General features: G+C 41.4%; 1 protein-coding gene and 1 long non-coding RNA gene across 15 annotated transcripts; both read left to right on the top strand.

Annotated features, from left to right (window-relative positions):
- The first annotated feature begins 6,060 nt into the window (after window positions 1–6,060).
- On the top strand, window positions 6,061–8,123 carry LOC136302050 (uncharacterized). Of its 3 annotated transcripts, none has more exons than XR_010723995.1 (3): window positions 6,061–6,114; window positions 6,720–6,777; window positions 7,634–8,123. It is a non-coding gene; the product is annotated as an uncharacterized lncRNA (long non-coding RNA). The 3 variants fall into 3 exon arrangements; XR_010723993.1 differs by having other exon boundaries at window positions 6,720–6,860; XR_010723994.1 differs by having other exon boundaries at window positions 6,067–6,114; window positions 6,577–6,860.
- Window positions 8,124–78,860: 70,737 nt separating this feature from the next.
- DTNA (dystrobrevin alpha) lies at window positions 78,861–259,829 on the top strand. 12 transcript variants are annotated; one of them, XM_066181782.1, is made up of 24 exons: window positions 78,868–78,969; window positions 161,581–161,648; window positions 167,297–167,377; window positions 191,154–191,367; window positions 198,728–198,813; window positions 200,631–200,785; window positions 204,998–205,103; window positions 207,095–207,261; window positions 209,801–209,925; window positions 214,520–214,600; window positions 216,497–216,586; window positions 222,124–222,201; window positions 222,841–222,933; window positions 229,574–229,661; window positions 232,153–232,247; window positions 233,629–233,742; window positions 236,980–237,076; window positions 238,382–238,399; window positions 242,387–242,546; window positions 245,350–245,439; window positions 245,947–246,115; window positions 246,840–246,972; window positions 250,233–250,277; window positions 256,199–256,286. In XM_066181782.1, the coding sequence occupies exons 1-23, from the start codon at window positions 78,953–78,955 to the stop codon at window positions 250,248–250,250; spliced, it is 2,343 nt and encodes a 780-aa protein (XP_066037879.1). In that variant the 5' UTR covers window positions 78,868–78,952; the 3' UTR covers window positions 250,251–250,277; window positions 256,199–256,286. The 12 variants fall into 12 exon arrangements, with proteins under 12 accessions (XP_066037947.1, XP_066037879.1, XP_066037860.1 ...); XM_066181763.1 differs by lacking the exon at window positions 250,233–250,277 and adding an exon at window positions 90,042–90,115 and having other exon boundaries at window positions 78,869–78,969; window positions 232,150–232,247; window positions 256,199–259,829; XM_066181772.1 differs by having other exon boundaries at window positions 78,872–78,969; window positions 232,150–232,247.
- The last annotated feature ends 28,529 nt before the right edge of the window (window positions 259,830–288,358 follow it).

Here is a 288,358-nt window from a genome sequence, read left to right as displayed (position 1 = left end):
GATGCTGCGCTTTGCAGGAGGGGAGCCACCGTGCTCCGTGTGGATGAAAACTGCCAGCAGAGAGGAACTGGATGGCGCTCGGATGTCTTTTTGTGAATGAAGCTTATGTCCTGGTGACCCACCTCAAGCAGAGGGGGAAGAGAGAGAATGTTACTAAATATGCATTCCCAGAAGCAAGCAGAGTGCAAGCTCATCATTCTCTACAGAATGCACATGCGTGGAGTGGCCCAGAAAGCACCAGACGCTGCTTGTTAAAAATTGGCATCTCTTCAACACAGCTACCAGTGATTTTTCTGTAAAACACATTAAGATTCAGTATAAATGCCTTTATGGATTTCACACCACATTAAAAGGAGTGAGTGATTGACTACATTCCCAGTAGCTTATTTTTCATCCTTTGACAGCTGTTAACCAGACAGAAGCATTATTAGTGCAATTTCTCATGCTGTAAAAATATTTGGATATAGGAATTTGGCCAAATTTTTCCTTCTTGTTTCTGGTTTCCTATGAGAGTTAGTTGGATTGTTTTGACAAATCCAAGAGTGTAGCTAAGCACAGCATCTTAGCACAAATGCTGGGTTTAGAGCCAAGCCTCCAGGTTTGCTAAGCAGATTTGAAGCTCAAGGTAGAGACACAAGCTCTAATTACAGCACTCCCGAGGAAAGTTTCAGGGTCATCAGGGCTTGAATATGGTTTTACTCTTCACAAAAATAACTGCTGCTTATGGGGTGTAGGGTGTCTGGTTCAAAAGAAGGATCTCCCTGACACAGTCAGTAGAGGGCATATGAAAAATTGATATTGAATGCTAATGCTGATGTGAATCTGTTTTTATCTTGTATAGACCAATGACAGGAGAATACCATTCCTGTCTCCCAATCTCTTCAGTCTTTATTAGAACTTCTTTATTAAAATTTATAAATCTTCTACCTGTGTGTCTTCTGAAATTTCCCGTCCCTCACCAAACTCCTTTGCGATTAAGTGTTGAAGTTGTTATTGTGTTAAGTATGGAAAGAAAATAATTCTCCAAATTTCTCAATACCACTGGCAGAGTTTATGGCATCTGCTATGGCCCCCAAGGAATTTACACTGCCCAGGCATTATTCATCATTTCAAGCAAAATGACTGGGCAAAGCAAGGAGATAGTTACACAGTATCAAAGTGAATGAACTGCTCTGCATTAAATTCAGAGGAGCCAACAGCAGAGCCTGAGTGTTTGTTTCTGAGACATTCAGGTGTCACAGACAATCCCTCTCCTCTCCCTCGAGCTCAGGGCTCCACCAGTTCTGTGACACGAAACCAAGGGTCTTGGTAAATCACAACCGTGTCTGAAAGAATTCCTCGTGTTCTGGGAAGCAAACACTTGAACCTTTCTCAGTATGGTCATCTGAATATGAATTACACAAGTTCACAGAGCATACGGAGAGAAAGTTTTGGACTGACTATAGAAGCAATTTTAACACCTACTTTCCTGGAATATGGTTATTTTCAAATCAATTCTGAGTTTTGAAATGTAAATGTTACAGGTCAAAGCTAAATTACAAATTAAGTTCTGTTTTTCAAATGTTTAAATCTTTTTTTTTTTTAATAGGTACACAGGAGACAGACATATTACAGGAGTCTAAAGTATTTACTGGTGAGCGGCATAAAATAGCTACTGCAATTCCTAAGTCTGCCATTTTAGCATTCTTAAACAACACTAAATACTTGTTTCTTGTTCCAACAAAATATTTATGATTTTATATGCAGATATATAACATTCTAAGTAAGCTAGTGGCAGAGAAAATGTGCATTCAACTTCCCCTCAGCTTTGAGGCAAGTTAAGTTACATGATTCAGGGTTTTGCTTTCCATACTATGCGAAGAGTAAAAGTGTCAGTAAGGAAACTCTTCCTTGTAGCTAAAAATCCTGGAGAAGCTTCATAAAATGAGCAAACAATCAGCCAAGGAGAAAACAAAGCTGTCATGTCCACTTCTGTCATAAGGAATATGCTTGTCTTTTGGAGCATTCACGTTTCCATTTGCTAGATAAGAAAAGGGGTTCTGTTTTTTCAGGAGTTTCAAAAAAAGCTCTTAGGCTCCCTGCTTGTCCACAGGCTTTCTGCCAGACTCTGGCACGCTCAGGACAGAACTATGTCAGGCAGGACAGGGAAGCTGCCCCTGAATAATCACCCAGTTCCTGCAAACAACAAGCAATGTGGCAGAAGAAAGTGGCCTCAAGTTGTGCCAGAGGAGGTTTAGATTTATACTGGCTACTAGGAAAAATGTCTTCACCAAAAGGGTTTTCAAGCCCTGGTACAGGTTGCTCAGGAAAGCCCTGGAGTCGACAGTTCCTGGAAGTGTTCAAAAAAAGTGTAGCTGTGTCACTCAGGGACATGGTTCAGTGGTGAACACAGTGGTGCTGGGTTAATGGTTGGACTCTGGGTTAATGGTTGGACTCGATGATCTTGGGGGTCTTTTCCAAACAACATGATCCTATGACTCTGTGATTCTAATGAGTGAGCCCTGAGCACAGAGCAAGGATGCAGAGTTACTGCACCAAGCCCAGCCTGACTGACTCATGACTGAGCTGAATAAATCCCAGACCAGTGGGATTGCTACATGACAAAAATTTTTAGCTACATGACAACCCCGTAGCTGGGATCTGAGAGGGTACCTGTGTCCATCGGAGCATTATTCCTGTCCAGCACTTGCTAGGAGTCAGCTGTGGTGCCCAACACTATGCACAGGTCTCCTTTCCCTGCACAACTTGCTTTCTTCTTTGCATCTGCCCCACCCAACAAGGGTACTGTGGAGCAGTGAACAAGGTCACACAGCAAAGTGACTACTGCCCAACACCATGTATGAGGCATTAGGCCCAGGACTCACATGAATTAAGAGAGTAACCTACTTTTATTTTCCTAGGCTTATTCGTATAATTAATTAATATCTCAATCAGCCAAGAACAGGCAAAGACATAACAGTATTTCAGTGCTTTCCTTGGGGAAACACTGCACAGAGACAGCACAATTAATTTAGTCAAGATCCATTTAGATAGCAAGTTAATTTCAATGGCTAGAAGTAGACAGGAGAACCAATTTTCAGAGAACACCAAGAAAGTCAAATTTCCTTTACCCTTACCTGTTGTCTGTCTCCATTGAACATGCTTTTGTTTGAAGGCAAAGACAAGCAGAAAGCACAGCAAAACCTCTGTTGAATTTCTGCAGATTTCTGGGGCATTCAGGCCAGGTAATAGAGAAAATCACTGCAGCTTTACTGGGTAAGTGAATGTGTCCCCCTGCTCATCTACACGTTGAAACTGTATCAAGGCCTGAAGTTACACAACATCTGGCTTAACTATATTAAAATCAGTTCTCTTATGTCCTCCCAGTATTAGAAATACAGCTTGCCAGAGCTAAGTCAATTAATTAATTAGATTTTTTTTTTGCCTGTCTTGCAGGGATCTGACCAAACATGAGGGAGGAGGGGGGAAATAGCAAATAATTCTCATTCAATTTATAAGCAAACTAGGTTACTGTAAAGTTGTCCTTGTCATGGAGTGCCAAAGTGCAGTATGCAGTTCTCGCCTCCTTGTGGGTTGCCATCTGCCATTGCACCTCCCTCTCCTTCCTCTGGCTCCCTGTTGGGGTAAAGTTGATGTCAGAGGCTTTGGCAAGCAGTGGGAAAAAAAAAATCCAACACTCTGAGTTTTCTACAGGCCAGTGCAGTCTGCTTCTAATATTGCTTCAGTCTGTGCCTTCAGGAAATAAAATTAAACAGCTTGTGCTGGTCTTGGGCTCAGTCCCTAAATTGTTCAGCCCAGGAGATGGGATTGTTGCTGGAATATGTTCTGCCCTTTCACACCACACTGCAACACTCAGTGACTATGCCACGCTGTAGTGAAGCTGGGATTTTAAAGTTTAAATAACCCATTGTAGTGGTTTGAAAGCAAAACAAATGAGAGACTCCAAGTCAGAGATACAATTTAATAGGAAGAAATGAAAGAAAGTAAAATAAAATAGATGCAATAATCCAAAAGACCACTGACAGAGTCAGAATATTACCTGAGCAGTCCAGATGAGGTGGTCTTCCTGAAGCAGTGATCCTGTAGAAAGGTCTGGTAGCTCTGTTCCTCTGGGAATCCAGCGGGTAAGGGCCCCCTGTACTGTCCCAAACCCCAGATTATATCCAGGTTGGAATGCTTGGTTCCTCCCCCAGCGCGGAGCTGATGGGCCATTAACAGAAGATAATGGCCCAGAGGGAGGAGGTCTGGGAAAACACGGCCACACCTGGATTCAACAGTTCATGAAGATGGTGACAGAATACTTTGTGCACATCCTATACTACAACCCAGGACACCCATCTTCGGGCATTTAAAGATTGCTTCCAGTGTTTGATTTCAACGACTGCATCTCTTAAGAGCTCATGGGAGCCTCTCTCTTGCCATATGAAATTCTTCTACCTGTGTTTGCACAGGTCATTCATTACACTCAAGCACAGATTAGGCTCCACTCAAGGAAAACTTCACTTTGAAATCATAAGGCAAAATGGAATCTGCTGATTGCCATGCAATAACCAACTAATCGGAACTGGGGAAAATACCTGCTTTTTACCTCCCCAGTCAGCTTCCATCCAGGCTGCTTTTGCAGCATCAAATAAAAATCCTGAGTGTTACTGACCAAGATCACACATTCTCTGAGAAACAAAGCAGATTTCAATAACTGTTTTCTGCTATAGCTGACCCCAACTATGGTGTTTGTATGAAAGGAAAATTACTGCCACAAATGAAGAAGATGCCTCTGTTTGCCCAGAAAATCTCTCCTGTGTCTATCTCAAACCCACTTTTAGATCCAAATGGGCATTTGCTCTCCTGGCTTTTTTAGGAAAAAGAAGCAAGACACAATGTAAGCTTACTAGTTTATGAAGTGTTCATTATAATTTAATATCATGCTTGTGCAAGACAAAGCCTGAACTTCTCGGGCAAGATTTGTTCAATAAAGACCATGACACTCATGTCAAATACAAGGTCTGAATGCTGGGCAAAAGAATTTTTCAGGAGAAGCTCTTTTATGTATGTGGTTCCATCATTCAATTCTCACACCACAGTGCAACAGAGGGAAATGAAGTCCAATGAGTTTTTAGGTGACTCCTGTTATAACCTATATTTTATTCTATTTTAAGTTTGTAAAAAATTTAATTTTTTATTGTAATTTTAAATGAAATAGACATGTCTGGCTCTTTGGAGCTAAGCAGTCAATTAATAGAAACCAGTGCAATCTAAGCACCCTGACTCACGTTCCCAGAGGCAAAGAGCTGCTGTGGCTTAGGATGCTCTATTTTGCAGATTAGTTCTCTCACAGCAGTGTCAGCAATAAAATGTTTGCACCTCAGCCACATCGATGCCAGAACAGACATATCACTGAAAATTCATCTTCATCAGAGGTTTAAACAAGTATGCCTGCACCTGACCAGGAACAAATGTTTTCTTCTTCCAGCTCCTCTACAGAAATGTTTTTTCCAGGCAGTGGGGCAAGGATGACATCTGGGGACAGCAGGACTGTTTTTTTCAGAGCTTCTTTCTTGGTGCTGTGCAGCTGGTGGGTGCAGGACTGGGTGACAGCATCCATGGAAAGATGTTTCCTCAGGTCCCTGCTCGATATTTCTGTCAGAGCAGAGATTGACAAAGAAAGGAAAGGTTTTCCTCCAAAGTTCACTGAATGACTGCCCATTTCTCCAGACAAAAGGCAGCACTTAACCCCATCATTGCACTGAAAAGGAATATTCTTGAACAAACCCTCCCACAAAAGTGGCTTATTTTATGTGAGATGTAAAAAGATTTCAGGCTAAGATAAATTAACAATTATTTGCCATGATGCAGCAACCTTCTCCTTTCAGAGTCATCCATGGATCTTTACCCTGGGCAATATATATAGATCTATCTGTCCCGTGGCTATAAGTCTTCACACAAATCTGCCAGGCATTCAGTTCTAATACCCTTCACATGAGGCTACTGGTTCAGCTTGTATCTATTGCTTAATCAATGAGCAATAAAACTCCAGCCACTGCCAAACTGCTGCTTCAGCTAATAAAAGCTTGGTCTGCTTTGCCAGAGTATCCTAATTACTAATAATGAAATAATGTAAGTAGATCTGATATATTTGGAAGGTGTATTTTTTTTTCTTTTGCCAAAATGGAAACTCAGTAAGTCTTGGAGTTTTATTCCTCACTGAATTACTCTTTAATTGGACCTGTTTGCCTCAGCTGCTATTTGTAGCTGCAGCTCTCCCCCTACTCAGTGTAGGGGGAAATCTTTAACATCACCACCTACGAGGCCGCAACGTTTTCTGCGGCAGACTGTAAAATACCACCATCCATCCCTGGGTAGAGACAGATTTAATACCCATCCTTTTGCCCCAGTGGGTTAGAAAAGTGGACTGGTGGTGTTGCACCTTCTCTAGACTGACAAAGATAATAGCAGCAGGCTTGGTTTGCACCAGTAGCAGACTATAAAGGGACTGACAGCAGCCTCATAAACACAATACCAGTAACAAATATCAGTAATTTGTTGTGTATTTCTCTTCCCTGTGCCTCTGTGTTACAGTGGGCACTGAGTTGAGCCTGTGCATACTACAGAAATCTCAGGCTGGGCTGCAAAAGATCCTTGGGCCTTAGCACACAATAATGAGATTAACAAAGACAATTTGAGGAATCTGCTCTGAAACAGCTCAATTCCTGTCTCCTGAGGTCCTGAAGATTAAATAGCTACTGGAGAGCCAGAAGCACTGGAGGTCTGTTGAGATAGGTAAGCATACCTGCCCTTCAAGCAGTGGCTTCTAAGTGGACTTCCAGACAAGGTTCTGTGGAAAGAACTGCTGTGACACAGAGGTAAGGGCTCTTACAGAAACGCTGCTCAGTAGCTGAGGGGAACACACTGACCTTCCAATGAGCCAGCAGTGAAAGATCTTGCATCGCTTCATGTTTCCATGGTTTGGAAATATGCAGGTAGCTAGAATGCCTTACAACAAAAAAGCAATTACCCAGAGTAGCACCCTTAGTGGTTACAGTGTAGGAAAGATGTTCATGAGAATTTTCCTGTATCAGTGCCCATACTGTGGTCTTTTTGGGGAAGTAATCTCTCTGTAGTGTGTAGAACATGGTTTTCTTTTCAAAAGACTGGAAAAATATTCTTAATTGGTGGATGAATTATATCCTTTCCAAAGTGGTGTGCAAGTGTTTGGACACTTTTTAACGTAATTTCCAGTCATGCTCATTGGAAATACTTTAATCAGAAATGCCTGGTTTGTTCTCTGCAGAGTTTGCAGATGTGGATGGGTTGAGTGGAGAGTGGAGAAGTAGCTGCTGCTCTCCAGTTTTGGCAAGGCCTGGATCTCAGTGCAAGGCTTGCAGGAAGTACCAGAGACAGAGTATTTAGAAAAAGTGCACACATTGCATATATATAGGCCCAGGCTGATCATCTTCCATATTGTGATATTTTTCATAGAATCATAGAATAGTTTGGGTTGGAAGGGATCTGTCTTCCATGTGCCTTAGTATAGCTTCTGGGAGGATCCGTTCTGTGATCTTCCCAGGTACAGAGGTGAGGGTGACAGGTTGCTAATTCCCAGGGTTCTCAAGGTACAATGTTTCCATTTTTCCAGTCACCTGGGACTTCACTTGACTGTCATGACCTTTCAAACATCAGGGAGACTGGCTTGGCAAGTACATCAGCCAAATCCCTCAGAACTCCAGGATGCATCTCATCAAGTCTCATAGACCCATGTATCTTCAAGTTCCTCAGGTGCTTCCAAACCTGGTGTTCCCTTGCAGTACCCTCCAGGGAGGGTAAGAGGTGTGGGAGTAGAAGTTGTCAGTGAAAACAGAAGCAAAAAAGTTGCCTTCTCCTCATTCACTGTTACCAGTTTGCCAGCATTGCTTATGTGTGTGTGTGTGTGTGCGTGTGTGTGTGTGTGTACGCCTTCTCTGATCTTCCTTTTCTGGCTGACATACCTGCAGAAGCTTTTCTACTCTGTGCATCTCTTGCCAAGTTCAGCTCCAGCTGCGCCTGGGCCTTCCTGACCCCACCCCTATACAACTGAGCAACATCCCTTTACTCTGTCCAGGATATTTGTGCCTGCCTCCCCTATCTGTGCATTTCCTTCTTGCCCTCTAGCCTGACCAGCAAGTCCCAACTCAGCCATGCTGGTCTCTTGCCTTCCTTCCCTTATTTCTAACACCTGCGGATTGCTGGCTCTTGTGCTCTATGGGAAAGAATTTTTAAGGAGCTGCCAGCTCTGATCTGCTCCCTTTTCTCTGAGGGCAGTTTCCTAGGGGACTACTGACTGACTCCTTGATGAGGTGGAATTTTGCTTTCCTGAAATTCAGGGTCCTGACTTTTTGCCCAACCCATTTCCCTCAGGACTGCAAATTCCACCAGTTTGTGATCACTGCAGCACAGGCTGACTCCAATCTTGATGGTCCTGAGTGGTTTGCTTTTGTTGGTGACCATCAGATCTAGTATCATATTCCCTCTGGTAGAGCTGTCTATTACCTGGCTTAGGAAGTCATCCTCCCCGCATTCCAGGAGGCTTCTGGGTTTCCTACAGCTCACCATGTTTCTTTCCCAGATGTTGCAATTGTTACAGTCCCCCAGCAGGACAAGAGCCCATGGGCATGGTTCCTTGTGCAGCTGGAGCAGGCTGTGCAGCCTATTCCTTCATCAATAGGCTCCCCTTAAACAAAGAAACCAAATAAAGTTTGCAGTGCAGCTCCGCTGCCATAAAGTTCAAAGGTATTAATGGTTGATATGTCAAAGAGGAGGATTACATGCAAATCTTGGGTTTAGATGATTATGCATGGCTCACGTAGCAGCCACACCTGGAATTACAGGCACTTCCAATCCACACAGTGAAAAGTCAGTGCATCAATAAAAAGAACCAAAAAATATGGTCCAGGGCAACAACCAGTATTTTAGGCCTCAGTGCTTGTTTTTGGCTGGGATAGAGTTAATTTTCTTCACAGTAACTGGTATGGGCTATACTTTGGATTTGTGCTGGAAATGGTGTTGATAACATGGGGATATTTAACCTGTTGCTAAGCAGGGCTTGCCCAGTGTCAAGGCTTTTTCTCTTCCTCACACCACTCCACACCACCAATGAGCAGGCTGGGTGTGGACAAGCAGTTTGGAGGGCACAGAGCCAGGACAGCTGACCCCAGCTGACCAAAGGGATGTGCCACACCATATGGCATCATGCTCAGCATATCGAGCTGGGGGAAGAAGGAAGGTGGGGACATCTGAGGTTATGGCTTTTGTCTTTCTGAGTCACTCTTGCGTGTGATGGAGCCCAGCTTCCCTGGGGATGGTTGAACACCTGCCTGCCCATGGGAAGTGGTGAATTAATTCCTTGTTCTGTTTTCCTTGTGCACGTGGCTTTTGCTTTGCCAATTAAATCATCTTTATCTCAACCAATGGCTTTTCTCACTTTACCCTCCTGATTCTCCACCCCAAAGTGCTGGGAGAAGACTCAGTGAGCAGCTCTGTGGGGCTGAGTTGCCAGCTGAAGTTAAATCACAACCACCTGTAAAATGAATTTGTATTATATGGAGCATGTATAATACAAATTTTGTACTATCTAGCATAGTGAATACTCAAGAGAGAAACAAGCAGGCTTTATAAATACTATCAAACTGACAGCACAAATGAAAGAAGGGAATTATTTAGTCTCAGGAAATAGCAGGTCAAGAAGAAAGGCCCTCAAGCTGGGGAAAGTTTAGATTACAAAAAGCTCTTCATGGAGCAATTAGATAGTCATATGTATATACTTTAAAAGAACTGAAAAAGATGTGTTTTGATTGTTTAAAAGTTGCCACTAGAGTAAGTGTGTCAGAGCAAACCCCTATTGAAAATTGCCTGCAGTAGAATGAGACATGCTCTATGTTCATGGAATTAATAAAGGCAGCTAATTGGGAAATAGCTCTGGTGCCTGAGTCACCCTGTACCTGCTATTTTACATCTTTTGCAAAGTAGGCATAAAAATGCTAATATGTAGTCAGAATAAATGTCATTATTCTGGCTGCAGTGAGCTTCACACTTATTTTACTGTGTTGTCAATTTCTGCATATGGCAGTATCAAATCCACTTCTCTTCCTGTATGTATTTAAAGTTTAAAGACAACAGAAAATGTCTTTGTCAGAAGGCCATATTGTCCTTTAAATGCATGGAAAAGGACTAAGTGATCTCAGTTCTTTGACACTGGTACCTATCCTTTTACATACATTATTCCCCTCCCCAGTGAAGTCAATAGGAATAATAGTTTCCCCCTTCTACAGCTTTTATGGATCACATGCCAAAAGTACATGATGTGGTTTACTTTGGAGTTTTTTTCACTAATATCTGCAATGTAATCAGTGAAGTCAAGAGTACTCCAGAAACAGGGATACAGCCTTATCTAGATAGCTTTTTTTCACAACAAAATAAAGAATTGGAATGGATTCACATTTGCTAATTTTTTTTCTCCACATGGACAGCTCTTCTTGTTGTAATAGCACTTCAAATATAATGCGTTTAAATGGTTACTGTGTTACAGCTTTTTCTGCTTTTCTGAGAAAAAGTATTTGATGTTCTTTTCTAAAAAAGAATAAAGGTTAAATGTGATTTTAAGAAGAAAAACACATTTCTTTTCATAGCAAAGTAATTTTAAGGCAGGCCAACCTTGAGTTCAAACTAATTGGTAAGATTCCTTCAAATTAGTTATGGATTGTCACTGTCAAAATCTGTTTCTTTACAGTAGCATGACATTGTCCACCCCTTAAGTTCTCCCAGGAACATACATAAATTTTGATGACAGAGCTTTCAGAAAGCCTGTAAAATACATGTCTAGAATGTGGTTATAGTCCCAAACTGTTTTACAGAACTAGAAAGGATAATACTGTAACATCAGGCCATTTCAAGTTAGCAGTGACAACTGCTCAAGCCAGTTCCTTAAAAGGCTCAGAACTGGGACTGATAAGGACCGATTAAATTAATTGGCTCTGGAAAACTCCCAAAGACTTTCCCGTGTTTCTTATGCAAAAGAGATAAAACTCAAAACTATTCCAACTTTACTACATTCATGAAAGATAAGTATATCTAGAGTTCCTCCTGCTTTGGAAATGTTTCTGGACAGCATGTTTTGCAGACACATAAACTACCTGGCACTGTGCTTACCCCATGTTTATGCTGATGTGAATAAAATCTGGAGGGTCTCCTCAGAATAAAGCCTGTCTAAATGAAACGCAGAGTAAAGCCTTAAGAAAGTCTCTCCTCCCATTTAATTCACAAAGTCAATTTTCTAAAAATGTTTAGTTCACATTAGTCAGTGTATTGTCCTAATAAATAATTCCTTAATTGACTTTACAACATTATATGAAAGACTGAAAGTTAATAAATATTTCAGTCATAGGGAGTCCAAAAATAAGAACATCCTAAGGACATTGTGGGAATCTCTCTGATGACTGAAGAAAGATAAATGAGGGCATGTATCATTATCCACTTAAATGCCACAACCCTGTCTGTAAACTAATGAGAATTCATTACAAAGATACTAGAGAAAAGCAGATTATCTTGGATTTATGGAAAGGTAAATCTGGTTTTGCTTATTGTCTGTTTGCTTGTTTTCAGGGTCCTTACAAATGAACGCCACTTTCTTCATTGTGCTTTTCTAGTTTTCTCCTCTCTGTGAAGTTGAAAAGATTAATATTAGAATCCTGATTCAGATCCAATCGAATCTGTTAATCTGCTGTGTGAAACACCTGAGCTTAAGGCAGGGATGCTTCTTCATTTGCATTCTCACACAACCTTAGCAAGCGTCAGCTGGTCATGTAGGAGAAAAATTTCAAGTGATCACTTTATGTTCCCTTTAACACGTATGATTCCACTTTAACATGTATGATTTTTCTGGAAATGTTTTGCACTGACGTGAAAATTATGAAGAAGGGCTGGAAGAGACTGTGATAGGGGACACACAAGACTTGGACAATCAGCCACAATACCTGGGAATCATATAATCCTTAAGGTTGAAAAAGACCTTTAGGATCACTGAATCCAACCATCAACACAACACGGTCAAGTCCACCACTAAATTCTATTACTATGTATGACATCTCCATATTTTTTAACATCTCCAGGCATGGTGACTGCACCATTTCTCTGGGCAGCCTGGTCCAATGCTTGATTACTCTTTCAGTGAACAAATTTTTCCTAACATCCAATCTAATATGATGTCTAGAGAAAAGAAGCAAACAGAAATGAGTTAGGAATCCAGTGTGAGATAGTATGCAGCACCAGCACTTCTCAGAGCATCCAAGCCCTGCACCAGCATTTCTCATTTTTTCAGGTTTTTTAAGTAAAAAGTAACTGGGTTTGCAGTGAAAATTCTAGCTCCCCATTAGATCAGATATTGGGAAGTACAAATAAACGTGCTGTAAGGATACAGATGAACATGTGAGTGAGATGGGAAGTGAAGATGGGAAGTGCACAGAATGGCATTTCCATCTTCTATCTGCCCTGTCAGGGCTTGCATCTTCACATAATAATTGTCATGAAATATGAATTCCTTTTGAGAGGGACTTATTGAGCTCTATGGATTGTTTTGGTCTCAGGCAGGAAGAGAAGTGTGATGCCCTCTGAGGCAAGTGAAAGTGCCTCTGAGGCAGCTGGATGTGTTCGTATGGGAAACTACACACAACTTCTAAAGTCAGAAAGCCTGAGCACCCACCTCTGTGCAGGTAAGGCATACACAGGTTCTGTGTTCATACAAGAGCTCCCTGTTGCACAGGAGCTCCTTACCACCTAGATGCTGTGAGCTGTCCATCAAGGTCTGTCAGAGGAAACCTCATTCCAGTAATCCCTGCTGACACACAGTTAAGAACTTTAAAGCACTGATGTAAATTGCAGCAGTCTGGCAGCTGCTATAAATTGTATCCAGGTTGGGCTGGATCAATAAAATCCAGTCTCCTTGGATTCTGCTCTTTCTCATACCAGGAAGAGGCTCTAATATTTGCTCTTATTCTTCTGTCTTGAATAAGGGTACCATGGCACAAAGAAATGGGACAATGTACATGCAATGTAACATTGGCCACAGCACATTTCCTCATTCAGGTCTAAACCTGTACATGTCTCCTGCTTGGTTGTGACTGTAGTTGGTCCCCTCATCTCCACCCCATACTGAGATGTCCTGTTAAGGAAGAGGGCAGCTCCAGCAGTTCAAGTGCTCACTGGTGAATAGAAATTTTTCTGCTCCCTGTTAAGGTTTTTTGTACATGAGGAACAAATTCTCTTGCCTGCAGTATTCTGGCAATGAGTACCTTTTGCAGATTGATTAAATGCCTCAGCTTTGCTCAGTCTATTAATCTCAGCAGCCATTTATTGCTTCATATACTACAGTGCATTGGGGATTATCTCTTAAGCACTGTGTGTAGAAGGCATGCAGCAGCAAGATACAAATCTTGTGTCTTGGAAATGCTTCTCTGGAAATAAAGAAAAGCAGCTGTCAGTAAAAAACAGGATGGTTTATATTGGCACTGAATGCCTCAGACTTTTGTCATCAACACTGCAAACTCCAATGTCCTACATCACTTAAGTGATACTGACTCAGAATCTGTGGGTTAGTGTAATATACTGCTGCTGCTACAGCCTTTCTTGTCTGCTAATTCCTAATGATACCTGACCCAGTGCAAAAGGGACTTGCAATGGTGCAAGCTTCCTAGAATAACATGAGCAATTGCTGTTGTGTGTTGGCTGGAACATTCAGCCTCTTAATCCAGTGAACTCTTACCACTTCTTTCCAATGTTGCAGGTATTGTTATGCTGCTTATTAAGCATGCATTTAAAGGTAATAAGTGCATCCTAGTGGACTAAGCAAACATATACCAACTATGTTAGCAGGGAAGCTACCAGCATGAATAAACCAAACCTCTTTTTTTTCATCCTGAGTCATTAAATACCTTTTTTCTTTTGTTGTACAAAAACTGATGCTTAGCTAACTGTCGCTGTAGGACACAAAAGAAAGACTCCAAGTATTTCAGAAGGCAAAGAGCATAGAAAAAGAAGGCTTTATTTTCTAATTCTTACTACCTTTTATATGGTGTTCTGATACAGACTTAACGTGATCGGTGAATAGGAACGACACCTCTGTAATCCCATTGGTTAAACTAGAGAAACAGCAAAACAACACCTGTGGAAGGATTGTTTTGAGAAAGGATAGTTGTTTGCCAAGATTGTTTTGAGGAGAAACTTTCTTGAGAAATTTTTCCTTGGGAAAAAGCAGCTGCTAGCAGACCAAAAATCTTTCAGACTCAGAAATATCAGGCCCACGGCTAACAACATTAGTAGCAGTGGAGCAATGCCAGTCCACAGCAGCAAAGGGATGGCCTCTTGGTTCTTCAGCCACTGTTACTGACCTTGAGACAACATGTGTCACTCTCTAAATCCTTTCCTTGGTTACTTGCTTAATACTGGATTTTCTTTCATTTCAATAATGTAAAAACAAACAGGCACATGCATCAGGATGAATTAACTCTGGGTTTACAATATAGTTACGGTTGTGTTTACATTTCTAGTTATTTGAATGGGTTTGTATAGCACTTATTTTAGAGAGCTTGATACCCACTGAGCAGTGATGCACAAGCACAGAGAGAAAAGACTGACCAGAGTGTTTCGATGCTCCTTGCTTTCTGACTGCTCTGTTTATCCTACTCTAACACATTGGCATTGAGATGGTCTGTCTATTTATGCTCATCTCTTCTCCCTTTGTGCATTCCAAAGCCTTTGACTCTTTGCCTTGCTAGCCCATAAGGGTGTTTAACCTATCATATCTCTTCTGATGGACACATCTTCCAGACTTGAATGCCTGGACTTACTGGAAATGATGGAGTAGAAAATGGGAAGTAGTTTGAAGCTGAACATTTAATGAGATTTACAGGGTGATTTGAAGACAACACAGACAAGATCACCAATTCTTAGCACCTGACCCGGCTACAGAGCTTCCTGACAATCTACTCTCAGTGACATGGAAAGAGTTTAGGGCACGAAGGAGACTCTGATGCCTTCCAAGAGCCCAAACAGGAATTCTCTGCCTCCCAGAATGGTGACATTCTTTGTACTCACACCAACCTGGGCACTCAGCCCTGCCTCTCTGCTGCCTGAGCATTCAGGTCACCAACAGCCCAGCTGAGAGTTTTGTTTCTCCCCAGCTCCTTGCCATCCTCATGTTACTGCTTCCCTCCAAGTCTTAAAAATGCTTCTTGACCACAGTCAAGCAAGTCCCCCACTTGGTCCTATTTCCCTGTCCAAAAAAACCCCAAATGCCTATCCCATCACATGTGTATTTGCCAGTTAGCTAGCTTCTCCTTTTCAACAGTGACCTCAGTTCCCCATACCACTTATTCTGGTCCTCATAATATTAAATTGCTTTTTGGGTTTCTTAACTGAAATTTAAGGTTATCAAGAACAACCCATGTATGATTATCTGATGTATGATTTGATGAGGAAGGTATTAATGCCAAAAATTTGTGCTGGCTTTTTGCATCCCGTTAATTCTGAGTAATGTTTTGGAGCAATTTTACTGAAACAGGAATCAGTCTTACATTTTAACATCATTCATTGCCTTTCTTTTTCACCCATTAGTTCAGTGATAACAATGGGAGGGGAGGCTAAATTTTTAGTAGCTTTTTCCTTGTCCCAAATTTATAACTTCATTTGTTTTAAAATTGTTTTCTTTTATTTGACAACAGTCAAAAATGAAATTTGCTTTTCTTTTCCTTCCTACATGAGCAGGAGCCCTAAGTGTTTCTGCCTTCACCACTGTATTTTAAAGTCTTGTGTGGTGGTCACATCCAAAAGAGAAGCAAGAAATTCACTTGTGGATGTGCAAAGAACAGACCTCCCATGATTATTCCTGAGTGCAGAAGAGCCAGAGTGGCACGTGAAAGAGCAAGTGCTGCTGTGAAGTTTCTCACAACAGGGTAGGGTCACTCTTTTTCCATTCCCATGCCAGTTCCCATGACCCAGCATGAGCCTCATCAGTTTCAGAGTTCAGAGAAGACTATCTGTGGTAAGAAACCATTAGAGAGAATCTGGACAAAGTCATATCTCAAAAATTTCCCAAGATTTTGAACAGTACCATAGATCATTGATGCAGATGAACGAAAGAAAAAAAAAAACAAAAAAAAAAAACAAAAAAAAAAAAAAAAAACCCACAATAACAACAAAGAAAACAAACCTGAAACCCATTAACTACCCTTTTTAGTTTTGCCAATTCAGAACCTGTAACATCCCTTTGAGGCATCAGGCTTAACCATTTCACAGTTTTACGTGAACTGAAAAGTAAAAGGTGAAATAAAGTTCAGGGATCTCTTGGGATTCTACAACCCTCTGATACATGGAATGTTTCTCAGACTAGAGAAAGTGAAGGACAAGTGGAAGTCAAAGGCATAGCAGCAGAGAAACATATAGAACTGCTTAAAGAATGAAAGAGGGTTTCAATCTGACCTGGCAGCTGCCAGACAACACCTGCAAGATAACAGAGCTCAGTCTGGCCATAATAAGGGGGGAAATTAGTGGTTATGGAGAGAGTGTGACAGCACAGGGGCATTATCAATAGGTCATTATTATTATTACTGTTCAAATAGCCACTCAAAGCTTTGCTATCTCTTTGCCTCACTCTGACAAGACCAAACTGCTCCCAAAGGTGCTATGAATTGGATACAGACCTTCAGTACATGGAGATCCCCAATAAGAAAGACTGTTCACCAAGACCGTAAGCCAAACCACCTTAACTTTCCCCTTTTCATAGTACAAAATAGTCTTTAAAATGTGTATATGTACCTTTGGTGATTTTTTTTTGATGCACATCAGGACAACAGAATTTTATTTTTTCTACTTAGTGAAGCTACATCTTGTTTACTGATTCAGCATCTTCTCATCAGCTTTTTCTAAAATTCACAACATTAAAAATGAAAATAAATAATTCTGAAAGGTGAAGCATTCATACTGAATGTGCAGTTTGAAATAGAAGAGTAAAATCTTACTGAGTGAAAAAATCTGGACAATGTACGGAAAACCTTTCTGGGCCTGTTGATAGAAGCTCTTACATGGATCATCCACTCTGTGCTACAGGTAAACAATGATCAGCATTCCTGAAAGCACACACAGGCTGCAAAATGATCCCTCTGATCCACCACGAAGAGCCCCTTGCACCTGGTGGGCTGTTGTGCACTATCCCATTTTAACACTCGCATGGATATGCAGGGCATGCAAAATGAAAACTTTGTAACTTAAAATTTTCAAACAGTATTTAAAAAAACTCCCTTTTAAAAAAGTTCCCTCTTTGTGGCAGCTGTGCCAGGCATCTCAGATTATGTGCTGCTGGCAACTGCTGTTCAGGAAAGCATCTTGTGTGCTGTTCAGCCTGTCCTGAAAGTCTTCAAACCTCTGTTGAGCAACCCTGAGTCCCAGGGCACTAGATTATAATTCTTAAGGAGAAAACCTACAATCCTGCTGTAGATTCTTCAGTAATGGTGACAGAGGGTTGGGGTTTTGTGTCCAAAGACAGGTTTCCTTCATGTTGCCAAACTTTTGAACACTCTGAGTTTCCCATGTCCTTAATTCTAGAAAAACAGCCTTTGACAATCTGAAGTCATTCACCCATTACCGGTCATCCCAATTCTGCTGCAAAATTCCCTACTCTCCATGTAGAAGGTAAATCAGTAGGAACTCAGATGATGAATACATTTAACAGAAATAAAGTCAAAGTATGACACGCTGGGGAAAGATTGAGGTGCTTATTATAAGTGGAATTTTTGAGTTACCAGTTTATTAGAGTCTTTTTAAAAGTCAGTGAGCATGTAAAAAAAGTGATTTATTTGACATAATGTACTTTGATTGCCAAAGTTTTCAGCAAGCTTCTCAAAGAAGCTAAGCCTCCTGAGAAGAAAGGAGGTGTCCCAATGAACGGTCTTACTTACCTGTCAGTTAAAAAGTGGGAATAAAAAACAGGAAGACATGGGCGGGTTTTGCAACAGAGGTTGGTTACAAGATACTACTATGGAAATCTATGCTAGGGCTTGTGTTGTACTAGATGTTTAAAAGTTATGTAGCAAAAGGTAGAGAGGGAGTTTGCAATGTCTGCAGAGCAATGTGTTCAGAATAAGGCTGATTGTGAAGACATGCAGCAAGGATTCTTCTTTTATTTTAACTGGTGACAAAACAGTGCATGAAACAGTGAAAATACATACAATGTGAAGTTGGTACACCACTTCAATGTAACCCTGATTATATGAACTATATATACATAGTGAGGGGACATAAATTAGCTATTTTCACACAGGTAAGTGGATTTGGAGCAATTTTTCATGTTCAAAAAGACTGAATTGCATATTAAGCATTGTGAGAAAGGGAACAGAGGAAAATAACAGTAAAAAAAAAGGTCATACAGTTGTAAAAATCTATTATGCATTTCCATCCTGACTATGGCACATAATTCTGATCACTCACTTTCAGAAAGAGAACAGGAAGGAAGGAGAAAGCTGTCAGAACAATAAATGCATAGAACGGCTCCCATATGATGGCAAACTAAATACTATGGGAACTTTCAGCTTCCAAATGGTTTGTGAAAGATGAGCAGGGAACAGCCTTTCATTATTTTTCCCAATTCAATAGTCAAAGGGCTTCTGAGCTCTAATTTCTAATAAAGAAAATGATAGGTGGTTGGGGTTTTTTTCCCACTCAGATTTGAATGATGAATCTTAATTGCAAAGGATATTCTGCAGGTGAAAAAAGTTAAAAAGTTTTAAAAAGGAAGGACAAAGTAAATAAAAAATAGACCTATTGATGTAATTAAAAAAGGTAGTCTGCATACCATCTCCATTGGAGGAGAAATTCTTCAACATATGTGCCCTTTTTCAACATCTCATGTACACAGTGCTGAGACAGCCAGACCTTTGGCTTAATCTACCACAGAAGTACTTCTATTCTTGCATTCACTGGTCTTGGGAAGAGCCATACCCAATATGAAGTTTTTCAGAGATAAATGCCATTTCTTACTTTTTGCTTTCTTATTCTGCTGCTGTGGGATTTTTCCTAGTGCAGGTTTCTTGAGTCAAGACTGGAATAGGACAGTTGAACCTGGGGGTAGTGGGATAACTCAAATGAACTTTGAGGCAAGCTCCTGTGCAGATAAACTGGAAGATGCCGATGCCCAGGAACAGGTTAACCAGGAGAATTATGTCCTATATCTATCCACATCAATCAGTTTTTTTGTCCTGAGACACAAATCCACAGACAGCAGTGAGCTCTTGTGGCAAAAGACAAATCACGGTACTTTTTCACTTGCGTTAGAGGATACAGAAAATTTAGATTTACAGTGATCAATAACAAAATATGTTTCTAATGCCAGTGACATATCCCAAAATGCCCTGTGTCCCACATTGGTCCCAAGGAACATGAAATTCTAGCTCACAGCATCAAGGGAGTACTTGGAAAGAAATCACCACCACAACAAAACAATGACTTACAGCAAGATAAAAGTGCAGTGCTTCTTTATCTCTACTTATTCCAGAGCAGATAATGTGAAGCAGTTAAAGAGAAGCATCTCATTTCAATGGAAAGCCTCTCGTGTAGAAAATCCTCAGTGTGAAACTAATCTGTGGAGTTTTTTTTTAATTCCAAAATTTTCCCTTGTCAGATAGTCACCCATGAAGCTTGAGGCCATCTAATCACTTTTATTATCATCATACAGTATAATATTGTGGCGACAACTACATTAGAAAAAGACATCCAGTAGGAAAGATATCCTCTATATAGGTGTCAGGATTGCACAAAGACAAGGTTTGTATTGTACTAAGCTTGTATTTAAGGAAGGCATGGGGCAGAGGTATTTATCCAGGACAGCAAATCTATTCCAGCCTTAAAAAGACAGACAGATCATACTGCAGGGAAAAAGGATAAAAAGGACCCATCAAATTACTTTGGGGGAGCTCCTAAACATTCCCCTGTGTGAATGAAGTGAATAATGGGTTTGTTATTTCTATGTCTCAGTAGATGGTTGATAACTACATTTTGTTCTCTATTAAAATGGCAACCCTTTGCTAAAATCTTTATTGGGTTAAAGCACCAGACAGTCAACATTTGGTGGGATTAATCACTCCAGAGTATTTAAAAGCCTGTCCAGTATTGCCCAAAGAGGCTGTTTTGGGATAGAAAAGCAGGCCACATGGAGGAAGAATTTGTAGAATCCATCTCTCTGTTGGCATTATCTGAGGTGTTCTGCTAAAAACCCAAAGTACATGGCTAAAGTTACTTACCTCCATACTATTGTGTCCATGTCACTTAGGTGACATGGTCATATGTATATATTCATGCAATAATGCCAGGTCAGCAAATCACCACCTACTGCTGCCTATTACTGAAAGTATTAAAACTCCCTTATTTACCCAAGGGCTCAATTTTTCTGCCTTAAATCAAGGCAATATAATAGCTGCTGCTTTATTTTAAAGGAAACAGTTTAAAAGTGGTTAATCTGGTGAATGTGACACAAACCTTTTGCCAGCTGTTTAGTACACTTACAGTTGTTTAAAGGAATAGCTGGTAGGAAGGCTCAGAACACTGAAGAAGAGCAAACCAAAATTAATTTAAGCATGTACTTTAACATGGTAGGTGAGTGCATAGACACAATGTCACTACCCCCAGGCTGAGAGCACCAGCAGTGGCACACTTCTGGCCCCAGCTTTGTCACCTGAAGATGCTACTGTGGCTCCCTATGTGTAACCACCCACTAGCACAAATGTCCCATCCAGCTCACCACCAGGTGCAGTCAAGTAAGCGAGCACTGCTCAATCTGTTTTGGTGTAAAATCTCCAAGGTTATCACAGTCCAGTTGAAAACCAGCTGCATGCAGGTGCCTCTGCCTGGGGGAGTCTGAGGAGCCCCTTTGCTAGTTCTGCTCCCAGGTGGGAACTTCCAGCACAGAAATAGTGGTTTCCAGATGAAGAGAGTGATCTGCAAAGAGAGTGTGGCTCAGCTGTGCCTGCAAATCCTGCAGTCTCTGAAAGATGCAGCAGTAGAAGCACACTGTCTTCATTTAGGGGAGGAGGTGTGTAGGAGCAAGCAAGCATGACCAAAATGATACAGTGCATTAATACATAAACTGGACAAATCCCTGAAAAGCTGTGCATGCACAAGAAGATCCCCATAGCTTTCTGTGAGGTCTATGTTTCCTGCCAAGTCTGTCACTCTTGGATATTCACGATTTAAGTCAGGAGTGTTTATTTAATTATAAAAGCTCTGGAGGTGGTAAGGAAGAGTAGGCTTTTTAAGGAAGGGTATGCTTTGCATGAATACTAAATGCAATCTACCTGTACTCAAGAATTAACATTCATTTTTAAGCAGGTCAGTTTTTAAATCAGTTTTGTTAGCCTATTTGAGTTCTGATCCTTTAAAAAGTACCTTACCTTTGTCAGCCTGTTGAAGACTCTGAGAGTTCTAATTTTTAAGAGAGAGATCACAGAACAATGTGACTTAAAAAACATTCTGAAATCTATGTTCCCATGTAGCTCAACTTATCCAAGTAAGCTGTGCTAAGGTTTTGTGATTCCAGTAAGAAGTGGACTAATACTAACTTAAGCCTAACATTATTAAAGCCTGTTATTTCTTTGCTTTTCCTATTCCCTAATTTGTAACTCACACTGGGTAGTAACCAAAGTTCCTGCTGGTAAATTTTTAAGTGGGTTTTCTTTGCAGCCTATTTGTTTCCTTATATTTGAATGAGTTGGGGCTAGATCTGCCAGAAAACTTAAAAAGGCTTTTTGTAAGCATGTTATCAGCCACCACCTCGTGTTTACAGATGTGATTGATTTGAAAAGGACTCTTATTTCAACAGACATCTCAGTTTGTCAATCATGGAGAAGCTGACTTGTTTTCTTAAGATACAATTATCCCTAAGGTTCTAAAAGTGGTAACAGTAAAAAGGCTAAATGAAGCTGAAATAATTATAATAAATTATAACAATATTACATAAAATATATTATATCTATATCTATATATATATAAATTTATGTCAGTTGATCAGCTGACACAAAGTCTTAGCCTTATTTTATCATGTTGGAGCATTGAAACTACTATACCCAAATTCTGTTGTGATTTCTGGTGGGTTGTGTACTCATTTGTTAAGGTTACTCAGTCTTTTTCCTGTCTTGTAAGGCTCTGGTGCTGTGTTATTAATATTGGGCCACTACAGCACATGAGAAAAGAAAGCTGATTGGTATCAGGGAAGGAAATTACATTTTTGCCCAGTTAGCTGGAGCACCCAACACATGATTCACACTGATGACACTTTATACTGCTTCTCTAAGTTATTCCTCATCCAGTACCAGTACTTAAGAGGACAGTAAATACCTGATCTGGCATACAGTCTGTGCAAAGTTATCCCTCCCATACTTCTGAAGCCAGCAGTGAGCTGTCCTACTTCAGTGCCTTTCATCCTCCAGCTGTGGCACTTCAATTCCCAGTTGCTAAGTACCTAGGGCCTTGCATGATTTCTCTTGGAATCAAAACTTAAGACAATTAGTCCTCAAGTCTTTAAAACCCATCTGCTTTACTATTAAACTGGTGAACTGTGAAGCCTTACCTTGTTGTGTATAATCTCCCTCCATCAGAGCAGTTCAGCTGCTGGACCACAGAAGCTGCCCAGCTCCAGGTTGTCCATGCTTTCACTGTGACTCACTGCCACTGGACTAGGGCTGCCATGGATCTGTGAATAATATGGGAGTTCACAAACAAGCAGGGCTTTGTAAATAACATACTGCCACTGCTGGTGGTAGCAACATTCTTCCAGGGGAGGCAAAACTATGTGCCATAGTTCTGGTATCTCAAACACTATGTCTCCATGAGATGTGAAAATATCAGGGGTGACTTATAACTTTTATCAAACAGGCTTTAACAGCAGCTAAAAACCCTGGGAGTTACTTTCATATCATCATTGGGACTGGTAACTGCAGAATTCTCATTGGTGACAGTATCTCCTAGCTGACACACCACAGATCACAGCATCACTACAGAACTTGTTACCAATCATGTTTTCACTCATGGCTTAGGGAATCAACATATCTGGAGGCAGGGAACACATGATTATATCAGTATCTGAAGATATCTTTCTCCTGTTGTATGGTGTCTTCTCCACACAAGAGACAACAGTCCCTGTAGCATACAGCCTCACCTATTTAATCTGTCCCAAAACTGTTCAGGGACATGAATCCTGATCTGGCTAGAAGATGGTCGGCACAGTTTACTCACAGCTACACACTCCCTTACCACTAAATGGGGTTTTCTTCTTTTTCTCTCCACTTCTCACTGCAAACAATTCACAGAACAATCATGGTTTAGTGTCCTGTGACTAGTTGAGGGCAAAATAAAATGTATTTTTCATTGTTTCTGAAATATTCACAGTTTTTTCTTTCTATTATTGCTATTTCCCAAGTTTTTTTTGCTGACATTATTTTCTGATTGTACTTTGGGACCTGCTTCTAACACCATTACATGGCCAGAACAGGTGCTAGGACAATCCCAAGGAAGACTTTCCTGTAAATGATCCCACTGATGCATAACACTCAGAGGAGATCTGGGTACACGGATACCACAGGGTAAGACTTTTAACTAACTAGAAACTATTGATACTTTACATAAACCTTTCACATCTACACAAATACTGCCAGCTCCTCATCACTGGTGTTCAGAAACTTCAGAAAACAGAGGAATCCCACCCCATCTTAGGCAGATAACAATGGAGATAATACTGCTGCTTCCAGGCTAACCTTCACAATAGCACGTTCAACTCAGATGTCAAGGGAACACCTCCCTCATTTCTCCTTTTTCCATAATCATGTACTAGCTCCCATAGCAAATGAAAGAAGCCAGCTCAGCTCTAGAACAAGGATAACCATCGTTGCACAGCTCTCCAGCAGAGCCAACGATCCTGGCAGCAGCTGGTAGTTCAAGGCCCGAACACTTGTGTGGCTGCAGAAGATGCAGCAAGATTCGCGCAGTTTGCTTGGCCCCAGCACCCCATAAACATGGCTATTGACATTCCAGAGAGAAGCTGGCTTTGGATGCAGTCTAGTTAAGTGTATATTTCTCTCTGTTTCTCCTCTAATGAACTCTGCAAGAACTGCAAAGAAAGAATAGAGGGGTCTTGGAATCCGTAGAGGGGTCTAGAACTTGGATCTAGCAAGGGAGAGTTGAGAGTTAGCAGTGGATGAAGAGCTTCAAGGTGACACATTTCAACGGGAGTGCATTGGGTGAAAGTCCAAAATTTCAGGAGTGGTTACACTGAAAAGAAACATGTCATTTGAATAGAAAGAAAAAAAATTAATAGAAATAAATATGTTGATGTGTAAAAAAGAAAAAAGGAGAGACTGGGACAAAAGAACACAGGAACCTCTCTTCTATCAGTCACAGATCTTCTCTCTGCTTGCCAGAAGATACAAAAATGTTAAAGGGCTGCTATCAAGGAAGAAACATTTTGTGTATTTTCTTCTCATCCTTCTCTCCTACTATCAAATATTCTATTTAATTCATTTGCACTAATTCAATAAAGTGTAATTATTACTTGACTTGGTTTTGTACTTTGTCATTTCTGTTCAATTATCAGAAAAGTGGTCTGTTACTGGCAGTTGAATGTTACACAAATTTCTGGCCCAAATTACAATCAAAGCAAAATCTGTCTTTGGGGAGAAATTCTTCCCCACAGAACAAAAGAAAAAGAATTATATTCAACATAATTTCTTACTGGACTGGTACAGAAATCAACAAAACAAATGCACTTTACATTAAATATTTGATCTGGTTGCTGGATAATTCAAATGTAGGGATTTTATAAGAATTTTAAACAGAAGTCTAACATTTTTCAATTTAGCCAGCTTTTCAAATGTATCTGTTCTGCAAAGTGAACAGGAGAGTCTTGCAGATGGAAGGCACAGATATAGCTACAGAAGAGATATAAAAAATAATTTATTTGATTTATAGTCTATTCCTACTTCTTTGTGTTCTTGTAGCTTGAGAAACGCTTGGCTGAGTGAAGTTCTACAGTTCTTTACTTTGGAGAAATACTTGTTCTTTTTTAATAAATCAGGGTTTTCCCATTTCCTCTATAAATCAGGGAAGTGAAGGAATCCTAATACTTTTCTTCCATGAACAGCAAGATGATGGAGTCTCTATTGTCTGTGTTATGACTAAAGTCAACGGTATTATCCATGTAAAAGTTGCTTTTTGAGATGCACCCAGACACCAGTTCTCTTCTGTAGCCAAAAGGTGTGCACTTAGTGTCCCTCATGAAGGGATTGCTGCTCTCAGCCAAAGCTGTAGAGGCTGGGGGAAATATTCTCTGGGGTAATAAAACTAATCGGCTCCTGTGTGATTAGGTGTTAACCTCCTAGTTAACCAGCTTGTTCCTTCTGCTGCCAGACATAAATGATACTCAACCCCTGGAGCTCCACTTTTGTGTTTCTGTCTCTGTTCTCACAAGAGGAAACATAAAATGCTGTGCACTTCATCTGACCTTAGCTTTGTGAGATACTGAATGTTTACCCCACTCTGTTGTAATCTTAATGCAATTTGTTAGAGAAAATAGAGCCTTCTTTCCACTACCTACCAATAATGCACACCTAGCACTAGCATTGGATAGGGAATACTCTAACCACTTCTCAGAGCAGATGTAACTATCCAGTCTTTCCCCTAGTGAACAGTTCTGTCTCTCCATCAAAAGCAATCTCTTCATAAAATTAAATCCACTTTGTTCAGTGACTGAGCCAACTGCTCTCCAAAGCCAAACAGTTGTTGCTGCTAGACTCCCACACCTTGCTGCTGTTCTCTTTCTTTTACAGAGCTCAAGATCAAATGACTCCTCTCTCAGGTACTATATGATTGTAGCGGACATAAGGGTTGGCAGGGTTATCAGAAGACTGGATAAGCACACCTAGACCATCACTTACTGCCTGCGCTTAGCCAGACTTGACTTTTGAAACTACAGTAAGAAAGAAGGTGAAGGAAGGTGAAGGAAGGTGAAGGAAGGGAACAACGAGACTGAAGAGGCAGAGGCAGGGCTGAAGGCAGCCCCGAGGTACCACCCTCAGGCTACAGAATGGATTAGGGTGGTTTGCTATGGGGGTATGAGGAGTGGAAGCCGTTGTGAGATCTGGGCTCAAAATCGGCCAGAACCTTGTTTGTCTTTTTTATTCATGTCCTCACAGCTCACCCTGCCAGCTTCTGTAGTCAGGGTTACAGAATGGGTGTAGAGCAGAGCCCAGGTTTCTGCAGAGTACCCTGCGGAGCTAACCACAGCATTCTGCTCAGAAAGGACTGATTGTTCCTCTTTCACAAAGCCCTAATGGCCACCTTACTCCAATCTCAACCCTGCTCCATGAGGCCAGGAGAAACTCAAGCCTGAGCGCTTTCCAGCCACCCTCAAATTACTACTTCTTCCCAGTCAGCTTTGTCCAAAGAAGCTGGGTTCTGCTACACCTCCTGTCCCAAAGGCCAGCCACAGCCTTCCCAGAGCACCTTAGGGTCAAGATGAGCTGTGCCCCAGACAATAAATTCCTTCTGCAGCCCTCAGCTTCTTTCGGTAGCTGCCTGCCAGCCCCACATCCACTATCTCTCTGGTCCTCCTCTTCTCCTCTTGCTCTAAGCTGAATTCCAGCTCAAACTGGCACAGCCTCTGACCAGCTTCCCCTACAGCAGGAGGTAACTCTGTGTTTTTCCCTGACTGCACCTGGAACCTAAACCCCTAACCCTAACCCTAGAGTGACCCCTCAGCCAGGCACCTAGTCATGGCCCAGACTGCCTGTAAGGAGAACTGACCTTGCAGCTCTCGGGTTCTGTCGCTACATTAAAGCCCTTCTCTCATTTCCTTTATTTACCCCCAGGGATAAAGGCTAAAAATTATAATTAGGGTAAGAAGAAGGCTTCTTGCTGAAGACCTGACAGACTTTTTCCTACCCCAATACTCTACATAGCCAACTGGGAATCTCAAGTCTCTGCAGCAGTCCCCAGAGACACTAAAAAATGTCTCTTGGTACACTTACCTGGTCCCCAAAGCCCAAAGAGCTGGTAATAGAAAAAAAGAGAAACCAACCAGTGAATGAATAAGCAGCATTTCATGACATCTTGTTTGGTTTTACAGCATTTCCTGTACTCTCAAATCAAGGATTCTGGGAATAGAAGAGGAGGCAAAATGCTAGAACAGAGTGTACGCAGCAAAAAATAAATTGGGTCCTTTCATGATGCTATTATCAGAGCTGCAAAACAGTACTCCAGAGAGGCTGCGGGTCAGCTCCTCAGCTGCTGCAGCCCGGGCAGAGCAGGGCACACCGGGGCGAGCTGCCCACGCACCCCGCGGGCTGCCCGGGTGCGCGGGGCGCAGTGCGGCAGCAGCCGGCGCACAGCGCACGGGCGCGGCCGCAGCTGCTCACAGCGCTCCCTGTCACACGGGCAGCCGGATCGAGGCTTAGTTTAGATGGACCCAGTCCACATACAGTAGTGAAAAAAAAGCCAATGACACGCATCGCCAGGCTGATAAAGGTTTCTGTGCTGTAATACACAAAGAAGCTCAATCCTTCAAATTTTATACCAATGTGAGGAGCTTTCCCCCCCCCCCCCCCCCCCAGAGTAAAGGTAAGATAATTGTACAAAGACTTTTATTAAGATTCTTAGGACTGAGCCCTTTAGTGGAAAGAGCTGCGCCATAAAAAATACTATGGTATATCAGCTTTTTGGTTCTGTACGCCATCATGCAAGAGTTACGAATTTAATTGATTCACACTTTTTTGTATCGACTACACAGTAATACTGAATTGCAGCATTAGACAATTAAGAATTATGCTGTCTCTAGTGATTGAAAGTGTTAGAAGAAAATCACAGATACATAAGGTTGGAAGAAACATAAATGTCCTATCTCCAGTGAGGAAGAATCAATTCTGTAGCACATTCATGAATGAAGTTTGCCTGTCTTGTTCCTCTAAAACTTTGACAATGAGAATTCTTTAAGAAACCTCTTCAAATCTTGAGATATACTGAAAAAATGATGATCTAACATACATCTCTCTTGCTGCAAATCAATTCTCATCTTTTTGTTGGCATGGAGACCACTTGGTTTTTCTCTTCAAATCTTTTACACAGGTGAAGAATGCTACCAGGTCATCTCTTATTTTCCTTTTTTTCTAGATTAATTAAATATAATCACTCCTCTTCCTCTTCTCTAGTTAATTTTGGTTCATATTTTTTTTCTTATAGTATTCCAAACTGGGCACACAACCTGAATTAGTGCTGAGTAGCACAGAGTAATTATCCTTATATTCACCAGAATTGCATTTGTTCAGCTCATGGGACAGTGAAGTCATTATGGGGGCGAATGTTTTTCCAGCAGCATTATACCGTTGACTCATCCTCAGTTCATGACTGACTGCAGGACCCAGAGCCCTGCCTCCAGTACCACTGCCTGGCCAGCTAGTCTCCATTTCACACCTCTGCATTTGACTTCTCCCTCCTAAGAGAAGTCCTTTGCATTTTTTATTGAATTTGATCTTATTGATTTCAGAGCATTTCACCAGTGTAGCAAGATTGTTTTAAATTCTAATCCTGTTCGCCAAAGTGCTCACAAAGCCTTCCATCTCAATGTCATCCACAAATTTTATCCTCTATACAAATCATTACTCTCATCCAAGTCATTAATGAAGGCACTGAGTAAAACTGACCCCAGGCAGACCCTTGTGGGACCTCACTTACAGTGTTCCCCTCATTTGACAGTGAATCATTGATAATTACTCTGAACAAGTGGTATTTCAACCACTCATGCACCTACCAGACTGCAGAGTGATTTTAGCCTGGCCTATTTTTTTTTTTTTTTTTTTTTAACTTCAGCATGTAACAACGTCATGCAGGACTATATCAAGAGCTTTTAAAAAGCCTTACTCACATCTGATGCTTGCCATACACCAGCAGCTAGGTTAGGGATGCCCACTGTACAGTTTTTCCTTGCAGTATACTTGCAGTCAGATTGTGCAACTACCCTTGCAGTTAGATTGTATCCAATATCCAACTGCCAGGAATCCGCCTTACCTATGCAGGCAGCAGATTATCTTCTCCTAACAACAAACAGCAGGGCCACCTTCCCCCAGACACAGTCAAAGGGTAGGGAGGGATTCAACAGTATGCAGGGTCTTTGCAGCACTTGTCCAGTAAATCCAGCACCCACAAAAAGGGATGAACATGTGCAGGCATTAAGTGCTTTGTGGGCAAAAACTTCTCAAATCAGAAGGGGAAAGCATGGCACCCTCCTGCATGCCTCTCAAAGACATCATGTCACCATCAGCAATAGGGGTAGGTGCCCATGGCATGAGGCTCTTTGTCCTAAAGAAAGGCTTAGATCTATTTAATGGAGTTTATTTGTCAAAAGTCTTTGTTGCCTCACCGTATTTTGCATGTTTAGGAACAAACTGTACTTGCTTTAAAATGTTTCTTAGTGACAGTCGTAGCTTGACTCCCCTGAAAGTCACCATTTTCTTAATTTTTGCCTTTTTAATGACAGGTACTACATTTATCCACTGAGACTTTTCTTCTAGCAGCTGTCAAAGATTATTGTTAGTGCTTTTAAGACCGCTACAGTGCTTTAAACTTGCCAGCATAAAGCTCAGTGGGCTTGGCTGACTTCAATGAATCCACATTCCTTAAATGTCTAAAAGGTTTTCTGTCCTTGATTTTTGGACTTTTCTACACACCTGTTAAAATGGAGCACGCTAATTTTCTGGGTGCCACTCTAATTGTGAGTGGAAATCACTGAATGCGTCAATCTTTGTGTCACTCTTTTTTTGCAGACCTTCCTTTGGCCTTTCCCCATTTCTAACATCCTTTCAGCCTTGTCATTACAATTTGTCCCTTCTGACTCATTTTGTGCCATTCTGCATCCTTCCTATTCAGTCAGCCTTTATCCCTGTGTTCCTTTCTGTACAGTTGCTTTTGTGTGATCCCAGTGTTGTTTACTCTGCAAGGTGAACCTGGCAGTGCAGTAGGGTATTTCTGTAGTGCCAGGGCTCAGTACAGCCACAAGGACAGAAGGGAGGCTGTTCACTCACACAGCATCTCCCTGATACATAACATAGAGTGTAACAACTGACAAAGCAGCTTTAGCTTCTTTAGAGCCAGCTATAGATGAATTCATGGACTTGTTATCCTCTCAAGATCATACAGCTTCACGTTCTGCATGTGCTTGTGTTTGAAGTTTGGGCTACCATTGTTTCAAGTGTCTGCTCCCATAAATAACTACCTTGTAATTATTTTAGGTGGGTATGGATATATCTGTTTACCACAAGAATAGCTCCCATTTTTCCCTTGTAGATCTTCAGGCATTTACAAGGGACCAGCACCTTTTCCTGTTGGAGGTGGAGGAACAGAAAGGAAAGGGCTGTGCCAAGGGGAGCACTCAGCTCAGACTGGGTTAGGAAATCAAACCAGTTGCCAAATCCCCATCCCATGTTCTTGCATGCAGTGGCATCACAGGTGAACCACTGACTTCCCTCAGTATGTGTAGAGGTCTAGATGACACATGTAATTTGACTTCCATTTTAAAATGCTGCATATTATTTAGCTATTTGGCACAGACTGCAGCAACGTGCTAATGAAATTGGAGTCTCTGAAAGCCTGGATATTGCTTGGAAGTATCATTACAATAGCCAGCTTCCAAACTCTTTAAAGTTACACTTTTGCATTTTCAGTATTTAGAACACAACAGCACAGTAATACACCACGCAACTACATTAATACAAATAACACTCCTAAACTCACTTATATCGGCTGACAATAACTGTGTAGCACAATGTTTTCACTCTCTCGAAAGATGACTTCCAGCTCAAGAATGTATAATTTATTTAATATTAATTCCTAAAAGGGAATTAAATATTTTACTATTGTAACTGGTGATCTTTGCAGTTTTATCCCCTCAGACAACCTGAAATCCAATTGTTTGAAACAATATTGCTTGGTGAAAAATCGCTCAGCTTCCTCACAGCCTCCCGTGGAATGCATTTGCCAGTCTTTCTCTCTCACAGAGTTGTACTCCTCTCAGATTCCCTTCAGACCCGTTATTTTCTCTGGCAGATCGGCTGGGCTCTTACAGGGAGGGTGGGAGCCCGTTGGAGCTCAGCTGAGAAGCTGTCACACCATGGCAGCATTAAAACTACGGAAGGCAGATGTCTCCTGGTGTCCCCAATTAGGAGTAACAGCCAGTGACACTCACCACTGAAAAAGTTTTAAACTCTTGGAGCAGAGTAAATCATACTCTCAGAAGGTGTATTAGAAGTGTAAGATGTGAACAGTCTCCTCATTTTGCCAGCAAATAAAGGTCTGTGGCAACATGCTTCTAATACAGTGTGACGTCTGTGGAACTGCCATCACATTCTGAATAAAACTCACACAACCACAACAAAGCTACTAATTTAGTAACAGACTTAATCACAATTCTAACTTCCAGGTCATTAAGAAAGCCCAGTTAGACACATAATCTGATGCTAAACAGTTGAAACAGTTTCCTTCTTGAGCACATAAATAAAATTATTAATGAAAAATATTACAGTAAGACAGTGCATAAAGTGCTTTGTAGTTCTCTGCCTGCTAAAACCTTTAATTTCTATGTAGCAGAAATCCTATTTCTTCCTTGTGACATCTCAGTGTTAAGCACTGCATTTTTCCAGAGTGAAGTATGGACTTCATTCTCTGGCTGTAATGAGTCAAGGAAATCACTAATGTACAGTGTCAGTATTTTTACCATTATTATCTGTATTCTGGCATTTCCAACAAGTCAAAGATCATACTAATGATGATGTATCCAAAGGTCCAGTTCAGATAATGTACCCAATGGAACAAATTCAGTTTACTATTTGATTTCACAGGTACTTAATCATACAAAACGATGCCTAGTTGGCACAGTGATAGATGAACTGGGGACAGATTAGATTTGTTAATGCTGACATGAAGATCAGCACTGTCTACTGAGATTCCTGCTCTCCTCACACTCTTGGATGTAGGAGGTGTGATCTCTCATTTTTCAACAGTGGGGGGATGTGAAATGAGGAACCCCAGAAGCTGACACTGAATGGTGGGAGTGCTGCTTGGTCAAAATATGTCATTATCATATCTGTCATCTTTGTTGTTAGAGAGCCATTCATGTTATCCAAGAGGAAATCAACTGAGCATGGAAAACCTGAGAGGACTGTTACAGACCTCATGGTTTTTAACGTTACGAAATGCAAATTGTAGGAAAGACAGTAAAAGCTTTGGAAACTCCTTCATGAACTGGTGGCTGGAAAGAAGGGCTGGTCAATGTGAGATAGGACATCTTGTTTAGAAGTTGTGACAGAAAAAAAGGTTTAGGAATGCAGGAACTATTTTGAACTTCAAACAGAACAACAGCTAGCCATACCTGAGACACTTACCTTGTGCTGGAAGGGAACAAGACAAGCCACACAGCAGAGGTGCAAATTAGACTGCTGCTTTTTTATGGATGAGACATCTTAAAAACTCACAGTGAATGATAATAGGGCAACTAGAAAAGAACCTGTTGTTAAACTTGCCCTAGAATTACATTTTAAGTTTAAATTACTCCCAGTCATTCCCATTTTCCAACCTTGTAATTAGAAGCTTGACCTTATGCCTGGCTGGACTGAACCTCTAATTTGATTAATGTTTGTACTTGACTAGTGTTGATGACAAGCCCAGGTGAAGCTAATAAATATGAGAGTGGTTTGTGAGATAATCCAAATGCACCTACATAAAGGGGCATAAAGAATGGTTTTCTGGAGAAATGGCTCCCCAAGGTATTTATAAAGGCTCAGTACATGGAGTGGGCTGTTTTACAGGTACAAAAATTGATGAGGGGTAGGGGGATGTAGGGTGGGGTCCAGGGTTTTCAGGTGTTTAATTGCAGAAAGCAGCCTGCTCTGGTAGACACAGGCCAGTGTCTCTCTGCAGGGCACAGAGGGCTGAAATATATCTCACAGTTGCAGGCAGCACTCAGGTTGCTCCTTAACAACCCTGCATTTGAATTTGTACCGTCAGCATGTCCATGAGGCTGTCCAAAAAGCAGGATTTTCACTTTGCAGAGGCTTCCCCTTTTGGTTTGGTTTTAATTTAGTTTTCATCAATTTCAAGCAAACCCAGAAACTTTTTTTTGTCCTGCAAACTGGACATTCAAGGAAAGCTTCACTTAGAATAAGCTGATTTACCATGTACCCTACATAAAATAACCTTCCTGATGTGGTAGTAGCTCTGTCAGCCAGGTACACTTGTCTGTCTCAAGACTGCTAACTGCACTTAAAGCATCATCAGCTCCTTAAGTCTCGTTCCTGTGGTGCTTTGACAGGAATCAAAGCATTTTTCCATGGGAATTCTGCATTCCATGTGATGACAGTTTTTTGAAAAGCAGCTTGCTAACTGTAGTCTCAATCCCCCTTGAAAATATTGGTTCTCCATGCACAGTCCATCCCAGTCAGGTCTGTGACCCGTGGAGTGGGGAGTCCATTGCTCATTCAGCCTTGGAAGGGCATGTTCTAGAGAATGAAAGATTAAGATTTATTGTGGTGAAACTGCCTATAAGTGCAAATAATTTAGCACTATGTTAAAACAGTGATTAATTTAGCCCATAATTTCAAGAAATGAAGCAACACTCCCTGACAAAGCCTCAGAAGATATAATTTATAACAGCTCTCCCAGTTAGCAGCCTCAAGAGCTATCCTCAGTCCTGTTTATATCTTGACTGGATTCCCTGCTGAGCATCAAGGTCTCCTGGTATACTCACCTGTGAGCTGTAAACAGAGGTCTTAAGGACAGGTTCTCCTGTGGTCTGATCTGTTTTATGTGTCACTCTTCCTTTTTAGCAACATTACTGACACTTAAAGGTCCCTGCTGAAACACACGTCTTCCCTTACCTCATCATTACAGGGACAAAATCCCTGGTTGTGGGCTCGTTCATTTCATCCTCTGTGGTGCTGCCTTTCCCCTGCATTTTTTCTGTTATATTCTGAAAATAATAATCAGCTTCCATAACTGATACCATCTGCAGACACAAAGACTTCCCCGCTGGCTTTCTATCTCCCACCACATTTCATTTCGAGCTTGCATTTCAACCTCTGTGTCCTCCATGACCTCATACCTTACCTCACCTGTGGTGTCACCTCTTGTGCACTCCATCCCCCCCATGTTCCCAGTGCATCTCACCAAGCCAGAGGGTACCAGCAGGCCACTCTCTGTGGTATCAACTATGCCTGAATCACATTTTCATCCTTTTCTCACCTCTCCTTCCCACTGCTCCAGCACTGTGAGGAGGCCAGTACCCAGAAAATGGTATCAGAGTGAGAATCCAGCCTTGCCTGTGCCTTTCTCTTAAGACTTTTAAGATGAGAATTACTATGCTTAATGTTTGCATGAAGGAGGGCAGTGTAATGCCCTAACTATCTAACCAGGCATACTTGAGCCTCCAGTATGACCATACCTTTTAATTTAGTTTGTTTTTTTAGTCAAAAATTAGTTGCGATTGTTTTTCTGTTTGTTTGGTTTTTTTCCAGTCAGAAATGCAGTCTCTTCATGTTGCTTTCAGATTGGACAAAACATCAGTCCCAATACAGGACAGATGGAGAAGAATCCCAAAAGCCTTCAGCCTTCCTGGCACCATGTATTCAGAAGCATTTTGACCCTTAAGCGTTATCCAAGCTCAAGTTTTTAAATATGTAGCTGAAGAGTTATACATGTTGTTTTTGTTAAGTGGATTGGAAAATCTGTGAAAACTGACATGAAAAACCCCAACCAACTTCCAAATGTTGTTGTTTTAAAGACTATGCATTACATTTCAAATGTAGAGAGCTGTATCTTATTTAAAGGTAATACATGATGCTTGAAGATGAAAGGAAACTTGAGGCTGCTACTCTGAAAGGTGCTGAAATTTCTTCTCAGGTATCTCTGTGTTAAGCCTACATGGTTAATCCCTATGGCTTATCTGACCAGTTAGGGAAAATTAAGTGGGTCACAGGAATCGAGCGCTGGAGATCATTCGGTTCCACCAGCAAACCAAAATGCGCACATTTTGAGAACCGCAGGATGATCAGAAGCTTTTGCTGCTCGTCACTCCCCACAGCCGGGCTACCCGATGTGCTGGGAAGGTTCCCGCACACCCACCCACAGGCCAACCTCTGCTCTCAGCAGCGAGCCGCGCTGGAGCCGAGCGTGTGCCCCGCCACCTGCACCTGCAGGACGCGGCTCCCGGGGAAGGAAGGGCTGCAGCCGCGGCTCGCACCAAGGGCTCTTTCCCCATCGCGTCCCTGCGCCGGCTGTGCCGCTGCCAAAGTTGCTCCGCTCTGCGCCCTGCAGCGGGAGCGCCGGCCGGGCTGGCGGGGGCTACAGGGGACCCCCGCCCGGGGCTGGGACCCACGTCGGGGACTCCCGCCCGGGGTGGGGTGCCTTCCCCCGGTGCCTGCCCCACGACCCGCCGCTGCGGCACGGAGCGCTCGCCCCCGCCGCGGGCATGGCGCCCCCCCCGCCCGGCCCGGGGCGGCGCTGGTTCAGACGCGCGGGTCCGGCACCGTGAGAAGCCGGCACGGTGCGCGCCCCCTCCTCGCCCGCTCCTGGAGGAACCGCGGCGTCGCGCCCACCTCCTGCCGCCGCCAGGCCCCGCCCTCCCCTGGAAAAGGGGATGACATCATCCCTCTTCCCCCGCTCGCCCTGCCGCTCCCCCGGCCCGCCCGCCACTCCGGCGGGGCTCGGGGGGGTCCCGCCCGCACCCCCTTGGCGGAGCCGCGCCCTCGGGGGGCCCGGAGGGGGCTCCCGGCGCCGCCGCTCGGCCTCGCCCCTGCCCCACGCCCCACTACGTCATCCCTCCCACCGCCCCCTCTCCGCCGGTGCTGGCGGGGGAGCGTCTCCCGAGGGGAGCGCGGGGGCCGGGCAGCGGCTTCGCGGCGGCTTCAGCCGGCGAAGGGCGCCGGCGCACCATCGCGGCGCCGGCGCGGTGCGGCGGGCGCGGCTGCGCATCGCGGCGGGGCGGGCGCGGCGGGCGGGCGGCGGGGCAGCTCCTGCGCTGACACCTGCAGCATGTGCCAGGAGCTGCAGCGGCAGCGGCCGCCTCTGCCTCTGCGCGGCGCGGCCGCCCCGCTCCGGCGCCGTGCGCGGCGGCGGCGGAGCAGGAGCAACTCCCGCTCCTCCCGGCGCGTCCCTCCTCCTGCCTGGCACCGCGTGCCGGCGGCGGGTGCACGGTGACCTTACGGAGCGTGCATTACCTCACAGGTAAATATCAGCTGATCCGCCCCGGCGGCGGCGGGAGCAGGCGGCGGCGGGAGCGCACGGAGCCTTCCCGAGGTAGCGATCCCGACCGGGGCAGCGGGTGCGAGGTGCCGGGCGGGGGGCGCAGCCGCCTGTTGCCGTGTGCCTGTGCGGGGCTGGGGGCGCCGGGGGTTCCCCCCATCGGCACCGTGCCCCGGGGGTGGGGGGCGGCCTGGGGAGGGTGGGCGAGGCGGAGGGGCAGCCCCCCTTGTCCCCCACCCTGCCCAGGCCGCCCCCGCTGGGGTCGCAGGGCGCTCCCGCCTGTCCCCTGGCGCCGCTGAGGCGCTCCCGGCGTGCGAGTGTGCACAGGCATGCGGCACGGCACTCGCCCACCCAGCCGCTCCGTGCAGCAGGTCCCGGGGTCCCTGGAGACCACCTGGGGACCCGGTGGGCTGTCCCTGCTCGCCTGCTGTCGCCCCTTGCAGCCGGCTGAGGTAAAAGTGACGAAAGGACGGCGCTCCGCAGCGCAGCAGCGACTGCCTTTACCTGTGCGTTCACCGGCTCGTTGGCAAACTTTGGTGCTGGGCGGTGAAAATCTCGGTCGTTGCAGCCAAACTGGCTTCTTCTCCACTCCCGTGCTAGAGACCAGCTACCACCCAAAGTGAAATACTGCTGGCGACCGCTGAATCGGGTACTTAATCACTGGATCCACTTCCCTGCATGGGTGATGTTTTAGGTAGTACTTTAGTAGTACTTTAAACATGGGTGGGAAGCAGTGTCGCCTGGTAATCCTTGATGGTTACTGGTGACCCAGATGTTAAAAGGAGAGATTCACCAAGTAATAAGCAGCCTCACAGATTTGGTGCTAGTAGGCTTTCAAATATATTGTGTTGTGTTTGAAGTTTTGTAACTTGCTGTTCAGTTCTGAATGCTGTACCTCTGCTTCTCCCCCCTTTTTTTTTGGATGTAGAAGAATTCTAATAATGGGGGTAAAGGCATGGATTCTGTGGTTTAACAGTGTCATTAGCTATGGAGCTGTTTTCGTTACTTTTACCTGGATACCAGGTTGTGTCTCACACCTGTGACTGCCACATGATCAGACTAATAAAATTCTGACAACTTAAGAGTAGTAAGTGCTAGGTTTTTAAATCACCCTGGTTTCTGGTTGTCAAAGGGTAAGTGAGCATGAGATAAGAGCCAGTGCCATGTCTATTTTAAGTTCATGTCTTTATATTGCTCCTCAAAAGAGAATGATCCTACTGACACATTTTTGGGTTTCACCTTCCTGTTGCAGTCAAGGTCCTGCATTTATTCAAAGTCTGTATTCATTGCGGTGGAGAAATTTGTGAGTATTTTGTGGATTTTATTTTTTCTTTTTCATAAGACAGAGGTAAAACTCAAAGAACTGAATGCCTCAAAATAAATCTTGCCTTCCTATAGAAAAGCACACATATAATACCATCTCCTGGCTTGACCTCTCAGTGTGATATAAGTGTAGTCAGAATGAGACTGCTATCATCTTGCAGTGGTGGTAGTAAATACAGAATTAGATACATGTGCCCTCTGTGATCACAAACGAGTGGATAGTTTATGCATGTAATGCTCCGTACGTGTGGCTCCCCAGTGGTATTTAATCATTTCCACAGGCAGTTTTCAGTGTGCTACTGGTTGTGTGCACCAGTGCCCAGCATGGCTGAACTGTGCAGGATCAACCATCATAGATTCAACTCTCTCTGCAAAGCAGCTCAGAACCCAATCCTGGAAACAAACCTGTGGCAGTGATCTCTGTGTTCTAGAGTAACCCACTGGTTCTGTGACTAAAAAACAGAAAAAAAGCTCAAGGTACATTGTGATAAACTGCTGGATACCTATCCCTTAAGGTTCAGTGCCAGGTGAAGGATGAATTGTTTTGTTTGGCTTTTGAAGGTTTATTCCTTGATTAATTATTTCATTGATTTCTACAGTTGAATACTGTCAGACTGTAGAGTAGATTGTCTCCTCTTACACCTTTTGCCCAGGATAAATCCATTCAGAATTGCCTATGAGGGTCAGCACTGATCTAACTTTCATTCCAGGCAAATAATCAGATATAATTGCATGGAAATCAATGAATATATACAGACATGAAGCTGTGAGAAGAAAATGGGCCTCATGGTGTTTTATATTTGTATAGCTGAAAGCCAAAAATAGCTGTCATAAACACAGCGTGTCCTTTTGAAAGAAACAGTCAATGCCTACCTTAGAGTTGTTAGAAGTTTCTTGTGTTTCAGCAGCCTTGGGTTAGAAAAGTGAAGGCAGCAGTCTTGCAATGAGAACTGTTTGAGAGAAACTTTTTGTGCCAGTGACTAATCTCCTTCTCCTTAATTCCATGTTGTTAATCCTAGCATGCCCGTGCCAACACTACTAACATTTGGAAAGGACTGCTTTCTCAAACAGGGCTCCTTGGATGTGTTGCCAGATGTAATAGGGTTAATTCCAATGACTATATTTTAAACTGCTGCTCTTTACATTCATTATATATATTCCTATCTCTAGGCTTAAGAGCAAAATGTAAGTGGTATGGAATGTTACATTCCAATTAGTTTTGCAGTACAAATGGGGATTATAGTTGATGGGTAAGTCTGACATGCACTGCATGACTTGTCATGTTTTTCCTGGAGAGAGGGGAGTCTTGGGTCTGAGTCACCATGGAAGAACATGGAGCCCCGTAGGCATAAAGCTGGTGCAGTGGAGTGATGAGTCAGATCTCTTATCTTTAAATTCGGTATTATGTGGTATTCATGCATGGGGTGCATCACATTCATTGTGCACCTAGGCAAGTAACTAACAGGTGGAAAACTCACTTAATCAGACCTCTGACTCGCCTTTTCTTTGCAGAGTTGGTCCTACTTCCATGGAAATGGAAGGCTGCTGGTTAGGATAATGTAGGAAATCATGGTGTATTAACCTGTGGAACAAACCAGCTCTGCCAGGCTATACCCAGTCATTTCTTACATTGTTTCAAGTCCATGTAATATGACCTAATACTTAAATTTTCACTTTTTTGTTTTAGAGTTGAACCAGCTTTTTCAGACTTCTCAAACTGGATAAAGAATAGCAGAGTAAGAGCAGTGTTGCATCTTCATAGACCCCAGTATTTGTTAAGCCAAATGACTTTTCATGAACATTGCTGTGGAATTTCAGTATTGTTTCTTTTTTTCCAGAGGAAACTGATGTAACTGCTAAGCTAATGAAAATAATTGAAATTTCTTAGAAGTGGTAGCCTCAGAAATATGTTAAACAGCAAGAGTGAAATTTGCCCACGCAGCTGTTTTCAGAAACAAAACAAAGCCTTACATCAGAGGTGTCTTCACTTAGACACTTACTGTGAACTTCCTTGAATAGCAATCATTAATAACGCTATCTTCTCAAGCTAATGGAGCATGAAGGTTCCTTGATTTATAATCATTTGGGAGCAGATGCTTGAAATTCTGTCCACTTACACAAACAGCACAAGAATGACACTTTTGCTGAAAATCGGGGGAGGCAGGGCGGAAATCATGTGTGTGACTATCAGAATGGCTTGAAAAGTGTAATGAAATGTCTCTCTCTCCAATGTCATTGCAAAAGCTACTGTGTTTGGAAAAAATTACATGAGGTCTCTGTTTGAAAATCAGAGCACAACATTATTGATCTGTGTATTTTTAATCTCCTGTATGTAGCCAGTTACCATATTGTGATTGCCACAGATGTTAGCACTGGCTTTGGGGTAGGGTGTGTGTGTGTTCGTGGTCTTGCAAAAAAAGCTTCTGTCTTCTCACATTGCCTTAAATTGGGAAACTGTTACAATGAAGACATATGGAAAACCACACAGGAAAGATGTGCATGTGCAAATTTAGGTCTAAATTGTACAAATTCCAATTAAAGCATCAATGCTTCATCTGTTTTTAAGTTAGACACATCTATTGTATTCTTTCGATGTACAGATATCTAGTGTCACTTGTGGAGAAATCAGTGTAGGGATGTCTTAGCAGTCTCAGCAACTGAGGTAAAATGTCAAACCATTTGTCAGAACTTGGAAATTTCAGTGGTCTTTGTGTTTTGGTGAGGAGATGCCCAAATCTGAGGCTAATTGCCCGGATGCTGTTCCCTTCAGTAGAGCCAGGTTTTTGGCCCGTTACTTGAGACAGACAGGTCTGAAATGTATGGGGCAAAATCCTCCCCTCAGTTATGATGACATAAATCCAGTCTTTGTGTATTTTCTCCATCCCACTGAAGAGAGAAGGAGATCACAACTGTTCAACTTATCTGTGGCATATCCACAACTGCTGCTAGGGACTATAATTGTTTCGTGTAGTGCCATTACTATAAAATGTGTGACGTCATCTCCTCTTGGAAGCACTGTATTTGTACCGATTATGTGAGAAGTATCACTGACAGTTCACATGCCTGTGCATATGCCACAAAGACCTAGAGGGAAATCCTGAGCTGTACCTTTTATTGTACAGAGGCTGCATTTTTATAGGGATGCTCTCTCTGTATAGGCAGAACAGCCTGTAAAGGGAAATACAGCAGTTTCTATAATTGTTCAAAAGAGATTACAACTTAACAGATTCCATCCTATAACGTACAAAGTACAAAAATAAAGGCTCTTTTCAGTTAAATCTTTCACCAGATTGATGTCAAGAAGCAATGCAATATCTGAAGTGATTTGGTCTTTTTTAATCTTCTTAGCTGGAAGAGATGTCAGAAGAGCCATTCAAAATTGAAGTAGAAGATACATGTGGAATTTCCTCATGTAGTGGTCTGGATGTCTGCTTATTTTGCTTAAGAAGAAATTCAGACTTCAGAAGCGCACTTGATTTTCTTTTCTCTTGGTGCTGACAAGTTCTGCCTTGGCTTAGTTGTCTAAAGAGGTAACAGCAATTAAGATGTCCTGTGATGGCAATGCCTATAAACTGTTTTGGAATGTAAGTATCATAATGTAAAGATTTTTCTGACCTGATTAAAATCAACAGGGGAAAGAATCTTTCAGCATTATCTCCAGCTTTTCAAAAGTTCAGCTGGGACTTCTTCCTGACCACTGAGTCCTCACACAGCGGTGTGAGTGGAGGCTCTTTTAACTGGTAAAACTGCTCCATAATGAAGTTTGGCCATGTTGGTTTAAATAAAAGCATGATATAATTTTGCCCTTGGGCTTTCCTGGGGAGCAGAGGAGCTGCTGGTTTTGTGCCAGAATTTGCTTGTCATACTTACGGGTGAATAGACCCATTGAACAGTGAGACCACGTTGAACTGTTCATCTTGGCTTGAGCAGGGAGGGAGAGCTGTGTTTGCATCCCATTTGACGCCAGTGAGGGTGGGTGAGCTGATTCCATCCATGAGGAATAGCCACATCGAGGGGTTCTAAAGCAGGCTCCTAGTGGCCAAGTCCACAGGTGCCTGGAGGAAAAGAAAACTAGAAGATAAAGCAACATTTCCTGGCGTGTTATTATTGTTTCTGAGAGATTAAAACCCCAATGCAAACCATGACCCACCTCTGTCTTCATGCAGTGCAAGTGTAAAAGTCAAGGTCAGCTTTAAACAGAAATGTGAGAGGGAGTAGCATGTGCAAGATGATCCTCCTGGAAAGATTTGGGCTGAGTTGAAGATCAGTTGAAGATCTGATACACGTAGTTCTGATTTTGACTCCTGGTTTCCTGGCAGCTGGAGTTGTGCACCAAGTCTGCATGTGTGTGGAAGGAGCTGCCTTTTGCAGGCCATTTGTCTGTGCACTTATGCCTCACCGAATTGCCCTGTATAGTGGCTATTTACATCTATTGAGTGGTCTCAAAATTGCCCTGTTTTACTTGATTGGTGCCAAAGTCAAAGTTAAATGATGGCTGGCCCATGCTCAGCCACAGCAGCATTGTCCACTATAATCACCTTCACAAAGTAGGCCTGGATCACAGTCTGAAGTACCAGTCAGCTCTCCTCTTTTCTTTCTTCTTTGCTTTGGCGTGCGTGCCAATGGTCGTGCCCCTGTGGTGTGCCACACAAGCATGAGTGGCGCTGGGAGTCTTTCGTCCCTGGGGAAAGGAGGGCTCTTGGCTGCCCACCAGAGCCCATCGCTGCCTGACAGTTCCGCTTCAGTGAAATGGGCCGACCAACGTCTCGGTGGGCAGAGTGCCAGCCTGGCAGATGGGCCTGAATGTGGGCAGCCAGCAGAGCCCATGCATGTGTGTAGATGTAGATAATTGTATGTACGGGCATAATAAAGAGGGATCTTTGCAGTTTGAAAAAAGGTGCCGAAGCGAAAGGCTGAGTACCAAAGCAGCGAGCCTGAAGAGAGACTTCTTTTGGACAAGGGGGCACGTTAGAGTGCTCAGAGGAAGGATCTGTGCTTTCCTTGTTGCTCTCTGCTTGCAGTTTTGCAGATTATGTAATAAACAAAGGAGGCTATTTAGTCTTTTGAATCTAGGCACTCTTGTAACTACAACTGGGAATGTGGAAAATGACACTTCACTGCAGTGAATTTCCTTACAAACCACTTGGAGCTTGCTACCAGCTCAGATTCTACCAACACAGTTACTAGTACAGCTTGAGATCAGTGGGAATTCGTGAGTGCCGTACTTTTGTTTTGAATTGCTTTTTAAAGTGTGAAGTACTGTTGTGAACAAGAGTTGTGTGGAAATCAGTTGTCAGTACAAAACGTACCAAACTTTCTTTGTAGCTCACAGCTTCCAAAATCTTTGTGTAGTTAGCTAGTCTCTCTATCTAAGCCCCTTCCAAGACTGGCAGTCAGCTGACACATGCATGCAGGCCATATATTTTTTGATAGTTAAATATATATAATTCTTTTGAAGATGTTAGCATTAGTTGCATCTCTACAGAAAGGACACAGGAAAGCTAGGTGACTTGAGCTTGTATGCAAATGGATTTGGTTGCAGACGCCCATTCCCCTTGAACCCATTTCCCTAATTTTATAGAAGTGATGCTGTAGAATCATTTGCTGTCTGTGGGCGCACAGGTTTCTTGCTTGAAGGTCCAGCTCTCACTAGGAGAGAGCACCTGTGGATTGCAGGATGAATAGCATCACATACCTGGGGAAAATTGCCATGGACTTCTCTTAAAATTCTGGAAGGTCTGTGGGTGCAGGTTTTTTTGAGCTGGTAAGGCAAACCAAGGATTTGTGATTTTTGGCAAAATCCGTAATGAGCTCTGGATACTCTCAGTATAAAAGTAGAGATTCAGCTTTATCTTTCTAGGATCCTTAAGTTAGATTAGCTGGAATTACTGGGATAAGAAAAATCTTTTCTCAAATCCTGGAAATAAGTGACATTTGCCAGATCTAATGTAATCCCTTTACGCTTAACCTGAAGACATGGCAGCTGCCTGTGTGACTCCCAAACCAGGTACTGCTGATTTCTGAGTGCACACAGTCCACAGAGAAACTTTGCAAGCCAGCACATTAAATGCAGTGGGGCAGACCTAGGGATTGTGTTTTGGCTTAAAGAACAGGGCCAGGCTTTTGCTGGGGTCTGACCTACCTGGCGAGGTGTCCAAAGTGAGTGCGAGGAAAGCGCTATTCTGAAAGGGGAAATAATGAGGTAATTTCTTAGGGCATGGATTTTTAAAAAGTGATTAAAACTCCTGCAGGTTTCAGAGGCAGGTATTTGCTTCTGTAATGGAAATGATAACACCATTCCCGGTCTGAGTATGATGGGTGACGTGTATACACACTTTTATTAACTTCTTACTCTTTTTTTTTAGGCTTCCAGACGTGTATACCATGTGACTCTGCTCATTTTTTCCCTTCTTAAATATTAATCAGAACAAGCAGTTTAATGGTGGTATGCACTAGTTAATGGGAGCTACAGAAATTTAAATCCCCTGTGTTGGAATTCTGCAAGTTTTGACTCATTTAATCCCTCTCTCCTTAGCCCACATCTGCCATTTCCCTTTGTGCAGGCTAGTAGGAATACAGCCTTTAAGTCCCAAGGGGAGTTTATCAGTTTTCTTATCACTTGCATTCAGTTGCTTCTGATGGGACTGTTACAAAAACACAGGTGTAGTCCTTCAAAGGACTGGGAGAGGACAAAGGGATAGTAAAACAGGATGCAGGAGGAGGAGGAGTTGGGTTGTTAAAAGGGGAAAGTGGGATGGAGAAAAATAGTGTGTGAAAGGAGAAAAGAAAATGCAAAAGGGAAGAGTAGAAAAAAGAAAAAACGCCTGAAAACAGCAAAAAGAAAAGATGGAAGGAGAGGAAAGGAGAAAAAAAACCCCAACCAGATCATCTGATGAGAAGAATGTACTGTGTTAATTAAAATTAGTACATGTTCCAGCTAGGTTCCTTTTCTCTTAACATGATAGAGCATGACTGATTTTGCAAAGGCTTATTTGGCCAGGAGTCTCATTTGACCTCACAGGGCTACTAGCAGGAGGAATTCTCTCGAGTAGACCAGTGTTAGCAGTAGTAGGGTCAGTTTGCTGGGTATTTCAAGCCCACAGACAGGACCTGGGAAGCGGAACTGCATCACACTGTGCTCTGTTATAACCTTCTGAGAGAAAAGTGACACATACTGTAAATGCTGCAATATTAGAGTGACTCCAAAAGTAGTCCCCGTTTCTCTAGACAGATACAGGAGATTTTAAAGCATTGTTTGTGAACACCACATTTCTTAAAAGGCACTTGGCTAATTTTTCCTTCATGACCCCTGTTTATCTAGTCATATCAAGACTGAAATTACTATGGACAACTGCATGAAACTTTTTTTGCATAGAAAAGGTACACAATAGTTATTGTAGAAGGTAGTAACTTAAAATGCAGCTACTTAGTACATTTCTCTTCTCTAAGCATTAGCCAGTCATCCTTAAGCAGAAGTAGAATACCTTCATGTTTTGGTGAAAGGTGTGTTTCGTTTGCCCATTGTGCTGCTCTTCTGTATTTCCACAGGGAATGCTACCTTTTTGATGCCCTGGGAGCCCCATATTATCCCTGCTATTTGCATTTACACATAAGTGTTACCTATCTTCATTTTAAAAACAAGCTGGCAGAAAGATAATTATTCTTGCACAATTTATGGCTTTTTTTTCTTTCAACATATGAAAGCACATAGTAGGGCTTATAAAACTCTCTTGATTTGTTGTAGGCAATCAGACTTTTGATGGTGCACTTGACTATCAGAACAAATGACTTCTTTACCATAAGCTCTGTTCTAAGTAATGAATGTAATGTTAGTGGGCTTAGTGAAGCAGTGGGTTATATTACAGTGACTGCAAAGCATGAAAACCTACTGTGTCTTTCTGTCATAAAAAGGCCCTGCCTGTGCTGTAGATCCTGTGAAGAATTTGTAGAGATACTTGAAAGGATAAAACACTGTATAAATTCCTAAAGTTCAAAGAGAAAATACCACTCAGGATAAAAAAGGGAGCTTAGCCCAGCAGCAGCTTAACCATATATGACAGATCTAGTGCTAAGTCCTGCGCCATCAATGCAAATGCTTCTGGAGTTCACCGAGTAGCCAAATGGAAAGACTAGAAGAAAGGCTTTGAGATCTGACCTCGGGAGAGGGGCAGAAATAAAAGGCATGTGCTTCCCAATAAATGACTCTCACTCTCTGGGCAGAGCGTGAACAGGAAGGTTTAAGACATGCATAGCTAGACTTGTGTTGCATTTCTTGTGAAAATTACTTTTGAAAGCATTAATATGTGTTTGTATTTCTGTGCAAGTATTATGCCATAAATAAAATTGGGGACCATAAAAGTTGGGCATCCTGTTAGATAGGGAGAGGTCACACCAGGCCTAAACAATGGTTTTGAGTGCTGAGAGTTAAAAAAAAATCATTAGCTTTGGCTGCCATATTAATGACATAAACATTTGATCAAACCTGATCACATTTAGGCCATGAAGGTAATCAGAAATGCAGGAAGAAGGCTGGTTTAGAGGTCATACTACTTCTAGATACTTCCCTTTGACCTTCAACGGCCTCTGTAGATATCCTGGACCCAGCTGTTTTCCTGTCTTGCCAACTCCACACAGAAACATCCCACATTACAGTCGTGCCTCACACAGGCCTCCCTCCTTCACCCTGCAGCTGCTCTTGTGTGCTCTTGTCCTTTACAAGCCCAAGGATCCTTTCCTGTCCTGCCAGTGGCACCTGGATTGAAGATGCTCTGTCTTAACCACTGCTGCACGTTGACTGTGGATGACCTATGAACATGCAAATCATCTCAGTAATTAATAGCACTGGTTGTCACGCAGAATGACACAAACCCTGGTGGCTTTGGCAGGTTGCTGTCGCCACTGACGGTGCAGGGACATCTTGGATGAGTGTCCAAGGAAAGGAATGAAACAACAGCATTTTAGCAGCTGTGCTGATACCAGGTTTCAGACTTTTTACCCAGTGCTCACAGTCTTGTTTCAAGCAGTGAGAACCTCTAGAAGGTAGGAAGTGATGTTGTATATGGAAGACCTTAATGTTAAATAAAATGAAATGGACACATTTCATGCTAAGTGTAGTCCTAGGAAGGTAGGCGTGAGGTTGTAGTCCCTGCTGTAAGATAAGTATGCTTGTTACAGGCCATATTGTGGCTTTCTGGCCCTTGCTGGTGACCATAGGGATAGAAATGGCTTGTATTGCTTTTGTTTATTCATAACAAGAGGAGGACAGATGGAGCTGCATTTCTGTTCTGAAGCTAAAGGATAGGCTAAAGGTATTCTTTTTTTCCTGTGGATTTTTAGGGTTTTTTTAGGAGACTGCAGCAGTGTATTCTAAGCAGTCACAGGAGCTTTTATGACAGCTGTTTTGCTTGAAAGCCTGTATCTGTCAGTGTCTTTAACATGGTTTGATGTAATCCTTTGGATTTCCTCATGTTTAAAAAAGCTGCAGTCTTCTTTGCCTACCAAACCACATTTTACAGTTGAATTTTTAGCAGTGAATATATTTAAAACCTGCCATTTTGCACATACTGTGTTTGATGATTCTACTGTTTATGTATTTTTAATACATCTCTCACCTTATTCTGAATATCCAATTAAGGACACAGCTGAAGAAAATAGGGAAGTTTGGAAGAAAAAGAAACAGAAATAAAATTATACTAGCAGAAACCTTAGTAGTCCTATATGTCTATGCCATTTGCTGCTCAAAACCAAGGAAAAAGGTTTTAAAACAAAGTTGTCTTTCAGAGCAGACCTTATGCCTGTGAGTCAATGTTATCTTACTGCTCAGGTGTCGGAGAAGGTTTGTCCTTGAAACCCAGATTTCCCTTACATACGCTGACATGTGTTTTGCAAGACCTTGAAATTACACAACGGAAGGAGAGCTGAAAGCTGCTGCCAGAGCTACAAATGGTCACGGTTATCCCATGAACCCTTGATTCCATGACTCTGGTGCTGCAGATGGGAACCGTGGGGCTGCAGGCAGGCAGTCGGCACCGCTGGGGTGGCTGCCCCTTTGGCCAGGTAGGGAAGTGCAGGGGTACCACTGGGGACAGGATGCAGATGTTGTCCTTCCTTTGACAGCAGCAGCTGGGCTGTCCCTCACTTTTCTTCTTTTGTTTTTCCCCAAAGTGCTGCACATTTTCTCAAGCAGGAATGCTTGAGCGGGGATGGTATTGACTGATGTGGTGGGTCCTGTGGCTGCCTCCTCACTCAGAATGCAGAGGAGGGTGGGGGTACAGGACCTGACCTAAGCACTCCTGAGTTGGCTTTTTGGAAACCAGCCAGGGCACTTGAATTAACTGTTTTTTTTTCCGGGGAATTCTCTATGGCCTTTGCTTAACAGAGAGAAAAAGTGATGCTGTCCCATTAGTATTATGACTTATATCCCAATTAGTTGAAACCAACATGCCAAGCTACAAAGAAACTTGTTTCAGCAGATCCAGTTACCCAGTATTATCAGCATCTAGCTGGATGGCTCTCAAGGGGCTTTGGGAGGGGGGAAAGGATGTTTGGTTTTTCATGGTGGCATTCTTCCTTTCCTTGCTTTTCTTTGTTTTAACTTCTTTCTGCTGAAATGACAGCAAAGCTTGCATATTGTTGTAGTTAGCTCTTCACACATCTATTTCCGTTTAAGGACTGCAAGATACTGGGCCAATCTACATTTTTCTAGTGGTCTTCAAGCACAGTAATCAAGAACAATGTGTTGCTTTGTTTGCAAAACCGCAAACCAAAAGGTTATCACTTCCTTGTCCCTGACAGCGTCGAGGCAGAGGAACTTCCTGGACCTCTTGCTGCCTGACTGGCTAAGTCCAAAGAATCCCTTGTTAACATGGGGTTTAAAATTCATTAAGAATGTATTTGCTCTTTGTGCTTTACTTCAAAATATATTATACTTGTATTTGGAAAGAGCACATCAGCGATTGGAGCATAATTTAGGAAAAGTTTTTAAATGGTGTTAGAGCGTTTAAATTGAAGCTCCAGCATACACTCACACACAGTCCTTGAATTATCAAAACATTTGTTAGTGTTTGTTATGTGAGCCGCGTGGCTGGAAGCTCAGACCTTGAAAAGGCCTTTACTCTTTTTTTCACAGCTTATTTTTCAGAGTTTATTCCTTTTGTTTCCTTTTATTTTTTTTTTTTTGTTTTTAAAGAAGACAATCCTCCCCTATTTTGCAAGAGCTGAGTGTTTTATGTGACTTTGGAGAGTGGTAACACCCACTTGCATACTATTCGTGAATCGTCAGTCATTAGATATTAAGGTGTTTAGCTGGATTTTGAAATCCAAGGTTCTGCTCTGTGTTGTCTGTGCATCTGTATTAAATGTCTTCTTAGCTGTTGTGTTTTTCTACTTGGCAAGTATTCCTAGCAGCAACTCCCACAGCAGTTCCTTCTAAAACTTCAGCATTTGTAACTGTACTGTTACCATTGAGTTTTTTAATATTCTATTTTTAAAGCTCCCTTTTAAAAACAAAATAAACGAAACAGTTATTAAGAATCGTAGCAAAAAATCTACCCTAGCTCCTAAGCCTTCTGAGCAAAATACAAAGCAGTACAGCTAGTCTGTGCCTTCTCATACAAAAGGGGAATGTAACACACAATCTAGGCAGTAGATCCTTAGCACCAGAAAGTCATACAGCTCCAGTCAAGTAACTCTTGAGGGAATCTGCTATGGTTCCCTGTGTGTTTCCTGTGATGCATCCAGTGCATACACTGAGGCAGGATCAAACTACATCTGCACCAGAGAAAGGAAATAGATGCCTGAATATATACAAACCTGCATGTCTGCAAAGGTGAGGTGACAGGATTTCTTAGCATAGTGAGGGAGAAGCCAGTGGTAATGCCAAAAAAAAAAAAAAGGTAAGGAATGAACAACAGGCTTTTTGGAATTACTTGTAGAGTGTATCACGAAAACACAACTGCAAAGAGTAAGTCAGCATCCTAAGAACATGGATTGCAATGGTCAGAGTCCCTTTCAAATGATGTGGAGTCCATGCCTACCTTAATCCCAGAGAGACTTGTTGCAGTAGAGGGGGAATATTTTGAAATCCAAGAATTGTTCTCTTCTCAGTGACCTGACTGAGGATGAGCACATTTCCCATTTGTAACTGGATATATTAAGTCAGCTCAAAAGTCAGCCAGTGTCTCACTGTGGGGCTCTTAAGTTCCAAAGAGGTGGGAGTTTATCCATTGTTCTATTTACCAGCCAAATAAATTTGTCCTTTTTAGTATTAACTACTGGATTCCCAGATAACCCTGGTCACTGCTAAAAGTAATGATTTGGTTTTGTCAGAATTAAGTGTATTTAATAACACTGTCAAATAACAAATGTTTCTATTTCTGTCAGTACACCTCCTTTTTAACTCTTGCAGCACAAGCAGGAAAAAATGTGATCATGAAAACTTTGGGAGCTGATATTAGAGCTGATTTTCTCTGGTAATTTCTGTGTGCAATCCCAGGTGGTTTAGCATGACTAAGACGCCAGGTTAGGCCCTGGGTGCAGAGGGAAGGCTTCAAGGCCGAATGATAAGAAGTTATGTCCTTCCATGTTTTGTACACTCATTTCCTCTATTTTTCCTATATGAGATGATCAAAAATAACTGGCAGACATTTTTTCTTGTTTGTTTTTTTAAGTGGTCTTGAACTGACAAGACAAGAAATTCTTAGACCAAAGGATTGTACTTTTGAGAAGGCTGCAAATGTCTGAAAGTAGAGACACAGAATATATTTACCTCAGCCATGATTTTACTGCCATAATAAGATTTTTTTTTTTTGCTTTGCTGCGTACACCAGGACTTTAAGATTATGTTAGCTTATGCTGAGCTAAATCCAGATACGGGATTTGGTTGTAAAATGTACAAGGAGAGGTTTGTGTCTGCAAAAAGTCCCTACAATCCCCTTTCCATGGGAGGATATTAGTGGGTTGAAAGGAATCCATTGCACAGTGCTTCCATGCAATCCCGGCTGAATTAATTGTGACCTTGCTTTTCACACCCCTGCAAGGCTTCTGAGGAGCTGGTGGGTAACTTCACTGGGCTTCTTCCAGATGGCAGTGTTCTTTCCCTGCAGGTATTTTGGTGTTGCCTGAAGCTCGTGTTGGCCTGAAGTTTGTGCACGTGTCAATGAGTGATGCTCTCCTCAGCCCTGTGCTTCTCTCTGCCACGCTCTCCATGTGCAGGGGCTGTAGGAGAGGAGCCTCCCGAGCCTGGACAGCCCACACCAAAGGTCTCCCATCCCGTACTCTGCGTGCTCCTGAGCAAACCCTTGTGCTCCCCCTCAGCAGAAGCATCCACAATGGCTGGAGCTTAACTACTATCATTTGGTGATTCATTTGCAGTGCGTATTTTCTAAAAATTGCATAGCCTGTTCTCAAAAGCAAGGCAAAGAAAAAAGCAGCTGTTATGAAAAGAGAGGAGGAAAAACTCACACATACAAAACAGAGAGCTTTAAAGAACCAAACCCACATTGTCAGGGGAGGGGAAAAACCCTCAAATTTGCAATGTCTTACCTTTGAAAAAGATCAGAATTAGATTCTTGAGGTACTATTAATATTTTAGACAATTAACAGTTATGCCAGTGAGTCTAATAACACAGATTTATCACTACAGATTATTAACTACAGATTATTAACTATAGATTTAAAATCAGTTCTGACTTACATTTTTTTCTTTTGTGTGTTTTCATAGAGAATAAACCAGGAAGTTTTTCCCTCTTGTAAAAAGATGTCATTTCATATTCAGTGCTAGTGAATTTTAGATGTGTGATACTGATACTGAAATAAACACTGCTTTATAAGTGGTCTAAGAAGCATCAGAACAGACTAGTCCAACTTCTGTTCTAGTCTAGTCACTGAATACAAAGAGCAACTTCATTGTGCCTCTCTTTATTCTAGCACGGCTTATATAGAATTTGATTAAAAAAGCAGAAAATTGACATGACTGAAAAAAAGAAAGAAAAAGTTAATCTTCAGTGCTATGGAATGTTTTGCTAAAAGCTTTTGCTTTCTGCATAAATTGATCTACAAAAAACTGTGGCCAAACCCGAAATTTCCCATTCAGATATTTCAAAATGTTTCATTTAAAAATTCGTAATCAAAAGATTTTAATGTTGCCAAATTCATTGTTTTCTTTACCTCAGTCTGAACTTATTTTTTTTCCTTCCTGAGCCACTGCAGCACTTCATCCTTTCTGTCTCCTACTGTGTCAGGTTTCCCAGCCTGAAGATACTTTTTTTCCTTGGCATGTCATCACTATGCAGCTTCTGTGCCCAGTGGGGAGGTTGTATTTTGCTGTCCAAAAGCAGCTCCATAGTCCAGTCTACAAAGGACCAAAATTAGAAATCTGCTGAGATCCTCCAGCAGCCCAGAGAGACACAGCTTATCCCAAACAAAAACACTCAGTCTGTTTTGAAAGTGATGCATTTTCTCTGCATGAATTAAACTTGGCTTTTAATGAAGTACTTCATTTGATTTTGCTGATGGAAGATTTCAGTTTTCAGCTCAAGTTAAAGTACTTCCGTGCTAAAATTTCTGCTGTTTGGTTTTGTTCCCCTGTCCAAGTCTCTTCCAAGACTCTCTCAGTCTTCGTTTGCATGGCTTGTAACTGGGAAATACCCTTGTTGTAAAGGCTTCTCTTCTTCTGAGATGCATTCCCTGTTCTTACAAGCAAGGAACTATGGAACCAGTATTCTTTCTCAAAGTGAAGAAACATGTCAAGGTCAGATGATAAACTTCCTTGCAGACTAATACAGGGATTTATGTTGAAGGTCCTGATCAACTTGAAGCCCAGTAAAACAGAAATTCCTGCCTGTGTGTGTATTTAAGGAATAAGCCACAGATGAGTCATGAATGCAGCATTACTAATGACCCTACCCACACCACAGCTGCTGAACCTTTCTGCAAGGCAGGATGAGCTGCAGACCTCCCCCAGATGCCAAGAACACCTCATCAGTACTCTCTGGGTCTGATGGTCTCTGACAGGCTTTCAAAGCTGGCCCCCACCTTTGAGCTGAAGAGACTGTGTAGAATCCCGGAAAAAAAAAAAATCTATTCCCTGCCCCGTGGATGATGTGACCCACCCACATCCTTCCCTTGGCCTCACCTCCTGGGTGATAAAACCTCCCAACCCTCACCTCCTGGGTGATAAAACCTCCCAACCCTCCAGTAATCCTTGTAGCTCTGAATTTACCTTTAAGTCATGAAGCTGCAGCAGAGAATTGCTGAATGAGTGAGTGAATGCATGCAAATACATGTAAACAGGAGAGAATGTGGTAATTTGTGCAGTCTTAATATTCTGCCTGTCTGTCTATTAGCATTTTCTTTGATGGACTGACTTTCCTTTGACATACTTTTTAAAATGACCTCTGTGAAGGCATTTCATGAAAGTAAGGTAGGAATAGTTCAATGTTGTTTTAGAATAGGCTGAAATCCTTTTGTGGCTTTTCTCGTTAAACAAGCAATTTTTCTCCCAGGGCAACACAAAATGTGAGTTGAAAGTAGGATGAGAGCAATTAAGATCCAAGAAGGGGTGTGTATAAAGCTAGGATTAAAGAAAACTGAAAAGCTGAATTTCAGCTGAAGAAGAAAAGACTGATAAATATATTGAAAGCTTTTGATGGCTGCAAAGTATGTAGAAGGTCAGCTCATTTAATTTCAGCTTTTGTCTTAACTGCCAATGTACTGCAACTGAAGGTTTTGGTTTCATTCTAAAGAACATTTTGGGGAGTGGTATTTCTTCTGCCCCTGAATGTGATTGGCAAAATAAATTTGAAAGCTTTGCCACGTGAATGTGATTTCTCTCTGTTTTCATTAAATCTTGATTTAATAGATTTTTCTTTTTTAAAATGAGATTTGTCATTCTTTTTTCTCCTTTCTGTTTTGCTTTTCTGGCTGGTTTCTCTTGTGTCTTCTTTTGGTCCATTGCGAGCCCTTTTATTATAAACAATCCATTTCCATAAGAATCTTGCTGCTTCCCGATTTGGAAACCTGTACATGAGAGCTGCTGCCTTTGTGCTGTCTCACAGTGGTGCCAGGAGAAGAGCTTGCTGTGGGATTGCTCCCACTCTCCCACTGCTGGAAGCTACTCATCTCTCTGAATGGGAGGCACCTGAAGCTTTTGGAGAGTTGCTTCTCAATGGTTCTCTAGATGCTTGACCTGACAGGTGCTTCTTAGAGCCGCTCCAGCTGCTGCTGCATACTTGGAAAAGTGAGGGGTTTTTTGATGAAACTCAAATATTTGGATAAAATGGTGCTTTGTTGCCTTGCTACCATGTAAAGAAACAGTTTCTGGGAGAGTTTCAGTGGTGAACTGGAAGTATGAACTCAGAAACCTTGGGCTTCAGGCTCTTGCTGGCTTCTCCACAATGGAGATGGAGCTCTGAAGCCGTTTCAGCTTACCAACCCTCAGAATGTTGGTGCTTTTTTGAGCCATTACTATGATTTCAGGGTGATTTGTGTTGATATTTTCCATTCTCTTTTGAAGACAAAGTTAGTATTAAACTTTTTTTTTTCTTCTTCTTTTTAAATTTGGAATTAGATCAGGCACCACACAAGCCCATCGGAAACATTTCAGTAGAGCTATACCATAGACCTGTTTTATGTCTAGGGCTTAATAAAGTAATTTTTTACCAATTAGGAGTAGGAGTTTGGATTGGAGTTGCCTGTGCAGTAGTATCCCTTAGTCTGGATTAATTGATTCTAAAAAGTGCAGGTCAAGTGCACAAATCTACTTTATGAGCAAGAATAATGGATTTTCAGTTGGGGTGCTGGAGATACAAGCCAATTTATATCAGCATATGCTTATTAGTGTTTTTCATACTTCTGTTGAAAATTGTTGTGTGATTTTATTCCTTTCTTTTCTAGCTTGTGTATCTGAAAATGGGAATCATGTTGGTTTTCAAGCAGTGTTGGTTGTTCACTGAGCATCCAAAATCAAAAAGTAATAATTGTATTTTAGAAAATAAGTGAAAAATCACTGCTAACTCCTCCTTGTGAGTTAGGTTGTGAATGGGATGGTTTGCATTGCAGAGAGTTATCATGTATTTTTGAAAATTTTATTCAAGAAAGAAAAGCTGAAAAGAGGTTCAGTCAACTGATGTGCTGGGTTTCATTCTGCCTTTATCTTTTGCTCCCACAGCAAGGAAGTATTTCTAATTAATCATGTTCTTCAGTATTTGACAAAATATAAGTATGCTGTGACTTCCAGACTTTGCTGAGGATGGATTAGGAGTCAAGGAATAAGAAGAGCTGCCATGCATGTTGGGAGTGGTGTGGAAGAGTTGAGTGTGAACTTGACCCATATCATTACCAATCTATCAGTATTCACAAACATGAATTAAAAATATAACAGATACATTGACAGTAGAGGTATCCTAGTAGAGGCTTTCAATTTACAAAAAAGTTTTTTTTTTTTTAATTCCTTTTGGAAATACTTGTAAGAATTGATAGTATTGTTGTCCTTTCAGCCGTAATTAATTATAATAATTAGAGCTGTGGACATAGATATTCAAGAACAGATGTGAGTAGGACAAGCAATCTATGACAACAGTAACTTTATGCAAAGAGCTGTGCTAGCCTACACAGTGGAGTTTCTTGCTGTAGGCAGTTCAGTGCATGTGTCTGTCCTCACTGGCTCAAATCCTGGAATAAACACCTTGATCTTCTTTTTGGGCAGATAAAATGGAGCTGAGAAATGTTCCCTGAGACCTTTCAGATGAAAATCTAATACTGAATTGTTTCTGCTGCGCTTCATTAGAGGTGCTTGCGACTGGATTGCTATTGATTGCTTTTTGAATGTGATTCTGCATTTTAAAAAGTTGTGAGAGAAAAATGACAGTGATAGATGTGTACCTTAATAACCCTCTGTCAGACGTGAAGGAAGCTCCAGTTCATCAATGGCCTGTTAACGGCAGGAAAGCCAATTCCATTCACAACCCGAAGGCTCTGATCCTACAACCTCTTGAGAGTTGTGTGTCTTTATTAATGTAACCAACTGCACTGAACATCTGGGATTACATCGATAAAACAACCTGAGTTTCAGTGATTTTGGAATCAGTACCTTGGAAGCTGTTCATGTAAGAAAAAGCTATGATCGGATAATCAAAGAAATATAAGAAGGGTATCGGTGCTTCTGACACTTAAGAGTTTCCCTGTGCTTTCCAACTCACAGTAGCAAAATATGCAAGGTTAATAATGTAGAAGTAATACACATTGTGGTGTTAGTCACTAGAACTTGCTTTGCCACATTTGTGGCAGCTCACGTCTGAAGGCTGACTGAGGTCAGTGGGTTATGCCACTGAGGTCAGAATGAGACTTCACTTGCTTTCACCCATTCTGTGCTGCTGCTTTGCTTTGTGCAGGCCTGACTTTTTTTAGAGAAACACTGTTGATGCGTGTGACATTTCCTTATCTTCTTTAGTGTGGTAATGACATCGGACAGTACTAGGAAATGCCTGAGGCATCTTCAGGTCCTGCTATGGCAAAGGAATTACAGGAGTGTTTATACCTCATAGGGGTATTGTGGTCATAGACCCCCTCCCTTTCCAGGTTTTTTAAGCGATCCTAAACCGCTCATTTGTGACAGGTGCTCCCCATCTTGCTCATGTAAAGTTGTCCTGGTGTGCTTGTGTGTACAGCAGCAGTCCACAGGTCACGTGAAGGGGGGGGCCTTTAAGGACTGCAGCAGCTGGTATGAGAGCTCTGATGATCACAATTCCTCATCCTCACCCTCCTTTTCACCCATCCTAACTCCACTCTGCTTTTCCCCTCATTTACCCTTCAGGACCACCCTATGGATTTGGTCACCAGCCCGGCATCCCAAGGTCCTGGTTCCATGTACCAGTTAGTGCCAGTCAGCCATGACTTTCCTTCAAAAGTTATTCCGAGAGCTTAGCAGCACTTGGGGTCATAGGACATGAAGAAATGTCTTTTGGTTTTGTCTGCCTTGCCAGATTTTTCCATTGTGTTTTGCCTCCTGTCTTCCTTTGTATTAGCTTTACCCCTTCTTCAGTCACAGAAGTTAAAAAGAGAAGAAACACAAAGAATGTTTTTAAGGCAAATATTATGTTTATAGTTTCATTGACTGTGCTATGCACATATTACAAATGGTCCCTCAACTGACTGTCTCCCAAGACATGTAGTTGCACCAAACCTCAATTCTCCAGTCCATGACTTTCTGTTCTAATGATGAAGGAACCCAGTTGACTCTGGCCAGTGCCCTAAGTGAGAAGTGATTGTCTTCTGGGACTTGAAGTGTTTACTTCATAAATCTAGATTGCTGTTTGCATTGCAGTGTATTTCCACTAAAGTCTTATGTGGGTAAATATCTTAGGTGTACTGCTGATTTTTGTGTTATTTCAGTTTTCCTGTGTTACTGTGAGAATGCAAGAAGGAAGAGACTATTATTTAGTTACTATATGCTGGTATGTGTTTTCCTGTGATGAAGAAAGCCAGAATCTTGTACTTTATGCTATATTGCATCCACTGTATTATCACTGCGCCAGCTAAGCTGATTCCAATACCAAACCTGAATGTATCATTTTCTGATCATTAAGTTGTTTGAACAGTGACACACAGGCATAGCCACTCATGGTGATCAGAAAATAATATTCCAGACGGCTTAGACTCTTTGGGAAGAGACTGCAAAGGTAAAGTAACCTGCCAGCAAAGGAAACAGATTTTTTCCAAAGTGCACTAAGTAGGACTTGTTGCTCCTCTTCCCCTAATTGTTATAAGCTACTTTCCATCCAAACAACATGTGTGATAGGCCATCCTCAGTCTACTCCAATGACAGGATCTTTGAAGAAATGTGGAGGTTGGTTAGTTTGGTTTTGTAATGAGCTTTTTTTTTTTTCCAAAAATGGTGAAATACAACATTTAAAAATATTTTAACATATTCTCCTACTCTTTCTAATTCCTAAACAGTTTGTGGAAAATTATTGACTTTGTTCTCTGGTACGTTGTTTGCAAATTTCCAGTTGGAGGTGATTATTCAAAAAGCAGAATAGGCACCAGAGTAAGTTTCACTTCTTGTGATCCTTGACAAAATGTGCTTTACAGTACCCTTTTTTATGGACTCTGTTTTTACAAAAATTAAGGCAGATCATGTTCAGATTTATCCAAGACACCATCCTATATATAGTTTAAATTGTAACATTCTCCCTCTTTTGATTTGCAGACTACTGCTGCAGTGGTGAATGTTTAACCCCCAGTCTGTGCTCTGAGCAGTGTCAGTGTCACGGCACAACTCTTGTAAGGGCTTGATGTCACGTACTGGCAACAAAGCATGTGGGTCAAACAGCTTGGCCTGGAAAAATTAGTTCAAATAACACTTGTCTGTCTACAGTACTTGAGAAAATATTGGAAAACAGAAGAATCAAATAAAAAGCCTGTGTTTCATTCTTTCTCTCAACTTTGATCAGGAAATACTGAACTCATGCTCAACAGATCAAATGTTTGTCTTAAATATGCCTTCAAACAGAGAATTAATTGAACTCAAGTAAAAGGTGATGTGACCTGAGACCAAGAATTCTTACCTCTGGTTACATGTAAAACACTTGAGTTCATAAAGTAGTTCCAGGAGCTTTTAGCCAAGGAAGTTCTGTCCCAGAAAAATAAGTGTGCATTCAATAATGAAGCTGTCATTGCTTTTGCTGTTTGGGGGACAGGGGGTGGCAAGTAAAGCATGCTATATGAAGTCTCTGTAGAATTTAGGCAGATAGTCTAATAATGTATATTTTTTGTTTATGGTATATGAAGAATTGGATCCTCCAACCATTACCAACAAGTACCATGTGAGAGCTACCAGTTTGCATTACCATCTGTGTATAGAAACTCCAGTTTCTGTACAAGCCACCACTGCACTTGTATGATTCATAACTGTTAGAAAGAAAGACTTATTAGTCACCTACTTCATTCCCTTTCCTGTATAGAATTATTCTTTATTGTGCTGTACATTTGCTACTTTTTTGTCAGTCTAATTTTAAATTATCAAAGTAATGGAGCTCCCACTGCTTCCCTTAAGAAAATGTTCCAGAGCATTAACAGATCTGCTGTTAAGAAAGATACTAATTTCCTGATATTATTTTTTTCTGTTATTAACTTTATTTCATTGCTCTAATTACTGTCTTTTGTGCATTTTCCCATGTTCTCACTTGGAAACTTAAGCCTTGCACCCTGCAAACGTGTCTTGTTTCTTTTCAACTACTATACACATATATGAACAGGTAAAACTTAACCTATGCAGGCCTGTGTTTGGTTGGGGTAAGAAAATAAAACTGCTAAAATTGGTTCATTTTAAAGCAACATGTCTTTCCAAGAGCTCCAGAAGTAATTACAAACAACAGCTAAAATCTTCATGTGAGCTGAAAGTTGATTTCCTAGGCCACTTTGTAAAAATAATGGTTGCACTTATCTGAATTAAGTAGGTAAAACCTTGTGTAGACATTGATTTTGATTTGAGCTTTCTAGTTTATCTAGAGGATTGGTAGGATACTTCAGGCAACTGAAGAATTATGAGTTTCCCGTTGGAACTTAGTGTCCCATGTGAGTTTCCCCAAGCTGTTTCAGCACAAACTTTAAACCAAAGACAGTGTTGGCTTGTGCCGTCTTGCAATTCTGCTCTGAAATGGATGAAGAGCACTTGCTACTCATCACAAGTGTGTGGTACAAGATGGTTTAAGGTATGCTTTTCTGCTTTGCATTCACATGGTCATTGTTACCTCAGATAAGAGACAATAGCTTAGCTCAAGTTGCATCAGAACTCATCAGGCACTCATTCACCTGACTACGTTTTAAACCTATTTTCAGTGGGTATCAGTTTAATGAAAAAAAGTAATTCTTAAGTGGAAATAACTCACAACAAGTTTGTGTTGTTGGATTCTGCATTCCATAATAAAATCTGGCTTAAATGTGCAGCTTTACAGTACCTTGCTCTAAGTACACATACTTAATTGGTTCTAGTCAACAGAATGCTGAGCAAGTCTTGTATCCACTCTTCTGCTCTGAAATTTGCCATCAGTAATTTCCTTGTAAACTTCAGATCATGTGAACAGCTTTCAAATAGCTTGCATGCTTCCAGGCTCCATCTCTTCACTCTCTCTTGGACTTGGACTGTGTTGCACTGACCTTGTCCTAATTGCCAACCCTCTTTCTGCTGAGTCTCTTATATTAATTCCAGTTCACAAAACTTCATTTTCTGCTTGGGACAGAATTTCAGTTGTGATACATTACCCTGAATGCAAGCTGGTATAGCAGGTTAGGGAGCTTGTTCTAAAATTTTTGAGTTTGTCAGTTTTATTAAGGATCTGTCATTCTTTTCCAGGAAGTGTCAATGTTTTATTTGATAGTATTTTTTTAGGAAATGCTTCCAGTAGAACTCAAGGATTTTGAAAAGGAAATGTTTTCTGAAGCAAAATGAGGGCAAGAGCATAAATAGAGCTTGATTTTGCAGAACATGTTCTGTAGTCGTGACTGTGGAGAATGAAATAAGTACATACAATGCAGAGAGTAGGATGGCAAACACGGCTCTGCTCTTTGCTCAACAGTATGTCTCTCTTCTTGAAATATTTGCATCTCAGATGGCCAGCCTATCAGGCTTTTGAAGCCCGTGAGAAGACTGCAAATGACATCTCCTGTTGTTTTGGTGTATTCAGTGTTCCTGTCTAAATATCCAAGGAAGACATGAGGGCAACAAAACAAAAGATGATCTTACAGATCATACAGTTAATGTAAACTGGCCAGCCTAACTTCTCTCTTTCCCAGGTTACTTGCAGTTAACAGAAGGGAGATACTGTGTTCTGAGATAGCAAATCCTAGTGTACTTTCTTAGCTCCTTTTCAAGAGCCTGTGTGCCATTTTATTCTGTAAAATGGACTAAAATGAAAATCAAAAATCAGTCTTTCAGGGTTTGCTCCAATATTTGCTCAAATTGGCATTGCTAAGGTTGCTGTGAATATAGTACGAGAACTGCAGTAAGATGTTGAGTGTTTGAACAGGTTTTTCCGTGGCTTTGTTGCTCAGGCTGTCTTTACCTACAATGTGATCTTTTTGCCACTGAGTGATGAATATGTTCCTTTTGTTAACTCAAGCTGTTATTTAAAAGGTAATTGTTCTTTTTAAATTATAATTGAATCTTCAGACTTTATCTGATAAAGCTGCAAAATGCATGAACCAGCTTTAGGATTATTTTCTGTAGTATAACTGACCATGCATAAAATTCATGTAGTAAAGTAAGTACTGACAAATAAGTCTTTTGTCCCCTTTATTCTCACTGAAGTCCAGGTGAGCAGAACATATGGAAATTCCCTATATTTAGCAGTCCTGACAGAATCCTTGCTGTAAAGGTAAAAATACTGACTGGGTGTTTTGGGAATGTTTAGTTCTACCTTACTGTTGTCTCACTCAGGTGTACAGATTTCTTGCCAAGAGATAGGTCCAGGTTGAAAATACCTGGTAGGAAGTAGCTGCTCTGCATGAAAAGCAAATATTAGTACAGAGAAAGGAAGTTTTCTGACGGAGTCTAATAGATAGGTTTGTTGAGATGAACGTCACTTTTGGGATTGTATCAGCTGAGGCAAGAAGCAGGAACTGGCTTTGCAAATCAGAATGGAAGCCTTACTGTAAAAAGTAGCATAGCAGAGAGTAGGCTGGAATACTGCTCTACTCAGAGTTTATATTCAACTTCAGTCCTACTATATACTACTACATTTGTGGTATATTGTGTCTTTTGCTATGCAGGTTTAATGTTCTATAAAAAGCCTTTATATGAATTTATCTTTGGATGTCTGCTCTAAAATGGTGACTTTGCATATTTATATGATGAACTCTACATTTATGTTGACAGATGAATAATTCAGTAGTTCTGAGAGAACAGTAAAAAGTCAACAAAAGCAGAAGAAATGCCTGCAAGACTGTAGAGGGCTGAGATTTCTAACCAGGAGACACAGCTGTCGTCTTCTGATGTCATGTCTTGATCCTTGGATAGATCCCATGGTGAAGTCGGGTAATAAAAATTTGTGACCTCAGAGCAGTAAGAAATTAAGATACAGAACAATGACATCATTGGAGGTATGAGGGAAAGAGTCAAATTGAGAAGAGCAGGTGTGAAGACGTGTTTATCTACAGTCTACAATATGGTTCAGGAAAAAAATGCTTGTGAAGTAATTTGCTCTCTTAGTTTCCTCCCAGAAAATTTCTTCTTAGGATATTGTAGAACAGCTCACTGGAACAATAAAAGCAATTGCCAATCCGGGTGTATAGAGAAAAACAAACTCTTTTTACAAAGGAAGAAATTAATTCTGTCACATACTAATAAAGTGTCATATTTTTGGATAGAAGAAACAATTTCTTCCCCTGCTCACTTCCTATGCCTAAACTTCTATGAATTTGAAAACTCTTCTGAACTCTCACTAGGAAGTTGACATGCAAGTTCTTGAGAGTTCTGTGGCAATATATAGACTACAGATGCAGAGTTTGGAAAGCTATTTTAGTTTGACCATTTGGTTATTTTATGAGCAAACAGTCTTTACGATAATGTGTATGCTGGTACGTCTGTCATGTCATAACTGCAATGACCCTCAACAAAAGAGGTTAATGGCTTTCGTGTCCTAATGCTGTTTGTCCAACAGAGATGTAAAACAGAACACTAAAGGGTTGAATTTGTAGTGTTCTTTGGCTTCTTCATATTATTTTTTTAATAAATGGCAGCTGAGAAGGTTTTAGGATATCAGATACAAATCTCTAATTGCCATCTTCATTATCTTTTAAGTGAAAAATACTTGTGTTCTAGTGAAAATGACATTTTTTTAATCATATGAAAAGTATTTTGAGGATAATTTAGGGATAGGTAAATACTTACTACTGATGCAGAACTGTAGTAAGCCACAGCAGAATTTTATTAAGAAATAACTTTATATTTAATGATTATGTTATAAACTTAAACAGCAATAATGGACTTTCAAAATATGGGACTGTGACTCTCATCACAGTATGGTAAAGGCTATTATATAAGAAGATGTGGAGTGGGCTAAAGGGAATGCTCCTGGGACCTGGCAGTTAACACATTCTGAGCACAAAGCTTTCACAATAATGCTTACTCTGCATGTGGCGGAAGCATTAGGAAAACTTGATTGTTTCACAGGGTTTTTTCCTAGTAACAAAACTCATAGTTACAGAAATTTAATTTATGTGTGTATTAGATGGAAAAGCTCTAGGCATTTGTGTATAAAACTATGGGAAGCACGTTAAATGATTTTCCTGTCCATAGCATGACATTTTCACAGAGGGTCACGGCTCCTGCATGACAAAATGTGTACAGACTAGTAGTACATGAGCAGATCACTGACCCAGGGCTAGAAGAGATTTTGCGTTGGCTCTTCCACCACTCTTTTCATGGTTGGAGTCAGCCGCTGCTGGGAGTGCTGTGCTTGGGACTGCTGGGTCCTGTGATCCAGCCCCTAGCCTGCTCCCAAATCTTCCTCTCTGACAGTCTGTTTGCAGATGGCAAACATCTCCTCCAAGTGCTGTTTGAAAGGCTGCACAGAAGTATCTCTGGGTAGCTCCTCTGTCCTTGATACTCCTTCACACGTTTGTTGTCTTCTGTGAAGCCAAGGGCTTTTGTGCTGGAATTGTGAACCCAAGGGGGAATCTCAATTCACCTGTAAATCCAGTAGTATTGATGGAAATGGCACACATACATTCCTTGTAGGACTTAATGAGTGTTCTGTGGAGAAAATTGCTAAATAGCGGGCCAAATATTATCCTTAAGTATAAAGTGTTAAATTTAAATAAGCCAAAACACCAAATTCCTCTACAGGCTGTTTCTCTCCCTTATTTTAGCCCCAGTAACCTTCATCTTAGCTCTGACAGCAGTTTAAGATATGCAGGTAAGTATTTTTGTGCATTTTCGAAATCCAACAGTGAGCAGAGTGTCATGTATCTTGGGAGCAACTGAAGAACTTTGTTAGCTAAGTATTACTTGCATAAGGCAGACATCTTTAGTCTCTTGGGTTTTTAAAACTCAGATTATTGTTTGCAGTTTTCCATGGACCTGATTCATGCCCAATGGTTTTGAAAAAATGTAGTTGTATCAAGTGGATGTGAGCAGTACAAGCCATGTCCTGCTATTTTGTCAAAGCTATTTTGTTAGCCCCTCAGTGTCCTGAGGTGCAGACTTGCTACGTCTTGTAGGATAGGAAAGGAATGGGCAAACTGTAGATATTGGTACCACTGTCTGCCCCTGGGAAAGTAGAAATTAAAAGGTAGCAACCTGTATTAGGTTTACAGTAAAGCTCCTGTAAATTGAGCTTTCTCAACAAAATGGACCCCCATGCTGCTTGGCTGGCAGGTCTCTCTAGAAGAGTATCACCATGGAAATGAGCTGCCAGCAAGATGGAACAGCAAAACAGATCATCAGCTCCTCCAGCCAAATGGCGTGAGGACCAAGAGTGCAGGCATCGGTTTTGGCACTTACCCCACAGTGACCTCCCTCTGAACAAACCTTTTCTCAGGGCAAAATCTAGTAGAAGGATCCCAACCAGAGCTTCAACCTCCTTCCCATTACAGGATTTGTTACAGGAGGGAAGGAGCGAGCCTGCAGCCATTATAGTTCTATTTTACTGCCCTGTTAAAAGTGATGCCATACTGCTGTTTTTAATTTAATCCTTTTGTGAGAGTGGAGGCGATAAATTTTTTCTATGCTTCATTCACACACCTAATGGGAGAACAGTGCAAGGGAGCTGCAAACTGTAATCTACATGAGGAACAGCAGCAAGAATGTCCAAATGCACATGCTTGGAGTACACTGAAAAGCTGTCATATGCTAAGGAATCCACTTTTCATCCCCGTTTCTGGGGATGAAAATTATATTATACTTGTATCCAAGTATAATTTTTACAACAGTACCTTGCATCCTGAACCCTTTCAGGTTCGTTTGTGCTGTCCTGTGGCTTTCATTGTAAGCCAAAGAACACCTGACTCTAAGGTGTGTATATACATGACCTTGTAAAAGGCTCTTTGCTGTTTGAGCAGAGGCAGGAGAGACCACAAGTGAGAGCAAAGATCCTTATCAGGGACTAGAGAAAGAGACCAGGGGTTGGGCAAATTGTGCCCACAGCAATCCAAACAGAAAGCTAAAGGATTAAAGAGCCCCACAAGCAGAGAACCAAAGAGCTCGAGTTGCAGGGCCACAGGGAATGATGAACAGTGTGAGAGAGATTTACTAAACCAGGCAGAGGATTGATGGATTTTATTTCCCTTCAGATTCTTGCATTGAGAGTAGAAGGCTGCCTGGGTAATGTGGGACTCTGCTCCAAGAAAAGGAGAATGCAAACTACCAAAAGGTGTAAAGGGTAGACTGTTGATGAACCTCCTGTAGGTAGGCAGTGAATTACATATGCTTTCTGTGGATGCCTGATACTCAGGATTGTGTGCAAGTGGTATCAGTGAGCCATGTGGGTGCATCCCCTTGGGTGCTTCCTTCATCACACCACTGCTGTTCAGAAGGGAAAACTGAGGCAAGAGATGGGTGATCTCTTAATGTAAGTACACCTAAGACAAGAGATGGGTGATTTCTTAACGTAAATACAACCTTCTGCATATTATATTGATGTTTGTTCAGGTAGCTGCCTCATGATTGAACAATTCTGCCAGCTATTGGTTTCCATATGTCTAAGAAATGACAGTATATTCTCAAATTTACTTCTATTTATACTAATTAAATACTAGTAAACCTGTCTACCTGAAGAACAAATGATAAATCATTCTTTTCTCAGTTCTGTGTTGGACTTCTCTATATTCTGAACTATTAAATCTCCTTTATTTTTTATGTTCTTCTGTCTTACAAAGTTATGTAAGTTTATAGTCCTGCATAATTTAGCTATACACTCCTTGTATTGAATTCAAAGAGAGGAAATCATGACAAATTCTGTAGGACGAGGATTTCCAGTTATTCAAGGCCTGAAGTGATGAAATTATATGGAGATTTATATTTTTATTAAGCTAAATCATGGTGTCTCAAGAACATTTCCATTGCATGCGAGCTGAGGAAAAATCATTATCAAGGTCATGTACCTGAATTTCTTTTAAAAAATGATTATACACAGTTGGAAAATAACATTTAGCACCAAAGCACTTAATGAAGGAAAAACTTTTGTAGTGTCCTACCATTCCAACTGAACAGGCAGAGGACTCCTTCCAAGAGCTGCAGGTAAAGAGCCTGTGTTGTGTACAGTGGCCTATTACCTATGTAGTGCAACTGGAAATAGAGTTGCTTTTTCTCCAAGTATGTGGATTAATTCAGGAAGGGCTCCTGTGTGGTCTGCCATGCCACGGAAAGTCAGGGACAAAACTAGCAAAGGAAGGAGCCATCAGGCACCGAGATAACAGAGGGTTATGTGCCCACCTACCTTGTGCCACTGAGGCTTCCAGCTGGATCTGGCAAAGAGAGAGTAGTTTTGTGCTTAGCAACATGCCTGAAGGTGGAACAAAGAGCGTGTTTTGTAGGCCTGGCTGTATGGTAGAATTTAGACAGTTTTATGTGCTCAGTTATGTCTCTGAAGCAGTGATGTGGTCATGGAAATTTGGCGGGGGGACTGTCATGCCATGTAACATGTCCTCATTGTCCTTCATGCTAAGGATTTGCCAGGCTCTTGGAAGAAAGTTATATTTTACCCTGCAAAGTGGTGTGGATGGTGCTGTAGAAATTGTTACTGTTGCCAGGAAGGGCTAGGCATTGTCACCTCTTAGGGTCAATTATCCCACAAGGCAGGGCAAGTTGTCCCTGCGTGGCTTTGAGAGGGAAACATGGTGTTGGTTTTGCCTTGGGTAGGCGAAAGCCCAAAAGTACAAATCAGAATCGTGGGTAAATGTCTTTAAATACAGGGTGCATTCTAATACCCCGTTACGTTCACATTTGCCTCCTTCATGCCTTTGTAGTCTTATTTCAGTCTCTCCCAGGAGCTCAGTTCCATTCCCAGAGGCCTAAAGTGAATAAATCCAAACTAATCCATGCTCTATTTGGACTTCTACCCCTTGGCCAGCACACACGATACGGCATTTCAGAGACTGAGGGAAGTGAGCCACATTTGCTCGTGGAAAAAAGAAAGAACTGCAGCAATGTAGTGACGTAAGGTTTACCCTGCAGGTTCACCTCGGGTTACAACCGGATCTAATTCAGCATGCTCTTGTCAGTACAGCTTAGTTCAGCTAAACCAAGAAAATACAGTTCAATTCTGCATACAGCTAACTCCCACATAAAGCATCAAAACATTTCCAATCTATTTTTTTTTTTATTACAGGCTTTTTTTTTCTGCTTCATTTGAAGAGCTGTTGGGCCTGAATAACATGGATTTATTTATCTGTTTGGTACCAAATGAAAGTAATTATATGAGTTTGATAAAGGGCCATTTCAAGGTAGATGGGAAAACACATTTAAAGAAGATGTCCCTACACATCAGATGCTAATGAGGTCACCGAAGAGAACATTGTTGTTGGGGGCCTCCACTCATCCCCAGAGTGCCTTTTTTCACTGGGGAAAGGTCCTGTCATGCAGTCTTAATCTAGAGCATGTTTGAAATAGCTCTTTCAGCTAGTGAACTGCTAAACTGCTTCTTTATTTTCATCTTAGTAGACTAAGAAAAAAAATTGCATAAATTTCACAGCAGTGATTTTTTTTGTATCTGAAATAATTTTACAGTTTGATTCCTATCTGTGTAGTTGCAAGTTTAATCAGCCAGAATACCCTACAACTCCTAGAACTGCAAACGTGCCTTATGCAATGGCAGACCCGAAGTCATGTTTGTGTTGAACACATCAAGCGGCTCAAAGAAGTGAAATAGTGTATCTTGACCCAGATCTAGACCAAAGTGGTTTTATACACCAAACCGAGAAGAGCTGATGTATGCTTGCTGCCTTCATCTTCAAGTGCTTCTAGCTACTGGCAGTTAGAGCAAAAAATGGTTTAGAACACAAAGCTTTATGGTACACTCACAATACTGTCATCTTTTTCCTTAAATGAGCATTTTAGACAAAAATCTCTTGACTAAACTTCAGTGTTAACCAAACATTGGTGTGTTGGATCTGGTCCAGTACATTGTTCCTGACAGTGCTCAGGAACTGGCCAGCTGACAGTTCCGGAATAACGTGACGAGGGGGATTTTCTTAATCTTTGGGGATTCCCCTTAAGGGTGATGTCTTAATCCCTGACACTTAATCATTGTTTGTGTCAGGAAGTATAAATGTTTTTCTTCTACTGCTTAAAAAAAGGAAGGTTCATTAAGGATTATATTCTGTCTTTTGAAAACAGATGAGTTTCTAATGGGAACATGAAGGTATTCATTTACAATCTAATGATTTTTTTTTTTTAATAGTCCTTTCTGGTCCCAATTATATTATGCTGCAGACAGCTCCACAGGGTAAACTTACATTTTAAGTTTCAAAAGGTAGAACAGAATTTTCCTTAATCTCTTTTAAATCTGCCTGTCAGTTTTAAACTCCCTGTTTAACTTGCCTTTCATATCTCCTGATTATGTCTTCTGGCTTCAATTTATTCTTTTTCTTTCATTTTGAGAAATTAAAAAAGGGTGTTTAATTTCCCTGATTTTTAATATTTGTAATTTTTAACACAGCTATCTTACATTGCTCTCTCATTTGACTCTTTTCCAAACAGAAATCAGTCTTTGTGCAGCTGGTTTTCTGAGGTCCAAAGTGATTTATGTTCATGGGGTCTGAACCCTTTCTGTGGCTGCTCTTTTTGCAGCATTGGCTGCCTGTCAGCATTCCTCATGCCAGATTTACAGCTCTTTTTTTTTTTCTTTTCTTTTTTTTTTTTTTTTTTTTTTTGTTAGCTTAGGTGGAGAGTGTCCCCCCCCCCCCCGCCCCCCCTCACTGAATTTCGAGCGATTTGCTTGACATTGGCAGTGTCATCAGAAGTGGTATGAGTCGAGTGAGTTCAAACAGGTGGTACCGTCGGGCTGCTGTCACAGGGGATGAGATCATACATTCATTCTGTCTCCGTGATGGATTTGTCTAACTCTCTCCAACTCGAGCTGACTTTGATCCCATATAATGAAAAGCCTTAAAATAGAAAGTGGAAGGGAACAGAGAGGAGCTTTAATTATTTATTGGCTGGGTCGAATCCATACCTTTTGTAAAGAGACTTCTTTTGTTGTTTTTTGGTTTATTCAGTTTTCATTAAGCCAAATTTAAATCTTTATGCTCAGCATTGGTTCAGATTCTGGGGCTGATTAAAGAGGCTTTTGAAGCAAGGTGCGTTTTTCTTTCAACTCAGTTATTTTTTCCATTCACTAAACGGAATAAAAATGTTACTTGAACGGTTTTCAGTATTTAGTCCTAGTAGTGCTAGGAGGTCAAAGGTACTCAAAGTTTTAGTTGCTCTGAGCGCCTAGAAACATGACACCCACCTTAAAACCACTGAAGGCTATGCAGACAAAGCAGATGAGAAGTGGGAGGGAGGAAGTCAATGTGTGAATTCCTAAATTGACAAAACAAACCTGTGGCATAGCTGAGACCTGGTCAGGTCTCTACCACTGCTAGCGTGGTGTTGAAAAACCCTACCACACTGACCTCTCGGGTAATGCCTGAGCAGCATGGGCACAGTGTGGTGGTCTCCTGCCTGCATTTCAGAGCGGTATTCCCAGTTACAAATGTGGACCCTGCCACTCTGAGCGTTTTGCTAGTGTATGTGTCTTTGCCCTTCTCCGGAAGCGGCAGAGATGTCATCTCCCTCGTTGAGTGGGAGGTGTTAATGCAGGGGCATGAGTGCAGCTCCTTTGAGAGCATCTTGCCCTGGCAGGTTGTGCAGGAAGAGGCTGGGTGCCATCCCAAACTCATCTCCTTCTCTGGAGGCTGGATGGTGCCTCCTGAGGGCATGGGGCAGAGGAGAGGCTTTAGGTGTGCCACTTCCTTACATCATTACACTCAGAATAAGCAACAACCTTCCAGTTACCTCTGTAGTCTTAACCAAAGAGCTTGCTTGATTTATTTTGGAAGTGACTGTCTTCATGATGTGCATGTCTGTAAAATCTGCATGCTTGAGTTGAGGCTCAAAGAACCCCAGAGCCTATCAATATCACTCCATCCACAGCTCCCTCACAAGAATAGAACAGTAATGTGAAAGATAGTGATGGTTCAGAGAAATGTCCTTGCTTTATCCTCACTCTCTTGGTGCCTGTGGATACGTTAGCAGACTACTGTACATAGGGGAGAACATGCCTTTAATAGTTCTGTCTCAGCTGCTGTTAATTTGATTTCCCTCAGGTAGTCAGTGTTGTCACAAAGTCCTGGAGCAAGACTTTTTGTAGCAAGAAGTACAAATAATTTACACTGGAATGTCTGAGGCTCTTAGGTAAAGCATGTGCTTCCCTGAACAAAGCAGAAAAACCTCCGGAATTTCTTTATTTGGGGATAAATATGATGAATTCAGTGAGATGGAAGGAGGTGCTATAAAAAGGAGCAGCTTTGTGGCATCTGACACTGAGTAGGTTATGACCAGACCTGTACTTGGTCTTTGTGCCTCACACTTGGTATATTTGTGGCTGTTCATCATGAAACTTAACAGGGCAATGTCAAAATAATCTCCATTTATTACTGGCTTACTTCAGATAAAATATTTTTCATTATCTCACTTTTCCCTTGGAAGTTGTTTAGTTTATATTTTCAGCTCCAGTCCAGCTTCTTCTTGCCATATAACTTAGGCGAGTTAGAATTAGGTATATTGTGTCAGTCCTGTGGTCAAACTGTATTTGTTTGCATTTAGGAAAATCTGGAGTGCTGCCTTTGAAAATAATGGGCTTCATTCTGCCTCAAATTGCCATGTCCCATTCTTTTGCCGGAGTCATTAATTTAAGGGCGGAATTTTTCAGCAGGACTCACTACTGCTGCAGCATTCTAATACTACTTTAATATTGCATGGCTCATATAGCTTCACAAAAACTAAAATTAAAGAATTTAGAGCAGAATTAGGTCATGAATTTGACCAAGTGCATTTGAAAATGCCATGCTAATTATTCACAACTTTAAAATTACTGAATGGATTTCTTCCAAATTTGCTCTATTTCATAGATTCCATTGACATTTAAAAATAATTCATTTTATCACTGTCCTATATCATAAAGTCTGGTTTCCTGTATTTTCATTAGCTGGTAGATGTTCTGTAATATAGGAGGAAATAATACTTGGGGCATGGAGAAAAAAAGTGAATGAAGTCTCTCGGTTAACACTGCCCTTCTGGAACTCACTGATTAATTTTTTTAGTCTCACATTGGTATTAGGAAGGGTTGTTTTATTTCTGGTACGAGTTGTGTAAAGTTCCTGAGATTCTCCAGAAGGTTTAAGATGAGTGTATGGCTGAATTTTCAAAGCCCTAACCTTGCACTCCAGCCTTTCATCCCCTCTTTTATTATGGAAAGTGTCCACTTTCCTGAAGGTGCTGATTCTTCTCATCATTCCTCCCTATTCTGATGAGTTTGCACCTTCTCAGAGAAAAAGTGCTTGAGAGACATTTCTTCCTTTGATATGGTTTCTTCTCTAGCTTGGATTTCCATATATTAGTACTAAGAGGAAAGTGTGGAGTAACCGAAATATTGCTATGAAGATTGCAGAAAGCACATTGTAATGTTTGAATGTCTGAGAATATTTTCCTTGGGGTACAAGTTTTCCCTGTGTTCAAATAATTGCTTTCATGGTAGCTGCTAATGTCTTCCGTAGGTGGTATCCAGTTCTGCCGAATTGTCAGCCCTCAGAAATAAGGGTACAGGGTGGGATTATTGACTGCAGTTGTGTTCAGGTGGTTTTTGATTAGAAAAAAGCATTCTCTAGAACAATCAGATTGTTAATTACCACATGATTAACTGACTTCATTACCATAAGCCATTTTTCCCCTTTCCTTTCTGCTTTTTTTTTCTTTTTTCCTTCCCTGTGCTCCCTGTTGTTTATATGTGGCGTGGCACTGATGTGACTCGGGGTGGGCTGTTTTTCCCTTTGCTGGAGGGTGTTGCTGCCGGCATTCCCTAAGGTGGGACTTGGCTGCTGCCCTGCCAAGGGAGCTTCCTGGGCCTTTCTCTGGGGCTGATCCGGACACCCAGCCGAATCCTAAGATGAGATCCTGATCTAAATACGTGTCCCAAAGCGAGGTGATCGTGCCAAGGAGAGGCTTTATTCCCCTGCACCTTTCTGGAAGCACAAGCGAAACCCTGGCAGGCACAGAGCCGAAGAGATTTGCTGGGTTGGACACACAGAGGTCCTGCCATGCCATCTCCCGAGTGTGGTGGTGCTTTCTGCCTCATCACCAGCGACTTTATCTCATCCCCGTGCTACCTGCAGAACCGCGCTCAAAGCTGCCATGCCTCACCGCAGCTTTCCGCGCTGACATTTGGGAATTCTCCACAGGATGGGTACAGCAGAGGGAGCAGTAGGACAAGCTTCTCCCAGGCTGTCTCACCCTGCGTGCTCCCGGCCCGGTGCAGACCCTCGGGCTGATCAGCCCTCCTCTTCTGCCCCGGTACCCCCGGCGGCGGCGGGACCCCGAGCCCGGGCACCCGTGCTGCCTTGGGCCAGGACACAGAGGGGAAGGGAAGGAGAGGGCTGTGTGGCAGGGACGCCTCCCCCAGCCCTGCAGGGCACTGATGCATTTCAGAGAGCAAGTCAGGCGCTACTGGCTTTTACATAACTGATCTGATGGGACTCATGGTGTTGGCCTATATATTAATGCTCCAGCTCTCATTAGCAGTTTCTGAGACTTCCAGGCCTCCTCCTGTGTTCTTGCTGTGTATTTTTTTTTCTTTATGGAGGGGAAAAAAAAAAAGTAATTTCCTTTCTTTTCAAAGTTTTTCATCTGGAGGGTGAAATAAAATGAGTTTTATTTGAGAGCAAGAGGGGTTTTTGGTCGGATGTGGGATGAATGAAAGGGGGTTGTTCCTACCTTTAGCTCAGCTGAACAGAGTATCTCTTTCATAGATTATCTTCTTCCAGTTCTGAAAAAAATGTGTGTCACTCCAGCCACAGTTATGTCTGCCTGCATGCACACTTTACGCAATGGCCGAATTTCCACAAAAAACTTGAGGTTGTCTGTCCAGGCAAATAAAAAGAGATAACATTTGTGGCATTTTTGTAAAATAATCTACTGGAAACCATTTTCAGTGCTGAATTTAGCACTGCAATGAAACCAAAGTGCTGGAGTGAAGCAGGATAACAGAGACATTTCCATAACATAAATGTCAATATATAATAATTGCAGGAATTAGGACTTCGTTTTCAAGTGAATGTTGTGACAAGACAAGTTTCGGTGTTGTGATCTTTTCTTTCACAAACATTTCAGTTTTCCTCTTCAAGAACAGGCTGCAATGAGCTCTGTTAATTAGCACTGTTTGCTACCTTTTGTATACTTAGTTAGACCAGACATAAAGCCTTTAAAGCAGGAGAGGGTTCTTATCATTGAGAAGACAAAGAGCATCTCCTGCTGGAGCAAAGACTGTGTCTTGAATCTTTGTAGCTGACATGTGGGCTGTTTGTTTATTTTATTTTCAGAGTTTGGCTTTTTGAGGGAACACAATCATGGTATGTTTGTTTGTCTCACACTCCTGGCCACAGCCAGTAGTTTGGGACTCACTAGACACCTTCTGCTAAATTAAACACCTAGGAAGAAATCTCAGCTGTACTGATTCTCCTTGACTCTCCTGAAGTGGAATCCAAGATAGCAACCCAAAAAAAGAACAGGACATGCAACATTCCCCTCCTAAAGCAGCTCCTATGTGTGTTGGCTGCTCAGTCTGAGCACACACAGCTCTGAATCAAGCTGCACAACCTGCTTGCAGCTTTTTCCACTGGTAGGGAGAAAATACAGACGGGGAAGTGGAAGGGAGTTGGGAATACTGGTAACTGAGGGCAGTATCTAGAAGAACAATCATGGAGGCCTGGGGAAATTAAAAGGATAACTGTGAAGGTGGCAGTGCAGGTTGGCAGCATGAAGCTGGAAACTGAGGTGAGCAGCTCTCCTGTCCTGAGGGGCAGGAGTGGTCATGAGAGTTTAGAGGAAACAGGGATTCCTGTTGTTGGAAGCAATAAATAGCAGAGGATCATAAATCCTGAGGAAGACAATCTTCATTAAGTGCACTTCTCACCAAGCGACTTAAATGAACTATAGCTATCACTTCAAACCTTGAAAGTTCAGCGTTTTCAGGTAGAGCACAAACAATAGATGATATTAGAAAGTCTGAAAGCAGCCTTTTTATTTATCCAGGAGCACTTCCAGTTCCAGAAAGACTTTTCTAGGCCTCAGCATTTTGTGGGCTTAGATTTACCTGTTTTTAGTTTTTTAGTTGTTTGTTGTTTTTTTTTTTCTTCTTTCTAGAAAAAATATTTTTCAGTCTGGTAAAATTACTCATTTACCTACAAAATTTCATTTTGTATAAGTTGCTCTTCATTTTATTATATCTCAAATCCTAATTTTGTTGATCAATTTGGGCACCTAACAAAAAGAGTAGTCTTTTTGTATTTAGTGTAAAGATAAATGGAACCAGAATTGTTCTAGTTCTCCCCTTAGGGATTTTTCAAGTGAGTTTGAAAATGCATCTGGTAAAGGCAAAGGCACAGAGTTTTTCAAAAGTTGCTTAGCTCTTCATAATTAATGTTAAAACTTTGTTCTTGTGTACAAAAAGCCAGTCTTTATATCCTGGCTCCTATAAGTGTGACATGCTTATATATGACGATAAATACTAGTTTAGGCCATGAGTTCATACCAAAAACTTCTACCAGTGTGTCCAATACGTCCAAAAAACCTCCAATGCGTATTGTGTTTATACAAGACGTAGCAAAAGGAAAGACATGTTCAAAAGTAAAAAATAGATATTTCCTTTATTCCGTGAAATGGTATGACTGAAAATTTGATTTGTTCCTGAAGCTTCAGTTTGTGACCATTGATGATATCTGTTCTTTCCCTATGGCTTGAATCACAGTAACACAGAAATCAAGAACGAAAAAGCCAGCACAGAAAATCTTCTGTTGCTGCAAAACTGGTTGCAGAGTATGTACTAAGTGCATTCCCCATTTACTTTATTAATGCTTATCAAGAGTTCGAACAATTTGCGTGTGTTTTGCAAATAGCAGAGCTAAGTCATCTGAACATTCTCAGTGACTGAGCCTCCTGCCATTACCCAGCGAGCCTCGTGGAAATGGTGGGAGTGTTGTGCCCAGAGCAGTCAGACTCCACACTGGGAGACCAGGGCAGTGTTTTGCCCTGGGTGAGCCCATGTCCATCCCCTGGGTTTCCTTCCAGGGCAGATGTATCGTGCTGTGTTGGAGGCTGTGTGGTGGGGGGCAGCAAGGGAGTCGATGCTTGGGGGCTGCCACCAAGAGCCCCCTGTCCCCACCTGCTGCAGTATCTGTCACCCATCTCTTAAAGGCAAAAAAAAAAAAAAAAGCGGTAGTCAGGAGAGAAGCAGCACATGTATCAACACTTGGCCAAACCCCAGCTGCTGGACAATTTTGGAGAGGGCTGTTGATGTAAGTACGTAGCTGAGTAGGCTTGGCTGGAGGTCAGCTGGGGCAGTGAGGGGTGTGCAGCTTGAAAAATACTGAATAAACAGTGCTGAAACCATTGTGACAGGCAGGAACTGCATGCCTGTCAGTGCAATTACAGTCCCTACTCCAGAGCTGTTACTCCTGAACAAACCTGTGCTGAAATTTCTGCAGAGGTTAACAAGATCATTCCAAAGAGGAAGAAATACTCTTGAGTAAGACTTAGAAAGATTGACCCTGTAGGGTAGATGATGCTGCTTGTCGCAGTAAGCCCGAATCTTAAGACTGCCAAGACTAATGAATTGAAGACACTGACAGACAAGGGGAGACAAAGAGCAAATTCTGTGCACAATATAAATAGCTAAACATGAAGGGACAGATCATGCCTCTTAGGCACTTGGCTAATTTGGGAATGGGTAGGAAGTCACATGGCTCCAAACATGTTACCTCTTTACACTTGTCACTGGTACCAAATTACTGTTCTCTCTCTGCCACTCCCTCCTGGTCTGCTCCCGTTCCAGCTCCAACTCAAGCTCCCACTCCTCCACAAGAACTTACTATTAATATGTTTTCACATATCTCAAATCTAATGCCACAGAAGTCCCTGATCTGTTACGCTTGATGATGGTTATAAACAACAGACCCTGCTGAGAGAGGAGTATTCCCTGTCACAGCAGTGGTAAATCTCGCAGCTGTACACTTTGTGTTGTGCATTAGACCCTGGTATTACTGCACAGCTCTTCATCTGAGGAAACTGGACACCTGTCTTCTCTTTGGCTTATGTGATACAGTTTTTGGACATATGACCTCGGACTGTCTCATTCGTGGGATTGGGATCATGCTGTCCATGTTGACATCCAAGGTTTCCCAGTAACTTCCAGCATCATTTTCCAAAGTTATTCCCCTCTCCACACTCTTTGGGTTTTAAATACCCTCTTAGGAGACATGGGAAGCAAACACTGGCCTTTTAGAGGATTCAAAGCCAAATCTCATTTCCTCTGTATCTACTAAGGGAAACACGCAAGCTTAGATAAAAGCGGGGATGTGCTTCCGTGGATTTCCCTGCCATTGTTTTCCCTAACACTTAAGCACTCTCTAGAGTAGTTTGAAGTCCTATAAACAGCTCATTCCTAATCCTTCCTCTTCATGACTTCATTTCTGAATCATCACATTTGTCCATCACACCTTCTTTCACGGGGTGCTTCTTTCTTCCTTCCTCGTTGCCCTAATTAGAAAGGAGCCCTCAGCCACAAAGGCACAAAGACTTTTCTTTGTTCTTTTGTCTCTCTGAGCATCTTAAGCACTGTGCTTTTTAAAACCTAATGTTAACAGTTGGTCTCTGCTTCTAGTGATTATCTGCCCTTCAAGGCTGACATCTTTACAAACAATTGGGAAAAAAAAAAATCACTTGATGTACCTACTGCATTACATGAAGTTGCACCACTTGAACGGGAATCCTCAGGCTCTGATTTTCTGTGCTCTGAGGGATTTATAAGCCAGCAGTGTTAAGAGGTGGCTCTGTCAGAAAGCAGTGCCAGACAAGGCAGCTTTCCTGCAGTTCGCTGCAGCTCCTCAGCCTGAATAATAGACACATGCCCAGAACTGTTACATCAGGAATCCTGAGAAAAAGCGGTGAAGTGACTACTTCCTCGTCTGGCAGGAAGTCCGTGGCACGTTTAGCTGGAGTTTTTAATGCGCTCTGGAAGGCAGGTATTGAACATACTGGGGTCTGGCTTTGGTAATAGTGACAAATGTAACAAATGTTAGTGATTCAAAATAAATATTTCAACTTTTCGGGAATTGTCCGCTGATTTATTAGTTAATGTTTCTGTGTTGCTGGCAACACTTCCAGGCCCACAAACCTGAGCTCAGTCCAGGTTAAGAAGAGCTCTTGCCTTTCAGTGTGTGCAGACTGACCACAAAAATTACTATGGAGTTACTGTTTTTCATCAGACTATATATGCTATATGTGTTCTCAGGATGTTCTCATATATGCTATATGTGTTCTCACACTTACTCTTACACATGTTATCAAGCAGGCAGGAGATGTGGAGACTTTCTTAACATGCACTATGATACAGCCCTTTGGCTGATTTTTTTATCCCTCCTTGAGGTCTTTCCAAGTTTGACCAGTTTCCTTGCTTCCAGGCTGCTCGATCACTTTTACTATTGTATCAGTCCAACCCCTCAAACCGACATTCTGAAAAATGTAATGCCCCATGAAATCGGGCATTGGCAAGGCATTTTCAAACCATATTTTCAGCCAAAGGATTCCGGGCACAGCTTGGCCTTGCCCTGTCTGCCCTAAACTGTGCTTGCTGCTTGTCTGCATCCCTGCAATCCCCTCTTGGCAGCAGCTCAGACAAAGGCTGAAGGCTCTTAAGAAACCAGATACATTTACCAGGTTATTCTGTCTGAATTGGTGTGACTGGCAATTGGTATTTTCCTGTTGCAACTGAAAGTGTTCAATAATTCATACATTTTACATAAAGTCTTGCGCTTGTTCCGCTCCTGCCCATGTCTGAGATAAGGCAGACTTGATGGCAAGCAGTATTCGACTGAATATGCATTTGAGCATTAAAATCTGCTGTTTTGAAAGGCTCATCGTCAGAGTCGGGTTTGTGTCAACACTAGCAGCCTCTGGTAGGGACACGGACTTTGAGTTACATGGAAGGAGATTTTCCCCCCCTTCTATCTCCTAGAATGCTATCATTAATCTGTTGTGTCTAAACAACTTGGCAATGCATTGTTACTGTAAGGAAGGATCCACGGACTAAGAGTGGAAGTTTAGAAGCTTTCTAGTCAAAATCTGGTACAAGCTTTTTCAAATTATATATTCTATTTTGGGGTGGTTGGTTTGGTTGGTTTGTTTGTTTGGTTTCGGTTTGGGGGTTTTTGTTGTTGTTTTTTGGGTTGTTTGTTGGTTGTGGTGGTTTTTTTTTTGTTTGTTTGGTTTGGTTTTTTTGTTAAAATACCCTTCCTCCGTAAAACTCCCTGTGCGGGGAGCTGTACGCTTCCAGATACGAGTCTTCGTCCAGCAGCGGGTGAATTGCTGCCTTGCCCCAGGCCTCTAGCTCGTTGTGCCCGGGATCCCCTGCGGAAGATGCGCCCCCGGGGTCCCGCTATGGACGGCGGCTCGGTCGGTGGTGCTGGGGCTCAGGGACCCTGCCTGAGTGGCACAAGCTGTGATTTCAGGTGCCTGCCCCGATTTCCGAAGGCTCCGCGTGGCGCCGGGGCTCGCCGGGCCGCTGGCCCCGGTGCCCGGCAGCGCGGCGGGCGGGCGGCTCCCTCGGCCGTGGGCGGGCAGCCGAGGCTGGAAGCCCGTGAAATCCTGCCAGCCCCTCCGTGTGTGTGTGTGTGAGTGTGTGTGAGTGAGGAGAGGTGGAGATGGGGCAGATGGGGGTGGAGTGGCAGCCTGGGAGGATGGGAGAGAGGGAGGGAGGTGGAGGGATGGAGGAGGAGAGGGAGCCGGATGCCTGCGATTGGTAAAGCTCCACGAAGGCATCTGCCAGCAGGACTTCAGAGGAATGTGAAACCAAATCATTTAGAAGTTAAAGATAGACGCAGAATACACAGCATCTTGAGCCAAGGTTTAAATTCATCCCTCTCTGCCTGGCTTCTCGCAAAGCTCTGCTTGTCAGCTTGCCTCTGTCTCCTCTAGCAGCTGTCCTATTCCCTTAAAAAATAACATCATTGTGGATACTTGGGAATTACTAAGGTGGCAAAAGAGATCATGGTGCATACAGTAGGGTAAGTAGGAAGCTTGCCTCTGCATGCATTTGCTAGGGTGGTTCCTCTGGGCTTTCCTGCTACCTTCAGAGCACTCTGGCAGTTCCTCTAGGATGGGGTGGATACTTAAGTAATGCTTACCCCCGGGCGATTTAGTCTCCCGTGTTCCCCGTACGGAGCACTTGAACTTTATTCCTCAGTGAAGTGATAGCTCGTAAGGTTACTCTTCTTGGCATACCTAGGGAGTCTTGGGCTTTATTTTGCCATTGTCGTTTGGAGTGCGGTTTTCCTAACGGATGATTTTTGTTACATACCTCTGCTCTTCGTTAGTGGGACATGCTGTTTGAAATGCTGCTTATTATTACAAAGTTGAAAAACGAGTTGTTTTCCATGTTAGAGAGGATGTAGTCAATGTTTGCTTGCTTGTTTGGCCATGGTTTCACTTACAAACTATTTCCTCATGGGTGAATTTGATCACAGCACAGGGTTAATTAAATTTAACCTTGTTTGTTTCCAAATAATCCTTTTACTGGGAGTTTGATTTTTTTTTTGGTTGGTTGGTCTTTTTGGAAAAAAAAAAGAAAAAACAACAAACATTTTGGCTATCATTTTCTTTGATCAAAGTCCTTCTAGTAGAAATTTAAAAACCTGTGCATTCCCCTGGTAGTTGTAGTCCTCACTTAGATAGTGAATTTGTGAGTGAAAAAAGGAAATTCAGGCTATCATGTTCTTTCTAGAACTTATCAGAAGTAATTTCAGTATCTGGCAGATAAATTGCCTCATTGATCAATGTCTTTTTCAGGCAGTTTCTGAAACATTTCTGGTGAAGTTGTGGTGTTCCTATGCCCAAAAGGATTTTAAAATAAGCAACTCATTTGGAAGTTAGATGTAATATTTGTTATGTAGCAAGAACTTGTAGTCTGAGAGTATCATCTGAATCTGGGCTTGAGTGTGCATCGTCTAAATGCCAGCGTTGTTTTTACCATTTTTTTCTGGTCATGTGTGTTTTACACTCATAGTAGGGGAGCTCCTAACTTTGGATCTGGTGTCAGTTCACCCAAACATACTCAGAATTCCTGACGTGTTAGTACTGCCCATAATAACCATAGGAAATAGGTGCTGTCTTGCGGATAACTGAAACGCCTGACATTTTTGGTTATAGATATCAGTGCTGAGGAGATGCATATAATTACAGTCTGTGTCGTGCAAAATATGTGAAAGTGGGCGAACTAAAATAGAAACAGTTCCTCTGTTTCAAGGAAAGATGATGTGTCTGGTGTGTTTTGGTATCTTTCTGGCATTTGATTGAGTTCATCTCTATTGGTCAGCTTGCCTGAATTTTGCAAAATATTCCGCTGTGTTTGAGTGAGTGAATCTGCTGTGAAGTGTTTTCTGTGTGATTAAGTGTAGGGGATGGAGAAGAAAGAGATATATAACCTTTACGGTAAATCTGCAATAAAAAACGGATGCAGAGATGGGAAATGAAATTCAAGCCAGTTCTTTTACAGTTTGTAATAGCTGGGTGTTCTTTTCAGTAGCTCAGGCTGGATCAGTGCCTCAGTCCTGTGCTAAATTTCCAGGCCAACAGTTGCTTACATGAGGAAATTTTTTTTTACATTACATTAAGGAATTACTGTAATATTTGTTTTGAGACTGAAGTGGAAGACCTTTGAGACAAATATGTCAAGATGAGTAAAACTTGCAGTGGGTCTTGGTGAAGTTGTGGTTAGTTTCTGGCTCTTGCACAGGGTCCAGTGCAGCTTCAGGCAAATCATGTGAGCTCTCAAAGGCCCTGCAGACCAGAAGGGGTTGGAAGGAAGTGAAAATACCTTTATTATTTCTCTGTGTTGGGTACCTAGGTAGCAGTTCCTTGGGCTAGGCATCGCCTCTGGTCAGGTTTTAACACAATAGGCTTCTGTTTGCAGATGTGCTCTTCCCATGGCTCTGGCGTCCCCAAGGAGGGAGGGAGAATCCACAGATTTAGAAGTAGGGGTTCACTGCACCTTTTATAAGCTTCCTAAACTGAAAGAGAAAAATAGACTGACATTCAGAGGTGAGCAGAAAATAGAATTAATGTTCCATGGGAAATTCCTGAGTCAGTTCAAAATTTAATTGCATTTCCCTACCACAGTGTATTGCTTTTCAGAAGTTGTAGTTCAGGAGCATGATGTTCCCATTTTATTATCCGAGACCCTTCTCCCATAATTAAATGTCCAAGAGGCACTGGAGAGCTTTGTCACAAAGAAACATGCCTTGAATTCTGGGAAGTGAAGCTGCCTGAAAAACCTTCGCTCCTGGAAGGGAATGAGCATCTGACCTCGGAACAGGATGTTCCCAGGGTAAAGAACTACATTGTGGTATTAGATTGACTTTAAAAAGTGTTCTGGTCTACCTGATCCACCTGAAATAATATTTTCCAATTGTCCTGGCAATAAATGAAAAACGTTCAATAAAGTGGTATTTTCCCATAGAAAATGTAGGTGTATTTAATACAAATTCTAAATTATTATAATGTTGCCATATTTACTGAAGTGGAAAATCCTTCGCCAGCTGTTAGGGTGAATTTTTCTTGGTTAGGGTGAGTGTGGTACTGCATGTGCTCAGTGATAATGGTATTACACAGCAGCATGATACTGAGGTTTTCGGATAAGGGGTGTGGTGGCTTCATCAGGGCAAGACACAGTGACTGGAACATCTTTCCTCCCCTTGCCCTCCTCTCCCTGCCCCATTCTCCCTCACTAGCCTTGTGCTCCTTAAGCAACTAGGATTTGTTGGGAAGTGGGGAGGGAGGAAGGAGAGAGAAGTAGACACTTTCTGAAAAGCTTTTGTAACAAGGTGTTGCTAGGGATGGTGACACCCTCTTCTCGATCTTCTGGACTTCTTTCCTGCAGCTTTCCCTTCCCATCCTCACATTTCCCAGGACCTCCAATAATCCCATACAGGGGGAGGTGGAGAAGGGCTGCTGAGACAGAAGGGATGGGCTGGTAAGAGGGAGGCTGTCCTCTGTCCTTGCCTCTTCCTGCTGCAGAGGGAGGAGAGATCGTGAAGGTGCTGATCTTCAGGGGGATCCGGCAGGGGTCAGAACATTGGTGAAGCTGGTGCCTCCTGGTGTCAGGCACTGTGTGAGTGGTTGAGGTGCTACTCAGTAGCGTCACTAGCATATGCCATGCTTTCCTACTCTCAGGAGCTGACTGTTTGGTGTCTCCTAGGGAGAAGCACTGCTTTGTCATGGTGGTGGCATGTCTGCTTCTCAAGGAAGCTGGTCACGTCCCTCCGTTTTTGTACCATTACGTTGTAAGTAACTTTGTCATGAGAGTTCAAAAACATCCTTCTTTCTCAGATGAAAATGTTTGCATTTTTGGGTTTGCAGCGTTTTTCCCGTTTAATAGATCCTACACTTTTTTCTTTGCAAACCATGCTAAAACCAGTGGCAAGGATATGCTTATGGGTATTAAAAAGCCCTCCTTGCTAGATTTTACAGTTACTGTACATGGTTCCCATTTTTCTTCTGTCATGATCTTTTTTGTCTTTGTAAAACTTTGTTCTAGCCTCATCTTCAAGCTTTTTGCAGTGATCATAAATAAGAAAATGGAAGTGTCATCAGGAACTGGTTGGTAAGGAGTTTCAGGGCTGTCTCCGCAAGGTACCTTGATAATGTGCTGGTGTTTTTCTGAGTTCCAAAGAAGCAGCTTATAGTGATAAAATTTCCTTTATCTTCCTTTCCTGATTCTTCTCCCAGTGATTTGTTTGGCAGAGTATGACAGTCTGTATGGTGCACCACACTGTAGAAAACCTCGATTCTGTAATTTTGTAATTCTGTAAAGAAAACACAAACCCACCCAACCCCCAAACTAATGCAATTATTATGTCCTCTGCAGCCATATTATCCCTCTGAGCCCATGAATGGGAACACAAGGAAATTGCCTGTCCGAGCGATGTCGGATCTCCTGCACTTACTGTTCATTCCGGCTCCTGGTGTATCAGGGAATAAAGAACTTCCTGGCTAATTATTATGGTATGCAGTGACTTTACCTGAAAACACAGCGATACTTCCCACTAATAGGATGCTTAAAAATGCATCTAATTGCAGCTGTGGTAGTTGAGAGAATGCCTAACAACTAACAGTCTTGAAAAACCATCCTTCCTGGCAGGGGACGTTACCGGAAACTGAGTTTCACTGTCTCTTTCCTGTGTCTGAACCAATTACATGGCGTCTCGCTATAAAAGTTGATTTGGGGATTATACTCTGAGTAATAAAGAGATAGGAAATCATGAATCTTTCTTTATTAATTCATTTGGTGGCGTGGTGATGGCTGTTTGCTGAACATAACCTTCCCTGGGGCAGTGGAGGGAACAAGTCAGCTTCTGTGCCTGTGATCTTTGTCATGCCATGTAGGGAGAGGGTTTGGTGTATCCCATTCTGAGAGCAGTGATGGTGATACTTGTCTGGTTCTGTGAAGAGCTCCAGGATCAAGAGATGAAAAGTAGTACCTACATGCTGCATTCTTATTTTCTTTTATGCCTATGGTAAGGATAAGACTGGTCTGGTATGAAATACCTCTTTGTAAATTTATAAGAAAATTTGCATTAAGTGAAACCTAAAAAAAGGGAGATAAAAATGAAGCAGAGACAGAAAAGTCTGTCAGCAAGTAGACTTTCAAAGCAATTTGATGACAACTTGTGACTAGTTTTTTTTAAACACTATGAAAGTAAGCAAAGGCAAAGCACAGAGGAACATGCTTGAAGTGAAGTTGTCCTTGAGTACTCTTTACCAAGTAACAGCTGCAGATAGAATTAGTAATCTTGGGCTTTCCTGCTACATTTTAAAAATACCTCTTGTAATGGAAATATACTGCTTTCTAGTAATTACTACCTTTTCAGTGCGTGTTCATTCTTAATGCAACATTGTCCTTGGAAGAAGATCAGGGAACACTTTGATTCTTTCCAGATTTATAAAGCAATGATTATTTGGCTATCACAAGTCTCTGTCCCCCTGTTTCTTTCTAATTAAAATACTCATTTGTATTGGATTAAGTGACCTAATGTAATATATGTGTGATATGGAAATACAATCCATTCCCTGCTTTTAGATCACTTTTTTTTTCCTGTAAATTGCTTTGAGAATGATTACATCTAAAAAAACCCCCAAAATGTTAAATTACAAAGGCAACACATTGATTTAATAAGTTTTTAACTTCTGAGTTGGTAATTCTGAAATCTTGTCACTTTTTTGACATGGAATCCTAACTATCTTGTATGACTGAAAGCTTTCTCACCTACTTGAAAAATTAGTCTAGGAGACATGGCTAATCCTTTGTCTTGGTATCTTTTTAATTGCTCTTATGATAGTAAATACTTAACTTTTCTTCGAATATACACCAACACTCTTGCTTCCAAACAGATGAAACAAATTTTCAAACAGATCTAACAAAATGCAAAGTGTTTTATGATTTTATTTTTGTTCCTAAAATTTTGATTAGTTTCCATGTCTCATTAGGGAAAATAAATCACATCAGCTTAATGCAGCTATATATTGTATTGTGCTGGTTGGTACAGGAATGCAGGGAGAACCTAACAAAGCTGAGAGTCAAGCTACATTCTCTGCCAGGCTATTCTGTGAACAAGCCATGTTTTTTTTTTTTTTTGTTCCTTGAAAACTCCACTTCTGATAATGCTATCTATCATGTTACTTCCCCTACAACTTATTCTTCATCCTGGCTTCCCAGCTTTCTCTGCCACCTTCCAGGCCTCTCAAACCAAAGCTCTGAGTTGTCTTCCCCCTGATTCCAGCCACAGAGTTGGATGACCCATCAAACACAGTCACAGCAAGCGGGGCAGGCTGGCCCCACATTCAGAGGTGGTAATTCAGCAGCAGTCCTTTCTCCATCTTCTCTGCTTACCTAGAGAATCTCAGGGGGGATATTTCTGGAGGAGACACATTTTCAAATACAAGAGGTTGTCTGTGGCTTGCAAGGAGCCCCCTGAGCATGTCTCCCATAGATCCATGTCAGTTCAAAACAAAAGTCATCAGCAAAGGTGCAGACCTCCAGCTGCCAGAGCAATCAGTTGCCCTTGTAAGCTCTAAAGCTCCCTGTGAGCCATCCTTGGGGATGAAGTGTGACTTCTGTTAAACTCAGCGGCTGTTTGGTGATATTGACAGGAAAGTAACAGTTGTATCTGCCTGCAGAATTTTTGTGTGTGAAACAATGGAGGAATGAAGGCTTCTCAGCAAAAGAATAGTTAAAGATTTCTTTTAGCACGGGTGGAACTATTTCTTTTCCATAACTTCAGCTTTGAAACTTGCTTAAAATTTGTAAACACTACATTCAGCCTCACACTGATATTTGATATATAAAGTCTCAGATCAGCCATACAATTTAGCAGAGCAACTGAAAAAAACGTTTTTTAGTAGAAAGTGGGGTAAACAGAGGAAACTTGCTAAAATGATAATGGCAAAAAGCAATTATGTGACCCTAGGTGATAGTAAATATGATTTCACAAATCATAAAGTCAAATAAATAAAGAAGGTAGTGCATAGTTGAAGAGAATCCAAACGAATATAAATTCTTCATCTACATTAGATCTGGTAATGTATTCCTAAACAGAATTAAAAGTCTTGGAGACTAAAGACTTTTGGAAAAATAGTAGTTCCAGGCTCATGTGGACTCTTTGCAGAATAGTACATTTTCATGGAAGGGGGAATAGGTGGTGGCTGAGTGTCATGCAGTTACTCACAACTTGGTGGTAATTTGGGTGAATGGGCCTAATCTTTGCTGTTACACTTTTTATCCACTTTTGTTGGAACAGTGTATTCTCTGTGAAAAAGGCACCAACTAAGAAGATAGACTGGTAATTTTTCAGGCCACTCTCATTTTCTGGAAGCGGAAGTAAATTCCTTGTGCACAAAGCCCAAGCTTTGTAACTGTGCATGTAAAGTACTAAATAAGTCATCCATTGTGTTATGTCCAAGAGAAACCAAGCTTTGCTAGAGAGCAACCCCAGCCTAGCCAGGTCTGTCCATACCTATTTCACAGGTCATTGATCTTATCCTTTTTCTATTGTGCACCACTGTTAGGTGAGTGCTTGGGCTTGTGCTTGGGCTTGTACTTGGCTTGACTGCCTATTACTGACAGGCTCTGTACAGAGCAAGGACATAAAATTGGGTATTTCAGCCTTGGAAGAAATAGTCCTACCTGCTTTTCCACTCTGCTCCTGGTGGATAGAGCAAATGAAAAGTGGAGAAGTTTATGCAAGTACTGGCCCAGTCCTTGATGGATTTCCAGTGTTTTGCACTGTGTGGTGGTGAAAAACTACAGACAGCTTGGTGCCTTTTGTGAAGCAGCATTGCAAAGGGCACTTTCGTCTTCTTGGTTGCACAGAGGCTGCAGTGGTGGTGTGTAGTTCCAGAAGGCTCACTGAGCTGTATCCTTGTAACTTTTGACGCCAGTACTGCCTGGGGAACAGCCAGCGGGACAGCAGCTCTGCAGGAAAGGATAGAGGTTACTGTGGATCTCCGGCTGAACATGAATTGGCAATGTTGAGCTGTTGCACAATAGAAAGGGGAGAAAGGAACACACAATAGTGGGCTGCAGGTGGGACCACAGCCTGCAGGGAGCAATCCCCATTGGTGAGCTCTCAGCTGGAGTTCCGTGTTCATTTTGGAGCGCTGCTCTTGAAGAAAATGCTGACTGCTTTGTATGTGGAGAAGAGGGCAAGAAACTGATCAGAGATCCACAGGACGTACCCCAGGGGGGAAGCCCTGAAAGGGTTATGTTTTCTGTGCCTAAAGAAGAGCAGGCTGTGGAGGAGTGAGTAGGAGAAAGGCAGGTTTTCAAGCACAGACAGCACAGTACAGGCTGTTGCAAAGACTGGGCCAGTAATCTCTTTTCTGTGCCATGGACAGAGAGAAATGGATCTAAAATGAAACAAGGAGGAGGACGTAAACCCTATGAAAGTTTTATCCACAAAATACCCTGCCAGTGGATCTTGTGGAGTCTCCATCACTGGAAGTGTTAGGAATGACTTTAATAAACATGAACAAAATGTATCTGACTCTGTCTCACGGTGGGAGGTGGATTACATATCTTCCCTACCATCCCTATGATTTGACGATACTGGTGATAATACTGCTCATGGAATTATTTTAGTGACAGACATTCTTTCTAAATTCTGGTTGCAAAGATCTCTGCAGAGTGGAATGTGTTTTGCTGAGGTGGAGGAGGCACTTAATCATCATATAATTTCCTCATTTTGAAATGTTCCTTAGATAAGGCATAAACAGCTGGCTTTGCATTTCATCTCGAATATCATTGTCCTGAAATACTTGGGGACATCACTTTGTCAGCTGGCACTCGACAGTCCATCCTGAATCTGAAATATGTAATTGGATTCTTCGGATGAAATCCGAGTTTCCTTTGAAGTCATGGGGTTTCATAGGGTAAAAATTTCACACGGGGGACAGATTGATGTCCACTTGTATGTGCTCAGCTTTACTGTCCTAGGCAGGCCTGTTGTTTTCAGGACAAGGATACAAGGAGTGGGTTGTAAGAGCGTGTAACCTTTGCTGTGACAAACATTTGGTTGCAGAAGGGGCCCTTTGGAGTTCTTGAGTGGGTGAGTGAGAGCTTGCAACAGGCATTACATGAGGTGAATTAATTTTTTTTTCTTTTTTCAGATAATATGAACAAAACTAATTTACACCATCTGTTCTAAAGTAAACAGTAGAAAAGCAACCTTCAATTTTTTGTTTTTGTTTAACATTTCTTTTGATATTACTTTAGGCAGTCTGTATTCTCTTTAGTGTAATTTCTTCCCTTTTTCTCATTGAGGAGAGGGGTGTTCTCCCCTGAAATGTGTTTTTATTGCCAGTGGTCTTTAGTTTGCATTTAGTATTCAGACAACTATAGTTGAATGTTTCTCCAGCTACTGGATAATCCCTCCTGATGAAATGCACACAGAGAAGTCTCCAGGTTCTATGAATTGGAGGAATTCCATTGGAAATATTCTGGCTTTGTTTATGCCAGTGCTGATTCAGAGCAATTTGATTGATCACAGATTGAGAGGAGGTGATAGTCAGAATGTCGTCCTAAAAAGGAGATCACATTGATGTAGAAGTTCAGTGTCAATCTCAGAGCTGAGAGTTAAATTTTTGTGCCTCATAATGCATTGCATTTCACGTCCAGATTTCTTTGCAGGCTTTTCTTAACTGTGCCACAATGTGCCATGTGTAGGAATTACATGTGTATACCTAAGGCTAAAATAAGCCCACAACAAAGTACAAACCCCAGACTTTAGGACCACCAATACATCAGTTGTTAATACCCTTACAGTGTTATGCTAACACCAGAAACATCATTAAATTGGAATGATTTGAAACTGCCGTTAGGGAAAGAAGATGGAGGAAAACAGTTTCATCCTCACAACATCATGTTTTCCTTGACCTACTTAGACTAGGGAAGAAAATGTGTCCCTTCCCATTACAGCAGAGTAGGTTTGTTCAGCAATTTTATAATGCAAACGCACAAGAGAAGACTGGATTTCCTAACCACTCCAGGAGGATTTGGAAAGGAGAGTAATGTTATTTCACACACTTATGACTAAGATGTTTAGTTCCTGTCCAAGCTATAATGTCATTAGTTTAATCAATTTGGCAGAAAGTGCTTAGAGAGAAAAAAAAAATGGAGGGGGAAATACTTGTATTCAAAGGTGAGAGGAAAAGGGCAGTGCTTGGGCTGCAGCTGTGCAGAGGGACCTTCTGTGGGCAATGACATTTCCTTTGTCTTTATCTTCCCTGTTTCAAAGCCTTTGGGACTGCTGGACTGGAAGTGGGGGAGTCCTGAATGTGGGTGCAAGGTGCATCCCTGCACATCCAGCACCCCTGCCCAAGCTACCGAGTGGGGACCCACAGCTGCAGCTAAAGCACTTCCAGAGAAAAATCCTGTGTGCTCTTCCTCCTCCACATCTCTGCCATGAGCTGGGAGTGAGATGCAGGTGTCTGGGTTACTCCAGCTATGGCGCATGGCACTGCTTATGGGGTGGGCAGCATGTGGGGTTTGGGGTGTAGCCCTCCTCCTCTAGACTTGGGTGTTATAGTGGTACTTAACTTACTTGTGGTTTGCTGTCATATGCCTGAGTTAATAAACCGCATTTATCTGAAAATAAACACCTGCGGGTAGTCCTTTCTGGGCTGCTCAGGTCACATTCCTCCACAAGGTGTTGTTGGTAATTTAGTATTGTCAGAGGCATTAGTCACTGCCATAGTAGCTTAATAATGCACGGTAGGAGCCAGCTGGTAATTAACAAATTAGAGATATCATCTACATTTTCCCTCAAATATTTCAGATGTAGCAAAAATAATTAAAAGGAGAGTGCTTCAGGTGTTTAAAGCTGTTACTTATATTTAAAATATCTCACCGTGTTAGGAAATTATTCATTGTTTTAAAGGTCAGCTAGGCCTCATCCTGCTGCTGTCCCAGGATTCTGTAATTCACACTGAAGAGCTGTGAAGCAGGGGAAGGGCCAGACTCCTGTCTTTTTCTTTAACACTTTAATTCTGCATCATTTAGCAAATTCATGCCAATGCCTGACTTCTGTGCCTGTTTTTAGGAGTGGCATGAGTTTGTAGGTCTCAGCTGCTCTCTTTTTCACTTAACTTCCTTTCATATTAGGAGTGTCTTGCATTGGAAGGTTATGTTTATGTGTATGTGATGGAAAGATGAAATTGGCTTGTAATTGAAGCTAAGAAGAGAAAAAGTTAACACAAATTGTATGAAGCTGCAACTCTGGGACAGACACCACAGTATGAATGAAGGTGATGATGGGTTTCATTATGTAGTGTAACTAAAATATGCTGGTATGCACAAGCTTGCCTTAACTCACTTGGCATCTCCGTATTTTATCGCCAGATGGTGACCAGCAGTTTCAAACTGAGATGCTCTCAATTACCTATGCGTGATGATTGAGAAATAGTATACTTTGATACATCTCCCATCCACGCTGCTTCAGCCCAGTACTCCTTGATCCTCCTGCAGCCTGGCTCTAGGACTCGGCTCTGAGTATCACAAGCCTTTGACTCTGCTTTTTCTCCGGGGCAGGATCTGATCTGGGCACTCTGAGGCAGACGAAGCAGGGAACAGAGCAAGCGATCGGAGGAGCATCATTTCTACGGGTAGGGTGTGGTGTTATCTGTCTTTGTGGGGAGTGCTTGGGTACTGGCAGTGGCTTGGAGAATTACGATTTATGTCTGAAAACATTCTTCTTGGAGATAAAAAATGGGCTTTGGAAAATGTGGCTGGGGTGCTCTTTGGTACACAGTGCAGAGTTTTTGTCAGACAGTTTGTGTTCAAGCTTTGAACTCATGGTACAGATATGAGCAGCTGTACAATGTAATGAAAAGCAGAGAAGAATCTGCCCTGTAATACCTTTGCTCTTTGCTACTTTTAGTCACCTCCACATCGATGGAAGAGCACTGGGGGTTTCAAAGCATGTGTTCCTGAAGCTTACAAAAGAAAAGGAATTCCATATGCAATTTCTGTTAAGATTTTTAGCTTCTTAAGAGTTGAGCTGAGGTGTTTTGAATGCTTCCTAATACTTTTTGGTACTGAATCACAAAGGGTAGAGATAGAAAAAGGCTGCTAAGTTATTCACACAGCACTGTTAACAGCATAGACTTGTTTTGTGCACCCTGAATTCTCTTCTGTTGTTGTGGGTGGCCTTTGCTTGCGGTCTTTCTGGTAACTTTGTACTGACTGTTGCCTCAGCAGAAAACTTTCTGTGTTTGTACTGTATAACAGTAGAGCATGAAAGTGCAGGCAACACCGAGTCACAGAGCATGCAGACATGGGGAGAGAGTGATGCTGCTGGCTGCCCCCGGGCTGGGTGAGAGCAGAAACACAGCAGCGTGCGAGCCTTTACCTGTGATCCCACGGCGTGCTGGGGACCAGCCTCACACATCCCCGCCTGGTGCCAGCAGCGCAGCAGGCACATTTTGCACATTTCCTGCTCCTTCCACTGTCCACACCAAGGAGCCTGTTGAATGCACCGCTTCTCTGGTTTTGTTGGTATTCCTGGATTTCCCTCAGTGCAGCACAAGTGCAGGCTGTAGGGATGGTCCTAGTCCTGGTCCTGGTTCTGTCCCAGGCTGTGGGGCGGCAACTTGGCACACACACAGACCTGGCCAGGCTCCTGGCATCCATAGCCCAGACAGGGCTGGGCCATCTCACCTGCATATATCTCTCCCAGTGACAGAACAGTGTTTCCTAGTGCAGGAGCTCTTCCGATAGGCAGGGCCTTGCAGGTCATCCAGGGATTACAAGGCACATCAAATTTTACAGTTTTCATCCCCCTGAAGCCCTTCATATACACAATTTCACAGACTTCATAATGATTATGGCCTGTTAAACTGCTGTATAAATATTGGCACTACGTTTTTTAAATTATTTTTTACCCTTTGTGTTAATTCAGTTCATGACCTTCACACTTCAGGTTTTTAAATGCCACTGCATTCCATAGAAGACTAGATTGCTGTTGAGGGGAATGAAAATAACTACCATAGCAAGAGGGAAAAAAAAAGTTTTGTTTCTTCAGTCTGATACAGTTCATGTAATGATGGAAGGTAGGTTATGTCTTTAATACCTGTCACTCCTTTATACTGATGCTTTCAAAATGTTTGGACACAAGTCATGGAGCTATCTGTTCACCCGAGAATGAAGAAAGACACTTCGTCTGAATGTCCTTAGTTGCTGCTTTTTTCACATTACATTTTAGGTTAGTATTTCTGCAAAGAGGCTATCCAGAAATCCCAGAGCAATTTAAGCCTCTAAGATTTCTCCATTCTGTAGTTTATTTTGACAAATTAATGGCCAGATAGCTCTGTATTAATGGATTATTGTGATACTTGCATATTGCATTCAAAACACTGCATTTTAGTACAGTTGCTCAAAACCAAACATTATATAGGTAAAATTTATTATTTGCTGCATTCTTTTTATTGTGAACAAAACTATAATATCTAACTGCATAATTTTCTGGAAAAAATGCCCCTTACTTTTGACACATTTTGTTCTGTGCTCTTTTTCCCCACTGTTTAAGTCAGAATTAGTCTGTCCTCTTGGTATTTTGTTTTTATTTGGTATTTGGGAAGCAGTAAGCAAACCTGTGTGTTCTGTGTTTAGTCTGGATGAGTGTCTAATTCCACAAAGACTTGCTCACTGGGTGATCACTGTACTTGCAATTTACTTTTACTCTCAAAAATGCCAAAGCCCTGCAGCTGTACGTTTTGGTTCCAAATGCAGATGGCTATGCTCAAAACCCTTTCTTTTCCTATTTTTTGGGACTGATAAGTGAGATTCAGGAGTCCCCACCCGGGTTGTATTGGAAGTACTAGAAGTTCTGGAGAAGCTGTGAGGAATTTTGGTTGAATTTGAGAGTGATCTGCTGTTAAGAGTTGTTCAGTGCTCTACTTACTCCATGCTTACAGAAAATATTTCCTTTTATTTCTGACAGCAAAGAAAAATTTCATTCCTAACCACTACCTCAATGTCTTCCCTCACTAAAACAAACCAACAGGTGACTAGATCTTGAAGTGTCATGTCTGACACATTTGGCAGTTGTTTTCTGCTTCTTGATAGTGGTGGGATATGAACTTGAGGCCATCCCAGCTGCTCTGACCACCCCTCTGCGCACTGAAATAAAGACTGTCTGGTTTAGTCATTACTATTTGCTGAGGCTGCTTTTACATGTGCATTTACTCTGTTTAGAGGATCCCAAACTTTGCATGTAAAGGTCTGTGTTGGCATCTTGCAGTGAGAGTTTCCCTGCCCATGGGAACCCAGGCTTGTGTATGTATGTTTTTGAAGCCAATGGTTGTGGTGATACGTGCAGGCCTATCTGCTCAGCCTTTTCATCTGAATGGAGCCTTCCAGGATGAATTGACAGGATGAAAAATTCAGTCCATCCTGTTTAGAATTATATGTGTTTGTTCAGTCCTTTGTTAAAGCTGGTGCTGCTATTCATGCACGACTTTTGCTTCCATGTAAGTTTTATTATACTTTGATCTCCTGTAGCACCCAACAAACTTTTTAAAACCACTTAGCCAGAAACCATTGTTTCACTGCAATTATAAAAGAACATGCAATGAATCACAAATGTGAATATTACCCAACAAGATATTCCTAGAAACAGGAGAGCACTTAGATGCAATACAATACATTAATCATTTATAAGGAATCAGTTATTAAAATAATTTCTTTTCAATACTCTGGATTAAAGTGAAAAGCCTGTTCACTGAGGATGTCTGTGGGCTTTTGAAACTTTCTTAAGTTTCTATCCTCACATTCTTGTCACAGATTTGAAAAGCAAAAGCTCAAATATAGTAGTTTGCATGACTCCAGGTTAAGGTACCTTTAGACTATGAGTATATATATATGCATGTTTATATACACATATATATATATGTGTACAGATAAATTCAACAAACTTTTGTCTTTAAGAGAAGTCCACAGTGTGCTTGGTGCTTCTTTATTTCTACAGAACTGCTCATGATCAAAGACTTTGTCTGCTGGGACGCTTTCACAGTCAGGATCTGTGGTCATTTTCAGCAGATCTCTGCAAATGAACAGAAGTCTGATAAATCTAGCTGAGCTGTCATTTCTTCACAAGGCTTTATCCTGGGCTTGGCTTTAGACAGGACAGGACAGGACAGGACAGAGGGGAGGGGAGGGGAGGGGAGGGGAGGGGAGGGGAGGGGAGGGGAGGGGAGGGGAGGGGAGGGGAGGGGAGGGGAGGGGAGGGGAGGGGAGGGGAGGGGAGGGGAGGGGAGGGGAGGGGAGGGGAGGGGAGGGGAGGGGAGGGGAGAGGAGAGGAGAGGAGAGGAGAGGAGAGGAGAGGAGAGGAGAGGAGAGGAGAGGAGAGGAGAGGAGAGGAGAGGAGAGGAGAGGAGAGGAGAGGAGAGGAGAGGAGAGGAGAGGAGAGGAGAGGAGAGGAGAGGAGAGGAGAGGAGAGGAGAGGAGAGGAGAGGAGAGGAGAGGAGAGGGGCAAAAGACTCAAGAAATCTTGTTTTGAATGGTCTGTGTGAAGGTGTAGTATCCCCACTCCCCATGCAGACACAGGACACGTGTCAGCAGACAGGAACATGAGCTCCCCTCTGTCCCTTCTCCAGGCTGGTGGGATGTGCTCCAATGCCAGTCACGAGCTGCAGAGCTCACTTAGCACCACACTGTGCCCAGTGATGATGTACAGCATTTTAGCAACTGCTAAAGCTGAAACCAACTCAGAGCTGCCTTGTACCTGCACAGCTCAGGGAGGAAGCAGAGAAATTGTGGTTTGTCAGTCATGGCCCATGGAGATATTCCTGGGATGGTGCACATTTGTGGTGAAACCAGTAGAGTGGGAGACCTTTCCAGCATAGAGTCTGGTCTGACTCCTGCTTTTGGAGCAGAAATATTATCATTAAGAAATCTGTTATCTCAAGATGCAGAGCACTCTTCCCTGGGCATCTCTGCCTCTGTTCCCCTGCTTTGGAGGGGAAACAGAGCAAGGGAAAGGACCAGCTGCAGACTGTAATGGTTTTGAAGCAGCTTTCCACTCCATTAGTAGAATGAAGGTACAGTCTGGGTCATTTAATTTCCCATGTTGATACAGGCAACAAATCAGATAGATATGCTATCTGAATTATTCACTGATAAGTGAGCTTTTTAAAAAAGAGCAGGACTTCCCAAACATTGCAGGAAGTGGCAAAAGCAGCAGGAGAGAGCAGATTAAACACTTCTAAATTGTCTTCTTTTTTAAGTGCAAAAGTTTGGGCAAAACTATTTTTCTAGAAAGAAAACTTTGTGCAACAAGTAAGTTGTTCCAACCTAAATCTGTTCTACTTGTCATGCTGGAAAATGGCAGCAGTTGTGATTCCTGTAGCAGTACTTAAAATGACAAGCTTATTTAAATGAGTTTGTCTAGTGAAACTTGGCTGAAACTGTCACATCAGTGGGATGATACCGTGAGAGCTTTACAATTTAAACCAAATTTCTTTTGGTTGTGTTGCCATCCTCAGCTCCATTATGGTGAATACCACACGTGGCTCATGCTCTGTGCTTTCAGATCATGCTGTAGTGATTCTTCCATTTTTTCCATTTTCATGACCCCTCTGTAGGCCAAAGTGCTGTAGGTATGTGCTGTTCACAGACTCTCTGCTTGAGGTGTGATGAGAGAAAGGCATTCCCTCTTTTTTTTCACCTGGCCAGCTGCATTCTTAAATAAACTGGATGGTGTGGTTGTGGGGCAGGGAGGGGAGATGGTCTTTGACAGAGACCAAAAATGAAGGTGTTCCAAGATGGCTTTGTGGTTCAGCTTTCCTCATGGGATCAAATCCCAAAAGAGATCTGGCTGTCTGAGTGTTAGGAAAGGAACCCCCCCTTCTTCTGACAGCTACGGCTCTCTGCCCTAATGGCTTTTTAGAAAGCAGATCTGTTCATTCATAAATGCATTCCTTTTTCACTCGTAAATAACCCTGTTTATGCTCTAGAAGTATTGGTTGTAGGAGACAGTGCATTACATACGTAAACTTTCCATGGCTTTAAATGCAATATTACCCTTTGTGTCTTTTTTCAGAGATGTTGATCATCTCTAACTCTGAGGCCCATGGAAAGTCTACATGGCAGTCACACATTACTCTCTTTACCACGTAGCTCGTGTTCTATTTTCATTGCCAGACCTTGCTACTCACAATTCAACTGTTTATTGAAGGTGAATTCTTTATCTTCTGTCTCCTATTTATAAAATCTTGTACTTGTAATTTATCCTTTTTTATGCTGTCATATGCATGATCCAGAACAACGGTTCTTTTGACCTTAGAAAAAAATTGATGGGTAGAATGGCTCAAAAAATAATCTGCACTGGAAATCTTATTAAAAGTAAAATTCAACTAGTTATTACGAAATTGACAGTCTGATTCATTCACCTGTCCAAGGCAGAATGGAAGGTCAACTAAAATTTGAACCCTTGGTAAGGAAGTGTCACTTCATATTAGTGTAACAGGCACTCCAAAGATAGGATCACACATTACTGAAGGTAAGAGGTGAAAAAACCCACTTACAGACGTAAAAGCAACATCCTGTACAAGTATGGTTATTGAGTAGAACATTGGTATTATAATCTCTCAAATGACAGCTTTATCTGACAGTAATTCATCATGAAGTAGTTTCTGGTGTGTCAGAAGTTCTCTTGACCTGATGCAAGAACTTTACATCTTAACTTTATGACCTCAGGAAATTAAGTAGGTTATCAAAATCCTAAATCTTATCTTTCCCAGCCTGAAGATACTCAAATTCCTGAGAACTGTTACCAGTACATTCAGAAATTAGCTCCTAGGTGGGACCTTTCGTGCCCTACATGTGTCACTGCAGAAGCATTTTAGGTCTGTCCAGTGAATTAGGAAAGGAGACTTCAAGACTCTCAAAGTAGAGAGTCTTTGAAGTTAGAAGCTCTTTGTAGTCACACAGATAGATCTGAGGTACAGTCCTGACCACACTGTCATCACATGGCTCTGGAAACACTCGTTTACTGCCTCGGAAGAAGGAACTGTTTTGTTCCTCTTTCTCCAGAGGTTGGTTTGTGTGAAACCTGCCCGAGTTTTCCTTACAGCATGCTGACAGGATTGCCTGTTGCTTGTCCAGGGATCCTATTTCTTGCAGCTAATCTGAACATGCATCTCAGGTTTCTTTTCAATCTGCTGAAATAGGACTGTGATAATTTTATCTCGACAGCCTGTACGGCTCCACTCGTATTCAAGCGTCAGTCTGACTGGCTGTGGGTTTCAGGCACATGACCTTGGGAGAGGTACAGACTATTCATGTTGTGAAAGCCTTCTTTATCAGGGCCATGTGCGTGTGCATGTGTCTGGTCTAGCTTTGTAATGCCATGGCAGACACGAGATACTGTCCTTCGATGTCTCTCACTGGCCAGACCGGTCACCAAACAGTTTTACTGGGCTTGTCCGGGTTCAGCTGGCGGCTCTGCCTGCTCTCTGCTTCCCTCCTGGTTTTGTTTTACTGCCTGTTTTCAGCTCAGTGGAGGGCAGTTGATAGTGTAGTCCATGATAAATAAAATCTGTAAATTCCTGACTATGTAATAGATTGGTAGCACCACCAATTAGGAAAGTTGCCTAGCAGTTTCCATTATAGTACCTTGTAGTTTTTCCGAGTATTTGTAAAACTTTTAATGTCTGAACTGAAATTTTTCTAGCCAGCTGTTTTCCTCAGCCTGAATATTTTTTGAATATTTCAACAAAAGTGATTCAGTAAGACTGAGAACAAGACTGGCATAAAAATAAGTTGAGTTTCTTCACATTTAAAGAAAACCTTGGGTTATTTTCTTTGGTGTGCTTTAGTGTTCTTTTACACTGGAACAAGGATGTAAACTTCAGTAGAACACATGACCTTTCCATGAGTAGTACTCCTCTTATTTGTCCCTGTGGAAAACTGCCTGTTTGGCCTGTACAGTAGCCCTCAAGGGAAAATAAATCCATAGCAGCTTACCCATGTTAAGAACCAGCTGCAGATGAAGGTCCTTGATGGAACCAGTCTCTCCACAGGTGCTGGGGAGTCTCCAAGTGTGCTCATGGCACCCAAGTCGTTCCCTGCTCCTTGAGCAGTTGTCAAGGTTTCTGCTGTATTTGTCTTCACATGGATTTGGGTGCACAGGTGTGTGCTGAGAAGACAGATGCTGTGCCCGTAAGTCTTGCACGCACTGAGGGCGAAGTTGAAGCTTTACAGGCAGCCTGAACTTTGACATCTCCAGTCTCTTAAACACTGAGGCTGCTAAAGCAAACAAACACATAGCACTCTTGTTCCTGAATTCTTCAGGAATAATTCTGCATATAGTGTTGAGTAAAGGTGACAGAATCTCCAGCTTCTTTGTCGTAATTAAACTGCTTAGCATCCAAAACAACCTTGATCGAGGATCCCGGGGCACACTGGGCTTTCCCATCCTTCTCACATGCTGTGTACATGACATCTATGCTTCTGGCAGCATTCTGGTTGGACAGGCCAGGGGCAGGAGAGGAACTCTACTTGTTCTTGGACAGCACTGTCTCAGGGGAAAGAAAGTGGCTTACGTTCTAAGTTCATTTCCATTTTAGTTTATGAGGGACCGCTTTTCAAAACTCCTGGGTTTTACCATACTTCCAGCCCTTAGCTGAACAGATGTCAGAAAAAGACAAACAGAAGGAAGATAAATATGTGAACATTTGAAAACTTTTCTTATGGCACATTGGCCAGTACTGAGTAGAAAATAATCCTGCTGTCATTAGTGTGTTTGATGTTAGGATTACACCTCTGTTCAGCTCTGCATTTTTTGTTGTTGCTGTTCTCTTTTAGCAATTTCCCTTTTCTTCAGAAAGCGCCTTTTCATTCAATGTCTGTTTTGTTCAGTGTGGTCAGATGAATGTTATTTCCTACTTAGTAAATTCTTCATGCTTACTGTGTTTTATTCACATGAGTAGATTTGCTTGAGATCAATGTGAATGTTGCATGGTGGGGTTAGCAAAGAGTTAATATTTTTTACCAAGCTGCATAATACTTCTGGATACATTTCTCTATTGATCCCCCAATCCTCTTAGGTCTGCCTAAATAAGTTCTTTATGATGGAGAATAACTTTGCAATTTATAAAGCTGTGAGATCACTTTCCCCTCAAAAGATCACTTTATATAGTCCTTCTTGCTTTCAGACTCCCTGCTCCTGCTCCAGTTCCCTCTCTGGCAGTAATGGTTTAAGGATAAATAATAGCAAAGTTTGCAGGAAATCGTGTTTTTTACAAACTCAGCTTGTACCTGATGAAAACGCAAACAAAATTCTGGTAAGTGGGAGTCATAGCATCTTAAAGAGATGCATAAATCAACAGGTCCTGCCCCCAGTTATCTGTAAGAGCGAGGCTTTGGGATTTTTTTCTGATCTCCTTTGTAAGATTTTCTGTGTTTGCTTGTCATGCATTTCACTTCACTGGACCCCATGTTTTTTTGACTGCTTGATGAGAAGTGTCCTGACTAAGGCATAAAAAGCATGGAGAAGATATATCTCAGTGACTCTACAAACAGTTTCCAAAGTTATAAAATAATTCATCAAGCGGACAACTAAAAATACCATAGTTGAGTGGTTCATTAAAGAGCCTTTTATTAATGCGAGGCAGATTTTCCCACTACAGAGGAATACACGTTTGGAAATAAGTAAAAAGAAGACATCCTACATCCCAGAAATTTCTTCCAGACAAAGGTTGCCTTCCTGACGTCTTCAGGGAAACCGTCAGTTTTACATAATCTAATTTGTGTCCTGACCCACAGGCCTTGGTATAGCAATGGGTTTCAGAATTAAGGGTTTCAGAAAGCTGTGCTGAACTCAGTCCTTATTTCAATTTAAATCCTACCTGAATAAATGGATTACCAGCTGCGTATACAAAAATATTTCAATTAAGATAGGAGAGTAACTGGTAAATTCCATGGATAAACATATTTCCCACATAATAATGCAAGAAAATTTTTAACTTCATGTTACAAAAAGGAAGGGTGCAGAACAGCACAAACTGATGTGCAGATACGAGCAACTGTGAGTTTATATTGCTGTTGCAAGTGGTTTCATGTGTACAGAAATAACTGCTGTGCAGGCTGCAGGCCAGGCTGGGTGCCAGAGTCGTCATCTCTGCTTGTATGGTGCTGAGGTTGCCAGCACTTACCCTAAAACTGACGTAGCTGTTGGCATAACGGAGACTCGGAATGTTCGCTTTGATGTCTGAAATACAACGCAGCGTACCGGCGACTCCTTTACAAAAGGAGCAGCAGAGATACAAATCTTCATGTCTGTGATGAGAAGCAGCAGCTGGGTGTTTGCTGAAGGCCAGAGGGGAGTGGGAGAGCAGTGCACAAGCAAGATTTTTCTCTTGGTGTCCTGCCGTTGCCCAGGTGCTCTGACCAGAGCCTCACCACAGCATTTTGTTGGGGCAAGTCCAGAGGAGGGCCACAGAGTTGGTGAGGGGACTGCAGCACCTCCCATGTGAAGACAGGCTGATAAATTTGGAACTGTTCAGCCTGGGGAAGAGAAGGTTTCATGGAGACCTCACAGCAGCCTTCCAGTACCTAAAGGGGGCCTACCGGGAAGCTGGAGAGGGACTTTTCATCAGGAACTGTAGTGACAGGACAAGGACTAAAAGGTACAAATTGAAAGAGGGGAAATTTAGGTTAGATATATGGAAGAAATACATAGGTGGTGAAGTACTGGAACAAGTTGTCCAGAGGGGCTGTGAATCCCATCCCTGGAAGCATTCAAAGCCTGGTTGGATGGGACTCTGAGCAACCTGGTGTAGTGGAAGGTGTCTCTGCCTCTGGCAGGGGAGTTAGAACTAGATGGCATTTAATGTCACTTCCAACTGAAACCATTTTATGATTCTATGATTTTGTTAGCAGACAGGTTTCTGTCTACAAATGGGTTCAGAGAAAAAGGCTTAAAAGAAAGAAAAAAAAGTCTTAAGTCCAATAAGATCTAAAATCTTGGCAGTGCAACTACAAGTAAAACTCTGTGACAGTTACTCTCCAATCATATTAATCAAGTGGCCTTTAAACAACAAAACCATTCAGATTATCAGCTGGGAAGTGGAGTTGGGATGTCAGCTAAAGTAGACTCACTCTACTGACAGTAAACATAACTTTGCAGATGAAACTTTGCCTCTGGCTGCATGATAATGAAACTAAAACTTCCACTCTCTGATAAAGTATATAGTTCTTAGGATATGTGATACCATGACATGTGCTCCTCGTCCCAGGAATTTGCACCGTACGCAGCAGAGCAGGAAAAACAATACAGGCACTGCATGAAGTGAGACACAGCTCATTCATAAAAAGTGCCATGGCAATATTTCATCAGTTAATAGGCAACACAAGCATATACCAAAACTACTTTGAAAAATACTGTGTTTTTTGAGGTTTTCCTTTCTAGCTAAAAGGTACTTTCAGTCCTTCTACACTCGGGAGCAAAAGCTAGTATTTTTAGAGCATCTTTGTTTTCATAATCTCCTAGGATGTGTCCTACCTTATTACCACCTCTTTTCATTTGATAACCTGTTTGGAATTAAGGATACTTGAATGTAAAATACTGATTTTAGAGAAGCTATTTAAACTGAAGTTTACCTTTTATGAGGCAAAGCAGCCTACAGTAGCTCTGTTTATGCATTGCTTTGGCTTGCCAAACAGTTTTGTTTGTATATACCCCAGAGCATGGCTATTGCACAGGGGTGATTTCTGTCTTTGTTTCTTGCTCCAAGTGTATGGTCAGTGCTAGAGAAGAAGGCCAGAGTTTGCCCTAATTGGGTCAGATTCTGGCTTCTGAGAGAACCTTAGTGTTCAGCTCATTAAAAAAACTCCTAAACAAACAAACAAAAAAGCACAGAAACAGTGAGTATAAAGGATATAATCTCTGTTAAAGTAGCTTTAAGTCTGAGCAACCTGTCAGGATTCTCATGTACAGCTATGGAGGACATGTATTAAAGACTGCAGGGAAAGCTGCAATTCTTTCAGATAAATCAGCTGGTCTGATTACCATTATTATTAATACTTTAGAGGGAAAAAGCTGATTTGGAAATGAGCTTTTTTAAGCAATGTGCCATTTTTACATCATTTTGGAAAGAGCTCTGGCATCCAGATTCATATATCCAGCTGAAGAAGCGCAGATCTCAACACACTAAGTAACTCACCGACTGACACTCTGTTGTAGTAAACACACCAGAGGTTTTCCTCTGGCACCGGGACAAACTGGGATGGCACAGCACGTGTTCATACCACTGAACTCAGTCTCTAGACTGGGTGGCCACAAGCCTTCAGCCTGCTGGAAATGTCTCTGTACTTTGCAAACTCTCAAACTCTGCCCAGGAGCCCTCTGGAGGAAGGAGGGCTGTTCAGGCCCAAAACCATGCCAGGAACGCTGTGGTGTTGTAGCAGTGCAGGCAACAACTCCAGCTCTCAGGAGCATGTCCTTGCCCGGTGTCACTTACTAATATAGACATATTCTTATCAGGGAGATGAGACCAAATAAAGAAGCAGCCATGGCTTGGTTGCTGTCACTCTCCATTGTGTTGCAAGACGTGGTTATGAACCCTGTTGCACGGTGTAATAGGTTATTGAGTAACTCTGGGCAGCCTGCCCCCCTAACAGCTCCGGAGTTAAGTTGGAACAAACCTGCCCTGGGAAATGCCAGAGCCCAGCTTGAGTGCTTTTTTTCTGCTGGGCAGGTTCTTGCTGTCAGTGGGATTTTTCAAGTCACATTATACATTTGCTTTCAAAAACCATGAAATATTTGTGGGGAAATCTTGACATTGGATACAAAAAAGTTTGTCTCCTGGGCCCAGCACTGTACTCAGTGTGCCACAGTAAATCACTGAAGCCCTAATTTCTGGCATTTTTTTTTTCCGAATTCCTCTGTATTTGGCATTCTGTGTTCTCTGTTTACAAAGAAGTATTTTTATTGGTACCTTTTATTGGTACCTCAGTGTACTTAACATGTGCTATTACTGGGGATTGGGTAACAACACGTAGCTCTGTTGTCCCGGAGTTGCCAGATATTACTGATGAATGTGTGCGAATAACTAAACAATCCAAATGGGAAAAATTTGGGTTTGGAAGGAGACTGAGCTTCCAGGGCTTGTCAGCATCGGTTCCAGTAGATCCAAATTGCGTCAGATTGTGCTTGCATTTGGATGTCAGAGAAATCACAGTCAGGAGGTGAACTGAAGGACCAGCACTGCACAGCTGCCATTCCTTTTCAGAGGAGTTTTCCTGAGTCATGGCTGTGAAGGAAACATTTGTTCATATGCATGATACTAAGCAGACAATTCATTTCACAGAGACTGTTAAAATTAAGTGCCCAAAGTTTGTATTAATTTCTAACTGTAATGTGAAGATCTGTTTTCTGGTTGCCCAAATTATTGTTTTCAAATACCATAATAATAGGCATTGTGGGAAAGCTTAAATGTAATAGAACTGCCCATCCTGTTTGCACGTGTTTCACTGATGATCACAGGGATGGAGCACCTCTCATATGAAGAGAGGCTGAGAGAGTTGGTGTTGCTCAGCCTGGAGGAGACGCCAGGGAGACCTTGGAGCGACCTTCTGGTACCCAAAGGGGACCTATAAGGGAGCTGCAGAGAGTGAGACTTTTTACAAGGGCATGTAGGCATAGGACAAGGGGGAATGGCTTTAAACTGATAGAGGGTAGGTTTAGATTAGATATCAGGAGGAAATTCTTTACCGTAAGGGTGGTGAGACACTGGTACAGGTTTCCAAGAGAAGTTGTGGATGCCCCATCTCTGGCAGTGTTCATGTCCAGGTTGGAAGGAGCTGTGAGCAACCTGGTCTAGTGGAAGGTGTCCCTGCCCGTGATCTGGGGGGTTTGAACTACATGATCCTTAAGGCCCTTTCCAACACAAACCATTCTATAGTTCCATGTTACCCATAGTATCCAAAGGCTTAAGGAAAGAAAAATTCACTGTTGCACAGGCCAGCAAAAACTGCTGAACACTCTGAAGTTTAATCATAACAATAAACATAGTGACATTTTTAGGGAGGTAGATTTATTTCTTTTCTTAGAAATAAATTCTGTGCTGAGTAAGCAGGCTACTTCTGTAGTTTCCTTGGCATAAATCAGAAATTTGATTTGACATATATATGAGATTCATGCTTTGGGGTGAAGTTTCTAGTTTAATTTGCAAATATTTTCATTTTCCTTGGGCACAAGAATCCTTCTGCTCATCCTCCTTCAGTCTGGTGATGTGGGAGCTTTGGTTTCCAGTTCAGTGTTCATAGTTTCATGTTTCTATAGTTAACACACTCATAGTGTGATCAAATAAGTTTTTGGATAATGGTGATTCTGCATGTAATTTACCATTATTGGGCTTTTAAAGTCTCAGGCAGAGCAGAACTGTTGTATCCAGCTCAGGACTTGATCCACAGCCTAATATGGATGTAGAATGTCTCTGGCTTCAACCTCTCTGAGCACGTTCAGAGCCTGCCAGGATCTCACTTTGGACTGTTTGCATGATGAATTCATCCTAAGCAGTAAACAAAATGTCATTAATGCTCTAAATAGACTGCCCTGTTTCCTGGGTTCTCTGTGGTTCAGCTGTTATTTAACTTCAACAACATGATTTTTTTCAAATCAGAAAATTAGCATTTCAGCTTTTTGTTGCATCTGTACAGGGATATATAGCTGAACTGTGGCACTGTGCAGCATCTGTTTTGCTTAAAAACTAAACTTTGAAGACCATTTTAGTTCTTCTTTAATGTTGCTATTGTTCTACCATTTACAAATTCCCTGCTTTTAAAATTTACCCTGAGAATGATGATGTCAATCTCAAAACCTTGGATCGGCGTTCTCTGACCATGGTGTGTGACCATATGGGCCAGGTGGTAGTGGGGGATCTGGACATTGCACAACAGCCCACCTCAGTGGTTTTAAAAAGTAATGGTGTCTGTAGGAAAAGTCCTGAGGGGTCCTAAGGTGTAAACCAGTGTGTTCCAATTTCTATAAAAATATAGTCCAAAAAGAAGAAAAAAAGCATTCCATATAGTCCCAAAAGAAGAAAAAAGGCATTCCATCTGGAATGTTATTTCTGGCCCTTGCTTGTTTGTGTTACATGGAAGGTCTAGAGGGAAGAGACTTGTTTATCCATTTTACCCAATGCCCTTGAACGGGAGGGATTCTCTTGCTAAGTTTTGTCTCTGCCAACTACAGCTGGTAATCAGTTCATCAGGTCTCCCCACTTGTGCTCCAGTGTATTGAACCTGAGAGTCATCAAAGAATTACACAAGCTGCTTCTTCTTTGAAGGTCTGAATTACCTTCAGGGAATTGCTGGACCTTTCCAAATAGTAAGAAACTCTTTCATAATTTCGTGTGGCTGATCTCTGACCACTGTTAATCATGCGCTTTAAGTGTTGTAGTTGCTTTCCTTTTTAAGGAATTAGTGACCACCCAGCCCTGCTGGTGTCCTGAGCATTTCATTTGTAAGGGCTTTGGAGTCATTACCCAATCCACTTAATTGCTGTTAAGACCAAATGTGGATACACCCAACCACCACCACCACTACTCAGAGAGTGAGAGTTCAGACTGGAAAAAATCTGTGTACATTGTTAGCATTTAGATGGAAATTGTGTTGTTTCTGCTGCTATCCGCACCATATTTATCCAAGCTACTGTTTAGAAGATGGGTAACGTAAGGGAGGGTGTTGTATGAAACTCCATCTTCTTCAGAAAAGAGTTAATCAATTCTTGAAGACTAAATTATTTGGTACTGCATTTGGTTTTCAGGGGGGTTTTTGTTTTGTTTTTTGTTTGTTTGTTTGTTTGTTTGTTTGTTTGTTTTAATGGATCTTGGATAGATAAATTTTAGGCTGTATCTCCCATCATTTCATTCTTTCCTGGTGTATCTCTAGCCCCAGACTAGACACCACTGAAGATACAACATTGCTAGCAGATAAATACTTTGGAGAGAGACCTAGTTTACTGTGAAGACTGTGAGACACTCCTGAAAACAAGCAGAAAAGAAAGTATTTTTAAAAAGTATTTAAAAAGTATTAAAATGTATTTGTCTCTGTAGTCCTCAAAAATGGCAGAGTAGTTCCTGATTTTATCCAACCATTACTGAATTCTTCTGTAGCATTAGGGGAACCCATGGTGTTGTAGGTATTTTTCTTTTGTTCTCACCAATGATCTTGTAAGCATACGGGTATGTGCTTTACTCTGTTCAGGTAATTAACTCTGCATATAAAGAAGTGCCAAATGCCCTTCCTAAATGTCTTTTTTTGTCCTCAGTTTCCTTGAATTAGAAGATATTTATTTAGTACCTTCATTCACTAACTAATTGGAAATGAAAATAAATTATTTTCTCATTTTTACCATCAGCTTTAAGGGGTTTTTTTAATAGGCTAGGATTTGGGGCTCTAGCGCAGCCTTGTATATGCTTGAATGGTCTTACAGATTAAATGGACCAGGTCAGTTGAATATTCAGTGTGCAAAGCTAAATTTACCAGTCCCTTAAGTAATATGACATATTTGAAAAACACAGATAAGGTGTTTTTGTAATTCAGCCTTGTCTCTTGACAGCATACTTTAAAGGACAAAATAAATAGGCGATTAAGGAAAATAGTTTCTGTCCAGTGTTCAGCCTTGGAAAGCTTCTTACTACCCTGCCTATGAATCAGGAGGGTACCAGGGTTTATCTGCTTGGAGCACACACGTGGACCTCCGCCTCCTCATAAATCTGCTACTCGGTAGGTCAGCTCCCTGGGAGCTGGATCTGTCCTTGTGGGGCTGTGGGACTGGCAGGGCTGTGTGGTGGCCTGGCTGTTCCTCTGTCCTGCTCTGGGATCAGTGTGCCACAGGTCTTACCTGGCCTTGGCCGCCTCCTCCCTCCCACCGAGGAGATCTCACTGGGATTTCAGGACGCTTTGGTCCTGGCCGGATCCCACTCGCTTGGCAGCAGTAAGCCAGGGCAGACCCACAGCTGGCTCCAGCTCTCCGCACCGCCCCGGGCTCTGCAGGCAGGCAGATGCTCCTTAAATCGATGGCTCCCCTGCAGTATTTCAGCACAAAGAATCCACAGTCAGCTGCACTGACATGCTGGAAAAGGCTTCATACTGCCGTCTTGCATGGGAATGAGATTTTACTGATGGGGAGAGACATACCTGGTGTAGGCTGAGGGGCTGGTGCACAGGGCAGTGCCCAGCTCTGGACGCTAAAACGCCTCCTGCCTTTTTGGATGAGGGGTGTGTCAGATCACCTACCAACTCCCGTGGCAGCTGTGTGTGGAGAGCAGGATGGGTATGGTGTGGAGGGAAGGGAAGTTTGCCTGTGTTAGATGCTGGGGTACTGGCGAAGTGTGTGCCTGTGATGGGGAACTGGATGTGCTTTCTGCATCCACCAATACAACAAGCACAGCAAGAGTTATCTGTTGGGTTGCGAGGGGCAATATTTTCCGTAGGTGGCCAATACTCACACCAGTCGTTTTTTGAACTTTCTGTGCAAATTGCCGAGGAGGGACAGAAAATAAATTGAAGCGAAGGATGAGTTGTAGCACAAACCAGTGAAACACTGTTTCAAGTAACTGTTTGAAGGCTTGTTTTAGCATCTTGAAAGGAAGCAGGAATTCACGTGTTTTATTTTTAGCTTGCAAGGGAAGAGTTATTTAAGGTGCCTTTATATCTCATCTCTGAAAATGTTCTCATTGAGGCAGGATCTGAAGTCCTGGAGCTGGTTAACCCAAGACTTGCCTGCCTGTGGAAATTTATTTTTACAAAGGGGAATTACTGAAATTGTTTTTCTCCTATAAAATTTTAAGTAGAGCTGAGTCCAAACTCCAAAACCAGTAGAGTGTTGAAATACTTCCTGCTGCTGGCAGTGATTTGTGATTCACAGTATATAGTCGGGTGTGTTTTGCTTTCAGGATCTATAAGCATTTTCAGATTTTTATTGTGGAGTTGCTTTTGTTGCCGTTTGCTTTGATTTTGGCTCCCATTAGATTATGGGAGTTCTAGTTTTTCTAAAGGAATATTTTTATCTGAGATCTTAACAGTATTGCTGTGACTGGGCCTTAAATCTCTAAGCAGAGATGGGATGAGCTACTCACAACTAGTGCTGAAAAAAACCTCTCTTGCGTTTCCCTCTCCCCTCCTCCCAGGTCTCTGAACATCAGTACCATGACTCACGCTTTAGGTTCCTGAGAATCAATGAAATATTTATGATACTTGGTTTTCCAGCAGCAAGGTAATGAATGGGCTTGCAAGATGTTGCTGGTCAATACTTGCCCCTCTTGCCCAGTACTCCTGGGTCAACAAACGGGCATTTTAACCTCCTTGTGAGACTGCTCTTATTTTCCTTGATTTTCTTTCCTGTGAGGCAGCAGCACAGTGTCAGCAGCAATGAAATGAGAGCTATCATTTCCTCGAATGGGTAAGACAATCTGCAAAGCATGTATTAAAAATAAAACAGGAAGTCAGTGATTATCAATTTTTAGCAAACACATTTCTGCTGATCTTCAGACTGATGCCTAACGGTAACAAAAGGAGAAGCTCTGCATCTGGGCAATGTAATTTGTGGTTATTTGTAGTATTTTTTCCCTCATTAGGTGTGGATGGTTTTTATTTTAAGGCCTAAGACCTGTAAGAATAATAACAGAGGCCTAATGTTGTTGCTTGTAAGCAGCATGTGTTGAACAGCGTGTCTGGGATAAATAGGTACTGGGTTAAAAAAAAAAAAAAGGAAGAGGTTTTTTTTGTGCATTTACAGTTTTCTGAAGTAAAAGGCAGCATATGGCACCCCTAGCAAGGAAGAAGTCCCTCCTTTCAGAGTCTCTCCCCCAGCTCAAGGAGCCAGTGATTGCTTCCCACCCTGATAAGGGAGTATTACTGGCATCCATGTGCGTGTGGGTGACGGGAAATGAGGCTTCCTCCAGACCTGGCCACCTGCTTGCAGAGCAGTGATGGTGGTGGGAGGGGAATCCACCTGCCAGCAGCCGTGAGTCTGATTGATGTCTGTTCTCACTGCCGGAGAGGATCCAATGCTCTGCTGCCTTCTCCCTATTGCATCTCCTTTCCCCTTGAGAAGAGTCAAAGTGTTCATTTGGACCCCGCTGCAGAGGAGAGGGAACAACCTGCACACCTGCCAGGAAAGGGAATCCTACACAACTGCTCCTGCTCAGAAAAGACTGGGAGCTGGGCCAAACATTTCATACGTGGGTGATTAAAATTAGACTCCTGCATCCATATGTACGTTCTCATTTTGAAAACACTGCCTGGCTTACTTTTCTCTCCTGCCTTTTATGTATTCCCCTAATGGGAGAATGCTTCCACCTTTCCTGTGGCTTTGACAGTGGCCCTTGCACTCACTGAAAGTACATTTATCTTTTCTGTCTGTAACCGTACCTGATCACAGGCACAGGAACACAGCTCTGTCTTTCCGTTTTCCACTAATACTCCCTTGACAAGTAGCTTCTTGAAAGGGGGAAAAAAAGTGATAATCTCTCATTTGGAAAAACAGCCAAGTTTTGCAGAGGACTTGGCTTTCTGCCTGTCTTCCCGTGCTGCTTCAGCCTGAGCAAACTGAGACCTTCCTGCAACCCACAGTGGCTGATCCAGAGAAATCCAGGTCTTGCTGGAAAGGCATCCTGAGGAGGAAGGGGAGGAGGTATGCAGACAGGCACAGCATTCAGCTGTGATGTGCTTCTCTGCAGCCTGTTCTGTTCACAAGCACCAAAACCACCGAAGGATAAAAGAAGCAATAGGGCAGTGAGTGTGTGGCTGTATGACCTCTGACTGTGAAGGATGGAGGAGATGCACATACTAAAGCTGTTGGTGCAGAAGGCTGCAAAATTCCAGCTTTCAGTGTCAGATGCATAAGGCCACAGAGATGTTTATCATCATTAGACAGTGATTTGTTCCTGAGAGTTCTGAACCATTCCAAGACCATTCCATTCCAGTACTGCTAGAAAGAGTTTCTGTGTTTCCTTATGTTTTTAAACACTTTGGGGTATTTTTTTAATGTTCTCCTCATAATGGTTCTTCATAGGAAAATGAGGAGACTTCCTGGAATTAGCAACTGCTGGGAAAACTCTGTTAATGCTGCTGTTTTATAAGCGGCCAGATATCTGCATTCTCCTGCTTCACACTGTGTATCCACTGCAGTCTAAGGGCTATCAGTGGGGAGAGAGCAGTGGGGATCCACATTGCCCTGGAGGGTGATTAATTGGGTCATGTCATGCTTCAAAGATAGAATTCTTCCTCTGGTAAACTCCTCTGAGCAAGGAAGTAGCAGAGCCTCCACTGTGCCATGTGTACTTGGGAGGTGTGGACTTGCCCATCATCCCTGTAGTTGCAGCACTGTCCATGTCCTGGCCCTTGCATGTGGACATGTGCTCCCATACAGTTCAGCAGCCATCCCTGTACCTTTCCTGGGAAAAAACCTGCTCACACAGAACTGCTGAAATATTTCCCTGTTGGAGCGCATCTTGGATGGTAAATCAAGGCTTGAATCCTCCCCACGTGGGCCCAGCTGGGGCTTGGTGAGGGTGCGTGGGATCTCCCTGCGCTGGGTTTCCTTTCCTCTGGAACAGTGACAAGCTGCTGGGTGCAGGCCAAGGCAGAGGCAGGGGAGGCAGCTGATGCACACCCCGATCTTGCCCTAACATGGAGCGAGGACAAGGCTGCAGGGCACACGTAGATACAAAGGCTTTTTTTTTAATATTAAGACTAAGAACAAAGCACCTTGTATAGCAAAGTGAATTTTATAGCTTTTTCCAGCCTGGAAAAAGGCTTTTCAGAGCAGATAGTACTGGCAATGTCTCCTAACAAGTCTGCAGGCTTTACTCGAGGTAGTTTATCTCAAGCTGTTTTTTCATTCCTGCAAATTTTAAATTGTCCTCCCAGACCCACAAAATTAAACAAAAGCAGTGACATTAAAACAAAATATCCCAATAAAAAAGCCCAAGTGAAATCTGTGCATTTTTACAGAGCAGCTTCCAGAAGTCTGCCCGTAATTATAGCTTTAAGAGGACTTGCAATTTATGCATAGCCTGTAAACATCTCCCTCCATCAGTAAGTTTTCTGGTGCCATGTGGAGTACAAAGTATGGCACTGCTAACACTAGAGACACAAGTATTCATTGTGTACAAGCAAGAGGACAAGGTATGTATAAAATACTTACAGAATTACGCAGCAGCTATTACTGTCATAAAAATTTGGCAACTGAACACAGGGGAAAAGCCAAAATATGTTTCCCCAGAGAGCAAAAGAGGAGCAGGACTGAGCAGTTAGATGTTGGCTCTGGGAACTGAACCATCCCCATGTGCGTAGCCCCTGTGCATGCTGTCTCTTGCCTGGGAAGGCTGTTGCAGCCTTTCCCCCCACAAACACAGGCTCAAAAGCCCTTACATTAATGAGAGGGGAAGATGGAAATTTTCTACAGAGGGAGGAAGTCTTCCGAGAATCACATTTCACTGCTTCAACTGCTTAAGGAAAAGCTTGTTTATAATAGTATCCTGTCAATAGGAGGTGTCTGTGTAGGTGGGTGTATATATGCACAGAATATATGTGTATGAGGAGAAAGAACTTTCACTGTGGTCTGTCAGCCTTAAGCACATGGCTTCTATTTTTCCTTAAACCCTGCAACTTCATTAAAAAAAAAAAAAAAGGAAAGGAAAAAAAAAGGCATTAAGAAACTCCCAAGGTAGAGTGCGAGTGTGTGTGTGCGAGGGAGTATGAGTAACTTATCTTCACATTTAGCTGGAGCCTTGGTATTGTCAAAGCAGCTGAATCACTGCCTGAGAGCTGCCATCTTTGCCATGGTGATAATTTGTCGGAGTGCCAACACTGCTGCCTACTGTCTCTGAAGAGCTGACCTTGTAACAACATCAACACTCTTTCTTTGGCTTTTGCTGACATACTCTAGGCTCTGGAAACTGTTTTCAAAACAAATATATAATCAAGTGTTGTGCTTGTAAAAGCAATTGTGTTTCTGTCCCTCAGATTATTTTAGGGTGTCTGGCCTGCCAAAGGGCAAAGTGGAGGAACAGACAGGGATGACACAACTCCACATAAAAAGTGAGGAGCTTTCCGTGTACAGGAATGATGGGAATCAAAATTCATCGTTACAAAATCAGAAGTTAATGGTAAAGGGGCAGCTTATGACTCCTTGTGCTGTTCCACTGTAAACTTTGGCTTCTCAAAGCAAGGGCAGGTGAGCAGAGCTCTACAGACAACAGGAAGAGCACACAAGGGCCAAAAGTAAGGAAAGCTCTTGATTTAATTCATGCTTACACTGTCTTTCTTCACACAGGCAGGAAAAAATTGCCATCTAAAATACTGATGGTCTCTTTGCATCTAGACATTTGATGTGGAGACATGAGAGAGACTTAGCTTGGCAAGTAGAATAAAGGCATTGTCAGTACTTGAAAATATCAACTTCTTGGCTCTAGGTTTACACTACTCTGTACCAGGTAACCTGACAAGTTCAGGTTTAGTTTAGTTTACTAAACTAAATTAATACAGCACTCACTGATGTCCTAAATGACATTTCATGGAAAGATTTTATGGTATCGGAGACTGGGTAGTGGATGCATGACAGGCTTTCTTTTAAAAACTGCCATGCAACACACAAAACCCATACATATGGTTGGGTAACAGCAGTTTTGATTTTAGATCTGGGGTTGGAAAATGCAGTTAGATTAAACCTAGTACTCTGTAGGTTAAGACCAGAATGAAAGATGTAGCTAACCAAAGTTTGGGGGCAACATCTTCGTGAGGCGCCCCAGTTTTCACTCTTCCTCAGAGGTCTATTTTCAGGTGTGGCCAGAAAGGAGAACACTATAATTTATACCAACACATTCCCCTGGAACCTTCTGGAAGTGCAGTCCTTTGGATTTATTGAAGTCAGGTGAATATTTTATATAGCTGCAGTTTCACTTCTGTATGTGGAAGTAGACATTACTCTTGATTTTGCATAAGAGAGGATAAAAATTGAATTGTTGGTCCACTTTCGGACTTATTTAATTGAAAAACCTCCAATGTAAAGCACTCTGAATTCAGCCTCTTCTGACATTTAGAAGAGCATTGAGATTTGTGGGATTTGGTTCACATGCATCAATGTATTGCTCTATCTTTATGTGTGTGTGTATGTGTGTGTATATATATATATATATTTATATATATACATATATGGCCAGGAAAACTGCAGAAAATTGTATCTGAGAGAAACAGCAAGCAAATTATATTTGACTTTGCATTGTTTTCCAGCTTGCTTGTTTTTGCAGTTTAGTGCTGGATTTTAACCTGCAAGTTTTCTGTTTGGGCTGCATCTTCTTTTCACATTACTTCCTGTGTAAAATTTGAATCAGTAAGCCAAAGAAACTAACTAACAATCAGGAAAAATCTTTTCAGGAAAAGACTGAAAGCAGATTTTCAGTGATGTGGAAATAACTTGCCATGGGAGTTATTTTCAAACCTGTTGGCCCTTTTCAAGGCAGAGGGCTAGTCTGTTACTCTTGGACATTGGAATGATACAGCACTGGAATGATACAGCATCTCAAATTGCAAAGAGTGAGTGCTGTCAGTTGCTTGGCCTGTTTTATGTTGTCTAAATGGGATGCACAAGTTTAGCATTAAAAGGAACATTTGTGCCTGAAAATAAAAGAGGTTTTGTTGCCTTAACCAATGGCATAACTAGGAGTGGAAATCTGAATGGTCTCCAAGCTATGGTGGACAGGCAGTGACTAAATCTTTTTAAACCTGGCCACCCAAACACATTCAGATTTGGGAAGGCTTAGCAGCTTGTTGGGTGGGCCATGTCTAAAATGTTTGCCTGAACCAAGCTTACAACAGAAGTTTGGTGCAAATTAGCCTCCTGAGATGCTCCTGAAAGCTCAGTTGTCTTTGCAATGGAAACATGAATTTTTTCTGATAGTGAGAAAATTTAGTCGTTTAGTGCCTGAAATCAGCTCACAAGACACATGGGTTATAATTCATTCAACTTTATATTAAAAGCAGACACTAGGTTTTAGTGCACTATTTTCAAGCTAAATGTCACTCCCCTGTACAGCAAAAGAATGCTTCTTACAGGTTTAGCTTCTTCAGGATAGATGGCAAGAAGGACTTTTTAGAATGACTTTCAGAATGACTTTCCAGGGGACTGTGTGCTCTTACTGGCAGTGCATGATTTTAGCTAATGGATTTATTAGCTTATGCTATTTTTTTCCTTCCTGTGTGAGTGGGATCACACAGCAGAGACCCTCCCAGGATGCAGCCCTTAATAATAGGTAAGGAAGATTTTTCTATCAAAGGACAAATGAGAAATTGCTCCCTGTGAGAAAGCTAATTTGAGACTATCTGAGGCAGACCTGCTAGGATTTCTACCAAATAGTGCCTAAAAATGCAAATTGCTTTTAAAAAATTAATATTTCTTGAGTGTTTACTTCTGAAACCAAGGGAGCCGTGCATTAGCTGCTCCGTGAGCTGAGTATCAAACTGGACCATAGAAGGAGAAGAGGAAAATACCATGGAAAATAGGCCCTTAGGCTGAGCCAGATTTTTTCCTGGTTTTGTGCATAAAAAGGTCTTGTTACAGCCGTATCCTTTAAGCCCTGTGGAGTCAAGATGCATTGCCAAGAAAGGCTTTTGCATCTCTGATTGCATGCTGCCTCCTCTACCAGCCTGTATTTTTCTAAAAATAATCCTGATTTCATACCGTAGCTGATGGACCTTCTAGCAGCCACAATAGATGCAGCCTCCCTGGAAAACACTCAATAATATGTAAAAGCATTGAATCCACTCTTTAAGGGACGTTGTACAGAGCTTTTGAAGAGGCATCCTTTGTATTTTGAGCTGTGCTAAAACGTAGTAAGCTTATCCCAAGCCTTTTCTGCTTCCTTGGAACAAACAAGTCACTGCTGAATACCAGGTATCTTATTCAGTAGAAGAACAAGAATTCCTTTTTTTCTTTAAAACAAGCAAAATCACTTGGCAGGGGGCGAAGAAAGGGTTTGTTTTCCCATGCATGGGGAGACTTGTCAGGCAGCACAGCCTGAAACGTCTGCTCGGGGTGTGTGACAGTCACTAACAGTCGAGGGAGTGTCCCAAGGCAGGTGTCATATTCTCCATTTGATAAGCAGGGAGAAAAGCTGCCCTGCACTTGGCAGCACAACTTTCATGGGCTCTGGGTCCGTGTTGCTGCACTGTCAGTGGCAGATCCCTTCTTCCACACGCTCTGCTCAGCCCTTTTCATGCCACCATCCTCACAGCTGTGTCAGCTCCTTTACCCATTTGGCTCCCAGGAAGCTGCTACGCCAGTTCTGCTGCTGGAGCAGCAGTAATGTACAGCTGTGCATATTGTGGATGTAAGAGCTTGCAGGCAGCCCTGAGGTGTCATACATGTATTCATCAGGGTGTCAGAGGTAGGGAAAATATGCTGATGGTCATTCAAAATATTTTCCCAGCACAGAGATGACTGCGGCTGGGTGACTCCTTGAGCCAGAGGTGAGGTCTCCACATTTAACAGCATTAGAATATGATGACATGGTGGTGTGAATGTCCCCAGCCTCCATTCTCTGGGCTGGGCTTGACTGTGTTCTAAGTGGTGCTTTTCCTCTCCATTTTTTTCTCCACAGCAAAATACAAAGAAACTGGTAGAATTTGATAGGTACCTTGTAGTCATGCTGCACCCAGGACTGCCTAGGCCTGCCTGAGCAAAGCTGGACCTTCAAATTCTCTGTGGATGTGTCTGTATCCATAAGGTGTCCCAGGCTGTAGCCAGATGGCACCAGAGCAAACCATGCAAACACTGCTATAGGAGGAAGCACTTCCACATGGTGTTGACCCTGGATTGACTCCCCGTGCCCACCAAAGCTTCTGTCACTTTCTTCCTCAGCTGGGCAGGGAAAACACTCTGAAAGGCTCAGGACAGAGGGTGATCGCTCAGCAGTTACTCTCACAGAACACTTGGGGAAGTTAGTTACATTCATTAGCCAGCCAAATCAAAGGAGGATAGTGAGAAATTAAACCAAATTTAAAAGCACTTTCCCTTTCCCATTTTCCCAGGCTCAACTTCATTTCCAATTTTTCTGTATTTTGTCCCCACCAGTAGCACAAGGGAGATGGGGAATGGGAGCTGGAGTCAATTCATCACACGTTGTCTCTGCTGATTCTTCCTCCCCAGGGGGAGGACTTCTCATACTCTGCCTCAGTGTGGAGTCCTGTCCATGGGAGACAGTTCTCCATGAACTTCTCCAATTTGTCCTTCCCACTGGCTGCAGTTTTTCATTAACTGCTCCAGCAGGGGTCCCCCAATGGGTTCACAAGTCCTGCCAGCAATCTGACTCCGATGTGGGCTCCTTTTTCCATGGGGCCACAAGTCCTGCTCCAGCATGTGCTTCCCATAGTGTCACATCCTCCTTTGAGCATCCCCCTGCCTCTGGTGTGGGGTCCTCCACAAGCTATATGTGGGTATCTGCTCCACCATGGGCCTCAATAGGCTTCAGGGGAGTGTCCTCTCACGCTGGAGCACCTCCTCCCACTCCTTCTTCACTGACCTGGGAGTCTGCAGAGCTGTTTTTCTCACATATTCTCATTCCTTTCTCCATCTGCTATCATTTTTTGTGCTACCACCATTGCTGGTGGGCTCAGATTTGGCCAGCATCTGGGAGCTGGATAGCGTAGACTCCATTGGACATGGGGGAAAAACTTCTAGCAGCTTCTCCCAGAAGCCAGCCCTGTAGCCTACCCTCTGCCAAACCCTGTCCACACAAACACAGTGCACAGCATCATGGAGAGTTGTCCTCTGCTATTTCAAGGGATGAAGAAACAACTAACAGAAAAGCCTCAAACATTTTCTGTCACCCAGGAACATGTACTGGATCAAGAGTAAAACTCAAAAGCTGTAGTGCATCAGAGAAGGCAAGCAGCATCGATGGCATCCTTGTGCAGGCATTGGCCAGCTTATCCCTGACTGTTTGACAGCACAGCACATCAGGCTTTTTGCTCCTAGAAACAGCTTCAGGGTATCTAACAACTAGCGCTTGGAGAGGAGGTGGCAAAACACTGATCCCTGGTTTGCAGGCTCAGAGCTTCTCAAAATGCAGGGTGATTTCCTGTGTGCAGTGTCAAGCCAGCATAAGCTGTGCCTTGTATGCTGAGGCAGGTTTGACGCCAATGTGCTTGTGTGACAGCCTCAGATGCAGATCAGGTTTGTACTGCTAAAGTAACCTCAGTCACAGGCTGCTTCAGTGGCCATGGCATCCCAGCATCAGCTTGAGTGTAGAGCGAGCAGGTTGAGTACTTTGTGTACACACAGCAGGAGCATCAAGTGGGCTTTGTGAGGGGGAAAAAACCACACACACACAAAATGAAAGGCTTTCCCTTCATTTTGTCCTGGGTCTTATCACCAGCACAGAAATGTGTGAACTTCATTTCAACTTTTTTTTTCTCTGATGTAGGAATCCTACTCTTCAGTATTACGCCTAATTCAGTGTGTCTCAGTGTCATCCTGATGATACACAATTTTACAGTGTATCAGCAGTTGATTTCTCATTTACCATCCCACATTAAAATGGGTTTCCCCTAAAATGTTGATTTCCCAGTCTAATAAGCATAGACATTTTTACTCTGACTTACTTCACCTTTAGAAAAGATGCTGGAAGTTAGCAGCCGTTTGGCTTAATTGTGCTAGACCAGAAACATCCACAGCACAATTGGTACTATCACCATGTTCATACTGCTGTGCATAAGGAGCTGGGTCCACTTGCCTTTGGGTGTGCATTGGCAGATTTGGAGAAGAATCATGGTTTTGCTTTCACTCTGTGGCCAGGGTTCAGAATAGTTTCAAAGCCTTAGTAGAAATAGCAAGAACAAAACAGTATGTGTGTGAACAGTATTTGCAGCTCTGGGGGTTGGGGCAAGGGGAAACCTGGTCTGTAAAAACATTGGCTAGTAATATTTTGCCCTACGTTTGAAGTACTGATGTGTTCAGTAGTTAGTGAAACATAGAGTGTTCACAAACAAAACTATTCAGAGTAAACAAAGATTTTCCCAAGGGCAGTTGCAGCTACTCAGTTTAGAAATTTAATCTGAAGGTCTCTGCTCGGTGAAATGGGCTTTCGATTTGTGTCTTACCATTTTATTTTTGAGCTGATTGGATTGGAAATTGTGGTAAGATACTGGAAATTACTACAAAATCCTGTACCATTTAGAGGTCGTCTACAAGAAGAGGTCTACAAAAGCCTGTACTGTTAAGAAGAGCTATACAACAGTGTCAGAGCTGTATTTATTGTTTTAGCAGATAAATTTGTCAAGATGTCAAAATAAACGAAGAGATTTCTCAAATACACACACATTGTATTTGGTCTTAGTGCATACCTGGGTGAATTCCTTGGGCAGTCCTTCCTCAGAAGAAGGTGCCTTTCATGTTACTCGGGTAGGGATTAAGCACTATTAGGCAGAAGGATGAAAACTGGTGCAGTTGGTTTAGTGAGACAGTGGGATGTTTAGACTTCTGGCTGTACTTGATTTCTTGCTCAGTTATTAGACTGTGCCCTGACACTGATGTGTGAGAGACAGGGAGAGCTATACATTTCTGCCTGATTTCTGTTAACAGCCTCCCAAATAGCAACCTGTGTTAACAGCTGCTTTATCCTTTTCATGTTGAGGGAAGAAATGTCTGAAAGCTTTTGTACTGTCTGAGTTAGGGAGAGAAAGAAGGAGCCCTCTTCTCCAGCTCAACCTTCATGTCCAGTCCATTTATTTTTTCACAAAGAGCAGTGGAATCCAAGGCATGTTGTAACGCTCGTTGCTATTTTCTTATCTCCTTATTTATGCAGCAGTTTAGAGAGAGGCTAACAGGTGTGTAACTGATGAACTCTTAAGGGCTGAGTGTTCAGGACATACAGTTATCACGTGGGTGATGAGTGAAAATCAACCGATCAATCACTTTCCCTCATGCTCTTCACAGCTAATCTTTATGTTGATCCTGGTGGAGGGAGTGATATTTTTGGTTAAGAAGGAATGGTATTTTGCTCTGTGCAGCTACACTGCAAGGAGACTGTGTGTGTGTTATGTGAGATAATTTAACCGCTTTTCTGTGTGTTTGCATGGAGTGAGAAATGTGAAGTACTCAGGCTGCTTGGAGGTGACACTGCCAGTGCTGTTACAGGACACAAGGAACATAGGAACTGAAAATACTGAGAAAATCTCCATTAAGACCTGAACTGACACCAGGCTGGGTTTACTGAACAGCTCCAGAAACTACATGTTCATATAAGCATGAATTAATGATTGTTAATAAAAGTTATGATTCATAGGCGAGGGATGTGTGCCTTGCAAGAAAGTTTCCTTTATAGCTGCTTACACCTTCCCCTCTCTATTTTCACCATCATTTGCCTCTGCTGTGTCCCTTCTCTCCTGCTCTGATCCTATCTTTCACCATATCTTTACCTGTTGCTCAGCCCACTTCTTCCCTTCTCCCCAATGTGCTGTGGTGTCCCAGACCACTCTCCTGCCCAGGAACTCCCCTTTCTCCCGACTGTCTCTGTCTGGTCTGGCTTGCTTGCACTCCCCTCTGCTGTAACAACACTGACCCAGGGCCCAAAGGAACAAAGTGGTCCTTGTATTCATATCCGGCTGGTGCTGAGCCTGTTTGGTTATTGTCCAGACAGTGCTAGCAGGAATGGTCTGTCTTGGATATTTCTAAGCTTCTTATCTGTGTGATCTTATTATCACACCAGGCTCGTAAGTGTCCGTGTCCCCAGAAGAATGCTATGAGATAAGATGTGCTATTAATCCTGTTTTATAGACAGGGGACTGGAATCAGAACAAACAGGGAATTAAGCCAGAATCCTCCTGAATGACAAATTAGGAGCATAATGCAATCTTTATGAATATGCTCCTTGTTTCAATTTGCCTGGATAGTTTCTTAAGTATGATTGCGAAAGAGTGTGGTTGTGTGGGACATGGAGAAGGCTATGGTACTCAGCTTCATTTTTTGATTCTGTTTGTACCAGAATATGCTCCAAGCACACCAGACAAGTCACAAAAGGTAAAGGCAGGGACTGGGAGAATGAAGAAACACCCACTGTAGGAGCAAATCAGGTTTCAGACCATCAGAAAAACCTGAAGGTGCAGAAGTCCATGTGATCTGATGAGGTGCATCCATGAGTCCTGAGGGAACTGGCAAATGACATTACTAAGCCACTATCCATCATACGTGAGAGGTTGTGACAGTCTGATGAAGTTGCCACTGAAAAGGGGGAACATAACCCCCATTTTTAAAAAAGGAAAACAGAATGGATTTTATGAATGGGCCACTCAGTGGATAAGGAATTGGCTGGATGGTCATACTCAGAGAGTTGCAGTCAGTGGCTCGATGTCCAAGTGGAGAGCAGTGACTTGTGGCATTCGGGGGTTGGTAGTGGGACCAGCACTGCTGAACATCTTTGTTAATGACATGGAGAGTGGGATCAAGTGCACCCTCACCAAGTTTGCAGATGAAAAACTTGTGTGGTATGGTCAGTATGCTGGAGGGACATGGACAGGCTTCAGGGTTGGGCCTGTGCAAACTTTATGAAGCTCAACAAGACCAAGTGCAAAGTCCTACACCTGGGTCAGGGCAATCTCAAGTACGAATTTGGGCTGGGTGGAGAATGGATTGAGAGCAGCCCAGAGGAGAAGGACTTGGGGGTGCTGGTGAGAGGCTGGACATGACCCAGCACTGTGCTCTTGCAGCCCAGAAAGCCAGTTGTGTCCTGCACAGCATACAGTGCTGCTTGACCATCAGGGTGAAAGAAGGGATTCTGCCCCTGTATCCAGCTCAGGGGTTCCCAACAGAGGAGCAACACAGACCTGCTGGAGCGAGTTCAGAGGAGGCCATGAAGATGATTAGAAAGCTGAAGCACCTCTCCAGTGAACACAAGCCAAGAGAGTTGAGACTGTTGAGCTTTGAGAAAAGAAGGCTCCAGGGAGTCCTTATTGCAGCCTGTCCATACCTGCAAGTAAGTTGGAGAGAGACTTTTTAGAAGGGCTGATAGTGAAAGGACAAGGGGCAATAGCTTTAAACTGACATTAGGTTGGATGTAAGGAAGATTTTTTTTTATTATAAGGGTGTTAAGACACACTGGAACAAGTTGTCCAGAGATGTGGATGATGCATCCTTGGAAGTGTTCAGTGCCAGGTTGAATGAGGTTCTAAGCATCCTGTCTAGTAAAAGGTGTCTCTGCCCATGGCAGGGGGTTGGAACTACATGGTCTTTAAAGTCCCTTCAAACCCATCAGTCTGTATTTGGAAAAGTCCCAGCCAACTTGGCTTTTCACACTGCATTGTAAGAAATGATCTCATATTTGCAAGTTTTGAACTCTCTGAGCAATGCTTGCTGCAGTGTCTGAGCAGATTAGCTGATTTCAATTATCTTTCGTTTGATTGCTTTCTATTTGTTTTCAGCACTGTCATTAGGAAAAAAAAAAAAAAAAGGAAAAAAAACCCCCAACATTTATTTAAAGGTACCAGTACTGGATTTAGCTGTAGCGAAAGTTAAGTGAAGTTAATCACTGCTGGGGAGAACAGAGGTTTAAACTGACCTCACAGGAGAATAAATCAGGGACTGAACAGAGATTTTGAGGTGCCCTCAAGTGAAAGAGAGGTTGCAGTACTGAGCTCCAAATAGTGCCAGGTGTGGGCTGACTACACAAAGGAGAGAGTCCTGATTGCCCTTCTCTCAGTTGGTTCATTTTCCTTCCTGCCAACTGTACTAAGCAAGAAAAATGGACCAAACAGAAGAACTCCTAGGCAAGCTTTCCATTTGGAAAATCAGAGCTTTGTTTTGGAAAATCAGGGCTTTCTCATGCACTGTGTGTGAGCCATTTGCTCTCTGCAGACAAGGTGAGGTACCCAGGTGCCTGGCATATTCTCAAAAACTGGTCCTTTATGTCTGTGTGGTGAGGATCAGGATGCTGGAAGCAAGTCCTAGGTACACCTCCCCACTCATTCCTCCAGGATCAAGAGAATCTGAGCCCAGGATCCCCTGTTAGGCCAGCTCAAATAAAGAATGGCAGCAGAACTGGAAAGTTTCCTCCACACTCAGCTACTAGTTTTAAGTATTTATTGCAAAAGCTTGGCTACAAGTGATCTCTAACATGAGTGTCCTTTTGTAATTTTTTTTTTCTAATATCAATTTCCTGTTGTAAACCAAAAATAGTACACCCAGTTGTGAATGATGTTGCTTTTACTATATTCCTTAAGACTTTACAACTTGCCTCACATCCCTTGCTGGAACAATTCTTAAAGTACAATGTTCTCAGTGATACCAAAATATAAATTATAATTTGCTGTAATTTCAAAGCTGCATTTGATTTTGAAGTATTTTTGCAAAGTGGCTGGTATGTTTTACCATTAAAATATTTTCCATATGGAGTGAAACCTCATTGCTACTGAACTGCAGAGAAACAACTGAACTGGAGAGAAACAAAAGTTTTGGTGTCAGGTGGGGCAAGTTCAGAAGTAGAACTTCAAAGGAAAAAATAAAAACAGAAATCCACAGTTTTCCCTGAACATCAGTAGCTTCGATCTTTAAGTAACTGTTTGAATATGGTATTTTCAAGGTAAAGGTAGACAAATCCTTTAAAAGCCAATTTTTAATTACAGTTTCTCTGAAAAATTTGTCATAGTTAGTCATAAGACCCCACTGAAGGCAAAGCAAACAGGTCTGATGGACTAATGCTACCAGAGGACAGTCAGAATGGATGTAAAGTCACTCTGTTTAGGCTGTGGGGTATATTTGTCCCTTCTCCTACAATACAGAGATAAAAATATTGCTCTGTGTGGTTTGCATTTTGGGCCTTGCTTCCCCCACCCCAGAAAGCTTTCATTTTCCAGTGCAGGAGTCCATGTCCTTTTCATTATGCATTTTTTTACCACAGCTGAGTGACCTGTCATGCTCATGTTGGCTGTGGTTCCTCTATGATCTGCAGACATTTCAGCAGTTTCTGTAGTGGCTGCTGCCCTGGCTGCCCAGGCCAGATGCCCAGGACACACATACACTTTATTTGCATTCTTGCTGTCAAGTGCTGACGGGCTTGGTACTAGTTGATTAAAACTGGTTTAATCATCTGCAGCTCTATTCAACTTGATTTCTTCACATACAAATCCCTAGCTGTCTTCCCCCAGCATTTATCTGTAGATATGTTAATAACATCTGTAAAGGTAGATAAGGATAATATCAAGATTACCAATGCAAGTGCTTCACTTGGAGGTCCACAATGTAATGCACCAGTCATTCCCAAGTGCTTGAATTCCAGGAGGGCAGTCACCTCCATTTCCTGGACCAGACTGCACTTAACTCTTCAGGTCATAAAGGATTTTAACTCTTCAGATCATAGAGGGTTTTCTCCTGCAGTGCTTGATGTGAAGAATCATCCCTGAGGATGGACACCTGTTAGTCATCTGACAGGCTCTTTCTGCTTGCAGGTGAAAATATAACAGGATTCTTGTGTATCATGAACATCCTCCCCCCCTTATACAAACCACCAGTGACTCAAATTTCCTTTTGTCCAAAATTGCTGACGAGGTGCTTTAGAAAGAAGAACAAGTTGCATTGGGAAGCAAACAGACATTTTAGTATGTTCAATGTTGGCTAAGGAGGAATAGATCCCACGAAACTCGGGATAAGCACAGGATTTAGAGGGTCTTTTAGGAGTACTTTACAGCTTCCATCGCAGGTGAATAGTGGCTGAGAGAAATCCTTCCTGTCATATAAATGTGACTTGTTGATTTACATCTAGAATAAAGGCAAGATCAGGGGCTCTTGCATGAGCCTGGGAAGAAAGGCCACTACACCTTTTACATCCATGTACCAGGAAAACAAGGGTAAAGTTGCAAGCACAGCACAGGCCTGAAGACTAGAAAGTTCTGTCTCCAGAAAGGCCTGGATCTGGAAGGCAATAGGTCTGTGTGTCCTCCAGCTCCCATACACAGTCGGGGACTTCCAGTGTCTCTGAGGTGTGAGGAAGTGAGTACTGGAGTCCTGGCCTCCCTTCCCGCCTGCCAGGTACGCATGAAATAAAAGATGATTTCACAGAGCAGGGGCAGAAGGGGAGAAGTTTAATCAAGTTTGGTGATGCATTCACACTGGCATGCATCTTTTTAGTAGAAGTGGAGTGGGAAATTTGAGGCTGCAGGCAAAGTGAGACATGACTAGATACAGCTCATTGAGACAGTCAGTGAAAGAAGATAGTAGCACACAATGCTAAGTTTTAGGACAGCTGTAGGTGAAACGTGACATGGCACCGGCAGATCTGGGCTTTCCAAATGTCTCTGCTGATCTTTCATATGCAATCAAATCAAAACCTACCCTATTTTATTATTTTTGTCCTCTTTCATCTTGTGTGCCATGGATGGAAGTCCTGTATGTTTTTCTCTGCAAAAAATTCAAAGACTTAGGGATCATGCTTCCATTTAAATGCTGAGGTTTAGCGTGGTCAGGGAACCAGATGAAAAGGCAAGAGGGATTGGTCATTTATCTTTTGTACTTTATCTATAACTTTAGCCAGAAATTTATTTTGTTTTGTTTTCAGGGAAAAGTATGGGCCTGAGTACTGCCGTAATATGTGGGATTTTATAGATTGTCAAACATTGTTTCTAAAACTATTTTGATAACACTCAGTTCTGTTGGGTTCACAGTTACAGATACCTTCTTGCTATGGTGATTGTCTGATACAAATACCAAATATTGATAATGAAAGAAAAACAGCTGTAGTTAAATTTAGGTAAAAATGAAGGAAATTAAATGTTCCCAAAACAAAGATGATAAACTGAGAATACTTCACTTTTCAGCCAATACTAAAAGTAGAGCTCAAATTAACAACAGTGAAATTGCTAAAATATATTTGGCCACATTCTTCAAAATAAAATAAAGACATTTCTTTGTTCAGTGAAAATTAGTTAAAACTACTCTTTTACTTAATATGAATGCAGTTTGGGTCGGTGCTCTATTTTAAAATGACCAGGAACTCAACCCTGAGTGTCACTTTTCCAATATGAACCTCCAGGCTGTTCTAGTGCGGTGTTTTAAGAATTGTGTAGGGTCTCCTCAGGAAGGCAGAGACTGTTTTCCCTCTCTTTTAATCAACATCATTCCTTTGCTTTCCCACACTGGCCTCTCTAGAGCAAAAGGCTGCTTATCTACTCAAATGGAATGGGAACTTCTCTTCTTTAGGAAAAGCACAGGGAGAAGATTTTCATTTGAATTTAGGAAGGAAATGAATCCAGCCTGCCAGAGCTGGAAACCGAACGTTTTAACTCTTTACAGACTTTTCTGCCAGGATGCTTTATGCCAGAACTCTGTATGGAATGTTTTCAAGGGAAATCAGTTGGATAAATGTCAGGAGAAGGCAAACCAGACAGCTGGCTTCAGCAGTTCTTCTGCTACCCACAGACTTCACTCTGTCCAAGAATCCCAGATGGATTCCCCAGCAAGCCAGCTCAGGGGTGATACCTCTCCTGGCTACTTTAGTTCCTACTCTGTCTCACCATCTTGTCCCTCTATTTTCAAACTGCTCTTGGCTGTGGTTGAGTTTTTCCACACACTGTTAAGGGGGCAGCTGCCCACAGCTTCTCCCAGCCTTTCTAGGGACCTCACCCCTTGCAGAGCCATGCACAGGGAAGAAGAGGGTGGATGCAGGAAGGAGTCGTCTAGGTGAGCCCACCAGACACGGGTGGAAACCTCTTGCCTGGTTGAGATTTGGGAATAGGGTTGTTACAGTAAATGTGAAGTTTGTTTCAGGCTTCATGGCTGAAGATTGCAACAAACTGGTTGCAGCTGAAGCCGGAACCCTGTTCAGCCACCTGAGTTGATGGCAGGCATCCAACCTGACTAATTTTAGCCAGGATGCTCTTTGGTTTCCTGCACATTTCACATTTAAATGAGTCAAAGTGAAAGTAGGTGTGGATATTAGGAGTGAGGTCTCAACTTGCACTTAGAGTTCCTTGGACACTGGCATGTGTATTGTATGGCCAGATGAAGGCAGCGAGATGTCCCATTGCAGTGCCCTCAGCTGGACACTGGAGAGTGTTTCATGTACTGCACAATGACAAAGTTCACTGAAACATGATCATCAAGTTTGTTTCATTCTGTCTTCTTGCATCTTTCCGTTTGTTCCCCATATAACTGTACTTCAGCATACTCTCAGCAGGAAAGTCAGGCTTGCCTTGGTAAAAGTCATGTAAAAACCTGCACTGTGGTTTTCCTACTGTTTATAATCACATTTTTCTCGAAGATTCCTCTAGGAAGGCTTTTACATTCATCACAGTTGTGTTCCTTGTACTTACCTTCCATGCTAATGGCAGATAGACAGTTATACCTACATATTATTGGAATTGTTGATGGTGCCCTATTTAGTTCACCCCATTTCTTTCTGTGTAGTAATAGATTTCCTGAATCTGTCCACTTTTGCTTTTGCTAAATTAAAAAGAAGACATATTAACATGCTTTCAAAGAGATTTAGGGAGAGGGAAACCACTACATCCCAGTGCATGAATTAAAAAAAATGCTAATAGGCCCATAAATGAAAATCAAGAGATGTTTTTCTTTCGAACAGTTGCATCTCTCTCAATGCAAGATTTATTGGTTTCCAGTCCTCCTAAGGCTTAGGAACATGCTTAGTTGGACTCATTGAATTCCAAAATACAGTTTCTTCCACACAGCAGAGCAGGAGTGCAGGAGCTAGATAAGTTTCAGCACATCTGTGAGCCTCACTTGTGCTTTGGCTGCATGGGAATGCAGTGACCTCCAGCAGTGAGTCTGTTCAGAAATACTGGCTCTGTTAGATGTAGCACAGGGCCTTCAAAAAGCCAATTTACATCTTATTTGCCTGCTTGAAGTCAACCAGGTGATGGAAATGTGTTCTGCAAAATATGTTGGATAAAATGGTAGAGGATTTAGGCTTGTACACCCAGCCTTACCTTGTGCTTGGTTTGTCTGTGATGCGGGTGGAGACTGCCTTGGGCCAGCACAAACAGCAAGGTGGTAGAGCAGGTAAGGTAATGTTGAATCTCTGTTTCTCTAAATTCCGTGCATGAATGTGGTTTTGGATCCTCTCCAGAATTCTGGGGCTCTTCTTGCTTACAGGGACACGGTCGCTCAGTTAAGAGCAGTGAGGAGGTGGAAGTATCTCAGGCATGTTGCTGCTTCCTGCTGATCTCCCAGACTTATTTAGTCAAGTTGCTAAAAAGGACAAAAGATGGCTATTGGCAAAGCACCATAAGTAAAAACATTGGGGGTAAGATAATAAAGCAATACGTAAAATTGCAACAAAAGTCTACTTTTTGCCTTCCTTGAAAAATGTAGATGAGTGCCATGAAGTGTAATCAAATATTAAAGTAAGGGTTAAAAATACTTTTAGCTTAATGCATTTCCCTTAATCTCTTGTCCGTGTTAGTTTCATACTGTTACTACTCTCCTCTGCTTTTATATTAAAAAGCTGCACAAATAGAAGTACAAAATGCTGTTCAAATTATAAAGCAAACAAAAGGAAATAAGTATATACTTATTTTTAGATTTTTTTTATTTGAAGTCATTTTACATACTGTGTAATAATAGCATATTTGAAAGTTGAAGATGTGATTATTTTTAAAAAAACAAAGTTGATATCTTTTAAGGACTATTCATGTTAAATACTATGGTTGTTTTTTTTAGTGAGAAGCCTTGTCAAACAAAATTAGGTTCAGGTTTCTGGTGCTTGAGGGCAAAATAACTTTCATAGCATTAAGGGAGGCATGCTGTTGCAGCTCCACAATAAGAATGCCCGTGCTGCCTGGCAGCACAGGAACACAGCAGCAAGCTTGAGAAGACATGTATGAAAGCAGATAGATAGGAATTTGTTCTCGTTGCCATGGTGTTGGACATTGTTTACTTCACCTATCAGCCTGGGTCTGGTTCTTCCCCTATCATCTGGAAACCTGCAGACCTGACCTGTAGCCAGGCTGAGCTTCAGAGAGGCAGTCAGCTCCCAGTAGCATATGGACGAGAAATGTATGGATTTTTTCTTTTCTTGGAAATAAGGTTTCTGGCATTTGTGGCTGAGGAGGAAAGCTCCAGATGGTAAAGTGTGCATTATCCGTTTGGTGGTGTTTCAGGTAGCCTAAACCTGTCCTGAGCACACAGGCAACTGGCCCTGGGTTAGCAGCAGGAGGCCCACAGAGATGGGTGCTGTTGCTTCTTTCCCCAGGGCTGGGACTGGTGGGTGAGATCAGGGGTGGTCCTGAGGTCTCGTTTAGCTTGTGGCCTCTTTGCTCCAGTCCCACTCCACCTGCCAGTCTGCAGGATTGCTCTCAAATAGAGATGCTTAGCTGTTCTGAAATTTGTGGCAGCTTAATTTTTATCACAGATGAGGAACCAGATGAGCACTGCACATCAGTTTCCCTTGTAGTATGTGCCAGGCTGTAAATAAAATGCCAGGTTGTGGTTATAAAAGCAGTCTGTCAGATATTCCCTTCCCTTCCCTTGATAGCCTTAAACTAGGTAAAACAAAAACAGGCCAGGCATGCATACCCATTTTAACTTTTGAACTGCTAATGTCCTGGTGCTGTCTTTAGTGACTTTGGTGTTACCATGGTGCTATAACTGCTGGTGAACTATTGTACTTAAAAGGTTGTTGGCATATCCTTTGTAATTTTGAAAATAAAATATCCTTGTCTCCCTCTGTCTGAGTGGTTAAATCACACTACAGTGGCCCCTACTTGATAATTTTCTCATGAAAGACTCAAATCCTAGGGTTAATTAAAGCATGAAATAAATATCTAGGGAAGCATATGTAAATGCTAACAGGATTCCTACCACATATCTACAGAGGCAAACATCACCGTGTATGGTTTATGCTAAGTTGAAAAAAGGAAATCCTTAGATCTCTTACAAGGCAGAATTTTTATATTTTGTGACAGATGTAGGCAAAAAAAGCCCCTCAAACTTAACAAAACCACACAAAATTTGATAATGACAGTATGTAAATATATCCCTAATAATCATAGGGATTAAACGTTCTGAGAGACTGTATAAAGCTTTGTATTTGCAGGAATCTTAATACCCCTTCCTATCAGAGGAACTTGCATCAGAAAGCAAGGAAGACTGCTGTGTCTGACTGAAACTGCTAAGGAAACTTTAGCAATCAGAATTATCTAATGATAACATAATCTGGCCAGTACTGCAGGGCAGAATACTATGGAAAAGAACTGCATGACTCATAAGGATAGGTGATCAGAAATATTGCTCAGCTCCTTGTCTAAAAGCCCTGGTTCTGAGAACATCCACTGTCACTCACCATCCACCCCTGGCACAAGCACCGACCCAGAGGGAAGGGTGGCACTTCCTGACTTCCACCCACCTCCTTGGCTGGCCTCCATTTTGCCCACAAGGTTTGTTTTTCTGTACTGGGCTGACCTTCTTCAGTTTGTGCTGGTTAGGTGAGGTAAAGACAAATAAGTGGTTGAAGTGACCTAGAGCTTCATGGCTATTCTCTCAGCAGCTATAAACACTCTGGCATAAGAGGATTCTGCAGGAGGTTCCTACAGCCCCTGGATCACCTGGATTTTAGCCTGCACTTCTGTAATTCATTTTGTTCATTTTAAAAGAGGTTAGGGTTTGTCTACTTAGAGCAGAACCTTATGAGATGTACTGATACCATCTGCTTTAAGCATCCGACTTGGATGCATTTCAGATGACAGCGTTAGGAGCAGCAGTTCCCAGTAACTTCATCGTAGAGAGGCAGGTGTCTCTACATGGGCAATTCAGGTCATTCATGTTAGATGCTTAAAATAGAATATATGCAAATTCAGACTGTCTGCTGCCTTCACCTCATCCACTGCTTACGTCTGTTTATGTCTTAAAGGTGATTTATCATGGAACTGCTGAAAGAGACCTTGCACTCCTTTAAAATCCCCTGCCCAATGTGAAAAAAAGGATGTCTCTGTTGGGCCATGACTGCATGCCAATTACAGCATGTGTGCCCTCAGCACAGGCTTCACACCTGAGCTGCTTGGGGGTGGGCCTGAGGTGCTGATGGGTGGGCAGTGGTGGGGGACAAGAGAGCAGGAGGTCTGAGCAGAACTGGCAGCAGCCCCATTGCTTTTGGGTGAGTGGCCAGAGCCCAGTGGCTGGGTTGATTTAGCCCCATGGCTTTTGAGGCAGTTTGAGCTATTGTCTTTGCAGAAATATGTTAAAATATAAATGAAGAAATGTGTTCATATAAAACCATCTCTGCAGGAGTGTAGAAGCGAACATGGTGGTAGGGAACCTAATTTCCAGTTTATTTGTGGATGTTTTTTTAAACGTATCCTTTTGAGAACCATTAGAAATAGGCTGTTTCATCAAACTGCTCCCTGGCCCCTTGTTGTTTGTATGTTTGCTCTGCTACTTTGGAAGTGCTCAAGCTGTCACTCTATGCTGTAGAGTTGTAGTCCAGTCTTCAAATACTTGTTCCCCCCAGCACTACAGTGCTCCTTCATCCCTGGTCTTGTATTCAGTGCCAGAGTAACTGTTCTCTGGAAGGGCAGCAGGACAAGACAAAGAGCCTTGAATGTCAAGCATCTAAAAGAGAGAGAAAAAATGCAAAGCCTGACTTGACTGAGTCTTGACACGGAAGGCAAATATTTGACAATGTTTTGTGGTGACTAGTGAGTTCTCCCCAGGAAGGAGAAATACAGAAACAACTCAAAATAGTGAGCAAAAGTTCTGAGTGGCCCACCAGTAGTTAACAAGGGGATTGCACAGACCAGTCCTGTTGGATAGAATGTGCTGCTTGTAGCAGTGTGGGGAACACAAGTCAAACCCTCCAGTTCCTAGGCTGTTCATAGGCGCTCTTGGGGAAGAGCTAGGAATGTTGAAAAATAGGCTGGAAATTATGTATATCCTCCTTGCTTGCTTGCTTTCTTCCTTCCTGTCTTTTTCTCTTCTTTTGCCCATGTATCTGGATTTCCTCAGTTGTTCAGCAGTCCTGTAGGAGGAGCCAGCTGAGGAGCTGGCAGGCTTCTTGCAGGCATCCCTGGAGGTGTGTGCAGGCAGGGTTGCTGCACTTGCTCTCTGCCAGGGTAGGGTTCCTCCTTTGGCTTGGTGTGGCAGCATACCTGGGTGGAACACCTGTCTTCCCAGCCACCCCTGGAGTCCATTGCTGGTAGGCAAAAAGAGAGGCTGAGCCCAGGCTTCAAAGAGCTTTTGTTCATTCTGACCTATTTTGCTTAAAGTGCTTTATTTTGCATTCAGAGTTTAATCTCAACCAGAAGCACACACTGTGTGAGAAATCCCACTCATCAAATAATCGAAATAATTTTTTGGGACACTGTGGGTTCTTGCACCATAGGGCTTGAGTGTTTGTTTGGCTGCCAGTGGCATGCACTGCCAGTTACCAGATAGCTGGATCCTCAGGGAGGAGGTAATAGGGGGAAGGAGGAGCTGTAAAGACTTTAGTTGTCACAACCTCTTTTCAGCTATTACGAGATAAGGGTGCAGTTTTGTAACACAAACTCTGCCTGCCTGCATTCAGTGCAAGGCCTCTCCCATGCCAACCCGGGGCTGCTCTCTCCTGTCTCTTCTCTCTGCCTTCCAGCAGTGCTGGAACTGGAACAAAATAGTTGCAGTGTTGTGAAGCGGCTCAGCCACAGGGAGGATTCTGCCTCGTATTTCCACCACTGTGGCCCGAGGCGTTTTAATTTGAGAAGGGCATTCGGGCCAGCTTGAGCCCAGATGGGCTTGTTAGCACTGGTGCAGCCACAGCCATGCCCTCTGGCTAGCCCTGCCCTCCCTGCAGTGGCTTGCATGGGGCCTGGAGGCTCTGCAGAATCCATGCTGGATCCATGTTGTTGGGGCTGGCAGAACCCAGATCCCTGAGGAGCACCTGGTGGTGATGTCCAAGTGACTGCAAGATTTGCCTGGGTCTGGCATGGCAGGCTGTGAGTCAGAGCTGGCACAGGATCTTGTTGACACCCCTCAGGAGCCAGCTGGGTGCCCTTGCACTGTGCCCAGCAGCTCTGCTGAGATACAGAGTCTGGCTCAGCCAGGATGCATCTTGGATCGATGGCACTTAATGGTTCTGGCTCCTTGTGAAAGCAATTAAATGAGGAAAGAAGACTGGGCACTGGTCTCTGTATATAGGAAGCCTGAAACTCTGATAATCTCTGGCTCAGAAATCTGGCAGGAAACAGACCCAACCACAAGTTATTTGCTTTTAGTATCTTGCCATCTCCTGGGTTTGCAGCCCAACCTTCAGCCCTTTGGGCAGCGCTAGGGAGGCCTTTTCTGCCAGTTGACCCAAGCAGCTGCCTGGTGCCTGGGCAGGGGTACTGTGAAGGAAGTCATGCTGTCTGTCAGGCAAGTGGGGCAGCACGATGTGATTCCCTGTGCCATTTCCTGCTTGGCTTTGGAAGTTCTGGAGCAGTGCCATTATGCCATCACGCTGCCTTTTAAAGGGAAAGTCAACCTGCTGCAGGCTGAGCTCATCCAGAAGAAGTCAGCACTCACAGGAGCCAGGCTTTACCTTTATTTTGTATGGCTTGAGTATTGTGGGAAAGGATCAGTTATCCTAAGGCAGTAGGAACAGAGCCCTCCAGAAGGTTCAGTAGCATTTCTTATGAGAAAATCTTTTGATGGGAAAATAGCCATTCATCTCAGAAGCACACATGTGCTTTATGCCATCTGTGTCAGGCAGCCCCTAGCCAACAGGTGTTTAAAGAAAGGCAGAGTAACCTTCTTCTGGGTGCATTTGACATTGGCTCCTTCTCCTGTTGCATTTCCCCGGTAGTTATTAACTGACTCTGTTCCAGAACAGTAAGCACGCGATGATGCTTCAAGCTATGCCCAACCCTTTCCGTACAAAACTAACTGCCATCTGGGAGCTGGTTTCCACCTTTCTTAGCACACTCCAGGTGCCTACCTGTGTTTAAAAAAAAAAACAAAAACAAACAAACAAACAAACAAAAAAACCCCAAAAAACCAACAGCAACAAAAAAACCACGAACAAAAACCAAAAAACAACCTGAAGAGTTCAGGGCTGTCTTCCTGACAGGCACAATTTCTAAAACTCTCTGGAATTTCCTGCAGATCCCCTGAAGTTTTTTACGAATCCATGGGATGAAGGAAGACAGGGTGTGGGGGGACCACAGCAGAAAAGATAAAGACTGTGAACGCGTGAAATCATGAGTGAAACAGGAAACTGCTTTTGACCTTGCGACATCAGAGCAGACATGAATTATTGAAATTACGGCTCTGTTAATCTGTGTGTTGTCAGCCCTTCTGTAAACAGTGAGCAGGTGCTGTATGACTGCAAGTTCATTTTGAGTGGGAAAGCCCTATGGTTGTGGGGTGGGGGAAACTTCTGCTGGGGCTCCAGCCTGCGGCTTCAGCTGCCTGATCTGGATCATTTGTTGGTTCAAAGTGAGGGATATTACTCTTCAAAAGCCTGTGTTCCTTTTTAACAGATGATGTTATTAAAAAGTCCATTAGACTCCCTCAGTAGGTTTTCTTTTTTACTTTTTTTACTGTATACAGAATCTGAGTGAAGCCACTAAAAATACTCAAGACAGACTAAAATATTAACAGATGTGTATGGAAGGTTTTCTTGCCTTTCAGCTTTTGGGACTTTTTTGCAGTTGTTTGTTGGTAAAGTACTTAACAGAGTTGCAAACAACTGCGTAGGAACTGACACTCAAACACATTATACATCTTCAGAATGTGCTTTATGGCCTATCTGTTCTGATCATCAGCATCAGGGGAAGAAAATTCACTGTGTATTTAAAAGAGGATGGCATTAAATAACTATAGAAATTATTGTGAGGAGAATCCTCTTGCACCATGTGTTTTGACCCTGTATCCAGAGTGCCAGACTGAATTTTAAATGTGAATCAATAGGTAAATAACTATTTCAAGGCAAAGTAAGGTGACTCTTCCAGGAGCCTGCATTGCTGTTTTCCATCTTCAGAGGTCTCTTAGAACAGCTGCTACTTTGAGCATCTTCAAAACTGGAGATCTGTGAACTCCAAAGCCAGCTTTTGCTGACAGATACAGCAACATGCAGATTCCACAAACAGCTTTGGCAAGTCTTGTATGAAAACAGGGTAAAAATATTTTGAATTAACTTGGATAGAGTTTGACTCTACTTATAAAGCAGTAAAAGAGAATGAATTAGTAATTAGGATTTTATTTTTATTTTGGACTCTCTAATGGAATGGGTTGAGGTCCATGATAGCAGTAGCTGTTTTTTTCTACATCTTCCATTACATTTAGACAAATGGAGAACTAAATAGAAGAGTTGACTTTTTGATGATGTAGTTGCTGGACTGCATTCTGGAGCAATAGTATCTTTCACGCCTTGAAGAGGCTTTTAATCCTGAAAATGAGAAGCAGTTAGTCCTAGTCAAAATGCCTAGCACGTTTTGGGGAAGGCAGGTTCCTGGGAAACTCTCACTAGGACCACTTCAGAAAAGCAAGACTCATTTCATATGGCAGGTATCAAGTTGCTGCCACTTCAGTCCCGGCTCTTGCGGAAGCTTTCTGCAGGTGAAAGGCTTGGCTACATTACATGTTCTATCCTTTTCTCTGCTGGAGGAAGAATATGGCCCTGCTTTGCAGGAAGAATTTGTTCTCCAAGACTCAGTTACAAGACTGGGACCTCAGTGTGGTAATTCTATTCTAGTACACTTCCCAAGGCAAACTTTGAATCATATTACTAAGATGCCTCAGTAGTGCAAGAATACATTTGAAGCTGTAAAGCATCAATGTTTAACTCAAAAGGCTTTGCTATTGTTAGTACTCATGCTTAATCTAGTAAAGCTGTATTAATAATGATTATTTAGCATTTTCCAGATAAATTAATTTCTGTTCCACAAGCAAAAAATTTTGTAAAAGATTTTTCCAGACCACAGTGATGAAAATGCATGGTTTCTGAAGGTGTAAATCTGGTGTTTGTCACTTGTACTGACTCTGTGTCTGTACCTGTATTACCAGTGAGTTTCTGACTGCTGAGCATGATTTTGTGATTGCAATTCCTATGGAGATAAGGACCTAGATTTTGAAACCAGTGAATGGCAGGAGCAGAAAAATAATGATTATCTTCTTAAGGGGTGTTGATTTCATACTACTGACTCATTTGTTTTCTTGAAAATAAACCCCAAGTTGTCCCCCAAAGCAAAACCTATAGTTTAATTGTGTCTCTGTTTTTAGACTTTGCCATTAGTTAGCTCTCACAGGTGACATGAGCCTATCTGGGTTAGATTTGCTGCACAAGAAAACAACCCTGACTTTTACCGGGTGGGTGGACAGGAAAAAAACCCAACTTTTTGTCAGTCTTTTGTGTTGCAGCAGCTGGATTCATTGCTGCTATAGCAACACACCACATGATGAGGTGTATTAGATTGCTCTGCGCAGAACACGAGGGGGACAAGGAACACAGCTCCTTGCTGAAGGTAAAGGTTGCACTGGAGTTTTTGCTGGAGAGCAGGAGAAGGTCAAATGCTCCAGATCCCAGTACTTGTGCACAGAGGAAGGTAGAGAGGCGTGTGGAGGCGTTAGACTGAAGACCCAGGTAAGGTACGGCTGTATCGATTAACCTGAGATCTTAACCCTCCTCCGTATGGCTGCTCAACTTCCCAGAGAGTCTTCTCTTCCTTTTTTCAAGTGTTTTGTTTTGGTTTTTTTTTAAAGTTCCTTTGCTAATGTGACAATGTGAAAGCACTGACAATGGTTGGAACTGTTAGAGAGACTCTTCTACTTCAGAGAGACCAGTCTTACAGATTAGGAGGTGATTGTCCTCAAATCAATGCAAAAAGTATATGTAAGGGATTCTGTTGTTTCAGCTTCACTTGAAGATGTTGAACAAGTTTTGGTTTTGTTACTGCTTGCACAGTGGTTCAGAACATCTCTGTTGTCAGTCAGTATTCAGGGCATTATCTACTTAGTGATCTTTATTGTCAGTACTTTTTAATGATCTTCTCTCTTTAGCATTCATTAACATTTCTTCCTCTTGCCCTCCCAGTCTGCTTCATCAGGTTGCCTGAGTCTTCATGGGAAAGAATTTTCATGTCATTTACCTCTTCAGGTTTTATGCTGCCTCCTTAAGTCTAGCAGTGTGGTTAATGCAGTTAAACAAACTTCAGTGCACCTGTAAAGACATGAAAGTGGAAACAGTGCCACAGGTTATTGTGGTTTTTACCCTGTTAACCATTCATCCACAGAGGTAAAGAGAAATAAATAATATCAGCCTTGAACTTAAATGCTTATTCAGACTCATGCCAAATTCAAAGAGCTATTTATTCCTCCATATTCCTTATGCACCTTTTTTTTTTTTTTTTGCTTTTACCCATCACTAGGTTAAATGTGACAGGCTTTCAAGTGGCATCCATTAGGTGGAGGAAGACAACAGAACTTTCGAAGAGGAAAAACTGAGGGACCAAAACAGTAGTGGAGAAGATTGAGAGCCTTCCTGAAATTCAAGTTTGATGGTTTAGTACTTTTCCTGCTTCCCAGGAAGGGTTTCCAACTTTTTGAATGCTTTCTATTGTCTACAACTTAGAATGTATTTTTTTCTTAGGACTTACCACTGCTTTAACATTGGGCAACACATCAAGGGTTTTGAAATGTGCAGTCTTTCTCCACTGCCCTAAGTAAAAGATTTCAAGCAACCATTCTGTTTCTCCACATACATTTATACCCCTGGTGGTCCAGTGTTCCAAGGGCTCATTGCCACTGTCAGCAGACTGGAAGCACTCCTGTGGAAACTGAGGGATGGTGCAAAGGCCAAGCCTTCCCCTCACTCACCCCTTTTAGTGGCAAGAAGGGTTAGGGTTAGGTTATAGGGTCTGAGTTGGGCTATAACTGAGCCAAGCCTGAGTGGTAGGCAGCTTTTTCACAAGCACTGAGCAGGTGTGTCTTGTGCAGCACTGTGGGGCCTGCACGGTCACAGCTCAGGTTTGAGCAGGGCTCCCCTGGCTGCCATGAGGTGACTTCAACACTGTTGAAGAAGGAAGCAGCCACTCTGCCTGTCAGCTCACAGGAAAGAACTTGTGAAATAAAAACTGTATCAATGTGTAGCCCATTAATGATCCCTGATCCCAGAACGAGACAAGTTTGAATCCTCTTGAAAATGTGGATTCAGAAAGAGTGGAAGTCTCTGAAGGGGAAGACTAGCTGTACAAGGGAAAACTTCACTAAAGTAGGACAGTGATTTAGCTCTGATTCCACCACTTTAAGCAGAGCAAGGGAGTCTAGATCAAATTATTTAAGCAATCAAAGGGGCTTAATCTGTCTCAATTTAGGGTCCTTGTTTGATTGGGTGAATGAGGAGCACGTTCAGTAATACAGCCCATCCAAAGTGGCCCAAAGTATAAGGCACCAGGCATGCAAGTGATTCATAGCATAGTACCACTAACACATTATCCAGCTGACTGTCACAGAGATGCACTAGGAGTGAATTTGTCCAGGGAATTTAAAAAATTAAGGAATCTAGATAAAAAGGAAACAGAGCACCTTCTTACTGAGAACTACCCCTCTCTATTTGCGTTTGGAATCACAGATGTGATAGTTTATCGCACAGAAGGGAGAAAAGGAAGTGAGAGTCTTAGTTAAAATCTTCATTATTAAGCAAAACCAGGAAAACAACATTGAAAAGTGTCCAGCTAATGGTCTCTGCTAGACTAACAAAAAAGTAAAGAGATCATGGAAATATGGGTATGGAAAATCATATTCTCAGTGAAGCCTTATGAACAGAAGGAATATGAGAGCTGTCAGTAAAAGGTAGTTTCCTTCACCAAATAGCATTCCATTGCATGTTTTTTTTCTAGGACCATATTAGACTATACAAATGTTCTTAAAGATTATAAACCTGGTCATGATTTGGTGAAGAACAGTGTGTTTTTGAATATCACATTTTATTTATTTGTAGGATCTGTGAGTAGATATGAACCTTCCCCCTTGGACTTTTGTTCCTCTTGCTTTCAGTTGTCTCATTAACCTCACTGAATCTTTTCTAAAACCTTCGAAACAAATAATACTCGCTGGTAGCTGAAACCTCTGAAAAGAGCAATAAAACAAACAATAATTCTTTAGTTTATGGGTGCCTCTTGTACATGAACCAGCTGAGAAAGTCCTGGAAGGCTGCTAAAATGCACTATGTGCCATGAGAATAAGTTTACTGCACAGTTTTGCAATTCAGATTTTATTCAGCATTAAAACTGTAACTCATTAATAATGTCAACAGATTTGCAAGGGAGATCTCATCTGCCTACTCCTACAGATTAAATCACCCAATTTATTGATGTGATAATCTTTTTGCTAGATTGGGATTTGTGGAAAACAGCAGAAATACCTAACTGACTTGACTGCTAAGAAAAAAAATAATCCACTGGACTGACATGGCTGTGTGTCAGCCTCTGAGAAGAAAGAAATCTGGACTTTTGATTAGTAGAAATCAAAACAGACACAAAATCGTAAGGCTACATGATACGACGTGTATATGCCTTGTATGCAAATAGTAATGTAGGCAAAATTCCAATATGGAACAACTTGCAGCCACTAATTGATATAGGAATATGTGCGCTAGTAGGAGCAGGCCAGTCCCTCACTCAGCCATCAGATGGCTGAGATATTTTTCTAGGGATAAATATGTACATGGATGATTACAGTAGCAGATGCTACCTCTAGGAGCTTGAGCTCCATATCCAAATGTTCATCTGGCTCAATCAAAATGAACAAAAGTATTTCCAGAGGGAGGGCTAGCGTCTCTAGGGCCGAGTGGGCATTGGCAGCAGTCCAGAGTGTCTTCTTCACATGCATCCTGTGCTCTCAGGAACAGTTGTTTCCAAAAGGCCCAGCCACTAAAAGTATTCAACATGGAAAATTAAAGAAAACTGTTGTCTTTGGAAGAAAGCTTGCTATGAAATCATCCTGGGAGGACTTGACTCAGTTCTTCATAGAACGCAAGAGCTTGTGGCATCAAGATGTTCATCTTGGGTGTCTATAGGACTGGCTTCAACACCTATTTCAACTTTAAGTGTGTGCTGAAACAGGTCAAACACATTCAACAACTTGTGGAAGATGAGGCTCTGATCCACGACTGCTGTAGCCACTGAGCAAGGAAAGGAGGCTTGTATATTAATGCCCCAAGGACAGACGTAAAGCTGCTATTTGGCACATTTCTCTGTGGTCAGACTTCCTGTAATTTTTCCTCTGAGGAGGTTGCTTTCAATATTGCCAAGTCCCAAGTACTCACAGATCACGAGTCTATGCTACAGAACAGTCATGAGATGGCTAGAGCTCCCCTGCTTTTAGGCTTGCTGCATGCTGTTTTCTGCAGCTGTGAACCATGGAGAACTTCTTTGTTCTTTTGCAGAGCAAAAGAGTCTGTTCAGCCTCCTGTTTCCAGTAGTAGGGTCTCCCAAGGAAAAAATGCCAAATGCTCTGACACCCTGAGAAGAAAATTCTCTTATCCTGATGGAGTGGTAGAGAGAAAAGCCAAAAGAAAAGCTTTTTAAGGTGGGTATATAGTGCAGCGACCCTAAAACTTAGAGATGCATTTAGGAATATGTGCAGATGATTATTTTCAGTAGCGAATTAGCTTACTATGAAAGAGGAAAATCAGCTTCTTTGGCCAGAAGCTCAGGGCCTCTGGTGGCTCTTAGAGATGTTAGGTCTTTGAGCTGAAAGGGAGCAGAGCTTCTTACAACAGATTTGTCGCCCAGTGAACCTGTGCTGGGATAGTCTGTAGCTCTGAACATCAAAGATTGAAGCTCCTATCCAGATGCTGAGCTAAGGAAAAGCTCTTCTCTGTGATTCTACCACCTCCTCCATCAACTTCAGGCTATACTAATTATTTGATCTATGGCAAGACATCTCCCTACCTGCCTGCCCCTCCCATATAGCCCAAGCATCATATCCTTGCTTTTGTGTGTGTGAATATGCACAAATGCACACACAGACAGACCTGAAGTAAGTAATTCATTCTGTTGTTACACACAAATTATTGGGTTGAATTACCTTGTTTTCCATTATTTCCAAAAAGAAAAATGACTAATGAAAAGATGAAATGTAGTGAGCTCTTTTATTGAAGATAAGTGACCCAAGAAGTGCTGTCAGAGTGGGTGAAGGAGAGTAAAACAGGTGCTAAGTGCAAGTCTCCCCTTCCTTTTGCTGGGCAGGTAGCCTGTTAATGGTGTCAAATTGTGTGCTGTTCTTATGAGATGCTGAAGCAGCTCTGGTTGCTTCTGAGGCCAACCACCCCAGCCTCACTGAGAGCTGCAGCTGAGCACTGGACTGAAAGCAGCAGGATTTGCAGGGCTGAGAGGCACTGTGCCAGCCAGCCACCTACTAACTGTAATTAGGAATGTTCCTTCTCAAACATTTATGTCACAAGGTGAGGACTAAAAGCCTGTTAGCTGTCTCTAGTTAGGGGTATTTTTGTGTGGAGTGCTTCTTAGAATGGAAAGAGGCAGATTAGACTTTCAAGCACCCTTTGACAACGGCACTGAAGCTGAGGGTGCACTGAGGAATGCTAATACTGGAAAACTGGGAACATCTTGACTGTTAATTCTGCTGAAGTTAGCAGAGCAAAGCAAAAAAAAAAGGTTGGGCTTTTTTTTTTCATTTTTGTAACCCTTAGGCTTTATAAATGCATCACCCTTCTTTATTGTCAATTTGCTTGGAAAATCATTGCTGACGTCTCACCTAAGGATTTATTATCATTCTAGTCAGGCTGTCTTTCACTTATATTGAAGAATTCTTGGATTTTTACCAGCCTTAAATTATATTGAAAGTAGGCAGATGAACGTTTAAATTAAAAGGTTAATTGAAACGGAAATATTGCACTGGCACAGTTAATTTGTTTCAGTTTAAATGCGTATTAGCTTAATTGAATATTTACAGAACCAAGACAAAAAAAAAGTTGTGCATCTATTTCCACAGACACAGAAGTAAATGTACTTATATTCAAAAGGTAAATACCCACTAATTACCCTTAAAAACAGTAATCTATAAGAGTGTATATCCAAAATAAGGAATGTTTTTCTGTAGCTAAGCACCAATTATTTTATGATTTCCTATCAGTCACCAGTTTCTTTTGCAGTTCTTTAGGGTTTATGAGCACAGTGAAGTCCTCAAAGGTGTCAAGAGCTTACATTGTACAACTGCTTGGGGCAGGAAGCACTGGTAAGATCTTCTGCCTGACAGGAGATAACCATGTCATTCTCTTGTTTGCTTTGTGGACCATTTGAGAATGATCATCAGGATCCTCATGAGGAAGAGTTGTTAGAGAAATCTGTCTGCTTTTTCTTTTCTCTAATTGGTGAGGGGTCAGCAACTGCCAGAAGGGGAAAATGTGATCCTTTCCAGATTTCCTGGAAGAAACCATATTTCAGTTATCTGGCTTTTCAAAGGTCCCTAATTTAATAGCACAGTCCAACTGCATTCCTAATCTAGGGGTCAACTTCAACAGCAATACTAACACCAAAATTTAACTGGTCAGGCTTCATCTGTATGAATACAAATGTGGTTTTTAGACAGAACAAGTGCTGCAATAATTTCCAAAATGAGGAGTAACACATGTTATTTGGAGTATGTTTAAACACGAAAAAGTGCTTTAATGGGCTTATTTCAAAGAAGTTTATGTTTGAAAACACCTAAGCTTAATAAAAATGGTATTGTGGGATTCCCTGGTCAAAGAAATGTTATGGCCCTAAATAGCAACAAAAATGGATTGTTTCCCCTCCAGGATCTAATAGACAGACTATTTGAAATTCTACCTCATCCCCTGTATTAGTTTCCTGAGAGGATTTCCATCATCAGGCTTTAGGGAATACACTTAAGCACTGAGGTCTTGAAACCATGGTTATTTTTAATCTTTAGCAAGTATCCAGTTAGACCTCATTTATGGCATTCAAACTTCTCTTCACATCCTAGTAGGTAATTTTCTCCTTACAGCGTTTGTCCCAGTTATACAGGTGGATGTACTGGGACAGTGTTATACCAAAGCCACCAGTTTGTGACACGTGGGAACAGGGCTTTCATCTCAATACATGATTTTGTGAGTTTATACATCTTAGCAGCACTGCAGGATGGAAGATGGTACTCTTGGGCAATGATGTGGATGCAGAGGTGAGGATATGCCTCCCATTTTACTGGAAATGTGGCCATAGAAATCTTCAAATAATATTATCCTAGCCTGTAACTAAGTGCATTTACCCTGAGCATCTTAAATATGCTGCTTCCTGTGGCTTGAGAAACAAATCCTAGTACTTTGGCCTCTAAGCAAAAGAGTAACTGTTTGATTATGATCATTTCCTGCCAGCCATTCATTGTTTCCTAAGCAGTGCACACACAGCTCCCACGCCAGCAGCCACCCAGCAGGTGCCCAAATACTTCTCTGGTGCACTGCTTCAAACTGATGTGTTGTTCATCAGTATGCTGACCAAAAATATCTCTTGTTCTGGTTTTACTCCATAAGCCCCCCTGTGTTTGTTCCCTGCTAGAAATGTAACTATTGACCTCTGAAAACTCTGTGTGCAAAGGTACAATTCACTGTCTTTCTGCTTTGAAAATACTTGCAATATCTTAATGTGAAGGGCACCAATAGGAACCCCTTAGCTTCCAGGCTGCATGTTCCCTGTATTTCCCTTCTCCTCTGGTATCCCCACTGCCTTCCCTGGTCTGCATTTGTTTCCAAAGTACCCTTAAGTGCTTTTGTACTGGAGACTTGGAAATCCCTTCCCTGACTGCCAAGATAATGTGTTACAGGGGAGCAGTGGTGGTCTCTGTGCCTTGAACCCTTTACAATGACCTTTGGAAAGGAGAATCTGTGGGTGCATGGCAGAATTGGATGATGAGGGATTGTGGGCACAGAGACAGGGCACTGCCTGCTTGTGAAAGAGGAAACCTTGTCTTACAGCTGGACCATGTGTGAGGTTATGAAACCAGCTCCTGCCATGCCTTCTTTTTCCTGTTGTTGCTGCTTCTCAGTGCTGAGTCTCCTTTACAGAGTGAATTTGTTACAGTGATGTATTAAGTGCAGGAAAATGGTGTAATCCTGAACCATGACTAGAATCTAAGGAAGGAGTATGTTTTAGGCTAGCCATTAGTAGGGTTTTGGTTTTTTTCCTTCAAGTTGATAATATAAGTCTGTAAATCACATAAATAAGCTAAAAGACTAAAAGCAGAATTAAGTAATTACTCATTCTGGGTCGGGTTTTGGTTTTTAAGAGCCTAAGTGTAATTATTCTGGCACAAGGGACCTTCTAATGGTTCTAAAGCAAACAGCTGGCTGCAACAGGAAACCTTGTGCTATCACACCATCAAGAACACCCAGTTGGTAGAAGCAGTGAGGCAGATTCCCATGAGCTGGAGTATCACCAGCTTAGGCCTGCAGTGGTTCTGGAAGGTTTCAGGCCTAGGGGATCTTCCTTGCAGGAGAGATTGTAACTCCACACATGTGGACTGTGTATGGCTAACAGGGAAGCATTTTCTTTGCAGGGCTTTTTTCCAGCCTTCTCTCTGCTTTCTTTCGGTTAAACAAGGGACTCTGCAGCACATTTAACTGACCTGCATGGAGAGAGAGATGTGATTTTAAACTACTGAAATTGTAGGAGTCCTTTTTTTGTAAGGTAGAGGATGTATCAGATAGGTGCAGAAATAGCTCTTGCAGTTCAGAAATATATTTTGAATTGCAGAACATCCCAGGCCCTTAAGTTTAGGGTGAAGTTCAAAGAAATCCCTCCAGAAAGTGAATTCAGAATGTAGCCAGGCCATTCTGTTCCCATTTGTCTTTCTAAAGCCTAGGAAATAAAAAGTCTTTTCAGCAGTCCACCAATGCAATTAGCTCAGAAAATTTTCTTTGGTTTGGAGTTTGACTTGGGAATGTAGAGAACAGCTACAGATCTGAAAACAGTGAGACAAGAAGCAGAAAGTGCTTTTGCCCCCTTTTACTAAGTTCACATAACTATATTGTAAATTCTGACCAAAAGCAGGATGATGAAAAGGTGTAAATAGCATATGAACAACATTGCAATGATCTCACCAGTTTGTAAAAGAAAATTATTACATTTTCTGTTTAGCTGAAATACCCTCCCCTTGTCCATAAACCTAAACTTTAAAGTATAAATTGTAATTTCTAACAGAAATAAAATACTCTACATGGTGTATTTTAAATTGAGTGCTACCACATGGGAGAATATGTCTTCATAATGATGTTTCTGGTCTTGAATTAACTGTCAAGCCAGGGCATTTATATTGTGCAGTTGTACCTATTGGAAGGGGGTAGTAAAAATCTGAAGCCCCATTCCAGTTTCTGAAACTGATCTTTTAGGGAAGTAGTACCAGGGCTTTAAGTACATTCTGCCTGGGAAAATGCTAATCCATCTTCCCTTCCACTGTGGTTGGTCAGATGTGAACAGAAAGGTCCCACTGATGTGCTGGAGGCAGAACAGACCTTGACTGGTCCCTGAATACACTGGCAGGCCAAGAAGAGTTTTAGTTGTTATACCCACATTTTAAAATAACTTCCCCCTCCCTTCTTTGATATATTGCATGAGGATAGAGAATGTTTTAAGCCTTTCTCTTCTGGGAATGTCCCATGCAAACTCTATGTCTTTTCCTCCTCTTTTTTCTGTATTCACTGTTCACTGGTTACACTTTTCATGTCAAAATTCTGGACAGCTAAGGGATAGATTACTTTCTTTGGATTCAGTGACTGAAATTATTACCTCAAGGTCATTAGGTTACTTCCCTATCTTTATAAAAACAGCATATTATTTTAAATCCAAAGTTATTAAAGTGGATAAAGATGTGGGAAAAAAAATGAGCTGATTAAATGGTCTATACGGTCTCCATTAGTGACTGTTTCACATCTGCCACTCCAGGATGGACCAGATCCTGTGGTTTGTGACAAATAACCCTTTTTTCATTGAGAACCTCAGAGTGACTAAAGAGCAGAAGTGATTGTTGGTCCCCATATTGCTGTCATTCATCTCTTATCGGTTGTTATTTGTGATATTGCTGTTCTTTTGTCTTGGCTCCCTCTTGATTTTGAATCTGATCACATTATAATTTAACCTTGCAGCATTCTAATTTTAACACTGCAACACTACAAAATAAACAAACATACAGATGAGACTGGTTTCAAAGGATGGTTTTTATTTTCACTGCCCTGCTTGATCTTTCGGGACGGAATGAGAATTCTTCTGTGAAAGTGGACACCTAATGGACATCTTACAATATATCCAGAAATACAGGTATCCCAAATCATAGGTTACTTTTGAAAACACAAGATGTTATGGCTAAAATTAAACATAGGTAAAATCCTGGCAAAACTGACTTCATTGTCTTTGAAGTAATTGCAAGCCTTTTCATTAAGTGGAACTGAGATTAAACTCTGTATTTCAAGAGAATTTTTTTTTTTCTCTTGCAGACATATGCACCCTTTCTATTCCCTTTTTTGCTCTAAATGTACTGTGCTGGAGAAGAGCCACTCTTAAGTTCACGACCTGTAGGAAAGTTGGCATGCCAGTAGTGGAGGAGCATCAGTCAGTGCAGGCTGACACGGCTGCAGACGTCAGCCGGTGCCTTTTGTCCACAAACAAGAGGGCAACAAACATTGCCTTTGACAGGGCTGCAAAAAAAAACCTGCTAGTAGATTTCAACAGGCTTCAGTGCCCACTGTTATGGGGAGCGATTTTAGACATGTTTACTGGGGTTTTGATCTCTGCACAAGACATTTTCCGTGAGACGTTGTGCAGGCTGCATTTGTGAAAGGGTGTTGTTGTAGCAGCTTGTGTTGGATATCAGCTCGAGGGAGTAAGTCTACAGCAAGCTAAGCGATAGCAATACTCAGATAAGATGGCTTCTGACTTTTAGAAGTGTTTGTTTCTATGGAGAGATGTTAATTTTGCCCTTTGTCTCTGTGGCAGAAATTAGAGGAGCAGTGTTACGTCTGCCTTGTCCCAGGTGTTGATCTGAGGGAGATTACCCAGGAGCCTGCAAGGAATAGAGCAAGTACTATTGCGTTTTACAGTGGACATCTTCAAGGGAGAAGCAGGGGCTGTGCCAGGATGCCGTGTTTTCAAAATAAAATTCACAGTGTTTGTTCCAGACAAGAGAAATTCACTACAATATTTTGCTCCAGGACTCGGGGTAACTCTAGCTGGGAGCCATCAAATGCAAATCTAAGTGCCTACTCTTCCATCATTCAGGGAGCTTTGTCTCAGTTTCTGAGGAAACCTAAACTGTTTCTTTTAAAGAACTAACATTTACTTTCCCATACAATTACCTACCTGGAATACAAGAGGATTGTTTACAGAGGAAAACAAACAAACAAACAAACAAAACCAGAAACAAGGAAAAAAGACATTTTTGTTTTTTAAGTCACCCTGTAAAAAGGCTGAAAAATATACCTTAAGGTTCCTTTCTTTCCAAATCTGTACTTTCCCCTGTACATGCATAAATTGATGCATGTACTGAAGTTTGTGTTTGATGCTTCATGACTTCAGGAACAAGTAAAATACCTTTGTACAAGGTCAGAAATGGTCCAGATGCTGGATTTTGCCTGGAAGGACCAAAAATATGTATAGAAATCTTTCCCATGCAAAGAAGTAGAGAAGAAAAGGTTATTCTGAGTAGGTGTTGCCTGTGGGAAGCTTAAAAAGTTTAATTTTAAAAGGTTTTCTATCCCATAAACATTCAGGTGTTAACCTGTTTTGCAGTCAGTGTCTGTAGGGAAACAAATATAAAGCTAACACTTTCTTTATCCTGATGTAACAAAATGTGTGCAGATGTGACCGCTGTTTGTTTGGTGTGCATGAGGAGAATGGGAACATCTTTCTCTTAGACATTTGAGAGAGTACTGTATTCATTGTTTTTCTAATCCTTTGCCATGTCAAGGACTGAGCAGTCAGGACTAAGATTAAGTGATGTCTCACTTTGATCCTAGCAAATAAAATATTCAAATTGGATACGGTGCCAATTTTTTAAAAATGTTTGTACCTGGCTTTTCTGTTGAGATTTCAGAGGTGAACAGAAAACATTCAGATGTGAAGCATTGGATTTGGTGCTCAATATTCTTCCTCTTCAGAGTAGCTCGCTTAAAACTGTTCCAGTATCTGAGTTTTTGGCAGTGTTCAAGAATTCAGCTGATGTCACAAACTGTTGCTGACAGATTCAGCAACTTCCAGGGCCTTAAAAATGTTGATTTTCCAACTCTTTCTTTTTAAAATACATTAGTTTATAATTTTTATGTGTATGTATTTCTACAGTTTTATAAATATATAATTTTAAAAACTTGCAAGCTTTTTGATGTTTTCTAATGTCCCCCTCAAGAGAGCGACACTATTTCAGTCAGAACAACTTTAGCAGAACACTCTGAAATGATCTGATGAATTTTAGTTATTTGTGTCTCAACCTTGACTATGTTTCTTACATACCTAACGTGATTATCAAAAAAGTAAGATCTTAGATGAAACTGAAGTGTGGAGGGATCCTGTTATTGTTTCTTTTCCCCCTCATTATTTTGACCTTATTAATGCTGCCAGGTTATTTATAGCTACATGACTGCTATGCTTAAGCCTTTGCAGGCTGACTGACTCTATTGGAAACTGCATTTTGGAAAGAATTCCAGGGTTTCTGCTATGTAGAGTAGGATCAGCATCCTGGCTTCTCATGGACTCTTTGGGGCTTCTGCTCTGGGAAGCCCTGCTGGTGTAGCCAGCTCAAAGGACTGACTACAAATACTACCTACAGAAACGCTACCCTATAATGCTTTCCAGTCTGTCCCAGATCTCTGTGTTGTTGTGCATTAGTGGGTACAGCCTTAAATAGTGAGGATCATACTGAGGGATGACTGTCACTTGATATAAACAAACCTCCTGATGCTGGAGATTGCCATTGGAAATCCTTTCAGTGCTTCTCCTCAACTGCAGAATAAAGACATGTATGCAAGGGACTCTACCAAAGGGCATTCGCCCAATATTTCAACACTCTGCAGAGAAGATATTTGTGCTCTGTAGCTGCTCTGAAAGTTGGACTGAGTGGGAAAACTGTAAATTAAATTTTAAAAAAATTGTAAGCAACTGGGAAAAGTCTGCCTCTCTGACTCTTTCGAGTCCCCTTTTCCATTCATTTGTGTTGTAAAACACAATTTCACAGGACTGCTTAAAACCAAGCCTGCAGCTAAATATTTACCCAATGGATTTTGTTAAATCTGTTCCATTGCCTCTGGAAATGAATTCACACTTCTAATTCCTAAGTACCCTTTGCCTCAGGGCATCTGTATCGAAATGCAGGTATTAGAAGAGCTGAGATCAGTTGAGATAACTGATAACCTGAGTCAATAAGCAATGGATTGACAAGACAGAATGATCTTTTGTCTCTCTGGGGTTTGGAAATGGAAATTTTTGAGCTGAAAAGTGTTTTTTTCAGATAATGCTTGAAAAGCATTTTCCAAGCCTGTTGTCAGCCTTCCTATATGAGTCAAATACCACCTAATTTAGTCCAAAAACATTGCCCACCAGCCTTCTAGTAGCAGGTGAAGAACACCTGAGGAGGCACTTGTGTCAAAAGGCTTTGCCAGCCCTCTTTTCTAAGGGAGGGGCAGCTTCCTAACAACTCTTAACACAGCTCACAGTCAGCTTGTGTCTTTAGTGCTGTTGTATAGGGTGTTTTTGTCATCTCAGTCACAGGTGATAGGGGAGTTTTCCAGTTCTTCTGTATTTTTCATGTGTCAGCCTTTGGCATCTCTTTAACACAAGGGAGATCTGAGCCCAGTGCCCAAAATCCAGCTGCATTGTTTGCTCCCTTCCTTTGCCCTCTGTTTAACACTCACACAACTAAGGCAAGAAGCAATGTGGGTAAGTTGTCACTGAGCTTACACAACTCTGCTGTTGGACATCACAGCCCCGTGATCTAACACAGGGGAACTCTGAGAAATCACAAGTCAGTAGAGGTAAATGGATGGTTTGGGAGAGAAGGGACAAACCAAAGTTAACAGTGAAGGCAGAAAGAGCAATGGGGGCGTGGGATGTGGCTGCTGAAATAGTCTATTTTGAACATTCTATGTTTAAGAAACTAAATTATGAAATATGTAGGAGGAAAAAAAAAACATATCCACAAGTGAGGAATGCAAGATGAGCCTCCGCTGATAAAACTCTACTACATGTTATTTGTACCACTGAGATTCTCATCCAGAAATACGTCTGGAGTCTCCATTTCACCTCATTGAAAATAGCATTGGGCCTGCAATAAATGCTTCAAAAGATTTATTGGGACAGTTTTACAAGTCACAGACTGTAGGGCATTCACCATATCTCTTGAGAGACTGCCTACAGCCTCATACATCTTTCACTTCAGAGTTCCCCTGTTGAGATCAGACGTTTTCGGTGTTTAAATATTATTCCTGTTATTACTAATTAAACCCTGTATATCACACCTTATAATTCTCTCCCCAACATGAACAGCAGATAGCTGTTTTATTCCCAGCTCATCAGCATTTAACAAAACTGTATAGATTTGATATTACTCTCTTCCCAGAAATCAGATTCTCCGGTCTCAGTCCTCTGATTGTTTTCCCATCTCTCCGCCTCTCTCTTTGCACTCTGTCAATGGCTTCCAGACAACTTGGTGCCTCAACTAGAATGTAATAGTTGAGTGTAGTTGAACCAGAGCCAAACAGAAGGAGGTCTCTTGCTTCCTACTCTGATGTGATGCATTTGATAAGGCAGACCAAAAATACACTGCTGCTTTCTTGCCAGAATACCCAGAAGAATATTAGACATGCTCTCAGAATTAAGCAAATGACACCTGAGGTGCGAATGTACTTACTCTTGTTTGCAAATATCATTAACCAGCTTAGCTCAAATCTGCTTATTACCAACTCAAACGCCTTCAATTTAATGCCTCTAGACCAATATAAGGATTCTCTCCACTTATCAGCAGGGTCAAATTGGACGTGGTTTTGTCCAGGCAGTGGTGTGGCACTTGTAACTCACAGGGATTTCTCCTTAGAGGCAGTTTCTGTTGCTCTCTGGAGCAGGCTGGTGGCCGCTCCCACAGCAGTGGTTCGGCGTGTGGCTGGAGCATCGCTAGGGAGAGCTGGCTGCTGGCTCAGAGAATGTACAGGAGGCCTCTGGGGGTGAAGCTGGCTGTAATTGCCCAGGCAAATTGTCACTGTGGCAGTGAATTCAAGAGCGTTTTTCTTGTCAAAATCCGGGCCTGTAGATGTTACTGCTCCCTGCAGGGATTCATGTAATGTTCTTGCTTTCGTGGCCTGATTGAAGTGCCCCTGCAGCAGCCACAAGTACCTGGCCACTGGGCTGCTGGGGTACATGGCTGTGTGTGGTCAGTGCTTCCTACTGAAAGCATCTGTGAAGTGTTTCATCTGCTCAGAACCAACCCATTTCACGGAAAAATTGGCTTGTAACAATTTTCATTGGTATTCTCTGTCCGAGGATATATTGTGTCTTGCAAGCTGCTGGAGGCCTTAGTGCCCCATGCTTTTCTGTAGGATGTCTCTGTGCCTTCTCGTTGACCACCTTTCCTCTTCTCCTGTCAGCTGTGAGGCCTTCACATAGTTGATGGCTGTTGGGTTTTGGTGACTCTTTGTGAAATAACTCTGTAAGTGTGATGGATCTTGGGAATGGCACCTTTACAGCTCGTAATTCAGTGATTGAGTTTCTCCCTGGAGTGTTTTTTGAGGTGTTCTCCTAGAACTGCTGTGTTGTATTAGAAGGAAAATGAGATCTTTTCAAAGGAAGGAGGTGTTGAAAAATTAGTTTGAGGACATTTAATCTTTGGGGGAACATGACATACAGACATAAAGTGCTGTGTGACAGTGTCTTGCCTGTTTTGAGACCTCTTGTTTCCTGCTGTTAATGATACAAATGTCATCTTTCCACAAAAGTCGACGCATTGTGTGCATCATAGAGCAGTGCTTGTATAGGAGTGTGTCTTCTGTCTTGAGTACCCTTAGATGAGTGTTTCTAAGAAGTGATCTACTTCATTTTACATGAAGAAAAATCTTTAAAAAACCGTTTGGGGAATTCAAAGCACATCAGGAATCTTTGCAGCCATAAGTGCCAGCCTGCTTAGATGTGCTTCTTCTGGGCTTTCATGTGCTCCCCTTGGCTTTCTTCACATTCCCTTCTTGCCATGGGAGAGGTAAGTTCAGGGCACTGAAATTTCTCCAGACGAGAGTCTGCTTACAAGCCCATTTCTAGTAGCTGAAATGTTTATGTGGTGTTGGAGGGATTTTTATAATCTAAACGTTCTTTTGCAATATAATTAATACTGTTTTATTAAAAGTGTTCTTCCTCAAGCATGTACAACACTAATTCGAGTTTAGCAGGGTCCAACCAGTGTTAGAACTAATGTGCATTATCTGAGAGGAGAGACACAGTAGAGTGAATCACATGTAGCAGCCTGTTTCTGTTGTGTCCATTTACAAGCCTCACCAGCCATTATCTTTGAATTCAATATTTCAAACATTAGCTTTCTGTTCCGGCTTATTATATGAGACTATTTGCTACATAATTATATTGTATTTCATTTTCTTCTGTATGCTATTGTAATAATAATATTGCCTAATAAAATAATGTCAGATTTTAATTAGGTTAAAAGTAATTTGTTGTATTAGGGTTTTTTATTTGAGAGAATAAACTAGCTGATAGTGCACATCAAGCTGTTCAGGGTTTTTTGTTGGGTTTTGTTGTTGTTGTTGTTGTTGTTGTTTGCATTTGCTTTCATTTCCTGTCATCCTTTACCTGTTGAAATAAGGGTGGGGGTTTTTTCTTCAATTCTTTTAAGTTATTACAGCCCTCCACAGCCTTAAGTCTTAACACATTGATGTTCTAGTGAGGAGATAAGAGGCCTAACTTTCTATTTATTAAAAGGATATTTTTGCGAAAATTTCTGCTCCTAGATAATAGCCGCACCTTTTCAATCACTGAAATAAATTATCTAGACTTGTGTTAAAGGGTGTGATAATACTGTATGAGAGTACTCCAGCAAAGGGAGGCTTAAATTTGCTGGAAGGCAAAGACAGAATACATTTGCATCAAAGACAGCTTTGGAAAAGAAAAGCTTGTGCTAACTTTTGTTATGGGATACTTTAGGAATAACCACTGATGTAGGAACTGGCATAAAGTGTAGTTCTCTTTGTAATTTACTGTTGTAAGAGTATCATAAATAGCATCTAAACATACATCCAAATAATGAAGAGAAGGACAAAGGGGTGAAAGAGTCTTCCCTTTCCTAGTGCCCTTCTCTTTAATTCTTCAATTCCTTTTGCTTTCAAAGTGACCTCAGTACTCTGTAAACTTCCACATCACATGCAGACGAGCTGTGTTCTCTATTACGTGACTAAAGCTTATCTTTATTGGGAGATACTGACTCCTCCTTGAAGTGCCATTTCCAAGTACATTCCCTTTTATGTAACCTACTGGTTTTAGGCTGCCCTTTTTTTGTTAGACATTTATTACAAACTAAATAGAAAACCTCTGAGCCCAGTTCAGCAGCCCATTCCTCTTTGTCTAGGTATGGTAATCACAATGGAATTTGAGCATATGCTTTGGGTTCAGTGTGTATGTAAAGGTTTTGCAGGACAGGTTAAAGAAAGCTTTTGTTGGAACTGGAGCCCATCTTGGCTTTTCTATGTATTCACCTTTAGAAGACTCAGAAATTCTTGTATTGACCTGTAATTTCTTGTTACTTAAGTTTTATACAAATTTAGACACCTCATTGCTGTTTTTTTCTGCTGATTATTCTTTTATCACATGGTACTGCCAGCCTACCTGTTCTGTTTCTGCTGTGTATAATGACTGTATTGCTGTATTGCTTGTGTGTTTATTCATGGGTATGCAGGCAAGCAGTTTTGGGACAAGAATGTAAAGACCCTGATTTCAATCATTATGACTTCAGGAGAGTTAGTATCTTAACTGAATATCTTGAGGATTGAACTTTATTATAAGTAAGGCTGCCTAGTGAAATCATTTTAACAATGTGTGTGAAATTTCTTGTTCCACCGCAAAATTAGAGACATTGAGGTGTGACCTTTGATGAGATCTGCTACTTGAAAACAGGATTAAAGTTAAAAAGTTGACATCTGCTTTCAAAGTATCATCATCTGAATGCAGCCACCAAAATGATCAAGCTGTATCCCTCTTACCCAAGGGCCACTCACAGAAGGGACATGGCCAGGTAAAAAAGATAAAATCTTACATTTCCTTATGCCCTTAAAGCAGCTAATTGCTAAAAATGCCTTCTTCAGATATTAATGAGATCAGCCTGGAGGCTGCTCCTCCTTGCATTAAGGATGTGATTTCTCTCTCTGTGAGATTCATACAGACTCAGTAATCAAAGCTTTCTTTGTCTCAGAAGGTGTTTACTTAACCCAAATATGCTCCTAAATGCCTTAATTCCCATCCTAATACCATTCTTCTGTCCTAGTGCCTGCTCTCACTGAACTTCAAGACAAATTAACAGCTACCACTATGAAAGAGTATATGTGAAAAATTTCATTAGTGTCTCGTCGTTCTTTCATTTTTAAATTTATTTTCTACCTTTCTGGCAAATAGGTGGAAAGACTTGAAATTCCATGGAATTGTTTTTAAAGATTTTTTTTTAGCTGTGTTGTTTAGATACAGTTCAGACTTTCTCTTCTATAAATTTATTGTTGTAACATTTCAGAAAATTGAAAAGTGAAACAAACCCAAAGGCATCTGTTTCAGACATAGAGATAAAAAAGCGTAAATACTATTTGTTTGTCAGTTGTATAATGGAAAACTTGCTAGATAAAAAGATTTTGTTTCAACTTCTCTGGATCAGTGGCTATTGCATTAATTGTTTGGGTGCCACAACTTTTCATCAGGTAAATTTGCAAAAGCCAGTAGCTGTTTTATTAACTAATTTGTTGGACTACTCACAGTACTTCATTTTAGTGAGATTTTCCCTATATTGTGAAGGATCTCAGTAATTTCATGTGCCTAGGAATGCATTTTCTCCTGGAGCTACCATTTGGTTTCTTTAGCTGGTTTTGTAATTCTGAGGACATAAAAGTACCTAGTGTCCTACAGCAAGTAATCATCAAATCTGTATTTATAAAAATGGACAACTTGTATTATTAAAATTGGCAGAAGCCAAGAAATGCTTCCTAACACAATTGTATCACTGACAGCTTACTCTCAAATGAATTTGAGTTTAATTATGGCAGCACAAGAAGAACTGAAAGATCCCTTTGACTAAGTAGGGGTTTAATTATATTTGAAATCCTGCAACCTCCTTTTTGCCTCTGCAATGGCGAATAAAAAAGAAAGAGGACCATCCTACCGAAGTATCAGATTATCAATTAAATGCTTCCTGTGATAAAGTTAATATAATTTTTTATCCCTTGAGTTTTTTTATCCCTACAGTTTTCTCTATGAATTATGCCTTCTCTAACCAACTGAAAGAAGCAGAACTTCATATCTGAGTGTTCAAAGGCCATCAGTTCTTTATTGATCTTGGCTTTTAGAAAAATAGTTTTAAAAAAACATATTTTGAAGGAAAAGCTACAATGCCAGTGATAAAGCTCCAAAATGAGTTTGTGGGAAAGCTCCATAAAAATATTCACACATCAGACAAATTAGATTTGGTATTGTATATCATCAGCTTATGTGTCAGAGTTTTGGGGTCTTCTCTTCCTGGAATGTGTTTCAAGTGTTATAAAATAGAAACTACTGTTGTTGGAGGTTATTTCTAACTACCCCTTAGCTGAACTAAGGCTTTGAAAGGTCATGTATAAAGGAAATCAGCATATTTTTTATTGTTTTAAAATATTTAATAAAATTTAGACAAAATACAACTTTCTAATCTCATTTGAATAAAACTTTGAAATGATGCACTTAAGTCTGCAGCAGTTAGCTGGAATCAACCCCTAATGTTTATCAGAAGTGATGGCAGTGAAGCCCTAGAGAAAAGATTTTTGGAGGTGACCAAAATTATTTTACTGGATAATCTTATGCTCTTAAAAGATGAAAACATATTTGAAGCACTGAACATTAGTTTTCTTTCCATATTTCATCCAATAGAGTTGTTTCTTGTAGTATCAGGAAGGCTGACTCAAAAAGAGCATGGCTAGAAAATGTTATTTAAGCAATACCTGTAAGACAGCTTCTTAAAGTTTCACATGTATATTTTAAGTGTCAAGTAGTCATTTTCTTAAATGTCTTGCATGTCTGGAGTAATAAGATTTCTTCTTTAAAAGAAGTTCTTCGTGTTGTAGAGAAAAGCTGGAAATTATACTGTACAAGTGCCCATGAAGAGAACAAAAGAAAGGATTTTGGTATATATTTTGGCCTGGTTAGGAAGGTTTTGAATTCCTGAACTTGATAATGCCTAGTGCAGATGGAAAACAACTGATTTTTTTTTTTTGCCATGACATCCTCTAGTAAAGTGCTGATTCCATACAGTATTAAATATGAAATTAGTGTATTTTGGCTCTTACATTTTCTGTCTCAAAATTATGCTGCTTTTTTTTTTTTTTTTTTTTTGATTAATCCCTTCATGCTTGTTTTTTAGACCTGGGAGATAAGATTTGCATAGCATTCAAACTTCCTTGAAGACTGTGCATTATGGAAATGAGTTGCAGTGGGTGCCTTATTAGGCAATTTTGACAGTTTCCCACTAAGGATACAAAACTCCCAAAAGGGGAGCTGATGAAAAGTATGTTGGAAAATTCTTTCTTAAAAACAAAAACACATTTCACTAAAGGAATAAATCAAGACAGAATTTCAATTTTTTTGGTGGTATTAAAATTGAAAAATATGACAAAAATCAGAAGAGTCAGACTCATATTGGAGATGAACTTAGCAACAGCTTTTGTTTTCTTTCTTCACTGTAAAAATCTCATCTAGATAAAATAAAAGCACACTTTGTAAGTGTGCAATTGCAATGCAATTATAGCTAGCCTCAGGAAAGAGCATTGACCAATTTTATTACAGTGCCAAAGATTAGTCCTGGAATGTAAAGCCGAGAGAGGCCTATTAGGGACTTGCTTCATTAGAACATGTGGAACAAGACATTCATAAGGCACCAATAAATCCATTAAGGGGAAGAGGGTTCTGAAATGGCCCTTCAGGACTTTTATTATTAACTACAAGGATTGCTGAGGTTGGTGATGTCAGAAACATAGTTTTAGCCAGCACTCACTGTCCTTTTTAACTCACTGTTCTCCAGTGCAAGTTCACTCTGAAATAAGCAGTCATAAGTATTGTAGTTAGAAGAGCAGAATCTGCCTAACACAGCTGAATTTGGAGAAAATAGGAGAAAGTACAAGATCAGTGGAAAATCTCATCTCTCACATTGCCACAAATCCTGCATGAACAAAATCTGGGATGTTGACTACAGCTTTTAAGTTCCTCATAAAGTCACTGTTGGATAGACCCTAGCAGGCTCTTTCATTTTCATAAATCTAAATTTCTGATGCTGGTAAATCCTGAAAGGAAGCAGCAGTTAGTTATGTATGGAGGGCATTTTGATAAAACTGTCCCAAGCAATGGCAGACAAGAAGCCTGTGCTGCTGAAAAATGGTTCTGCTGTCTGCTCAGAGCTAGGTCTGAATATTGACCAGCTGCATAGAAAATAGCCTTAGATTTGTCAACAGCATAAAAAAATAGCCACTAAGAAACCAGAACATTTCTCTGCATCTTAATGCTTCTAATTCCCAGAGATACCGAGGCTTCCATCATTACATGGAAGGAAAAATAGCTTCTATAGCAGGAGTTTGAGATTTCCTCACTAGGGAAGTACAGACTGCTCAGATAAAGGATGCTTGTTCCTGGTTGATATTTTCTACCTAATGAGGGTTCTCTTTCCAAAAGCAATTTCAAGACACTCACTGCTGGGTTTACCAGTCTTGTGGCACAAAAGTTCCACCTAGTTGGGTCCAAAACGCTCCCAATAGTTTCAGAGCCCCAGTACACTCAGCTGGAAAAGACTAGGGCAGAGGGAGGTGTTTCTCTGTTTCCTGTGTGCCTGCTTTGACAGAAAAGCAGCTTTTATCCAGCCTGAAAGATTGTCAGAAGTGTCACTGGCCAGGATTTGGAGCCTCTTTTTTCAAACATCCGACTGCATCACAACCATCACACGGGACTTGATAACTTTTTCATGCCGGAATTAATCCATTTCAATGGGCAGTTTTCCTCACTGGTGTGGATCCTGCCTCCATGGGGCACTTCACCTGTCACAGACAAATGGGATGGGGATTTGTGGAAGTGCTAGTGGGGTGGCTCTTCTCAGATGCATCAAACTGCGTGTGGACATGTCAGGTCAGGAATTTTTGGGTCTCCTAGGATGTGTGTGGGACTTTCCAGAGGGGAGTGCCTTCTCCAGGCATTTAGGCAACTGCTTCTTTTGGTGGTGTGGTGGTTTTATCCCAGCTGTAAACTGTCATATGCAACTGCTTGCTTATTCCCCCACCATCCCCACCCCAACTGGTAGGTAGAATCAGGGGAAAAAAAGTGAAACTCATGGAGTGAGATACAAACAGTGATTGAAACAAAGCAAAATATAGTAATAATAATAATAATAATAATAATAATAATAATAATAATAATAATAATAATAATAATAATAATAATAATAATAGTGAGACAGAGAGAGGAATACAACCCAAGATAAGTAAGTGATACCCAATGCAGTGGATCACCACCCACTGACCAAAGCCCAGCCCATCTCTGACCAGTGGTTGGCACCTCCCAGCCAATTGTGTCCAGTTCATGTAGTGGGCAAGATGCTGTGTGGTATGGAATATCTCTTTGGCCAATTTGGGTCAGCTGTCCTGGTCACGCTCCCTTCCAGTCTTTTGTGCACCTGCTCACTGGCAGAGCCTGGGAAACTGAAAAGTCCTTGACTTAGGGTAAGCACTACTTAGCAACAGCTAAAACATCAGTGTGTTATCAACATATTCTCAGACTGAATACAAAACACAGCACTGTACCAGCTACTAGAAATAAAATTAGCTCTATTCCAGCCTAAACCAGGACAGATTAGTCTTTTGGAGCTAATGATATAAATGTAGCATGCATTCCTTTTATCATGCACAGACATAGCTCAAGAAATGGAGATGTAACGGAAATATACTGTTTTTGAAAAGAATGACATATAGTAGGGGTTAATAAAATATATTATTCACCCTATAAATACTGAAACAAGAAAAACAGTTGTGCAAGAGATTATTGCAGTGCTCATAATCAAGCAGCATAACAGCAAAGGAAAGATTCATGAGGCATTTAGTTCTCATCTTATGCATATTATATGATATTCCCACCCACATTTTATAAACCAGAGAAGTATATTAAAAATGAGACCAATTATGCTTCGGATACATGATGAGCATGAAGATGAAATTGTAGTCAAAATAGTTCCAATCAAACTATTCTTTGTTTATTTATTCTTTTCTTTCTAACACTACTAATGTCATAAAAGTTTTCAGCTTGAAGCATGGGTAAAAATGAAACATTCACAGTTTCTTTTTCAGAGGCTGGAAACCTCATGCTTGGAATGATTTCTGCTTTGGAATGTCTGTAATATACTGAAGCCTTAATACCATTCTAATGGGTACCTTACTAATTAGCTTGTGACTAGAATTTTAATTAGATGCACAATAGGTGTTCTCCTTACCTGCAGTGGAGGAGCTATTTCCTAGGAAGAAAAGTGAAGGGAAAAAGATAGTGAAAGGAATCCATAGAAGACAAATATAATTTAATCCCTACTATGAGAAACGTATACATTAATTAATATTTTTCAAAATTATGTCTCCAGAAATGTATTTTTTTTTTTGTAAAGCACATTAAAATTTGCTTCGAGATTTGCTTTCCTCCCATGTAGAACAAATGGTACTTTTTTCTTCTGTGATGTGACGTGTGCTGTGAACAAACTGAGAAATACTGGAACATGACTGTGGTTAATTAGCTCAGGGCCAGCCCCAGGGACTAAGGTGAACACATCCTGGGCTCCAAGCAGGAGTCTGTAACCTGAGTTGAAGAGTAGAGCTGTGTACCTGTGAGCTGGGTCACAGGGAACAAGGCTGAAAAGGGAGATGCCCAGCACCTTGACAATGGCATTAGTTGAGCCTGGGCTGTAGCACATTCTGGAGTTAAAAATGCATGTGAAAAGCTTGGAAGACGCAGCTGAGTGAATTCCTGTCAATGGCAACTCAGAAATACCAATACCCTGGTAGATGAGCATCATCTAGTGCTTCTCTTCCATCAGGAAAAGGTAGGAAAGAGGGATAGAATGTATCTGTCTGAAAATACTGCTGCCACTAATGTTCTCATTAGCTTAATGGCATATACCTGTTACAGAGAATTTTAGGATTGTCATTTGGGGTGCAGGCTCTTTTAAAATCTGCAAAATATCTACTGCAAGAAGAGTCCTAAAAACATAAATATGAAATTCCTCCCTTCTCTGAGGAAGCCTGAGTTGTGTGTTTGTAAATACAAAGTTATTTGTCAGGCCTGGTAATCCTCATAAGCCCTAGCAGTGAAAAGGGTGATTCAATTTCAGAAGATAATGGGACATTCTGAAAAATGATGATCAGGTCCAGGGAACATTTTTATATGAGGAGATATAAACAGTAAAAGTAAAGGGAGGATGAATTGCAGAAAACAGAAAACCAGTTAAAGAATTATTATTTTTCCCCTCACTAAAGGGACACTTTTAGAACAGGCCTTCTGAAGGAAGTGGAAAACGTACTGTACAATTTGCATAATTTGAAAAATACTTTTTGTTACCTAATTTTGAGTGGCAAAATTCTTCCTCATGGTGAATAAGGTCACAGGTGAGCCACATTCCATGCTCTGCAATATATTTTAAAGTAATAGCTAAGGAATATTTTTCTCCAGGTGGCAATGTGAGGCAAGTGAGAATAAAGTTGCACCCTTATGTTTTCGATAAAATTTGTAGCAATCACTCTGAGACCAGTAATTAATTTACAAATGTTAGGGGACACTGGTGGAATTAAAACAGCAAATTATTAACTGGAGAAACAAGATTTAAGTGTCAGTTGTGTCAAGAAGTAGAAGATTATGTCATCCTTGTACCAAAATCAAAGTAACCCAATCTCAGTCAAATAACACAAGTAGTATGTGGTCTGAAAACAAGTCGCACATTGTTTGTGGAATGATGCTGAATATAGGAGAAGTCAGAGAAAATTATGATGGCCTATAACCAACTCTACAAGTAATAAATAGTAATCAAAAATTGTGTTTGCTCTGAAGTATTCACTCAACTGCCCTGCCTAGTAAAATATATTATCTTTAAAAAAAAGATGTTATCTTTATTAACCCACATGTCCCACAAGATCTGGTCATTTCCCATGGCAAATTTGAGTTTCTCTGAGTTTCATTAGAAACAGAAAGGAGTGGGGAACTCAAGCCATGGATAGTGGAATTATATTGCTTTGAATCTTATATGGGCAGAGATTTAAGGCTGATGCATGTAAAAAAGATACTACTTCTTGCCATCTAATTAAGATGTGGTTGGGCCTGACGTATCTTGAGGTGTCTCATTTTGCAGGGAGGTTTGAGTCTTCCCTGATACCTCCAAGCTACCAGCTACCTCAGATCAGAGGCTGACTGACCACTTCTGTAAAACACTATCCTGAGAGCCATTATCTCTGCAGAAAGGGAGGATATATTAGCTCAGACTTAATACAATGCTAAGCACATCCCTATCACTCCTGGACAAATGAGAGCGTGCTTGAATCTGAGGTGAACTTGAATATCCCTGCAAAGAGGCTGCATCCATACCCTTTGTCCACTTCCTAGTGGGACTGCTGCTCACATCACAAAATGTCCACCATAGATATCATTTTGGCAGAGTCTTTATCAGTACTCTGAGAATTGAATAGGCTGTTTGGAAAAGGCAGTTGTAATGTACCACCACTTCATTTGAACTATGCATTTTGAAAGGGGGAAAAAAAAACCCCACACAACAAAACACCTCTTATGTGATTGCCTTTCTGTCTTTGGGAAATAAAAGGAAACTGTGTTTTTATCCTGAGTTCTTTGGTGACGGTAGACTTCAGCATCCAGTTCTTCTATCGGTCTTGTTGTATACATATGGAGGTTTGCTATGGTGTTCAGTGCAATATTTTTGATTGCTGGCTTCTCTAGAACATCTCCTTTATAAACCTAGGTAGTGTGATGTTATTCTACACAGTCTAGTTGACATGAGGATGTAGATTAAAATGCAGGTCAGAAGTTCTAACCAGACTTGGCAGGCAGGAAAGGATATTGGTTCGACAGGGTAATTACCCATAGGAAGTGGTGATGCTGACACTAGTTTTAATTTTTTGAGTGGTGCTAAAGATGTTTATCTTCACTCTGAAAGCTTTAGTCTTTTATGGTTTGAATGCTGGCTGTGAGAGAAGCTGTCACTGTTCTCTCTGCTCTATCCAGCAGTAGTGCTCTTCAAAATAGTCGAAAGATTTTTTCATCTGAAAAGAGAAGGAAAATGTATTCTTACTTCTGAGCCTTTTTATGAAACTCATTTAATCAGACATATAGTGTCCTGAACTTGAATGAATATTGGGAGAGTGTTTGCTTGGGTAAATAACATGTATTATGTTATGGAGTAGAAATTTAATTGCTGTTGTTAGTTTGTTTGGTTTTTTTGTCTCATCCACATAGAATTGGCTAGAACATAGTTTTCAAGACTATAAAATAATATCCGAATCTTTTATGATTTCTTCTCTCTTACATAATTTAAACTGAGGATTCCTTATTTAAGAAAAACCTAAAATGAATTTCAGAGCTTGTGTTATGTAATCTAGTTAGTTACATCAAGCAGAAAAACTGAACACTGCCTTTGGGAGAGAGGGGGGGGGGGGGGGGGGGAGAAACAAATGCTTGCAAGCAGAGTCCAGAGAATGCAGGACAGTTTGGGGACCAGGTTCTCCACAAACCACGCCACAGAGAGGCTGACAAAAGGCATCGGATACACGTGGAGCACCAGTCAACCTCAAAGGTTCTTCAGGATCAGTTTTGGATGCTTATGTACGTATGTTCTGTCTGAGAATAATACTTAATATTTTCACGTGATTTTGTCTTCCAGAATGATTGAAGATTGTGGGAAAAGAGGAAATACCATGGCAGAAAGAAGGCAGCTGTTTGCAGAAATGCGTAAGTACTTCCTGGAAATGTTTTGCTGTGATAGACCAAGCCAGTTGCTATGCAATGTCAGTAAAATTTATGCAAGCTTTTCACCTCAAATCTCCATTGCACAAATGAATATCATGAGACCAAAACTGCATGAAAATGGGCTGATTTGACCAAAGGAGGAAAGAGGGGTTTTCTATGTCAGATTTTTTGATGGAATTATTTTAATCAGTAGTTTCTTAAGAGAAAAATTACGGAATACACAGGTTGCAATGAAGAGGGATAAAGTCTGCAGAACCTAAATCTTTTTTTGGAGGTATCTGTAGTGGGTTGACCCCAGCCAGCTGCCGAACTCCCACACACTTGCTTAAACCCTAACCAGCCCCCAGTGGAATGACAGACAATATAGGGTGAGCAGAAGCAAGCAAATTCATTACTTGAGATAAAGACTTGATTAGGTGAGAGAAAAAGAGGGGAAAATTTACAAGAGAGACCAAGGACCAGTGATGCAAAAGTGACTATTCCCACTTCCCAAAAGCAGACCGATGCCCAGCCAGTCATAGAACAGTGTCTGCCTTGGAAGACAAAACTCCCCACCCTCTTCTTTCCCTACCCCAGTTTTATTGCTGAGCATGACATTATATGATGTGGACTAACCTTCTGTCCTTGCTGTGCCTCCTCCCAGCCTCTTGCCTATCCCCAGACAGCCCTGGGAGGGAACAGAGTAGGAAACAAAAAAGCCTGGGTGCTGTACAAGCACTCTTCAGCAACAGCTGAAACAGCACTGTGTTATCAACACTTTCTTAGCCACAGATCTAAAACACAGCACCATGCAGAATGCTATAAAGGAAGTTAACTGCATCTCAGCCAGACATGGTACAGGGACCCATGTGCTTCATACCCCACTGCAGTGTCATTTTTTATAGTTCCTAATGAAGTTCTGTGCTCCCTGAACCATACTGTGTCAGGGATGTATTATACCAACAATATTCCTGCACTTCTGACAGTCATCTCTAATTTCTCTTACAACCAATCCACTCCAGGAAATTCTGTTACACGTCAAGTTTGAGACTGTCACCCTGTTACTAGATTTACCTGAGTTTTGTGTGTAATTACTAAGCCTCCTGTTGTTTGTACCCTGCCAGGTAGTAAACGGTGACAGAAGATCTCCCAGATCTTTGGTGAGAGACTGAGATGGGCATTACTGGGATTGGAGTTAATTGTGCATAATGAAATTGTGCTGGCAAACTCAATGTGCTGAGGACTGTTCCCTGGGAGTGAGCCGTACATCTGAGCTCTCCAAATTAAAGACTTTCCACTCAGATGACCTACCAAGAGCTGTTTTGGCCCATTCCATAGTGTCCACTAGCTCTGTTGTGCCCTGTAATTATTTTCGTATCACACGGCGCTCGCTGTTGTAACTCATGAGTATTTCTCACTGATCTTTTCTCTCTGGTGCCCAGTGACATGACCTGAGGAAATGGAATGAAGCTGTCTCATGGGAGGGCTGGGTTGGGTATTAGAAAAAGGTTCTTCACCCAGCAGACACTGGAACAGGCTCCCCAGGGAAGTGGTCACAGCACCAAGCCTGATGAAGTTCAAAAAGCATTTGGACAATGCTGTCAGGCACATGGTGTGATTTTTGGGAGCATCCTGTGCAGAGCCAAGAGGTGGACTCAGTGATTCTTGTGGGTCCCTTCCAACTCAGGATATTCTGTGATTCACTTATCTCTAGTGTACAGCATCTTGGACCCTTGGAGGAAAGTGGTGTACTTTGGCCAGAATCAAAAAATGTGTTTGTCCATTATCAGAACATACTCTCGTTTTAATTAGAATTACAGAGGGGCCTTGATTTTTTATCAGCCGAAGTCAGTGGCATAGGTACCCTTAATTTCAATTAGTTTGAAATACTCCTAAAATACTTAGGACTTTGCTGTGAGGATTTATGGTTTGTTTCCACAGTTTTTAAAGCTGTTTTGATGTTGTATTGTTTTGGAGGTGTTAAGGAGGTGTTGGGAAAATCAGCAGCTGGGGGCAGAGGAGGGACTATTTTCCTGGATTGTACACCAGTAGTTACAGTCTACTATTTTCTTCTTTCACAGTTTAGTATTTTGGCATATTTACTTCAGTCTGGTTTATCTCACGTGTGCTTCTCTTTTCTGTTTGCCTATCTCTCTTCCTCCACCTACCACATATGTACACAGAGAACTGGACATTCCAACTAGGTAAAAGGAGGGAGAAATATTAAGTCTTTGTGGGAAAACTAAACGTATTTTAGCCGTATTCATAGGACACTGAACTTTGCATTCTGAGAGCCCCTCTGATAGCTCTGTGTGCTTCACTGAAACTGAAGTTCATCCTGGCATCACATTCAGCTGTCCCCAGCTGTGTGCAAGCCCACACGTTTAACATGTTTAACAAAAACCATGTGCTCCTAATGCCCTACATATTGTGGGCTGTGCGAAGCTTCTTAATGTTCTGTGGCATAACTCCACAACCTGCTTAAATCAGAGGAAGAAAATTTATAATATAAAGCTTTTGCCAGTGGTTTCGGCTCTTGGGACCTACATCTGCAAGTCTGTGATTAAAACCTCACAATAATTTTATGAAGTGGGTCATGTTCCGGACTACACAAGATAGAAAAGAGGAAAAAACAAAACAAAAAAATAAATCAAACTTTTCCAAGCCTTTTTAAATGGAAAGTTTGTCCTGAACAAGGAATAGAAGGATTTGATTCTGACTTTAAATTTGTACCACTGGGATTTTCCTTGTATTTTGAGAGGCCCAGTTTGACCTTTTTTGCTTCCTTTCCTTCAGAAGAGGCATCTTTCTAGTTCAAAATTACAGACTTTTGTGAATTATTTTCATAATTGTTATCTCCTTCTGTAGAGTCCCGTGGTTAAAGCTTGTCTTATAACTCAAAATGCCCTATTGGACAACATGCTGCTAGGTCTTAGTCTTACCTTAGTCTGGCCTGACATGCCCAGGTATATCCACACTGATGAAGAGTTCAAAATGTACATCATTGTTGGCGCATATTATCCAGCAAGAAAACAGCAGCCAAAATTTCACTGTGTCCTTTTGTTATTTTTGCAAACTGCAGACAGTGTTACATGACATGAGCATATTCTAAGGAAACAGAGTGAGGCACTGCCAGCAAGCAGAAGGAAGGACAGGCCACTGGCAATCCTGTAGGGAATTATAAATTCACTGTCTCATTTGCCATGCTCAGTCCTGCACATCTTTCCACTTGTTTTTCAGGGCTCTTCATCATGTAAGTAATGGCACTTTTCTACAGAAGTTATTTGACAAATAGATCTCTGACTGTGGCAAAATGTGAATCATGACAAAATTAAATTGTCTGTTCCAGGGTCTTACCAGCAACACCTACTCCTCAAATAATATCAAAATAATACCATCCGCTGTGTGTGCAAATAGGAAAAAAGAAAAAAAAAAAGCAACACAGCCTACAAATTTGTTTATTTAGCATTATTACTGCTACCTCAGAAGCTCAATGAGCCAGAGTCTCACTTTGCTTTCACTCTTTAAAACTTGTTAAAAGGCTGAAGTTTTATAAAGGAGCACTGGAAATTTATTGATAGCTTTCACTGAAGTCAAGAGGGGAAAAGTTACATTTATTTTACTTACTTTTCCTGTTAAAAAGGGAAAGCTTAGTGTTGCAAGCTTTATCCTCTCTTTCACCTGTAAAGAAATTTTCCAAAAGCTGTCAGTGAGATACCAATGGAGAAGGAAAAAAACCTGTATAATTTTAACAATAGAGGATATGATGGAAAAAAACTCACAAAAATCCTTCCCATATCTGACGTTAAGTAGTCAAAGGTAATTTCTCCTAGGAACAGATGGTGAAACTGCCACAAGGGAATAGCAACCTTTGAAAAATTTTGGTCTGAAGGATGACATTGTTTAAGAAAGTATGGGTGAATGATGCTGCCACAGGCAGAATGGAAGCTTCAGGCAAGACTTATCAGGGAAGGAAGCCCTCCAACTGAGTTACAAGGTGCAGAAAGGACCCCTTTCACTCTGGAAACTCCTTCTCAGAGTGTAGTCTGAGTAGAGCTCAATCCAGTCCTAGTCCCAGACTTGGTCAAGTGTTTATTTCTTAAGGATTGTATAGGTGTAATTGATACTTTATATGACTTCATCATTCAGGATTAAGGATAGAAAACCAAATATATTTATAGGAATAAAATAAATATTTTAAAAATATTTTAATCAAAATTACTGACCAGATAGTATAGATATTTATAACTAATTATATTGGGCACTATTTATTAAATAAATTGTTTTAAAAGTAGCTTAATCATTATTAAGTAGAGATTGGTGTTACCCATATCAACATTGTGGGCAAATCTCTTCCACTTGGCCTCAAGGAATAACCTTCAGAGGCATCCCTACTCAAGGGAGGAATTCCCACATACATATCCAGAAGGAAGTGTGTCAGAAGTCCCTGCTATTAAAAAATGGAACTGAGCTTTTATAGTGTAAAGTGATTGACTGCCAGTCAAATGTTTCTAGGCTACCCGTGCCAGCTCAGCAGCTTTAGATAAGTTATCAGTACTATCACTTGTTGCTTCCTTTGTCAGGAACTTTCTGTGCCACATCCTCATCAGTGCTGATTTCTGTCAGGCAAGGCTGTCTTTTCATGTCTCCAGAAGGTTTGTTTAGCTTTGGGATTGTGGAGTCAGGCTAGTCTCAGCATTCCTGAACACCTAAAGCAGCTTGATCCACCTTCTCCATCCACCACTGATAACTTATGCAAATGGAAAAAAATTTGAGCTGTTTTACTCCCATTTAGACAGAGTATCCTGCTACAGATGCCGATGTGGCCCTATGTTCAGCAGTTCAGCTGAGAAATCTTAAAGCATTTAGGAAGCTCGTGTAAAAGCAGAGCTGTATTCCATTTCTCTTGCATCCTGACTGTACCTTGTGTGGATGAGTTTGTTGGGACACTGTGCCAGGTTCTGCCCCCATACTGGCCCCTGGGTACTGTCCTTACTTGTGAGGTAGCTGCCACTTAGTTTGTTCCCATCTCTCGGACAGCTGCTTTGGAAATGTTACCGGATCTTTACGTTGCAGCAGCCAGGGCCGCGCCTTGTGTGGAGCATAGAGCTGACCCTCAGAGGTCTCCATTGCAGAGAATATGCAATTCATCCACAAAAGGGAGAAAGGCCTCACACCCCTTGTCATTGTCCCCTTCTGCAGATTGCCACAGATCTTTATGCTGCAGCACAGTATGTTTTCTGATTTGGTTTGCTGGCAATACCTTGCTCTAGTGTGGCATGTCAGCTAAAGATATTTGTTATGAGCTTTTTTTTTGCTAAATATTAAAATTCGACTGAGGTTTTCCCTGCTGTTGGAGCCTGGCCAGTGTGTCTTTTAGCCTGCAGCTTGACCAGATTGTTCTTCAAAGTGACAGACACAGTGGGCTGACTATTCTGTGCCTTCTTTTATAAAATTCTTTTAACACTGTAGCTCCTGACATTCCCCTTGTTACTCCTCACTCCTCTCTACTCTCTCTGCAAAGGAGAGAGCCTTGAAAATTGTTAAAGGGAGGCAGCTCATGTGTCCTCTTTGTTCTCTGGCTTCTCTGCTTGCAAAGATATGCACAGGTCATATTCCATACAAATGTCACTGTTACTCTCTTCCACTAGGGGCTCAGGATCTGGATCGCATCCGGTTGTCCACCTACCGAACAGCATGCAAGCTTCGATTTGTTCAGAAGAAATGCAACTGTAAGTATGCCAGCAATTCTTTCACCTACCATTGTTACAAGCTTTCCACTGCACTCCCTGGTCTGTCCTTCGCACCCGGACTGTGTGATCTGGCATTGCAAAGGACACTAATCAGAATGCCTGGGCAGACTTCAAATATTAACCTGTTTATATAAGGAACTTGCCTCAAATATGCCAGTGATTCAGTCATAGAAGGGTGTGTCAGGATACAAGCCACAGTTTTAATTAGTAAGTATGTTAAATGCATTCTCTAATGTTCTTGTGAAATTGCATTTGTGAGTTTCAGCAGGGCCCTGCAAATTGAACGCTTTTATAGCAGCTCTGTGAGAAAAAAGACTGCTTCCAGTCCTCTTCTATTTAGGGTACAGCAAAGTAAGTGCAATGTTGGTCAGACCCCTCTATTTCCAGAAGGCTGTCTAGACTCAGCTCTTCTGAGAGAGTCAACCTGCTTATAATCTCTGCGTATCTGTCTTATTCCCTCTAGGTTTTATTGGGAAATTTCCCACTTGATTAGTGACTTTTTTTAACTTCTCTTCAGAGATTCCATCTTTTTCCCTTTATGGTTGCATTTTCCATTAGCACAGTCGTGTGCTGTGAGCTTTAAAGGGGAAATACATATAAAATCTGTACTGGAGTGTATCCTTTCTTCTCCATCCAAAATAGTATGCAAATACTTAGAAGGGCAGGTTTGGGTATATGTGCTTTACTGGACCTTTTCACACCAGTTTAAAAAAATACCTAACCAAGAGCACTCTTATCAGCAGTAGCACTAGGGAGAGGACCAACACAGAGAAAACAAGTGGGTTTTCTGACATACAGACTAGAATGACAACCTGGCTATTCTTGTGCTGCACACAAGTATGTTAAAAATGCTCACTGTAGATAGAAATTTACCACCCTGTTAAGTTCCTAGTTTTGGGGTTACATCTGTCTGTGTTACAGAAATGTTTAGCCTATGCTGTCCAAACATACTGGAGAGGCCAAGTTGTGATGGAAAATATTTTGGAGAGTATTTACTGTGTTATTAACCACGGAGCTGATCGTTTAATCACTTTTGTAGCACACTTCTCCTATTTTTAATTTGTCCTTAGCTGAAGTATGAATTGAAGGTTTGGTATTGCATTGTTAGCAGTCTGCCAGACACAAACCCCAGGGGGGGTTTAGTACCTGCCCAGCTGCTGGTTTCTCCCATTCAGGAGCAAATGTGTTGAAAGACGCTATTATGTTGTAGTCAGTTGTTTATTTTTTAAAATCTTATGTTTAGGAGGATGACATTTTCACTTCATTTTCAGGGTAACAGAATACAGTAGTCTGAGGTGACACAAGTATCCAATTAAATGGACAGTGATAGCAAAGCATGTATGCAACTGCATGCAAAGCAAATGAAAAAAACCTAGGGGCTAACAACAGCCTCATTGCTGAGAGTGTCTGGCTGGCTGAAAATATCTGGTTGTTAATTTTAATTTTGTGCCTCTCATCTATCAACTGTGATCTGCTTTTGTGGAACTCTTGGTTCTCTTCTTAGAGAATTAATGCAGATGCCCTGCAATTTGCCAGCTTGTGCCAAGTCACTCATGGACAGGACTTAGCTTCTGGTCTCCATTGATAACCTAGGAGTAATTTGCTGATCTTGTGTAAAGATTTATACTGTATCAATCTCTTCTTAAGGAAAAAGAAAATAAAAAGAGAATCTTAAAATGTCATCCTAAGTACTAGGCTCTCTGCAACTCAAGGAATAATGCCTGCTGCTCTGGAACAGGCTGGACTGTGTGTGTCTTTTCACCATCAAGTACAGTTTCCTTCTCATTGTTTCAAATAGACTGCTGCTCTCCCGGGTGGGTTTCTCTTATCAATGGGAAAAGAAGTCATCCCTTCACCTGACAGGTATTCAAGCAATGGCTGTCCAAGAAAGCTGCTAAACACAGAGCCACTGAACTGAGCACTGCCCTTGAAATGGTTAATACCAGACCTCTGGCTTATGTCAGCTACTGTTTTGGGTTGTTTTTTTTTTTTTCCCCTACAAAAATTGTCATTATGCGCCACCTAACAGTAATGAGACAAAAAAGAAAAAGGGGTCATAGGGAAAAAAACCTTTCAGCTGCATCTGAGCTGCTTCATTTAGGGTAGAATATAAAAAGCAAAAGCTCAAAGACAGTTCTGCTCCACTCTCAGTGCATAGCACCTCCTGTCACTCAAGGTACCCTTGTCTTCTTTCAGCTGTGCTCTCCTGCCCTGCCCTGGCACAGTGGCCCAGACTTACTGGGGAAAAATTGGCTTGGAAAAACTGTATTTGAGGGGTTCTTTTAAAGAGCTAATTTAATAAATTGCAGAGAGCTGCTCTTGGCTACAGGCTGAAGGTGTGTGAGGATGGAAGCAGAGAGCTTCTTTGAGTGCCAGAAGTGTTTGTTCCAAGGAAAGCAGAGCAGAGGCTTTATTAGCACCATCTTTTTTACCCGGAGGTGCCCATTAGCATAGGCAGTCATGGGATACCGTTTAACAGGCAGCTACACTTATCACACGCAGGGAACTGTTTGTTTCTGCTGCCTTTTATGCAGACACAGACACAGGTTCATCTCCTGGCCTCCCTTTGTGAATTCTTCTCTCAGTACAAAAGCGGTTTTTTGCTGAAACCTTCAGCAGCAGGCTGGCTTCTACTGGCAAAGTAGGCAGTGTATGATGGGCAGAAATTGTATTCTGAGAGCCATTCTCACTTGCAGAGTTACTCCTGAAACTAGTCAAATTATCTGGGCAAAAATTACAGAGAACATGACAGTTTACCACCTTTTGCCAGAATATCGCTACATATGTTGCACCTTGAGTACTACCACTGTTGATCAAGTAATTTGCTTTATGAAATTATTTCATAAGAAGAAGATTTCTTTGCAGATATTTCGCCAACAGTCTTTTAAGTTGCAAATATATGTCTTTCTGATAATTCTGTAAAACTTTGGGAAAATACTCTGTGTGTGGAAAGTATTTCTTTTGTAAAAATGTCTCTGAGCATTTTAAAGTGACAGTTTAAATACAATCATCAAAATGTGAAAAATCATTATCAGTAATTGCAATTATTTGTCAAATAGAATGAAATTTAATCCAGTCCATCCTTGTTCTTCATAAAAGCAAGCAATTCTTCTTAAGAACTCATTTAAAAAGTAGATAAACTTGAAAAATCTCTGATGTTATCTTTCGAAGAAAAATTCCTGCAAATTTAAGCATTCCTCTTTACCTAAATTAACACTGCAAATAAATAATAATAACATTTGCAAATCATTGTTGCCACACCTCTGAATCTGCTAAGTGCCCAAATGTGGCATGCAGTATGTGACAAAAACCCCAAAAGAGACATGTGAAATTCTGAATGCAGAAATCCTAAAAGCTGGGAAACCTTCTTAATTCACCATGAATATAGACTAATTTTATGCTTCTTATTTCTGCTGACAATTTCTAAAATTGGAAATAATGAAAAGAGAAACTCTGTAGGTAATGTAGGTACTTTTGAGGATGTGGTGGGTATAGAAAAAGATAATTGCAGACTACTTGCTGATTGCTTTGTAGAATTCCTGTAGCAATAGACCTGTTGCAATAGCAGTAGTTTTCCCTTGGTTATAAATACCAGCACAAGACAAAGATGCCTTTTCTGGGGGGGAAAAAAAAAAAAAAAAAAAAAGGAAATCAAATAACTACTAAAGTCTTGAGAAGATACTGAGACTTGGGTAATCATTCCAAGTGAATGCTAAGAGCTGTGGACAGGTGGACCTTGGAGAACACATTGCTGGTGATTATGTCATCTTGAAATCCCAGAATGTAAAGCTGGGAGTGTCTGAGGTGACTGTGTCCACTTTACTGATGGATGGTGTTGGAAATAGTCTTGGAAATAGCAGCATCCTAATCATTTGAGGTTAAATTTCATTATTTGGGTTAATAAAAGCATCTAGGAAGCAGGTACAGGAACTTGATCAAACATGCTATGTGTTTATTCCAGTCTGTACTGTACAAAATATACCAAATGGGAATAGCTGACTTTATCATATAGATTTTTTAAATGTGCTTTAAAGGTGGTCCTAGGTAGTGCACACTGCAAGAATCAAGAGAGGAGATGGAAAAACTACCAGTGAGCACTGTGAGGTCTGAAACAGTCACAGAACTTGAAAACCCTATGAATCAATGTTGCTCTCACCTAGTCAGACAGGAGAGTATTGTTCTTTACTGTGCTGCCAGTGCTTTGGAGCAGGTTTTGGAGCATCTGAGTATATTCTCAGCAAACATAAACTCCTGCTCAGCGCCCCTTACTGCCAGGAAAATGCCATCGTGGCAAGGTTGATTTGCTGCTGTTTATCCATGGCATCCAGGCACAGAAGCGTCTTAGGCTTTCCTAAAACGAGGATGAAAGACCAATGACAGCAGTTAGACCTATCTCTCGACATTCACCAGTATCCAGAACCACCAAACCCCACAATTTATAATTATCCCAGTGATCATTGAGCAGTTGATTTATTTTAAGACTTCTTTCTCAGTGAATTTATTACATGCTGAGATGAAATACCATGTTCACATGCAAATTGCCTCTGGGGTATGGTGACAGCCAGGAGTAGGACATAACAACATATCATAATCAAAACCATTATACCATTAAATACCACTCACTAATACAGAACTGTATGGCTGGAAAACTGCTGCTGTCCTTGATGAACTATCCTGAATGTGTTGTGAGATCATTCTGTGACTGTGGCTGGAAAAGCAGACTTTGCTGATTTCCCTAGTTCAGAATAAATCTTTGACAGTTGGAAATGTGAATCAAAAGCTGTGCTGGTGATGGTAACATGTGGCTTAATTAATGCAGAAAAAAACAGAGCTTGTTTTTCTGGCAGTTCAATCTCAACACCTTAGGATGTTCGTGTCTTTGTTTCTCCCTTTAATATTGTTCAGTGTGAGCGATTTTTTTTAAAATTTTTTAAATTTTTTGGCCTATCCAGGTTGTAGTACAGCAGTTTCCACATAGGGAGCACAGCTGACATGACTGTCACAGAAACCTTATGTATGTCCAAGGTGGTCTCCTCCACCTGCTCTTCGTTCTGCTTCCTCTGGGCTTGTGTAGTCACAGCTGAGGCATGTAGGCATGTCAGCTTAATCTCCATACACGCTTTTGGGTGCTTCCCTGATCTGATCTGCCTTTTTAATTTTTTTTTTTTAAGTTAGGTTAATTTCTCCCCTCCTGAAACGTAATAATTTCCTTCCTAGTGAAAAAGCATGACAGTTATTGTAAATACATTATTTTTAGATGCTTTTCTTAAAGCTCTTTTTTGTCTGTAGACTTAGACCTCCTGTAATGCTACAGCAAGCTGCTGAAAATGGGTTTGTCCTAGAAACCGACAATCTGGGTATGAAATGATGAGATCATCCTGGTATGAGCTACTGGCCCCCTCATCAGGGCAAGCAATTTTTAAACAAATCATTTGATTTAACCTAAATAGAATTCCTAGTGTTTGGGGTTTGACTGTATTTTTTCTATGCTGGGCTGACACTTAAAATATCATTTTATCCCATCCCATTCAACATACCATTCAGCACAAAATGAAAAGTCACAATATCTGGTACCTGTAGTGAAAGGAAAGGATAAGCAAGGCTTGATTCCACATTGGAAATGGTGCTGTGACCTTTGTGTTATCCAGTGGCTGAGGAAGTTAACAAGACATCCAGGTTAAACTTTCTTCTTCCGCATGAGAAAACCTGTGCTGACCTTACACATCCAAAAGAGTTCCCTAAACACAATGTTAGAGGACATTCGCAAGTGTTCCAGTCTGTCCTGTTGATATTTAACCACCAGATCTTTTCATCTTTCCATGCTGGTTAATTTAGGACCATATAACTGCTTCTGTTTACTCAAATAAGACCTCTTGCCAGTGTAGTATAAAGACATTCATCCTTTAACTCAGTGAGCATTGATTTTCTCAAATGTGAAATAGAGTGCACAACAAATGTGCAAAGGTGCAAGAATCCCATGAAGATGTGAAGATGGTAGTGACAGTGAATACCTCCTGCCATGGCAGGAGGTAGACACTGTCACTATGCTGCCTTTTTCATCCCAAGAACTGTATAGCCCATGCAATTTTGTACTTGCCCTCCTCAGGAAACTTACCATCAGAAACAGAACCACCAAATTGTGATGATTACAGAATTGTTTAGATTAAATAATTTAATCCTTCATTACAGTAGTTCCCATGGTTAGGGCTCTGTTCTCATTGTTGGGTTTTATGCTGTTTTTCATTTCATCTTCAAAGCAATAAAGCACAAGATAGTTTCAGGCTGGGTCACAGAGCAATCAGACTGAATGACAAGCAGTGTTGCCTACTTGAGAAGTGCAAAAGGTCTGCTTGGCTGCAATTTGAAGCAATCTGCCTCTTGAATTTGTGATCATGGGATTCTCATATTCTTCTAAACCCTGAGTGATCAGTCTTTTATGAGATTTGCTTAAGATCCTATAATTTGGAAAGAAGATCACCATTTTGCACTCCTATTTTTGTTCTTCATTGTTAATCACTTTGGATATTCTATGATCTGCTTATTACTATTGCATAAAGGTAGAGGCTGGATATATTATTTGTGTTCTTTGTTTTCTATTTTAATGAAAGCTGAATCTTGCAAGTTCCCTTACAGTGAGTGGCATTATTCACATGGCTCCAAGAGATACAGCTTTTAAAAAAAAAGCCACTCTTTATTACAAGAGTCATGATACCATTGTGTAAGTTACTAATTTGGGTATCCTGCAGTATTTGAAGAATGGAAAGAGAGATGAGTTAATGATTTTAAAAACTTTCTTGTTCCTTTGTCTTCAGCAACGACTTAGAGACTAAATGCTTCTGGAATTGCTAGTACTGTTCCATATGGGTTTCCAGGCAACTATGGAAAAAGGATGCATATATTATACATTCTGCATTATGCATCAATTATTTAATCAAAAGTTCAAAAGGGCTTGATTTAGCATATTCCCTGCAGACAAATCCTTAGTCTGTAAGTGTTCGCTCAGAGCACAATATCCTGAAAATAGGTTCAGATTTTCTTTTCCTTTCAACTGTAAAAGTTTATTAATATGCTTCACAATCATAATAGCTGTTAGAGAGCTGGCATATAACCTGTATATTTGGCATGTTCATTGAGGGACTGCTGTTCAGCCTTTTCTTCAGTGTTAGCATGAAGTGTACTCTTGTTATATAAGAAGGTTGTGTTATCTCAGATGTCCCTGAGTATTTGCTCTTAAAGGCTGCCACTGCAAGTCTGTCCCATCCAAGACTGAGACAAGAACTATTAGTGGATATTTGGAATTAATTTTAATGTCAAAAGGAGTGAAACAAGGATATCTACCTTAAAACGCTTACATTTTCAGTTGCTTAGAGATTGATTTTTCAAACATACCCATGATCCCAAGTGGCTCCTGTTGAAAACAGGAGTTGCAGAAGATTGTCAGCTAATATTATTTTGTCTTTTAAAGGGGAAAATGACTGATTTGGCTTTCTTTAAGTCAGAAGTTGACAGACACGTGGCCTAGGTCACATCACAAGTATACCTACATTCTGCCCTCTGCTACACAGGTGGCACAGCTCTGCCTCAATGCAGACAGCTTTTGTAATTGGATCATAGCTGAAAATCTCTTCTTACTGACTTCCTGAACTCTGTGAAGACTGCCATTCACTGTGCTATTTCTGATGGCTTTCCTGATGAATGTGTAAGGTTGGACAGTCTGTTCTGTTCCCTGCTCATGTCTCTGAACATCTGCTGCTGGTAATAGGCATCACTCACCTTTGTCTGGAAGCCTTTGGCTTAGTTTCCCCAAGCCAGAAAGTTTTTGTATCCTATTTCACACTGGTCCTCTTAATAAATACTTCAAACAAAATAATAATAATAATAATAATAATAATAATTATTATTATTATTATTATTATTATTATTATTATTATTATTATTATTATTATTATTGCTATTATTTTGGTAATCTTGTCCAAAAATTGCAAAATATATGTAGACATACTGTTCAATGGAAACAAACCAATACCTTGGTGATCACATAATCACTGTATCTTCAGATTCTTTGCCTGAGAGCTTTTTCTTCTTTCACCCTCATGTTTTTCCCCTCAATCTGTAGCTGTGTTTTTAAGTCTCCTTCACTATTTCCCTGTGCCTTTTTCAGCTTCCTGTCATTATCTGTGACATTTGCTTTATCTCTGACTTCTCTGCAACTCTCATTCCCTTGTCTGCACTCTCTTTTCCTGTTACTCTCTCGGTTCCAAGAACCCTTTTTCAGGCAAAGCCTCTCACATTTGAGCCTTTGTTCCCTTTCCTTGAGCTGTTCTGATCTGTCCTGTTTGGTCTTTTGCTGGGTCTGTGCTGATGTCACATGAGCTCCTCAATAACGTGTCAGAGTGCATTAAGCAGTGTGACTTAATGCCTGTTACATATGGGTCATTCTCTCAGGGTTTTTTCTGTATGACATCGTGTTTATGTGGCAAAGGGGAAAAGAAGTAACAAGTCATCTGTGGAGCAGTTATCAGTGAGTTTGGTGATCGTGGTCCTTTGTTCCTAAGGACCTTCATCCTGAAGGCTTGGGTCTCCATTCTGGACTCAAAGCAGTTGTTCTTGAGGAGTCATACATGAGCTCAGTCCATACATACATGTTTTCTGTAGAGACTAAGGGACAATTTTTATGTGCTTGCAGATTCCTGACAGGATAAGCTGGACTGTTTTGTCCAATATGTGTGTTGTAGCATTGCATTCACAGAATAACAGAATTATTTAGGTTGGAAAAGACCTCCAAGATCATCACATCCAACCTTTGACCCATCACCATCTTGTCAGCTAGACCAAAGTACTTAGTACCATGTCCAGGCATCTCTTGAACACTCCCAGGGGTGGTGACTCCACTAACTAATTCTCTGTTTCAGTGCTTAACTAACCTTCCAGTAAATAAATTCTTCCTCATGCTTTGAACTCCTTCTCCATTGCATCTGTCAGGTTGGCAGTTTTGCTGATCTTTTTTTACCCTGTCCCAGTTTTTAAGCCATCCGTTAGCTCGGGAGAACAAGTAGGCACTACACAACTTTCCTCCACTGTAACCACAAAGTCTGCACCATCCTCCTGCCTGAACAGTGGTCTTCATCACAACCTGGCCCAGAAGGTCTGATCTGTCTCCAGCCATTCCTCATTCCTGTCTCCAGTAACTTCTACAAATAAGCCCACTGTGAAGCCAGCCACAGCCAGTGGTGGAAGTTCTCAGAAATCATGGGATTCTTCAGGTTGAAGACAGCAAACAGTCCCCAGAAGGAAAGTCAGAATGTGGGACCTGATGTCATTTTTATTTTAATTCACTCCTGTAAATCCCAAAGAGTGTTTTTTTGCATGCTCATTTGTTTTCAGTTACATCAAATGTTTGTGTAACTCTAGTAATATAGATCAACTTCATAACACCCAGAATATTCAGACAGAAGCTTTAACTTAGCCATTATATCATATTTTACTGCATCTAGTTTTATTTTCATTAAGTCTTAGTGGAAGATTTCGTACGGCAAGTGTCTGGTATGCTAGGACAAATTGTGAGAACAGAAGGTGTTGGCTATAAAAATAATTTCCTGCTTTTATACGTGTGAAGAGACTGCACAATATAATGTCCTCTGGGCATTGTTATTAATACAGTTCTGGGTCTCTATACAATGAACATTCAGCTTCCTGGCATTAATGTTTGTGATATACAATGGCTTTACAGAGGCCATTTTCCTTGTGCTGAATCAAGGCATTCCTAGGCTGAATTCAGACTGAGTTGAATCTGTGATACTATTTTTGGCTGCGGAGGTTTTCTAGCAGGGTGTTTGGCCCTTTAACTGAGAACAGTGTAGGCTAATTCCACAGAAGTTCTCTGTCTGTTCAGCCTTTTCTTTGGTCCATGTGGATGGATAGATGGATGTCTCTTTTCCTGACAGAGAGTAAATTGAAAGCAACTCTTTTGAACTCATTGACATCACTATGGCACAAAGGAAAGAATGAATCAGTCTCTTAGTGTGTATTGTTTGAGGAGGTTGAACTCAATTTCTGATAAATGGAGTTGACACTGGTATCATACTGCATCTCTTGTAAAGGTCCTGATCTTCCCCAAGTTTAATTTTCCATAGTTCATTCATCTATATTTTGCCTTGAAACTCTTTATTTTGTCTCGGATTTGCAGGATATCTTTAAGGACTGCATGTGTAAATTAAAGGACGACAGATACATGGCCATGTACATCAAGACTCTTACTCCATCTAGGGGCCCTGACAGCATCATTAAAGAGCTTCTGTCACACACAAGGGGAAGGATAGATGTGCTGAACTTCACCTAAATCTCATTTATCTGCCATTTCACATTCTGCAGTCTTGTTGCCTTTCTCAGTGTTGCTGATTGTTGAGCTATGTTTGTATCAGCTGGAGCTTTTCTCCTTGGCCTAGTCCTTATTTCCTCGAGAGATGTGAAGGCTGAGAGCGTGATATTTTAAGGGGAGACACTGCAGTTGGTTTCTGGTTTGGGAGTCCTGGTTACTGAGGGAATCAGCTGGGGAAGTGGAGCACTGACCCACTCTGGCAAAAGACATTGCTTTGAATGTGAGTAATGTCAGGAGAGAAAATCTGGAAAGAATGTGTGAACACAAAGACACCATTTAGTTAAATATTCTGGATGGTTTCTCTAAATAAGAGACTGCTTATTCAAATGAAATTGATACCCCAGAAATGGATATCCCGGTTACCAGGATCCATCTTTCCCTCTTTCCAAGCTGATTATAGCTCAAATTCCAGGAGATTTTTGGACAAATCAATTGCATTGTTTTCAAATGTAATACATGATTAAATACCTGTGGAAGCTGGAACCTATGACAGTAATTAGCAACTTGATTACCAATCTCAGCAAAAGGTTAACTAAGATCAATTTGAACTATCCACATGACTTCCGGCATAAGATGCTTTTTCACCAAAGTCCTGTGTGTTGTATAAATGTCCTGCTTCATAGCATTGCTCTCACTCTCAACAGCTGAAGCTGGTACTGGGATTTTGTCCCAGGAACCCTCTGGACTGAACCAAACTCTTCAGAAGAGAGAAGCATATGTTAATAGTCTTCAGTATGTCTCTTCTGCTCTGGGGATGAAAAATGCAATTGTGGTATCAGACTGTTTACCCAAGCATTAAGTTCAGCTTAAGAATTTCTCTAATTATTTTTAATAGATGAAAATGTTATGGGTCAAATTCAGTCCACATTACATAAGAAAATATTTAAATTAATAGAATAAGGATCAGGTTAAGAATTTGCATATATGTAAAATATCACATCTTTTATATTCAAGAAAGTGCACGATTCGTCTTTCTTTAGAATCCTGTTCCTTGTGTTGCTGTTTACAGTCTGGCTAACCCTAAAATTTAAGAGAATAATACTACAGAAAAAAGTAACCATGGATCACACTCTGAAAAACAGGATATATGCCAAAGAGGCCTTTTGTTTTCAAGCAGTTAAAAATGTATAATGGGTGCTCATTCTCTTTCATTGACCTTTGTGATATGACTGAACCTTAAAGGTTGATAATGTAATCTCAACTTGTTTTCTATAGGTATTAGTTACGAAATTGTTGTAAAGAACTGTTAAATCACATTTTCCCTTATCACAGGCTATTTTTTAAAGCAAGCAGCAGTTAATACGAGATTGGGGATAACACCCTGTATCCTTAAGCTGGTTACGTGCCCTGCTTCAAAATTAATGAAAAATGTAAATAACCCAATTTGTTAACATTTGCATTCACTCTATGGTTGCTTTTGGCTGGTAACAGTGCCAAGCAAGCTGTAGTCCTCCTGTGGTAGGGGGAGTGTTTTGGCGGGGGGGATGGATGGAGCTGGCCGCAGTTTTATCAGAGGGAAAAAGGAAATTATGGATGAAAGAAAGGTGTGGTATAAGTCAGACTTGACATTTGAAGAAGCATACTGCTGGAGAAGATGTCATCGCTGTAATAAGGGCATCCCACATGAAGACATTCTGCCTTTTCCACCGCACGGGTTTGGCATTGTTTGCCTGTCACACGTGATGGCCTGTGCAGGACATGCACACAGGCGAATCTCCCCGCACATGGACTTGATTCGGCTAAATACAGAGCCAGGGCCATTTTCGGGAGACAGCGGCGGGAATGCACCGCCTCTCACTCGCGCTATCTCGCTTGACACTGTGCCAGGAGAGAGTTAAAATGCTGGAGGAGTGTGGCTGCGTCTAAAAAACACCCAGGAGTGCCATCCTGTGGCGAGCACCCACCGGGAGCTGTGCAGCGCGTCCCGCCGGCTGGCGGAGATCTCGGCTGGCGTGTCTTGCGTTCTTACACACCATCTGAGCTGTGCCAGCCGCGCACTGGGGCTTCCTCCTCGTATGTTCAGGCATTTCTGAACTTCCACTTCAATCCCCGAAGTAGGAGGGCTCACACGTGGCTTCTGGTTCTCCTCTCGAAACATTTTTTGAAAGTCTCCGTGATTCAGTTGCTGTGTTCACTGTCAGGTTCACCAGATCTGTAGTTTACAAACTGACCTGAGAACTCGAGTGTAAAGCAAACTGACCTTTTTAAGAGAAATGAGAAAGCTGATCGTACGTGTCTGTTGATCAAGTCGTGTTGCCTCATGAGTTCTTTGGCTATTTGAAAGCTGACGCTTGCAAAACGCTTTTGTAGGAACTAATAAGTCAGACTGAGGCCTGATCACACAGTGCCTCAAACAAAGCCTTTCTCATTAAAATAGCCCTGTAGTAGGATCGCAAGGATAATAGAGACACAGAGTCTGTAATAACCATTGTCTTGGGGCGGTTAGAAAGTTTCTGACTATGGAATACATGGAGCAATAGGTCTGCTATTTGCACATTGGTCTTTAATTCATAGATACATTTAACTCTCAAAATAAGAAAATTATGTGAAAATTAAGCCATTGTTGTTAACTTCTTAGCAATGGAGCAGAGCTTTAATTCCTTCCTAGTTGTCATCAAAATACTAGGATGCTTAGAGTTAGATTTTTTTATTATTTCATTTTATATATGTCATACTTCATTGATCATTTCAAATAAATGATTTCAAAGCATGTTTTAAAAAAAAAAGAAACACTTTGCCAGCATCTGGGTGACAAGTAGATGACAACAGTTTCCCAGCCCAGCACTCAGGATGGATCACCCACTGTTCCCTTTTGCAGAACTGATTGTCATTAGTGCTGCTCCTTGGAGAGACTGATGGCTTTTGCCACCCACAGAGAGCCCTCCAGTCTTAGGTTAAATATAGGTTAGACAAGATGGTCAGGAATTGACAGTAGGGGAAGAAGGGACGTCTATTGTAAATTAAATTCGTGAATAAAAGAAAAATTTTACTGGAGATCTTTACACACTCATACACCTTGGTGAATTTGTTAGGTACGATACTAAAAGTGAAAAGACCACATTTCAGTGTATTGTTAGCCTAATGATTACTCCTCAGTAGTAACACTTGACCAAAGTTCTTTAGTGATTGGAATCCCAGGAGGTTTTAGAATAACTCATTTTACCTTCTGAACACAACATAGGTAAAGTATAATAGGATGCCAGCCCAAGTATGCAGACAGGGGAAGCTTTAAAACTTTCCCTAAATTTTCAGTGCCTCAGTTGTACACATTGTGTCCAGCAGATTTCCAAACAACCAGCAGCCTGGTTTGGCACCCAGTCAGGAATGTCTTCTGTGCATGCAGTGTGCAGCTGGCTGGCATATGCACAGACAACCCAGCTCCTGATGGCTGGGACATCTCTCGTCCCACGCGTCATCACTGGGTCTGGTGATCTGCGTGAACCCAGTGGGTCCAAATGCAGCTGATTTACTCTGTCTGCACACTGTTTCAGGAAAAAGCTGTTTCTGTTTGCTGTTCTAAATGTTTCGTTTCTAACCCAGGCACTCCTCCTCACCACTGGGATGGGCAGGTAGTAGGAGTGGATAGCCTTATTCCAGCTGCCTGCTGAGCCAGTGCAAACCACACTCCTGTGCAGTCTCACACCATGGGCAGAAAGGTGAGGAGGAGGAGGAGGAATGCATGGAGCTGACAGGGGATTAAATGGAACCATGGCCTCTCCCTGAAATCCCTCGGCCTTCAAGGGAAAGCTAAAGGGAATACCTGAGAATGCACAGTGCTGTGAAGGCCCACAGTACATCTCACACAAAACCTCTTGAGGATGTGGAGGACTCTTTCTCAAACATTCAAGAGTCCTCAGGGTAGATTCTGTGGTTTTTTATTTATTACATGTGTTAGAGAAGGACCTTGGAGCACAGCTTACTTGAGTAATGACTTTAGAGAAAAGTCAGTGAGGCGACACTGACTCCTTTCCAGTAAGAGTTGCTGTATTTTTGCAGTATAGGTTCATGTTCAAACAGGGACATCACAGAATCAATGAAGTTGGCAGGGACTTCTGGAGAGAACAGGGTCAGCTACAGCAGATTGCTCAGGGTTTTGTCCTGTTCAGGTTTGATTATTTTCAAGGATGGAGACTCCACAGCTTTTGTGGGCAATATCACACTGTTCGAAAATCCTCACAGGGGAAAAAATTTAAGCATATGTTTAAATGCTCTCCTGTATTTTAATTTGTGCCTGTTTCCTTCAGTCCTTTCACTGTCTTATTCCTGAGAAGAGTGTCGCTCCATGTTCTCTACTCCTTTGCACTGGATCATGGAATCATAAAATGTCTTGGGTTGAAAGGAGTCTTAAAGATCATCTAATTCTAACCCTTTCCATGGGCAGGGGTGCCTTCATCTAGACCAGGTTGCTCAAATCCCCATCCATGGGGATGACTCATCCCATGCTGGCCTTGAACTTTTCTGGGGATGGGTCATCCACAGCTTCTCTGGGCAACCTGTTCCAGTGCTTCACCAGCGTCACAGTGAGAAGTTTCTTCTTAATAGATATTTGGGCCATGAGTAGTCTGGGTGTGCCAGACTGTGTAGAGTGACAGCTGTCACCAGATGTACTCTTCCAAAGAGTACCTCATTTTAGATGCAACACCCTGGTACATTTTCTTTTTCATGTAATTTGGTATCCAGAGAGTGTAAAAAACTGCAAGCCTACATTGCTGACACTTTGATCTGTGTAGTAGGGGGATGTACAGGTAACACTACAGCTGACTGATTTGCAGGGCAGCTCGGTCACCAACAGGTGTAGTTTAGAGGAAAAACATGCCTCAGCCAGTCCTCTGTTACCTGCTTGGCAGTAGGAGAGAGGGATCCAAACAGAAAATGTGAATAACTTCCCAGGGCTTCTCAGCAGTGACGATGACAAATGGCTCCAATATCCTAATTGTGATGGGTTCATAGATTCTAATGAAAAAAAGAGGAATTGTCTAACATATTTTATAATATTTTTAGGATTGTTGGACAAGGAAGCATAAATCTTTCTCTTTTAATGAAATCTACCTGAAATACCTGACATACAGTCAAGTGCCATTGATTTCGAATGACAGTACAAGTATGCTTAAAATCAAGCATGTATGTAAGAGCTTTGCGGGACTAAAATCTTCCTGAAAAGTATAGTAAAATTTTGGAAATAATTTAAACTAATGTTTCTTTAGAAGTTTCTTCTTGTATTCACCAACAAAGAAAAATACATCAAGGAGAATTTTGGTCCTAACAATCACTTGGACATGTTTAACTTATATTTACTTAGACCTTCTCTATGTTAAATCAGTTTGAATTGGTTGTTAAAGTTCTGATTTAGTCACTTCCTGTATTTGATTAAATGTAATCTCCTCTTCTATGTTCATTTAGTAATAAATGGAGAGACAACTTTGTAAAGTCCATGGTTAGGGTGTAATACAAAAAAAATGAAATAGGGCAGATGAGGATTTCTGTATAAGTAGATCCATTTAACATTAAGAAAGCTTAAGCACAAAGCATAAGCACGCAGACTGTTTTAAAATTTTAATTTTTTTTACTACTTAGAAGATAAACTTTGCTACAGTTTTTTCTTTTTTATGTTTGCTTAAGGCAACATCATTTCTTGACAGCTGATGTTTGAAGTAATCTGCCTCCTGTGAGATTAGTGATATAGCCAAGATTATCTATATCTCAGAGCTGTTCCATAATTATAAATTGCATGATGGATAGAAAAATTCATTTTTCACTGCATAAGTAAATACTAATATCTTTGCTTTGAGTTGAAAAAAAGGAATGTAGCCCATATCTTCTCTCTCATTTTACCTATTAAGATACTGTATCTACCAAACAGAAAATTACTTATTGTAAATAAATTAAAGTTATTATTTACAATAAATTAAAAATACGTTGATTCTTTGAAGATGAAGAATGAAGAGCCTAGAAAACGCCTGAAGAAAAGAGGAAAGGATCAAGACCAGTGTCTTGGTTTGGCAAGACAGGTATCTGCCAGGGAAAGCTGGGGTTTCCTTTGGAATGGAGAATATAACCCCCCCCACCCCCCACCCTTTCCAAATTATTATAATTTTGCAATTATAGGCTTTTCAGGCAAAGATTTAGGAATAGGAATAACAGTTTGTTTACTAGAAATATTAAGAATACAAATGTAGTACAAAAAACAAGCAAACAGAAAATCCTAGAAACCCTGACAGAGTCAGAAATACAACCTGTCACTCTGTTGGTCAGGGTGTTGGAAGCAGTCCAAAATAAGCCTTCCTGGAGTGGCAGATGTAGTTCTGTTGGAGTAGAGATGGTCCTGTAGAAAAAAGGGTCTAGTAATGGCAAGATGGGTCCAGTCTTCCTTCAGGAATCCAGTGGAAAACCAGAATGCCTGATGTTCCTATGTCTGGGTTTTTATCTGGGTAGGAACAGTTTGGCTCCCCCCACTGGGTGGAGCATTTCACAATGGGATGATGTAATGTGTCGTGTCACTGGTGAGCCTTCATGGCCCATTACCAGAATATATGCCCCTGGAAGGTGGAAAGAGATAAGAAACAATCCCCCACCTGGGTTTAACAACTGGCCCATTATCAGAAGGCACCTGCCCCCTCCCCCTGGAGTTACAAGAGATAAAGAAAACACCTCCCCAACTGGTTTCAACAGATGAATAAACTTTTTTTTTTTTGTTACATAACGCAAGACAATCAGTAGAACTGACATATGTCTGTATAATAAGAAACATAAGATTGCTAAATTGTATTTTCTCTAAATGTATCCAGGGTACATCTCTTCCACCAACTGACCTGTTGACAGAGTTGTAGGTGATGGAATTCTGCACTGTAACTACTAATTGCTCAATTTCATTATAAAAGTAGTGAAAAGTAAACAGAAAAGGTATTTTGAACACAGTTAAAGGCAGAAGAGCAGGATGTAAAATTTGAAAGTATCTGAAAACTTTTTCGTTTGAGGAAAATACAAAACTCCTTTCAAACTGAGCCAGCCATCTTCATCCACCTGCATCCTGCACGGAGACACTGATCAGTTCTGTCTCAGTGCACTGTCAACAGGCACCATCCAAATGTTGCTTTAACAGTTGAAGGAGTCCACTGAAAGAACTAACATTTGCTATTTGGAGTATATTTTCATACATTAATCTTAATTTTCTGCAGTTCAGTCTGGGTCTCCTCAAAGAGTGCATTTTTTGGTAATGATTGCTGTGGAGTGAATGGCAGCCATCTGTAATGCTCCTCATCTGCATCATCCCAGTTCTCTCTGGACACTGAACTTAATTTACATTCACTAATCACTCTCTGTTACTGAGCATGCTCAAATATGAAACTTTCTATGATGCTGTCTAAATATTACATAATGTCATTGAAGTTAAATTAGCAGTGTTCACCATAGAAGATGTAAAAGCGCAGAGCTTTAGCTTAGCTGTGACTTCAGTAATCACTTAACAGAAAATCTAAAAGGAAACATAGTTTCCCTTGCTTATGGAGATTGTCTACATTTTCCTTTGCTTATGGAGATTGTCTACATTTTTTTCAGACATCAAGCAAATGGATGAGATCTATACCTGGGTAGCTGTGCTGTTTACAGAGTGTGAGGCCTTTCTGAAGGGTCTGTGAATGTTGGCTGGGCTTCATGATTTTTGATAGCCTTATACTACACAGGCACTAGATAAAAGCAGCTTTTACTCCTGCTGCATAGTGATCATCTGCTAGCACTGAAGGAACAACTGACAGATTTCTCTCATTTTCCAAATCTGTTTCCAAAGGAGCATCTTCCACATGCTGAGGCATAATTCACTTTTCAGTGGGAAACGTGGGCAAGGCAACAAAAGCAGCAGCAATTAGAAGTTAAAACCAAACTTTTGGAGTTTTCGTCTCTTGAGGGAATTCAAGGCAGATTGTAGGAGAGAGAAAGCTCTCCTGCATTTATGTGCTGCTTTGTTACTCTGCAAACTCTTCTTGTTAGCATCATGTTGCATGTAGAAATCAGATTTGGGGTTTATTGCACTACGTGTTGTGCAAACAAACTAAGGAGATATCCTTTCTTCAGTGAGATTAAAACAGTCTCAGGGATGGATAAATAAATAAATGAGCATAGCAGGTATTATGGAAAATGGATAGAAGAGAAGATAAGGAATGTAAACTTATGCAGAGTTTGCAAGGTTGACATTCTCTTACTACATTGAGCAGAATACAGATACCACGTTACCTACAGGCATCAATTTCTATTAGTGCAAATGAGTGGAGCTTGCAGAGTCCTGTGTTTTACCTCTGTTTTGCCAATACTGACAGTTTGACTTGGCAGCATGATATAATACGTAAAAGTTTGCCTACTGTATGAGTAACCTTAAAAAAATAATAGAATTTGAGGCGATCAGTAGGGCACTACACCTGAATGTAATCTGCAGAAGGTCAAGTGATGCAATGTAAAAGGTAGTGACTATGACAGGATCTGGTAGCTGTTCATACAGATTGAAGTATTTATTATTCATATTTTATGTAAAACCTGAATTATTCTTGGTCATGTAGTAGTCAGACTAGAAAAGACATATTTTCCTAATGTTTGAGGAGGAAGGTGTGGTATTCAACTCAGTTACTTTGCCAGCTCCAAGGTTACGTGTCTCATGTAAACATGTTGCTTTTGGCTTTGTCTCTAGTCAGTGAATAAATACAGGCAGATTCAAAGCACTGCTCATCCCACCTGTCTCCTGACAGATGCTTTAAGGTGTTTTTTTCTTTCACTGACATGAGGGGGAGCCTTGGTCACTGGTCAACAGTAGACACTTAGTTTTTTACATTTAATTTAGCTGCATGATTATTGTCTGTTTCAACTGACTTGAGTAAAGATCAGAGACTTCAGTCATCTGTACAGCAGCCTAATAAAATGCCCTTGTGACTTCGAGCTAGACATTTGAGCAGGTATTTTCAAAATCAGTAGTTCTTGTTAAATGTCTGGCTCATGTCCGTCCTCCATCTCCTCCTCCAGGAAATATTACTTTCCAGCCTCTTAGATAGATGTAAAATTAGTGAATAAAATGCAAAATAAAATAGTGCAGTAGGATTGTTGTTTATTCAGCTTCAAGTGGAACCAAAGCGTTTCTGGAGAGAAAAAAAAATGCCAAAGTAAAATTATCTATAGCACAAATACACAGCAGTTCCTTGAGACTAATATTTCATGGTGGGTAGGGAACTCTTACAGCTGTGTAATCTTCAATAAGTCATTTTCTCAGTCTTACCTTTCTGGCATACCAATGAACATCAGGAGAGCTTATGAGGTTTTCAGGTTAGAGTTAACAATAAAACCAGTAATTTTCTCTCAGATGTGTTTAGTTTACTGATGTTATTAGTCCCATGTCTGCTAGCCTCTGGACATTTTCCTTCCCAAGACCATCATCAAAACTAACTCTGGATATGACTGTGTTATGAGAAATATAATATCAGTAGGAAAACAAAACAGCAAAAGAAACCCACATTAAAATCTGACAGCCCCACAGTATCAGTACTAAATCATGTGAAAAATAAAGACACCAACCCCCATTTCAGCCTTTTTCATAGTGCCAGCTCTTTTCCTCCATATTCAAGAATTTTCCACTACTAGCCTCCAGCAATTAAAGTTTAATTACAGCATGAAATTCTCACTGTTAGAGAGTCTGGATGTCTGGTTCTTCCTCGCAGGGTAACTTTTTATCGAGGTTAGGGAAACCATCACAGTTTCCAATGACTGCAGAAGTGAACATGTATGGTCTAAGCAATTCCTGCACGGGCTGCTTGAAAGGTACCCCAGCAGTTCTGATGACGTGATTTGTTACCCTTCAAACTGCCCTTTTCTGCTCTCATGCTTTTTTCTGCTACCACACTTACGCACTCCCAGATAAATAGCCTGTCCCTGTTTATTCTTTTCCCACCAGCTCTAATGTTGCTGATTTTACATCCTTATTCAGTATTTATAATAAGGTTGTCCTAGTAATTTCTGCCTTGGTCTGTAGTGCTGGTACCCCTGTTTGTCCTGTTTCTTGGATTGCTCTCTTGTTAGTGTAACCTCAAGTCAAGGTGAGTCATCTGCATGTGTCATTACTCTTTTGCAATTTGTTATGCCTGGTAATTTCTCATGTTGTTATCTTTCTGTAGTTCATGTTTGATGATTTGCACATATAACCAGAAGCCAACCTTGGTGAAACTGATGATGGAAGCACCCTCTTCATCTGCTTGGTCTGAATGACCAGAGACAGCCCCCATGGCCAGCGACAGCCTGGCCATAGACCTTGAGGGAAACATCCAACTTCACCTTTTGCTTTCTGCCTGTCCTTCCCCCTTAATACCACCACCACAGAATACGTGCACATGGTCCAGCCTGCTCCTGCATCTTCTGGCATCTTGCTCTGTATTTCTGGTACTTTCCTTGGCTGCCTTCTGTGGAGGAATGCTCGTTAAGCCTTCTCTTCTGGACCAGACAATGGCCTGCTTTCTGGTGACTTCTTCCATTCTCTGACCTCTGAGCCATGTGGAGAAGCTGCCCTGAATGGGTCAGTTATTACATGCCAGCTGCCTTCCTGGGGATAGTTCATTTTCCATTTATCCAGATTACCTCTGTGACAGTGAAAAGTGATTGAATGGGAACGGGAATGACTGCATTAAAAGGATCTGAGACCTCTGCCAGATTTTTTATCGGGAAGTTGCTCTTCCACCAGCCAGAAAACAAACAGAAAAGTTCAGAGGTTGTGTGCTCCACCCACCCAGCTGTAGTGGGTTGACTCTGGTTGGATGCCAGACACCCACCATGGCATCTCTATCACTCCCCTCTGCAGCTGGTCAAGGGGGAGAAAATAGAACAAAAGGTTGAGATAAGGACAGAGAGAGATCACCCACCAAATAACATCAAAGGCAAAACAGATCCTTAGAGATATGGATTGAATTTATTACTAACAAAATCAGAACATGATAATGAGAAGTGAAAGAAGAACTTAAAAACACCTTTCCCCCACCCTCCCTCCTTCACAAGCTCTGCCTCCTCCACCTCAGTGGCACAGGGAGACAGAGAAGGGGGATTCTTAGCCAGTTCATTAGAGGTTGTTTCTGCTGCAGCTCAGGAAGAGGAGTCCTTCCCCTGCTCCAACCTGGGGTTCCTCCCACAGGAGGCAGTTCTCCGTGAACTTCTCCGTCCTATGGACAACATTTCTCCACAAACTGCTGCAGCACAGGTCACTCTTTCACGGGATGCAGTCCTTCAAGGACAGTCTGCTCCAGCATGGATCCCCACAGAGTCACAAGTCCTGTGAGGACACTACTCCATCGTGCATTCCTCTGTACATAGGTTTGCAGATCCCTGCCAGGAGCCTGCTCCAGCATGGGCCTCCCACAGATTCACAGCTTCCTCTCAGGCACCCACCTGGTATGGGCTCCTCCAGGGGCTGCAGGCAGATCTCTGCAGCCTCCTGGACATCCATGGGCTGCAGGGGCACAGCTGCATCACCGTGGTCTGCACTATGGGCTACAGGGGAATCTCAGCTCTGGTGCCTGGAGCACCTCCTCCCTCTTCTTCTCCACTGACCTTGGTGTCTACAGGGGTGTTCCTCTCACATATTCTCACCCTGCTATTCTTTGGCAGTAATTACAACTGTGCAAAACCCCCTTTTTAAAATTCTTTCTAAATATGTTGTCCCAGAGGCATTACCACTATTTCTGGATGGTGCAGATTTTGCCAGCAGTGGGTCCATCCTGGAGCTGGCTGACACTGGCTCTGCCAAACGTGGGGAAACTTCTGGCAGCTTCTCACAGCAGCCACCCCTGTAGCACCCCACTACTAAAACCTGGCTGTGCAAACATCAGCTTAATTCAGGATAACATTTTGAAGGCAACCAAGCAGCATACATGTTTGTCTATAGAAGTTTCTTTTTAATACAAAGATAAAATAAATATTTCAGTGTCACAATGGAACTGTATCACAGTTATTGTTTGTTAGGGAACAGCAAGAAGAGGCAGAAAAGTGCTGTGTCTAGTCCCTAAAGTAGTTGCTGCTGCTGTTACCACTCATCTGTATGGTGTATCTTCATCTTTGGGCTTACATATGCACTAGCATGGTTTTGGAGGCTATTTTTTCCTGAGGCAAAAGAAGGGAAACCCAATCATAGGGCAAAATTTTAGACTAAGTAAAATGACTGCATCTGGTTTCATCATCCATCTACTATCAGCTTACATTCCCCTGCCATCAGACCATCATGTCACATTGCTGTCTGAGACAGCACCTGCAAAACAATCAAGTAAAAATATGATGAGGATTATAATTAAGTTTATCTACAAAAACAAGGATCTCCTTCCACATACAGGTGGCTTTTGATACATCCTAAGACATATCACCATGCTGTGTAATGAGAGCTGTGCAGTAGTTTCTCTGGTGAAAAAAAAAGAGAATTTGCACCCTGAACCTCCTGATTTTTTTTAATTGACATTTCGGTAGGACAGTAGGTAATACTTAGGATAAAGGGATGAACCTTTGAGTTCAGGTTTGAACTAAATCCAGTTTTTAACTTACTGTAGGAGTTTATTTTTGGCACAGTGCACCTCTTCTGGAAACAGCAATCCATGGCAAGCCAATCATACTGCCACAATAACAGTGCTCTGCAAACAAGATTTAAGTTCGGGTACAATATGAAGGGGGAGCAGAGATTGTCCTTTAGGCTGTCCTTGTAGGTAGTAACAGGCCCCATCTAATTCAGCTTAGACCAGGACTTCATCAGAGAGAGAGATTTAACAAATCATTTGGCAAATACATTTAGAAGACATAAAATATGACTTTCGGATCACTTCATTATGTGTTATTTGTTTAAATGTACCCTGACTCAATTGCAATTCTGTTTCTGTAAAATATTTTGCTTTCCATACAAATTGCTGAAAAGAATTTTCAAAATATCAGTATGTGATAAGCACTTAGTATTCGTAGGATCTTCTGAAAAGCCCATCTGCTATGCAAATTAATATCTAAGAGTAATTTCTGAATGGGGATTCATAAAGGCATGGTTCAGAAAAATAATTAGCATATGTTTACCTTTCAGTGATTTCTGTAACATACAGACTTTTATTTGAATACTTTATACAATGAGGAATGATTTCCCAAGCTGAGGTGCTCACTACAACTACTAATATCAATATATTGTTTGCTTATTAACGGATTTGAATTTTATTTGCTCATTCCTCCGTCAGATTCAATATTCGGTGATGGCAAATGCATTAATTCGTTTAATTATTCATGAAGCATGTTGTCCATGGCTGTGTTATTCCCCACCCTGTGGGAGGAGGTGACTCTTTTTCTCAGTTGCTTTCAGAGCCCGTTTTCCCAGCTGAGTCTTTCTGTGCTGTCCCCTAGTGCACCTGGTGGACATCTGGAATGTGATCGAAGCCTTGCGGGAGAACGCACTGAACAACCTGGACCCCAGCATCGAACTGAATGTGGCTCGCCTGGAGGCTGTGATTTCAACCATCTTCTACCAGCTCAACAAACGGATGCCCACCACCCACCAGATCAACGTGGAGCAGTCCATCAGTCTGCTGCTCAACTTCCTGCTGGCGGCCTTTGATCCGTAAGTCTGCCTTCCTTCCCTTCTCTCCCAGCGGCTGAAAGGATTTTACTTCCTCCAGAAATATCTCTGGAAAACAATTGAACAGGCTCAATTCTGTCCCAAATAACAAGCATGTGAATAGTGCTAACTAGGGAGATAACCTAAATTAAGGGCCTCTGCTTTCCTTTCTTTCGAGCCAAATTCAGCACAACTGTGTTTTCATCCAGCTACTCAGACTCGTTCCAGTTTATATCAAAGAAGAATTATCTACAGAAACAAATTCACATGCGCTTCTAATTTGTCTTGTTGTTTATTGACACACCAGTGGCTGACACCACTGCAATGCCTCTGCAGCAGTGCTATGGGTTAATAGCTCATTATTTTGAAAGAGCTCATTTCCCTGCAAGTTCTTGCAGCTGTAAGCAATTTTTTTTTCTGGCTCATGCCAGTGCAGCATGATTTTGAGACCATGACAGAAATAGGACTAAAGACCTAGAGGTGATGAAATTCATGTTGTTTATTACTGCATGGGACTCATATTACAAAAAGAACAAGTTTGAGATAGAGCAAACCACTTACATTAATGAATATTCTTTGTTATACCTATTACAGTTTCTGAATATGTAGTTGACAACCTGTACTGCAATACTTGCAGTCCTCAAAACTGAGTTATTGGAGAACAGTGGTTAATTCTGACAGATGCAGATATTGTCACTTTATGGCTTCTTTTTTGAAAATTCACCAATACAAAAAAGTGTCCATTAAACATTCAAATAAGGATGCTTTCCCTGGCTCTTCCCAGTCCTTTCTCTTGCTGCCCTGGTATTGGGTGTCACTGAGCACCTTTCAGTGCCAGACCAGCCGGTGGCTCAGTCACCATGGCAACGGGGAGAAAAAGTAGATGTTCCACATGAGAAGGCTGCACTCAACCTCTCCTCCTGCCCCTCTGAGAGGAAGAAAAGCCAATAAAAGAAGGAAAGGGCATTTTAATTCATACCGCTGTGGCTGTGACAAGCACACTAAAGGATGCTGGAAATGACCAGATGCATTTATTGCTGCATGCCACAAGTAAACTGCTTCCTGGCTGGTAAACACAGGGAAAGACCTTGGACTGTGGAAGCAAGACCTGTGATAATATGCTTATTTTATAGTTCACTGTAAAGGGGTAAAGATCTCGACTACACAACACAGCTACTTGCAGCAAAAGGGAGTAGAGGAATTTAGTCCCCTGGAGGGAATCAGAGAATGTTTTTAAGGGGATAAGGTTTTGCTTCCCCTGAAAACATCCCATGTGCTGTGATTCATGATCTGTTTCTGGGCTCCCCTCAGGCCCGCACGCCAGGGTGAGGAAGCTGTGACCCCCACTCCATTTGTCAAGCAGCAGCTCAGTCTGTTGTGCTGCCTCTGAGTGTAGTGCATGGGATGCCCCAGAAGGGCAGAGACACCCAAGGAAACCCTAGGAAGAGGCTCCCAGCTCTGAGGCCAGAGAGAGGGACTAGCTGCCTATCACCCCATATTAAGTATAACAGACATATGAGGTGAGCTTCAGGTGCAGTCTGAGTTACCTAAGTTCAGGTTTCATGGAGATATGTGTCAGCTAGGTCTCTCTATACTGTAATGGAAGTCCGGACACCTGCCACAAATAAAGACATACCAGGCACGTGAGCATCTGATTCTCAAAATACGCCCTACACTTTAGTATGGCTCATATCATTGAAGTTTTGTGCTGGATATTGGTTTAACAACCGCTGGTGGTTCGGGTTTCCTGGTTTCTGGGAAACAGAGAGAGGGAGGTGGCTCTGCGTGCTACAGGGACAGCAGGAGAGCTGCTGGGGTCTAACCAGAGCTGCTGTCTCTGCTTCCCATGTTGCTCCTTTCTCTCCCCTCCAGTGCAGCAGAAAGGTCATTCCATGCTGAAAGTTAGAACCTGGTGGAAGGAGAAGCAAGGTCTTTTCCCGTGCTCTCATGCTCAGAGAGAAGCAATGCTTTGCTTGTCATCCAGAGCGACTCAGCAGGCCTTAGAAGTGGGCCCATGGGAATATCCTCATGAGGTTAAGCAAGGCCAAGTGCAAGGTGCGGCAGGTCCAGAGAAGGTGGTGCAGTTTTTCATGTCCCCTTTGGAATCCAGAGAAAGTGGAGAAACGGAGTCTGTGACTTAACATAAATGAAAGGACCACAAGGGACAAGTTATTTTATGTTTTAAAATCTAATAAGCCCACCACTGTCTCATTTATTTAGTGCTGGTTAATAGATATGTTGCTCTTTGTGTACTGTACTGGCTGAAGATCCTCCAAACTTTAAACAGAGCCTCTTCCTTCTTTTATAGCCTGCTGAAAACCTGGCAGGTTTCTCTGCCCTCTGGCAACGAGTGTTTTCTTAGGCCTGCAATACAGATGTCTTCTCAGGAGCTACAACTTGGCTAGCAAAACACAAAAAGAGCCATAGTGTACTGCCATGGCATGTGGGCCAACTTGGCCACTGCCAGTGCTGAGCTTACATCTCATTTTTAATGGGTTTTTTATGGCTGTGGGGATTCATTAGGCTCACAGATAATTATGTTTCTCTGCTGCTCAACCCTGAAAGGAGAAAAAGTGAGGAAAAATTATAGTGTATAGAATTTCACCTGAGACTGAATGCAATGTTCCTTCATGCTGCTAAAAGTAAACTAAAGAACAACCCTATAAAACTGCAAGCCAACAAATTCAAAATTCACAAACAGAAATACTTCTCCAGTTAATTTATCATTAGTATGTGGAAGTCAGCATCATGTGGTAGATGACTGTGACAGACCAAAACCAGTGAGCAGAAGGAGGTGGTCAGAGTTTAAAAAAATCTAGACAGAAATATGCCTGATCTATATTTTGAACCACATGTTAAAATTGGGCAATAGCTTTTGCTTCAAGACCTAAGGTGATTAACTGGCTTTATGAAATAATAGCACACTTCCTTTACTGGCACACCAAGTACGACATAAAAAGTTGACAAGTACAAACCTCTCTGAAAAATTCCTCCGAGGCTGGTGTCAAAGCCTAGGCAGCCAGGTGGAATGTCAGCCTCATTCAGTCGAGTTGTTCTCCGAAAAACTCCTTTTAAACAGAGTGTGAAAAATCCATGCTAGATCATCTCCAGCTATTCCTGCTGCAAAGCTTAACTGAAAAGAAAACAGCTGAATTTTCTCTGTTCCTTGACATACGCTGTCCTATGGAGCTGTGGGCCCTGGGCTGTGAAAGAGACCCTGCCTGGCTGGGGCGGGGGCTTGACTTCTACAGAGAAAAGAGGAAATATTCATGTCCTCATTTGATCAAATGAACTTTTGAATTGTACTGATTTCAGTACATAAAGATGATCAATATCTATTTTGGAAGTACAACTTCTTGCTCGTTCATCTATTCAGAGCCGTAAAGTGTTTAATTCCCTCTCTTCTCCACCTTTGCTACTCATTGAAAGCCACAGAGGCATTTACAAAGGAAGTCCAGCAAAATGCCTTTCCGAGATTCGGACATTATGCATTTTGCTCTCCTACATGAAAGAATCTTCCTAAATGTCAATAAAATTTCATCTCCAGAACCTCGTGAAAATCGGAATTTGTAATTACAGCCTCTGACATTTCAGAATTGATTGCCTTGATTACAGTGGGTAGTAACCAATAACTGAAGAGCTTTTGTTACTTTTACAAAAGATACCTTAAAGTATTGCGGGAGCAGCACTTAAGCCTCATTAGTGAGAAAAATTATATTTTCACAATGTCTTTTTCATGGACTGTTTGCTGTTTCTGAAGATGTGATGCTATTTCTTGGTAGCTTTCCCAACTATATGGCTGTCTCAGTATGGGTGTTGCTAGAGATGCTGACAAATGACAGCGTCATGTATTCAGTACCGCTCTCCTTGGTGACCCAATAGGCAAAATCAGGCCCTGGAGCTGGACTCAGTCTTGGGGGTCTGTAGATTTTGTCAGGCAGTCTGTGGGGTTTCCTGGTTCTGGGGATGGGCTGTCTCTCTCTGCAGCTATGCAGTGAAAGAGGAAACCTGCTCTGCTCTGGTGTCTAAAAGCATGTATAATTTTTTGCCCTTTTTTCCCCAAGCAGCAGGAGATAACCTTCAACCCTGGCCATCATTCCCTTTCCTAAGTACTCCATCCTGTATTGTTGTTAAGTGCACATCAGCCTCAAGGTTTGCTTTTGACATCATTTATGCTTCTTGCTGAAGAGTAACCTCAGTAAGAGAGGTGTGTCGCCCTGATTCTTTAGCCTTCTGATGACTGTTTACATATTTCTAGTGGAGTCTCTCACAAATGTAACATAAGCAAGTAGATTGTTTTCATTCCAGTCTGTGATGGACTGGTGAACTGACCACTAGGGTTAGAAAGGTGTTCCTCTTATCTACCAATCCTTGACCAAACTCCAAATCCTATTTAAATCACAAATGATAATGAACTTCCTCTTTCTCTGCTCTCCTCTGAACCTGAGTGAGTGTGGTTCTTTCGTGTCCCTAACGGCGACAGAAGTGCAATATAAAATCAAAATATTTGCTGTCCTCTCCTATTTCCACTAGTAAAAATTATTTCTCTTTGCATTAGCCAGCCCAAAGCTTTCAGGGAGCATCGACTTCTACTGAGATCTTCCTGCTGCTGTGAGCCACTGCTTCAGCATTTGCTTTTGCACAGCAAACACTGTGAGGAGCCAGTGCTGCCAGTCAAGGGCATCTGTAGTGCTTAGACATAGCTTGGAGCACTTCTGGAGCCAAATGATATTGGCGAGTCTTAGGCCCCATTACCCTGTCTGTTCATCAGTCATATGTATTTAAATATGCGTGTATATTTAAATATACACACACACAAACACAACTGACATATATATTTGGAAGGCAAATTGGGTTTCTACTAGCTCTTGTGATGCTTTTAGGAGCACAAATGACCGATACAAAATACAGTGTCAAAACGAATCAACTCAAATGGAGAGATCGAAGACATAAATGATATCTTTTCTTTTTCTGTTCCTCTCTTCCATAACCGTTTGAGTATGGGAAAAGCCAATGGCTCTAGGGTGGAGAACTGAAGCCAAGTTGATATGTGTCTGCCATGCAAAAATATAATCCTATTAGTAACTGACCTCCTGGGAAAAATAATCTAAATCTGAAGCACTTCCACACACGAGTTTTTTTAAATCTGTAAATCTTCCATTGCTTCTTAATAATGCATGCCATTGCTTCTACTCTAGCTTTTATATATATATATATATATATATATATATATATATATATATATATATATATATATATATATATATATATATATATAAATGTATAACAACTCTTTTAAAGGCAGATGGAAACCTCATGATGAAACAATGCAGAAAAATTCCTAAGGGTCTAAAGGGCAGCATGCACAAAAAGAATACAAAAGGACCACATTCTCAGCCATAACAGTGCTAAGTCTGGTTTACACAAATCAGAATCCAGTCAACAAAGGATGGAAATACAGAAGTCTGGAAATTACTATGCTGGGATTTTAATTTTATTAAGCCAGTCAAAGGGAACTCGTGTAATGAAAAGGTGTGCCCAAAAGTCAGCATTAAAGAACAGAGTAAATATTTCTTTCTTAAATACTGAAACAGTGAATTTACTACTTTTTGCCTGTATTTCTAGTTGATTTTCTGGCAAAAAAACCAGAATTTTAAATGAGTGAAAAGGATAATTAGAATTGATATTTAGAATTATGGGTTACACTGATGTAGAACTAAATCTAATTCAATGAACTTTAAAGATTATTAGCTAGTCAAGCTTAGGGAACTGACTCATTTTCTAAGGTCTGAGTGACTTAATGAACATAGCAGTGAAGCATGCTATGTCAGTGTACAGATGTGAGTATACCATTCAAGTCTGTCTTACATGTATATGTTACTGCATTAGTCTGGTTTGGGATTAACAGAAAAAGAGGCACAGTCACAGGCTTCGTGTCATTCCGGAACCATTTCATCTTTTAGTTCTGATCAGACACAATTTTCTTCCTTAAAATTGTGAGTGACAAAGAACAGAGTAATTTTAGAAATATTGATGAAGAGCTAAATTTCTATATACTATGATTGCCAGTGCAGTCAGACCATCTTATGTGGGACGTGATTGTGTAGATTAAAAAGGAAATCTCTTTAAAACATTGGGTTCCCTGGTAGAGTAGACTGAAGATCACAGGAACTCCATTCCCAAAAATTTACAGAAAACTTCAATATTTAGCCCCGTCATTACTCCTGTCAAAATTTAGAAGGAAACATGGCTGCCATTTTGCTAATCTCACAATTATTGGTGGTCTCTTTTTTAAAGCATGATGACATGTCCTCACCGATGTCATTAATTAATATCATTAATTCATGTGGGAAGCTCTGAAGTAATGCCAAGGACTTTGGATGATGGACAGAAGTTGCCCCAGTGTGACTCTTGACTCCTACTGCCTTACAGTAAGATTCAGAGAATTTCAAGAAAAAACACATTTCACCATTTGAATGTCAAGAAAATTAACATTTAGAAGCAGATGAATTTAGGAGACCACATTCATTCTCATCTTTGGAAAGGGGCTGAACACTAAACTGGGGCTGATAGGTGTTTTAGGGGCTAAGTGTGTGAAGTCATGTTTTTCTCCTGCAGCTCAAATAAACCAGAGTTTCTGTGATGGCAGGTGGTCACTGGGGACCATAATGGCTGTAAAAGGAGAATGAGGATAGCAAGAGGAATAATAAAGCCATTGCATGCTTCAAAACACCTGGGGGAGGAGTTGGCAATGTGTCTTTTTGCCCCAAGACAAACTCCTGGGTGAATTTGGGCTTTATTAACATTTACACATTGTAAATGGAAAGTAGAGAGCCAGTTACAGCCTCATCTTGAACAAACCGGGGACAAAACTCTTCTCAATATAACAACGTATGTCCTTTGCTCATTCTGGATGTACTGACAGGTACAGATGAAGTTTGTGCAATGATGTGATCCCTGTGTGCTTTTTCACTTTTGTTCCCAGTGCTGATGTTTTTTACTTAGTTGCAATCTTCTAGGTCCAAAAAATTCCCAAAGCACTTAGGATAGGGAAAACAGTGTGATAGGTGTCTCCCAGTGCTACCGTACCACAAATAGTAGTAATAATTGTACAGTATAATGTGATAAACTGTTTAATACTGAGCTTCATATGCATAATATATCTGCTCTGAGATCTTTACAGAACAGTGTACTGATGTGTGTTCCCACAAAACAATCTTTCTTTTTAAAGGTATTATTTTTCTGTATGTCAATCCACGTATATTGTGCATTTCAGTAAGTGATGTCAGAAATACGCATTTTAATTGAACAGATTCTCATAAAATGGACATATAAAGTATGTCTACTTTCTACTTTTAAACAGGGAAGGACATGGAAAAATTTCCGTTTTTGCTGTCAAAATGGCCTTGGCAACTCTTTGTGGAGGAAAAATCATGGACAAATTAAGATGTAAGTGATGCTTTTGACCTGTTAAAAATTGTTATTGTTGTAGAAATAACAGCACAGGTAGAAAAGAAGGAATTAGGATAAGTTACAGTTCCTTGGCTAGGTTTGGGAGTTGCCCTATGTTTAGCTCCAAGTAAATCCCGCTAAATGTTTGGCTGAACTTGACACTGAGGATTTTAGAGACAAATTACACACACTGAGGTTCTTATTGGTGGATTTCTTCTTTTTTTTCCATTGGAGTTATTGAATACAGAATACAAATAAGTGCCTCAACATCATGAAGCATAATTTAAAAATTTCTTCTGTTTATTTTTAATAATGTCTATGTCTTTTCACACATAGAAGAACAATATATTTATGTACTATTTATATTTTCCTCCATAGGGCATTCTTGGGCCATGTATTTTGGTGAACAGATTCTCATTTCATTGGATTTATTCCCAGCTGCCCAGTAACAAAGGCATCATTTACTTGTAGCTGCCATGGGAGACTTTCTGTTTAGTGATACAATGTCTGTAGCTCAGGTCCAGAACACCATTTTCCAGACTTTTTGACCAAAAAGCCCTTCAGTTTCCACTGAGCCTTGTAGCTCAGCCCAAGAAAACTGAGTTTACAAATTACAATTGCTTACAGCATGATGCTGTGGTATACCACAACGACACAAAGACTCTGACTTCAGAAGGCTGAAAATTACTCCTTTATTCTTGAGATGTGTCTCCCTTATATACTATTCTACACACACCAATTTGATTGGTGAAACAAAGACAAACCTCTTCAATCACATTGGTCAGACTTTGAGGGACATCAAGAAGAAGTCCCTCCTAGGGGAAAAATGTAAACAGATTTGCAGTTACAAAAACATGTCTCTTGTTTACAGAAAATTCCCTGGGAAAGGAATTTCAGAAAACCAAAACATGTCAGGCATGAACCAGGGCTACAACAGCAGACAAGTAGAAATCCCAGGTGCTGATTTAGTCTTCCAGATTTGCAGCCATTTTTTAATATATTCTTTCTGTGTAGAAACTCAAATACAGACTGAACTAAAGTTACAAGTTATAAATTGGGCACCATTTGTTCCCTAAGCTGCTTTAAGAATAGGAACTGGGTCCATCCAGTGGAAGGCTGAAGTACAATTATGATTTTTTGGGTCAACAGTCCTGGAGTCCTGTTGTCAGAATTTCCCTTCCAGGTTCCTGGAAATGAATCAGCTGACATGACAGCCTGAAAAACAATAAATGTTCCTTAGTCAGAGATCTCCTGCAAAGCAGAGGATAATTTTAAACAAGCGGAGAAGTAAGGGCTGACAAACTGACATCACTGCAATAATAAAAGTGTGATATTTTTATACATAAAAAAGGGAGAAGAGTGAAAAGTAATGCATTGGCAAAGACCTTCATTGCTTTGTGTGTCCAAGACAATAATAACTGACTTAATGAACCCATTGTCAAGATTTTGATTTGACATGGTAAGCTGGCATTAGGCAAAAAGCTGATGTAGCACATCTTGTCAAATGAGAGCCTTTTATCTGATTAAATTACTGCCTCATGCCATGCATCAGACTTTGCTTAAAAATGACCCCACACAAAGAAAAACAATTCAGGAATATTTTAGTATTAAAATCAGCTATTTCTTAATATGCAAACAGTTCTTCTTGTTTTCTATTGAAAGAAGTGAGAATTACAGATGCAGTAATAATGGAGGTTTCCATAAGCCAGACATGTTTAGTACTTCTCTTTCAAATCAGATGATACTGAACTCAGAGTGAATCTGCAGCTCATAATGAAGCTGCTGTTCTTTTCCTTGTCTTTCCCCCCCCTCAGATATTTTCTCCATGATTTCTGACTCCAGCGGGGTGATGGTTTATGGCAGGTACGACATGTTTCTGCGCGAGGTTCTCAAGCTGCCCACCGCCGTCTTCGAGGGGCCTTCATTCGGTTACACCGAGCAGTCAGCAAAATCCTGTTTCTCACAACAGGTAAATGAAGAGATACAGGATCTCAGTCACCCCTCTGGGAAGACCATGACTCTTCCTGTCTTACACATATGAGCCTATTTGCCCAGGAAACACAGGGCTGGATGAGGTGAAGGTGCACTCCAGTGATTTCTGGCATGTCGATTTGGTGCTTTCAACAGGAAGCTGATCACTATGGGCTCCCCATATAACCACAAAGAGAGAGGTTTAGTCAAAAACTGATTCAGAGCAGGACCTTGATCCTGATTAGGGAACTTCCTAATTTAAGCACCTGTTGCATGTATACCTTTAGGTATTATATATATTTATACCCCAAGGCATGCTGTCCTCCATTTAGTTGGTGTTGCTATAAGCATACACAAGACTAACTTCTCCATACAAAGCTGAAGTCCCACCAAAAAAAAATCAAACTTCATGTTTTCCCAGTGATAGACACTCAAGTTTAGGAGTGAAAAGAAAATCACCTTAAAACTTTTTTTAAATGGTAATCAGTATATATTAGAAAACCCCCAGTGAGACAGGGTGAGGAAAGCAATGAATTTATCCTGAAGAAACTGCAAGATTTTTCTGCAACTCCATAGGTACACTCTGTACGCAACAGACTCCATAGGTACACTGAGTACAGCACATTGGCTTCAGCTAATACATAACACTTCAGAAGATTCCATAATTGTGGCTGATTGTCCACTTCTCCAGTGGAGAAAGAGAGAATTCCTCTGGCTCTTTCCACACATCACACTGTGTTATTCCATAAATATGTAGTAAGGTAATATGCTGAAACTTGGACAATGTTAGAAATAAAGTTGTATTTTCCTTCTCTTTATCCTTTCATTTGCTAACTGAATACTGTTGAACAAGTTCAATGGAGCAGGAATAGTGTCATTTTCATGCAAAATAGAATCTCATTTTGTGAATTCTCTCAGTTTCATCACTAATCAATAGGCACTCCAGTCAACCGAAAGGAGATGTTGAAATTCATTTATTGAGTCATCTCCCAATTCATTTTAAATGGTAATGTTTGCATATGTGAAACTAGTGTTGTTTCACAGAGGGAGCCTTAAAACAGCACTTCATCTTGTGTTGAAGAATATATGTGGTGAAGTGACTTTCTGGTAGTTTTGTGTTAAAATAATGAAAGAGTGCCCTTGCATGGCAACAGGGCATTCAACCTTGCATGTTGGACATGCTGTTATTATAGATGAAAAAAGGAATTTCTTTTCCTGAAAAAATGTAATTCAGGCCTCGTTTTTTATCTCGGTAGCCATCAGAAATGGCACTTGCTTTGAGGTTGCATCCAGCTGAGTGGGCCAGATGCATTAAGGTACCTTTTGAAACAACATCTTCAAGCAGGCATTAGATGGTTTTGTTTACAAACTCCACTTAGAGCTAACAAGAGTTAAGTCTCTGACTGATGTAGGTACACAGCAGGTTTACAAAGCCTCTGTTTTGCATCTGGAGGGAGCCAAGTACTCTTGTAAATCTAGTCTGATATTTCACTTAAATTGACTTTATGTAGTTCTCATTAAATCCTCACCAGGGATGAACCAGAGTTTTGAAATGAATTTCAGATCTTTATGACACCATGGTGAATGGTATTAACAGTCTTAGTCACACAAAAGTCATTCTTTCTCTCTCTCTTATATTGCATGTAGCATTATCAGAAGTTGATACCTTTGAATAAGTTTCGCATTCTCACTTGTTCTCACATTGGGTCACTTCTGCTTCCCAGATGCAGAAGTTTCAACCCCCTCATATATAGAGATTCTTCAATTTCAGGCAAATAAAAACTTCTGGGAATTACCTGGCTGTGGTGTCAAATCCATCTGAAAGGATTTTTCGTTTTGCAGAAATGTTAATTATTCCCAGTTCTACTGGTTTACCTGATTCAGCCATTTTCGCTGTCTGTGAACCACTGCTAGACTGAATGGCTATTCAAAGTAGAAACAACAGTGTCACCTCCTCAGCAGATTTGTGGGACAGAAATGCTGGAGCAAGTTGACTTAATGTTTCAGAATACAAATCTGTGGCTCAAAAAAGTGTTTTATCATCACCACTTTCCGCCATAGATAGGATTGATGTGATGTTATACTGCATTTGTATTAAACAGTATTTTTACTATTGTAAAAATCAATTTTTTTAAAAAAAAAAATTATCCCAAAGTAAAAAGATAGACGCTAACTTCATTTTCTTAGCACTTGTCTAAGTGTTATTCCACAAACCTAGACTCCATCTGTGTGTAGTGTATATTTAGAAAACAGCTTTTGGTTTAAACTTTCTCAGCAGCTGAAAGAAAATTGCCGGAGGAAAATGTATGGAAATTGCTCTGACAGTGTCCTTTCAAGGGACACTGCTTTCTTCTCTAATCCATAAAATCAGTGATCACCAGAGCAGTTTCACCATAAAGTTATCATTGAAGCTAAGTTGCCTTATTTGGTGCCAATCAGATTTTAAAGTTACAGCTGCTTTCAAAAGCCCACTGCATTGTGGAAGAGCTGTTCTTGCCTCCTCATCTCTTTGCTTGTTAGACTGTTTGTGTGTGTCCCTTCAAGAGCAGAGGGAAGATCTAAGGCTATTCAGCTCTGCAGTATGGGGCAGTGGAGGTTCCTTCTTTTCCTGGGCTTCCTTCTACCTTTTTTTCCCTTGCGCTCTCAAGTTCTGCTGCAGACAACACAGACATTGGCGGGCAGCATTGGTCAGCAAAGCCATGCCAAGCATCCACAGCAGAAAAAGAAATCCACATCTCCAAAAGAAACATCTCTGAGCTGATGCTTATGGCATAGGATGCCTGTTTGGGAAGTGGTTATCAACTCTCCATGGCTGGGAGGATAATTCATACAACAAGCAGGTGGTAGTGTTTGACTGGACTTGCACACTGCAGTTGTTGTGGGGAATGGTAGTTTTCCTGTGAGATTTAGAGCTCATATTCTGGCTATTTCTGTTCATTAAAGAATCAAGCCCATTTTCACAGTAGCCTGAGGTATTTTCTCCTAGGGACAAACATCTTTATATCTTTCCAAATATCTTGCAGTATTTCATCCCTGAGACTGTTGCAGTGTGAGATGTTTTCCATTGATCACTCAGTGGATAAGAGAAATAATGTTTTTATTTACATCTGGTGGTAATTGTGTATAAATGGAGCACAGATATTCCATCTGGAAATCTCATCTCTTAAAAGAATTCCACAGCATGCAGAGATGATACATGTCACTGCATAACTGCTGCTTAGCTCCCTCATGAGGTAACCACAGTTCTTTAGCAAGTTAAAGCAGCAGCTTATGCAATCAGAAATGAAAATTTAGCCATCCCTTTGGATATGGGGATACTACTTAAATATGTATGTCTATAAAACATATCTACATATATTCTCAGCAGGGCTCAGTATTTTTGCATCTTAAATTTTATTTAAGGAAGGCTCAGTTGCTGATTGAAAAAACAAATGCACTAAGATTTGTGATTACTTTTTCCAGGCACCTAAGAAATTTAAGGCCCTAGATTGCATTTTTAAAATCAACAGGGATATCTTAGAGTTTAAATCTCTTTGAAATTTAAAGGGGCATAGATCTCTGAGCGCTTAAAGGCATGAAGAGTTTAGGAACAGTTGCAGTCCCTGAGCGTATACAGTCTTGACATCCCACAATCAGAGCTCACCCATAACTAGTTGCTATTGCTCCTCAGACAAACAAAGTTTCTTAAATTACAGTAACAAATTGCCTGTGCCGGTCTCTCCTTATCCTATATTTCTTTTGAATTTGTACTCCCTTGCCAATATTTTCTCTCATTTTCTTTTTTGGAGTAGTGTCAGCAGTGATTTTTCATTTGAAAAGTGGTCATACACAGTGATACCCTACATGCACTTGTACTTGTCACACGATCCTCAAAACAGATGAGAACATGTGGAGTTGAATACCACCCTTAACCATAAAGCATCTTCAGGCAGTGACTCCAGAAGAGATCTGGAAGTGAGTGGGAGCTAAGTGTCTCCAACCCAGCCTTGTGAGAATGACTTCTAGTCATCAGTTGTATCATTGTACTGACTAAAAATAGTCTGGGAAAGCTTTGCTAGTATCGCTTGTTCTTTTTAGTAAATCAGGGCTACAGGCAAACAGTGTTTGAAGCTTATTCCCAAGTGTTTCTGTAGACAAGATAAAGTAATTTTGAGATGTCTAATTACTGATTTTTTTTTTTTTGTGCATGTTTGTTTGCTTGTTTGAGCAGAAAAAAGTCACATTAAACACTTTCTTGGATACTCTCATGTCTGATCCTCCGCCACAGTGTCTAGTGTGGTTACCGCTTCTGCATCGACTGGCAAATGTTGAAAATGGTAAGTAAAGAGACACTGCCAAAACACAGTTACAAGAACAAGCTTTGGTGTGATGATTTTCATACTCTGTAGATGGTTTTGTAAAAGCTACTGTACAGGGTTCATTGACTCCATGTGCTGTTTTTACAGTGACTGGTAAAATATTTGAAGACTGTTGGTCAATCAACCAAGAACATGGCTTAAATTTTGCTGTGCTCAGGAAGTTAACCTGATCATGTCTCCTCCTGTGCTCTGGATAAGCAAAGAGCAATAGGCCTTTGTCCATTCACACACTTATATTTGGTACACTATCAAGACCACAACTTTTATTAGCTATGACATATGGCAGCAGAGAGGGAACAGCTTGGCAGTTTCCGTTTGTACGGTATTCCTGGCAGGACATGTCCAGTGCAGTGCAAAACACCAGCCAAAATGGTCCTTAGGAAGGATCTACTCCTAAGTCTACACTGCCAGACCATATCCTCTGAAAAGGAAGTTCCCTGTGGATGGTGTGCATCCATTATTGGTGATAAAAAGAAAAGGAGGAGAAGTTGTATGTGTTCTTGTGCCAAACAAATCCCTCTTTCACTGAAAGGCATCAAGGTGGGTAAGGTGATGTTCCCGAGACCTTTTCAGCTACAGAGCAACCTATCAATCACACCTTCCTCAAGCTCTTGTCATCCGTCCCTGCCCCTCACCAGCTTCCCAATGTTTCCTAGTCTAGAGCAGAAACCCTTCCTGCTGCTGAATTATGGCAAGGCATTAAACCCCTGACACATTCAACACTGATCCACATTTCCCCAGACTGAACCTTATGACAGAAAGGCAGAGGGTGGCTGGAAACAAGGGGATGTTCAGTACCCTGTGGTAAATTGGGTACATGCTGTAGCAAGGAAAGAGGAACAGGAATAGCACTATTGCCCAGGAAGTGCTTCAAAATATCTCAGTTGGTGCTTTAGCGTCCTCAGTGACTTGCCTCCTTGTCACTATCTGCTTCTGAACAGAGAACAGGTCTTTCCAAAGGCCAGCTTTCCAAACCTGGGCTTCTAAAGCCACGTGTTCAACTCCATATATAGGTACCTAAATGACACCAGTTGTACAGATGAGACAGCAGTAATTAAGAGACAATAACATGTCTAAGTACACTTTCATCCTTTCAGTAGTAATACAGCTGAGTTTGACTTTTCCTCTAAGGTGCCTCACTTCAGCTGCTTTAAAGCACAACAAAACCTTCAGCTTCTCCCAGTGGTGCAGCTGCAGCAGATTTTCCCCACATACAAATATCCTCTACCACAGAATAGTTTGGGTTGGAAGGGACCTTAAAGATCATGCAATTCCAACTCCCTGGCAGGGACACCTTCCACTAGACCAGGTTGTTCAAATCCCCATCCAACCTGGCCTTGAACACTTCCAGGGATGGGTCATCCACGACTTCTTCAGGCAACGCAATCCAGTGCCTCACCATACTCACAGTAAAGGTTTTCTTGCTAATATCTAATCTAAATCTACCTTCTTTCAGTGAACCCATTCCCCCTTGTCCTATCCCTACATGCCCTTGAAGAAAGTTCCTCTCCAGCTCTCTTGTAGCCCCTTTAGGTACTGGAAAACTGCTCTAAGGTCTCCCTGGAGCTTTCTCTTCCCCAGGCTGAACTCTCTCAGCCCATCTTCATAGAAAGCCCTCATCTTTGTAGCCCTCCTCTGTACTCTGTTATGTGTTATGTATTCTGTTAGACAGTGAATACTGAACACACACATTTTATGCTGCTGTGAGCAAGAGGTACAGATTCCAGCACAAAAGTGAAGAAGGGATTGGTGCCCAAGGTAGGAAGTGTTGTCCATGGCTTAGCACAGGTTGCTGTATTTTCATGGGTCAGAGCTGTCGGCAGCATCTAACACTGCAGATTCCTTTAAACAAAGAAGGGAACACCCTTCAGTTTGGGGTTTGTCCATAAACATTTTCTGGGTGCTTCTTTATTTTGTTTTTTGGCTGACCATTTCTTCCTCCCGCACAGTCTTCCACCCCGTCGAGTGTTCCTACTGCCACAGCGAGAGCATGATGGGGTTTCGCTACCGCTGCCAGCAGTGTCACAATTACCAGCTCTGTCAGGACTGCTTCTGGAGGGGCCATGCCAGCGGTTCCCACAGCAACCAGCACCAAATGAAAGAGTACACGTCATGGGTAAGGGAAGGCTCCTGCCTCGCTGCAGACTGCTTTGCCCTCCAGCCATCAGAGAAGTCCCCAGCCACAGCTCTGGGCAGCTGTCTGGTCGGGCAAGCTGGAAGCCGGGCTGGCACTTTGGATTAGTGACCCTGTCTGGGAGGCTTCGGCCTTGGGAGCCATCAGGAGAGTGTGGAGGTGGGAATGATCTTTTCTGGGTGAGGATCTGGGGCGCCTGTGACGGTGTGTGCCGCGGTGAGGGCAGCGCAGGAGGGGCTGGCAGCAGGGCACCAGGCTCATGGCAGCTTCTCCCGTTCCCACAGGACTCACGGTAAAATTGTCATTGGCTTGCTCTGTTTGGCTACATGTAAATGAAATGATGAATACTTAATGCTCATTCATCAATATTTTCAGTTGAGTGGCTGCAGCATATGCGTAGCATTTGGGATGATCCTGGCTCTGTAGATTTGAGCTTGGTCACAGGCTTAGATCCACAGTAGTGGTTACTATAGAGAAAAGCTCACTTCAGTCTTTTTGTTGTTAATCAAAATAATGCAGTGTTTTTTCTAAGCTGAAAGAGAAGCATCAACAGCAGCCAGAACCCTAACCTTCCCTGAAGGGCATGAGACCTGGGGACTCAGCTTTCCATGGACTGGAGCAAAGCCCCAGTAGAACCCCTTGGTCACAGAGCATCAAAACCCTTCAGGGTTCAAATCCAGAGATCAGCAAAAAATACCTAATCAATCTCAAATATTCAAAAGTATACTGTAAAAAAAAAAAAAAAAAAGAAAAAGAAAAATCATGCATACAGCAAAAGCTCCCATTTGTACAGTGCTTTGTACTTTTTTTTTAACAAAGTTTTGAAGTTCAGTACTTTTAAAATGTTTGGTCTTCTACTGATGGAACAAGCAAGGGTTAAATTTGACAGGGTTTGCTCTGTATGCCAGTCATACAGCCCTGCACTGTATCCCAGCAGACCTGGGTCTGTAATTGTTTCTGTGGGTCCTAATTGCTGCTTGTTGCATAGACACAAATGGCCGGAGTTTAGTATCTGTATAGTAAAAGTGCCCACTATGTAGCTCAGACTCCATTCCTAACAGCAATTTGTGCTATAAAATCCATTTTTTGCTGTAACCAGGGAGCTGTAATTAAAGGTAGGAAGTAATTGGAAAACCTAAGATTTCTGCTTAGCGGAAGACAAAAATATGACCACATGCCTAGTGCTTTCAAATGTTTCCTTGCCAGAAACAAATGTTTTGCTTCAGGTTTGAAGTTGCCTTTCTGTAGCATTCATTAGCATTTGTTCAAACCTGGTTAGCGTTCTCCATAATGTACCAGTATCGAGCTCCACATGCAGATTGCAAGTGTTCATGGCTGCAGTGGAAATACACTGTTCTCAATTTAGAGTGAAATTGCATTTATAACGAAAGAGAAAGAGCTTGAATTTCACGTATTTGGGTTGGATTTCTCTAATAGAAATATTTCATTATGGACTTCGTGGCAATCATAAGTTGTGCAGGATGTGTACCCACAAATACAAAACCCTTTCTGTCAAATTCCAGAAAGATTTTTCAATTTCAACCTGTAGAGCTGTGTTTTGGGGAGAGGAGACAGTGTAAGGATCAGTAACCCTCTTTTACTGGCAGAGAACTGAATCACAGACAGTTGAGTTGAATTCCCTGAGAATCCCTCACAGCCTAAAAGACACCCTAGATCTCAGAGATCCTTTAGAAGGGAGGTTGAGTTTACTCCTCAGCTGCCTAGTCCCCAAACAAAACAGAAAGCAGAAAATACTGATTTTAGGGGTTTTTTGACGCCGATGAAAATTATGCTTCTTGCACAGACCCTCCCCATCTTTTGGGGAAAGTGTCAGTACGTCAGTCTCTTTTGAAGTGCTTTTGACACAGTGGGGCAATTCCTGGCAAGCTCCTGTCTCAGATTTCTATTCTCCAGTGATCAGTGGCCAAAGTGCTTTTGACACAGTGGGGCAATTCCTGGCAAGCTCCTGTCTCAGATTTCCATTCTCCAGTGGTCAGTGACCACAGGAGGTGGAAGATAAGCTTTGTAATAGCAGCTAAACTGTACAGGGTACTGGAGGTGAGGAGGGAAATGTTAGTGAGGGGGACAAACAAAGCAGCCTAGTGTCTGGCCCACATCTAGGAGGGAAATGGTGTCCCATGCAGTGTATCTGTGGGGGCAAGTGTACTCAGGTCCATTCTCCTTGCACTCCCTAGCTGGTGAGGTACAAGCCAACACCAGTCCAGGTGACCCAAACTGTGCTCTACATCGTTCAACACTGCCTGAGTGCAGCATTGCAAAAAAGCCGTGGCAACTGTCCCTACAGATACACCCCCAGCCTGCTCTAAAGGCCGACGAAGGTAACAATAATCCTTCCCCAAAGAGAGCACTCTGCCGTACCAGACTCTTGGCATGGGAGGGGGGGCAAGGGGGATGGCAGTACCTGAGCTGTTAGAGCTTCCTGTTGTTTTGTGCTTCCTATAGCAGAAACAGTATGCACCTTACTTGTCCAGATTACCTCTACCTTCCTTGTTCCTCCCAGAAATCACCTGCTAAGAAGCTAACTAATGCACTTAGCAAGTCTTTAAGCTGTGCTTCCAGCCGTGAACCTTTGCACCCAATGTTCCCTGACCAGCCTGAAAAACCTCTAAACCTGGCTCATATTGTGTAAGTATCTGTGTGCTGTAGACAAAGTAAGCTTCGTTGTAGGAGTTGCTTGCACCAAGTGTAGATACTACAGCTCTGAACAAAGCAGGAGGCAGATGTGGCTTGTCCAGCTCAATGCATCACAAGTGCAAATTTGCTGTGCAAATACTTAGTGTAAAAATGTTCTTCTGGTGTGACTTCACTTGAAAAAATAATGGGATATATACCTACAATCAAATACTGGGACACAACATTGGAATGTCCCCATTCTCCTCAAGAGATGTCCATGCAATTTCATGGAGTTTCAGCACTTTGGGATGTATTGATGCTGAGAACATTAGTTCTGTCATCTAGAGACTCTTAATTTCAGTATATCACAGGTATGTCCTGACACAAGGCACCAGAGAAAAGTGAAATCAGACCAGTTCAGTAAAAAAGGTGTCAGATGTCTCACTGACTTTAGTGGAGCTGTGGCTTCACCCAGCCTTGAAGAATTGTGTTAGTCTTCATAAAAAGTGTGCCTTCAACTGCCAAGTCACTTGAAAAGAGCCTAGTATCCTTATGTTTTGATATGTTGAGAAAGCAAGATTATTTTTTGGTATAGTAGCATGTCACTACTTTTTTTTCTGCAGGAGTGAAGAAAACCAAAGCAGAAAAAAAATGTATTTGTGCAGGGTGGGGAAAGTACTACTTTGGATAGTTTTTCTTCTAAAGCATGTCCACTACCCATAGTGGCAGATACTCAGATTTTCTCATTTATCAACTTGGCTTACCTTTGCTTCCTGATCCTTAAAAAAAAAAAAAAAAAAAAAAAGGTTGAGAAATGGGTTTCCCATAAAATTAAGGAAAAATTAAGACATTGGTTGGAGGAAGGGTACAAAGAAATTAAGTTGGAAAAAATATTCCAAAAATACTCTGTTTAAAGTATTTCTCTTATTTTGGTATATTTCTTAAGGAAATATCTTTCTTAACCATGTTCCCAGGGCTCCTGACTGAAGCACTTTAGGCAGCAACTATTAGAATTGCATTTACATGCTGCATATGTATATTACTGGCTGCTGGAACTGCTCTGGTCTGTTATTATTATACATATTTACCTTTCTCTGTCTTGAATATTTGTAGCATCTTTAAGGGCAGGTGTACACCAGCCATTGTGGGCTGCGCAACACCTGGAAAGTTCACCCAACCTGCCTGACATTTTGAGGGTGAATTATGCTGATGGTCTTCCTTGTGTGGTTATAGCAGAACTTCTTCAAGGTGTAAGAGAGTGCTCTGGTCTTCAGAGACGAGGTTCCTCTGACAGATATATAGTGCCAAATCCCTATCACATTTAATTTACAGTTAAAACCCCTCCACCTCTTTGTGGAAGGATACTGGGAGGATGTTGTTTTTTGGCAGAAATGATCCAGAGTTGGATCTGCTGTGCTCCCTCACTGCTGTGCCTGGCCCTGCTGGCAAGTCAGGGCAGATTTTGGCCATCCTTAAGGGAAATGGAGAGAGACAGAGAGCTTGAAACAAAAAGAGAAGCCTCTGTTCCCCGTTGGCTGGGGGATCTTGAAGGCCTGGGGATATGTCAGAATATAAAAGGTAGTGAAAACTGGGCTACTGTGAATGGATTAAATGCATTTAGGCAAGGCAAGGGGAAGGGACCATAATTAAGTAGGAACTGATCCAAATTTTTGCTGTGAAATTAACACCTTCCCTTACTCCTAAATATACAGACAATTTAGAGTGATGGGATGTGAGAACAAACCACCATCTATTCTGTTTTATGACAGTTTCTCTTTATTCATAGATTGATGGTAAAATAACTTGGCAATATATATTGGCTATAACGATGCATGAGTGAGAAACCTCTAAGTTGTGGAGGTATCATGATCCACAGCATAATTGACACAAATTAACTGAGGGGAGAGGAATGCTACACAACCTTGTCAAGAATATCTTCTCGCTGATGCAATTTTTATTTTTAAACAAAATGGAACTTGAGAGAAACAGCTCTGGGCAGGAATCCAGACAAAAAAAAAAAGGGGTTTATATTTGCATTAGATAGAAGAATTCTGGCAACAAAACAGTATCCTTTTCTTAGCTTCCAGCTTAAATGGGGGCAAGTGCTCCCTGCATTACCACAGAGACTTTCCTTTTGATTGTTCTTCTACCTTTGACTGGCACCAGACAGAAAGACTGCATGTTTTTTTTTTTTTGTTTTACTGGTGCCACACAAAATCTTGAATTAAGCAAGAAATACATAAAAGGCCTCATCTAGAGAAGTAGTTATTAAGGTGTCATAAAGTTGATGGTAGAAATCCTCCCACTGATGGAAGGTCATTTTTCCTCTCTGTACATAAGATTAGCAACATGAAAGAATGTCCAGACTGCAGAGAGAATAAATGGCATGCCCAGTGCATCACAGAGGTATTTTTCAAATCCATTCTGCACTGACCTGACTTCATTTTCATCTCAAGCCTCTGGGGCATTATTTTTGACATCAGTGTAAACAGGTTAGAGCAGCCTGGAGCACTTTGGAAAATTCCTCCTATTTAATTTGGTTTATTACTGAGGATATATGTTGTGCCATAGCATGCTTTTATTACATAGCATATTTCAATAGCATTAAGTGTTTTCTGTCTCCTTGAGGACAGTTAATCCAGTATCAATAGCTCACTTTTATCAGAAACCTGAATCACTCACTTTCAGGAGTTTAAAAATAACCTCAGAAAAATATAATTTATAGTCAATAACTGAGTTTTCCTTTGTTTTAAAATAAAGTCTGTTGTTCTTGTCTTACCACATCACACAACTCTATGTGTTTGAACATCCATTTGATATTCAAGTGGAACCTGAGGACTGTGACAGTGGGCATCAGCCTTTAAGAACTTGCTTTGGGAAAGCTCTGGATTAGTTTAATATCATTTTTTTCATTATAATGATTGACAAAGTAATGCTAATCAGAAAACCTTAGCAAAGTCTTGGAGTTTAAAGATGTTTGTACACAAAAGTAACTTGGCTTTTGCAAACAGATTAATGAAATTTTATGCATAGAGGCTCTCATGCTTTTTGCAGAATCAGGATCATAAAAATGGAGTATGTCCAATGTATTACCATTAATTACACATATTAAACTGACAATTTAATTAATGATCTCTTTTCCATTCTATTCTGCCTGCAAAAGAGATACTTGGTGAGTATTTTTCTTCTTTAGTACACTTGTTGAAGGAAAAGCTTGGAAAAATTGTGATAATCGCAGAATTACCAAAAAAATAACATTGAACACTTCCCTATAAGTACATGGAAGACAAAGGACTGCTTCTCAAATTGATGACTGATCAGAACTGGAGGTTTTCATGACATTCTGCAGATGCAGGGTTAAGTTATAACTGTATTTTGATATAAATAAATAATGCTCTACATCCTACCTCTTTCTTTTCACAGTTTTAAATTTCTTAAAATTGGTGTGGCCTTATCATGCTGAGAAATGCATTTGGATTTTTCAAATACCACATTTTTTGCCTGTTTTATAACAAGTTACGATACAAAATATATAGTAATAGTTCAGTTCTATGCAGAACTGGCTTTCTTGGAAATGCTTTGGTTGACCAGTTGTCTTGCACAATTGGAGCCCAGTGAATATTTTGCAGATGGCTACCATATTTTGATTTGCACATCTGCAGAATTCAAAAAGCAAGATAGGTCTTCCACAGAGCCTAAAGGGGAATATTAATCAAACTGAGGTCTGAATTATGTGGCTTCAGATTCTGCTCATATCTGGCTGAACACCCTGTGATTTGAATAACATACCTTTTAGTTCTTCCTGAGCAGATAGATCTTTTACCCAGTGTTCCATAAGAAGTTTGCTAAGAAGGAGAAATTTCTTCTTAATGGATACAGAAGGAGAAAATTATATACAGATTATTTTTAAGAGTAGACAGTAAAAGAAAGCAGAGGAAAATTCCTTCTTGTTTCATTTCTTGCAAAAGCAGGAAATAAAGAATGTAATAATGAAATCATCATTACTAATGGGTCCTCTTGAACTAAATAGTTACTCTAAATTTTGACTTGGGGGTTTGATATACCAGTTTAAAAGCTTTGCCATCAAACCAGTTTAAAATTCTGCATATTTTATAGGATTCTGAGGGCTTGGGTACACTGTGGTCACTATGTGGATTCAATAGCATGGAGCTTAGCACTTCATGAAAAGATGCATCATTTATTGGCAGTTCCATGCTGCAGACCTCCATGCTACCACAGAAAACTGACTGCCAGTTCCCATCCTGGCTCGTTGAAAGCAGGGACTGCACTCGACACAGTTGTGTCTGGAAAGGAACAATGTCATCCTGGCTATTATACCAAACCAGGGGAAAAAAGTCAAGCAGGTTGCTTAAAACTCACCTCAGAACACACAAAGGCATTATTTCCCTCCAGGCCTAAGTACCAATGTATTTTTATCAACTTCTTAAAACCACAACATCTATAATTTGAAACTATTACTATGTAAAGCAGAAGATGCCAGTTGCAATGTTACTTTAAACAGGCTCATTCTGTTCTATATAAATAATGTTGCTGATGGTGGGGGGTTTGGTGCAAAATTAATGCAGCTGGGTATTTTGTCTTTCAGGCCCCCCCGACCTGTAACCAGCATGAACGACACACTCTTCTCCCATTCTGTTCCCTCAGGAAGTCCCTTTGCAAACAGAAGGTGAGTTCTTATCCCTATTTATATCAAACTATTATATGGTAGTGGTGGAAGTTTCAATTTTCAGTTCCCTCACAGGAGTAAAAAAAACTCCAACCCTCTCACACAGTAAAATCAAGAGATGTGAGCAGAGAAATGCCTTGGTCAGTTTGGACTGATACCCAGACATCTGAACAGAGAGCTGGAGTTAAGGCACCCCAGGCTCCCCACAGCACAGCACTGAATTTCATCTCTCATTGAACCATTCTGACCCGCTAAAATGTGCTCCCATGCAACCCCAGGCACCTTCCCATAGGGACCCAAAATGGGCTACTGATTAAAACCATTTTGTAACGGCACTATGGGAATAGGAACTGGGACGTGCCATTGTCTACTGGGAATGCTTGCATCATACTGCAAGATATGGATGAACAAAGAGAAGGTGTCTTCATACTTCCCAGATATAGAAAGACATCCTTTCTCCTGTTAAACCATTCTGATTTTCATTAAAATCAACAAGGGAGAAGGAGTAGTCTGGGAATATGGTGACTGACCCTTCAGTAAACAAGCCAGGAAAGTCTCATCAGAAATATAAATCCCAAAGAGGAGGTGCTTGCAGCTGACTGTGTACATTTTGACTCAATATTTTGGCTTATCCAGCCAAAATATGTGTGCAGCATTTGCTAGCTGTCTGACCCCATCTATGTAAGCCTACAAAGGTACATGGGTAAGAAGGTGGCAGGAAAATAACTTCCAGCTGTCTTGGGGAAGATGAGCAATGTGTCTTCCTTGGGTACATTTTATTGCTTGACTCCTGCTGTGTGTGTCAGTGCTTTAGCATTCCCAAATGACTAAACACAATGTCTGGGTATGCACAGCTACATATTTTAACACAAAAACTGAAATCAAACCTGTAGTGTACACTGCAGAGTAAAGATGGTTTACTGCTTATTTGATTTATGAATTTTGTTGCCATGAGCTGTAAACAGTAAATTCTCAGTGTTATCTTAGTGCAAGTGGGTGTGACTGAGATGCTTTTTGAAAGCCAGTCCCTGAGCAGCCCCCAAGGTCAGATCTGCTGCCTGTACAGAGAGACTGCAAATGCAGATTCATTTCTGTTGTTGGAATATATGGGGGTTTATGTGCAAGGCAGAGTAATGTTTTTGTAGCCTCTCCAGAAGAGGTCACTAAGAGCAGTGCTCTTTAGGACTGTTGCTGATCTGTGTATTCCCTGTGCTCGATCAACAAAAGTATGCTTTGCTACCTAGGCCAGGGACCTGCAGTAACACTCACAGCACTGTCTACTGTGCTGCTTGTCTTTCTTTGCCTGTAAAACATACCCAATTATTTACTTTTGTCCTCTTTGGTAACTGACTGTCTTTAACTATCAGGTTTAAACTTAATATGCTTCCTGAGCTATTAGAATTCCTATTTTTTTTTTTCCCAGGAAGCACTCCTTGATGAGAATCCCCTGAAGGCAGGTGGTAGTACCACCCCTCTCAAGCATAGACTTGTACCACCCCAGACTTCCTTATAAGTGGACAGTGTGACATCCCTGTACAGTTAAAAGTTTCAATGATGCAGCGGTCATTGACATTAACATCAACTCTTTTAGAGTTAACTGTACCCTGTTATGTAAGGTAATGACATTGACTGTATATTAGACGTTTTATAACTTTTTGTTTCATTGACGTAGCAGGATTTTAGGAGTTTGACAGCTTATTCTCAGTACTTCTATTTTCACCTTTTACAAATTTAATTTGCATTTTTTTATTGGAAAGGAAAAGCACCCTACAAACAGCTGAGTCAGTATCCTTTCTAAATAAATTAGATTTATTGTTATGAACCCCCTCTGAACACTCTGCTCTCTGTGTATTCTTTCTGAGCTATTAACAAGGTTTCATTGTTTGAATCATTCAGGTTACTTGGGGGTATAAATGCAGCCAGTCCTGTGGCTGATGAGCATTCTCTTATAAAGCTGTATGTAAATCAGCTTCACAACAATTCACGGTCAGTATGACAGCACTAACCTACTAATCGCAGTAGTTGTGTAGCTCATGCACTAAATCATTAGTAATTCTGCTAAACTACTCAAAATATTCTTTAAGGAAGGCTCTGATGGGCTAGAGGGTTTCTGTGGCTCTAATTAGTCTTTTGAATAGACTTCCTGCTGGCTGTGGGCTTTGCCAACTTCTCTTGCTTCTGCGCAGCACAAGTCTTTCATTTTACCTTTTGCACATGGGATTAATATTAATATGTCCAGTGGAAGTTGGAGACATTGCGTTTGAAAACTGAGAAAACTACACCTCTATGGTTCCATCATCAGTGTATGACTTGCCTGTTGTGTCCTTGAATGAAAGAGGCTTGCACAAAAGCCTGGAAACGACTCCAGGTCTCACAGCCAGCCTCCTCTGCCTCAGCTCTCACTGTGGGTGGCTGCTGTTCTGCCCTGAGTGCTGCTTGCCAATAACCCTCCCCAGACCCTTCAGCTTTGCTTTTCAAAATGACCACAGGAAAGGCGGATCTAAGTCCTGCTGAAGCTAATGAAAGCTTCCCATTTACATAGTGAGCACAGGATTTGGACCCATGCCTCTCGTAGCTGCACGCTTTTTCCAGCACATTCCCTCACATCTCAGTGACCTGAAGGAAGATCCTGTTTCATTCTGCATAAAAGAAATACACAATTGCATAAGAACAGTTTCCCAATCTTTTTTACATGAAGTGTAATCGCCTTTACTTTTTTTTTTTTTCAATTGATCCATGAGCATTAACTATAATTCAGTAAGAATTATCCATACAAAGGTACTTTTCTGCTAAATGACAAGATCTTCAATCTGGGTTAGACTAATAACTGTATCTTAACTCATTCTTTTAAGTTTTACTGTTACTATTGCCCTGGGAAAATCAGGCCTCATTAGTGGAAGCTCACCCTCTTGAACATCAGAGAAACAGACTTTGATGGCCCTGTTTGCAATTGTGCTGATTTTATATTAAATACTCCATGATCCATATCATAATAAGAAGAGTACAAACTCAGAGTAAAATTTCTAGCTGGATGTAATCAACATTAAAAGCTCTGCTGGCTGTGTTCTCACTGCAGATAACTTATGGTTACTTTGTGTTGCAGTCTAGTCCAGAGGTTTCACATAGCTTTAAGTGAGGTTTTTATGTAATTTGAATGTTTATTCAAAGGAGAATTGGCAGAGAATGTCATTCATAGCATTCCCATGGTATTTATTTCAGCTACTTGTGTTCACATAAGAACATAGCCATTCTAACCAGTTTCTCCCTATAGCAGCAGATGATAAATTCAGCACATCAGCTCATTCTGCTGCTGGAAATGGATAGCATCTCCTAAGTTCAGCACACTACCACCTTTATTTCTGGATACATGGGTATAAACTGGAAATTAACTGGGAAGATGGAGAATCTTGTTAGAGGAAAGATCTTTGATAATTGGTAAATGCAGTGACACATTGCGAGGAACAGCTGAAAGGAGATGGAACATTATATACGATTTACACTTTAATTGCATCTGAAGCACAGATTTCGGGTGGGTACACAATTACTCCAAAGCTCAAAGGAAGTTGGGTTCAGGCTTTCCCAAAGATGCTTTTTAATTTCTTCAAGCTGCTTTAGAATTAAAGTCCACTTAAAATTTCTGTGCTTGTTTGCTTAGTTTGAGCCAGCAAGTCCATAAGAGAGCTTTAATGAGGAGGTTGGCTTAGCAATTACAAGCACCTTTTTTCTTAACATATACAGTGTGGAAATTGGTATCAACAATATGCTCTGTGCAGCTCAAGAACAGCTTTAAAGCACTTGTGCTAGAAAAGAAGAAACAAAAAAGTCTGTGATCTTCTCCCAAATACCAAATCATGGTCATTTGCTGTGTTGACAGCTAACATGATTAAAACCACAAGGCCTGTAATTCTTTTGCTGTAGCTAATATTCAGGAGTTCTCTCTGATTTGTTTTTTGCAATTTCTGATGGCCTAGAGGGCAGCCGAACAAGGGAATATTACTGCAGAGTAGGTAATGCCCTTGCAAACCCAATGATTTGGATATGTTACATCAAAACAAGCAAACTTAGCATTATAGAAACTTTTGTCCAGTCAAGAGAAATAGCTCTATATACTGAATTAATGTTTTTTTCCTTATTTGAATAATTTTGTTCCCCAGATGCAGTCTGTCATGCTGACTTAAAGTATATAGCTGCCATAGTAATGGGTACAATCTCCTGCTCTTTCTTTATAAATGTTTTCTTTAAGCTATTGAATTATTGAGCTTAGGTAGGATAAGATGAAATAGAATGTTTTTTCTTGCATTTTTCTCAGCCCTCCCTTCACAGCTAATGCATTTAGTTCTTCTAAAGGAGTAATAAACTGGAATAAATTGTGTGATGCAACACTTTCTGGTGAACTTGAAATGACTTGGCAATTGTGTGATAGAAAGAATGTGCTGTGATATCAGATACCAATAGCCAAGGAGAAATTGAGTCTTATTTGTTGCTGAGTCAGAATGGCTGGTGCCTTTTTTGAACTTCACATAAAAGTTAAAGAAATTGGATATTCACCTGGGTATAACAAGAGATTAGGCCAGATTTCTAGTCAGCAACTAACTTGGAACAAAACATACTGGTTGCTGCTGTTCTCCTTGTTCCTGTCTCTAAGGAGAAGTTTTCCCATGGTAAACTTCAACTGGATGTTGTCTTTGCATGTTGTTTTCAGAACAAGATGAGAAGCCTTATTTCATCAGCAATATTCCACCTGGCTAAAGGAAAGGTTTATATGTTTGATTGTTTAGTAGCCAGGTAAACACTAATGAGGGCAGAACATCTACACCAAAATTATTAGGTCTGTATCTTTATAGACATCCGCTCATAGCTGGAAGATTTGTCTCTAAATTTGGATGGAGAAGCATTATTTGGCATGTTACAAGATATTCCATTTTAGCAGGAATATATCTTTAAAATATCTGTTCCAGTTGGAAAGTCATTGTGGCCAGAACGATCTCTGAAGTATTAGTTGTATTTTGGGGAATATGTGGAGGATGTAGAAAGATATGGAAGAAAAAGTAGAACAAATATCAGCACTTCCAAATGAAGGAGGGTTGAAGGTGGAATCAGGGACAAAGGTGAAAGGGATTATAAAGGAGGCAGCCTAACCTTGGTATCCGAAGATCCTGAAATTATAAAAGAGTTAGTAAGCATCTAGAGGATAATAAACAAGAAATAACCACCACAGATTTGTCAAGAACAAATTACATGAACCAAACTAATTTATTTCATTGACAGGATAACTGATCCAGTGGGTAAAAGAAGAAACAGCAGATACAGTACAGGTTGACCTTAAAAGGACTCTAAACATAGTCCCAAATGACGCAGAAGTACCCAAAGGAAATACAGACATAGGGAAATTAGTAAAAGAGCAACTTTGAAAATTAATAATGACATTTTCAGAAGTTTGCTGTCGCTTTAGGAGAAGAACATCTGCTGGGACTCTTGAAAGCTACCCTAAATCAGACACTATGTGCTATTTCTCACAGTGACTTAATGGAAGCAATAGAGTGAATATATCCAATTAGTAGGTGGTACAAAGGTTGAAATACTTATGGAAAGGAGTGCTTGGAGAGCAGTTTCTAAATACAAAAAAGGTAGCTCAGTAGCAATGGTAGTAATTGATGTCCAAATGATCTGAAATCAATTACAGGAAGTTCAGTAATTATAAGTGAAAAGTGCTGTAGCAAGGAAGCAAATAGTCAAATAAAAGATGGGAGCATAATTGGATGGATAGAAATATTTTAACAGAAAACCTAGCAGTTGCAGTGAACCAGAAAATTATTGAAGTCAGCAATACAATTGTTAGATTGCATTTGACCCTGGAACATCATCTGGAAAGCCATTAAAACATTCTCCAGAGGAGGAGACATCTGCCTAGAGGTTTGCATGCAGTTTAGAGCAACAGCACAGGGGTAGAAATGCTAACCAGCATATCTGCAGTCCAGAGGAGACACCCAAACATCAGAAGAACAAGAGAAAATGTAACTTACATGAGAAATGGTTGGAAGATTAAAGTTTGCTTAATCAACTTAAAAGGAAAGGGACATGGATAGACATGGTATCAGTTGCTCAGTGAGTAATCCTTGCTTGCTTGTTTCTCCACACTACCTGTGTGGCCTCTGGAGCATGGGAGAGGAGAACTTGTGGTTGGTGGGGGGGCCCACTGTTAGAAAGCAAGGCACAAAATCTGCCCTGGGGCCTTCAGTCTCCCACTGTGGCAACACATTTATCTGTACTTTTAGAACTAAAAGGTGCATTTTTGGCTGAAATGGCACACCCTGTACCCCTTGAATGTATTTTCCTTCTGTAACTGGGAAGAAAACATGTGGAAAACACATCCTTCTAGATGGCATGGAGCATGTTTATCTGCATGGATATTGCCCCAGTGGAAGTGCAATACACATAAGTAGCATGCTGGTGGGCAGAGATATGTGAAACAAGCATTTTTTTCTTGCTGTACAAAAATTACAGCATTTCATTCAGCTATCTTACAAATTTATTACAAATCAATAGGCTTGAGTTCATAGGACAACCTTTGGTCCCATCCTTTCCAGAACCCCACTGCCAACCTTGCCCTCCCAAGAGGAGGGGAATTGCACACGTCTCACCTCATTCCTTCTTCAAATTCCTTCTTTGTCCCAATATTGAAAGTTTTGAAGATTTGCCATGCACCACATTTGTGCAACATCACCTATACACACACAGACCCATACACAGGTGAGGTGCGTGGGTGCACAGGTGCATCCATGCTCACGCACCCATGAGGTGCCACCAAAAAAAAGGTGAAAAATTTTTATAGAGAAGAAAGCAAAATATAATTTTGTTTTGCTTTTTTGTATCTTAAACCAAAAAAATGCTGCAGCATGAGAAAAAAAAAAGAACATTTTCAATATTTCCCATTCTTAGCCAGTGGTAGCTTGTTAATCTGGATATTTAAGTGTTGGGAAAGATGCAGTTACTGCAATCCATTAAATATGTAATTAGGAAAAAAAAGTGTGTTTGGTGAACTATATATTCTTTTAAATCAACAGAAGAACAGTACTTCTGAAAATTGAACTGCTGTATCCCATCCCTGCATCCAAATAAATGCCTTTCCTTAGATTATTGAAACCAATTTACAGGTAATGTGGAGAAAAGCAATTTAGCTCTTACAGTAAAGCTTTCCCAGCTCGAAAGCAGCATTTGAGACCGTGTTTATCTCAGACTCCATCTGGAAAATACACAAGCCTTCATCTCTCCATTTGTGAGAGAAGCACATTTTGTTTGTCATTGCTGTAGTGGAGGCTTTAATAGTATGGTTTTGGAGAACAGGAGGGAAAACTCATAATTCCTGATTTTGCATTTCCTGAAGTTTTTTAGAATTCCTTTAAAGCTTCTATTATTATTATTCAGTCCAGGGCTTTCGAATGAGCTTCTCGAAGCTCTGTTCTATAATGAATTTCAGACATCACTGTTTACCCTCTTCTTAGTTTTCCTGTCTTATTAACTAGCTCTCCTTCCAAGAATACTGAAGTAGAGCAGAGCAAACTGCTGGCTAGGGCTGCTCCAGCTTTCTTGAAAGGCAAAGGGTAAGTTAAAGAGAGAGTATGTTCTTTAACTTGCACTAACACAACTAAACCAAAACCTTTTCCTCTATTTCTCCCATTTTTAATGTATTCTATATATATTTTTCCTGAGAAAATTGTCATAACCAATTAACCCAGTGAGCTAAGTAAGGCATGTTTAAATATATTTATGTACACCTGGATGCATAAAGTCTTGATCAGACACTTCCAAGCAAATCCAGCTTGTGAATTCAGTGTGTCAGTCATGTATGTTACATATCTATATTAATGTTTGTGCACAATACATAGTATATTAATACAAATAGTGCCAACCTCAGAATTTGCTGTATTTTGTAATAAATGCTGCTGTAGAGTTCCAGAGCTTCAGTCCCTGCCCTGATCTGGCATCTCACTGATTTCTGAGACTGGCTCTGTCACCAAGTGGACGCTACCATCCTAAATCACTAAATACTAAACATGTAAATTACAATAATAACAAAATAATTTCTGCACTTGGTGTGTTGTTTCGTTCTGATTTTTTTTTTCTAAGAGCACTGAAGTACTCATTCCTAGATTGCCATTTCACAATCTTACTTGCTCCTGCTCTCTCTGTTTATCTCTGTGTCTGTCTGGACCACACCCTGTCCCCCGCCCCCGTTTCAGGTTACAGTACAGCCTCGATGTTGCAGACAGGCTGGCTGATGAACATGTGCTCATCGGGGTGTATGTCAACATGCTACAGAGCAACCCCGCACGGTTAGTGCAGGTTTGGCACCTTTGGGGGGCCCAGCAAAGGGACCTTGCTCAGCCAAATGCTCTCACTGTTTCCTCCTGGCCACCAGCTGGAGCAGCTCTTCATGAGCACTAACCTCAAGTGAATGTGTATGAATATGGGGTGTGTCCTCCCAGTGTTGGTGGACTGGGGCACTGGCTGCTGTTCTCTCTACTGAGGCTTGCAAGGTATTGCCATGTATTGCAAATAATTGCTTAGTTAAGAATGGCTGTGCAAATTTTATGGGATACTGAGTTCTAGGCAGTGCAGGACTTGGTGGTGGTACAGAAATCTTCACACAACAATAATTAAACAAGCCTGTGTTTTCAAGGTAGTGATTTTTGAGATCATATATAATTTTGAGCTTCACCTTCCGTGAAAGTTAGAAGCTGTAATAGTACATAAGTAATTAAATTATGATAATAGTTTTCTTGCTAACCTAGTGAGAAATTCATTTTGATTTTTACATATGTCAGGCATTGCTTTTAAATCTGCCTGATTGCTGCATTGTTCGAATCTTGTACACAAATTTTCCCTTCACTCATTTAGACTCAGGAGTTTTAAATGGGTGTCTTGAACATAATTCATTGTTTCTGCTGGAGTGATTATAGAGCTTTGTCTCCTAAACCCATCGGCTGTCCTGCCACTTGAGATGCTGGCATTGCAGCCCGCCACGCCAGGGAAGGGAGACGCTGCCTCTCCTGTCCAAGTGCAACAGAATTCCATAGACTTTGCAGCCCTGTGCCAGCAAAGTAAGCAGTATATGGCCCTAGAAAATGTGGTGCTGAACAGAAAACTGTACAGTGTTTCTACCAAAACTATGCTCAGGAGGTTTATTTTGCTCGTAGCAAACCCTTCAGTTTCCTGTGCTACCGCTGCAGGATATTTCCTGGGTTAGAAGTCTCCATATACTCCAGTATGTAGGAGGCAACAAGCAGCTTCATTTAGGAGAGTGAATGCAATGGTCCCCTGCACTCTTAAAAAATTCATTTAGGCATGTAGCTCCTGGGAGTAATTTGTCATGTCCAGTGGATTAAAAACTCTGCTTCCATTGTCCTGGGTCTGCTTTTCTACTCCGTAGCCCACTGCAATGTGCCATTGGTGGAGGGTTGAAAAGGGAAACTCGGTTTTAGTGAGGAAAATGAAAGCCATTTATCCTAAACAAAAACATTTTCAAGGGGAATTGAATTCCTGAAGAAGCATTTCCAGAGATCAGGCTTATCGAGGAATACTGACACTGTCTTTGAAAGCAGACTCTTGGGGGTGTGTGTGTGACCAGTCATTGCCCACCCGTGACTGAGGATAGGAATGTGCTGCCACTCAGTCTGGTGTGACAGGGAGAAGGAAATGTGGTCCTGGCTGCCATGAGTGACTTACTTAATACAATTGTTCATGAGGGGAGTGTAGAATGGACGTGGTTTAGGGTAATTCTTGGTGCTAGGCTGGTTTGCCAGGCGTGGCATTTTGGATGCCATGTCTAGGATTCATTTCGCTTCAGTGAGGGCTACCAGTTAGACTTCTTTGTGGGTGCCCCACCTTATCCGTACTGTTTTCATCCTCCAAATTTTATTCTTTATATTCCAACCTGTTCCCTCAAGGCTTTGAGCCAACCTCACCAAATCATAACAGCTTTGTTTCCAAATATGCATGTACAAATCATGTGCCATGATAGCCAACATTTATTTGGTTTTGAGAAATGAATGGGAGAGTGACTGATAACAACCTTAATTGTTTAAACAACTGATGCAAAGCATAGTACATAACATCTGATTACTGACATTAAATCACTGCAGACACAGCATCCTGAATGAGAAACAATCTCAGTTATTTGTATAATTAGATTTTGACAGAAACATAACCTAGAGGGACAGCAGTCTTAGTCAAACATCAGACCATACTGCATTGCCATTTTCTGCTTTACTGGACTGAGACGGCTTGCAGAGAAATAGAATGGTTACATTTTGGTAAAAGCAAGAACAAAGTCTTGCCATCCTAAAGCTCCTGTGTGAAGCCAGTTTCCAGAGGAGTAGGTGAGACCTCTGCAGGAAGCTCAGCTGCTGTATCTCAAAGTCTGGGGTGGCATCTTCAGGCAAAGCTGAACTTCTGTCCATGCCCCAAATTGGCTGGATGAGGTTTGCTCAAAACCCACACACTTGTGTCAGGATGGTGCTGAGTTCAAGTTATTTCATCCTGCATCTTAAGGAGATTCGGTAACCTGAGCAAAGCACTCAGTTAACCAAAATGAGGTAGCTTCTGATTTAGGGGAGGCTGCAGCTGGGCAGCTCTGCTATTGAATCTGCCTGCAAAATACTACCTGTACCTACCCAGAGATCAGATAATTCAAGTGCTTCTGGCAGCCAAAGCTGAAAAGGGGAATGATTGTAGCTGGACCTTTATCCGCAAGAAAAACCCGTGGAGATACTTTGTGAGCATAATACAAAAAATTACCTCAAAAGCTGTATAGTAACGTTTCTAAACAGAACAAGATTTGGGGTTTTTTAGGTATTGAGTCAGGCTAATTTATAGCTAATCATCTGTATAATATAACCCACTATACCCCTGCTTCTGTTTTAAGTGCAGCTAGTATTTACATTTTGGGCTTTGTGGGGTATTTTTAATTCATTTAATTAATTTTCACTGCTTATCTTTATTTTTCATCTGCAGTATTTGATACTGTGAGTAAAAGTACAAGTTCTCCTTTCCTTTTACCACAGGCTAATAAGCTACTTGAGAGTTTTTTGGAAGCCATTACTCCAGACCAAATTAATAAACAAGAGGAAGAATTAATCTATTATTAATAGTAACTGTATGGGTGGAAAAAATAGCCCTTAACCAGATGTTTTGAATAGTTTAATTGCAAAGTCTTTTTTAGTATTTAAAGCCAATATTTGTTACTTACTTTAGTTTATCTTTAGTGTCTGATTCTTAAAAAGAACTTTTAATGCAAATTGTTTCCATTTTTGTAAGTTAGAGACTTTGCCTAGCTTTCAATATAAATTCCATATATTTCAGTCTTTTTTCAGGTACAGAAAAGAAAAGCAATTAAATAAATTAAAAGTAAGAGACTATTTTGGTTCTATAGAGAGCTGTTTTCTAGGGGTTTTATGTTATACTGCATAGTACTATGTGAATCCTATTTCTATATAAAAGCGACACACTATTCTAGGGCATTTTTTAAAATGTTTATTAAGGGGGTGTGCACAACTCTAGGTGGGAAGGCTGGTTTAATCTTCCTTGAAAGAGGAAAAACATTCAGAGACCAATTGCTAGAGAGGAAATATGTAGATATTTAGTTCCCTTGAACAGTTTGTTTTTATGATTATTCCCATACAGCTGAGTGTTACTACATTTTGGTGGTAAAATCTTGGTGATTCTATAGTGAATGGCAAACTAACAGTAGCAGAGGACTCAGATGATTTGTCTTGGTTTAAAGTGTCTTAAAACCCAAGCCAATTTTAAAAGTGTAGTAATTAAACAGTCCTCAGAATACATTTGGTGTCGCTGTTATGTTGGTTTTTTGGTGTTTTTTTTTAACAGCCCTAAGGCTTAGAAACTGACCCTTTAATTTGTCCGTATTTTCTGTAGCAAATTGTTTATTAAGCAAGGGTTTGTAGTATAAGAGCAAGTCATGAAGACCATACTGATAACTCTTTTGCAAAAATTTCACAAGAGACTTCTAACCAGTGGCAACATAGTTGTAAAACCAGTAAGGAACATCCACATCAGCTATTGCCAAGTGTCTGCTGCAGAACAGGCTGATCTGACACATGTGAAGCATAAGAAACAGCAGAGATCCTCCAGAGTTACTCCTTTGCTTATAGGTTATGATGTTTTTCATCCTTTGCCTGCAGGTTTGAGATCCCTTTTTTTAAATGGAGCTACCTTAGACCACAGAAGTTCTGTTGTACAGGTGCTAATATTGGATATTCACTCTACATTTGAATAGTCATAGGTGCCACACCAATTATTGCTAATAATTAGAAGGTCTTTAAAGAAATGGTCACTAATGGAGAAGCAGGGTTTTTTAGAAAAGAAGAAACAACATATTTGTATGCGAAATGTCCAGTTTCTCTCAAAAGGATGCCTGATTCATTCCCCTGGGGTCCCAAATTCTGCACACACATTCATAATATTTTAAACCTTTTGTGTACTATTGTTTTACTGTATCACTGTATGGTTTTCTGTGAAGTTGGTGAAGTAAAACAGGAGAATTATGGTAAATCTGAGAACTCTGAGACATAAAATTCTTGGCAGTCGAGGCTAATGCTGCTGTGCATACGTCTGTATTTAATGGTCACATAGAATATGTGTATTCCAGAAGTAAATTTATCTCAGACATTGAAATTTAATTTTCAAAGCTTTGGGGTTAGTGATTTGCGGCATTCATAGACCAAATTTGACGCATTGCTACATCTACTTTACGACATCTACCCACACATAAATATATATCAAAGATATTAAATACAAGTAAGACTCAAAAAGCTGCAGTGGCTTGGTTCTTTCAGTAAAGCAGTTGGCTTAGATGTTAACTCACATCTCAGAACTCTGGGGCAGATTGCATTATGCCTACAAGTGGAACCATAATCCATTTTTCCAAGATGGATATGGTTGCACATTGCCATAAAAAGGAGAATTGATCCTGAATGCTTGCTGTTTTCACAACCATCTGTTAGGATGCAATGTTTTAGTCATTATGGTAAAATTAAAAATTAATTAAACTGTCATAAAAGTAACCCTTACTATCCAGTTTACATAATTTTATGTGTCTGCAAGAATTGCTTACTCCTTTCTCTGGATGACGTATTAGTACAGTAAGCATGTATAAGAAGCAGAACTGTATAAATTTAGAAAAATGCCTTTAGCTTTGGTCTTTCCCAAAGGTATACCAGTTATCCCACCAGAATCTCAGTAAGCATAAAATTAAGGTGCATATGTAACAAAATAAACATAACCAAAACCAGAAAGTCAGTGTTCATCTACCACCAGAAGTCTTATGTGAAGTCTGCAGCACAAGTTTTATTTACACAGAACCTCTCTGTGCCTCACTTTTCAGAGCTTTACTGTTTTTCTAAACTTAATGTTTGTGGTTTCACAGGATATTATAAGAATGAGAAAAGGATGATGTTTGTCTCCTTTCTCTTGCATCAGTAAGCTGTAGCAAATCCACAACACCCAGCTTTAGTTTCATGATCAGTGAATATCAACCACTGCTCATCTTTCCAACATGATTTTTAAATCCTGGTGGATTTTATCAAGCCAAACAACATGTGCACTGTAGTTCCCTGAAGGACATGGGGATATGAACTCACTGAGAAGTTTTAGAGTAATATTCCTTTTAAATATATCAGTTCTTCAAAAGCAGAGCTTTTGGCACAAGTGCCATTTTTCCCTGGAAGGCTTTTCAAATTCAAGGTACAATTTCAGGGGAAAAAATCAGAATAAAATCCCTTGCCCTGACTCTTTTGAAGCTCCTTTGCCAGAAAACAGTTTCATGCCAGAAGAGCCCGTGGGCAGGGAGATTTGTTCCTGTTTCCCTTCAGCCAAAAACCATTATACAGTTGCCAAAGGATAAGAAAAGAGGCCAGACTGGCCTCTGTCTGGGATAATCCACAGGCGGCCTTGTATTCCGTGTGGCAATTCTGCATTCCTCTCACCTCTTATTAGGGACTTCATTTTTTCTCTCATATATATATTAAAAGTAATGCAGTATAGGATTCTAAAGCCCAAGATTATCCAGGGTCAACTAAGTCCTCTTCAGATTTCTGGTTTTGTTAGTTTATTAATTTTGATGGTTGTCTGCAAACTTCTAAATGTTTAGAAATAGTGTCGGTTCTCACTATATTACCTTTTTCCTGCTCTTCTGGCTGAATAATAGCTTCCATTTAAAATAAGGGCAGCTGGAAAAGCATTAACCTGAGAGAAATATTTGCATTTTATATTCTTGAGGGAGAAAAAATAATAAGGTGCAAAATTTTAAAGAAATTCAGCGTATTTGCTCTTCAGTCTCAACACTTGTTGATCACAGTCATGTGACACTGTGAAGTCTTGCTCCCAAACACTAAGAAACCAAGAATAAAAGAGAAAGCCTGATTATAAATTCCTAGATCAGTGGTTCCAAACAGTGATCCATGAGACTTTGGTAAGTACCCTGCAAAAATGTCCTAAACACTTTTCTGATGCAAATATGAGAAAGCTTCTTAAGTTTTTCTTGACAAACACCAAGGCTCCTGCTCATCCACTCTCCAAAAAGTAAGCAGTCTTCTAGGTGATATGACAAAGCTGAGTTGCAAAATAGATGCTGACTGGTGGTCCTAACCCCCTCCTGACCCTTTTTGGGCAGAGTAGTCTGCAAGTTGCATCCTATACAGCCTTTACTGCGAGTTGCAGACTTGCTGCTGTTTTCCCCCTAAGGGAAGGTGCTGCCCGGGCCCTTAGAGCTAATCTTTCTAGGAAAATTGCCTTCCCCTTCTCCCGTTCTCTCAATTAATATCAGCTGTTCCTCATTTGGTGACGGTTTGCTCCTTTGTTCTGACATGTGGGGGTGTGAGGTGGTGGCTGGCTGAGGCAGTGGGCGTTTTTGCCATGTATAAACCTGTCTTTCCCTTTCCCCCTCCCCCTGAGCAGCGTCCTTGACAGTGCAAGTCGCCTGGATGAAGAACACAAGCTGATCGCCAGGTATGCAGCAAGGCTGGCAGCAGAAACTTCTTCATCAGTAAGTGTTTTAATTAAAGGAAGGTACTTTGCTTCTGTCGTGTTCCAGGGGCTTGGCAAGATCAGGGAAATTACATCTGACAGTCTAATGATTAATGGATTATTTTTCCATATTCTTTTCATCAGAGGCTGTTATGCTTTAATAATAACACTTTTATGCAGTCCATTTAATCCAAAGAAGCCACATGCTAATGCATATAATCTATATACTAATGCAGTGGTATTTAAATAATTGCATCAAAGGGAGTCTGACATCCTGAACTCGGGAAAGACTATAAAATATTGTCTGGACTAGCTTTGGTTAAAGGTTAATGATTTACTGCATTGGAAAAATGGGGTGGTGAATCCATTTTACTCTCCAGCTCAAATATCACAGCCACTAGGGCCCTAAGTACTAAGGCTATTAAAGAATGTTCTTCAGCAGGATGACTGTAATGACCCCCTGCATTAGCCTTGGTTCCTATTTTCATTTCAGAGCAACGATTATTCTGCTCTCTGTACCCAAAGATAGAAGGTGATGACAGGCTAAAACCTAACTGCATTCAGGAATAAGAGAGAATGAAGCAGGAGCCTAATCAAAGTATATAAAATCTTAAATGGTACATAAAAGGTCAGCCTAGCTACTTTTTTTCGATCTCAGGCCATTTGATAGAACAAGGGACCATGAATGATGGTTAAGTGAAAAGCAGCTTGTCTGGAGTGCCCAGAAACATTTTCACACTGAGATTTACACTGTGGGGTCAATTGAAAGGGTGAAATTGGGCACCATACATTGTGTAAAGACACTGAGTCACATTCACACCAGGTGAAGATGAATCTGCTGCCCCATGCACATGCTGTCACAGAGATTTCACACTACCTGCAGCTGCCTGGGAAGAGAGGGGTGCTCCTGCTCTGCCAGTCTAGCCCAAATCAATCCTTTCCAGACATGTGATACAGTGTTTCAAATTTAAGACAACCTGTAGATGATGGTCTTATTTCTGAAATACAGTCATTGTTCATGGGAACATGATTTCCCATTAATAATGTCTCTGGTTAAAAACTGGTCGACATCAGTTCCATGTAACATGTCCTTGATGTGAGGGAAAACAGTATAAACAGAGCTGACTCGAAGGAAAATACTGAATTTCTCATTCCCATCCATCTGTGCTCTTGAAACAAAAGAGACAGAAGGAAAAGAGAAGGTACCTGTAGGAAGAAATCTTTCCAAGCAAAAGAGTGGCATCCAGTAGGGGCAGCGGAAATTTTTAAGGCTTTGCTGATGGTCATCCTGGATTTTAAGGAACTAAATATATTAATGACATTGGGCGTTCAGGGTAAAGATCCTGATTCCTCCTATATGAGTGATGACATCCACCAGTGTGTAACAGTTTTTTATGCACTGTTCTGCTTCCCTGTGGTTGATGTGTTAATGGGAAAATGTATCCGTAGCAGAAAAATTAGGATGTGGTTACAGGAGAAACATACTGTCCTTTTGCCACAGACAACCCTAACCTTTGTTAGGTTTGTTAGGCTATTAAAATGTATCTTCATCCTTTTTGAGTGTGCACCTCCTGACAGAGGACATGCCTGGCATCACATAAAATAGCGCTCCAGAGTTGCACTTCACAGGGTTTTTGTGGTGAGGAATCCTCATATCACAGCAGTAACTCAGCAGAGTATTTTTAAGTATTTGATTCTTTCAGGTTGGAGTTAGAAATAAATGGGTGAACTGTGGTTACACAGAGCTTTCATAGCTGTGAAACTTTTAAATTACCTACTCTGTGTTGTCATTGTTACAATACTGAAACACAGGAGTGTGAACAAGGAAAACGATAATTGATTATTGCCAATGAACATGCAAAAAGAGCATAGTCCAGTGAAGCTGGAGTGAGCACTGCGTAGTTTGGTGAGAGACAAATTCTCATCTCATTTTATTGGTGAAAAAAAAGATTTTGCTGTACCTGAAGGACTGGGGAAAGAGATTTCCTGAAGTATCATGAGAGCATATAGGAAAACTTGGCCAAATGGGCCACACAGCCAGACTGAAAACTGAGTACTGCTTTCAAACTGAAAGTAAAACCTTACTTTCAAGAGAGCAAAGCATCCCTGCACTGCAAGCACATCCCATTCTTTCTGGAGGCAGACACTGTTTTTTGCTTCAGTGTACTCCTCTTGTCTGTAGCGTCAATATCAAGAGCCACATTACAGCAACTGCCTGCAGCAGTGTCATTGCCTTTTGTGATAGATTCAGAGGAAGCTGCGTGAAAAAGCAGTGAGTGACAGGATGGTAAACGCTGAGGCTTATTTACTCTAGCACTTACTCTGCTTTTACTAGCAATGGTTCCATGCTGGTTATGAGCACAACATGAATGCTCCTTTTTTAGTGTAGGCAATCTTGATACTGCACTTTCTGTAAACAGATTTCACAGAACAGATAGATCTGCGTTGAAGTCATGGTGCATGCTGGCTATTCCTCTTTCAATGCAGCCTTCTCTATTTTACAACAGCAGCCGAGTCAGCAGAGAGGGCCATCAGATATCTCCTTCACCATTGATGCAAACAAGCAACAAAGGCAGCTGATTGCAGAGCTTGAAAATAAAAACCGGTAAGGATCCACTATGTACCTGGTTTTGGTCAGTCCCATATACTACATGTACGTTTGTTTCTTAGCATTTTTACCATCTATACCTGTACAATGTGCTTATACAGGCATATACTTCTCCTCCTGCAAGAAAAACAGAGCACTAAAAGGTTCATACAATAGGGTAAAGGCTCTGAAATCCATAGCCATCCCATGTTTTCGTAAGTGTACTGTCAAATGCCATAATATAATCACGGATACTTTACTGTTTGCAGCTGCTGTTTGTTAAGAGTTTTAAAAAAAAACACTGTCCTGTTTCAAAACTGGATTAACTTTCAGTTGGAGTCTCAGTAGCACTATAACATGAAATGATAAAAGGATCAGTCACGCTTGTAATGTTATGCTCTCCTGCTTTTATTCGAGAAAAAAGATGATTAAAGCTCTTCAGAGCACAGTCTGCCTGGGAAAGGTTTGCAGGAAGATTAGCAGCAAGTTAGGCTGCTGATCAGTGAGACATGAGGTACAGATGTGACCAAGACTGGGAGAGAGTGTCAGGAGAAACAGGCCAGCAGGCCCCAAAAAGGAGTGATGCCTGTTTGTTAACAGCAGAGAACCTGGCCCTGGGTACCAGTCTGCCTGATGCCATGAAATGTATGGTAGCAGAGCTCTGCTTTCAGTGCTGGACCATAAAACAGAGGCTAGCCCAGACCAGATGGTTTCCTATTCCAAACTCTGTGCTGCCTTCTGTCACCGTGTAATGAGCACCACCAGCTCCAGCCTCGATTTGCCTTTCATAGTTTGAGGCTGCCTCCTGACCGTCTGCTTCCAGCACATTGTGAAGAAGAGACAAAATTCACAAAGGTTTCAACCTTCTGCTGTGAAGCTTTGTATTAGCCTTTTGACAGCACTCCAGGGCTCACAAGCCAGTCGTAACAAGTCTTGTTAAAGTACTTTTCTGTGAATTGTCAACTGCTCTCACATCTCTGCTTCCATTAAAAGTATTTTTAAGGGCTAAATATTTTCTCTGATACTCCGTAATGTCTAGAAAGGTTAGTTCAGGTTTTTTTTAGGTTCATCAGGAGCTGGAAATCTTCATGATGAAGAATTAAACAGGAGCAGTTCAGTAAAGCATAGAGCTATTTTTATGTCTACCTCTGTTTTTGGGGGGGTTTTGAAGAACGATTTCCCTTTATGGCAAAATCGTAAGAGTTCATTTAGAAAATATCCAAAGCCCTCTCCCATTACTGAGGGCTTCTTTGGTTGGCTGCAAACAAGTAATTTTACATACATCTTCATTGATTAAAAGCTAAATACAGTCATACTTTTTCACCTTTTGCAATGTCCAGGGAGCTGGTTTTGTGGAAAACTACTGACTTATGGTCTTCTGCTTATTCTCCTCCCCAAGAGAAATCCTACAGGAGATCCAGAGGCTGCGACTTGAACATGAGCAAGCATCTCAGCCCACACCAGAGAAGGCCCAACAAAATCCCACTCTCCTTGCAGAGCTCCGGCTCCTCAGGTAAGTCCTTGGCAGTTAAACCTCTGGCCTTGACAGGGGCCAACCAGTCATTCTCAGTAAGAGAAGAAATAAAAGATAAGCCTGGCTTGTGGTTTTGAAGGCTTTTTAAAGTAAGTCAGCCTATGTGTATTTTTTTATCCATTTTTTGTGTAGCCTGTTGTCCTAGAAGTAATTAAACTTATGCTTTAAACTGTGTGCATGAGAAATCTCACATATTACTCCTCTACATTAAATTAAGCATGTGCATCAGTATTTGAAAAGTTAGGCCCTTAGGTCATTTGGAACAGGTGCCCACAGCCTGGTCCAACTACCATTAATTCTGTGGGGAAAAATGTTCAGAATAAATGCCTTTAGAAAGATTTTTAGTTTATGCTAAAGAAAATACAGAACTACATGAAAATAGCCAGCATTGGATGTTAATCTTTGGAAAGCTCCCTCATGTGTTGAACTCTAAGGAGAGGTCGATTCTCTTAGTGGTGCAAAACCAGGCTGCAGAATGATCCTCCTTGTCATGTGAGGGGTGAAGGGTAATGTCATCTGCAGCTGCTGAAGATTTAGAGGATCCTTCCACCGGTTATCCCACCAAGCTAAAAACATTAATATGGATGTGACTGCATGTTAGTTAGGATACTCTACATGGATTTACTAATTTCCATGTATGTCACATTGAAGTACAATTATCATTGGCCCAGATCCATAGGCTCCCTGAAAGTCCTGAAGTTCATGTTGTGAGAGCCAGACAGAGAATCCAGTAAGAACTATTCAAAATGCTCTGTATGAACAGAGAGTGTAAGCACTTTCTTTCGAATGAAACAATGCTAGATTGCTCTGCCCCCTGACTAAAGAGTATATTTTGCCACTTAGCCACTTCTCACACAACTAATATTTTAGTAGTCTGATCCAAAGGAAATTACTGTAAGAAATTGTGCTAAATTTTTTTCTTTACAAATACTCGAGTTATATTATGGAATTTTCCACATAAATATATTTTTATGATTCACAAATCATTACTTTGGCTTTCCAATCTAAATACAAATTAGCTTCTTCATTTCTATGAGTGATTTTAATGTGTAATTAATTCTAGAGATCTACAGGCAAGTGACATTGTGTGAGGCATATAACACTGACTGTCATGAAAATGTGTACACTGTAAAATATACCAATAATGTAGCTCTTGTCCATCAAACTAAAAGTCTATTTTCAGCAGGGTTAGGAAATCAGCTTTCTATGTAGTTGACTAATAAAATTCATTATACTTTAAAAAAAAGGAATGATTGTGCAGTGTTAGCAGGCTGACTACTTAACGTTTCCCTCTTTTCAATTTTGATACACATATTAAAGCATGTGTGCCCTTACGTTAATTTCTTGATATGCAAGGTCCTTAGGGCATTCCTCAACTATACCTTCCCTGATCTAATACGCAGTGTGAGAATCAGAAAATAACTTTCAATCTATGGGTCTGAACTGCTTTGCATTCCTTCTGAAATGTTCACCATTTGAAAAGCATAAGTCTGACTTTGGATTTACTGGGGAATTTTGATACCCCCTCAAATTCCTAGACACTTAAGATGGCACAAGGCTGTTCTTACGGGTAAAACAGCAGGACTCAGGGTAGAAGCCCTGATTTATATCTCTTACCCTGATGATTTTTCAGGCTTGAAGCACTTAGGGCTGTAGAGCAATTTAATTCATATTGTATTAAGAAATGCTGAAATCTGTAAATCATGTTGTGGGTAGATGTCCCAGCATCTTTCACAAACTGCTGTAGTGTAGCACTCACTGAAATGAAGTCCTGAACACCGCATTCCTTCACATTACCAGTACTGTCTAGGAGACAGGTTGGAAAACCCCTTACTTCCAAGCATTTTCTCCGGAGTTAAGCAGGAGAAAAACCTCAAGAAGGGTAGTCTGTACAGTGCACACTGCTTAGATCCTCTCTGCCTGTGGAATAAATCTAAAACCCAGCAGAGCTCTGTACTAGGACCTGCCACTCTGAATTACACAGACCTTATTTTTGTTAGCAGTTTCTTAAACTCTGCTGCCTTTGTACAGTTCATAGCATTTCCAACCATTACCTGTCCAAAAAAGAAAAGCCAACATAGGCATTTTGTAGTAGGAAATAGATCAATCCTTCAGAAGAGTAAATGCAACCTGGCAGTGTTACTATATGATCCTATTATAAAGGTAGGAGATAGCACACATGAGCAGTCCTGTAGAAATCAATGTTGACTGTATCTGTAGTTGCTCACTTACAGTGAAGGCTCAAAACCAGGGTTTCATATTGCCCTAAATACAGGAAATGTACTTTAAGTCTTGTTCGTTCCAGTGCTTTTCCATTTAGGATTAAATTGTCATATTTTGTAAGTAGTACAAGGCTAACAACATACTGTTTGTATGTTATTTGCAATGCAGTAGAGTATAAAATATACTTTATATGTATATTTTCCAATAGTAATGTTAATTAAATCGTAACTTCCAGGAGGCAACAATTTTATTTTGTTTTTAGGTGGGGACCTCCCACAATTTAGTGATTCAACATGTGTAGGTGCTGTTCCCCCATCCTGTGCAATGGAGCTGTGCAGATTGAAAGCTGTTCAGATTTATGGGGGCACAGAGAGACTGTCACACTTGGAGTGGCTCAGTATTCACACTCATGCAGCCAGCACTGGACCCTGAGTGCAAAGAGCTAATTTCAAACAGTAATATCTCTACTCTGTGATAGTCTTCCTCTTGCTTTCAGAAAAAAAAAAAAAAAGTAGAAACAAAAGCAGATCACTATGGGTTTCTGTCTGAATTTCTGAACTCTCTTAGCTTCTCTTGTATCTTACTGTGTTCAGTGCCCCTGCTGCAATTTCCTGTCCCTCAGGGCATTGGTTTAATTTCTCCTGACAGCTAGTGAGGTTATTGACTAGAGAGTTCCAAAGCTAAAATTGCCAGGCATTTCCACGAGGGAATATAAGACAAACTTGTTTGAACCCATTTGTTCTTTGAAGAAGGGTCTGTGTCAGTGTCTGTCTTTTCCCTAATCACTATTCAGTCCCATGAGGATTCCCAGTAAGAGGGAACTCCCTAGCCTTCACATAGCTCCATTTCTAAGCCCTGTCCTGAATTCATACCTTGTGTTTGCCTTCCTGTGGTCTGTAAGCATGTATCCATGGTAGGGCTGGGCAAATGATGCAGTTAAAAGCTGCTGCTGCTGTGAGGGGTAAGCTCTGATCAGATCTGCTTGTTTCTCAGACAGCGGAAGGATGAGCTGGAGCAGAGGATGTCTGCTCTCCAGGAAAGCCGAAGGGAGCTTATGGTTCAGTTAGAAGGCCTCATGAAACTGCTGAAGGTAAGGAGCTCCACCTGGTACTACCAAGGAAAACACAAATTGAAGTGAGAGAGAAGAGGGAGGATGTGTAACCACAGAATTCTGCAGAACCTGACTGCTTTTACCCACAAAATTTGGCTATGTTTCCCTCCCTTTTTATTTTTTGCCTTGGTCTTTTAATTCAGAGGTTTCAGATGATGCTCAGATGCTGTTGTTCCTGTAGCAGCACTGCATCATCATTGTCACCTACTGCTAAGAGGAATAAGAAAAAGAAAAGAAACCAACATGTAAAACAAGTTAACTATTAGCTGTAAGAAAAACACATCAGCACTGTACACTATTATTCAGTACAGCTGACAGTATAGAATCATTAGGATAGTTCCCTTTAACTTTGCCCTTAAGTTCAAGTTTCTTCAACTTAGTTGCTGGTTGTGTCAGATGAGTCGTTTGACAACCACATCTACGTCTCTCACCTCAGAGATGCTTTCCCTACAACCCTTGTTTCATTTTCACGGGTACAGAAGCATGCCTTTGTTAAACAGATGAAACATGTCTCAGCAAAGGATCTCAGTTAAGAACAAAGATATCAAAAAGCATGTGCATTTTTAAAGACAGACTAGGGTAAGATGGGAGATGTAGTTTTATTTGCAGCCCTATTTTACCTGATGTGCTTCAGGACAGATGATGCCAGAAATTCACATTGGTAGAAAGCACCCTGAGTAGCATAGGAGTCTGTGTTGTTGCCATCTATGACAGATCAAATGAGTTCATGGAAATTCAGTGCAACTTGGGTCAAATATGGCTCAGATAAGAGCAGAAGGAATTTTACTGAAATCCGTTTAGCAACATGCCTCCATTTAGATGCAACGTGCATCTATTTGGATCCATTTGCATCAAAGGATGAGTTTGACACTTTATGTTACTTGCCCCTCCTCAGATACTGGCTTTTGCCACCACAGCGCATGAATTGATGGCACCTTAGCAGCAGAGCCCACTGAAGAGCTAGCAGATTCTTGGGAGCTAGAAGTAGGCAGGATACTTTCTGTTCTACCCATGAAATGCTGCAGTGCCCCAGCTAGCAGTGAAGGCTGCCTGCTGTTAGTCACTGCCTGGACAGAGAAAATTTGGGGTTGGAAATGACAGCAACTTTCTGCTAACTTCGCACTGTTCAGTGTTTCAAAGTGTGCAGAGGTGGGATCTTAATCTGGTCTCATATCTTCAACTATCTTGATTATATCTTCAACCCTGTGCTCCAAATTTAGCTATGTTTTTTGTTCTTCGCTTACATCCTGGCTCATCTCATGTGCTGATCCTCTTTTTCTTTAGGAAGAAGAATTGAAACAGGTAGCAAGTTACCTTCTCTTTGGAGGCCTTACTAACTCCTAAATGTGATTGTGTTCCTGTGATTTGTGTTACTTCCTTTGCTTGAGAAGTGTGTGTATTCTTTTGACCAAAATTAATATTTTGCAGTTCTTTCCACATTAGTGTCTTGAAGCCATTTTCACAGTGAAACATCTTAGCACTCAAAAAGCGCTAGAAATTGAGTCATGGCTACAAGGACTCTTTTTCTCACTCCTCTAAATTAAAACATGTAAGGTATAGAAACCACCCTTCAAATGTAGTGAAACCAACCTAGAATATGAATTAACTAGATAACATTTTGAAAACATAATGAGAAATTTTGTACTTTCAAGAAAAACATAACTGAGCTTAAATTAGACAAGGGCAATGAGTTTGAAAGCCCATTTTATCCAGAAAAAGTCAAGGTACAGTGTGAACATCTTTAAAAGTCAGCACTGATGCTGACAGTCCCATGAGTCTTCAGGGAAATAAATGTTTTCTGCAATCTAGATCAAAAAGTATTTACATTAATAATAGTAAATTTTAGAAGATTTAATTGTTTCAGAGCTTTCCAGTATTGTAATGGATCTTGGAAATACATTAGGCTTTTTAAAAAGGCACTTTTCAGATAGCAGTCTGATTTATGAGTTCAATAAAAGTGTTTCATTTTAACAAAATGCACTTCCTCCTGCTTTCATCAGCAGAGGTGCAGTCACAAGTCTGATGTTCTCTGTCTGTGATACAGCATGCAGAGTTTGTAGGTAATACTCACCTTCATAAAGCCAGCATTTGGCTAATTTTTGTAGAGCATCAGTTTGTTGCGCACACACAAAAAAATATGATCAAACACCACCTCTGTGTAAGGGCTCTCTTTTTTGATTCTGAAGATCTGCTTGCAGAAGAGAAGCTTCCAGTGTGACAGGAGTTACCTTATCATATAAAATGTTCACTGGACAGTGTAAGTGCAAGCACATTTTCAGGCTGCTATGAGGTATTTTTATGGGATTTTTTTTCCAAGAGTAATAGCCTTACTGAATACCAGCTGATGATGCTAAAGAATTACTCTCACCATTTCCATTTAATGATCCCCATTATGCTGTACCATTTCATGATCTGTTGAGAGAAACAGAATTAAATTAATTTCTGGAGGAATTCAATTGGAATGAGAAACCTTGCAATTCATCTAACGCTTATGAATTATCTATTTCTCCATTGCCCTTCCTTGAGAAAGGATAATGAGTTCTTCACATCCCTGTCATTTGACGAGGCTGTGTGATTTCCCCACATGTCATCGCAGTTCAGTCCCAGCAGAGGGAGCAATGGGCTAAAACTCCTGGAAAGCCAGTTTTCATTTCAAGCATTTAATCCTAGGCATGCATGGCACTTGGTAATGGGAAAATTTTCCTGTCTAGCAAGAGTTAACTTAAGAGCTGTAGCAATTTGACTAGGGATGGTGAATTAAATAAAATACCTGAAATTTTTTCTGGAAGGCATGAGAACACTGATAGCTGCAGCCAAGTACAACACGAAAGCCGAAGCCATCCAAATATCCACAGTGGATGTGGTAGCTCCCCTTTCAGCATGCTTTAGTCCTTACTGGTGGAGCTGTCAAGGTTTGGGAGCAATTCAGTGCTTGTCTTCTCTGCTGACCTTACCAAGAAGTTAAGACTGGCTGTCATAGTAGATTTCAGACCGTTAGGTCTAGCCTTTGAAAACCACAATTCTTCCAGTAACCACTAAGCAGGAATCCAATCCTAATACTTCATTCCCACAAACCTGGCCGGAGGTGGATCTAGATGAGTCAAATATATTAAGTTTTCACCTCTCTGAAATCAGGCATTCTCTAATATCCTCCTATTTCAACCTGCTGTTCGTTAGTTCTGTCTGATGCTGCCCAAATAGTATAAAAAGTGAGTAGTTTTTTTCCTGGACAAGGAACTCCAAATGCTTCATCTTCCTGTGCTTCCCAAACATTTTGTGTTTGTTCATCATAAACACAAGATCTTAGTCATAGCTGCAGAGCAAACAGAGGGTAAGCACTGGGTGTGCAGCAGCTTTCACATCTCTTAAGGGAAAATTCCAGCCCAGAAGTACTGACGGGGGCAGCTGTTATTTTTAGTAAATAAAATGCCTATCCTGAAGTTCATTCCTGAATATGACTGGAAGACAAGAAGCAAATCTTGTCAATTTTTTTCCTCATCTTTCTTTAAAGCTTCCTGCTGTTGTTGGTGTTCCCAGAGCAGAGATGAAAGGCAAAGGGGAGCTAAGGAAAAAGGCAGGTGAAAAAGGGCACTTGTCTTTCAGAGAGCTGAGAACCAAAAATTCTTTCGTAAATGTGTTTCAGTGAGGCTGAAATGTGTTCTGTCGGGGCATGAAAGAAGGAAGCTGTAGATCCTGGATTCCCTGCCTGATGTGCAGGGATTATGACTAACAAGGACCTTGGAGTGTCTCCAGGTTGTTCTGGGCCCTTCTTCTGGAGGATTAAATATCTCCTTTTCTGCTGGAGCTGGTGTAGATGATTCTAGAAACAGGAGACCATCTGGCCTTTATATATTTGATTTGTGTTTCATCCATCATTTAAATGTTCTAAAACCAATCATTAAAGAAATTAGAAATATTAAATCCTCCATTCTTCCATCAGCAATGTGCTTATTTCTCATAAACCTAATTTGCCCTTGATGGCTTTCATGTGGTAATGTCCCTTAGAAAGTGGTGATAGGCTAAAAGAACAAAAAGCTTAGTATTCTGATATATTATTTATGGTCCAGGCCAGGAATTTACAAAAATCTCAAGGGCAATGCTGCACTCATCCTGCAATGGCCTGCTCTTGTCTTTTTTAGAACATATTTGCTGAAAATAATCAGCGCTGCAGTGGCAACCAATACCAGAGTCAAAATAAATGCCAGGGAAAGAGTTAAGAAATCGTCCTGCATTTTTAAAATAAAGCCAAAATAAGGGAAACACCACCCCTCCAGTCAATTTTGACTGAAAACAACTCAGAGCTTGTGTTGCAGTTCCCCTTTAAAAGCACTCAAGCCACCTCCATCCTTGGCGTCTGCTAAACACTGGGTTTCAAAAGCCATGTGCAGTTTGGTGCGAGCTCCAGCATTAGTTTTTTTCTTACGTGGATATACATTCCAAAGACTTTGAAACAGTGGATAAGAAGAGCACTGTGTCTCTTGGTATCACTCACCTAGCTGCATTTGTAATTCTGTAAAGTCTGCTTGAATTTCAGCTAAGTGATCCTAACTGTGATGCGCTAACAGCATGACATTTATATGACTGGTGTTAAAACATTTTCGCTTCCAGCAGCTGAACCCATAGCAGGAATTTATATTGCCCTATCCCCACAGTGTTTTGGGAGTGCCTGAGTATGTCTTGTGGAACAGATAATTTAATAGTGGCTTAAACAGTTCTCTAGCTCCAAATAAAAAGCAGAAATTTGTATTATTTATTGCAAGTGTCAGACTTTATGTGAGTGAGAGGTTGTACGTACCATGAACTTGTCCTGCAGGGAGGCGGAGGGCAGGGCTGTGATCAGCTCTCGTGGCAGGGCTCTGCTGAAAGGGGCTGCTCCAGTTCCTTGCCCAGGCTGGAAGCATGCTGGTGCCAGCAGCTTTCCCTGTCTCACAGCCAGAATGGGTTAAAGTTTAGCAGACATGCATGTGTACTGGGGGAGTGAGAGGGGAGAGGGCAGAGAGGTCTATAGTGTGGTCTTTATTATCTTGGATTTTTTTTTAATTTAGCTGCCTGACATTTTCCCATGCTTAAAGGAAGTCAGATCTTGACTTATATTTTCCTACTTACTGTTTCTCTACACAGAAGCCTCGCTGTCAACTAACAACTGACTTTGGTTTATTTCTTCTAGCAAAATTAACATTACCCAACTGATCTGCAAACAGCACGATGCCTTTAAACTGCGGGATGAGTGACCAGGACAGCAGGCAGGCTCTTGCAAAGCCCCTGTTTAACCCCTTGATTGTTTTGCAGACGCAGGGGGCAGGCTCCCCACGCTCCTCACCCAGCCACACCATCAGCCGGCCTATTCCCATGCCCATCAGGTCTGCCTCTGCCTGCTCCACCCCGACCCACGCACCTCAGGACTCTCTGACCGGGGTGGGAGGAGATGTGCAGGAAGCCTTTGCACAAAGTAAGTCTCATTGATAGCTTGTCTGAGGCACCTGGAGACTGAAGAATCATTATTTCTTGTGGCTACTGACTAAATGTACTTGAACTTCTGAGTTGCTTGCAATGAAACAAAAGAAAACAAAAAACTTCTGTGACAACTGCATTTTGCCGTTGATAATCAACTTTGTCAGCCTTCAAGGCAAGCTGTCAAAGCAAGCAGGTAGGCAGAAACTGGACAATGATGCCAATTTATGGAGTTTGGGGTAAGAAGGAATTCTGATGCAGGAGGGTAAGAACAGTTATCACTGCTTTGTTAACCAAAAAATTGCTATTGACTTCAGCAGGCATTGTCAGTGTGTTGGTTTTAAATAAAGACTTGGCTAGAAGTAAATGATAGATTCATAGAATTAGTTCAGGTGGAAAGGGCTTTTGGAAGTCACTGTGTCCTTCTGCCCCAAGAAAGAGGGCTTCAAAGTGAGATCAGACCATTCAGGACCTTTACCAGTTGAGTTCTGGATGACTCCTGTCACTCATTTTCTCTGTTGCAATGTTTCACTGCCCATATTGTGTAAATTTCTTGTCCTTCTATCTGATTGGAACATCCCTTGGTGCAACTAGCAACTGTCATCCCTTGTCTTTTTGCTTTGGGCCTGAGAAGGGTCCAGTTAGACTTGGACAGGAACCAAGTCTGAAAATCTAGGTGAACCCTTTCTTTGCATTTCCAGAAAACTGTCATCACCTTCCCACTCCTTTTTCAAGTTAAGAATAAAATTTAAACTGTTTTGAATTTCTAAGGCCACAAATTAAATTTACTATGTTGAATACACAGAAAGTGAGTAGTCTGTGTTATCTAAATGAAGAAATATTCCTTATTTTTTTAATCTGCTGTCTCTAAAATATTTACATAATTGCAATTATGTCATCTGAATAAGTTTTTTCCCTCTTTCCCCAGCACAAATTAAACATAAGTTTAAATGTAAGCTCAGAAGTTCCTCTGCTACAGTGGAGGCATGCTTCTTCCCAGGAACCCAGTTCAACCCTTTCATGCACCCTTCCCCTTGACTTTCCTGTGAATTGTGTCTTTGTGTGTATTTTTGGACAAGGTTGAATATGTAATGCAATCAAGAACTTTCTCCTAAAATGCTGGTCAGTTCAAGTATTGAACACAGGTATAATTCCTGGTCCCAGCATAATGGGTTGCTGCTAATCTCATTTTCTGTGGCAAAAGAAAAACAGGCAAAATCTTTTCCTTTTTTTCTGCTATGAGAAAAATCAAGACAGGCAAAAACATGGAGCCCTAGCTCCTATGCTGTTATGGGACAGCATCTCTAGAGTTAAGAGTAAGATAAATAATGTAGTGGCCACAATAAAGCACCCATAAAACAATGCTAAGTCTGCCTCAGGCAAATGCATTTTAACTGTAAAAATGTGTTCTGTTCAAGATGAAAAGCAATCTAAGAACTTATGTGGTCACATTTTAAAACTGCTGCATTTGATAAATACCAAGGTTTGTGTCATTACTTACTGTAAGCTCTAGATGTGAAGGTCAAACCCAAAGCAAGCATTCTGCCACATCTTGACATACGACTTTGTGAGAGGGTTGGGCTGAGATTTTATGGCTCCATTCTCTGCTGCACCAACAGAGATCTGCCTATATATGCTTTATGCAGACAAGCCATGGTTGAAGGACGTTTTCTCTTCATTGTTTCTGTTTCTCTTTCACAGCATTTGCAACAGTTCAGAGGCACAAATTTGGGAAGACTTGAGAGGGAGTGGTTATCTTTGTGTGTAACAGAGAGTTTAACTGCTATAATTTACATTCCAGTAAATATTTGCTAATGGATACATTTTAAAAAAAAAAACCAAACCTCTTTAGGATCTGAGAAACTTTTTAAGATGTATTGGTTTGCATTCAGGGAGTTTTAAAAAATCTACAGTAGCCAGTTCCTGTAAATAATTCCTTTTGGAAGCCTAGGGATTCTGTGGAATATACTGATCATTCAGCTATTCAACGATAGTATCTGTGTTAGGGATTTGAGGGAGTTAAGCACACATTACCCACAGACCCCTCCTAAGGAAGGAGTATTCCATGCAGCTCGCAAGAATCTCTCATGATAGATGGTTAAGCGAATATTGCCAGGTTCAGCAGGGAAACACTTCTAGATGCATTATTAGAAAGAGTTTAAAAGCAGCCTGGGGCTGTTTAGAGAGGCAATAGTGCTTCCTTTATTAAAAAAAAAAACCAGCAAGGGGGGTTCGGAGGGAGAGAGAGAGACAGTGAATTATAGAATGTACAGGAAAGTCCTTGAGCTCCAGGAGAGGCTGAGAGGGAGCAGAGAAGAGAAATCCATATAGTCTTGATGAGGAATGAGGTCAAGTATGTTTCTTCAACATTTGCCATAATTATCTGGCAAATACCTGGCAATAATAGTGTCATTAAACTGAGCTGTGGGAACTTGGAGAAAACACTTCATTTATTCCCTCCTCCCCCACAGGCACTGTAAATGAGTTCACGCTGGATTTAATCTTCCAGGCCTGGTCTGCTGGTGTCACCACACAAATACAAGCTTGATGGCAATGAATAATCTCCACATATCTGCCATTGTGATTAAATGAAGCATGGGGGCAGGCTTCTGCTTTTGCATACAGCATAAGTAAATGAGGCCATTCTGCAGAGAACTCTTCTGCACGTGCCCCTCATAAGGACTTTGATACCCTGAATTATCACAGTGACAGCTTTCAGCAGGGTCAAAACTGCTTTCAACAGTAAAACATATGTCATGTGAATAATAGTAACACTGTGCTTTGTCCATCTCTTGCTTCAGGTGCGAGACGAAACTTAAGAAATGATTTGCTGGTGGCAGCAGATTCAATAACCAACACCATGTCTTCTTTAGTAAAAGAACTAAATTCTGGTGAGTGAGGCTAATGAGGGGCACTAGTCACCACAGTGACATTTCACATTTATATAAAAAGAGTGAGAGGTGGGAAGATACTTATCTTCAAAGCTTTTTATGCTTTTATTAAAAAAATCCCTAAATAACAGCTTCTGGAACTCAGCAGTTCTCAAAGCCATGGATGTAGACTTGCTGGATACACTGAAAACTTTTGTCTGTGATTCCACATGGAGTAGGATTTCACTCTTTAGAAATTAGATTTAGCATAGATCATACAGGGCATGTTGTAAAATGCAGTCTGTAGTATTACCATTAAAATACCCTACCTAATAACTGAGATAAGCAAAAACATCAGTATTTGGTCCCACCACAAGAAGAAAACTATAAGCTTTGCTGATGTAAGTAGAATAATAGGATTTATTCACTGTGAGGAGGTGGCATTCTCGGTTGGAAAGGCAAAGAAATGCTTAAAGAAATAGGCAAGTATACTTTTGTGGAAGTTAAATGGGAGTTTTTGCTTCACAGAAGTGGGCAGCGAGACAGAGAGCAATGTGGATTCTGAGTTTGGACGGACTCATTTTGATGACCTGGTTCCATCCCCGACATCTGAGAAGGCTTTCCTGGCGCAGATCCACGCCCGGAAGCCGGGATACATCCACAGCGCTGCTGCCACCGGCTCCATCCGCAGTGACATGTGGGTACCTGCCTGACACCCCTTCCTGACCTCATTCTTCTTCCTCTGAAAACAGAGTGCAGCATGCATTATTTCCTCTCCCTCACAATTCTTTGGGGGGAAAAAAAAAAAAACAAAAACATAAATCCAGGTGAGGAGCGCTTTATGGTTACATAGTAGTGGGCTCTGTAAACAGTGAAACTTGGGACTCCCTCAGGAGTGAGCTATGTCACATCCAGCCTGGAACACTCGGGCAGCATGGAGGCTGTGGGACAGCTGTTTTCCTAAACATGCCTCGCAGTCCTATTCCCTGTTTATCCAGACTAAGGGACTTGTTGGGGCTCACTGGAAAAGAAGAAATGTGTAGACAGAGAAGACAGAATGCTTTTCATTGACCTACTCAATTGATGAACAAACAGATTGATTTTTACAACCTGAGCCTTTCAGAGACAATAGGCATCTTACTAGTTATTTTTAGTTCATCCTTTTTGTATGAAGTTGTTGAGAACTTTTGTTACTCATTTCCTTAGGGGAGTGCCTTCAGCAGAATGTGCCCTTTGGGGAACTTCATGAGAGAGGGAAATAACAGAAGTGTTCTCCACTGCCAGGAAAATACTACCCAGTGGAGCATGTGGTTAGACTAACAGTATCCCACAGTCCTCATGGATTACAATAAAGAGAAGTTTTATTGACTCTATTGAATGTCATTCATCTCAGGAGGCTATTTATTAATAATTGTCTTTAGGGTTACAGAAGATGGAGACCCTTATGTCAGAGCAGATGATGAAAATTACGAGAACGACTCTGTCCGCCAGCTGGAGAATGAACTGAAAATGGAGGAGTACCTGAAGCAGAAGCTGCAGGATGAGGCGTACCAGGTGGGAGGAGATCACCTGCTGTCCATGTTTCTCCATAAGTGAGAAAGGATGATGACCCTCAGGTGCTAACCCTAGGCTCTGGGGCATGATCTCTTCTGGGTTACCAGAGCAGCCACATTCCAAGAACTGCTGCCACCCTTCCACAGGCACACATGCATCCAGCCTTTGTGCATATCCAAGAAGACCACATGCCTGAGACACGCAGCAGTAGTCCATAAGGGTACCAGGGATCCAGGTGGGACAGAACTGCGTCTGAGCTTGTTCTCTACCCATGCCTACCAAGTCACTTAGATCTCATTCCCCACTGCCACAGGTGCTGGTTGATGGTATCAAGATGTCCTGCTATTTTTGTTTTGTTTTGTTTTGTTTTTTTATCCAATAGCAAAAATATTCATAAGAGTTTCTCCAGTGTGAACTGAAGCTCAAGTGTAGTCTGTGTGTTACTGTCATTGTCAGAATCTGGAGATACAGAAGAGGGTCTGAAATGAATTGTATCCCAAAGAACCAAGTATTCAGCAAGTATCTGGTGCAGAAAAGCCTGGGGATATGTTATTAAACACCTCCCTGAGGAAACTCTCCAAGGGCATTTGTTTAAGAGTCTGAGTAAAGCAAATATGCCAGGGGGAGCTGGAATTCTGTATCATGGTCTCCAGTTCTACCTGGTGTTGCAGATTATTACCATGTTTTCAGTTATTCTGACTTGGAATATCTGAATTTAAAATACTTTGCTTCTTATAAAGTTGGAAATAGTGTCAATAGGAGGGAAAACCTAGTTCAGTTATTTGGGAGCAGAGCTGAAGCAAGCAATAACTTTGTTCCCACATGTTGATTGGCTCAAATTTGGACCTCACCCCTAAAGAGCGTATTAAATGAACATAGCAGATTAGACGTGTTCTGAGAGATGAGATGTCTGCAAATGAGGTTCAAAATCACTTTATGGGCAGGAATTCTTTATACTGCTGATTTCTAGGAGCTAAATAAAGTCTAGCCTTTTTTTCTGGTAGTTCTCCTCTAGTGTTCCGTGCTGGTCACTTTGGAGACAATCTGTGTCTGACAGGCTTGTGTTACAATGAAGACTGGCTGCTCTTTTGGTCTTGTTTTCTGTAAAGCTGCTAGAATATGTTAGTCTTGTAGAAGTTCATTTAATCTTACCAAAATTTGAGGCAACTTTGAGGTTCATGTGAACATCTTTTTGTTGTTGTTGTTGATGTAGACCTGCTGCATGCCCATGGTAGCTTGCCAAAAGTCGTTTTATTGCAGAGGTCTTTAAGGACATGACAAAAGGAGCAGGATTGTTATAGGTCATTTACTAAGGCAACAGCAGGTGACATAGGGGGAACTGTCAGAACTTTTTATCCAAGATAGGATATGTCAAAAATCACAGCCTTTAAACTTCTGAGCAGGATGAACAGCTACTGCTGATGTAAGGAAAAGTAATTGTCAGTTTAGAGAAGTGTCTAAATAGTCACAGCTGTCAGGCATCAAATAGTAAATGTTATTCTTGCTGGTAAAAATTCCATCTTCTTCAGAAAGAGCAGCAGACCAGTTTGATGTATTTTGATTACAGTATGGAAGTGCAATATATGGCAACAGTGTTACTTGAGTTTCACAAGTTACAGCAGGATTTTGTACATGCATACAATTCAGTATGTATGTGCACTGCAAATAAGGGCAGGAGAAGTTATGCATCATCAGTCACTTGATGACACTGGGTGTTACTCTTGCTTCAGTCAAAACAGTTTTTCTGCTGTTTCCCACCAGCATTCCCAGGAGAACGGGAGGAAATCTTCTCTCTATTAACATCAGAATAACACTCCTGAATTTAGGTGAGCCAGGACTAAACACGAGTGAAGTTTATTCCCCATTGTTTTACATGATTTGTTTCTACCAGGGCAACAAAGACAGACAAAGAATGCAACACACACACCCCCTCCCCTGGCCAAAAAAGAAGAAAAGCTTTTTTTTTTTTTTTTTTTTTTTTTTTTTTTTGGTCAAAAATGCATTCACTGAGGGAACAGAAAGTCCTCATTTTAGACAAGTTCTGCTTTACAGCATTTTTTCAAAAGAAGTTTCATGATGTACTTTACTGTCCGTGAGATTGTCAGCTCCTATCAGGCAGTGATTTGACAGTAGTGACCTGTAAGTAGAATCTATTTTTAGTTGATACCACAGCCCCAAAGCGTGTAATGGCAATGCATGAGAAGTCCTTCCAGTATGGGTGATGCCATTTAAATCAGGGAATGGGTTTAAAGGAAGCAAGAAAAGGTATTAAGTTCATAGGGACTACTAAGATGATTAGGAGCTGGTTGGAGAGTGTCATATATTGATCCTGAGACATGTGCTTTGGCATTGGTTGTTCTTTGCAATTTGCTGTTTATTTGTGGTATTTTGCTCTTCTATCCCTTTTTCTACTAATAGCACTGAGTATTCTAAAAAAGCCACAGCCTTGTACTTGGAAAAACAAAGGAAATTTGTAAAATTTCTGTTTAGGGTATCCTGTTGAACAGAGGCCAGGTCAACTATTCTCATTTGCATCAAACCAGTGGAATTTATTACAAGCTGTTTTACTGTTTGTACTCACATATACACTGCATTCATCTGGATTGCCAAAAAAAGCCAGAAGCTGTAGCTATCGTAATGCAATTGTCAGCTGTAAAAATCTGCACGGAGGAACTCCTACTAAGGTTGCAGAATGGTCACCTCAGTAACAATCTGGTAACCATTTTTATGTTATTAAATGACTCACTTCATGTAAAATCAGCACATTTAGAAAAACATGTAGATGTAGTGTAGCATGAAAGATGGATGGCCCAAACCCACTCTTGCTATTTTGTGTCACCTTGTGTCCAAGAAAGATTTTTGTGCTGAACTCTAAATTAGTATTAAAAAAACAAGATACGTAGGGAAATCAGGGACATGAAACCTTAGAGGAGGCTTCTTTCTCTCTCTTTTTTTTTTTTTTTTTTGAAGCATGTTGTAAATAACAAGTATCTGTATCAGAAAAAAACCCAAACACATTTAATGCACAAGTGTAAATGCTAACAGTGTGTATCCTCCCACATCTGTTTCCACTTTTGTTCCTGGTACAGTCTTTTGGTGGTATGTTGTGTAAGACAGTTTTCACTGGGTTTATTTTCTGAGTCCCTAATTGCTCCCTTATTTCTAGGCTTGTGCATGGCTTTTTTCAGAGTAATACACTGCCTGGCTGCTCACGGGCTTAATTTGTCATCTTCCTGTTTTCTGTCCTTTGTTATCTACAGGTCAGTTTGCAAAGTTGAGTGCAATATTCTTCTCTCTCCTCTCAAGTAAGTATTATTATAATTTAGAAGAAAGTTTGGAATTATTCCTCGTAATAATATACATTTCAGTGACTATGCATCTTGTGGCACCTGAATGTATGTGACAATGCTGTTTCTTTCTCCTTTTAACCCATGTTGGGATGCCTTGGAATCTCTCTGAATCAGTTCTAATTTATGGATCTGTAGTCCTAGTCCCAAGGATTCCTGTAAAGCCATCACCCTTTTTATATTTTTCCTTTGTTGACCATCAGAGTGAGAATGGGGAATTTTGATCCCTGGGAATGATGACAAATATATTAGCCAGTACAGAGAAACCTAATCCAGAAGATAAGGAACCAGATTACATTTCAGGAGACCTGAGTTTAAATTCCCTTCAAAGCTTTAGTCTTCCTAGGATGACTGAAATAAATCATTTCGGATGAGATCAGAACATCTACTCTAGTGTGTGAAACAAGACTTACGCAAACTTTAAAGAAAGAAATCCACCAGCTGCTTAACCACAGAGGTGTCCTCAGATGTGTTGTGAAAATTTACAATGCCCCAATCCAAGTGGAAGGCACTCAGCTACTGGATAGAAGCTGGCAGTTCAGAAATATGGCAAGCTCTATAAATTCCCTTCTGTCCCATATTCAGGTCATGTTCCTGACACATGCCAACCTCACAGTTGCAGCACTGAGATTATTGCCAAGTTCAACAATTGTGTTTCTCTTCAGGAGGACAGACATCTATTTTTATGAAGTAGCTTGTTACTCTGAACCTTTGCCCAGGAAATGGGAGACCACACATTTCTTCTTGCCTCTTCTGAAGCCTGAACTTGGCGTTTCTGATTTTCTAGAAGAGTGCAGTGCCCTGCTGTGAAGATGGCCGTGAGATAGTGATGCCCATCCTGCTGAGACACTGAACCATGGGCTAACGGGGATGGAAAGGGAGGAGAAATCAGAATAGGGATCTCATTCTGGTCTGCAGACTGAGCCTCTTCCTCAAAGTCAGAACTTAAAGCAAGCAGAGGTCAAAAATCAAATGGACAGTGGAGCTTAGGAGCAGGGTCACGTTCAGATGAGCAAAAGGAGTGAACTAGCCTGTGCCGACTCTTGCAGGAGCTCATATTGTTAGATTTTGTGTGTCATGTTTTATGCTAAACCTCCTTATTTATATGGGAGTTTTGATGGTAAAACTTGACCCTGATTCAAGGGGTTTTCATCTTCTGATGACAGTAAAATTTGACTGTTAAAATGTGTACCGTGTGAAAGCAGCTGCTAGTGGGTATTTCCAAAGCATCTGTCTCAGTGTCACTTGCAGCTGAAGCAGAATAACTGGATGTGAAAAGCAAGTAAACTGCAATACCCAGAGTACTATAAACACCAAATAACTGCTCATAAAAATTCTCCTAACATTGCTCATCAGGTTACATTCATTTTCTCAGTAGTCTTGTTAAAAGCATAAGCCATGTAGAGTTTCCTAAACACTGACAGCCTGAAAAATAAGTTTTCTTACTCTGTTTTGGTGCAGTTGTCAGTTTTAGATCAGGTCATGATAAAAAGGAAAGTAAATCTTTCAACAACAACCTGTGTGTGTAACTATGTAAATAGTGGGAAATTTATATATAACTGAATATAATTACAATTTGCAGTAGTAAGTCAAAAAAACCCTTTTTAAGTAGAATTACAAAACTCAGGCAATTCTATTTAAGGTTTCTTTTTTTGTTGGGAAGCAGTGTTAACATAGTGATGTGGGGAAACATACTGCCCTAAAAGCATGGCTTTCTTGAAAATACTTATCCTGTCTCAAATTAGCAGATATATGAGACTTGAGATACTGTCTTGTCTCCTGGATGGTTTTTGAAACCTTGTCAAAAAGAAAGGTTTTCATAGTGTAATTCTTTTCAGCTCCCAGGGGAGCCCTTTGGCCAGTACCAAAGACTGTAACATTCCCAGGAGCTATAAAAGCCCAGCCCTACAGAAATTGGCTTCCAAAACTGGTGGACTTGGCACTTCACCTATATGCACAAGAACAAAATGTATTATGGTACATTATGGTAAATACATGTTCACATGGTAAGTGAATCTGCTCAGGATTCACTCCATTGTGAATATGGAAGTCTGTCATATCTTGTGTGCTTTATTTGGTACTTACATTTCACAGCACTGGAAAAATGACTTCAAAATAGTTTATGCCAGTCATGGTATGTAAAGTGCTTTTGCAGTTTTCATTGGGTTCTTGCTTGAAGCTTAGAAGCTGCAGGAAGAATTTTATTTCTAAGCCCTTATTCAGTCAATAATGATCCAAATACTGTTGATATGGCCCTAGATGGCCGTAGGAACTAGAAAGCCAACAGACTTTCTGATCTCACACAAGTATTACGTTTGTGCTTATTAAAATAAAAAAACAAGCAAACCGAAGATGGGGGAAATGAGATCAGTTTGTTGTGGCTCCTTATGATAGATGTTGCTGCTGATGGCCAGCCACAGAGTTTTGTTCATTTCCTCATTCATCTGAAATTGATGTTATTTGATTGATGATTTTTGCAATCTGTTTGCATTTGCATCTTTAAAAGTACTATGTACAATTTTCTGGAATTGATTTTAAATAGAATCTAGTATAACAAATTTCCAAGAGAGCAAGTGATTCCAGTAACACATAAAACATAATTTAATCGTGTTTTCAATTTACTTTTTATGTTCAATAGCTTTGGGGTTTTTTTTAGTAAAGAAACTGAATGAATTTGAACTTGTTTTTAGCAGGTATTAGGCAGATCTTGACATTAGGTGAAGCTGCAGCTTTGATGTTGTTTTACCTTTATCCCCTTGATAGCACTTGGTTTTCTGCCAAGAGTGGCCAGTGGGAGCAGAAAGCCTGCCTTTCAAAAACTGGTTGAGAAGTTGTCATTTTCAGTTAGTTGCTGTTGACTCATGCAGTAGACATGTCCTCACGAGACCTACCGTTTCCTAGATTTTCTAAAGCTATGCTTTTTTAGTGCTGGCACACATTTGAATTGGTCCTGCCTGTTTCATTTATATGCATTATTATAACAGGAGAGAAGGTGTGTAAAACTAAAAGAAATCAGACCTAAGGCATCCACTGAGAGGGAGTACAGGGAAGAGGCTTTATTGCAGGTTTTGTTCTCATTTAAACTGTGATTTTCCCTATCTTGACAAAAATATAATCATTTCAGTTAAAGATTTAGATCCATTCCCTCTCCAAACCCTCTCACTCTCTCAAAACCTTATAACATGAACGGTTGTGGGGTCTGAGGCTTTGGGTGTCTATGGGTGACATTTTCCATTGCAAAAGTGACTGAATGGTTTGTATTGAAACAGTTGGAACTTTTTAAAATACAAAACCCCAAGTCCTCTCAAATTTTTGATATGAATGCATCCTTTAAAAATACTGTGTATTCACCCTGACTGTTTTTCCAGGACAGAATTCGTGTTGAGTAACACTTCCATCTTTTTTTCATCCCTTGCCATTTTTTGGAACCTCTGTTTTCATGCTTACCAGCAGAGATTAGGAATATCACCAGATGTCAGGTGATAAAACCTATGGGGCCAAGGGAGATGGTACGGTCAGTCTAGTCCAGTCTTTTTCATTTTTTCTTGAATAAATACCTAAAAGCCAGCATTATCTGTACCATTCCGTTTGAAAATAGCAGGAGGATAACAGCGCAGTAATTTTCAAAAATGTCTGCTACCTTCACTCAGCTGTATTTTGGTTTTCTTTTCTTTTTGGTTTATTTTTCTCCCTAAGTCCTCCTCTTCTTAGCATGTAGGCGTAAAAAACACTGTAAAAAACTGTGACCGAGTTAACAGGGAGGAAGAAGCTTAAATTTGTGAATTCAATTCTAAAATTACACCAGTGATAGGGATGTTTTTTTGAAAAATCACTGAATGACAAGTAACAGAAAAGAACTTGTGGATTAAGTAACAGAAGAGGTCTAGTTTTATATCATGACAAATCATATGAGTCTTAACTTGGAATTAATTTTGGCACTTCCAAAACATTACAGTGAATTTAAAGCTCTGAGGTTTGTTAGCACTCATTATTTCTTGTAGGAAAATATCTCTATCCCAGTGCCAGCTGGGGAACAGAGAGAAGTCTGGGGAGAATTTAGAATAACCCTTCCCACAGTTCACCAAAGAGAGGTAATTTATCCAGAAAATAAGAAGCAAACCCATATACTTATTATTACTGTCAATGCATCTTAATGCATCCCATGTTTCACAAGCCACTCTTACTTTTCTCTTGTGGTTTATAATGGTACCATCATGAAATATGAGATGTTCCTATATTTTTGTATATTAGGGAAAATTTTGTTACCAAAAGGGCTGCCAAGCATTGGAGAAGGCTGCCAAAGGAAGTGGTTGAGTCACCATCCCTGGAGATATTTGAAAGGCATGTGGATGTGGCACTTGGGGACATGGTTTAGTGGTGAGACTTGGCAGTGCTGGGTTAATGGCTGGACTGAATGATCTTTTCCAGCTTAAATGATTCTATTATTTACATGACCCTCAAGCTGATTCAGTAAACGTCAGTCTCAGGCAGCTGAGAACTGTCCTCTTCCATGCCTTTGATTTGCATTTTTTGTCTGAATTGTGAAGAGCAGAACATTCCTTTGCTGAGATTACCAAATCAGTTTGCAGACTTAGGAGGTACAGGTGCATGTCTGATCTTTAAAAGATACCATTTAAGATGCACCCCAGAAATTTTTATGAAGCTCTCACTGGACTTGCAGTGCAGGTTTCCTTTGCATTTATCAACCAAGTGTTAATGCTTGTCTTTTGTAACCATCTGACACAAGGAGACACTAAATTAAGATCATTATGCCATTTGGCATGGTTAGATATTAAGGAGTGGGGTGGAAGTGTTTGTGCTTGAATACTTAATACAATCAAATGGTCTCAGGAAGGAGAAGCAGCAAACTAAACTACCTGACCTTTCTTCATTCATCAGATTTAATTTAACTATTTTTGCTGGAGTAATTTGCATTTCATCTCCCATTTTTTAGACCAGCTTTATGCCTGAAATGAGTAGAAAAGGATTCATGTGTGGGGAGTGGTATATTATGCTGTGATTATCATATCTCATGCAATGCAGATTGGTTTTCTCTCTGAGGTAGTTCAAAAGAAAAAGGGATGAGTTCCTCAACTTAGGAAGGGTTGAATGTGTAAACAGTGCCATTACAATAAATGTGCCAAAAGCAGCAGTTTGCAGTATTACCTGACTGTAGGTCCTGACATAGTTCTGAGAAGGAGCAGCAGTAACCTATCAAGCATTTTCCATTACCAGCTAAAACTTTGATGCCACTTCTGTAGGAATTTAACATATTCACTGATGCTTCAGGACACAGAGGAGCACCAGCAGAAACTGCACCAGTGGACTTGGCTGTTCATGAGCTGTAGTACCCAGAATCATCCTTTCAAGTAACTGCAGGTTTTTTTAGACACAGTAAAACATACAAGACATTTACATGTAAGGGGAGGCTCATGATGGTGAGTGACTCTAAATCAAGTGGCTGAACACTGCACAAGGTAGTTAAAAAATGGTTTCACTTTCAATAGTCTATTTATAGAGCAATCTGGAAGGGGAAAGTGGAAGGGAAAATGGGAGCACTGCAAATCTGTGTCAATGCAGACTGAGTTACCCCAAAGTCCCGCAGCAGAGCAGGCAACAGTCGTCTTGCCCATGGCAAGGAAAGTTTCCAACTTCCCACATGCCTTGTAAGTTTCTATTTACAGCTCAAATACCTATGGCTCACCTAGGTAGAATGGCTTTTTTCTTTTTCTAACTCCTTGAGGAGTAACCACAGGAATTGGCCAGCTTCCTTTTTCTCTCAATAAAACAGCAGTCAGAGGCTTTACTTGCTCTGCCTGCCTGGGTGCAGCATGTTAAAACAGCCCTCTTTAAAAACTTTCCATAATGTTTCTCAACAGGGAAGCTGCAGTCAGACAGACAATGAAAGCTACGTGAGAACTGATGATGAGGAGAGCTGCTTTCGGACAGACGACGAAGAAAACTCAGCTGCGAACTTCACAGAAGAGTGGAACCAAGAGGTGCAGCGTCTCTTGACAAAAAAATCACATAACTAAGTTCTGAGGACTGTAGCACAGTACTTTTGTTCTAAGAGTTGTAGTTTGTAGATGTGTGTTTTTTGACGACAAGACTTTTTGTTTAAAGCTAACTTACATTAGCTACATCTTCTGTAACATGGCTCATTACTGGCGAAGCAAACAGACTGACGCGCGTGCTGCTGTCACACATGACGGCGCTGTTAATAACTCACGTAAACCCTTTGCACATGATATTGAACCTGTTCAGTTTACAATGACAATACTGTTTATAGTTAGAAATTTGATTTCTGAATATTTGAGATTTTAGTAGATCAGTTTACTATACACTGTACATTTTCTTTTCCACGGGAGAAATAAAAAGCGACAATTATGCATTTAACACTGAATGGTTATACTCCTGAGTGTATATATCTAGTAGCCCAAAAAACAAAGTACCAGATTATATTTGCAATTTGTTTGCAAGTCTTTAAATAAGGCTTATACGAAATGTACTAAAATAATAATAATATAATTAATAATAATAATAAACTTCTCTAAGTTAGGGCTAATGTGTAACTTAGGAATGTTTCTTTCAAAATAATCTAACAAATCAGCCATAGAAGTTAGTGTAAATATTTTTTTTCCAAATAGATATCATATACAAAAGGTGACATTCAAATGATATAGAATCTAGTTTTTAAATCAGCACAGATCTTCTTAAAACTGTGAACTATGTTTTGAAATACTTGTTGCTAAAGCTGTTTATAAACCACAGGTGCCATAAGATCCCTGAACTGACTGATGTTACGTATAATCCTCCATGGTATTGTTTCATTGATGTTTTAGCTTTAGTAAGCATGTGTTCAACAAACCAGCTCTTTCCATCTCTCTGCCCCTCCTCCTCCTCCTCCCTGCCCCCTTCCATTATGTTATTTTCGAGGCCTTCAGCTTTAAATGTACAGGCTTAAAGTGCGCTTGCAACTGTTCTCTTTTGATTTCCGAATGTGTACTGCCTTAGCCAGCCACCAGATGTTCTGCATGCCCTCTTGGAAATGTGTGGTGAGACTCTTTCAGAGCTGGATGGAGAAATAGCGATCAGTGAAAAGCACAAGAAGAGCAGTGGATTTTTTCGAAAGGACAGGCATACAGTTACAGAATTGGAGTTTCGTCCGGTTTAGTATTTTTCCCGTATCAAGGCATTTCAGGAGAAAGGGGACTGACCTGGCCATTGGGCAGGGTTAGGCAGTGAGGCTGCTGGCTAAAAAGCGTTTGCTCTGCTGTGACTACAAACCTACAGATACTCCCGAGCAGGCATTGACACAAACTATCATCAGTGTGCTCCCCAGAGCACCCTGCTCCGAAACAAAGGTGACACCTCTGTGACACTTGGCACTGCCGTGCAGAGGAACCAGAGCCAGGCCAGGGTCTGCTGGAGCAGTGGCTGGGCAGGGACACCAGGAGGTGTTCCACGCTGGCCACCCAGCCCTCCTGAGCTGCGTTAGTGTGAGCTCGGGGCCGCCTCTGTGCCAAGGTAACTTCACTGCCCTAATACAATATTGGGCTTCCAGTACCTGGCTGACCTGAAGTGACGCTGTCTAACAGCCCTGCAAACAGTGGTGTTTCATACAGATATTTCACACCAGCACCGTTTGCCTACAGCAAGTGATGAGATACCCATCCAAAGCAGGTTAACGTGGCTTGTCTGTCCTTGCTTTCATGGTGACGTGGATGTGTGCTGCCGTGTTTACGTGAGATTGCTATGTAGCTCGACCCAGTAAGTCCACTTGTTTGCATGCATTCTCCAGGCTCGTGGCTGTTTCCCTGGGCACTATGTGTTAGGGAATGAGTATCTGTATGAAAGAGCTGCTGCCATTTTTCACTTTCATGTCATTTTATTGTGTATGCAGATCTCTTGTCTGTATATCCTTGCGTATCTGGGCTTGCTCTCAGACATCCAAATGCATACTAAGGGATCCAGATATCTTCATGTAAGCTTTTCATTTTTGCAATCACTGGTCTTTGCTCCTGGGGTATGTGCCATCCTGGCAAGGCAGGCACCATATCCTCCACTGTCCCCTCCTCCAACCTCCTCTCAGGAATGAGTTAGCCTCCACTAGTGCCTAGCACTCCATGTTTTAAGCTACTCCAGTGAACCTGTAGACATTGCTGTCAGCTCAGGATTCCAGGCAAGCATTTCCTGAACAGGGAGCAAACAAGCTAGAACACAGCTACGTGCAATGGCTGATTAATTCAACCCATGCCATGTTTAACTGTACCCAAAGTAATAGATCCCTCTCATCACCTTAATGTCTGCGTGCTCATTATCACCACGCTTAAAATAGATGCACTAGTCTAAATCCATTGCAAGAGCTTCCGAACTAGGAGTAAGAACTGAAGTTTACCAATCAAACCCCTTTCTTTTAGGCTGGTGTCAACAAGATGATCCCTTAGAGTTGAGGTTCTGGGTCCCTTATGCCCTGGAGCTCTGAGCTGGAGCACCTCTTACTTAGCTCTGCAAATGTCTATTTTGAGCATTTTTCCAACTGTTAAGCTGGCTGCATTTTCACCCAGCTGGTCTTTGTCTGTTTGTTGAATATTATTTTGGTTGTGGTTTGCGGTCATTAAAACAAGCACAGTTACAGGAAAGGTCCCTGGTACGGCCCTTTTCTTAACTGCCAATGGCCCATCTCAGCTGTCAAACTCCGGGTGGTTTTGCTGTCACTGGAAGAAAACCAGTGGTTTGGAATCAGGAGACAGGGATGTGAAGATGTATAGGGTCCTTGAATGTCCAAAGCGAAGGTGGAGAATGGGTTGTCTGTAAGTAGTAATGTTAACTAAACTGCATAAAAAGGTGTGTGGCCTTTGTTGTGATATAATATGTATTTTCTTATATGCATGAGCCAAATCGTTGCATCATAATTTATCATAAGTGTGTCCGCCTTTACTTTCAGTCATCATCTTCTCCCATCCTTATTGGTTCTTGGCAATTACTGTAGATAGACCTTGTAAATATTGCAACCCCAAGTTGCTGTAATCACATTGGTTCAATTCAGCAGACGGAGCTGTGAACAACAAGCACTCCACAGTGTCCTGAAGAATAAAGGGCATTTTTACCTTTGAACCAAAAAAAAAAATAAAATAAAATAAAAAAAAATTACTAAGAGTTACATCTTGAGGCTACTAACTGCAACGCATTTTTAAAACTACTGTACTTGACACCACTTGAGGCAGAGACACTAAAGATGTCACGATATTCATTGGTATTGTAACAGAACTGCTATTGTATGGGGTTTTTGTATTGCTGTTAAGTATTGTTTTGTGTGTGTGTGTTGGAACCTACTGGGGACATGTTATATTTTGAAGTGATTAAACTATTTAATTGTGTGTCTATATTTTGGAATGGAATTATTTCTTCATTAAAAAGATTTTTAAAAGGAATTTATGGAGCATCATGTTGGTGGCTTATTTTGGTTTTGCATGTCCTGTTCCGTGGAGCCCAAACAGCAGGGTTTTTCAGTAGGGAAGGAAAGTATGTCCCTGTGGTGCAGCAAGTGGTCTTTATCACCTCCACCACTTCAGGAGAGAACTCCTTCCACCACCTTCCACAGTGCTTTGAACTTGGTACCGAGCAGCACCTGCTTTCAGTGGCCTGAGCAGTTTCTTCTTTCTTCCTTTCTCTAATTCTCCGTATCTATAGCAATTTCACAACCCGAAAATGAAGTTCTCCATCTGTAAAACAGCTGCCCCTGTATCCACTTAACAGCAGTGAAAATGACCATAAGCAGAAGACATCAGGGTCTGACAAGGTGCCTGGTACAAACTTAGAAGGTGGTACGTGGTTCTCAGGAACCTAAACTATCTGCAATAGTGTAATTTTTTCTTAGCCACTGTGTTTCTCCGGCCTTAGAAGAGACAAACGTTGGAATGGGCACGTTTGAATGGCTTTACCATACACAGTCATGTGTTCTTCTGTTGCAGATGAACACAAAGTCTGTTTTTCCAATTACGCTTTCGTCTCTATTTACTGTAGTTGTTGGTAATTGCAACTGGCTGCTAAGCTAAAAGAGCAGGGAGCTGCAACGCAAGAGCTCACACTTAAAGCAGCAAGTCTGTGTTCTGATGCAGTCCTTGGGGCTACTTCGTCAGGACGTGGCAACATCTGAAGTGCCCAGTGGTGCAGCTGGGTGTGGTGGCAGCCCTTCCCAGCAGATGCACTGCAGCTGCTGTCCCAGAGTGTGTCCCTGACATCCAAAATATCCCCAGCTGTGCACACAGCATTGTTAGCTGGCCAGTGAGTTACACCAGGGAGGGGTCTGTTGGATGGAAAGCAGTAGCAGCACACCAGAAATACTCTCTATCTGCTTAGCAGATACCCCAGTGTGGTGGGAAGCAGATAAAGCCCAGTCTGCTGCCTCCTTCAGCACTGACTGCTGTGGTAACCTATAAATCACCAGGGTTTATTTGCCCTAATTCCCCTGTCTACAAGTTGATGTTCTTCAATAAAGATGATCATTTTACACTGTAAATTGTTTGCCAGATCTGCTGGACTTTGCCTCCACAATCCCAGTCCAAATTCATCTCCACAAGATTGTAATGTATGATGACATATCATCAGCTCATGAGGATAACTCTGTTTTATCCATGCATAATCCCAAATTGCTGTGTTGTTTCCTAACCCACAATCAAGTCTATGGCCCCTGGGGAGCAAAGGAGCCAGTGAAAACTAATTTATAGGCAAGGGCTGTTTTTCTCTTTGCCTCTTGGTTACTCTGTCTGCTTTTTGCAAGGAAAGTAGACTCATACAGGAGGAAATAAATTACTTTCATTTGCAAAAGGAAATAAAATAATAAAAAATAATAAAAAATAAATTAAAATTTAAATTAACATTAAATTAAAATAAAATCAAATAATAAATTGTGGCCTTTATATCTGGGTAGTTGGCTGCTTGGCAGCATCAGCACTGACCTAGGGGACTAAAAGCATCTGAAATATTCTGAAAGCACCTGAAAGTCCTTCAGCAGCACACAATTCTGTGGCTGCTCTTCCAAAATTTGCTTAGGCCTGTTGCTCAGCAGTTTTATACTCCCCTGCAAGCAGCTCTTAGGTCTGGGTGAAACCCTTAAGAGACTATTGCAGGAATATGAAGCTGGGTTTATCAGCAAAATACAATATGTTGGGTAGGAAGAGCAATCTCTATTGTTCCACAGAGAAAAAATGTATTGAAGAATTTCATACGCCTCAGGATCATCCTTTCTAATACCCCAGATAATCCACAGATTAAGGATTCCTATTTGCTTTCTCCTAAATTACTGCCACCAGTTGAATTGCCTGTGGATTAGGACAGCTATCCCCAGTGCCAGCACTGCACCAAGCCTTTGGCTGCAAAAGGCAGAGCAGCAGAATTAGGCTACACTTCTCCCAGCCTTTCCATTCCCCAGGAAACAGGTCCCAAACTGGAAAAAGTTTTTCTGAGGGCCCAAAACTCTGGAACTTCCAAAAAAGCTGCTTTAGGCTAGAAACCTTCTAGGACAAGGCTGAGGGTTGTGCACAGGGGAGGAGGGGAATTGTGCAACCACATCATCCAAAGATGGTTAATGCATAAGAAAAGGTGGTTAATGCAGCTTGAAGATAATAAAGACTGAAGAGACAAGTGATGTGAAAGAATAGTTGCTTTTGTGTGTCCTGGTAGGCACTGAAGGAGGCCATGGTGCATTTTGTCATTGGTATGTGATGCTGCAGAATGTAGTTTGCTATTTAATGTAAGATCATTTACTACTAGCAAATTAATTTCCTCCTGGCTTACGTTTTGTACATAACACTCAGCAGTGGCCAGATGGCAGATGTGTCAGGCCTGCTGCTTGTTATGCTAATTGTCAGCCATGAAGGCTGCCCAGTTAATGCTTCTGCCCTGCTTGCTGCAGCCCAGCATTGCTGCTAGACCCCAACATTGCCTGCAGCCAGCAAGCTCATTCAGAGAAGAGGCGCCCTCCAAGCTCCTGTTTTGACTGATTTTCTTGCTACTGCTCAGTTCAGTTTCCATCCCTCTTTTTCTGTCAAAAAAAAAAAAATAAAAAAATTTAAAAAAAAATAAAAAAGTCAAACTGGTTTCCAGTATGGGGATGTGTCTGTGCACACCTGCATTTCTCACCTTTTGGTCTTTGAAGCCCCCAGACCCTTTGGAAGCCTCCCCTAACCCCAGGCAGGGGTTCAGAGCATCCATCCCTGCTCCTCCTCCCTCCACCACATGCACCTCAGTGCGATTTCAGGACAGGCTGCTCCTCGCCTGCACCAACACTTCTCCTTGTGGTTTTGGTGGTGCTATTCAGCACCTCCTCATGGAGCAGGGGCTGCTGCTCACCTGGGAAAGAAGTTTCTCACTGCTGCCTTCCTGTCCCACTTCCCATGGGAGCTGCTATGGGGCCCAGACTAAGTTTTTCCTGGATATGATTCCTTGTTCAGGTCAAGAAGTTCCTTTTGGACGTCCGAAATCCTTTCCCGGTTTCACCGAACAACCAAATGTGTTTGTGCTTCCATGAGCCACAGAGTTCCCTCCCCTCCTGCAGCCCTCAGTGGTGCCTAATCCAATTACACCTTTTTTTTTTTTTTCTTTTTCTTATTTTGCTTTATTCAGGCTTCTAGCAGTAGAATAAATAAATATATCTCCCGTTTTGCACCTACAATGCTGCAAGGAGTAGGAACCAGGTGCTTAACAGGTCTCTGCACTTCTTTAACATCTGCCTTCATGTGAAAAAGCAAGAGATTACATGCTCTGGAGGAAGCGCTTTCACCATCATTTTCATTATGTAGGTGCAATTGAACTTAGAAATCCCCCCCAAGAGACCTCAGCTCTGACAAGCGAGCCTATTGTCCTCTCCACAAAGTAGTAAAGTTGTATTTTAGTCCTTTCACATGGCACTGCGTGCTGTCTGGAGTGCCTTCCGTTTGTTACCTATAATAATTGCACCCTGGCTCTCGGCTCATTTGCCCAGAGACCCTCACAGCCCCCAGCCCCCCAGCAGATGGGGGGGAACTCAAATACTGTTTGTTTCAGCTGAAAGGCTGATACTGAAGTTAGTGCAGATGGTAATTAGCACTTGAGGGAGTGCTGTTTCCAGGGAATCCTCTCATCACTCGCTCTGACTCACAGGCTTAGTGGAGGACACTTCACCAGAAACACGTTTTCTGCTACTTTTGGATCTAAGCTCCCACAAATTAATTAACTGCGTTCATGTATAAATGCAAGAAGGAGGAATGCAGAACACTTTTGTAAGGTCGCCCTCATGAGAAATCTATGCAGACAGACACCTGTTCACCAATTTAAAACTGGGTTTTTAGAGGTTATACAAAGTCTGCACAGCTCTAGTATTGATTGTTTGTCTGGCAAAGTGATAATCAACAGAAAAATTAACTGGGTTTGACTGCAAGTTGGGATTGCCAAGGCTGATGGTGCCCGGAAGCAGAAAAATTAAACTGTTTTATGTTTAGCTGGGGATGCCTCGCTTAACCCAAAGGGAGCGAACCCGGAGGACTAAAACCAAATGAAAACCAGATCACTGGTTGAGTAGCTGTTCAGTGGCCAGCTACTGCTTTCCTTAGGAAGCAATTCATTATTCCTCTTACATTTTGCGCTGCTGGGAGTGAAACGTCTCATCTGCTCAGCCAACACTGCCGAGTGGCAGGTGGTTTTCCTGCCACAAGGACACAGCAGGCTCAGTCCTGCCATGGCTGGGCCATTAGGTACAGCTGAGGTACAGCAGGCAGAAATTTGCCCTAATAGCTCTCTCAAGCTGATAGCAGGACTGCATCTGGTCAGCTCTTTACTAAAATGTGATGAATAACCATGGAGTGTTTTCCCTGGCTGCTGAAACCTATTCCAAAATGGAAATAACATTCATGTCTTTAGCCACCTAGCAGACGAGACAGAAAAACTGGTGGCCTTGAGCAGAAAGTGTGAGCCAGCTTAATTCTGGGGTGAGGTTTCCCACCAAGATGTGTGCTAATTCAGAAAGCAAGAACCCTTGTGTCAGATCCTTTCCCTTTCCTTTGCTATAGACTGTCAGTACTAATATCTATAATATTTATTGGTCTCACCTCTGAATATAGAGCTTGGCCAACACATTTAAAAAAAAACTGGGAAAGGCAAATTGTGTTGAGTATCTGCGTCATGCCCTGTTGCCTAGGTAGCTACATCTAATATTCAGGGACTTGTTTCTAGGAATTATGAGCTAGAGAGATAAACAAGCTCTTTTAAAGAGGCAGAAGGGAAGAGGACTCAAAATTGGTTTGCTGCATTTACTTTGTTGTGCTCACTGGGCCATTCATGGTCTGATGATGGCCTAGAAACAGAGAGACCCTGTGGGAGTGTTTGCCTTGCTCCCCCCAGGCAGCTCTGTGTGCCCAGCCTTGTGCAATCCCTGGCATGGACACACACATGAGCACACAGCCCAAGGAGATTGCTCTTGTTATGTGGAGAAAAGAGCGACATTCCAGATTGCTCGGGGTGAGTCAGATGTTGTACAAAGTGATGCAGTTTGCCTGGATCAGGCTGCTCTCATTTTCACTGTGCAAGAGGATGAACAGCCCCCACCAGGTAAAGGTGAGAGCTGCACTGCCTGTGTCCTCATGCCAGCGCTGCTGGCCATTCCCTGCCACACATGGTACCCATCCATATCCCAAGAGCTGCCTTTCCTTGTCTCAAAAATTGGGCACCAGTTCTGCTTTTGTGAGATCCCACTGCTGTGAGGGCTCTGATTTTTCAGCACAGTGACCAGCAAGCTTTCTGGCCTTGTTTTTGTGCCTTCAGAGCGTGCACATGCTGTGCTGCAAGTCAGGGTCCCACCATGCCAAACACAGACAGGTGTCTCTCCCCCTCCAGAGATGAAATACTCCAGGAAAAACACATGAAGGAAGTATAAAAAGTTGAAGTGATGGGGATATTCACCTGCTAACATGAAGTATCAGCAGACATAATTGGTTGGCCTCAGGCCAATTTACCTCTAAGATGCCAATAGACAGCTGTTCTTCGGAGTGTCAACAACGTGTTCTTGCCCACCAAGCCCCATCTGATTGAAGCAGCACTAGTCCAGCTCCCCTGATCCAGACAGAACTTTTCTCAAAGGGCATAGTAGTAATGAAAATGTTTATTCTTCACAGCCCATGAATTAATTTCATCACCATTTAGCAATACCACAGATGTAACTCCAGGAAAACCTATTTTCAATATACTGTATGTCTATAGAGCTATTCAAGCTTGCTCCAGAATTTCCGGTCTGACTTCTAGCAAGTTCAGCCCAACCCAGCAGTTCCCCTCATCTAATTTCCCACAGAGACATGTGGACGTGTCTTTAGCTGTGTAAACCTAATTATGCTCCCTCAGCCCCAAAACTGACAACTAAATTACTGTTACAGAATACTTGCAGAACAAAGCTTAACCAGAAGCGCCACAGTGTGATTTGTTGGACCAGCAGTCTGAAAAGAAAGATTGTTATGCAAATCTAATTTGGAAATCATTAGCAAGAGTGATGTGATAGAACAGAATCCTTTTATTTTTAAAAGGGATTCCACCTTATTAGAACCACATTCAGTTTCTGGATACATTAGCATAAGTAAATTGCAGGAATATGAAGTATATTTTGTGTGGTAGATGGGCTTTTGAAGCTTAAGTCTCAGTCATATATTGCAGTCCTAAAAGCGATCTTAAATAGTCTTTAAAAATCCAGCCTCTGTGCTAAGTGTGATTTCTTTCCCTTGTAAAGCTGCAAAATTGTTGTTCAGGAAGCACTTGTTTTCAGCAGAAAGTTGGAAGTGTTCATAAATTAACCCACACTGAAAATTAAAGGTATCCACCCAGGCTGGTCCCAGCCCATATTTTTCTCCATCCAGTACCTTTCCTCCTGTATTCTCTGCCTGACATAAACCTACAATCCCTGAAGATCTGCTGCTACACAGGGGTAATACAACATAATCCTGGAAGAAGTAATCTCTGCATAGTTGAGGCTTCATTTGTACGTCTGCCTTACATGGTTACAAGAACCAATGTACACTTGTTGTAAAACTCGAAGAATAAATAAATTTAAAAAAAAAAAAAGGAAGTAAAATCAAAAGCCTGGGGTTTATTTATTGCAGATAAGGACTTTCCCATAGAAAATAATCATAGGAATGAAAGAGTTGTGCCACATTTTTCATGACAAACAAAGAAAAAAAAAAGTAGTACAGATTTTTGGCATGATGCCATGCTTCAGATTTTCGACAGCCCCTTTCGCTGCATGTAGAGACAATAATCCTGGTGCAAAGTGAGCCAAGCCACTGGCATGCAGAACGATTTTCAGCCTGCCTTTCCTTCCACACTGCAGCTCCAGCTACTGTACAGCTTGATGTGAAGTCTTGGTCCCATGATTATTCGTTCTGCGTCCCTTCAGGTTTTCAGTAGAAACAGGGGAACTAATGGGCAGTGGGGAATGAGACCAGAAAAGAATAAAATCACTTCGGAATTATTCTAAACTCTTCCCTGAGTTTTTCATGGACATCAGGGACATCAGGGATATTTAACGCCTTGTCCTTAAGCATAAAATCATACCTAAAACCCCGCTGTTGGCTTATATTTTCAATTTCTGACCAAAAAGCATAATTTTTGCTGCCATTGCTGCATTTCCTCTCCTCCTTCATTCTCTTAACCTAAAAAGGTTTCTTTTCTTTTCCAAGGCCTATCTCTGCTCCATGATGTCCTCCTCCAGGCCCTGGTCAATCTGCATGACCAGCATTTTGTCTCAACTTGTCTCACTGGTGGGACACATTTGGGTCACAGCCACCCCCTCATGCCCCAGGGACAGTAACCCTGGTCCTTCCAGGAGGGAGGAGGCCTGATGTGCTGGTCTCCATGCGCTACCATTTGGATTGAGGATAACCATCTGCCTGGAGAGCACCACCACGAGCTCTCCAGGAGGGAGCTCTCCACCCTGGCTCTAGAAAACCTGGTCCTGAGTCACAGCTTTCCTCCCCATTAAAGCAGAGTCTACTGCCTTCTCCAACACACAGTTTAACTTAAGGCTGAAGTTCAGTGAGACTCCCAAGTCATGGACTGTGACTATCAAGAGAGAGAAGAAGAATCGCTTTCCCCAGTTTCCTTTTGCTCTTACTATGCTTCAGCAAAGACCTTTACTTCCATGGCTTTGAATATTTTCTTCCTCAAGAGTGTCTTTGTTTTCTGCATGAGACATTTACCTCTTGTCTAACCTCAAAAATTCAGGTGTCTGGAAATTTGGAGAAATTACAGCCTCAGAGAAGCCTCAAGACTAAACAATTAAGTAGAAGAGGAGCTTCCAGGCAGCCTGTAAATTCCTGGGCAAAGACTGTAAACTTGTCCAAGTTCTGTTCATTTGTTTATTTTCTCAAACATCTGCTTTAATACAGTGGTAAATTAACATTTTATGGTGACATTGTGTATGTTTGTAGCCCACATCTCTTATTATCACCTGTGTCAGCCAAGGTTCCCAGCTAGTCAGCACCTGCAAAAGCAGAGGAGGACAGATCTGGCTTCACCATTGTTCTGAGGTCACAGGGTAAAAAACTAGGAGACAGTTTTTTCTTTTTCAAGTAATTTGAGCTTTTAAAATGCACAAGAAGGAATGATTACAAAGATCCACAGCACCTCTTTAAATCCTTTGCTATGAATGGTCATCATTAACATCTGTTTGAATGACACAGGTACTAACTCTGTTTGTTCAATTTTGCACACACAAATATTTCATGTTTTAGCATGAAAAAATAATAGAGGGTGGTTATTTTTATCACTATTGTTGTTATTATTATTATTGCTGCTGCTGTTGTTATTACTATTCTTTTTATTAATAATAATATTAATGTTGTTGCCATTATATTTTATTTCATGGATATGAAATTTATTCAGATAAAAATCAGTTGTAAGAGAAAATTCCTTTTTTATAGAGATACTAACAACACACACACGCACACACATTGAAGGAGGTAGCATGAACTCATTCCAAAGTGAGAGCTTTACAGTTACTTTATATACTAAATATTTTGATAAACTGCATTTGAATGCATGCAATCAGTCCAAAATTTCACAGATGTCAGACTCAGGCAAGGGTGCATGTGCACACATGCCTGGGGAGACAACAGGGGGACACTTGTATGCCTTGTGCATTTCAGATTTATTTCAGCTTTAAAGAGAAAACTCTAATTAACAAAATGGAGTTGCTGTCAGATACGTTCTTCTCTGTTGGTTTCTATTTATAATTCCCACGGGATGGAAATTAAGCCGAAACACAAATTGTGAAATACAAAAATCAGAATACATTAATTCTACCACCTCTGCCTGTTCCCCTGAAGAGCTCCTGTGAGAAGGCACACCAGGTGTCTCCTCTCTCTGCACTTCCATCCATCCCTCCTCTGGCTTTCAATTGCTTGGAAGGCAGGGTGTGGGAGCTGAACAAGTGCTGTGCAGCACAACCCGGAGCACTGTTGCTGTAAAGGTTTTCCAGTTCCTGTGGGACTGTCCAAGTCAAGCAAATGCCTAACTGATCAGTGTTGTTCTGTGGATACATTGCTGCTGGAGAGGGGGATTTTAGGAGTCTGGGCAGTGCTGGGGGCTGTTGACAGGCGTGAGGTAACACGTTGACAGCATTATTCCCATTTGTGACAGCATTCCCTGGTGAAGCTGTTGCAGGACACTTGCTTAACCTGCTTATTTTGTTTGTGCATCCACCAAGACTTCCAGAGTTACTTTATCCTACTGTTCTGGAATAACATACCAATTGGTGAGTAAGCGACTGGAACTGTAAGTTATGCATAAGTGAAGGGTTTCACCTCTGCCGCAGCTCCTCTGCAGAGGAGGTAATGTGCTGCTGTCACACTTTGCAAAGCTCAGCCAAAGATCACAGAGATCAGCTCCCTGGCCAGCTATGCCATCCTCTGACTTACTCAGCAAAATTACTTTTATATGTCTGCCCTGGTCACATTTCTCCTTGCTTAGCTCATAAAGAAACCCAAATAAATCTCCCTTGAATCCAAATTCACGGGTTCTATAAACTGGTTCAGCCAGCAATATCTGTGCTCTTCTCTGCTGGGAGCATGCCTGAATTATCCACTTGCCTCCTGGCTCTGCCTGTACACTCAGAAGCCAGAATAACCCCAAAAGCTAAACCTTCAACAGCATAATCCCATTTCACTTTTCACTTGATCCTTTACCACAGACATTCTTCATCATTTGCCCCATGCAATGCCTTTGCATGATGCTTGTTAGAAGAAGTTGCTGTAAAACACATTGGTGAATTAAGGATTGTGACCCCTATACCTCCAGAAGGCAATAAAAAGGCTTATTAATAACAAACTTGATTGATGGGATGGGACAGCAGTGTTAAGGAAATTTCTTGTTCATTAGTTGATTTAGAGTTCTAGGAACCACAGATCATACTGTGCTCACTAGGGCTTAGCCAAAGAATGAGACAAAGATGGTGACATCTCTACCACAAAAAATTGATTTCAGTAGTAGTTAGATCATACTTTGGACCAGCTGTGGAAAGGATTAAAATTTTCTAGTAATAGATCCAAATGCATGGGTCATTCAGGGACACAAGATGAATAAGTGTTATCACCATACCATGAAACCAGATTTGCGTCCCACTTTGCATGGTCCTTCCCTGGTGTGGTCATGATAGTCTTTCATAACACAAAGCTAAATTAAGACCATCCTTACACTTTATCACTCAGATTACGAGATTCTTCATTCATCCATGGGGTCCAATGCCTCTGCCTTAGGCTACCTATACCAGGCATGCACCAAACCTATTGTGAGATATCTCGCTCTCCCTGCCTCCACAGACCTGGAGCGCTCAGTGAATAAGGTGACCAGAAAATCCTTCTGGCTCCTCATCAAACTGAATTTAGCCAAACAGCCCCAAACCCTGGTGTCTCTGTCCTTTCTATGTCCTCTTGAGACAGGTTGCCAGTGTATTTTTAGCTTGGGCGGTGTGGCTGCACCCCGCCTACTTATCGTTTGTTGCCATCTCAGATCCTGTTTCCCCAAAATAAGGAGCAACAGGTGAAGTTGTTGAAGCAAAAGGCAGCCCTTTGATTCTGACTGTTTTAAGAGTTAGTTATTTTCTCAGCCAGCCTACAATTCTAGCTATTCAAAGAAGCAATTTCTGTGTTTCTTGCAGAATTACAGCAGGAAGGATTTAGCCACTTGTATGTTTTGTACAGTGATTTTTATCATGTGAGAGCACCGTACTCCATGTTGCTGCTGCATCAGCTGCTGTTACAGCTATTTTAAGGCTTCATTCCCCTGAGGTCTCATGAAGGAGCCTGGTTACCACCTGCACCCCACGATTACAAGTCCTAGGAGATGCCCTCAACCCAACTCTCTTGCTCTGTGTTCTCCAGCTTTATTCTCTTGATGCAGCTCTATTTATTTCACCCTTTGCACTCAGTTGTCTCTCTGCTGGGGTGACTTGGAAGCAGAAAGGTCAGTTTTGTACAACCAAAAGTAATTGATTAGATCAGTCTCTTGAGGCCTTTTAGGAAGGGAACAATAACTCCTGGTACTAATCTGCTTCAGTAATATAAATAATGTATTTCTGGCTCCTCTTCTCAGATGCTGTTTCCGTTCTTTTCACACCTCTAAAAAGGGAATGTACAGTGCCGCAAACAGTCCAGGTTAGGCTGCGAGTTCCTGCTACATCCTTAACCTTGGAATGAGATCAAAACTCTCAGCCTTTCCTATCTACTCTAAATAATGCTCTAATTTTTGTATTAAAAAAATCCAGGTAAAATTCCACATCATGGAGCCACTCAGACCAATACATCATAAAACTACTGCCATATCCACAGGCCTTTTTAGACCATCCTTTTCGGTGGATCTTTATTAAGTAGCAGCAGTGGGGTCATGAAAGCAGCAAGGTACAGTTCCTGTAGAATACTGCCAGAGTTTAAGTATCTACTGGTTTCTGATAGTGCCTTTACATTCCGGTCATTCCCCTTCTTCTGCTTTCTGTCCTCTTCTTAGTAAATGTACTTGGCTTTGAACAGTCAATTTGCAAACTAAACATTGTATGGGATAGGGCAGGAGCCCACAGATATGTTTTATAGCTGATGACTTGCACCTAATGGTTTTAAAACCATTAGTACCTAAACGTAAAGACTAACATTGTTTTTTACTAAAATGAGTAATTTCACTTAAAGAGAACAGTTGGATTCTGGGAAAATGTTTGCATTTTAACTGTTTGATAGCTGTTCTGATCTATCATAGCTCCATATCTACCAAGTATATTAACTGGTAAACACTTACTTATAACCTGTGGCTCATCAAGTTCAAAATCCTACAGCAGGTGGGACACGCAATAATACTGCAGAGCTTTGGTGTGCACCAATTCCCAACACACCATCAAAATTCAAACTCACACAAAATTCAAATGTTTGTGTCATGCAGCTCCTCTGACACAAACACCCTGGTCTCTGGCTGACTGAACTCCACACAAAGTCTGTCTCCTGCATCAGAGAGAACAGAAGAGGTCGATATCAGTACTTCAAACAACTGTCAATTTATAGTAGGCGACATCCATCAGATAAAATGATTAAGAGATCAGCTTTCCAAACCATGGCCCCAGTGGCCAACAAAGATGCAGAGTGCAAGCACTGGTATGACTGCATCTGTCAGGATGTATTAGCTCTGAGAAATCGTTACCCACCCTAGGGAGGAAAATTAGCAAGGAAAACTCCCAACATTAGCCTGAACTGTGTGTAAATGGGGCTTCCAACAAGGAGGAGGGGGAAACAAAGCCGAGCCTTTTCTTATTGCTGGACAGGCATTAACTTTCTGCATCTATTCCTGATGCAAAAACAAGCAGATCTGGGAGAATAAAGTCCTGGAAATTTTTTAAGAGAGCTCCTTCTGGCCTCCATAGTCTGCCTTTTGTGAGAAGTGGGTTTGGCAAGATTGGAAGAAGTTTCTTCTTCCTTTTATTTTTGACATCATGTTCCCTGAGTGCTGACAACTTTACACTCAAGCGATGCAAGAAACACTAACAATTCATAAATTAAGAAGGGGGTTCCCTCTTCTGGGTGTTTTTTGCTCTTCTTGTTGTTATCATTACAAGTTTAGTTACCTACTGAAAGCACCTCTCTCACCAGATGCTGCCTCTGGGGAGACTAGAACGTCTTTAAATGAACAGATGTATCGATATCTATTATAGATATAGGCGGGTATAGATTAGTCTTCAGGAATTTTGCTGCATCTGAGCTTATCCTTAGTACTTGTTGCATGTTGTGCTCTACACCGGTCCATATGATAATCAGCACAAAGTTGTCTGGGGACATGGATGTGAGAGGAGGATGGCTTCACTCTGTGAGTCTAGGTTTGGTAATATTCTGAGCTCGTAGGAGGTGTAAAGTTTTTCCTAAAAAGGATGGAATTTTTGGTACACAAAGCTGTCAGACAAATGTATATCTTGTTCTGAAATATCTTGTTCATTTCATTTTCTTTTTCTGTATTTTAAAATCAAAAAAGAAAAAAAAAAAGCTGGTTTTGGAATGCTTTTTTTTTTTTTTTTTTTTTTTTAATCCCAAGGGCTACATCAGAATGTGAACAGAAAGGAAAAATCTATCTGGGTCACATGGTGCAAAGGAGAACACCTTGTTGACTGACAGACATGGGATGGAAATAAGCAAAGAGATGAAAGCCTTTGCAGCCAAGATTTTTTTTTCCACTCCAATCATGTACCAGAAGAAAGGCAGAAGAAAAGCATATCTGAGAAAGCAAATCATTCAAGAAAAACACAGAGAAACCATCCTGGGAAAATCTTAGCACTGTTGAATGAGTTTTGCTAGCGAGTTGCATAAGATTAGGCTTTTCCCAGCTTGCCCCAAGATGCACTTCTGGTACTGCTGCTGGTCACTGGGTACCCAGGGGACCTAACTGGTCAGGAGGGATAGCCCAGGCCACAGGGATTGCATAGGTATTTACCTCTCCTTTGTCAAATATCTGGAAGCACATCAAGGCTCAAACAGTTACCACAAATACTAGCATAGCTCATCCTCTTTGTTTACTCTGCCTTCCACAACTAACTTACCCAAGATCCTCTAAGATAATTACATTTTTCAGTAGTTTTCAGAATCTCAGCCATATTAATGGACTCTACAGCCCTGGCAATACTGACTCACAGACATATCCCAGACAACTGAAAAGACGTATCAAGCAAAAGTTAAAACTGTTTGGAGAGGCAAGGGTTATTCCTGTTTGCTCCTGGGTGGCTCTACGTGTGTCACCAAATCTCCATGTGCATCAACTGCCCATGGCATTTTGCTCCATTTTCTCTTTTTACAACCTAATTCAAGTATAAATAATGCAATGTAGTATCTAAAGGGCCTCTGACATCTTTCTTTTCTTCCTTCCCTCTTTTAATCTTGCTCCTTGTCCTTTTCTCAACTGTCCTACACTTGATGCCATAGTGCTTAAACTAGGTTTTAAAAACAAACTCAAAGCCTACGTGCTTTTTGCATGGCATTACTGTGACCTCTGTTTGCACACTTTTAGAAGTGATTCTGCCACATGAATACAGCTACACATGTCTAGCAGGGATATTTAAAGAAGATTCTCAGTTCAAAAATGGTGGGTAATATGCATGGATGCAAGGTACACAGGTTGAACTAAGACTGAATGAAATTTGGGGTTAAGTCACAATTTTTAATTCACAATTGAAATGTGAATTTGGGAGGTTTTGATGAGAAGGCCAGATGTGTCCAGCTGCCCTCCACATCCCATTGGCAGCAAAGAAGTTCACAGTACTCTAAATACAGTCACATGCTGAGATAAAACCTAGAGCATCTTTCCTTCAGAAACTAGGGATGGTTCTGCTGCTTTTATTTATAGTTCATGCAAAATTCCCAGACAACAATAGTTCTGCAAGTGTAAGGGAGCCAGTGGAAGTGCTCAGAATGAAAGCAAATCAGAAATAGGCCTGGCATCGCTTCCTTTGGCCTTGGAGAGCTCCTCTAGTCATTCTTCTGAGAATGAGTAATGCTGGGCATGGGATCTCCCATTCATCAGTGAGGCTGTGTTGACTGTGAAAACTCAGAACCGTAGGTTAATCTGAAGCACACAGCAAACTGAATAAACAGAGCAGTAGTGGCAGATACCGTAAGAACACAAAGTGAAATTTCAAAGCAACAGGGGAAAGTTCAGACTGAGGTAACTTGGTTGCTGAGCATTTACCTTGGCCCAGCATGCAAGTCTGTCAATAATACAGTGTATTTATTCACTGGCATACTTTCAGCCATCGCTGTTTCGGCAAAAAGCGGTTACATCCTGACAGATATCCACGTGTTTGCAAAGGCCAAGTGCCATGAGGTGACATCAGCCCCAGGGTCTCTCTGGAGCTGGTTGACTGAAGGAGAGGAGGATCCACCACTGGCTTCCAGAAATGTTAGCTGAAGACCTGTGGAACAGAAAACAACAAGCATCTGTCACCTCAAAGGCAGGGAGCTGGCAGAAGTGTCAAACAGATTTCATTAGCTGTGTACAGCCAGGTGTCGCATTAGCACAAATTGCTGTGGTTTAAAATGATTTGGTTTAAAAAACGTGCCTTTGGGTGCTCCTGCAGCATCCTGGGACTTGAAATGTGCACAATTTTATGCCTGTTTTTCAGTGGATTTCTTCCACTGCAGTATTTTTAGCTCTTTACTCTCTCCCACTGAATTGTACATTGAGAGGAACTGACATTTCTCTGCCCAAAAATGTAAATCATGAGGTGTCAGGTCCTGTAGCTGCAGCGTGGCTGCAGGGTAACACATGGGACCATCCCAGTGCTGTAAGGCACAGCCATGGAAAAGCCCGCATGCTGTGTCTTGCTGACAGGCTTTCCTGTTCTTTGGAGGGAGCAGGAAAAACACAATCCAAAAATGAAGAGAATAAGGCTACCCTTTAGTCCTTCCTAGACGATTTCTGTTCTACAGGACCATGAAAACAAAGGGAAAGATCAGCCCAAGGGTGAGATCTTCTGACCAAATTCACCCTGACACAAACAGGGAGCAGCTTCCTCCAGGAGCTGTACTCGCCTACTCACTGTCTGGAGGCTTCCCATCCTGCAGTATCTGTTCACAGGTCTTGCAGAGTGCTGCTTTTCTGCTCTTTTGGCATCACTTCTGGGATCAGGAAACAGGAAATCTTCTGATTTTTGGTACAAAAAAAAAGCAAAATGAGCAAATGTATTCCTACAAGTCACAGGAAGGTGTGGAGTTGGAATCGCTTTGCTTTCCCCATTTCCATGTGCCCTCTGTCCAGTGCCACTTGGGCTCAGCCATTCCAGTGCCAAGGCTGTGGAGCCATGGGCACAGGCAGTGCCATGGAGAGGCAGCCACGGGCACAGCAGTGCAGGAGTGTGGCTGTGCTGCCGAGCCAGGGGCAGGGACACTGCTGGCTGCTTCTCATTTACGACTTCTGCCAGGGCAGAAGGCTCAGGGACAGCACAGAAACAGGCTGTGCAGGCAAGGCTGGCTTTCTGCAGCTGCAGCAGGAGTGGGGCTGTGGGGACACGGCCTCCTACAGTTTGTCACGCTGCTTTCAATCAGGAGTCTGCCAGGGAAATAGTCATAGATACCAAATCACAGCAAAAAATCTGCAAGCATACGTAGGTGCTGAAATAGGGCGTGGCATGGAAAACTAAAATCCCTGGAGATGGTTTAGCAGTCTCAAAGGGAACAAATATTTTCCTTATAAAATATTGCATAGGAATGCCTTGTGCTACTCGTAATGAAAAATTTATGGTAAACATTTGACCTCTTTTCTCTCCATGATTTCTCAACAACTAGGCTCAATTCTTTACGATTTCCCTTTTTAAAGTAGTCCATAAATGTTTTATATTAACACATTTCAGTCTAGGCATGCTCTTGAATGCTGCATGGCTTTAGTCTGGCATGTTTGCTTACCCTGATTTGATCCGTGTTCCCTCATTGCTCATCTAAACAACAGAAGTTATTTTTCTTCCATACTAGACCAGTGAGCCTGCACAGATGGGGAAATCATTTGTTATTACTTTGCTGAGAGCATACAAGTGACCACGTAAGAGATCCACATTTCAGATAAGAAGGAATGCATTTATTTCCCCAACATGTTTTTGTGCTGTTACAGACCCAAGAAAACCAAAGGACTCCCTGCATTAAATTAATTCTCACAGAATTCTAGTGTTCTACTAGCCATATGTTACAAGTAAAAAACATGGAAGAAAGAACTGAAGACACGTTTTGCTACAAGGTCTTCTTCAGCAGTGACGCTACTCTTCATTTTTCAAAATGTCATCTTCCGATAATTAGTGAAAAAACATAATCATAAACCAGGAATTTTTATTTTTCTGTTGCTGTAGCTAAATCTCTGTAGTGAGATTTTGAGGTAGGTGAAGCAATGAACTCTCTTCACTTGTTGAATGAATCCAGTACCCCACCTGATTTTGTGGAGCCAAAACTTATGTCAGTCTGTGTCTGTCCATCTCTCTATCTATCTGGTACATGCTCTTTATTTTCACTTTCTTCAGAAGTAATTTCTTTGCTCATATTTCACTAATGGAGTATGTTCTGTAGATCAATTTTCATTACATTGCACTTCTGCCTCACTGGTTATGAGGAATCAGCCATGAACTATAGACCATATCTCATCCTGGCCAGGGGAGATAATCAAAGAGATGGTTAAGTCTGCATCCTATACAGCATGATAATATTAAGCAATTTTTTATCTCTCTCCCTTTGAATATGACTTATTAATCAGAACTTCAAATGAAAGCGGCTGGGGAAAATAAAACTATATACATTACCATATTGTGGCTCAAATTAACATTGTGATCCAAGTAATTCTCTCTTGGATTCAAAATTGCAGTAGAACAAACCACATTCTTAATCTTTTAATTAGAATTTTTTTAATCAGAGTCATTTGAAGTTAACTTGATAATATAAAACCAGAAATGTGAGGCTTAGCAGAGGTAGGTCCTGAACAATTTGTAACAAACTGCCAAGAATCCTCAGTTGATTCCTGTTAGTTTTGAAGGAAAATATGTGTGGAGAAAGGACTTGTCTTTTATAATGTTACCAGAGACTTATCTGAAAATCAGAAATTGCATCAAAACAATAATGCAATGCATTGTTTACTTCAAAATTATCAGAAAACAGCTGTGAATGTGTTTATTGTCTATGCTCTATTTTGGATTCCTTTGGCATACAGAAGTTTTGATTTACTAAGCATTATAGCCCTGTTAATCATGAATCCCAAGTCTCTGCAAAATCCTTGTATTGATTTGATACCCATAAGATTTAAGTTCTTTCTACTCAGATCTGGGAACTGAACAGAGAGGATTCAAGGTTTAAAAGTCCTGAGTACTAAAATACCCCACCTTTTTTCTCTTGCTGAAAATGAATGTAAGATCACAAGAACAGATACGTTGGATCAGATTCAAGGTCCAGCTAGTTCAGGATCCTGTCTCTGGCAGCCACAAGTATTACCTACTTTGGGTAGAACATAAAAATAGGCAGTAATATAGAAACAGCCTCTTAATATAGTTCCCAGCCTTTTTTGACTGCAGCTGCAGATATGGCATCTCAGGATCCCATTGCCCCTGTGGATTTTTCTTTCATTAATGTATTCAATCAGTTTTAACCCTTTCAGGCCTTTTAGATCCATAACATCCCACGGCATTGAGATCCACAGTCTAGATACCTGTTGTGCGAAGAACACGTTCGTTTTGCATCTCTTCCCAGTCTGCCACCTTAATCTATGTGTTTTACCCCAAAATTCTTTATTTTGGGAAAGAGCAAACAATTACTCCCAAATTTTTTTTCAGGTCTGCTCAGGACTTAATAGAAGTCTTTATCATATTCCCTCACATGCATTTTCTTCTGGCTGTAGAGACTCTATTTGTCACTCCTTGAACAGAAGTGGTACCACATTTTTGGTCTGGCTGGTTTCTTCTTTGTGTAGCTTTTATTCTGTCATTATGTATTTTTAACAGAGAGTGGGAGAGAGAAACTAGATCCAGATGCACTATGAGTTTATATATGTTATGGCATAATGATAAGCAGCATAAGAACGTTGTGCACAATAAAATCAAAGAATGCTTTGGGCTGGAAGGGACCTTAAAGACCATCTAGTTCCAATCACCCCGCCATAGGCGGGAACACTTTCCCCTAGACAAGCATTACACCTGTTTCAGAAAATTCAAGTCCTATGGAAATGATGGAAACACTATCCTTTACAGTCTGACATGTCAGTTTAGGCCATGATGTGGCCCAGCTAGGGTTTCAGGCTCAATTTTTGCCTTCAACTCCTCAAACACTGGTAAACTTCTCAAGCTTCTACTTGAATTATTTCTGGTTCTCCCTTGGTGTAGATAATTTCAATTCAAATATAAGAACTTGGAAAAAACCAGATTTGTTTGTTTGTTTGTTTGTTTGTTTTGTTTTGAGAAACTTTACGGCCTATCTGTACAGCTGAAGTACTTCCATGCCAAAAACTGAAATTTACCATGGTATAGCTCCAGTTACTGAAAAGGACTTTGAGTGTTTGGGTAGAACTGATTGTGTGAGTGATTTAAGTCAGCCTAGAGACCCATCACTGCACAGAAATGTTTGTTCTGTACAGGGAGTGGCAAAATCAGGCACCACAGAGAGGAGTGCATTGAAGCTACACTGAAGAAAGTCATGCAGAAATCCTTGACTGGGTGTCCGTAGGTGAAAAGACCTCAAATGTTATCCTGCGCTTCTTTGTAACTCATCGCTGAGGACAGACACTCTGTGAGTTATGTTTCATGTATCCAAAAGTAGCAGTAAGTCCTCAGGTTACTGTTCCAGAGCTGCTCCTCCATGGAGAGGGGATTCAACCCTGAAATTGCACCCAGTGTTTCCTTCTTGTTCCTCATCACCTCATGTTGGCTCCTGTGCCACCTTCCCGGCAGCTGGTTTTCTATTCTCCTGAGTTTTTGTGGGATGGATGGAGAAGAGGCTCCCGGAGCTTGGCACTGCGGAACGTGACGTGATGCAAGTTCAGATTGCTCCGTTTTGTCCCTGTTGGATCACAGATGCAGCAATCCAGGGCGCTGGCAAGGCTTGTGGCAAGTGACAGTCCCTGGGACATGGGGCCATCCGAGCTGGGACCCCGCCCCACAATGGAAGACCAGCCCACGTTTGTTTTCAGGGTCTTGCTGAAAGACAGCGGCAGCTCCTTATCCCGAGGGGCATGGAGCAGCCCAGGGATGGACACGAACCTGAGCCACGCTTCTCCCTTGGGCTGTTGTCTCCTTGAAACACGGAGAGTGCTGCAGGGGAGAGGGAGCACGATTGTGTGTGTGCAAAGGGCAGATAGCCTGCTCCAGCCCAAGGGCAGCAGCTCAGGCCAGGGCAAAGCTTATCTCCTTTCAAAAGTTACTCTCCCACTGACAAGCTGAGAGAAGCTTACTTTTGTGGACAGCTAAATTTTAAAATATAATAATGTTGGATAGGGAAGAGTACTTGAGAAGGTTTTAGTTGCAATTCTTTTTTATATTTACTTCGCCTAAAGCACATGGTGTAGTAAAAAAGCAATAACTATTGTTATTGTGTATCTTTCCGTGGATTCTCATTAGTATCAGGGCATCTGTAGTGCAATGAATTATGAGTACTATTTGTTTACTAAACCATTACAAGCACCCACTTTTTGGACAATTTGTAACAAAAATATCTGTGTAGCTCTCTCTTCTTCCAATCACTGTTACTCCTGGCTTTGCTCCCAGACAACTATCCTCTTCAATAGAGAAAATGTCCTTTATTACATATGAAAATCAACACATTCCAATAATTTTAAAATGTTTACTATGGTCTTTTATTTATTTATTTATTCCCACCTTGTTTGAGCCTACAATGTATATTCTGTGTCTATTACAGTGATGCTTGCTTTCAAATTTCCAACTTAACAAATAATACCGTGAAAAGTTATATTTCTTTGTCTTCAAATGAATTATTAAGACAAGAACGATGGCTTAAAGTGACAAAACTGATCTGACTTTTTTATTATCATTATCATCATCATCATGAAAAATTGGAGTCTGGTTGAGAATAAAGGCCTACATATTATTCATGCCAAATACTAAGAAAATTCTGGAGTTATTTAGGTGTCTCTTTTGATTTTAGGACTTTGCACAACTAATTATTTTTGAAGTAAGCTTAAGCAAGACTTTGGGAATTAAGTTCTGGGAACTGAGATCTTGTTGAAGCTCTGCAGATTTGAAGCATGGTGAACACCTTGGCTCACTTGAAAAGCTCTGCTCACCTTTTGCTTTCTATGGAAATTAGAAACTCCAAGCCCAGTCAGTAAATGATGTGTTGACATGAAGATTTTGCTTTACATCAGTTGGGGTTTTTTGAAGGGACTCACCTGGCTTTCCTCACAAGGCTGTTTTCCCCACTGTGCAGCAGGTACAGAAGCCACAGAATGGATTCGTCTTGTGAAAAAAGTAAACCAAATGATACCATACATTTACAAATAGAAATGCATTTAACAAACTTCAGGTGCTAAAGCCTTCAATCCACAGCACCAGCCCAGATCTTGTCCAGGATATCCCCTCCCTAGCACATGTGTGGCTCCTGGGTTCACCGGCACTTCCTTCTGCAAAGCCACTGCCTGCTCCTGTAAGCAGAGCAAAAGCCATGCCAAGGATAACACCCTTTGCTAAACAGCTGCCAAAATATTCAGCTCGTTGCAAAACACAGTCCCTGACAATTTAAATATGTTGTTGCTGGAATTACTGAAGGGCTGTGCTACCCACAGTCCTTACTGTCAGCAACATGAAATGGTGCAGGAGAGAAAGGAGGCAATGGTGTAGGGCAAGGATACAGGATGTGTTTTCTTATCATGACTGAGAGGGGAAGCTGCTCTTTTAACATCAGCAGGGCACTGCAAGGCCAGAACTGCAGGAGCCTGCCCTTTGTAACTCTCCAGACTTGTGCTTTTCTGCATTTATGACAGCATTTCAAAAGAGCTCCATTAAATCCCATAGAAACTGTGCTGCTTTCACCATCTCATACTAATCCATCTTTCCTCAGAGATCTCTATTACCTGTTTAAGTATGGTCACTGACATCACCAAAATCACTTTAGCTACACTGATATGTGTGTTGTCAATAGTAAGACACAAGTTTCCATTCTACAGAAACAGCATGCCTGGATTTTCAATGAAACACTGAAGCTGTAACTCTGATCAGCAGCCATGATACAGACCTCTAGTTCACTTCTTTCTTGTGCTATTAGGATGGCACAAATACATATATATACATATATTTATGTAAGGGACAACCAGGGAGCTTTTCAAGTTCAACAATGATGGTATTTGCTCATGAGTCTTTTAATTCTCCCTTATTTCTTTTTAGGACTATTTCTCTCATATGAAATTAAACTTTAAATTTTACTGTCTTTGTGGGAGAAAAAGTGACTTGTGAAGGTAGACATTGCTTATGTAAATTGTTCAGTCCCATGGGAAAAGGTTGAGTCACTTGCCGTTAGTTTTCCTATTAGCCACTGTAATATATTAACAGTTACTACTTTGGATATACCTTTTCAAAAATAATATTTAACAAAATCTCCTATTTTATACAGCAAAATAATTTGTGAACCACTCGTAGAAAATCTACGGCCTGACAGGGAAAACATGTGTTCGTTTTTGTTCTCTGACTGTTAGTCACTACTTTGAGCCAGCCAAATGTGCACACACAGAGAGTGCACAGAATTAATTTCATCGAGAACAAAGAAACACATGGTGGCAGAGTGAACAATGTTAGGAGCTTTCAATGCTCTGCTGACTGGGATATTCAGTCCCCTGAACTCTTCCACCATTGTTAGTTTTATTCCTACAGATTCAATAAGACCTGATTCAGCTCCATACACACAGTTCATTTACTTCTTGCAGGGCTTGTTTCTATGGTAATACTAAAACAGGAGATTTCTGATTACTCATGCTTCCTTTTTTAGGGAAAAACCCAGTGTCAGATGCCATAAACTAAATTGTTTTAACCCATGCCACTAAGGAAGCGCATAGCTTTGCACCAGGTTATGGCAGTGCATCTTGCTGCTGTGATTGCCCAAAGTGACCTCAGCTTTACAGGAAGAAAAAAGAAATGTGGTTTCTTTTCAGATGAGATGGTTTCTCACTTTACCCCTCATTTCACTGCTTCCTCTCCTGACAGCAATGGAAAGAACAACATGGCTCCCTCCAGCATCTGTTACAGTGAGATGTGCACAGTGTTTTCAAAGACGAATTACCCTCCAAGTTCCAAAAGAAAACCACTGTAAAGGGAAAGTGTGGTTCAACACTTGAGTTTCAACTCAGCTGCCTAATTATTCCCTCAGGGAGCAGAATTTCTTCCAGCCGTAATCACGGTAATTCTGGTCCTTTAAAACAGAAGATTTCCTGAATTCTGCACAGTTTGGGGGCCACCTGTAGAGGGTGAGGAGACCTTGTATAATGGCACATTGCCATTAGCAACTGTTTCCACAGAATCATAGAGTCATAGAATGATTTGTCAGACTTTTGATGCTTTCCCTGAGGCTATTCAGGAACAGAACTTCCCACGGTGCTGTAGGGGTACAGGGACCAGCTTCACACTCAGTTAGGTACTATCTGTCTCCTCTGCTGAGTGCCACAGACAGCGTCTGCTCATCCATCTGCTTCTGTCCCACAGATACCACTATGATCCCATCTCTGAGTAGGTGACGTTTCCAAGGAAAGAAGATCTTCAGCCTCACTGCTTTTCATATTCTCAACGTGTTTCCCCCTGATTATCATCTGACAGGTCCCAGCAGCTGGGGACTGTCCCCATGCACACTGGGGCTCCTTTTTACACTCTAACCACCTTCTGAACAACAACCTCCTGCCGGTCCACTATAACTGCTGGCTAATTTTTCTCTGCTGTTGATGACAAGTATTAGATTAATCTTGAAGGGCTTGCTTCTTTTCCAGCTTATGTAATGACAATGCAATCCAGAAATCCTCCTGACATCAGGAAAGCAGTCCCTAGCCTTGCAAAAACCTTTCACACTTCACAGACCCGGAGAGATTTAACATCACGATTTCAGCAACTTGATTAGCCAGGCTCTCACTGATAAAAAACTTCTTCCATCTAATGAAAGACAATCTCAGATCCTGAAACTTTAAGGTCAAAGGTGAATGAGAAGAGATTGGCTAAGAGGGATTTGTGCACTCTCTTGGAAATTGGGGGTTTGACATACATAAAAGAAAGCATCCTAGTCAGAAAAACAGCCTGATACGTGGTGCATTCTTAGGGGCTTCCCTGAAAAGGACCTTAATAGATACCATTGCGTAAGTGCTTATAAGGGACTTGAGTGTAGCATCTTTTTTTTTTCTTTCTTTCAAATGTTGCCAATTTCCTTTAAATGAATACATTTATCACCACTATCTGACTATTTCAGAGTTTGAAAAACTCCCTCCCTGGAGAAAACCATTTTAAAAGGCTGTACTTGGGTCTGACCTCATAAAGGGGTCCTAACCCCTTAAATTAAATGCACTCTTAAAACTCATTCATTCATTCTAGTGAGAGGGGATATCAGGGCCATAGAGAGGTTAGAGAAGAGGGATTGCTCTCCGGGGATGCTGGTAGAATGGGCAAATATGTAGATACAGCAAAGAACCTCATTTTTAATTCTGGAACTGGGCTGAGACAATTACCACTTAATGCTGCCCTTCCCTGATGCAAGCAAGATGAGTGAGAACAAGACCATGCCAGAAAGTCTTTTTTTGGCCCTACTGGAAATAATGGATTTGGATGGCAACAGAAGCAAATGATCATATCCTGTATGAGCTGGGAATTGCTCTATTTGAGCCTGCCTTTGAGAACAGAACACAGAAGGTGACGACCTTGGGTGAGACTTTTCAGACTTAACCCTCAACAATTTCTATAAAATATTAAGAGTGGCAGTTGATATATCGCTCCTGCTCCACACATACCATGTAAAATAGGCTGTGTGTATCCAACCAAACTATTTAATAGCCCACTAATGCATTTGGGGGTTGTTCCTTGAAGGCTTCGGCAGAGAAACGACCTTCTGTAAAAGTGCCATGAAACATATCTCTCAGATTACCTTGTCAACACAACACAAGTCTCATTCCTTCCCCCTCCCTCCCTCCCTGAGCTCTGTTCTGCTCACTGTGGCTACTGGAAAAGAGGTAGGAGAGGCACTGTGTAAAATTGAGACCCTGTGGCCTTCAATGTGCTGTGCCCTGTGGGACACACAGGTGTGTGTGTGTGCAGGGCTGCACACTTGCAGTGTGATGGTGCACTTCAGGTGAAATTGAAAATTTACCTCAATCTTTGGTTTCAGATTAACCTTCATGGGTGCTGGGCAGAGTCACCACTTGTGGGCTGCTCAGTGCTTCCTGCCATACTGGGGGTACTTGGGTTAGAGGGCCAAAAGTAAATAAACATCCCAAGGAAGTGAGTGAGGAAATGAGCAATGGTAAGATATTAGGGCTTCATGGGGATTTTTCTCAGATGCTTCTGGATACCAAATGGTTTGGCCAAATGCAACATGTTGTGGGAGATGTGGTTTGGGAGGACAGTTACTCAGGGGAGAAGAGGGAAGGAAAAAAGTCTGAAAAAGTTTATTCAGGTAGAGCAGAAATTTTGCATGAGGGGAAAAAACCCACTTTCTTCAACAGGTTCTACAAAACAATATAAGCTAACTGTGACTTTTAGGAAGTGCTATTACTTATCCTGAGACAAATTTGTTTTATATATATTCTGTAAGCAAAGGCTGCTGCTATGTATAGGATATGGTAATTTCAACTCTATTTCTTTTAATGGGAAATATCTGACATACTTTGTAAGACTGTAAACAAAAAAGAAGTCACCATCCAGGAATAATGAAATAATAAATGAAGAAACAGAGATGCACCTGCAAGTGAGAATGCTAAGTTTTATATTCAGATAGATGTATTTACATGAATGTTTTAGTGTACGTCCTTGCTAGAAGACTCAACCACACACTTTGCTTGTACTACAGGTTTATTCTTTGGGTCAGATCCAAATGCTGGCAGAAAAGCATCTAAATCAGTTCTGCATTAGAGAGACTGATGTCCCTTTTATCCCTCCTTTAACTACACTCACTGATGAAGATGATTCAGGGAATTAATTACAGCTATGAAGAATGAAAGTGAAAGAACCATATTCCCTCCTCAGCCATGACCCTGTACTGGGCTGACATCAAGGAGGTTGCAGGGTCAAAGGAATTCAGGAAAAAACCTTTGGTAATAAATTCTACTGAGATTATGTCCTGTAACCCAACTGCATCTCTTCAATTAGAGATCACGTGTAAAGAGCTCTTTAAAAACTGAAAGTCATCATTTCTTCCTGGAAGCAGAGTGCAGTTGAAGAGGGATGCACTTCCCTGAGGCTCTGACCAGGTCACAGTTGTACCTGTTGGTGCTTCACTTGCTGTATTTGAAGGAAAGCTAGGACTCATGTTTGTTGCTTTGACCTTTCCTTTGTCAACTTGGAATCACCTTCTGTTTTTTCACTTGCTGCAAAGCAGGTTTTGTTGAGATAGCCAGCAAACATCCAGTTTTAGAGATAAGACAAATGTTCATTTTTAGAACTGTTTTGTTAGGTAAAGACAGTTTGACAGCCCACCCCAGTGCAAGCTGCTACTTCCAGCACCATTTGAACATGGCACAAAACCAAACTGGCCACAAACATATCGTCAGCCTCATCCAGGATGTCTGTGATGCTAGGGAATGTGTGTGATCCTAACACCTCTCTGCCAAGGGAAACAAAATTGACTGCAGAGGGACTACAGCAGCAAGTGACTGTTTTTGCAGCAATGGTTCTTGTGCTTTTGCTGGCGTTGGTATAAAACAAACATGGGAAGTGTCTGAGGAAAGGAAACGCATGTTAGGAGGTATACACAGACAAAAACCTCCATGTTCTGGGACTGATAAATCCCCAGACCTTACGTGGGCCTCATTATGAGCCTCCCTATTTTTAAAAGTTCTGTTTCTGGGCATTCAATACCTGAAGGCTGTGAGAGATGATATCCATCAGACCAGGCTGTTTTGCCTTAGGAAATCACAGGTGTCCAGGGTGAGCCATGCTGCCCACATGGTCTGGTGATGAGGGATGTGGAAGCATCTGGCCATAGCTGAGACCAAATACATCATCTCACCTATGATGCTGGGAGCCTCAAGCAGGAGAGAGGGACCAGTCAGCACTGCCCTGCAGCCTAATCTCCAGACCACAGGTCCCCTGAGTCAGCAGATCTCCTTGTGGGCATTTAAAGCGGATGTGCTCATAGGCGAAGTGACTTTTAGCTGGACTCTGTGTCGCAGCTCTGCAGCCTCCCCTCTGCACAATGAAGATTACAACTCCTGAAACACTTAGGCACATGCTGGTAGCAAAATCATCCACCAGGGCCTCAAACACCGCTGTGAGGAGTCCCAGAGAAGACCATACAAAAATAGCATATCTTTTGATCTTCAAACTCAGTTAAATGCAGTCTGCAGATGCACTAAAATCCTCTAATTGTTCTGTGGGCATAGAAATAGGGTTCTTGTCAGAAAGCAACAGGATTAGGACAAAATTCAGGTGTTTTTAGATTAAATGAAAAAAAAAAAAAAAAGCCAGAAAATTCCTTTGGTTTTGAGTGGTAGGTTTTAAAGGTGCTAACCACTTTGCATTACCTGAGAACACTTGTATTTGGGTTTCCCCTCTGCTCCCCAATGGACATCTATGACTTCATGAGTGTACTTGGCCTCAGGCCCAGCTTCATAGGTGTAGCATCATCTCATCAGCAGCATGGCACTGTCACTGCTCTTCTGCCGTGAAAGATTTAGCTGCCATGAGCCCTACTCTGCACCCTTCAGAGCAGAGGGTCCAAGCCCACTCTGTGGTGGTGAATGCCTCTGCACCTTAACTTCAGTCCTGAAGAAGGGGGTGGTCTCTTTTTCCAGCAATGGGAAGGGTTGGAGACTCCATGGATATCCCTCATGGCAATTCCAGGCTGTTCTTTCTGTCAGTTGATTGGGACAGCAGAGCTTCTGTAGCAGTTCTGCATGAGGTCTGTGCACCCCCAGGGACATGGGGTCCCTTAAACTATGCAGCAGCAGAGGTCCCATAAACACTGGAGAAGAAGCTGGATCTCAGCCCTGCTCTTTCACACAGAGCTGTTCAGAAGGGAATGGCATTGTTTCCTCTGACATGCATGATCATAGAACAGCTTGGGTTGGGAGGGACTTTCCCCCCCATTTTAAATTTTGTCTTCATGTAAATGATGTGCCCTAACGTAACTCCTGGGGGAAATAGCAGGTGTCATAACAAGGGCAGGAAGACTCTGCACTATTTCTTTTTATTCCAAGCCTTAATTGATAGCTACCCTTACAAAAATAGGAAAAAAACATCCTACACAGAGATCACCTCCCCTCAGCATTTATGGCTACACGACACAGAGCTTAACAGCACAAACCACTAGACTCCATGTGGGCAGGACATGACTAACAGTCCATCTGTGGAGCAAAGAACTAAAGATAGGCCTGACAGCTTCCCTGGCTAGCTCAATTTTCGAGAGCAGGTGGGACGCTTTTGCCGCAGGGAGTGATTTTGGGGAGCCTGTGGAAATCAGCATCTCTTTCTGCAGAGCCGGCTCTTGGCGCTCTGCCCCTCCGGCGGGTCCGACCGTCCCCAGAGCCGAGCCCTGGGCACTCAGCCGGCCAAGAGGGGCGATGCTGGAGAGGCTTCCCAGCCCCAGCGCCGTCCCACGGGCGCTCCAGACCCGGCGGCTGGGAGGAAGCCGCGGGGGCTGCACGGTGCAGGGCTGTGCTTCCCTGGAAACCGCCGGGACCCGCAGCTTAACCTTGCACCGAAGGGAGAGGGAGAAGGGAAGGGAAGGGAAGGGAAGGGAAGGGAAGGGAAGGGAAGGGAAGGGAAGGGAAGGGAAGGGAAGGGAAGGGAAGGGAAGGGAAGGGAAGGGAAGGGAAGGGAAGGGAAGGGAAGGGAAGGGAAGGGAAGGGAAGGGAAG

Source organism: Chamaea fasciata, unplaced genomic scaffold (assembly GCF_029207755.1).
Source record: "Chamaea fasciata isolate MVZ Bird 193981 ecotype frontalis unplaced genomic scaffold, bChaFas1.0.hap1 SCAF_1, whole genome shotgun sequence".
NCBI classification, from domain to species: domain Eukaryota; kingdom Metazoa; phylum Chordata; class Aves; order Passeriformes; family Sylviidae; genus Chamaea; species Chamaea fasciata.
The sequence above is the reverse complement of the archived record's forward strand: the minus strand, read 5'-3'. Positions and strand labels throughout refer to the sequence as shown.

Excerpts from the sequence above, each read along its gene's own strand:
- DTNA (XM_066181753.1), top strand. Across the intron at positions 200,786-204,997 it reads AATCCTGTTTCTCACAACAG|AAAAAAGTCACATTAAACAC; the intron begins GTAAATGAAGAG and ends TTGTTTGAGCAG. Across the intron at positions 246,973-256,198 it reads TGCAGGATGAGGCGTACCAG|GGAAGCTGCAGTCAGACAGA; the intron begins GTGGGAGGAGAT and ends GTTTCTCAACAG.